Source organism: Lepisma saccharinum, chromosome 5 (genome assembly GCF_977018435.1).
Source record: "Lepisma saccharinum chromosome 5, izLepSacc3.1, whole genome shotgun sequence".
Lineage (NCBI taxonomy): Eukaryota > Metazoa > Arthropoda > Insecta > Zygentoma > Lepismatidae > Lepisma > Lepisma saccharinum.
In genome coordinates this window covers 42,098,535-42,386,892 of record NC_139233.1, presented here as the reverse complement: position 1 = coordinate 42,386,892, position 288,358 = coordinate 42,098,535, and the positions used below count along the sequence as shown (strand labels likewise).

General features: G+C 39.0%; 2 protein-coding genes across 2 annotated transcripts; one reads left to right on the top strand and one right to left on the bottom strand.

The window, feature by feature from the left end:
- Nucleotides 1-10,194: 10,194 nt before the first annotated feature.
- On the top strand, nucleotides 10,195-10,707 carry LOC145988005 (histone-lysine N-methyltransferase SETMAR-like). The gene has a single exon (XM_083122842.1). It carries the CDS (start codon nucleotides 10,195-10,197, stop codon nucleotides 10,705-10,707), a length of 513 nt encoding a protein of 170 aa, XP_082978968.1.
- Nucleotides 10,708-100,711: 90,004 nt separating this feature from the next.
- On the bottom strand, nucleotides 100,712-275,411 carry LOC145988003 (uncharacterized). The gene is made up of 7 exons (XM_083122841.1): nucleotides 275,316-275,411; nucleotides 273,962-274,121; nucleotides 271,999-272,129; nucleotides 270,573-270,695; nucleotides 158,010-158,120; nucleotides 120,054-120,235; nucleotides 100,712-102,429 (listed from the first exon to the last, which is right to left on the bottom strand). Exons 1-7 carry the CDS (start codon nucleotides 275,409-275,411, stop codon nucleotides 102,267-102,269), a joined length of 966 nt encoding a protein of 321 aa, XP_082978967.1. The 3' UTR covers nucleotides 100,712-102,266.
- Nucleotides 275,412-288,358: the final 12,947 nt, after the last annotated feature.

The window sequence follows — 288,358 nt, the reverse complement described above, 5'->3', positions numbered from 1 at the left end:
GCTTTCTGAACCGCCAGGTGTACAGCACCTGGCGCAGCGTTTCGCGTCCGAATTCCAGGAACAGGCAACTTACGGTTACCTGACCAAGTAGCGTTTCGTCCGAGGGCTACCATCCTAATAGTGTTTAATGAAGCAAACTCTTGCTAACACTCTTAAATGCTCCATCGAAGAAAATATATATTTTTTTGTTTTAATATTTCTTTCCCTCTGGAAATTGCAAATCTCACCTTCGTAGTTGACAGATAGTAAGAAAGTGTTGCCATCAGCCATGACTAAAATTTCTAGATCCAAGTTCACTTCCTCTCGACGATTTGTTTTGATTTGATTTGTTGTTTTAAGTCCACTTTATGCACATTAAGGCTAATAGGGATTGGACCTACAGTTTAAAGTGGGATCCGAACCACTTGTGCGTCCACCGGGTATCGAACCCGGGACCTCTCTCTCGACAATTTGTCTTGAGTCTGCACTCCGCTGTCTATGCAATGTAGTTTTAAAAGTTGTAAACCGAGGTATACTAGTCACCAATTCCATCGCTGCCAGTGGTTAGTCAAGGTGTGACTCATCATCAGCCAGGATCGAACAAAACGCAACTCATTAAACCGTCGCAGACGAACTGTAGCATTTTTCTAGAAATTTCGCTTTCGGACGAAACGCTACTGAACCGTACAGCAGTCCCAATGCCTACTCCAAGTTGCACAGCTGCTTTCGGAGCTCTTGGTTTGGAAAGGGGGTCGGGATGAGGAAAGGGTCTTGATTTTTTATACTGAAGCTCCTTCATTTCATTCTCCTATTTCTCTTGGTTGAATTTTCTGAGATACGGAATCTACCTCATTTTGCTTGTCATTACGTTTTATTGCATCACCCACGGTACGCTTACATATACTACTTAACATTTTCAATTTCCCTGTACCCTTTGGTTAGGTACGGTAAAAATAAATAGCTGCCATTCGTCAAATGTTGTATTTTTGTTTTTGTTACCCATTTTTCTCGTACTTCAGTCAGGGAGCAATGCAGCTACTGGTAACAAATGTAGTCAGGAAGTAGCATCAATTGTTCCTTCGTTCGTTTCTATTACCACAAATTTGCCGCGCAACATGACGCGCGGCATGCGACGCTGCATGTGCCAAGCATTTGTTGAAATGGAAATTGTCTGCAACATGCCGCGGCGCAAGTGCCGGGGACAAAATTGCCCCAACAATTAAGACGCACAACATGCGCCGCGGACAATGGAAACAGCCTGCAGCAAGTTCCTGGGGCATGCGCACTAGAGTAGAAACAGACGACGCGACTACAATCTGTGGTCCAACAAGATTTAATAACAATGCAAAATCACTTACAGTCATTCTTACAAAGTTTTCGTATCCACTTTGAAGACGTAAGTCTCTCATCAACGAGTTATATGCTCCTTCCGAATTTCTTTTCGCTAGAAAACTTCTAATCCACCATCTAGGTCGTTTTCGCCTCTTATTTTTACAAGTTCATGGTACGCGCCTGCCATAACCACAAAACCCGCCATAGTTGTATTGTTCATCTTTACACAAGTTAAATCACTACCAAATTATTACAATACAAGAGAAGAAACACTGACTACTCTAAAGCACAATGGAACAACGCTACACTCAAGTCCTGCACTCCGGTGCTGTTGTAGGCGTATTTTGCAGAAGTAGTTTTGAATTGGAAACAGTGCACTGAATGACGCGCAACATGCGCCTGCACATGTTGCGCGTCATGGGTCTGGAACTTGTCAGAATGGAAACGTAGCTTAACAGAAACAGAAGGCTTTCACGATTTGTCTGAATATTAAAGTGATCTCTTTTTTCACACCCAAACATAAATAACTATTTTCAAATATTTAAACGTAACAGGGGTGTAAGGGGTGACCTTCCACGTATTACATCCAATCCTCAACTTCATTCCACGTAGTACGCCCTGGACTGCTCTTTCCAGACTAACGAGACTCTGGCGACTGGCCCTATGGCCAGTATAATTCTGTGTGTTCTCCTGCTTTCTGTCATATGCGCTGAGTGCCTCTTTACAGCCTCAGCTTTTAACCTAAGTCAGAATATTTTAATATTTCAGTTATGCGACATTACAGTTATGTTATTTGTTATGGTAAGGGGCTGCACCCCGTATAACGTGGCGGGTGCAAAATAGCCTAAGTGCTGACGCACCCAAATTTTTTTAAAAAAAGTTACATATAACTTTAAGAAATGCGTATAAATATTTCACCATCGTTTATATTTATGTACATGTTGTTAATTTTCAAATATTGTGAAGGAATGCAGCAAGATGCTACGTATTTGATTACTAATGTGAGCCACTGTATATGTTATGTTTTTATTTCATGAACAATGTATGGTCAAACATTATTTTGCAGAGCTCCGTGGCGGAGTGGTTAGCACAGTGCAATACGACGCCACAGGTTCCGAGTTCGGATCACAGCCTGTGCATTATTTTCTTTGTGATGTCCTTTCATCAATTTTGCCATTTCATCACCCATCCTCGTCTTCGCGATTAGCCAAAACTGGCATAAAACCAAATTTAAATATAACAAATCAAAATCAAACATTACTTGGCATGACAAGAATGGATAGGTTATTTTGAAGCTGCTGTTATTAAAAGCAAATTGTATGTAGCTTTCCTAGACAGAAGTTTCACACAGAGAAACTGATTGATTGGATAACGGCTGCGGATTCCTACTCGAGCAGAAAATATATATATTTCCATTTATTACTTACAACAATAGCAGACTGATTTCCTGCTAAATCAAAGAAAACTTGCATTCACAGTTACAAATTGACGTGTTGAATGAACTTAACTACAGATTTCTCTCACTCCAATTCTGATTAATCGAACAGCACACCACAACGTGGGTCATTATATATTTCCAGCTTACTCTCGAGTTCCTCAACTAAAAATAAATTGACTGCGAGACAAAAACTCCTCTCCGATAACACATTATATGCAGATTGTACGTAAGTTGAAATTCCATCATAATAATAATTTGAATTCTTCAAGTAGTAGCTACAAATATAATTTTTCATACATATTTTCTTAGCAAAATATGAAGTTCCTCACTTCACAAGGATAACATATACACAGTATTTCACAAGAGTTTTTAGTTCGAGCTAGTCGTAGGCCTAATATGAATATAAACGTCACTTCATTACTTAGTTAAAAAAAAAAGTGCCAGGCAATCAGAATTCAAGGGTATGCCTGAAACTATTTGTAGTATCTCATGTATAAAGGGGGCTTTTTAAGTAAAATGAAGGATACATACCACATGCTTTGGTCAATTCAGAGTAGTAGAAACGTAATTATACTGCATGTTGCAACTGAAACCGTAGCCTCGAAGGCCGAAGTCGTTTAGTAATCCATTCATACACTCGGTACGTACCAAACATTTCAAGTTCGAGTAGACATCTGGGCATGGCTGTTTTTTTTTATAACATCCCTTCATAGATTTAATATGATCATCATTCATCTTCATAGTCGCGATTATCTACAAGTGGCAGAAAAGCGATATAAAACATGAATAATACAAAAGTATAACAAACAAAAGAGGATAAAAGGATGAACTGAGTTTGAGTTAATTATAGGAAGTTTTATAAAATTACTGTTTCTTGAATAATCTTGTCCTTTGTTCCGATTGTATTTCTCAGTCACACGTTGCTCAATATCCATGTCGACTGCCGTTCTTGCGTTCTTGAAAATTACTTTCTTGTCTGTCTATGACCTTCTTTCAAACGTGGTAGGTAGGCGGGCATTCTGTCTGTTTCTACACCAAAAAGTTTAATGCACCTCCTGTCCAAGAAGACAAGAATTACTGAAAGTAATTTTCAAAATTGTAAGCGGATGAGGGCCCTTGTAAATGATAAAATATACTGTCATTTTATTCGCTTAGTTTTAAGAATCACTTTCCATACAATTCTTGCCTTCTTGAGAGTCCAATGGCCCTGTCTAGCTACAGACCAGTTGCACAAACGCGGTTTCGTTTGTTTCGTACAACAATTCCATCTAACATTTCGTTTCTACGCATTTTCTACTTGCCAAAAGTGCCTTTCATATCGCCCCAAGGCGTTGTCTACTCGGATGCTTCGTGATCGAAAGTCACGTGTACAAAGTTTCAGGATTCAGATTTTCCGATTTTGCGTGGTGCTGCTGCTATCAGTTCGGTTCGCCTTCTCAAGGTCGCGCAACAAGCAATTATTTTTGGTCTTCCGATAGGAGAAAGCTTGCCTCTCGCTTAGGTGGACGAACGATTGGCACGGATGATTTTTTGGCTCGACCATGGTTGGTCCTTTATGTTTCGTCCTTCAGCAACTTAATCTAAGCACGAATCATTCTCATCGCCAAACAACTGTATTTTTTTTAAAAAAAAATGATGTAACACATGTAAACAGAGAGAGAGAGAGAGAGAGAGAGAGAGAGAGAGAGAGATGAGATAGATAGATATAAACGTTTTCCCTCAACAAACGTTTGCTTTGCTATCGTATAAAGTGAACGTACATGTTAAAATTCATCTTGCATAAATAATCAAATTAGAACAAATTCACATAAAGCGATTAAGTATGCAGAAAAGAAATATATTTGTGATAAATACATAGTTAATAAGTAAATTCCAATAACCAGAACTTTTGTCACGCCGAATCTTGTTTACGGATGTTTTCAAACGTTTTGTTTTACAATTTAATTTTTTCACTGACATCCAAAACGAAAATACGTATTATAACTTAGTGACTTTCAAGGGGTCAAAGTACTGTAATGTTAGTATGCTGCCGATCATAATTATGAGGCTTCTTCGAAAACGCCTTCGATAACGGTATTTGCTATTCGTAACGGATATGTGTATCACTTTTTCGAAACAGACTTTTGTGGAGGAAAAGAACTGTAACGTTACACAAGTAACGAGCACAATTATACGAGAGACCTATGTTATTCTCTCCGGAACACGGCATCGGACACGGTATTGCACATCGGAACGTCTGTATCATACCAGCTATAAATAACGTTGTTGCTTTGAGAAAAGGAGTGTAACGTTTTTACAACCGTGACCTCAATTAAGTTACTGGTTAATTGTAACGTTACTATCACTTTCCACACACACTAAAGTTACTAGTCAATACGTGACGAACCTCTTTCTTACCCTGTAACGTTACTGGGTGCCGGCAATGGATGTAACGTTAAAGTGTCACGTGAAGACCTACTCCTTTAGAGATCAGTTATGGTTCGGTACCGTTATGCACACCTGTAACGTAATGTTCATATACCTGAGGTAACGTTTCTGTTCACGAAAAAAGTTCTTCTGTTTCTGGTTGTAACGTAACGGAAACCGTAATTGAAAATACCGTTCCATTTCGTTACGTTACGACTCCCTGTTTCAAACTCTCCGCTTTTTCACTAGAACATGACGTGTCGAGTATTTTTAATTATTTTAATTTTTTTTTAACTATTCTTGCCTAACCTAAACTTATGGAAAATGGTTTTGGGGGCTAACGTGATTGGTTTTTGGGTTAACGTGAATGGTTTGTGGGGCTAAATTCAATTGTTTGTGGGGTTAACGTCAATGGTTTGTGAGGTATTAGCATAATTTCAAATCCGGGGACGAAAGTAGGTATTTTCTGGTGAACGAGATTGCAACACTGCATAAATCGACAAAACACTAAGTAACAGTAAGTACTCGTAATTGTAAGAAATATACATTATCTTAGTTAAAAATGCATTATTTCACCTTAGGAAATTTTCCGCATCCCAAAATAGTACGTTAGGAATGTAAAAAAGTGCAAAATATATGATTTATAGGTGTCACCCCCATATTATAATAGTACCAATACTTTAGATAATACAGATAGACCGATGCGCAAAGATCTTTCTTATATATTTTGCTGAGGGTTAACGTAAAAGTAATTGCTCTGGATAACAGCGACGATGGGACTGTGAAGTCGCTTCACTGGCTCTCAAAGGTCTGTTGCACCATAGAGTTTTGAGTCACGCAGAACATAAACAAGGAAGAAAGGAAGGAAAAACAGAACCTCACATTATTTCCACGAACACCCTAGAGGTTGAAAACTGCATCTTTCCTTCTCCTTCCTCTTCCGCGGAAATAATGCTCCGGTTCGTTCTTTGGGTAAGCAAGCAGCAATATATTCCCCCTCCCCACCCTTTAAGGCGTCACGTAGCTTCCGTTCCTCTGGCGACTATCACGGCCATTCCCAAGGGATTGGGGATGCTGCGCGGAGCCGAAATCCCTCTGAAAACGGGGCTCTGAGGAAACTAGGGTCCTCTGTCTCCAAAGCGAGCTCTCGAGTTCCTGCGCGACGATATGATGAAGGAAGACGTCCGGGGATCGAACCCCAATCTCATTTTTGGTATTACCCGAGAGGGAAGGGTGGATCCGCCATGAATCAGCACTTCAATTCCATATTCTCTTCTCAGCCTCTGAGATGTCTCTTAGCTCTTCATTTGCTCCATCACTACCCTCTGAAGGCATCTAGAAAATATTAAATGCATGAAGGAGTAAATATATTGAGTTATTGTTGTAAGTCACAAGAGTGAGCCGCTGTAGCTCAGTCGTTAGTCGGCCTCCGTGACGGAGTGGTCAGCCAGAGTCCCGGATCCGAATCCCGACTAGGACATGGAAGTTTGTGTTTATCCTAAAGAGAATAACCGAGAATGTAGAAAAAATTAGTATCTGTGAAAGTTAGGAAAATGCTAATGACGGGTGATACTACCGCATAGGGTATTCCTTTTATAAAAAAAAAAGTCGTTAGCGTCTAACTACCATGCGAGAGAGCCGGGTTCGATCCCCGGCGGGGGAGAACCGGGATTTTTTCCACCTGTTCAAGCGGCTCCAGCGGCCACCCAGCGTCGCATAAAATGGGTACCTGGAGGAAACTCTGGGGGGTAAAGGCAGCCAGGGGCGGGGTGCTGATCACATCACCGCCACCTTCGCCCGGGAACAAGAAAGTGTGAGGCCCCAAATTCACACCCCCTATACGCCATTATGGTGTGGTGCAAAGCACATGGTCGTCGTCGCCTTGTAATCAAGGGGTCCCGGGTTCGATACCCGGTGGAGGCTCATAGCGGTTCGGATCCCACTTAAAACTGTAGGTCCAGTCCCGATTAGCCTTGCTGTGCATAAAGTGAACTTAAAACACCAACTAAATAAACAAAGCAAAGCACAGGGGAGCACTTTACTTTTTTAGTTTTTGTTTTAATTGCACTTTGTGTAGAGATTGGCTAATCCGGCCTGGACTTACGGTTTGAGTTTTAAAGTGACGGTCTTGCGCTAGCTTCAGATCACTGGCATGTACTAGGTCCGGTGCGGTTCACACCCAGCTTCAATCGAACACCAAAACTAGATAGCAGCTTTAGAGCTCTCAGTATTTAGATTTGGTGTTTGATGGAAGCTGGGTGTGTCCCGCACCAGACCCGGCATGTACCGCCTCCTCCTTCTAAGAAGATTTTCTACAAGAGGGGTCAAAATGGATTATTGAAATTGATAGAAATGAAAATCTTAGGTGCGTCAGCACTTAGGCTATTTGAACCCGTCACGTTTTATAAGACCCAAACCCCTTACCATGGATAAAAAATCAATATACGGGTGGCCAGAATTAAAGTTACCCAACTCACAGCCCTCTGTAGCCTGTTTGAGGCATCGTAGAACTCTGAAATTTGGTGAATCCACTATGCAGACCATGGGGAAGAGGATGGCAATAAAAAATAGTTCAATTTTCCGCAACTAGGTTGAAATGTGGCGCTGTACTTCCATGATGGGTTGTAATAATGACGTTAACTGCTCCAATTGATTATGGATTTGCCTTTAGCTTGCAATCTTGCAATAAACAAGAGATTATTTTCTCGCAACTTCCAGCCACTAAAAAATGTATTTCTAATTAATAACTCAGCTAAATCACTTATGTTTTCAATATTCATTATTACAGCGCCACATTTCAACCTGGTGGCGGAAAATTGAACTATTTTTTTTCATCGCCATCCTCTTTCCCATGGTCTGCATAGTGGATTCACCAAATTTCAGAGTTCTACGATGCCTCAAAAAGGCTACAGAGGGCTCTGAGTTGGGTAACTTCAATTCTGGCCACCCGGTATGTCTCCGAGGACTAAGAAATATTTACCCATGTTAAAAGATGAGGCTGTAAATAGGCACTCCGCACAGGGTAAAGCACAGGACAACACTCATCCCTACAGAGAATATACTGACTGTAGGTCCGGACTTCAGAGCCTCGTTAACCTGCAGAAATGTCAGGTTGCACAACGTGAAAGTGACGTTAACACTTGGGTGTCTTCAGAAAGAGTCACTCCTTACACCCGAGTCAAAATGGAGGTGGGTTCAATATTTACGCGGTTCAATGTCTGACCGCATAAAGTCATCGACTTTTGATTGATTTAATTGATTTTGCGTCTCCCTTCTGCCACTTTTGTTTAATCGCGACGATGAGAGAGGGGTGAATGGTGATGATATGGCTGAAGGAACAATAGCACAAACCCAACTCCATAGAGATTATACTGGCTACAGGCTCAAGAGCCAAATCATCGTTAGCCTGCAAAATGCAGACCAGGGTTCATTATGTAGAAGAGAGATGCGATCCTCAAATTTTAATTTCGTCACCGAAGTCCCAGCCTGTTCATGGCTGTTCTTAGTGAGTGTCCTTGCATAAATTTAATTCAATCATCCTTCATCTTCATCGACGCGATTGCCTCAAAATGGAAGAAAAGCGACGCTAAAAAAGAAAATACAAATACAGATAGAATATATAAGCTAAGTCTGAGAAACTCAGTGATCAACAGCCATTATAAATGCATTGGCTGATAATTTCTTCAGTACGAACTCACGATGTTAAAGTTTGTGGTAATGGTCATGAAACGCAAATGGACGGTATTTATTGTAAACAAACCATATCCACTCGTCTACAGTCCTCAGAGAACCAGTCAAACTCAAACCAAGTCTCGATCAACTGTCAGATCCCTTCAGCAGCTGAAAAGGAAGTAAACGTTTGGCTTTGCATGCAACGTAACTCGCCCAGTTCAAGGTGAGCAAGCTGACGTCACTCCCCTCACGCACAATATCGAAAGTCTCTGTTTCTTGAAGTCGTTTTCTTGATAAGCGATTGCCTCAACCTATAGACACATATGAAATGGTCATGAGATAGATAATACGATAAACTCAGGAATAATATCACTCGGATAGTTCTACGAGAAGGACAAATAAATTATAATAGAACAAAAGAGAAAATAAGGAAGAAAAGTATCGAGACAGAAAGAGAACAAAGATGAAGAAATATCAATAAAAAAAACACAGCACACATGGTGATTTTTAAATGACATGATTTCATTACACAAAATTTGATATTTGTAGAGATTATGGTTCCCGAAACACAGAGAAAAATTGTTTTTTTTAAATCTTAATTATCATCTTATCTACATTTTACCCACATCATATATTTTGTACTTTAGTTGGTTACGGATAGGTCGCTATAATATTGATTGTTATCAATTTTTGACTACACTTTTTTCTTTTTTAATTGTGGGTGCTTCAGCACTTAGGCCATTTTGGGCCCTTCACGTTATACGGGGTCCAGTCCCTTATCATAAATAAATACATAACTATAATGCTGTAAACTAAACTCTTAAACTTTTCCTGCTTTGGTTAACAGCTGAGGCTGTAAAGAGACACTCAGCACATATAACGACAAAACACAGGACAACACACAGAATTATACTGGCCATATGAGCAGACGCCAGAGCGTCGATAGTCTGCAAAATGCAGTCCACGGTGTACTACGTGGAAGTGAGGTTGACAATTGGGTTTACTAAGTGAAAGGTCATCCCTTACACCCCTTGATTCCACTTGACAGACGGATGGACAGATCAATCGAGATAATAAATGTCTCATTATACCAGCACTTGGTGTTTCTTTCTGTATGCTGTACGAGGGGGTATCCAAAAGTTTTAATTATAATAAAGAAGTTATAGAGATATTTACATGAAACTTTTTGTGCATAATCAGTGTCATTGCCATGCATATTTGTGCAAATATCAAATCTTTGTCTAACGTAGTTTTCTTTCCACAGGCTGTAGAAGACATCAACCTGCATGATGAACAAAATTGAAGCGCGAAGTGTCATAAAGTTCCTCCATTTGAAGGGCAACAACGCACGCCAAATCCACGACGAAATGAAAGCTGTGTATGGGGATGAAAGCCCATCATATGACACGGTTGTGAGGTGGAAGAGGAACTTTCAAAGTGGTCACATGTCCCTGACAGACGAGCCACGAGCGGGTAGACCCTCAATCAAGGATGATCTTGCCATAGTGAAGAAAGTGGAGGCCGTTATCCTCGACGACAGAAGATCGACCATGGAAAGAGTGATGGCGGAGACTGGACTAAGTTACGGAAGTGCGTGGAGGATTATTCATGAGGAACTGCACATGAATAAGGTGTCTGCACGCTGGGTACCTCGCTTGTTGACACCTCTTCAAAAGCAAACTCGCCACGACTTTTCCCAGCAGAATTTGACTCTGTTGGAGCGGAATGAAGACGATTTTTTTGCTCGTCTCGTCACTATGGACGAGTGTTGGGTATACCTCTACGATCCGGAGACCAAAGAAATGAGCAAGGAGTGGAAACATCCATCCTCCCCCCCCCTCCCAAGAAGGCGAAGGTCCAGAAATCTGCGGGGAAGGTGATGCTGTCCGTTTTTTGGGATAGCCGCGGGGTAATCTTAACCGATTACCTTCCGAAGGGCGAAACCCTCAACAGCGATTACTACTGCAACCTTCTGGAGAAACTGCGTGATGCATTGAAACAAAAACGTCGTGGCATGATCACCAAAGGCGTCCGTATCCTGGCCGACAATGCACCCGTCCATACGGCCCAAGCATCCGTTGTCGCCGCCCACCGGTTAGGCTATGAACTTTTGCAGCATCCACCTTATTCGCCTGATCTTGCGCCAAGCGACTTCTTCCTCTTTCCCGAGATGAAGAAACCACTTCGTGGTCGACGATTTGACGACAGAGAGGATGTCATTTTCGAAGTAGAACAGTGGTTTTCGAGCAAAGCGGAGGACTTCTACAAAGAGGGCTTGAAACAGGTGAAGAAACGCTGGCAAAAATGTGTGACTCTGCAGGGAGACTACGTGGAGAAGAACTAACTTTGACCACTGCAAGTGACTATTGTATGATTTTTATTTCATGGTGATAATTAAAACTTTTGGATACCCCCTCGTATGTCTAGTGCTTTTCGAGCAATTAACATAAGTATATCGAATGCTTCGACTTTTGATATGAATAAATAAATAAACGGATCAGTAGGGAAAGTTTTGTTGGATTTAGTTGATATTTTATTTATATTTCGGTACACCCTAGAAACACGCTTAAAATTGCTTGCATGGCTTTTGGTACTATGCACATAGATATAGTTTTTTTAGAAAGCCTTTTTCTAGGAAACGGCCCTGTAAAATATGTGAACAGTTTGATTAATGCAAATTAAAAATATACGTAAACATACATTTTCTCACACTGTAACTGTATCACACACTGTAAAGAGACAGAAATGCAATATTTAAACACACGAGAGAAACAGGACATGACATAGAGTGGGATGAGGATAAGTAGATAGGAAGGGAGAAGAGAATACTAGTGAGAAAATGGAATGAGGCAATGGCAGTAGAGAAAAAAGCTGAAGAAGACAACAATGAACTGGAATGGGGGACTGAAGATAAACAAAGAATGGAAGAAGATGTTATAAAGATTGGAGAGGACAAGAGAGAAATACGAGAGAAGAAGGAAGAAGAATGAAGGAAAAAGAGCGTGAGATTAATAGTCCAACCACATTCCAGATGAAAGAAAATGTTTAGCCTTTCAGGTGAAGTACAGTTGACAAGGGAAAGCCACCCGCTAGATTGTTCCAGAACAACTTTCTAATAGTCTGGAGGGGAGTAATGTTTGTGTATATATATCGTACTGTTTTGTACCTTGTTACATTTGTACTTGGTGCAGAGTCTGAAGAAGACCTTGCTAGAAGGTTGAAACGTTACGTTTAGTTTATGTTTTATAATAAAATAAATTTCTGTCTTGGTCAGTATATTGAGTTTTTCATATCATGGAAACAAGGCTTAATGGTGTTATAACTAACTGTAACTACTATGGAAATGTTTGATGAATGTGTTAATGAAACTAATAATATTTTCAGTAACTTTTCTTCCAGTGAAAATAAAATATTCTGGATGTACTATATAATTGTAACTTAAAAAATTATTTAAAGATTTCAATAGTCTTTGTAGCTGAATTTTGGAAATTTTTTTAATTATAGTTTGAAAAAATATCAGCTGCCATATTTATTTACAGTTTAATTGTACATTGTATATGTAATGCTATTCCTCGTTTGCAAAATAATATGAGTCAGATTGTGTGCTATTCGTTATTCGTTTGTTTCCTTTTTGTGGGGGAAGTAATATGTCACCAGGTCATGTGACTATGGAAAGCGAAGGCTCTCGCGTGGTTTGCGGAGCTCTCTCTCTCTCTCTCTCTCTCTCTCTCTCTTACTCTGGCAGCGGTTGGGTTCACATCTCGCAGTTCTACCTTGGACTGGTAGAATAGGTCTGCTGAAGTCATCATCTGTGTATTGGTAGTATTATTAATATATTTAAGTTTAATCCAAGATCAATATTACTTGCTTTAGTGAATTAGTTTTATTTGAGCACCATTATTTTTATGTTATGTTTAATCCTTTCAGAGTTGGTCGATATCCTCTAATCATGTTCATTTGTATTCAATTAGATTTAGAACTTCCCTATTCAAAATTTTGATTAATAAGATGTTTTCCACTTAAGAACAATACAGAACATTGAACCAACCCTAATACGTAATTGGCAACACAATCTGATTCCGGTACATTTGTTTTGGCTTATATGAAGTGTGGTTATATTTGTAAGTTCAATGATTGCTGTCAATCAGATATGTTACGCTAGATTTGTTGTTGGAAAATTTCTATTGTTGAATGACTAATACTATATATGACTAAAATTTCTAATCGTTTTGTTTCCTCAATAAACTATTAAATATACTATTTTCTTTTCAAAGGCCTCAGATCCTGCTATATATTTTAATAAGTAAGATAGTCAAATTGTCAGCCCATAGTATATACAGGGTGATTGGTAATTCGACCTATTCCTGGAAAGGGGTAATACTAGAGCACATTTGCAACAAATTTGACCCTATGCACCGGGGGTCGGAAATCAATGGGTATCGAGTTATTGCAGTTTGTAGATTTTCGTGAAATAGTCCGACTTGCGACCAAAAAACTAATAATTGTGAAAAAACTACTACACCCTGGGCACTTAATTGACACGTTGCTAACAGCTGACGAATGAGTGACTACTGGGGAAAAAAATCATGCCCATAACTCCCATACCCACAGAAGGAAACAGTCATTGGTGCACACGTCATGAAGAAATTTGGAAATTATCGTTTAAATCGAAGAGGATTACTCAAAAAAATGGTAACACACTGAGCGTAAAAATTACGGAAACAAACTTCCTCGTTTCATAAGCTCTCCAAAAATATACAAATGTTGTCAACTGGCAGACGGGTTGGGGGAAAAATCTGAGTTAAAAGCGGAGAAGGCGCGTTGTAGACCTCTTTGTAAAGTGAAAAGATGTTGTCGGTTGCGAGAAATAAAGGGACGAAAATTAGTGAAATAATAATGTTATTTACCATTCTCATGATTCCAAGTTGTCAGAATTAACTGTTACAAAAACTACAAATCCTATTAAAATTGCCTCCCCCGGTTACGTATGCAAGCACGCAGCCTGCGGCCTACTTCAGACACAGTCACTCGCGTTGACATTTTGTCTCTAATGTCTCAATTCTCTCTCTCAACTCTTCTCGGGGAATCCACTGGTCTACTGTAGACTAACTCTTACATGTGCCCCCAAATATAAAAGTTGCAAGCTATTGAGGAGCGATATCCTGTCAGAAGGATGGATTTTTGTTGATCTTTACTACATACCGACACTGAAGACCCCCATCACCTGACAAGAATTCTGCGGACGGACGAATCCAAATTCCACCGCGATGGTGTTACGAATTTTCATAATGCGCATTTTTGGGCCCCTAAGAGTCATAACCCAAGTAAATGTAAAGAAAATTCTCACCAGAGAAAATTCTCACTAAATGTGTGGATGGGAATCATCCACAATCATGTGATCGGGCCGTTCTTTCTGCCACAAAACCTAAACGGCATTACCTACGAAAACTCCCTAAGGGAAGAATTGACAACGCTGCTGGAGGATGTGCCGCTCGCCACAAGATGGGGTACGATTTACCAACATGATGGCTGCCCAGCCCACTATTTTCGGGGTGTGCGACAGTGGCTGGACGACAATTATCCCATGCAATGGATTGGTCGAGGCGGCCCGAAACCCTGGCCGGCGAGGAGTCCGGATTTTACCCCATGCGACTTTTGCATTTGGGGTCACATGAAAGAGTCTACATACAGTGGATTCCCAAGAAGAGTTGAGAGAGAGAATTGTGACAGCCTCCCAATACATAAGAGACAGAGTGTCAACGCGAGTGACTGTATCTGAAGTACGCCGCAGGCTGCGTGCTTGCATACGTAACCGGGGGAGGCAATTTTAATAGGATTTGTAGTTTTTGTAACAGTTAATTCTGACAACATGGAATCATGAGAATGGTAAATAACATTATTATTTCACTAATTTTCGTCCCTTTATTTTTCACAACCGACATCTTTTCACTTTACAAAGAGGTCTACAACGCGCCTTCTCCGCTTTTAATTCAGATTTTTCCCCCAACCCGTGTGCCAGTTGACAACATTTGTATATTTTTGGAGAGCTTATGAAACGAGGAAGATTGTTTCCGTATTTTTTACGCTAAGTGTGTTACCATTTTTTTAAGTAATCCTCTTCGATTTAAACGATAATTTCCAAATTTCTTCATGACGTGTGCACCAATGACTGTTTCCTTCTGTGGGTATGGGAGTTATGGGCATGAATTTTTTTCCCAGTAGTCACTCATTCGTCAGCTGTTAGCAACGTGTCAATTAAGTGCCCAGGGTGTAGTAGTTTTTTTCACAATTATTAGTTTTTTGGTCGCAAGTCGGACTATTTCACGAAAATCTACAAACTGCAATAACTCGATACCCATTGATTTCCGACCCCCGGTGCATAGGGTCAAATTTGTTGCAAATGTGCTCTAGTATTACCCCTTTCCAGGAATAGGTCGAATTACCAATCACTCTGTATAATTATAGAGGACTAGTTTTATAGGCCAAATGTAAATTATATTAGAAAATACTTGGGTGGTGACATATTGACACTATAGTAAACATGATTAGTATTTTGTATATTTTTCTACACAAAATGTTTGCTATTTTTGCCCATAAAATTATTGAATTTTAAATCAAGTGAAATCCTGTTTTTAAATTTCCTTTCGTATTAGCTTCACACCATCAGTACATATATTTTATTTCCTTTATTTATTTTCGTATCTTAGAATCTAATAATCACCATTAAATGATTACGAGATTAATGTACTTTCACCAAAAGTGTTTCTGATATCTAAAAAATCCCTATGCACATTAATCTAAAAAATATTAATTTAGAGTTATTTAATAGGTGAATTTCTAAAAAAATCACCTTATTTAAATCTTGATTCATATCGCGATTTAAATCAACCTGATTTAATCAATTCATTCCGCTCTAAATTACATGTTTGCAGTTTTTTCTACTTGTAAGATATCGAAGTTTAGAATTATATGGATTGTTGGCTTGTAAGTGTCTGACTGCCAAAGACAGACAGATCAAATCCAACCAACCCTACTATGGACACTCTCTGAAAGTAAATACAATTCCTTTAAAGTTATGGCAAAAGAAATAACAGTTACTTCGTTACTTCGAGAAAGCGACAAACACGGAAATGTTCCCATGGAGACACTTTGACAGTTTTGCATGCGAATGGAACAGCATTGAAACGGTTAAGAAAGACCTCGTTACTGAAATTCGTTACGGTACAAAGATAACAACACAACACAGAAGGCAGAAAGACTATTCCCAGCGTACTCGATCTTCTCTGCACATCGAGCTGACTCTTGCATCTCTCCCTCCAACTTCCGCGGAAGTTCCCAAATGAATCGGGCGCTGATTGGCTCAGGGAGGGACTTTTGTTGCGCAATTAGGAGTTGATGTCGTGTAGACAACCCTGGCAGGTTTGGTTTTAAATGAATAAAGACTGTGTCGCAGTTTCCCAGTAAGGGGTGGGGGGTTGTAGTGTTGGAGGTGGGGAGAAGAGACAGTTTTTGCTCTGGAGATGACGCGGCTGTTTTGCCTCCCCCACTCCGGCTCTGGAAGTTTTGTTTGTGGAAAGGGGTGGCGTCTCTCGTCAGTGTTTCCAACCACAAGGTTCATTCTACACGTTTAGGAAAAGTTTTCGCAATTGCATTGCACGGTACTAGTTCATTGTTCACCAAGCTCTAATATAGTGCGACATAAAGAATTTAGGTTCTCGAAGAGTGTGAACAATGTCTTTGCTAGCCTTCTTATTCATTCAGCGTACTCGTGTTCTAGTAGAAATTGTCCCTGGGCCACTCACAGAAAGAAATGCTACTGCAGAACAACGCGCCAGCGCACAAAACTGTACTCGAACATCCGCTCCATTCGCCCGACTTGGCTTCAGTAGATTTTTACCAATTCACATGGTTCAAATCCGTGCTTCTTATTTCATTTCACGGAATAAAAATGAATCATATGATTAGGTTACTTGATTGATCAAGGTAAGGTAAATTCCCCCGTAAATGTATCACCGTACCATGAAGGCACATTTAGGGGATGTGGAGGTAGGGCCTCACACATTCTGTATCTCGGCCATTTTGGAGATGATGTGCTCAGCACCCTGCTCTGGCCTCCATTACCACCCCCCTCCAGAGTTGCCGCCAGGTACCCATTGATTTGAGGCTGGACGATCTTATTTTACTTCGCATTTCTGCTACGGTAGGCTAATCGCGAAGATGAAGATGAGTGACTATATGATGAAATTCATGAAGGGAGACTCGCAAAGAATACACATTCTCTGGCTGGAATTCGAACCCGCGATTAGGTTACTCAAGTCTCTATGAAAAAATCTACGCAATGACATTGAACAGTTTTTAATACTTTATACAAACTGTGAATTTATTTCTTAGTAAAAGTTAATACCCTATTTTGAATGTCATAGTTAATGATATCTGAAGACTTTTATATCTGGTTTTGGATTATCTGGATATCTTGTGACTCGAGCCCGCAACAATAGGTTGTCAACAACTGAGTTATGATGAAATCCATAGAATATGTTAATTGTATGATCATTTCAACTCTTTCAAGGAGAAGAGTCAAGTTAGAACTCCACACCCCCTCGATCTCATCCATAACACCCTTCAGATACCCTTGCGAGAGACCCAAAACTGGACAGAAAATGATTGTTGTGGATTAGTCGACATGACGAGATTTATATACGAGGGTTATAGCAAAAGTCATGCCAACAATTTTTCCCACGATAATGCGGGTAAGGCAAGAAATTTTAAAACATGCAGTGGACACTCCGTCACATGCAATGTATTGTGACGCAACTAGATGACAGTGGCTGCCAAGACATTGAACTGAGGGAAGTGGGAAGTCAGTTCGTGTCTAACAGTCGTGCAGAATGAATGTGGCCCGGCGTGAACAGCGTTCTTATGTGAATATAGAAGTTCTCCATGGAAGAGAATGTCACACTGGGCTTATGGAAGCTTTAGGAAATGATGCTCTATCATTCCGAACTGTTGCAAGGTGGGCAGCGGGCGTGAAAGAGAAGCAACTGCCGACATGCAACGTTCAGGACGACCTGTGACTCCGCGTATTTTGATTTCTTCTCTATCCTGATACAGATCTCTATGTTGTTCAAAATTCATACATTAAACGTTAGCATATATCGTGACTTTCCAATTGTATATATATGTATGTATGTATGTATGTATATATATTATAGTAAACTGTGTGGCATAAAAATTTGCTATTTTAAAATGCAACGAAACTAATACTGTCTTATTTATACAGTAGAAAGGTACAAACACATCAATTATGTTCTTAACGTATATCCATTTGCATAATATGCACAGTCAAGTTCATGTTTTGATGATTACGTCCTACAGGTGACTCCCATTTCGTCGTTGATACTTTGACAATCTGCGATGGAAATCGTTCACGTCACGTATCAATATCTAAAACCTGCCTGTTTCTGCTTGAATGCATTTCCAATACCTTCAGAGTTCTTCTCCCACATGATTGCATTGGCCGAAGGAATGGCATCATGTTTCGAGAGAATAAAACGTTTAAAATAACGTCGATGTTCTCGTATCGAAGCAGCAGCAGTGTCGCCATTTTTATAAAACGCTCTCACAGCAACAGCACGTTGATCTCCGATCCAGGTCTGCAAATGGCGTACATTGGTGATGCAAATGACAATATGTGTTGCCAACACCATTACAGAAACTATCCCAACGAAAAGAAAGATACATCTTTATAACACACCCTATACACCGAACTTATCCCGCCCCAAAATGATTAACAATATCTGGACCTACAGTTTAAAGTGAGATCTGAACCGCTATGTACCTCCACCTGTATTGAATCCGAGACCCTTTGATTACAAAGCGACGACGAAGGCACTTCAACATTGTAGAGGCCCTAAGACACTCCTTATTAACAACCGATTTATATATATACATATATATATATGTATATTTATATACATGGGTATAACCTAACCTGGGTTTCTCGCATTGCATAAGATGCCCTTCCGAATGGACCACCAAGCCTCATATGTATATGTTACAGCTGTTTGGCCAAGCTATGTCAACAAGCGCTTTGTTCCTAACATTTTAGCACGTTTCAAATATCCAGTTTCTTTCATTTTGTGGCTATTTTCAAATCACTTATTTCTTTTCAGTGGAGGCAAATGGAAGCCCACTGTTGTACCTTACCCAACAAACCTACAAAAAATGTAATACTGCGTGCAGTGATTTGAACGTGGGCCAGCACGGTGTTCGTTGTCAGGCACACTATCTGCAGGACATGGTGCGAATCATTGAAAACTGGAGGGAGGAAAATCTTGATTTACACACACAAATACATATGTATATATTGATGTTATATGTAAGTATATTGTTATTGCATATAAAAGTAAATCACTAAATAGTTAAAAATATATATTATTAAATATGTAATATATATTTATATATTAAAATTATTTAATCTATCTATATATATTTATATATATATATATATATATATATATATATATATATATATATATATATATATATATATATATAAAAATGGGTGTATATGTGTGTGTTTGTTTGTTCCAGCATAACTCTCGAACGCCTGGAGCGATTTCAACCAAACTTGGTACACGTATGACTTACAATGTCGAAAGAAATACTGTGGTGGTAAGACACCCCTGGCACCCCTAAGGGTGGGTGGGAGAGGGTGACATGTAAAAATAATCGAAAACGAACAATATTAGTGTGGATTAAATAGTTCTCGGGGTCTCTAAGATGAATAGTGACTCTCCCAAAGCCGTTCAACTCCAAGACACCCCTGGCACCCCTAGGGTGGTGTAAATATAATGTAAAATAAATAAATAAATATGTAAAAATAATTTAAAACGACTGACATTAGTGTGGAATCCATAGATTTCTGAGTTTAAGATGAATAGTGACACTCCAAGTTCATCACCTGTCGGCATGGGGGTGAGAAGGGGGTGAAAAATAAAATTTCAAAAATGACCTACATTAGTGTCGAATCCATAGTTTTCGGAGTCGCTAAGCTAATTGATGACATTCATGATGACATTTAAACTATAGTTAGAATTCATTATTTTCCTGTCTAATAGAAGATTGGGATAAATAAATACCCGGGCAACGCCGTGTAATCAGGTAGTATATTTATTAAATAGGAAACTAACTGGCTAAAAGTCAATAAAGTACAAAATATGTTAGTTGAAATAGCTTTAAGTTGTTGTATAGCCTTTGCTTTCTCTCAATGTAAATCATTTAGATTTCATACTTTTATTTGTCTTGAATTCTTGTTTTGCTTTTATTGTGCACATGTTGTTATTTGTATAGATATGTTACTGGCCTCTTGCGAGAGAAAGAGAGAGAGAGAGAAAGCATGCAATACTCACAAACACACACACACACACAGAAGAAGGCATTAGGCATTATTATTTGTCCACCGACGACACCAGCAGGAAAGTAAAAGTCAAAATTTCGCAAGGACAACTTTAGTAAACACCGACATTGTAATGGTCAAAATATCAGAATCGGGTGGCGGAACTTCTGTGTGCATTAACGGAATTACAATATCCGAAGTGGCTAGGTACGGGATTTCCTGCCTCGAAGCAAAACCACGTTAATCCCAGGCCTGTCTGTGGTCAGCTACCCAAAACGAACGTGTCACTTCCTGGAATCGAGCTAACCTCAGCCATTCAATGTAACACGACGGACACCACCGGAACAGCAAAAAAAAGAAAGAAAGCGAAAATTCCAGACGGCAAACGGAAATTTTGAAAGTGGCAGAGCTGGGAATTTGATAGAAAAGAAATAAATCGGGAAAAAATGGAGCGTGCGTTCGTTTTGATCTATGTTAAGCTGCTTGGGTCCTGAAATCGCACGTAGCATATTCACGAACACGTCAGTACGATGAGGAAAAACTTGCCGATTCAGTGAGCTTGTTTCGTTCTGGTAGTACACTTCCTTTATAAAGACGTTTAATCTTTAATTGGTATGTACATATGGGGTTTGACAGAGACAATCAAATATTTTTCTGCTTTCAATAAGCGAAAAATCCAGGCTCGACCAGCACTCGAATCAGGAACGTATTGCATACCATTTTATTACTCTGGGTACGAAATCCTGGGAGAAACAGGGAGGAATTTCCCCCACCAACAATCTTGCCCTAAGCATCTCCCCACCAACGAAGATAAGCAATTAGTTTTAACCGTAAATATATGTTATTAACACATAATCAAAAACCTATAAAGAAAGAAGGATAATGTCTCTCTCTCTCTCTCTCTCTCTCTCTCTCTCTCTCTCTCTCTCTTTCAAGAGACCATTAACAGACCTACACCAGCAACAAAACTTGGACAATAAAAGTATAACAACTAGGAAACGGAACTTTATGTGCTAGAAAACTCAGAAATATTAATTTTTTTATGTGTCATAAATGTTGAAAAAGTGCGGAGAATAAATATTTTCCCTTCGAGGATTTCGAGGAAGCTGAAGTCAATGATCAATTTTATATATTTAAAATGAAAATTCGCAAAATATATATTTACATACGGAAAACTGGAAAATATGTGTTTTTATGTCAAATAAAATTTGCTGTGTTGACTGACATAAGGCTATGATCACATTTTTTGCAAAAACGAGGTTCTCTATCTTATCGCAGGAAAAACATTTATTTACCTAAAGTTTCGTTCCCTAATAACAACAATGCAAGACAAATATAAGTATGAAATCTATAAGTATGATTTATGTAAAAAGCAAACATTAAACGAAAACTTAAACTTAACAATACAATTTCAACTATTTTGCAATTGATTGACATTTTTAACGAGTTGCTAAATGAATTAGTGTGCCACTTTGTAAATATATGATGGGTATGAAGGTAACAAATGAATCCCTTCATATTTAATAATACATATACCGGGTGATCCGTTTGAGATGTCAGAAAAGTAAACCGTTGTGTACAATAGGTTAATGTACGTATCTCTGAGCAGTTTGTTGTAATACTGTATATGCAGAAGGGCTGTAAGTTTTGAGTGAGTGCAGATTTACAGAATTCAGCCATGAGGCTGTACTAGTGTGCATGTAACACTCGAATATTTCACATCCCATACGAGACAATGTGAGCTGTTGTGGAGTGAACACTATCTTTATCTATCATGAACACTATCGTCACGCGGCTTAAGTCTGTAAACCTCCACTCACTCAAAACTTACATCCTTTCTGCATATATTACAACAAACTGCTCAGAGATACATACATTAACCTATTGTACACAACGGTTTACTTTTCTGACATCTCAAACGGATCACCCAATATATTTAAATATATTTTAATGTATTATTATGAATATAATTAAATAAATATGTATATCATATAATAATGAATATGTGTATACATGTGTGTGTGTGTGTGTGTGTGTGTGTGTGTGTGTGTGTGTGTGTGTGGGTGTGTGTGTGTGTGTGTGTGAATTAAGATCTCCTTCCCCGAACAATCTTCAATGATTCCGCTACCAACTTTTTTATTTTATTATTTTTTTCATGGAAAGGAAAAACACCTAAACGATAGTTTCCCCATCTTTCTTATCTTTCTTGCATCGGTTTCTACTGAATTATGTAATTTATCGTTCAGGAGAAACAGAAACATCCATGTCTTATCCGGGGTTCGAACCCGAGACCCTGGTTTTGTAGGGCGCTGCGGCACGGAGGTCGACACCAACTAAGCCGGTGCAGACGAGACCCGGATTCGAGTCCTGGTGGGGCCCGCATTGATCACTGATATTTCTACTGCTAAATGCATCAAACAAAACAAAATTACAGGTTTAACTGTGTCAATTGATGCATTAAAAGTTCATCAACCTTAATTTTATGTATTTCGATTTCTGTGTGTATTAATATAAATACAAAAATACAAAGAAGATAATCATGTTTGCATTGAAATCAGGTAGGGTAGTACATTTTAAACATGGAGTTGAGGTTAAATATACTGCTATATACCATAACATGCATTATTGTGCATGATGAACTGGCAGCTATGGCCAATTGCATAGTCTGTGCATGGCAACTATTATGCACCTTGTTTGTGTGTCTTATGGATGTTTTGAGCTTTAAGATGTAAATCCACCTTGTTATCAGTTTAAATATAATTTTTTTATGAAGTTCCACTGTTGAGATGTGTAATTCTGTTTATGTCATAAAGATTAGGACATAACATATACAGACCTAAAAAATCATTAAAAAGGAAATAATGTACATTGTAATGCAAAATGAATGGTGCAATTTTACACAGTTATTATTATTTTACGTTATACGTTATTTTACACACTGGCTACACACCGTAACAACACATGACTCAGATCAGTGCATACCCAGTCCGAATCAAGTAATGATTATAATGACGTCTGCAAGTGTTCTTGGTGATACGAACCGAATACTGGAAGCACACATTATTGGATGTTCTGAAGGCCATGGAAAATACTCCTTTAAATGGAACTACACTTTCCGGAACAGGCAGTAATCACAGGGAAATAAATCTTAAGAATAGGGAGCATGTGATTCACACACTCTCGCTTGTTTTCGAGTTAGAAATGCTTAGACTACCACTGGGCACTGTCATCATGCATTATCGTGGAGAAGGAACCAACTGCCTTGTTCAAGTTTCTCAGGTCGGACAGAGAAAATTATTGTTCATAATCATTCATAGCATCACCTTGGTAACTGCCACTTACAGATTCAATGATGAATAATGCCTTGCTGGTGTAAAAACACAATGTTGTCTTCACCTTTGACGTTTGGAGCTCCAGTCTCTTGATACATTTAGTAACTTCCATTTTATTCTTTGCCGTTGTTTTGCGGAAATGCTGCGTTTCATCCGCTGAAACAATGGAATTCAAGAAATGTTTATTGCTTTGAGACAGTTCTCAGAGGTCCGTGAACTTAGCCAGCCACTTGTCTGGAAAAATAACCAAATGTTGTCTATCGTTAGTGCTACGTTAGTGCTGTTTTCTGTCGTAAAGAGCTTCGTTAGTGCTGTTTTATTTTTGGAACAATGGCCGTTCCTAAATGGCTAACTTCACGGTTTTCGAATTTCCGCAAAACTAACGAAACTTTACCCGTCGTTACTGCTACCTTAGTGCTGTTTTCTACCGTAAAGAGTTTCATTAGTGCTGCTTTATTTTTAGAACAAGGCCGATCCAAAATGGGGCGGGTTAAATTCACGGTTTTCGATGGGCAAAGTTTCATTGCTTTTCTGCAAAATTAGAAAACTGTGAAGTTAGCCGGCCCCATTTTGGAACGGCCCTTGTTCCAAAAATATAGCAGCACTAACGAAATTCTTTACGGCAGAAACCAGCACTAACGTAGCACTCACGATGGACATGATATTTCTAGACAAGTGGCGGCCTACGTGAAGTTAGCCCGCCCCATTTTCAAAATGCTCTAATTTTGGAATTATAGGTGCACTAACGAAACTGTTTACGGCAGAGCCAGCATTAACGTAGCAATAACGATGGACAACATTTGGTTATTTTTCTAGACAAGAGGCGGGCTAAGTTCAAGGACTTAGTTCTCAGGGTGTCTTTGATGAAACTTGATACTCGCTAGAGTTGTAAGAGGTCACTTTCTCTAAAGGCACTCATAAGGTCAATCTCTCTTGTACGTACTACATACCGGAGTACATTGCAGGCTAACGGGATCTGGCGCCTGGTTTCACACCCAATATAATCTTCTAAGGAAGTTTGTGTTGTGTCGTCCATACATGTTTGTGATTGTCTCTTCATCCATTTCATGTTGTCGGCATTCATTCTCATCGTTCCGATTAGCCAGGGAACAGAAGTACAGGGTGGGTCAAAAGTTGCAATACACCTAAATAAAAGAAGCCACTGTGGGGATAGGTGTCAGTGAGTGTTGGATATGCGTGTTGGGGGTGGGGGGAAACTTTATGATGAGGTTGATCTTGACGGCCGTCATCTTGAAGTCCGCCATCTTGGATTCAACTTCATTTTTTTAAATGGGAAGGGGGTCGTGTGACACATAATTTTAGGCTAGAATTTTGTCAGAAATTAAATGGTGTTGTCCATTTTGACGTATCTTTATTCGTGTAGGAGTTACAAAGGTTTTCTCTTCGTTGCAGGTTGACAGGACAACATGAAACTAAGCGACGCTGAACGGGTTGAGATCATCCTAATATCAGGGGAAAGAAGTTCTCGCACCATTGCAGCCGATTTCAACGCTCGCCATCCAGACCGACATCCAATTTCCCACGCCACAGTTGCATCACTGCTGTCCCGGTTCACTGCCACAGGGAGTGTGAAAGATACGCCACGGTCTGGGAGGCCACGTTCATCAACAGATGAGGCGACAACCATCGCCGTGTTAGGTAGCTTCGCCCTCAGTCCCACAAGGAGTGTGCGTAGCATGTCTCATGTGACTGGTGTTGGCAGATGCTCCATACGCCGGATCTTGAAGACACATCATTTTCATCCATTCAACCTGCAGTTATTACACCACCTTTCTGAAGACGATCCTGACCGCTGGCTTCAGTTTGCGGAATGGGGAACAGCACAGCTTTCAGATAACCCACAGTTCGCCCAGAATGTGCTCTTTACGGACGAAGCTAACTTTTACGTTAACGGGGAGGTTAACAAGCAGAACCTGCGTTATTGGTCAGACAGAAACCCACATTGGACTGATCCATCCAAGATGGTTGGACATACCAAAGTCATGGTGTGGTGCGGGATCTGGGGAACACGGGTCATTGGTCCTGTGTTCATCCACAACAATTTGAATGCCGACAGCTACAAAGAGATGTTGGAGGACCTGGTGTTCCCATCCGTAGCGACGGAGGATGGTGACTTCCCCTTATGGTTTCAGCACCACGGGGCACCACCTCACTACGGTCTGCAAGTACGTGGATTACTCAACGAACAGTTTCCACAGCGCTGGATTGGCCGTCAAGGTCCAGTGGAGTGGCCTGCAAGATCCCCCGATCTCACTCCCCTGGACTTTTACCTATGGGGCCACCTCAAAGCCATTGTGCATGCGGTCAAAATCAATGATCTTCGCCACCTGGAACAGCGGATCATTGATGCATGTGCGGCTATTACACCAGATGTCCTGTTACGTGTGCATACGGAGTGGCAGAAGAGAATGGAAATGACTGTCCAGCATGAAGGAGGCCACATCGAACACATCATGTAAAGTGTGCCACTTTTCAAAACTTGAAAAAAGAAACCTTTGTAACTCCTACACGAATAAAAATACGTCAAAATGGACAACACCATTTAATTCCTGACAAAATTCTAGCCTAAAATTATGTGTCACACGACCCCCTTCCCATTTAAAAAAATGAAGTTGAATCCAAGATGGCGGACTTCAAGATGGCGGACTTCAAGATGGCGGACTTCAAGATGGCGGCCGTCAAGATCAACCTCATCATAAAGTTTTCCCCCACCCCCAACACGCATATCCAACACTCACTGACACCTATCCCCACAGTGGCTTCTTTTATTTAGGTGTATTGCTACTTTTGACCCACCCTGTATAACGTAAAATAAACTAAATCAACATAGAGATTACGTGACGACACCTGTACACCCTCTTCACGTGCAAGATCGTATGTTAGGGACCACATCGAATTTCACAGATATCGTTCACACTTGTGACAACAGATAATTAGTATCATTACTTAATTGACGTACTGTGCACAAATCACTAACAGAATGGAAAGTTCACCAATATCAACACATGCATCGTATTTTTCTGGACATTTTTTTAAGCAAAATGAGATTGCACCACTGCACGGTGGGGACGCCCCATTCCAAGACAAATGGTGCAATTAGTAAAGGTTGGCCGGTGCAGGGAAAAAAGAGAGAGGGATGCCTACGTCATCCTCTCTTTCTCTGCCACTTATTCTCCGTGACGTATCTAAACAGTTTTTTTCTCATGTTTCTTCCACCTAAAGCGCTTTCCAGAAAAATGTCCACAATTGTACTAAAGGCCACGAAAATCCCAATACATTAATTAAGGAACTTTTTGGACTGAAGCAAAAGAGAAATCAAAAACTTAGTTGGTGTGTTGGCTTTGTTTTGAGAATTGTTGAAGAAAAGAGATGAAAGTATCAAAATATTAGAATGTTTATTATTATTAACTCGTAATTGATGATTTTTTTATTCATAATTGTTTCGCCACAATAGCACGCTTCTAATAACCAGCCCTCGGAAGTAAATTAAAAGTTTATTTTTTTCTTCAATACATTGTAGATTGTGCTAAACGTAAAGGTAGCAATTTTTTTATCTTCTATTGGGTTTTTAACCACTCCCTTAGTTTCAAATCTTAATATACGAAGGAAAATCAGTAAATAGGTCACAAACTTATGTGGGATAGCTGAAAATATTGGTAAGTAATTTCTACAGGTGTCATTGGGTGGCAACACAATCCAGCTAGATGATATTCAGCAGTTGGTAGATAGCAGACGCACGCATGGAGAACTCAGTTTAAAAAAGTTCCAGATCCTCTTGGAACAAATTGAATGATAGATAACTGTGCCTTATTTTTTAAATATGTAGCATATTTATGCCATATATTGGAACATCATAAATTAAACGGTTCTATACAATATTTTGAAACGGAGAGAGTACTAATTTTTGTTGTCCTGTGTGCACTTTTGTAATAGATAGAGGTTGGCTTTAATTTTAATCGTCCTCCTCCGTGGCCGTGCGGTCTAAGGCATGGGTTCGATTCCGGGTTCAGTCTCCGGGAGTTTTCGGCCTATGTATAGGGCCGGTGGCAACCCACCTTCGTGAGGAAATTGGGGAGCTCCGGGTGAGTGAGCGGAATCAGGTAGCGGAGTCCTACAACGGTTGGGGCTTGGTCGGGCCGACCACCCTTCCCCCTAGTCTGGCTGCAGATCTCCACGTCCCCCTGGTGGCCCGCGTGGAAGGGAGGCCAGCAGTCGGTAGGTAAGCCAGGGCCCAATATTGGGCTGTAGCGCTATAGAGTTACTTTTTTAAAATTTCAATAGTTTTTAAAAATTTCTACAGAATTCAGCTCGATGTGTATATTATTTCTTTTCACTTCAATAAATAATTTTCCCCCCTTTGTCATACCACACACAATACAGATATAAAATACCTTTTAATATGAAACCAATATTTTTTCTACTCAGTCTTTAGATTGGTTTACATCAGCTCTATTTTACTTAGGCCTCCCCAATGGTGCAGTGGTTCGTCGCCTTGTAATCAAGGGGTCCCGGGTTCGATACCCAGTGGAGGCACATAGTGGTTCGGATCCCACTTTAAACTGTAGGTCCAGTCCTTATTGGCCTTACTATGCATAAAGTGGACTTAAAACACCAACTCAACTCAACAACAACAACCCTATTTTCTCTATTCTAAAATATTTGCGCTCTCTCTCTCTCTCTCTCTCTCTCTCTCTCTCTCTCTCTTCGTTATTTCCATGCCCCTTCACTTACTTCTTTTTCGTGCCATCGCATTTGATTGTTACATTCTTCTTGCTTGTCTGCATCTCTCCATCTGTTCCTGTCTTATGCTGTCCTCATTCCTCTGTAGTTTTCGGAATTATAGTATTGAGCGACATTCTCGTATGAGTTTCTCTCTCCCAAGGTTTCATTAATCTGAGAAGCCTGAATTTACTCATTTTGGGGAATATTTCTTGTTCCTAAGCTGAGATGAGTGAAGATCTGGTGTTGAAATATTCACGTATGATGAATGTTCAACTTCGTACTCCATCCTATGTCTGCCAATGTGTTTTTCCCTTTCTGCTTGTGACGGTCAGTAAAGGATCAAATTCTCACTTTGTCCTGAAAAAGGGATACTAAAGATTGATGCCAAGTTTACGAGTCATCAAGGTTTCAATCCTGGAGATATTTAATAACAATTCCTACGCTTTGCTTATTTTCTGGTTAGTACGATTAGTAACTTGCTTTGTCATTAGTGTTTGCTATTGAGTTTATCGTTATTGAAGATAAGTTGAAGAATATTTACTGTATTTTATGGAGGGGAAAGATGATTTTTAAAAACTTAAATGCCCCAAGTTCCGTCCAAATTAGACTGCTGTTTCATTACATACAGCGACATGGAGATTTCAAGTTGTTTTAAATATGGACAATTTTCCCATACATATTATTAACATGTAGAGTAACAGTACTTTTGCATTTCACAATATGCGCCTAGGTACTGTTACTACTGTGCATGCGAGAAAGCTATACCACTCAACGTAGCTACTATATTGAAGTTGTGAGGCCTTATACAATATGTTTCTCTCTCTCTCGGCCACTGATTTTCGCTAATAAGCCGCACGCGCACGCCCACGTAATGAGTAGAGAGATGGTGGCGCCATTTCCAAAGACGCCACCATGCCTCTCATACACCAAGGTATGTCCGTAGCAACTTTCATTACATTATGACCAGTAGTTTGATTTTATAAGCGTAAATGAGGGGCCGAGAGCGAGTGAAACACTACTGTATTACGAGCTGTACAAATACTACCAATATGTTTACGGGCAAAATAACATTGTAACCAACAAATGGGGAAAGGAACTATTTCTCGAAGTTACGTAGTTGTGTTTGTATAAACTTCATTCTTACATTTCACGGAGAATAGGTCAAATTTTCGTCCAACATGGCTTTAAAGATTAGCTACAAACTCTTATCCAGCTTTCTTATTGAACGAAAAGTAGAAATGAAAACCAATCAAAAGCCACGGAAATGTATTCACTTTTTCCTAATCCACTTTGCATGTCTTGGGCTGAAAAAACCTGAAGAAAAAAGACGAACTGAATGAAAAAAAGAGAAGACTTCTTTCCAGAGAATTTTTTAAAGAAATTATGAGAAGTTCAGTGGTTTCGGCTATTATCAGAGGACGAAATCGTTTAAAGTTTCCGGTTTGTGAGTAGATTTAAGATTTGTTTTCGTCATTGGAAAATTCTTCGAGATTGAGGTCAGCCATTGTGGTAGTCATAAAAAAAAGGAAAAAGAGAGAAAACGCTTGAAAACCAAGCAAAAGAAAGGAAGGGGGAAGGGAAGAATCTTGATGGTACATCGGGTTTGTGACGCGAGAAGAGGAAGAGAAGACGGTTAGCAGATAAGGAGGATGAGAAAGAAGAAATATGAAGCAGGGAGGAGGAAGCGAAGAAGAAGGTATGGAGACAAGGGAGGTGAGATTGGAGAACTAAAATGGCAAAGGCAAATGGAGTAGTAAGAAAAAAGAGACGTATTTATCGCGCTGGAGGATGCTATAGGTAACCACTTCGCGGGAGCAACGAGTCTAAATTATGAGGAGATAGGAGGGAGTCTGGGGAAGGATCATGCGACTGGTTGGTCGTGTAACTTACATTTTCGTACCGTTTTCTCTCCGACTTCGGTGCAGATAGAACAATAATATTGATTCCCAGTGCAAGTAAAGAGGTGTCAAAGTGATGATGTACAATGCTCGTTTATTGGAGCTAGTGAGACGCGCTGAGCTGTTAGGTTTGTCAATAATATCCACAGGGTCACGAGGGCACTAAGCCCCGCGACAAGTTAAGTTTGCAGCAACCTTTTGCCCATGTAGACCCAAACGTGCGCGCAGAATATAGTTCCGCTGCAATACTGCCGATTTTCTCAATGTCTGTGATATGAACAGCTGGGCGGTCGAGGCAAGACTCGCACGGGAGATTCCGAGCGCCGTTCTCGCGCGGCTTAATACATAAAACCTGCTGCAAACTTAACCTGTCGCGGGGTATAGTGCGGTGGTTCTCAACCATGGTGAGCCCGCAGCCCGGTTAATTCGTTTTTTAAAAGTCGACCAAATCATTTACTGTTATCGCAGTCGAACTCGAATCTTTCCAGGTAGTTGTCTGCTTCATTTTAAAGTCAAAGATGGTAGCCGGGATCACTTTGTTCTTCTGTAGCTTCATCATGTAAACCCTTGCGTACGCCATTGCTTTATAGGGTTGGTTTCTAGTCACCGGATTCACCATGCTGGATGAACAAAGAAAAGTCCATCGGGACACAGCCTCCAGGACTCCCGCGTGACACTGTTTAAGAGACAAGAGAGGTGGTACTGAATGCAGCTTACCCCATAGAGGCTTAAGCTCCAATCGTATATACGTGTGTTTAATTTTCTAAAAATTAAATCTCTGTGCTGAGCTTCATGGACAGGGACGTTATCGTCAAAAAATTCCAAAATATACATTCACAAATCAACTTTTTCACGCTTGCAGTACTTACGCCGGGCTTGCGGAAATTGCTTGCATTTCAAGATGCCAGCAAGCCTCCCGCCTGCACACTCGACCTCAAGGTCAGTAAGCAGCTGAGGAGGAGTAAGGGGCAAAAACAGTGCGCAGAAATGAGTTCTCCTTTACGCGCTACGACCACCTATTTCCTCTGCCACGATTAAGCGCCACATCGATCTGTTACTAACGAATCAGATGACGAGAGATTTTCTCACTCCGCGAACGCTACCGACGAAGCCTCATACCACGGTCCTTTCCGCTCCTCTTACAACGCTACAGTACCGCTGCTGCATTCGAGAGCGCTCTTTCACAAATACGGCCGTTGACCAGGGCTTCTTTTTGTTAGATGTGAAACCAAAACAGATGAAGCTATAAAATTTAATTTTCAATGTTTGAAGTTATCCCGAATGGCGGCGACATTTGTCCTCTTTCGTTGTACGCTGACGATACAAGTGCAGATACCATATCTCTTCATTTGAAACTTATCCACAACACTGGACAAAGAGCAAAGAGGAATAACACAAGCTCGAACAGAACATAACAAGTTCCAGCATGAAGAAGTGTAAAAATACCGATCTTTGAGTGCTCTTGACGTAATCTCAACAACAGTTGGCAACAATGAACTCCGAAAGAACATTACAACAATGGTACTGGACAATACTAAAGCAAACAAGAGTGTTGAAGGGGCGTTGGGTTACGGATGGGGGGGGGGAGGGCACATCGATACGACAACTGGTTGTACAATAGCAGGTGCTGAACGAGATTACAGTAGCTGTTTACGTCACACAATATGGCCACCAATAATAGCAATAGAACAAACTACATGGTACCTGAGAAACGCTTACAACAAGCACAACATGGGAGGATAAACAGACATTGAAAATAAGCTGAGTGTAACCCATGAAAACACACGATCAATGTTATGACCTTTTCATAGATTAAGCAAAGGATAAACACATGTCATGGATTCTTCTATTCTTTCCATCGTTGCGATTTACCTAATGTACGAGAGGCGAACTATAATTAAAGCTACATAAATATTAAAGGTGTTTTTGGAGATGGTACTAATCTCATATTAGAGGTTGTATCTATCCATTTATTGCAAAACATCACAATGTTTGTTCCTTTCAACTTGATATTCATAAGAGCTAAAAGGATGTGCTGACTAGAATATATTAAACTTATGGAAATGTTCGCTTCGGTGGTTGAGTGTTCGACTCAAACTCTCTCAACCGAAAGCTCCTGATTCGAGTGTTTGCCTGGGGATGTTTTCTATTTGTCTTGTACTTTTTAGTAGTGGGATTGATGATATAACCAGGACAAGAAAGTATGAACCCCCCTGAAGCAGATTTGTTTACACTTAAAACTAGCTCAACATGCCCATATGAGCTTTTTGCTCAAGTGTGGAACTCTGTCTAATCCATGATTTTTGTAAAAAAGCCCTCATGGATTCCATGAGAAAGTATGACCCCCCTCAGATTGATGAGACCACACTTATAAAAGGCACTTCTGTGAGATTGTTGTCCATAATCCTGTCAAAAATATGCTCCTCTTGATATTTTTTTGGCCACACTTAAAACTAGGCCAAGACACACACACACCCACACATATTTACTTCCGGTTTAAGTTCAATTGGGCACCAGGCTCAACTTGTATATCACCCACATATATACCATACCCACACATATTTACTTCCGGTCCACTTCCGGTCCACTTCCGGTCCACTTCCGGTCCACTTCCGGTCCACTTCCGGTTTGCCTACTTCCGGTCTATTTGTGGCCAAGTTGTGGCCTATTTCTGGTTTATTTATATTACATCATGCTGTGCAACAAATTATTACCCAGTATAGAGTTTTGATTTGAACCCCAAGAAATTGTATATAAATACCAAAACCAAAAATATTAACACACATACACACACACCCCCACACACACACACACACTCACACACAAATCACACTGCTGAACCCAACTGATATTTTTTATTAAGTATAGAGTTTTGATTTGAACCCCAAGAAATTTTATATAAATACCAAAGCCAAAAATATTAACACACATACACACACACACACACATACACACACACACAGTACAGTGCTGAACCCAACTGATATTTTTATCCAGCATAGAATTTTGATTTGTATCCCAGGAAATTGTATATAATAAACAACAACAAAAATGCCGAATCAAAAATATTGTAATCAATGCAATAAGAATATATCCAGCCCCAATTGGGCCAAGCACCAAAAGATTTGTGACCCAGACAAATACAGAACTCCCACAAAAATATGCCCCAAATGCAATAGAAAATATAACATGCAATACTTCACATATACACATAAAGATACTTGCTCTGCACAGTTATCAACATTGCCCCCACAACCATCCACATCTGGTCTGAAAAGAAAGCATTAAGCACCTGTTAATGCTAGACCGGCAAAGCAGCCACGCTATGCACCACCTATCCATAGCAGTTTTAATGGCCAATTAAGGGATTACCGGTTTGTATCAGAGCCAAGATGTGGTATTAAGAATTTTTTGAACAGTGTAAATCCTGATGTGCAGGCAATTCTAAATGCACAAAATAGCCCTTATAAGCTCTCCCTCAAATTGTTTGCACAATATAAGAAACCAAATGGCACAAAATTTACACAGCCCCACATAACAGAAACTGTACCGGTATATTCAAATGCAAATTCAGACAAAATAATAAGCAGGTTGATAGATCAATTGAATATTAAACACTCTGAATTTGCAGCAAAAGAGTCTGGATGGAGCCTATGCGGTTCTCCACACAGGCTCTATGTTAATATTTCTGAATTCAGCCCATTACAAGGATCTACATATTTGCCATTACCTGCCAATATTAAAAACAAACAAGCCGTGGTTAATATAAAAAATACCGACCAGAAATGCTTTTTGTGGTGTATTTTAGCTGCTTTGTTTCCAGTTTTAAGGCATCCTGAAAGAATAAGTTATTACAAACACCATGAACACTTTTTTGATGATGCAATGGAGGGTTTAGAATATCCAATGTCTGTTCAGAATATTGATAAATTTGAAAAAAAGGCCAGGAATATCAATGGCAAACAATTATCTATTAATGTATTTATTTGTTCCACTGGCAATTGCCCGATAGAACCTCTCAGAATCAGTACATTTGATGATGATTCTGCTATTCCGATTGATTTGCTCTTAATTGAAGGGGATGGCACATATCATTACACTCTGATACATAATCTTGAAGCTTTAGTGAGAACACAACTAGACAAATCCAATAGAATATTTAAGTTGTGCAGAAGATGTTTATGTGTATTTGATGGTCAAAAAATGGTAAATAGGGTTCGGGAAGAAAATGCAGAAATTGCCAAAAACAAGTTAATTGAGCATCTGAAATATTGTGGCAATCATAAACCTGTTCATATGGTGATGCCAATGCCAAGTGAGAATTGCAAATTCAAAAAGTTTGAAGCCTTGTTGGAACACCCAGCATATATTGTCTGGGATTCTGAATCAAATCTCAAATCTCTTGCATCCTGCAATCCAGATCCTGAAGAATCTTCAATTACACCATACCAGCTACATGAACCTTCCAGCTTTTGTTATGTGGTTGTACAGGATGGTGTTGTTACCAAAGAATATTCATACATGGGGCCAGATGCCATCAAAATATTTGCACATAGAATAGAAAATGAGTGCCGTGACATAGCATCTAACATCTTATTAAAATCAAAACCCATGTTGCCTTTAACAGAGAAACAGATTGAAGATTTCAACAATGCAGAAAAATGCCCGATTCTGAATTTTCAGATACAAATATCAAGGTGAAACACCATTCTCATACAGATGGTAAATTCTTAATGGCCCTGTGTAATAGCTGTAATATTAAGATCAAGAGACCAAGATTTGTCCCCATATTTTGCCATGGAGCATCCAATTATGATTTTCATCATCTGATCAGATACGAGGGGTTTGACAAGCAGAATTTAAATATTTTAGCTGAAAATGATGAGAAATATATATTTATTAGCAAAATAATTAAAGTTAATGGTGTTCCTATTCACATAAGATTTCTTGATTCTTACAGAATTTTATCTGCTAGCCTGGCTACACTGGCCACTCAATTATCTGATGATCAATTCAAAATCACACGTGCTTTGTTTCCAAATCAGGACCTGAAATTAATTAGGCGGAAGGGTGTATATCCATATGATTATGTCACAGATTTTTCTAAATTTGATGAGTGTTCCCTGCCACCACAAGAAGAGTTTTACAGCAAAATCAGAGGATCTGGAATCACTGATGATGATTATCACCATGCCCAATTGATGTGGAACAATTTAAAATGCCAGACATTTGGTGATTATCACATGGCATATTTGAAACTTGATGTGACCCTCTTAGCTGATATAATGCAGGCATTCAGAAAATCTTCTATGCAAAATTATGGATTGGACCCAGTGTATTTTTACAGTGCCCCGGGCCTAGCATGGGCTGCAATGTTTTTAAACACCAAAAAGCCATTGGATCTGTTCCAAGATCAAGATATGTACTTGTTTATGGAGCAAGGTATAAGAGGAGGGATGGTGCAATGTTCTCAGAGATATGCCAGAGCAAATAACAAATATATGCGTGATTATGATCCAGAATTGCAATCAAATTATATAGTGTATGTGGATGCAAACAGCCTCTATGGTCATGCCATGATGCAAAAATTGCCATATGCAGGGCTTGAATGGGTCAAAGATTTCAATATTGAAGATCTTCAGAACTATGATGACCGTGAATGTGGCCTATTCTTAGAGGTTGATCTGATAATTCCAAAAAATTTCCACAACAAATTTTCTGATCTGCCCCCAATTCCTGAGGTTCAGTGCTCACCTGGCTCTAAACAGAAGAAGCTCATGATGACACTGGAGTCAAAACAAGGCTATGTCATATATTACAAAAACCTCCAGTTCCTGATGAAACATGGTGTTCAAGTAACCAAAGTTGGAAAAGTTTTGAGGTTCAGGCACTCAGAATGGTTGAGGCCATACATTGATACAAATACAGAGCTTCGAACATCTGCAAAGAGCCAATTTGATAAGGCCTTGTTTAAATTGATGGTCAATTCTGTGTATGGCAAAACAATTGAAAATGTCAGAAAACATACCGATGTTAAAATAATTACTGACCCCAGCCTGAGCAAAAAATTGGTTGCAAAGCCTAATTTCAATTATAGAAGAATTTATGATGAGAATATGGCACTTTTCAACATGAAAAAAACAAAAATTAAGTTTGATAAACCTATTTATGTAGGGGCTGCAATATTGGAAAATGCCAAATTACATATGTTAACATTGTATTATGATGTGTTGAAACCTTTTTATGGTGATAATATAAAATTGATGTACATGGATACAGATAGTTTTGTTCTTGATATTAAAACAGAAGATGTTTATCAAGATATGTCCCAGCCTGAATTGTTTCAATACTTTGATACCAGTGAACATACAAGGATTCAACCCCACAACAAAAAAGTGCCTGGCAAGTTAAAAGATGAGACACTTGGTGATGTTATTGTGGAATTTGCTGGGTTAAGTGCCAAGATGTACAGTTTTAAAACATGTGATGCTGTTGTCAAAAAAGCCAAGGGCATTGGCAGAGTAACTGTTGAAAAAGAGCTTGAATTTGAGGATTATAAAAATTGCCTCAAATCATGTAGCACCACCAGAACATCAGAATCCAGAATTCAGAGTGTGGATCACTTATTGACTACAAATGTTGTAAGAAAAGTGGCTCTGGACCCACATGATGATAAGAGATGCATTTTGTCATGTGGCATACATACTTTACCATGGGGTCATTGTGATTTGAAAAATGGCAATCAATGCACAAGCACAGAGCATGATTTGAAATAAATAAACATGCCTATGAACTTATTTGGGTTCAAAAAACAAGGTATTATGGACCTGCCGATACCACAACCCTTTTCTGATATGCTGTCTAAACTGAGTGGCTTGTTAATTATTCATCTGAACAGCATATTTACAGATGTTGATGATGAAACAGGCAAAATATTGTACATATTTAACAATAATTTAAATCATTACCAATTACCTGTAGGTGGGCAATTGCAATTTATTACAACCCCTGAGGGTGATGTTAAAATTTCAGTAGGGAGAAATATTTACAGAATTAAGCACTCAAACATAGTTTCTGGCACTGTTTATACTGTTTCTGCTGGTGACTGCTTATATATTGAGGTCCCTGGATCCTATGATAAGCTTATACCCTTTTTTATAGAATTAAGAATCAGATACTCTATAATAAATAACTACTAAACAAAATGCCTAATGATATTTTTGGCCATACAAGACATGAAGATCACAGTGATGAGATTCTTATGCTTGATGTCAGAGTCAAGAAATTAAGAAGTGATTTACAAGCTTTACAAACCACTCTCAATGCCAGTCTTCAATTAGAAATTACAAATTTGCAATCACAATGCATGGACCCTCTTCTTAAAATTGATTCTGAACTCAAATTGCTGCTTCAGAAATATACTGATTTGGCCACATTGGATAATTTTCAAAGTTTAGAAGAAGCTGTAGCAGCTCTTCAAGCCAAATTTAAAACCCAGGCCACCAATTCTGAGCAATTGAAACAACAATTGGAAGAGCAGATAAATAATGTCCAGACACAACTCCAAACAATTGTCAAAAGCATAAAATCACAAGAAGATTTTGATCTAGTGATTTCCACTCTAAAAGAACAGATTCAATCACTCCAAATACCTAATCTGGATCCTCTGCACAATGCCATAGCCGAGGTTAAAGAAAAAATTGAGACACTTGAAAATTTTATGAACAATTTGCCATCTTCTGATGCTTTGAATGCAATAACTCGGAGTGTAGCAAATATTAAGCTGCAACTTGAAACATATGAAGATTTTGGAAAAATTCAAAGTTCCATAACCCATCTTGAAGGTACAATAGCAGCAGTGCAAAGTGATTTGGCAAATGTACTAGAATCCCGATTGCCTGGGATTGTAGATACCCTTGTCAGTGTCCAGCAACAAATCACAAAGCTTGAAAACCTCAACACTGAATCTGAACTATCTCATTTTCATCACTTGATTGATGATATCCAAACAAAACTTGAAATTTTACAACAATCCACACCCTCTCAGGCAGATATAGCCCTGCTCCAAAATGCTATGCAAAATGTGGCTGATGCTTCTGAATTAAACACTGTGAAATTGGCACTTGAATCTTTGCAAAATACAGTATCAAATTTGCCTACATCACAGGAACTTAAAAATATTAAGACGGCAGTGAATAGGATATTGAAATCAGAAGATATCAAGAATATCCAAGCAGAGATCAAACATCTCACACAGACAGTGGCCACTCTACCAACAAATCAACATATTAATGAATTGCATGCCCTGTTTGAGGATATCAGAAGACAGGTCCATGATCTTACAGCTCAAAATTCAAAATTGGCAATTGTTGAAAATTTGCAACAAATTGTAGCTAATATCAAGCAACAGCTAGGAACCATGGAATCCAATCAAGCAAATGCTCTGTCTGTTTTTGCCACCCAGCTCCAAGAAATTGTGCAACAATACAAAAAACTTGCTGTTGACATAAGAATCAAGCCTGGGCACGATGAGATTGTTAGGACCATCAATGAGCACCTTGAATCTGTAACAAGCAGATTGCTCACAGCAGAAAAGGAAATAACAGGCATAATCGAGAATCCAAAACATACAGTAATTCTTGAATTGTACAGCATCCCCAACAAAGAATATGATTCTCCATTTACACCAGGTGGCAAAATATATATGCTGTCCCCTGCACAATTTTATTATCAGTTTTTTGTTGGGGGCACTTTGAGACCAATCAAGATCAAATATAGGCTTCAACCACAGGCACACCACTACCCCACCTTATCAATAACAAATGCTGATAACAAAGTGAAAATCACAAGTGTAGAATTGGAGGATTTTACAGATCCCAATACATTAGAAACAGCATATGTTGAAGATGATGGCTCTCTGGAATTTAAAATACAAATAGGGGACAAATTATATTTAGAAAATCCTGCAGTATCAGCTGCTGAACACCCTATAGTTGCAATATTCTTGTTTACATATTATGTCTAGACAAATTATTGTTGATGAATTACACAGACAAGCCAGACATAATTTTAAGAGACTCCCAGTAGTCACAAAGGGCATAGATGATTTATGGCAGGGGGACTTGATTGAAATGGCAAGTGGACAGTTGAAAAACTTAGACAAAATCAACAAGGGCTACAAGTATCTACTCACTGTAATAGACACATTTTCAAAATTTGCCTGGGCTGTGCCACTCAAATCCAAGACTGGAAAATGTGTTACAGAAGCTTTTAGAACAATTATCAATCAGAGTGGAAGATCCCCGCGCTATTTGCAAACAGATAATGGCAAAGAATTTTATAATTCAGTGTTTCAACAATTTATTAAAAGCCAGGCAATAAAACATTATTCGAGTTACAGTGACCTCAAGGCCTCAATTGTAGAGAGATTCAACAGAACCTTAAAAAATCTTATGTATAAACAATTTACACTTCAAGGTAATTATAAATGGATTAATATTCTTCCAGAACTTCTACATAAATATAACAACTCGGTCCATTCCACAATCAACATGAAACCCTCTGAAGTAACTTCATCTGATGAGCAAAAATTGATCAGCACTGTTTATTATCCTAGATACCAGCCAACAGCAAGAAGGGACAAATACAGGGTGGGTGATCAAGTAAGAATAAGCAAATATAAGCACTTATTCAAGAGAGGCTTTACAAGAAACTGGAGCACTGAATTATTTACAGTGGTTCAAATTAAACCTGGGACCCTTAACACATATATAATAAAGGATCACCGAGGAGAAATTCTCAAAGGCCGGTTCTATGAACAAGAGCTCAGCAAAACTAAACAGCCTGACACATATCTCATAGAAAAAATTATCCGCAGAAAAGGCAACAAATTACACTGGTCTACAAAAAAAATATTTGTGAATGTTACAAGAACAAAACAAGCTCTTTCTAGAAGTTGCTGAGCCCCTGAATGCAGATCTCATTTCAGAATTTCTCCATCGGGCTCAGATTTCCTGTAAAAATATTTTTTGTATTTTCCTACCTCAGCCTATGTTCTATATGTATTGGTCGTAAGGGCTCGCTTTCACAAAAGTGTTACAAACGTAAAAGGTAATAAATCTGTGTCAGTATACAAAGGAATGAAGTAAATGAGCAACATGAAAGTGTATAAACATACCTAAAAATGTTTCCTTCCCGATTTCCTACGAAACTGCCTCAGGAACATCTCTTCGTAAGGTCCAGCAGTAGTCGGACAGAATTGCGGCACTCCATTTGCCTTGATACCGCTTTTCCATTAGAGCAATGTCTTGGTGAAACCGTTCACCATGTTCGTCACTAACAGCACCAAGGTTAGTTGGGAAGAAGTCCAGGTGATCATTCAAGAAATGTAATTTTAGAGACATGTTGCATCCCATACGTTGGTATGATCTAATTAGTCCATGTACAATATCGCGATACTTCTCTGCTTTATGGTTGCCTAAAAAGTTTTTACATACCCTTGTAAAAGACAACCATGCCATTTTTTCAACATCTGTTGTTGAATGAAATTCTCGTCATTCATCAATTCCCTTATTTGAGGCCCTACAAATATTCCTTCTTTAATTTTGGCATCTCTGATTCTTGGGAATTTCTGTTGCAAGTACAGTCACGGACAGTTCTGGGTTGTAATGAATGCATTGACTTTCAATGGAATTATTACAACCCACCAGTGTCCGTGACTGTACATGAATCCACATGAAGTTCTGTCCATGGCTTTCACAAAGTTTTTAATTAGTGCAGAGGAGGGAGATTCACATTTTTGGGGTCAACAAGAGGAGTGTTCGCCACATTCTTCTGTCCAGGCACTAATTCACTACGAAGAGGCCATTTTTTTTCCCACAATAGTGATTTTTTCTGTCTCTGCTGTCCCACTTGAATAAGAAGCAGCAATGCTTTGTGTACCCAAGCTGCATGCGAAGCAGAATTGCAATTAACTTCAGATCTCCGCATATATTTCATTTGTATTTCTCATATTGGATATTTGTCAGAAGCTGTTTCAAGTTCTCATACGTGTCCTTCATATTAACAGCATGATCAATTGGTACTGTTGGGAATTTGTTTCCATTATGGAGAAGTACAGCTTTCATACTAACTTTGCTGGAATCGATGAAAAGATGCCAATCGTGTGAACTGTATTCATGGCCAAGACAATCCATAACGGATGAGATGTCATTACAAAAATCCATGTCTCCTTCGTGGGAGAAATATTCTGAGAAAATAGTATGGCGGTCACGAAAAAAACACACTTTCGTATCGCAACCGAGGACATTCCAACCTTTCAGTCGCGAAGCTAAAAGTTCAGACTGTTGCTTAGACAAATTTAAACCCTGCGTAAGATCCTTCAGATCCCATTGTGACAATAAATGTGGCTCCATTGATGAACCGGACACTTTAAATGTTGGGTCGGCAGTTTTTTCACCTCTTGCACTTTCTTCCCCGTGTTGGTCACGACAATCATCTTCACTCACAGTCACATTCTCAGGAGGCTTTGGTACCGGCAATTCTTCATTGTGACATACAGGTCTCATGGTTGATAGTAAATTTGGGTACTGCACAGTGTTCCTTGTTTTCGACGTGATTCCAGCTATTTTGGTCAGGCAGAAATAACAGTCTGTTGTGTGATCTGATGGTTCCCTCCAAACCATGGGAACAGCAAACGACATGTGACGTGATCCTCAACCAGCTTGTCAGAAGTGTAACACAGGTCAAACAGCATATGTGGGGAGCCAATGTTTTGTCTTGGTCCCCAACTTTACACCCAAAATAAAGTTCATAGCACTTCTTTATAAGAGGGGTAATCCGTCGCTTTTGTGACTAAAATGTCAACTCTCCACATATATAACAAAACTAACAAAACGAATTGAGGCTATTTACGCAGCTACGAGGCATTTTCTTATGCACTAACACTACACACTACTTCTGAAACTTCGAATCACAACCTAATCAAAGGCAGTCACTTCCAACTCTGTCAGAACTCACAATGCTGAAACGCACGTGACAACAAACAACACTGCGATTCTACGTGTTCGGGCATGACTCATCGACAGTGTTGCCATGCCTCTGTTATTCACAATTTGGTTTGTTGCAATTGGAGGAACGTCCCTGGCCTTAGGAACGTGCTGGTCATTCTATGGTCATATAATGGCTGTTCTTCAACAATATCTGTAGAGTAAATATACGTTAAGCCACAGCCCAATAGGCAGAATTTTCATGAATTGCATTAGGTACAGGTTAGTGTGTAACAAGAAAACTGAGCCCGATAGGAAAAAACCGATTTCATTTTCGAATTCAGCACCATTGACTTACCTTAGAACACCATTCACATTCCTTGTAACAAATTTCATGTTGACCAGTGTTATTTGTCAAATGGCTAGGACTCCCAGAACACAGCTGGATCGATGCAAACAAAATAATAATATGAGCACCTGGGATGTTATAAAAAGGCTGCCAGAACCTGAACAACAGAATAAGAGAAATGGCAAGTTGCTACCTGATAATATTAGGTGTCTTATTGTTGGGCCATCTGCTTGTGGTAAAACTACACTAATGGTTGATAATTTTTTATTAGCACCCAAGTGGTTAGACTGGAAAAACAGGCACTTGTATATTTTTTCTAAGAGCTTGGAACAATTAAAATATCAGCAGCTGATGAAGCTATATGATGGATTGGATATTGCCACTTTTGAACCAGATGTTAAGCCACTTCATGAATGTCTCGATAATTCTGTTGTTGTTTTTGATGACATTATATTGGATAATCAAAACAAAGTTAGAAATTTCTTTACACAGGGCCGACACAAAAACATTGATTGCTTCTACCTGGCACAGACTTTTTCAAAAATACCCAAGCAGCTGATCCGAGACAATAGCAATTTTATTTGTGTGTTTCATCAGGATCATACCAACCTCAAACACATACATGATGAATATGTAGGTGGGGACCTGAGCTACAATGATTTTTCCAAGATTTGCAGCAAGTGCTGGAACCAGGACAGTTATGGGTTTGTCACAATTGATATGACAAGAACACCCAATAGTGGCAAATACAGAAATAAAATCAACAATTTTCTAGACATTGAAACATAAATAAATAACCATGAAAAGGCCAATCATTGATGATCTTAAGTTAAGAGATTATCTTGTAAAAAGATTTAAGGGATGGAAATCAGAGAACCGTGGAATTTATGAAAAACACAAACAAACAGAACAGCCTGTAATTGATGCTATTAATAATTTAGGTAAAAATATCAAAACTGTTACAGAGCAAAATCAAAATTTGCTCACAGAGCTTGTACCTGTAGCTGCTAGGAACATATTAGATTATCCATTCACCCCACTTTCCAGTATTCATACACCTAGTCCTATTGCTCCTAGAAGAATTGAGGCTAGTCAGGATCCTATTGAATTGGGCCTTCTTGCTCAAAAATATTTAACCACACCTAAAGACAATAAAGATGAGGTGTTTGGCTTATATGCTGACACAGAGCTTGATGGCAGCATCATACATAGAATTGGCAATTTCCGAGTAACATTTATGGGGGATGATATAATTGTATATTCAGAATCTCGACTTGGAGAAAAAGGTGCTTTTGTTAAGTACACCGGCACGCCTGGATTATGGGAACTGATGACTAGGAAAAGGCCTGGCAGCTATACAGATCAGGATTATGAGGATTACAAGGAAATATTAATAAAATCAGATGCTCTATACCAGAACAATGATCCCACACAAAAAAGAGTCAAGTCTAGCAGTGGGGCAAAATACAATAATTTAATCAAGCCCATATGGTCACAAATCAAGACTGGCAGTGGAATCAAACAATACAACACCCTGCCTAAAGAATTTGTGTGGGTTGATGATGTCAGGAAACTTGTAGATAGGTTATTGGTGATAGCTGGGGAGGAAAATGCTGGGAACCACAATTTTTACAATGAAAAGGTTGGAATTATGGACATGATAAGCACCAAATTGTCTAATTTTATAGTGAATGACACTAAGGGGATTGGATATCTTATAAAAATTATTAATACTCTACCCCCCAAATTTTGGAATATTTCTGAGGGTCGGGGCCTTGTTAATGACATTATAAACAAGTTGCCATTTGAACTACACATTCCAGGCTATCAGTATTGTGGTCCAGGCACAAAACTGGACCATAGATTAAACAGAGGTGATCCTGGTGTTAATCCTTTAGATGCTGCTTGTAGAGACCATGACATTGCATACAACACACATTCTGATCTTGACAAGAGACATGTTGCAGACAAGAGATTAGAAGAGGCTGCATTTGGCAGATTTGTAAGCAAAGATGCATCTTTGAGTGAAAAAATAGCAGCATTGGGAACCACCATAGCTATGAGCACCAAACAAAAACTGGGGTGGGGGTTGTGAATATGTATATAATAAACCTATGATGAAGGCCAAGGGTGTTATGTATCAAATACCTTATGCAGGTCTCAAATCTCTTAAAACTATTGACAGTCTTTTGACCAAGAAGCAGCGCAAGAAAAAAAATTCTTGTCTTGCAAAGGGCCATGGTATGAAATTGTTGCTTAGCACCCCCAATTAAAAAAATTACAGCAATCAAGAAAAAAATCACATGTGGGGGGATTTATATTTACCATCCCTGCCATCTTAGCTGCTCTCGGGGCTGTTGGGAGCTTGGCTGGGGGATCAGCTGCAATAGCAAAAACAGTAATAGATGCCAAGAAAAATAGGGCAGAATTAGATGAGCAGAGGCGCCATAACCTGGCAATGGAGACACAAGGCAAAGGTGTTAAAAGAGCCATGAATAAGTTTAAAAAAAACAAGAGCCGCTTACAAACCAAGATATTGAAGCTTTAATCAAGCCACTGGGCATCAAACATTTTAGAGGTGTGTACATGTCTGATTCTTTGCCGGAACAACCACTCAACAAAGAGTGTGGCATTGTTAATTTGGATGAGTACAAAAATCAGGGCACTCACTGGATTTGCTATCTTAAATATTTAAAAAATGAGGCATTTGTGTTTGATTCATTTGGAGGTGTTCCACCTGAAAATTTAATAAAATATCTAAATTCAGCTAATCTTTATTACAATAATGCCCGTGTTCAAAACTTCAAAGATGTTAATTGCGGACATTTGTGTTTATCTGTTCTTAGATACATGTCTCAAATAAATAAACTATCAATTGAAGATTTTCAAAAAGCCTTGTGGTATCTGAAACATCATGGGGGTATTTCATCTCACCAGCCAAAATTCAATATTGAAACTCAAATTACATGATGATATTGTATATCCCAAAACAATAGCTCTCAGAGCATTTTATGGCATGTACCTGATCCCTAATATTACACACCGCAACAATACAATTGCAGTAGGGGATGAAAAAATTGTTATTACTCCAGGGCAGTATAATCTATCCACTCTAAATGCTCAATTACCCAGAGGTATAGTGTTAAGTCAAAATTCTGTCACTCACAGAGTAGAAATTGTATCTGCCACAGAAACAGTGGATCTGGGTACTATAGGAGAGCTGTTAGGATTTGAGAACAACACAAAACTTGAACCAGGCATCAAACACACTGCTATGAATATACCTAAATTCTTAGCCATAGAGACTCTAAATATTCACTGTAATGTGGCTGAGGGTATGATCACCAAATCAAATGGCATAGGCACTCACAAACAAACAGGCATTATTGCAACATTCAAGCCTAATTCTGAATTTATGGAGCCCATTATCTACAATCCATCCCCAACATTATATTTTCCTGTGTGTCATAATAGAATAGATTATATTGAATTGATGGTCACTAATGAAAAAGAAGAATTAGTTGATTTTGCTGGAGCCACAACAACTGCAATCATAGAGATTAACATTTAAATAAAAATACATACAAGAAGAAAATGGTAAATATTGAGAGTTATGAGCTACAATCATTCCCCCCAAACAGGAGGACATTTGCAAATTTAAATCAACCCAACACAGAAATTGAGGTTGATCTTGATGTAGGGGATGGATTTATACACCCCCACAGAGCAGATTTATACATCAAATTTGATGTTGTAAAGCTCGATGGTACCGATTATCCGGCAAATTCTAATATAAGACTTGTAGATAATTTTGTGCCACATCTATTCTCTGAAATTGAGATCAGAAAGCATGGCGTTGTTATAAACAGAATGGATTATCCCGGCATTACCTCCACAGCTTTGGCAACATTAAAATTATCCAAAACCGAGGCTTCTTACTACAAAATCGGTGGATTTGAGGCTGGTGATAAGATATTATCTAAAAACCACACAGTGCTGTTCCCGATGCGCCTATTGCCAGGATTCTTCTCAGATTACAAAGATATTATGTGGAAGGGTGGGTTAAGAATTACATTTAGAAGAGCTGCCAATGATAATAATGCTTTGATGAGGTACAGTGCAATAAACTCTACAGGGGAAGCTCTGCCCAATACCCTACCAGATGCAGGCAAATGCATTATTCAGACTATGGAGTTAAGAATCCCTGTTGTTGAATACGAGGCCAGTTATGCTCTTAAATACAAAGCTGATATAATAAAAAATCCACAGGTTCCTTTGCAATTTTATACATATCAATGTGTACAGAAGCCTGCATCTGGTACATATTATGAGTTTGATGCTACAAATTCATTCTCCAGCATACAATATGACATGCCTGATTTTGTAGTGGTATTGTTTCAGACTGGGAGACACAACAATCAGGAAAAAAATTCAAGTAAATTTGATAACTGCAACATCAAGAACATATATCTTAAAAATTGCAGAAATGAGGTCTTTCCTAGAGAAAATTACAATTTAGACATGTCCAAGGATGATTTCCTCAAATTATATGAGGCATTTACATCCTTCAAAAGAGTCACTACAGGCAATACTGACATGTATTACACACCAGATGAATTCAAAGCACAGAGACCCATGTTTGTAATCAATGCTTCAAAAAGAAAACAAGTTGTGGTGAATGACAGAACAAATATTAAAATTATCTGTGAATTCCATGAGGCATTACCTGATGACACCATATGTAGTGTTATTCTCATAGGAGAAAAGTCATATGTTTATGATGTAAGAAATGAGAGAGTCACGGAGCAATTCTAGAAAGTCTCTGCATATTGCATTGTTTTAATATTGGATATGCAAGTTGAGGCTGGTATCCAATTGAACTTAAACCAGAAGTAAATATGTGTGAGTAGGTATGGGTGTATATATGTATGTGGGTGTATCTTGGCCTAGTTTTAAGTGTAGCCAAAAAATATCAAGAGGAGCATATTTTTGACAGGATTATGGACAACAATCTCACAGAAGTGCCTTTTATAAGTGTGGTCTCATCAATCTGAGGGGGGTCATACTTTCTCATGGAATCCATGAGGGCTTTTTTACAAAAATCATGGATTAGACAGAGTTCCACACTTGAGCAAAAAGCTCATATGGGCATGTTGAGCTAGTTTTAAGTGTAAACAAATCTGCTTCAGGGGGGTTCATACTTTCTTGTCCTGGTTATATCATCAATCCCACTACTCTTTTTGTTATTTAATGTGTTATTTCTGCCACTTTTGGCTAATCGCGACGATGAGGATAAGTGAAGATTAGATTAAATTGGTGTAGGGACACTCACAAAGAACACCTAGACCGGGATTCGAACATGGGATATAATTTTATTAAGAGAGAGTGTAAACACAATCCAATAAATTATTTTGAGTCTTATTTTTCAACCTTATGCGTGCTTGAACTATCAAGCTTGAAATTCAGGCCTGTTTTCTCAATGAAAACGTTGTGTTCAGTGGTTCCAAATTTCTTATTTAATGTTACTGATTTCACTAAGAACAATGGAAAGATTGAGCTGCTTTATTTTTCGTTCTGTAAAGCAAATATTATTGATCGACATGTATCTTCTCCCCTGAACATATATTTTTTTCTTTTTTTTGGATTTTGCTGCAGGCTTATAGAAATTAATTTTTTAAAATATTTTAATTATATAGCTGCGCAGAAAATTCCATCTTTGGTTGATTAGTTTTGGCCGATGCCGAAAGATGCGCTGTACATATTATCATGACAATTGAACATCAACCGAGGCTCTGGTCGTGTCCGGATTGGCAACGCACCGTCCCGTTCTCTCCCGTTGCTTTCGTGTGCCGACAAAGCCACGTCGAAGTCGTCCGAATCTGCATGTCCCCTTGCAGTACGGTTGCCACTTTTCTCGCCAGGTTTAGCCCCTAACGTCACCCATCGCGCTCTAGGGCGCAGGCGCACAGGGTGTAAGCAGAAGGCAGACGCCAATCACACGTTTGAATGATGTCTACCTATTTACTACTAGTATTAAAAATGTGAGATGTATTTTCTCCATTTTCAATTTTTCTACATTCAGTTTTATCGATAAAAATGTCCAAGAATCACCGCAAAGCTGAAGTTGCATTATTGCTTCCAACCGCAGGGGCACAGCTAGTTGAAGCGTGCTTCTATCGCGCCGTTCACCTCTCCCCTCCGACTCCACGTCTGTCGCCATTTCGGACAACGGAGGTAGCCTGATTTCCCGGATGGAACGGTGCTCTAGGCGACATCTGCTGCCGATTCGAACGCGGCCTATATAAGGCGATGCACAATTCAATCTGCACGCATTTCATAAGCGTCGGCTCTACGATTAGGAACATTGCTGTTCATCACCTCTTTCGTCGGTTCGAGACTTTATGACAACCCTGTATAGATCCTTATCTATTGTTAACAAAGGAGCCATTGCTGTGCCCTGTGCCATGAGTCTCTCTAACCACAATGGCGCGAACGTCCTGGCTGTCCTTCAAATGCTCATTGTTGACAGGCTGACTGGCCATCGAAGATATTGATGAAAAAAATTGCCCCAAAGGTCACTTTCTCTTACAGGAATCGAACCCAACGATCCGGCGTAGCAGCCACACGCCCTATTGACTGAACCAGCGCTGCCGCATTGTTGTCCTCGGCGCCAATCTTCAAGTTAGCCGTCTGCTTCTCACGAACGGATGATAAGCACCAGCAAACGTTCGTCTGAAAACCAACATCTGCAAGTGGCGTGATTCCCACGAACTACCCCTCTTTTGGAGCATTGTATCTCCCTCTGGTGAGAAAATAAGAAAAGGCGAGAGAGGAGAGAGTAACTGTGTTACGAGAGAGAGAGGACTGGATGCAGGAGGGGGTGAGAAAACGGTCATCATTCTGCAGGCCACGGAACAAAATACCTCTCACAACCACAACTCTTGGTTTCACCGGGTCCTCACTTCTCTGACCCAAAACCTTCAACTTTCTGTAACAGTAAATCCATGTTTCCGAGCAAAAGCTGCTGCTTCTTTTCTTCTTCTCTCCTCTTTCTCTTCTTCTTCTTCCCATCCATAGAAAAGATGTGCTGAGCTGAAAAAGAGACGCTCTTGGTTTCCAGTTCTTCGATCTGATTCGGACTCCCAGCTTCCTCTGCTGCCCTACGACTGGAACGGTGATCGGATATTCAGAGGTCGGGGGTTCCCCTCCAATAAACAAGGAAGACCCGTACAGAAACTAGATGCAGGCATGTTGTCGCTGTTTTTCTATGCAAGAGAAGGAAGGAAATAGGAGAAGTTCTGGCGCTGAGAAAGTTTTCCTCTCTTCTTCGTGATAAACATTCGTGGTACATCGGAACTCCTAAGAGATGTCTGTGATCGAGAACTTCTGCTATCGAGAAAACGAGAGAGATAAGATGGTGTATCTTCAAACCGCAGTATTGTTCAATACACTCTTCTGCACGGAAAATATAACATCTTCTCGTGAGCATGTCGTAAAGGAAACAATTGTTCAAGAGGAAGAAGAAAGAAGGTTCAAATGTATCAAGCTCCAAATATTCTTCTCTAGGTTTTTAGTTTCGAAGGAATTTTATAATGTATTTTACTTTGGAGGGATAACTTTGAGATGGACCCAAAACTGTAAGGATGGAATAGATTGGATTGATCTTACCCAGGATAGGCTAATTAGTTAGTAATAATTATAAAGCGTTCACATCTCCTCAAGCACTATAATTAATGTAGAAAGGAGCGTGTGAACAGTGATTTAACAGTGACAAGTGGCACATTGAAAACACATAACTTGGCACACAATAGTTTGGTTTCATACAAAAGTGTCAAGTGATAGGTGACTCCACATCAAAATATAAATTGACACATGTCATGTTAATATCACATCAAAATTCTACGTGACACGTAGAAGTGTAGTTTCACACCAAAATTCAAATTGGCACGTGTCAAGAGGTGATTTCACAGCAAAATGGAAATTGTCACGTGTCAAGATGACTTCACACCCAAATAAAAATTAACACGTTCCAAGGTGGATTCACACAAATTATCCACTGGTACGTGACAAGGGGATTCATCCTAAAACGGCATACCCACACCTTGAGGTTTTGGACTTTCTGTGTATGATTGTATACAAGGAAGACCGAAAGAGTTAAAAATGAAACTGTCTCCGGTTCAAACAGAGATGTTTACAGAAAATAATCAAACTTGGGTGGAGATTGTATTATTCACATTAACGTATTGTCATTATATGTTAAATTATTGTTGAATTATGAATCGATATTTCATAAATATTTAACTAGTTTGTGAGGCTAACTGATGTTGAAATTTTAAGTTTGCCTCTAAAACTAACACTGTTAATTCAACCGAGTTGCATTTTCAAGCCCAGTATGAATAACACTTTAAAATAAAGTCTGTCGCTTGAATAGGTGAAACGCACAGGACCTACAGTTCATATTATGTCAAATATTGTTGAAGTGGGCGCAATGCTCAGGAAGGTTAACTGGGACTGGGGGATACAGTTTAAATTGGTACATTTGAAGCATTATGCAATGTGACACCACCGTGAAGAGAACCCGGGATCTCTTGATTGCAAGGCGGCAGCGTTAGCCACTATTGTTTCGAGGAGGATCCGAAGCAACATTCTGACAGCAAACCTTTATGCACTGCCAAGTTAAACGTGATAAATCTGTGAGCTCTTCGCTTAATTGAGTTGTTAATAATTGGAATATTACATCTCAGAAATTTGGGATTGGATTTAGAAGCATTCTCCCAGTTCCGCCCCCTGTGTAAGTTTGGAACGTAAAAGCAATCCTGTCCTCCTTGAATGTAAATTGTTAGCCCCGGGGCTGAAGACTGGGGAAGATAGAGAAGGACCATTGTCGTCCAAAGGTCAACAGCCATTGGTTAATTGGTAGCGACTAGGGGACCAATATATCTCAACCGCACTTTAGAAAATGACCCAGGTCACCGAAAGGCCTCTTCAAGTGGGGATGAAAGGGGAGAGTACTGCAACGGAAGCTGGACAAGATTGGTTGCTATGGAAACCGTTTCTTTTTAGCCTTGTCTTTCCATTGGAGGACCCCGAGCTCTGCGAGCGGACTGTAGGTATTTGTTTTGGAGTTAGTGGGTTGCGGGGGAGGGGGGCAATCATCGCTTGTTGGTTATCTGCGGTCCACGGCAGATAATCCATGTTGCCGTCTTGGACGGATTATCGACGTTCATGTGCACACCTGAGGCCAGGTTTCAACGGGCGCTGCTTCGTATCCTCCTACAGTCACGTGGTGAAATATAGTGTTGTTACAATTTATATCCTATACTGGCAGACAACCCACATTACGGTAAAAATCATGAGGTTCTCTCTTCAGTCTTCCTCATTCTATTCTCCACTCTCACTCACTAATCCGCCATTGCCGGTCCCAATGCCGGATAGAGAAAGGTTGGAGTGAAAGGTCATCCTGCCTTGTAAAACATTTCAGGCAAATGTGATCATCTGCATCTCGCATTGTAGAGTGCCAAGGCATAAGGATGTCAGAATTCTTCTCTTTCCATCTGTTTTTCTATCTTGACACATTAATCTTCTTCTCAGTCCCTTTCTCCACATTTTTTCCATTTCCATTCATTTCTCTTTCTCTCTTCTTCTACACATTCTTCTCTATCCCTCTTCTTCTCAGTCTCTCTCTCTCTCTCTCTCTCTCTCTCTCTCTCTCTCTCCCTCCACAATCTTCTCTTTTCATCTCTCTCTTTCTCCACATTCTTCTCTGTTTCTCTCTCAACCAAGGGCTTCGGGAAGGTAGGAGGTGTCGAACTGGTCCAGCGACCTCCCCCTTAGAAATTGGCACCATTCATTTCAAGTTACAAAAGCAGAAAGCTTGTTTTTTCTATTGTTAAGAACAGAATTGAAGTTTATTTAGTTGGTATTCTAACAGTAAAACAAAAGCAAAAACAACATTAGATCTAAAAAATTGGTATGTCCATATTATACCATTTAAGCAAAGAAATAAATGGTTTCACTGTGTTAAAAATTCCAAAAATATGTGTTTTAGGTCACAGAATATAAATCTTTTGAGAAAATTCATTCCCTTACTTTTACAGTCTTTTCTTGAATGAGGTATGCAACAATTAAAAACAAAACACAATGAACTGCAATTTCAATAGACTCAATGTATGAAATGTGAAATAATAATAATAATTATAATAATAACAGTTGTGCTGGATATTAACTCATCTGTTCGATTGGATACTAAAGTCTCTCAGTTTCTATAATAATAGTAATAATAATTTGGAACAAAGTTTGCTTATTTTTATTAGTTTATAATGTTTACTATTGTGTAAAAACAATTATATTTGTAATTTCCGGCGACGCATGCTCTCAAACTTTCTCTCTTAGCATATATGACAGAATTGTATGTTCATATACAGGGTGTCATTTTAATGGCGCCCACGGACCACGGAAACGTATAGAGGACATCAAAACAAACAACATTTCTCAATAACATTTTTCTCGTTGGTGCATCATTTCGGCGCTACAGTCGTTCAAAAAAGCCCGTTTTGCCGCCTGAATGCTGGCAACCACACACAACATTTAATTGCATTTGTGACGTCATATCCCGTCCTGAAGCGATGCGTTCCAGGGTTACCAGGAACACACATATTCTGTGAAAAATGACATAGCTACAATCAGCCACATTATGTACCGTAAAAGAAAACGAGAAAACACGTTCTTTAACCTAACAGGAAGTAAACAAACGACACGAAAACTGGTAGAAAGAAAACAGAATTCAAGTGGAAGTGGTCATATGGAATTTTGTCTCAGCTTACATGTCAAATGTTTGCAAATCTAGTTACCAAGTTGGCATCTACAATTTAGTCTATCCACTTCGTCCTTCTGATACTAGTTGTCTGTGACACACTGAACAGATGACAAAATAGAAATGAAAGAACTCAAAATTCCAAAGGTAAGCAACACATAATATAATGTATATGCAGGGCATTATGAGGCAAGTGACAAAAATGGTTGAAAAAAACAGAGATATAAGTAGTAGTAATACAAGCTCTCCGACGACTGTGTTTATCTATGCACTGGATACACATGTAATGTAATGGTTTGCAACTGTGAACAGGACAGCATATTCGCTACTGATTCATAATTAAATTGTTACTGTGGTTGTACGTATTTTAGCCGGAATATAACAACTTGAACCTCAGATACTTCCGTTTTCAGCACAAAAGTACCACAAGGCATCTGGACACAAGCCTGTAGATATCAACCTTGCAACGAGATTTGCAAATATTTGACATGTAACTGGGCGTAAACAGCCACATGTAAGCTGTAAGTCCAATAAAATGTATTGTTGTTGATATTTGACATGTAGGCTGAGACAAAATCCGAAATTGACACTTCATTTTGAATACGTTTTTACTATTTCTCATATCGTTGGTTTATTTCCCCCTTCCTCTGAGATGACTGTTGATCTTCTGGCAGTCAAAAGATGTCTGGCTATGATGTTCGGTGTACTGGACGCGTTTCTCGCTTCGTTTTACACTTAATCATGTGGTTGGTAGTTTGTCAATTTTCACAAAATTTGTGTGTTCCTTGCAACCCTGCCGTGCGCTGTTTCGCCGCACGAAATGACATCACAGATACGATCAAATGTTGTGTGTGGTTGCCAGCATCCAGGCGGCAAAGCTGTCTTTTTTGAACGGCTGTAGCGCCGAAATGATGCACCAACGAGAAAAATGTTACTGAGAAAAGTTGTTTGTTTTGATGTCCTCTATACGAATCTGTGGTCCGTGGGCGCCATTAAAATGACACCCTGTATATACACACCAATATCTCTACAATATACACTTATTTACTAGCATGCCTCCTCGCTTCCACTTTTATTTAAGAAGTTGCGGAATTCCTCCTGAACCTCGCCTTCTCACGAACTTTCAATAATCCCTTCCGCAACCAGAGGCAAGAGTCGGCCAACTTTGGCAAGCTTCCAGAGTCCCCTTGAACGAAAAAAAAGGCTCTGCAAAATAGACCAATGGACTCTACGCACCACTGCCATTGTCGGACACACGAAGTTGGTATTTGAATTTGGAGTGCGTGAGGGAATGAGTCCGTGCTACAATTGTACAACGAAGACCACCTAACGCTGTTTCCCATTGTTGGAATTTTCTTCTCAACAATGGAAGTGAGAATTGAAGAAAAAGTAGTTTCTAAGCAACACACGCACGGAGTCGAAATTGCAGGGTTTTGCCAAGCCCTTTTCAGTCCTTCTGTTGTACGTCTCTTATCACAGCCTGCGAACGGGATCGAGCAGACGTTGTTTCTTATTTTACGACCCTTTTCTTCCACTTTCGGATAGTCGCGACGACGAAGATGACAAATATTTTGTTGAAAGTGACAAAGGGACACTACGTAAGGGAGTACCAACGTCCAGATCGAAACACGAACAGTTGGTGGGCCTCCCCGATGACGCATTGGTAATGTGGTTGCCTTGTGATCAAGGGGTCCCGGGATTCACTGTTGGAGGCGCATAGTTAGGGCTAAGTCGATACAACTTTGAACTGACACCGATTCCAACCGATACCGAAACATTAAAATTAAAATAATTAAAATTTGTTCAAAGTAATGATCAATATGGGTGTGTAAATATTCTTCTCCAATTATATGCATCAATTTACCAATAAATTTGCTTTACAATATTAAAGAATTATATCAGAATATTAATATATATATATATATATATATATATATATATATATATATATATATATATATATTATGTAAATCACAAAATATAGTTTTTCGTGCAAAATTGGTGCAAAATACTAAAACGCCGGGTTGTAAAAGGTCCAGTAAGACTTATATTGTAATGGGTTCTACCACAGATAAAGATATATATAAGCAGATCTTCATTGAAGGCAGGGAAACCGCTGCACGGACCTCCCGCTGGGATCGGCCCCTCACAAGAAGCTTCGGAATAATACGTTGAGAGGCGCTGAGAGTCACTTCTCGAAATCTTGCTTCCACTTCTGCTGCCACAAAAAGACAAGAGATGGTACTGCTAAATTTCACCGCTGTTTAGGTCAATAACTGACGTCAGCAGACTCCCCTTCCCCGGAGGGATGGGTGTTTCCGAGAAAACGGCCCCCTGCGATTCTGCGATTCTGCGAAACCTCAGTGCTTCGGTGGCTTCGCTATTGAAAACTGGCGTGAAAGCGTGACTTTTACTAACGGTCAGGAAACAATAGAATGATGTACATCTATGCAAAGAATAGATTCTGGAGAATACCTGGATATTATCCTCATTCCTCAGAGTTACTGAAGAAATAACATAATAAAATCGAGCACTTTTTCAAGGAACAATTCAGCAATTTACAACAGATAAATCATTTATGTGTGGTTTTATTTAGGGTTATCAGACGTCCGGTTTTTCCCGGACTTGTCCTACGTTTCTAGCCTTATGACCGGTTTCCGGAAGGAATTTGAAAAATATCATAAATGTTCTATATTTTGAACGTCACATAATATTAATTAGGAAAATACGTACGTGTTTCGTTCATCAAAGGGAAATCATGCAAGTTACAAGTTCATTGCCCAAAATGAAAATAAAAGTTTGTCCTGCCAGAGAAAGAACAAGGAAACGAAAGCAACTAATGATCAAAGTTTTGGGTCTACATTCTGATGTTACTGTTCAGTTCAGTGCCTGAGCGAAATTTCTTGCCTTGGGGTTTGTACTGATGGAACAATGTTTTTTACCCATTCCTATTCAATATTGTTTTATTGTATAGCAGGGGGTATAGAGAACAGAATTATGCAGGGTGTCTACCAGTCAAGAAAGTCAAGAAGAAGTCAAGAAATCAGGAACTTATACTTGTGGTCAAGAATGTTTGCTATCACTCTAACTGACTGGTTGATTTAGTTTATTTTACTTCACATTTCTGCCCGTTTGGCTAATCGTGAAGATGAGGATGAATGATGGTGAGATGAGATGGATGAAGAAACAACACATACACATCGAATGTAGTAAATCAAGAATGGATTGCTGTATCAACTTTAAAGACAGGCTAAAAACAAGTGACGGTAGGCAGCAGTTTTTCCATGTAGATGAGCCTAGGTATGCGTGGCCGTGTGGGGATCAAAGGGAATGACACTTGACCCTTTAGGAAAATTGAGAAAATAATTACTTGATAATCTTATGACACATAAATGTACATATATGTTAGTCATAAAACATGATTTCTTGGAAGTGCGCTGACCTCCGTTGTGTAGTGTTTAGCATAGTGCGCTACGACACCAGGATTTCGGATCCCTGCCACCTTCATCAATTTCATCATATTACTCATTCTCATCTTCACGATTAGTCAAAAGTGGAGAAAAGCTACGCTAAATAACAAAATTCAAAGTCAGAACACAAATTAAATCTCAGGAGTGCACTCAGGTGCGTCACCGTGGATGATAAGAGAGAGAGAAACGAGGTCTTTCTGGGTGAAAAACGAACCTACATAAAAAATGTTAAAAATGTCAACGTCCCAGCATCCTTTTACAGTATTGGCGTGCTATTAAATTTATATTATTGCCAGTTTGTAAAGAAGTATATAGATCCAAAAAAAATCCTTATTGTCCTTCTTGTACTGCATTACATGTATGCAAGTGCTCGAAACTAGAGGACGGGGGAACAGAGTGCGCTTGAACCCCTCGCAAAAGATAGTTGTAGGTGGAAGAAATTCCAGGTAGAACCGAGACGGCCTATTAAAAATCGTCATGAGACAAGAATGGATCCTTCAAGTTAAGATTTGTCAAAATAAGGCAAACCTCTGTTAAATAGGGAAGGAGAGGAATTGTATATCTTGCATTTCACAGTTTGAAATTAAATTTTAATATAATTTTGTTGCCTTTTAACACTTCATTTATTTATATATTTATTCTGGCAGGAGTTATTGCCGCTATAGAATCACGTGTTAATAAAAGTTAACTTGTAAATAATGTGAAGCATGTGTAATGAAACTTGGGAGGGACATAGTAGCATGGGTTTTCATCTTGACGAAAACAAGTTTACGCCTTGAGCGCAACTGCTGACCAATCATATGTGTATGTTATTGTAGAATTTCAAGCCGGCCCTTGTCTACACCACCCTCCCACTAATTTCGCTCAGAGAGAAACTTGTTTACCTCTTCAAAATGAAAATTGTTAAATCTCGGAAAGCTGGAGAGAAGCTCTTCTTTCTACGCGTGTACAGAACAGTCTGAAAGTGGGTTTCATGTGACGTCAGGATTCGCACCGCCGCCATGTTTGCGGCAAAGCCGTTTGTCGTCTGCAAGGAAATACCCACCACGTAGCATTCGTTATACCTGTGCCAAGTGCACGTTTGTCTTGTATTTCTTGACTATGTTATTTTTTTATGTTTTTACATTTATATTATATTATTTTATTATAAATTGTTTTAATTTAAGTTCCTGGATGAGATTATTTTATTAATTTTAGAGGCACTGTACACAGTGATTCTGATCCCACTTTAAACTATAGGTCCAGTCCCGATTAGCCTATGTGTGCAGTGCATAAAGTGGACTTAAAACACCAATTCTAATATTCTATTTTATATCGGCGACAAGGTTTTTCAAGAATTCAAAATAATTTACCATCCACACACTGTAAGCAAATGTTTTATTTATGGACATGCTGCTTCTTGAGAATGTTATGTTCAATATTTTCTTCAGTCAGGTCACTATCATTTTCATGTAAATCACTAATTACGCCTACATCTTTCTCCTCGCCTGAATGTTCTTGAAGAAATCGTTCTATTTCATTTGTATCTAATCTATGCGACATGTTGAATAAAACAAAAGCGCTCGCAAAAAGTACAACAACCAAAAATAAAATACTTCTTGCACTCTGATTGGTTGTTGCAAAGTTACGATGCTGTGATTGTGAGAATGTCCTATTTCCTATTTTTAGCGCAAATTTGCTGGTTTCTAATCTAATCTAACCTTACCTAACCTAACCTAACGTACAGCGCAAACAAGATATTCTCACAATCACAGCATCGTAACTTTGCAACAACCAATCAGAGTGCAAGAAATGAAACCGCATTCACAAGTTGACTGGAATAAGAAAATGCGCGGCCAGCTTAGTTGCTAAACCATTTTTTGTAGCAATTGTTTTAACCTGGATGAAATTAATTCAAAATTATATTAGATTACTGTTAAGAGACATTTGTAATGCAAAACAAATGTAATTAATTGATTTGATTTAATTTATTTTGCTTTGGTTTTCTGCCAGTTTTGGCTAGTCTCGAAGATGAGGATGAATCTGATGAAGGGACGCTCACAAAAAATCCACACGCCCAGGCCGGGATTCGAACACGGGACACTTGCCGTCGTTGCGTGCTGTGATAACCACTACGGATCGGAACATGTTAGTCCAAATTGAAGTTGTAACAAAATTCAAGAGGGAAGATCGCTACATACTCTTTCAAGTTAATGTAATCATTCATACCTTGCCATCAATGTCCCTGGGTAACCTTGCCGTAAAGAAAAGACGCTTCTTATTATGAACAAAATTGCAGTTATGTCCTTCTCGATGACCAATAGGGTCGCCCAAAACTACGCCTCCAAAGCAAAAATGGCTCACTATTGCCTACTTCAAGTCCGCGTGGTTTCAACTTGCAGGAAACACAGCCTTGATAATACCTGAGACGAATGACGCTGCTATAGAAGGTCAATCAGTGCAGTAGGCGATACGGTGATACTGTGTGGAAGAAGCGGAGGGGGAACAACAACAACCCATCTATGAGTAAAAAAGGAAAATCACTCTCGTTTCGAGAAGTTAACACTGCCTATACAAATCTGACAAATGAAATTTTGCTTCAATATACAGGGTAACTGAAAATTTGGGCGTTCCATATAAAATGAGAGAAAATTTTGTTTGACTCCTACAGAAATGATTTTATTCTCACTGAAACGTAGTACAAATGAGACATTAACGAACAAAACGTTACCAAGGAAAATTGTTCGCCTTGATATCCTCTACACACTGTGGAACTTTGTAGGAAATGAAGGGCGACATTCATAGTGCATTAAAAAATAATACTTAATTTTTGTCCACCAAATTTTCTACTATTTAGCGCCGCTTCTCTTCCCATTTTGGCTAATCGCGACGATGAGAAAGAGTGACGATTAGATTAAATTGATGAAGAGTCACGAAGCACACCTACAACCAGACCAGGATTCGATCCCGGCAACTTCAGAGTCCAGATCGAAAGTTAAAAACTTAACAGCCTCGGCCACCCAAGTGACACTAAATGGTTTTAGTATGGTTTCAGTAATTTTCCCGACGTTAGTGGCAACACTGAATCTGTGCAGGATAAAAAAATGTTCTTTGAGGGTTCGTAGCGTCAAAACGAGGCCTCGCAGAAGGAAATGCAATTAAGAAAATATGTTTATCTTGATGTCCTCAATATGCTGGGTGTTGCGATATGTCGAGTAACATATTGAGTTTTATACTTTTACCCCTGAAATGAAGTTAGCACCATGGGATTGGGAAAATAAATTAGTTAATACGCACTGAACTGAAACGTACATACGATCACTTGCTACGCAGAGAGCGAGTATGCAGTGTCTGCGGAAAAACGACAAGGAAAATGAAGAGCTGTGATGGGATTAATTCACGGTAATGCTCAGAGCTGCGACGGCTGAAAAATCCGTATCCAATTTTGCGGCGTAATAAGTCGGAGGTCCGGTCGTGTTGTTCTTCCCGCTTCCCCCTCAACCCGACTCGCACGGAACATGCCTTTGGGAGAAAGAGTAATTGGAAATGCGATTGGAGCGTCGTCACGTTAGGTTCTCTCGCCAGCCTGGCGTTAATGATGGAGAAGATGTCCGACTTGTCGTCGGTTTGTCCTACCTAAATCGGTTCGCCGCGAATCGTTCCAAAGAACGGTTCGTATGGTTCGTTAAACCCGATCCTGTGGAACTTGAGTTCTACATGAGGTGAACTGTTCATTCAGTTCGATCCAGGGATGATTGCATTCATTTCGGGAAATAGCTGAACCTGTTCGTCATTGCGAACCGTCGGGATGAACTGTTCGTCTGGTTCATTCAGCTCTGTCAGGGGATACTTGAGTTTCAGAAACTGAAGAACCGGTTCTTCAACGTGAACCGTTCGAATTACATTGATTGATTTGGTATGTTTTGAGTTCAGTTTATGCACAGTAAGGCTAATAGGGACTGGACCTACAGTTTAAAGAGCGATCCGAACCACTATGCGCCTCCACCGGGTATCGAACCCGGGGCCCCTTGATTACAAGACGACGACACTACCACTGCGCCATCGGGGAGGCCCTACACAATATGCCTCCATAGGGATCGAACACGTATCATCACCTTAAATACAAGGCGACGGTGTTACCATTACACCATCGATTTTCAATTTTGTTCTTCCTGCTTAATTCGTGGAAAGGGTTATTCTTTAAAATTCTTCATGATGAACCGATTCATGAACATGGACCATTCGAAACAGTTTGTACACCCAATGTTAAAGAATACACGAAATATGGTACTCGTAAACAAAATCATACATACGTTGTATTTTGAGATCGGTTAGTTTGTACAAACTATTCAGCATAGCTAAAATTAGCCAGATTAAGTAAGTTCGAATAAATTATTTCACAAATTGTTTGGTAACCTTAAAGAAAAACGTTTAGTAAAGGAAAATTCGGTAATTTTGACTAAATTATTTGGTTTCTCTAAACAAATGAGCTACATTTTGTTAGATTTACCAAAATAATATTTGGTATTGGTAACCAAAAAAATGTTTACGACAAACAAATAGAACTTGACCAAATCTTCTGGTACTGGTGAAAAATTGTTTTGTTGATGCCTATATAAACAAATAAATTGTTCACCACTACCATTTTTTGGTTAATCCAAACAAACATTTTTTTCTGCGTAACAGATGTTCAGCTGTTCTTGTCCATGAGTTACTTCTAGAATATACGTAATTTCTTTACATTTACATTTTCGATATATCTCATCCCCCATTATTTCACATAAGTTATAATAACACAATTTAGAAAAAAAATTCCCTTTAGTACAATTGCCTGTTACATTTTCTTAAGAATGAAACAAACTATATCCACTCGAACATTTGAAATGGCCACCAAACTCGTTACCTTTGTTGGAAACTGAACTTTTTAAATTATGTATAGTTTTGTAAAATGCAGGGGTTCCAAAACTTTTTCGTTCACGGCGCCCTTAGTGTTTCAAGATTTCTCCGTGGCGCTGAGGTCAGAATGTAGGCCTGTATAACACTTGCAGCGCTCAGTTGGTGTGTTCAGGTTGCTTGCCTTAAGTTAAAAAATGAACACATATTTCAAATTCAGAAACATTTTATGTGTAAAAAGTGCTGAATAAGCACATATTTGGAACAATCAAATCATTTTAGTGAAAGTACATTAGAACATTTCGCGGGGCACCTGTAAGCCAATCACCGCGGCGCACACTTTGCGAACCACTGGTATAATGTATTTATTTCCCTATTATATTTTGGACATCCCAGTATTATGAGATGCACATCTGCACTTTCCCAACAAATTCACAGCTAAGATCAGTCTCTATACCATACTGGAATAAAATCTTTGGGTCTAAAGTCTACTCATCTTTTTTTTTTTCGAGATGCAAGGAACAATCATAACAGGTATTTTGTTCCCGAAACGTTTCATGCAATTCATACAGTTCGGATTTCTTAAAACCGCGGATTACGGCTCTCCAGGAATATTTCAGGATCAGGAATTTCGAATGATGCATGTCCTGGACCATGTGTGACAGGAGAGATTACGACAGAAAAAGAGAGAGAGAGAAAGGAGAGAGAAGAGGAAACAGAGAAAAAGATAGAGAGAGAGAGAGAGAGAGAGAGAACGTGATATATAACTACCTAGAAATAGATGGAGAGAGGAAAAGAAAAAAAATATGTATAAATTGTAATGGGAAAAGAGACACTTGGGATTGTGTGTTCAAGTAGCAGCCTGAACATGGGTGATCCAATGTTATTGTTCCTTTGTCAATTTAATTGAATCATCATTAATCATCTTCATCACCATTAGGAAAAGGTGAAAGTACCGTACCGTAAAAAAATACATTCATCATTGATAGGTTGCTGAATTGAATTAAGTTATTTTATATCTTTCTTGCAACTTTTGGCTAGTCGCGACGATGAAGATGAGTGATGATATTAAATGGATGAGGTGACACTCACAAAGAACACCCACGCCAGGATTAGAACCGGTACCTCCGGTATCATAGCTCACTTTGCTAACTACTTCGTCACGAATGTCGACTCATCATTAATCTTCGTCGTCGCGATTAACCTGAAAAGCTAGAAAAAACACCGTAAACTAAGAAAAACGCAAAGAGAGAGATGAAGTGAGGGCGAAAATAGGGAGAGACAAGAGATAGGGAAGCTAATAGAAATACAGATATAAACAAGTAGAGTTCAAAAATTACTTTTCCAACAAGTTTTAGAAGTGGATTCAAGTTGTATCATTAAGACAAGAAATTACAAAGTGCACTATTAACGTATATTTATTACAACAAACAGACCATTATAATCTAAAAATGTTTTTTTTGTATAAATTTAATTTTCAGTTCTAGAATGTGTAGCAGGTGGCACGATTCGAGCACGAATATAGAAGATAAGAAATAAGTATAATTGTAAAGACAGAAATAAGACTAGAAAGTAACACAGAGAGACACAGAGTAAAAGAGAGATAGGGGAGACATGGAAGGAAATAGAATCGCAGAGAGAGGGATATAAAGACAGAGATAGGCAGAGAGAATATAAAAGGCCCCAAACGGATCCAAAATCGACCATGCCTAAAATCAAAGCCCGAAAACCTAATGACACGAAAATGAAACCCAAGATACCACACCCATCGTGCAAGACAATTCCCGCCACATTGGAACACGATCCCAACATCCACTTGCTTACTCAGCGTGCCACTGGCAACCAATACTAATAACTTTTAAGTAGGTACGCCGAGATTCCAGCTCCAGCACTCCGAGGCCTTCCTAAATTCATGGCCTCCTATAAACGAATCTTCCTGGAGAGTCGCCAAACTCCCTTCGGCTGCCAGAATAGCTCCTCTTGCAGGGCGCGGCACCTTCTTTCGGGCTGGGGAAGGGGACTGGGGAACGCAGCATTACAGCCCATTCAAGGGCTACGACGTAATTTGACAAGAACGTTGATGAATACCCCGTAATGATGTTACGTAATTGTGATTCAGGCTCGGGCTTGGCATTGTAAAGTCAAAACTTGATCTGTGAAACAGGAGAAAACGAGGAGACGGTTTCTTCGCTATATTTGTTTAACGCAGTGCATTATTGTCGCTGTTTAGTAATTGTGAGGAGATCAATGTATTAGGAGGTTTGTACACCGAATCCGAGAACAGAGGTTCGGATATAAAATCCAGGATTCGAGGTCCCGATAGCGAATACAGGATTCGAGGTGCAGATATCGAATTCATCGAATACAGAATTCCATGTCCGGGTACCGAATACAGGATCCGAGGTCAGGATACCAATGTAGGATCCAACGTCCGTTGCAACGTACTCCAGTTGGACACCAGTCGTCGATAAGTTACTCCGCTACTCCTTTAGTCGGGAACATGAGAATCTTTGCAAATCATCAGGGCTTGCTGGGCAGAAAAGAAACACAACACAGTATTCAAAGTTAAACGTAGTTTTTATAAGCACTTATATTTCCTATCGTATGTGTACTTACAAGCAAGGCACAGATTTGCTTACGTTTCTGCCTGAAGAGGAACAATTCTATATCATATTAAATCACATCACAATCACTACAGACACTTGCATATAGAATTAACGTTGGACAAGACAAACATAAATACACGAAAGTTTCTGTACTTAATTATTATTTCGAGTATAGCCAGAATGAAACGAAAATAGTTACCATTACATTTTTCCGGCATTAACTGTTACCACGTTCTTGTTGATTCCTCCCCTTCACCTGCTTTTTTAAACTCAGTCTGTCGTCAGGTGAGAAACATTCAGGTGTTTTCACTTCCTCTGCTGAGATGAGAAAGTGACGTCAACACGAACAGATTATGACGTATTTACAAACATCTACACAAGTTCCAAACACAATTGTATCAATCCAACCATAACTATCTGTGACAACTTGAACATTATTTGAAGTAACAAACATTTCAAAAATCCTAACGTCTTACAAATATAAAACCTTAAACTCTCAGGTTCGTTACACCGTACATAGAATATAGAATCCTATGTCCGGATACCGAATACAGGATCCAAGGTCTGTATGTCGAATACAGAATGCGATGTTCGGATACCGAATACAGTATCCAACGTCCGTACATAGAATACAGAATCCAACGTCCGTACATAGAATACAGAATCCGATGTCTGGATACCGAATACAGATCCCGATGTCTGGAATCCGAATACAGAATCAGATGTCTGGATACCGAATATAGAATGCGATGTTCGGATACCGAATACAGGATTCATCCAAGGTCTGCATATCGAATAGAGGATCCGAGGTTCGGATTCCGAATTGATAATGCGATGTCCGGATACAGAATACAGGATCCAAAGTGCGGATAACGAATACAGGTTCCAAGGTCAGTATATCGAATACATAATCCGATGTCCGGATACCAAATACAGGATCCGAGGCCCTGATACCGAATACAGGATCCGAGGTCCGGATACAGAATTCATATTGCGATGTCCGGATATCCAAAATCCTATGTAGTCGAGCACGCTGAGCGGTTGAGTTGCATTCGATTTCTTGCCAGGATTTGCTTGTCTCTTTGTGATTATCCCAATATCCCTTTATGGAGTTCATCTCATTATTCAAGCCATTGTTACGTTAGCCAAAATTTCAGAAAAGCAATGCTAATGGCTAGAATACAATTCAAATTTGGTATGATTGAGAGGTTAGCGTAGGGCTAAAAAGCTAGCAGTCATACAAAGAGGTTGGGGTTCTGTCCTACGTGGAGTCATATTGCACAGCGGTTAGAATCTCATCTTAAACTGTAGGTCCAGTACTGTTGATCATAAAGTGGACCCAAATCAAATTTTGACTTTTTTTAAGGGTTGTAAGTGCTAGATTTTTTAATTATTTCATCCTTCTCAGGATTTACCTAAGGAGTAGAAAATCTACAGAGACATGTCCAAAATATAGCATCATTATATCAACTGATTTTTCGTTGCCTACGATACTGACACCTTTCCATGTTGAAAGCAGTGGCAAGGCTCTCTCTCTTTCTTACTCTCCAATTCTTTCTTCTTATCTGTCTCTTTCCTTCCTCCTCGTTTCTCTTCCTTTCCCCTCTCTTTATCTACATATCTCTTTCTTCCTTTCTTCATATTTGCTTGCATCACTTTCTCTTTGTATCTGCAATTAACTATATTATTTCTTCTCGTTCGCTCTTTCTTTTCTATTCCTCCTTCTCTACCTATCTCTAGTTTTCTTCCTCTGTTTTCTTGCTGCTTTTATCACTCTCTCTTTATTCCTGTCACTTTTTCTTTTCCTTCTCGCTTTCCCTCTCTTTCTCTACCTACCTTCTCTCCATCAATCTCTCTACCTTTGTTCCTCTGTGTCCGCATATGCTCCTATCATTTTTTTATAGTTTCCGTCCTTATATTTATCATTCCCTCTCGTTTTCTCTTTCTTTCTCTATATAGCTTCTCCTTCTCTACCTTTCTTCCTGTTTCTTTTCTTTCTTCTATCACTCTCTCTTTATTTCCGTCTCTCTTCTCTCTCTCTCTCTCTCTCTCTCTCTCTCTCTCTCTCTCTCTCTCTCTCTGTGTCTATCCTTGTATATAGTGTATGTGAGGAGATGCTCTGCATAAATATCCTGAAAATTTCTCATGTAAGCCATTTTGATGAAGAGGAGCAGCAGCTAAGACTACTTCAGAAAGGAGCTACAGCCCACCCTGTGGCGACGCTCCTGTTTCAAGGTGCATTTCAAAGTGCATATACAGTATGCATTTCAACTTAGGGCTCTCGCACAACCAGATGCTACATACAACGTGTATGCAACATTGAACAGCAATTAGTCATACAGGCTAAAGTAATCTGTACTAGATAATACGCTGTTAGAGACAAGTCCAAACCTCCCAGCATTGGCTTCAAGAGAAGAGAGTGCATAATATGTTCTGTCATAAGCAGACTTCCTCATTATGGACGCCTGAAGTGCCAGATAATGGATCCCCAAACATTAATGGTAATATACAATAATCACATCTGAACAAGCGCATTATATACCCTTTTGTTTGACCACGTATGCGTGTGATCAACAGGACATTAAATCAATTTTCTACGTCATTCATTCTCATTACACAATGAGGTGTAGATTGGTGTGCTCGGGCAGGCGAGAGTGTATCACTATACCCGAAAATGGCGTCGGTAATGTTGGCTAATAAGGCAGCATGTAAAAGCACTAATAATATGTTTGCCCTGACGGATTATTGTTGTTAGTATGTCGATATTGTTCCATCTGTACTGAGCGGCGACAATATCAATTATCTATTCGGAGCTTGAGGTGGTGGTTACAACAGGTTTTAACCTGTTCCTCTGTATATGTGGGTCAGAAGTTCGTTGAACTCGCTGCGCTTGCAAACAGATTGTGTCATCCGCGTACGGTCGAATTGGAAGATAATAGTCGACAAAGAAATGGTGCTTTCAAGATGAAACTAGATGTCATTTTGTAACTGCTTCCATTTTAATTTATTCGTAATATTACTATAGTTCATCGCCTTCATATTTTGCAACTTATGTTTACAATTTGACACTTTGTTTTGACTGCTCTATATTCAGTAGCGTCACCAGAAAATTGTTGGTGGTGAGCTCAAGGGTGGAAGAAATATTTTCACTCTTTTTTTTTCTCTCCCGTTCTCCTTTATTCCTATCTCTCTCTCTTCTTTTATTTCCGGTTGCCGTTACTTTGAAAAGTAACAGTTAAATTTCCGAACTGATTAGCTGTAACTGTGGCAAGTAACTTTACAAAGGTTTCTGAATTACATTTATTCTTTTTTTTGAAAAGTTACTGTTTAATAACTAAAATTAGTAATTTTCAAATGGTAACTTAGATCCAGTTACCGTTACTTCAAAAAGTAACTAGTTACTTTTACAGGAATTTTAAAAAGGAACTTTCCAACCGTTGCTGAACTAATGTGTTTCTTTCTCTTTGGAAAGTTACTTTCTATTTGTTACAGTACTTAATTTTGAGATGGTAACTCAGTTCCAGTTACCATTACTTTAAAAATTAACTGAATTACTTATACAGTAACATGAAAAAGTAACTTTCCAACAGTTGCTGAAATATTATTGTTCTTTATGTTTAGAAAGTTAATTTTAACCAGTTACAGTTATCCATTTTGAAATGGTAACTCACTTCTAGTTACCCTTACTGTTACATGAACTTTTTTCCAGATTTTCTACAATTCGTAGAGCGTGTTGTATGTATAGCCTGCAAGGTAGTTGTCTCTTTTTACACTGATGTATCTAATATCAATTATAGAATCCCCAAGGGGGAAAGTGGGTTTAAGCCATGAGAACTATATTTTGCTAGACAACTTATTTATGTTGACATTTACCTAGTATTAAAAGTTGTAATTGTTCTTCATATTTCAAATGTTGTTACTAGAAATATTTGAATAGCGTAATAATTGTACGTTTCTTTCTCTTCTGGGTTATGGGTTTTCATTATCGGTAAAAAATCTGATTTTTAAATGATACGGGAATATTACTATAATTAGTATTAAAATTTAATGATGTAATATGAGTTTTAATAATTTTAAATGTCTGTGTTCATAATCTCTGTAAAAGAAGAAATTTACACGCAACACGCTTTGCAGCATAAATGGACATTACGGTTAAATAATTTAAAGAGAACTACAAGTAATAAAATTCTATTGTAGAATTTACCTCCCCCACCGTTTAAAGATAAACCACAAGTGGTAATTGTTCACTGCAGAACGTGGGATCGCTAATGTCAAAGTTAACAAGTGATAACAATTGTTCAATGTAGCAGGGGGGGGGTGCCAGGGATAAATGTAAACAAGTAAAACAATTGTTCATGATGGGGGTAAATATTAATTATTCATTAAGCTGACCTCCGTGGCGGAGTGGTTAGCACAGCACTCAATGACGCCAGGGTTTCCGGATGTTCTTTGTGTGTCCGTTCATTAATTTAATTTCATCATATCATTACTCATCGGGCTCGGAAGTTGAAGAACTATAAATTGCAAAAAAAAAGACCTATAAAAAAGACCTAAAAATATAAAAAAATGGACCTAAAAACGGAAAAAAGGACGTATAAATGTGATCCAAATTAATTAACAATTTCAGTTTTACATATTTAATGAATATGCGCGGCACCTCCCTATCTGACTCGAGATCTTTGCAGGCGCGTGCTGTCTGGTCGTATACACCCTGCTGAAAGCTTCAAAACAAGAGAAAGTGGCCACTTACAGCGCGACCTTCCAGACAAGTTACGGTTAAAGGACCTTGTACCGTACCTGCTTCAGTCGTCCAAAAATGTTTTTCTCTCGTTTCAGGGACGGTTCAAATATATATATATATATATATATATATATATTATTTACAGAAAGGATGTTTAAGAGGTGATGAACTGATGATGATTCGAATTGAGAATGGGCAGTAAAAACGTAGTCGAAAGGGGGTGAAGTTGCAAAAAAAAGCCGTTAAGACCTAAAAAAGGGTAAAAAAGGACCAATAAGCCAAAAAACTCCGAAAAAAGGCAAAAAAGGACAAATAAAACTCACCTTTTTCTGGCCTACAATGACCAAAAATGAACATATATTATGTTGGGCCTCGTCTTCGGACACTAGGAAGAAAAAGGATATTTCCTCAACTTCCGAGCCCTAATCATGATCTTCGATATTAGACAAAAGCGGAAGAAAAATGTATTTATTTATTTATTTCTTCTTTTGGATGGCGAAGTTAAGGCACAAGCCTTTTCTTACACTTAACCTCTCTACTTTACATTTTACGAATTTTGTTGAATATCTAACAGTTTGCGAAATATAAAACATCAAAATACCAAAGAAAATTTAAAAAACAAAAAAGAAATAGAAAAAAAACACACAAAAAAGAAAAAAACACAAAAAAGAAAAACCAACAATACACATATATACTGTAAGAGACGTAAAAAAAAATGCACGTACAGCATGAACCCACACATAACAAAAATACTTAAAATACAGAAAGGTAAGTCGGTGTTTGTCCTACAAATTTACAAACTTCCTTCTTTTCAGTACTGGTAAGTTGACTCCAGAAGATGATTTCTTAATTTTGATTTGAATTTGCCGAGAGAAGAACAGTTTCTTATGTCATTAGGGAGGTCGTTCCACGCTCTGGTGGCAATGACCATGAATGCATTTCCGTAAAACGCTGTCTTGGGGGAGGAAATGGAGCAAAATAAACCATATGAAAACTTCCTATGTTAAATATGAAAATAGATAGGCAAGATTATTATAAGGACAACATCATAAGTAAAATGAGATACGTCATGTAAAAATTTCCTCGGAAGACATTTTGTTTCTACTTTCAGTGATATTGAAACATGCAGAAAGGGAACTGTAAATTTCGCTACTTGATAACTGAAAGCAGTGACTCATTTCAAAATATAACTAGTAAAATCACCGATACTCGAAAAATGTAACTGTTGCTTCAAAATATCGTCAGTTGGCGTGTTACACACTTTGCAAGAAACGAGATTTCAATGATCAAACAAGCCCTTTGCCACAACCAACGAAAGGTTACCTCCTTATATAGCGTTATTGATTCTTTCATCGCAGAAAAGACGAATGAAGGGAAGAGGGAGGAGGAATAAATGGGGTCCCAGGGGAAACGAGTTGTTAAATTTGGGAACAGGTGCATAGGCTCTGGATTAGGCAATTTCCCAGGCAATATTAGTGGGGATTTCCTAGACTGGTTCGATTGAAGGGTCCCCTGTGCAAACCTCCTGGAAAGAAACGCGGGTTGGAGGTGGATGATGGCTGCGTGGAAGAGGGGGAGGGGGGGGTTGGTCGTTTACTTTGCTTCTTCCCTCGGGGTTCCTGGGTTCTCGCACCCACGTAATCTTTGCCCTTTTTTTTCTCTCCATGCTTCAGTGGCTATGTGGTCTTTGGTGTCTGCCGAAACCTCGGCAAAGGTGTCGAGTTACAAAAATAGAGTTGCGGTGCTGGATTTTTGAATGGTGTCGAGATGAGGCTTGATACGGTCTTGTCTAGTTTCTGAAATGGAATAAGTCTATTTCGTCCTGTGTCTTGTCTCGAATTCCAAAATCCCTGTCTCGATATTCGTCCCGTAGAAAAAAAAATATATGTGTCGTCATTTGGAGTAGCACGGAGTGGGTTAAAGAAGGTAAACTTCAAACGATCAGGAGGTATTTGCCACTTAGCTGTCCTAGGCTGTAGCCTAGGGGCAGTAAGTCCAGAGGGGCTGCACAAGAATGAGAAGCTGAAAGGGCAGAAGTCACAAAGACCATCGACTATTAAAATTCGTTAATATTGTGTTAATACCAAAATAGAAGAACATATCAAGTGATTTTACTTACTTATTGCATGAAAGAAGGTTGTAGGAAGCAGTTTCTAGTGTTTGAAAACTTCTAACATTACAAACGAAAACGAAGTTTAATGAATATTTTTTAATAAGATGTATCTATATTTTAAAGTCTACAAATGTTATTAATACAATTAGTGGATGTTAAGTACCATGGTTACAAAACTGTTAATACTACTACTACTACTAATAATAATAATAATGTCGGCTGGGCCCAAAACAAGTGACATTCCTAGAGTATCAATTTTTATAAATCCCCCGTGCAAGTGATAACGATTGTTCAACGTAACACGAGAGTGCTAGTGCTAAGCTAAATATAAAATACACGCAAAAAACAATTGTTCAATATAGCGTGGAAGAGCCAGAGATAAAGGTAAACGACAAGTGAAGACAATTGTTTAATGTAGCACAATACTACTGGGTGAATTTTAATTAATCTTTCATTAACCCGATTTCGTGGCGGAGTGGTTAGCATAGCGTGGTAGGACGTCAGAGGTCCCGGGTTCAATCCTGGCCTATGCATAACTTATCCTCATCTTCGCGCTTAACAAAAAGTGGCAGAAATGCGAAGTAAAACAAACCAAATGAATAAATAAATCGTCTCGATTTGCAAATGCAAGTCTCGTTTTCGATCTCGTCTTGAGTCTGAAACTGTCCGTCTCGTTCTCGTTTTCGTTAATTTTACACAGGGTAATGTAGCAACAGAGAACAAATTCTAGTTTCAAGTTATGTTTGCGACAGGGTTTCCACTATTACAGACATTACACGTATCTTTCTTTGTAAATACGAGTCACATAGCTGGTTCTATTATGGTACGAGGCACGTCCAGAAAGTAGTATCCGTCCATTGAGAAATGCAGTAACCAATCGTTTCACTGTTGATTCGTCCATCACTTCATCACCATAAACCTCCGTGATTTGACGATGAATTTCGAGTTTTTCTAGTGCGGAGAAACCAAATCAATGCTCTCATTTCTCAATTTTCGAGTTCGCTTTGCACACAGAAACACGTACACAACAATTACTGCGAAGCAACTTGCACCAAGGCTCACGCACAACTGATTCATATCGGGCGACCTTGGATGCCTACTGCGTATCATTCCGCTAACACAGTATACTTCCGCCAATGAACTAGCGACAGAGGTGTATGACGAAGGTATACAAAAACTTGTATGACAGTACGACAAGTGGCTCAATGACATGAATGCCCATGTAGTAAAATAAGTTCTGTACTTTCAGAGTAAAATGGTTTTTTCAACGAACTTCTTTCTTTCCGTTCTTTTCTTAAATTTTCCAACGGGCTCTACTTTGTGGACGTGCCTCGTAGATCCTTTACTTTGAAGCCATGAGATGGCAGCACTTTCGATTTACATGTAGTTTTATTTACAGAAAAGTAGAAGCAAAGCGACGATGGATTCAGTACCACCTCTAAATGTTCTTAAATTGTTCATTCTTTATCTCGTAACCGAATTTGCCACAGTCTAAGGTTGTTTCAACTTTTTGATTTCAGATTCAGTTGTCCAACAGCTATGAAGATTTATATCGGTTCTAAATAAAAATCCAATTAATTTTTGTCTGCGTACCGTTATGATACTTGTAATCCTTTTTGTGTCTTAGAGAAGCTCATTTTGTCGCAAACCGTTCCGTGGTTGAAAACTCGATTCTGGAGCAGATGACAGCCAATTAGTGAAGTGTAAGGCCGTGCCTTTCTCCTGTCTGTTTTTCCAATGGTACTTGTCCCTTTGTATCATCCGGTTGCCTAGGAAACAGTCCTCGGAGGTTCCAAAAAGCTATTTGTGGTAGACGAGGACCAACTTTCTTCACAGATAAAAAAATATCTCTAACGGACTTCAGATGCAGTCCATGTTCTTTGCACTGAACCGACTGCAAAATTGCTGCTATTTTGTACACTACGGACACTGTCTGCAAAAACGGAATCTTAAAACTGGAAGAGTGTAAAGATTTTTGGCACTAACACGTCCTGCAGGTCTAAACTCTCGCAACCATATTGCGTTGTTTAAACACCACATGTGTATTATGAGACTGTGAAAGACTGATAAAAGACGTATGTCAACTTGCTCCAATACCGGACACTTAGATATCTTTCAGACCGAAGTGACAAGCGATTCCTGTCACTTTGGGAACAAAACTTCAGAAGTAAATGCAGCGTTTCTTACTGAGTTGCTCTTATTTCTTGTGTACCACGCGACTGGGCAGTTTTCTCTCTGGCGTGCACAGTGTGTTATTCAGGCATGAACAGTGAATGGTTTTCTACAGACTGGATACGGTCCCGTTTGGTTTGTCGCTTCGGTCTGTAACCAGCCTTAGTTATTGCATTTTTTAATGAACAAACCTAATAATGAATAAAACAAATAGAACAGACGATAATGGGCGATGTTACTGATTCTGAGTTTTCAATTGTGTCACTAATTATACTAGCCGTCCTCCATAGCGGATTGGTTAGCACAAAGCGCTACGACGCCAGGAGTTCCGTTTCGAATCCCGGCATGGGTATAGATGCTCATTATGAGTGTCCATAAATGACATTATATCATCATCGTCACGATTAGCTAAAAGTTCCAGAAGAGCGAAGTAATATAATCTAATTCAATAAACCAATCAATCAACAAAGGATGTTTAAAAAAGTATAATAATAACAATAAGAATAAGAATAATCCGTGGCTCGATAGCCCTCAAGGGTCCTTGGCCTATCTCCCGACTGCCCGTCTCCCTCTCATAATCCTACCTAGAAGTGTGGAGATCTTCAACCGGTAATGGGATGACGTGGGGGTCAGCACGTCGAACCCTCAGCCGTTATAGAAGATTTCCGACACCGGATTACGCTACTCACTCGTAGCTCCCCAATTTCCTTACTATGGTGGTTTGCCACCGGTCCTATACCCAGGCCGAGAACCCAGAACCTGAACCGAGGCTGACTCAATCCCATGCCGTCCCGCAGTCGGAGTCCAAGCACAGCGAACTTTGACCGCACGGCCACGGAGGAGGATATATTGTTTTAAATACAAGGGTTGGATAAAAAGTAATGGCAACACTGCTGTCCAGTGAAAGGGGTGAGTCACAGCGTCACAAGCTTTTCGTGGCTGATAAAGGAATGTCGGACGAGGAAGTATAGTGAGTGGGAGCGATTGTATGTTATTCAGTCAAAAACAGCAGTGCTCTGAAGCAGAGGACGAGAGTGAAAGCGCCCTAACAATATGTTTAGGCAAGAAGAACAACGTCTCTCAGGCAGACGGTCAACGCAGCCTACTTCTGCACCTTCTTGCAACATCACCTTCGTCTCGCATTAAGAAGGAAGCGACGGCATGGTGTCCCATCATCCTGCTTGACAATGCAAGGTGTCACACTGCGAACAATGTGACGGCGCTCCTGAATAGCTAGTAGTGGGAGGTACTGGAACATCAGCCGTATTCCCCGGTATGAGACCGTGTGATTACGACCGTTTTGTCAAAATGAAAGAACCACTGGGCGGGAAGCACTACGACACGCGCGAAGCCATCATACGTGCTATAGAGCGGTCACTGCGGGACATCGACAGAGATGGACGCGCTGACGGTGTACGACGCCTTCCATACGTGTGACAGAAGGTCGTAGAGATGAGGGGCGATTACTTTGAAAGAATGTAACACGTGCTCCTCTGCCAATACAGTCAAGTACCAATTATATCAGTGTTGCCATTACTTTTTATCCAACCCTTGTATAAGATCAGCAAAACCCAACACATTTGCAAGGTAATGTTGAAAAGTAGTTGCAGTCAGTACACAAAAACTGCTCAGATAAAGCTAATATAAATCTTCTTGATGAATCAGAAACGCATCGATTGATACACTAAAATGTCACCCTGTACACTGTCTGTCGCCGTTCTCGAGCCTTCAAGCAAGGACGCTGAGTTCGCAGAATTAGAAACACGAGAGCTTCAGAGAAGCATGGCCCCTACCTAAGCATGTCCAAAGAATAGACACCGTGGCGTCACACAAAGAAGAAGATTGCACGAGCGAAACCGAGAAGAAAAGAAGAAGATTTTTAACGACGTAAGCAAAGCCTTTGTTCATGAGGACGGTGAACTGAAGAAGCGGCGTTAAAAAGCAGGAAACGACGAAATCTCTATCCTCCGAACCAATTGAGGATTTTTGCAGTTAAACAGGAGCATAGTACACTTGGTGGTGAGGTACTGAAATGTGATATAAATACTATAGAAGTGAATAAATACCGATGAATCAAACAACTTATTTAAATAGTTATCACCTACATTCTTATTTCAGCAAGCATTACTTATTTTTTTTGTGTAAACCAAGTTCAATTAAAATATTTGTTAAGCAGGTGTAGCAACAAATTTCATTGAAAACACGCATAAACGAAATTGTCCTTTTAGCAGCTTCTGTAGTGGCATTAATGGAATTGATTTCTAAAATGGCTTCAATCACACTGTTCAGCTGTCTTGGTGGCCGAGTGCATTGAGAGGACGATTTACGAAATCCTTTTTTCCAAGAACCAGCAGCAAGCGAGGTGATATCTGCTTTTGCAGGAATCAACAACTAACTATGTGTTATCCGCTCTTTTTTAGGAATCAGCAACAAGTGATATGATATCCTTTTTTCTGGAATCAGCAACGAGTGGTGATATCTGTTTTTTTTTTCTTTTTTCAGGAATCAGCAACAAGTGATTTTTTTTTTCAGGAATCAGGAACGCGTGATGTGATGTCTGCTTTTTTCAGAAATCAGGAACGACGAGTGATGTGATGTCTGCTTTTTACAGGAATCAGCAACAAGTGATGTGATATCTGCTCTTCTCAGGAATCAGCAACAAGATATGCGATGTATTTTTTCAAGGAATCAGCAATAATTGATGCGATATATTTAATCAGGTATCAGCAATAATGATATCTACTGTTTTCGGGGTAAGCTATGATATCTGCATTTTTAGGATTCAGCAAGTAAGATTTATGTGAGATTTATTTGTATATTTTGTTTCAGTAAACAAGAACAGACATTGAATTGAGATTCACAGTAAGTGGATAATGAACAACAAAAATCTGTCGCTACCTGAAAACTAGTTGGTATATTTTTATTCCTTATTGTGAAATATCTGTATAAACAAAAATAATACGCTCCTCCCTCCATCTATTGAATGACAATGCAGTCGTCGACGTGCTTTGCAAGTGTACACAACAAGGAATTGCAAACGATCCCATTCGAAATCAACTACCCCTTGAATGAACGTAGATGAAAGGCAATACTGTAAAATTCCCAAGCACTGATTACAGTCTCCCTCTCAACCCCACCTCCCTTACCCATCGTCCTTTGCGAAACGATAAATAAGGTAATTAGGAGACCCAATTATCCACGGGTCGGGATTCCATACATCATCCACGAATAATATCGCGATGGGGGTGTTTTCTGTCGTTAGAACGGAACAGGCGGCTAAATGCACACCCCGCAACGGATGGGGGTGGGAATTGTTTGCACAAAACTTCAAGGCACTTAAAAATGAAAAATGGATGCTCTTTCAAGACAAAGTAAGGGGGGTGAAAGAAGAAAAGGAGAACAGGTGTAAGAAACGTGCTAAGATTACTGATAACGATGGAAGAGTTTTCTGTTAACAATGCTTCCCAATCAGCTTCAAGTTAGAAGTCACGTTTCCGATTGGTCAAAAATCGCGTGGATATTATTAATCACACAGAGAGAGAGACAGAGAGAGACAGAAAGAAAAAGAGGAGATAGAGGAAGAGAAATAAAGAGAGAAGGAGAGAGAGAAATAAAATAGAGAGGAAGAAAAAAGAAAGAGATAGGAGAGAGAGAGAAAGAGAGAGAGAGAAAGAGATACGACTCGTACTAGATTGAGATGAATTTCGGACGAGCGTACAAGACATAGTGAAAGAAGATGCTCTCGATTTTCCTCAGCACAGAAAATATACATTCTCCACATTTGTGTAATGACTAGTGGTCCTAACGGTCACTTTTATTTCTAACAATAAGACTCTCTTATTGAATGCTGATAAGTAAACTGCTTTGTCCCACAGTGCGTTTCAAATAGTCCACAGTCTTCATATTCTCATTTAATAAATGTCTAAATACATTTTTTTAAATATATTATTTTTATAACTTCACTCTTCATATTTCCTTATTTTTTTTATTTAAATCTGTCTTAAATTTTCAAATTTTCGTAGTTAATTAGAAAACCAACGAGCATCAATTTTCTAAAATACTTTTTAATGTTTACAAGTTAAGTGTGGCCAAAAATGGAAGAATATTCGAAAAGCTTTGTAATATTAAGAGAAATGAAATGCGTAAGCAAAATATGATTTTTATTAGAATGAATTTATTTTAAAAATACATTTTGAGGGGGACCCAATTTGCATTCAGTCTTGTCTTAGTGCTCAAATTTGAGTCTCTTAAGAAAAATACAATTTGTACACAGGTAATGTTGCCCACGAGACGAGACTTTGGCCTGTCTCGTCTCTTGGAAATGCTGTGAAATGCTACCTCGTCTCGAAAATATTCGTTTGTCTCGGGACACATGATCAATCTCGTCTCGTCTCGAATTTTTAAAAGCCTGTCCCGTCTCGTCCCGTGGGCAACACTATACACAGGTAAGCTAATCGCTACTAGACCTACATTTTCAAGTAGTAGGAATCGAACCATTGAGCAACGTGCCAGGACACCTACATTACAAGGCGAGAGCGTTACCGCTACAATAGGAGGAAATTTGATTGACGATATATGTTCATGGGGTCAAAGATTCGAACTTCGGTAGGGGCATAATTCGTTGATGTGTATCGTGCTTAAAAACGGTTTCTTTTTTTTTTTTTTTTTAAAAAAAGGTGTTTACGAAACGTTTTCAAAAAGGCTGCTTTAATCGACGGTTGAAGGAGACCTTTAATATCTTAGATTCAAGGCTCGTTTGCGAGTTCCTCACCTCTAATTTGCTTCTCTGTGGAAGTTGATTTCTGGGGCAAATTTCGCTCCTAGTCTGGGGGAAAACGCCCCCAGGGAGACGCAACGGGGGTTTGTCTTCCTTTGCGGCCGGGAGATCCCTAAGCCCGCAGCGCCATCCAGAGACGGAGTATCCTTAAAACTTGACTCGCCGAAGAGCTTTATGGCTAAAGGCCAAAGCTATGGCAAAAGTTTCCAGGCTGCAGCAAATCGTCCACGGGGACGCGACGGTTTCCTGGATGTTTGGCTTTGAAATCTTCCCAGATTTGACGCGATGGGAATATGGACGCTCCGCTTCAGAGAATTCATCCACTCGAAGCTCCGGCAACGTTGCGAATAATGGAGGTTAGTGCGTGGTACAAGAGTTTAAGCCCAGCTAAGAGCTGCTTGGTGAATTGTTGAGAATCATTGTTGATAACAATGGTTCAGATATATTATATTGTTCCTAATCAGTGGAAACAATGGGGATGCTGAATGGTATATTGTGCCAAATTAGTAACAACAATGAGATTGCTGCATGGTATATTGTTCATAACGAGTGACAACAATTAGAATGCTGCATGCTATATTGATATTGTTCCTAATCAGGGCCATTGCCAAGTCTCATAGAATACGCCCACCCTAATTTTAGTGCAGCAAAATTTACTGTCTATAATTTTATGTGTATCTGACACATTGGAAAAGAGAGGACTAGATAGGAAAATAGAGGAAGAAAAAGGGAGATGAAATGAAAGTAAAGAAATAGAGGAAGATAGAGTGCAATAGGGAAAAAAGAAACAGAGAAGTAGAAAGAAAGACACGGAGGAAGAGAAGGAGGCAAACGGATAGGAAAACGGGAAGAAAGATTGAATGGAAAGAAAGAGAAACAGAACAAGAAAGAAGGTGCAACAACGCGCGTTATCATTGGACCAGGGGAGGCGTGTTGGGTGCAAGTTTACCCATTGCTGCTAACTAATTTCTTTACGGAAAACATAAAACTCATATACTCTCAGGGCTTGCTGTGTTTAGAGCACTATATACAAAAGGCAAGGCTCAGAAATCATAAACAGAACTATATAAATGGAATAGAATGATTTAATGATCAAGGTACGGCACGAGATTAAAAAGACAGAAACTATTACCAGGCATAGTGTGACTAAACAATAAATTACCTTACAAATTGATACGCACCCACTTATTGTAACATTTTAAGTGTTTGATATGTTTAAAATGTTAATTGTCTATTATGACGTAATTTGTTTTGTTCAATTGGATAGTCTTTTATGGTTATGGACTAACCTTAAAACATTTGATTGTGGGTTGTGAGGTAAGAGATATTATTATGGATGTTGCTGGAATAATGGAAGTGATTTTGGAAATGTGAATGTGGTAATTTCTGTAGTGAAGAACAATTATGAACTTAATACAATTTTGTTTCTAATAAGGAGTTTAATTGCGAGTGCAAGTGTAATATATTAACATTAACTGACTTCTAAATATATTTTTGTGTGCGAGAGTTAGTAAGGTTTACGTAAACATATCCTTATCTGTTTTCCCACAACCTGAGGGCTTCAAAGTAGGCTGATAAGTCTCAGGCTCGCCGTTGAGGAATAAACGTAAGTTGTTCCATTGAGAATAATCCGGGGAACGTAGCAAAGTTATCCATTTAACAATACTGTTCTTAATTTACTCGCTGCCCAAAAGATGGCGCGAAGTTCACGTTCTGTACAGATTTCTTCAGAACGCCAAACAGTGATACTACAAGCAAATTTCAACACTCTGAAGTTCAATTACATAAGGGGCCTACAGATGCCACTAGTTTACAATTGACTTGTTTAACACATTACTCTGAACAGTATTACTAGCATCTACCTTCACCCTAGGAGCTTGAATTTAATTACACCTTAAAACTGAAAGTATACTTCCTTATTACTTCTAACGTTAAGATAAGAAAACTTGCACAGGTTGAACAATTAAGAACACGACCCTACTACATTAATATATAATAATTAAAAACGGGTGATAAAGGAGCGGTTCGACAAGATAACTCTGTCCCGAAAAGATACGGGGACAGGCATCGAACCCGGAAAGAGAAAGACCCAACAAAGCGACACGGCTGGGAAGCCGGCATCAGGCCTGGGAGGACATTTATTGTCTTTCCCTTTATATTTCTTTTATATATATTTTCCCTCCGTGTAAGGAAATATAGGACGGGTCCGACGGAGCAGCACGGCTGGGGAGCCGGGATCAGACCTCAGGGAAGGGTCCGACAAAGCGACTCAGCCAAAGGCCGGCATCAGGCCCAGGAAGGTTTTGGAGAAGAGGAGAGTGTCTCAGGTTCTCATCTGGTTGCTCTAAATTCCCCAACTAACTACCTGGATAATAAACCTCTTCGAGCAAGGCCTCATCTCCAGGAAGCTATCAACTCGCGGCAAGCCACGGCACCTAGCGACCTGTTGAGTGAGATGAGTCAAAGCAAAATGGCTTATGTATGCAGACGACATAGTCATCTTGTCCGAGACAATAGAGGGTCTTCAAAGGGGCATAGATAGCATATATGAGGGGTGCATCAAATATAAAATGAAGATAAACATTAAAAAGACAAAAATTATTGCTTTCAAAAATGGCTACATATTTAGCAGACAAGAGACATGGACATACGGGGGAGAGTTAATCGAGCGGGTTAAAAACTTCACATACCTGGGGGCAACGCTCTCCATGACAGGGAGTTGGACACACCACAAGAAAAACTAAAACAAAATTTGCAATAGAACAAGTCATAAGGACAATAAATAAGGCACCTCAAATGCCTTTCCCGATCATTCAAAACCTCTATTCATCAGTAGTGTTAGGTACATTAAACTATGGAAAAGAACTGTGGGGGTTAAGGGGGGACAACACAATAATTGGCATACAAACAGAATTTTATAAGAGAGTAATGGGCGTAAGCAGAGGCACGGCCAACTGTGGGATTCTTAAGGAATTGGGACTGAACAGAGACGCGGTACAAGCACGGATGAGGGTTGTTAAATATTGGATGCGATTATCACAAGAGGGCCAAACTACGCTGAGGGGACAATGTTTGGAAATACAGACAAGAGAGCATAACGTTTACAGCTGGGGCCTGGAAGTGAAAAATCTCTTATATAATAGCGGAATGGGTTGGGTATGGGAAGAGGGAGGAAGGGGGGGCATCTCAACAGAAAATCAAATCAGGGACAGGTTACTCGACATAGACAGACAAGAAATAATAGCAGACTGCCAAACAAAGACCTCAATCAGGGAACAGCTAAGAGTAAGAGAATGGGGGAAAGCGAAATATATCCAGGTGGTGGGAAAAAAATGAAAGAGGCGCGCTGGCATGGTTCAGATTAGGGGGATGGAAACAACTAAGAAAGAGAAACGAAGCAGGGGAAACGATATGTCCTTTGTGCGATGGGGAGGAGACGGACAAGCATATCCTACTGAACTGCCCTTCTACACGTGACCTAAGGGACAAATGGATGAAAAACTTAACAGGCAGGGAGATGATAGAAGTGGTAGAAGGCAGAATAAAGATAAAGGAAGCGGCGCAGCAAGTGGGGAAATACCTGGGAGAGGTAAGAGAACGGCGGGTGAAAGCTATTAGAGAAGGCAGCGAAATGAGTGATCATGCTCCAGACGAGCCATCTTTATAGTGTAAGTGTGTGTAAAGCAACATGTATGCGTGTTTTGGTGAGAGTGCAGGAAAAGAGAAGTGAGGAGAAAGACTGAAAGAAGAACTGTCGAGGGAGGGGAAGAATGTGTATATAGGGAACAAAGTAAGAGACAGCTTAAACGAAGACTAAATGTAACAAAATAGTGTAGAAAAATCAAAAATATGTAGTGCGTACAGCCTATGGCTCGCACAAAAAGAAAATAAATCTAATCTAATCTAATAAACCTTTTCCTGCTCCCACAAAAATAGGCAATAATTAGGCTGGAGAGTTCGATGAACTAACCGATCTCCAACTACGCACTGGTAATGATCAGGCTGGGCGTGTCCCAACTAACTACCTCGGCTCGAGCTTGCTGCTTATATACACTCGGATCAGATCCGTTGCGGCGCCGCGACGAAGTACCAGCTCTCCGCACAACCATATGAGACTAGTCAACAAGGGTCAGATTACCATATCATGTACACCAAGGATCGACCTTACATACAAACTCAATACGGATATCAAGTCATTAAGGTTCATTATATCCAGCAAAACATATTACAATGGAACCTTAAGATAAAGACAAAAATCTTTAAGCACATTCACTTAACCTACCAATTAAATAGTTAACAAAGAAACACCACAAGGTTCAGTTTGCATTATTACCTAATGAGCATATGACCCTAACAACCAAATAGTAACCTAGCTTCACGCTGGGCACGTTACACAGGAGATAAGGAAATAGAAGAAGGTGATCAAGAAACAAAACTCAACTCTAGGACGTCAGTTGGTTTACATATTTTTCATGAACATTTTAAAATGCAGTGTGTGTGGTTGAGGAGGGAAACGGCCCATGCGTTTCTAGGTAGAGAATTTAATTTTAACGTAACACAACTTTAAAAAATACACTTGGTGCTTTTTATTTTATTAAAAATACATAGAGGAGTGAACATCTGATTACTATGACTTACTATGGTAGACTACCTCACAAGATATGACAAAGGATTTCTCCCATGGAGTAGTGGTAATGCTCTCACCTTGTAATTAAGGGGTCACTGATTTTATAACTATACGGTGTACGGTTATCGGGAGGGACCACGCAGAGCCTGTCCGTGGCGACCAGCCAATTGCGGTGCGCAAGTTAATCGCAGTGTTCTGTATTTTTCTTTCGCGAAAGAAGTTTTCATAAAATTTGCTACGTTAAGGTTTATCATAAGATGTAGCAAGACACTTTGAATCTGACTGTCCAAGTCCCATAAAATTTCCGTCGCCTATAGCCGGAGTTATCGTTTCTTGAAGAAACACTGGGAAGCAACACATCTCAACAGACACACAATGGCCCTTTCATTTTCCTTCAGTCTGTTTATTACGTTGCCACCGTGTTTACACAGCTGAGTTGTTGCGTCTTAGGGAAAACAATGGGTGTTAAATTTGTTTCAAAATATACAATTACCTGTCATTGTTGTGGGCGTTCTTGAAGATTGCGAGTCTGAGTCAGTTTGAGTTCAGCGTTTTCGTATCAAGGGCGGTGTAAAATTAGCTTATCGTTTACTCGTACGCCACATAGAACAGTTGTGAGAGGAGTATGCTGTGTATATATATATGTTGAATATTGGACAAAACGAATTCTGTTTTTTCCTTCCACTAGCAGTTAGTTTGGCAACAGCGCAATAGCATTAGCTGCGTATTGGCTGAACTCATGTTCCTTCTAAAAGTTTACACGGTATAGTACACCGCGCTATAAACTGTAGGTGCCGTTCCGATTAGCTTATCAGGACTTTCCCGATGCCGCAGTGGTAAGATTGTCACCTTCGCCACCTGTGAGTCCCAGGTTTGATGCCCGGTGGAGGTACATTGCGAAATGGATTGGATCCAGCCTTAAACTATAGGTCAAGTCACGGTTAGCCTGTCCGAGCATAAAGTGCACTTTGACATGAATCGCTAACCAAATACAGTTCCTTTAAATGTAATTTTTCGTTAAGTATAACTTTCATGTAATTTGTTATTTGGTCTTTACCCACACGCTATCTGGTATCAATAACAAATGGGGAAATTTTAAGAAAAGCATTATAAACTTGATAATTTGATTGATTGGCTTGGTTTATTTTACTTCTCATTTCCGCCACTATGGCTAATCGCGAAGATGATGATGAATAATGATATGATAAAATTGATGAATTCAAACACAAGGAACACCCATGCCTAGGCCGGGACTCGAACCCGGGCCCTCTGGCGTCTGGTGTGCTAACTTGCAAACTTTGTTTAGTTGTTAGATGTTAATATTAATTTCATATTTTTTTATCACAAAATCTAAAGAATAGAAATACACACAAAGATAAATGAATTTGTACTATTGGATGCACTCTTTTAAGTGATAACGATTTCCTGCGTAAAATATTGAAAATGCGTTGTCCACAAATTATACTTGAAGAGAATGTAACCGGCTCTTCTGCATGTAGTGCTACAGGAAAGTGGAGGGGAGCATACCTAATGCGTAGGCCACTCCAAACCTCCCCGACCGCAGGATTCCAGGAAGTCAGAAGAAGGGGAAAGAGGGGGGGCACAATTGGAATCTCCGGCAGAGACCAGCGGATGCCAGGGAGGATCTGACATTGGACACGAGAAGTCCATTAGCAAAAGGGCATTCAGGCAGAACATGATGCAAAGGATCTGCTGAATTCTTCATTGGGGTCAGAAGAAACTCGTCGCTCATCTCGTACTTGAGAAAACATCTTGGAAGATTCTCGCAGACAAGGAAAGTCAAAATTATTTCTTTAATTGTTTTACTTAACGATCTTCTTTGTCAACAACGCTCTTTTCCTTAAGGTGGCCGACTGCGATTCGAACTTGTTTCGCAACTTTTCCCCAGTCTCTAGGGTTATTAAGTTAACCCTAGCTTACCTGAAGGGGGAGGGGTTGTCAGGCACACCGCCTCTTCTTTTTATTTTTCAACTGTTAATATTTAAAAAAAAAAAAGAAAAGAAATTATATTGTTCTCTACGGTCTTATCATTCTTTCTGTATTACGTTTGATAAGAAAATCCTAAAGGTATCGTAAATAGGAACACAATTTACGTGGTGGGCCTATCAGCTCTCCCCTCCCTTCGGGATGTGTTCCCGGCAGTCTACATTTGTTTGCTAATGATGTTAATTTCTTTAGTTATTCTAATTACTATGTAACTGAACGTATACAAACAAAAAAAAGGCATTGATGCAACAATATTTTTTTTCTCTTTAGTGAATGATAAAATATGTGTGTGACCCTCGTGCAATAGTTGGTTCTTATTTTTTATTAATGATGATAATTTTTGTAACTATATAATTAATGTACAACTACACCTATGTAAACAGCAAAGGAAGCAAGCAAACTGTTTCATAAATTTTAGTGATAAAAATAGTGTGAGCCCCTGAGCCCCTCTCAGGTAATAAGTAAGTTCTCGTACGACACGGGTATGTTAGAGTTAAGAGGAAACTAGAACACAGGGCGGACTGGTTAGCACAGAGAAATACGACGCCAAAGGCCACTGGTTCTGGGCTGGACGTGTGTTTTCCTTCATCAATTTCATCACGCATCCTCATCGTCACGATGCCAAGAGTGGCACAGAGCGACGATAAGAAACAAAAATCAAATCCAAAACTTTAGCAGCGGTGGCTCAGTCGGTAAAGCGTCTGACTACCATGCTCAAGGTCCCGGGTTCGATCCCTGGCCGGTTCAAATCCGGGAACTTTTCTAACGTTGGAAGCGGCTCCGACGCCCACCCAGCGTCGAATGTTATGGCTACCTGGGGGAAACCCTGGGGGGTAAAGGCGGTCAGATCACCCCCACTCACGACCGGATCAAGAAAGTGTGGTGCGTTACCCCCAAACCCCCTATACGCCTTCATGGCGTAGTGCTAAGCACAGGGGAGCACTTTACCTTTTTTTTTTAACTTTAGCTCTTTTGTCTTTAAATGTGCACAAATATAAAATAATGTTGCAATTCGATGAAAACAGCGGCAAACAGTTCATAAATCACATAAATATTACGTGTATATAAATACTCGTTTTGGTCAACAGGAGTAGTGTCCTTTTTAGGAAGAGACCATTGAAAGACACAATCTCGGATAGATCTTCGTTTGTCTGTGAATTTGTGGATTGATTACATTGGCCTGCGATGAAGAAGAGCATAATCTCCTTGAGGAAACGTAGTGGAATAACTCGAATTCAGCCCAGCTTTGACCAGTGACCTCGATGGAAGATCCTAGTGGTTCCGAAGAACAACACGCCCATTGAAATCATCTTGAAAGGATCGAACCAATGAACAGAGACGGAGGAAAAAATTTGTAACAGCCTCGAGATGGAATTTCTCTGTTAACAGCCCAGCTGTAGCAAGATTTCTTCTCTGTCCTGGTGATCCAAAGAGCAAAGGAATGGAAAGTGAGACGTAGAAGGCATTTGGGGGGGGGGGGGTGCAGGGTTTGATTACAGACCAGTTCGTGGGGGAATGGAGTTTGGTTCAAACTCTCCCATCGTCTTTATCTATCCGCTTTTCGCTTTTCCACGATTCCGCAGACTTCTCAGAGAAGTTCTCATTAGTGGGAAAGTCCTCTGGAATATCCCACTTCTGCATGGAGAGCCCGAGAGGCGTCTGTGATTGCGGATCAAGAAACGAACGATAATTAGAAAGGCGTTCATAACTGGATGAACTCAGCAGAAGCTAGGTGGCGGGTATTGACTGCTTGGGTTTGCAGGTCTCTTGAGAGATGGAGTCGAGTTCTGGATTCTTAAAAGTATTATCTCTCTCTCTCTCTCTTTCTTACGCTCCTTCCTCCCTCCTCCAGTCTTTTCATATTTCTCTCCTGTGAGCTTCCAGGTCTCTCTCTTTCAGTATTTATCCTTTTATCCTTTTTCTCGATCTCTTCCTCTGTAATCTCTCTCTCTCTATCTCTCTCTCTCACACACACACACACACACACACACACACACACAAACACACACACACACAGATATATATGTATATATATAGTATTTGTTCTCCTTCTTCCTCTACTACCTCCATCTCTGTTTGTGTTATTTTCTCTCCCTCTATCGCCGCCATTTTTCCTCCTTATATCTCTCTCTCTTTAACTACACTCTCTTTATCGGTTTATCAATTTTACTCTGCCCCTCTTTCTCTCTCTCTGTTTTCCGCCTTCCATTACCATTCCCTCCTCTTTCTCTCTTCATTTGTCATCCTTTTCTTGATCTCCCTTTGCCTGACCACACTGCATGTCATATATATATATATATATATATATATATATATATATATATATATATAAGGGCTGATCCGATACCACTTTGAACCGATACCGATACTTGTATAATTCCAAATTTAAAAAAAAGCAAAGGTTATATTGCAAGGTAACCAAAAACGTTCTTGCCGTTCTAGAGCAGTGATAAACAAAGAGCAATACAGTGGACGGTATGTACCTTTAGGTTTCGACCTTCCATCAGCATCCAACACCTTTTGCCAACGTTCCTGCAGCTGCACAATACCCTGGTGATAAAACTCGGCGGGCTTGGATGCAAAGTCGTCCGTGAGTGCGTTCCGCAGGTCTCCCTCATTTGCGAAGGATCTCCCACGGAGGTGGTTGTCGAGGGAATGAAACAAGTGGTAATCTGTTGGTGCAAGAACCGGTGAATATGGTGGATGGCACAGTGTCTCAACCAAGTTGCTGAAGGGTCTCCCGGGTCCTCTTTCCCACATGAGGCTTGGCATTGTCGTGCAGGAACAGCACACCCTTGCGATTCACCAATGCCGGTTCCTTCTGCCGCAATGCACGGTGCACCCTTTGCAACTGCTGAGAGTAGAGGTCAGCAGTGATGGTCTGACCAGGGGGGAAGGAGCTCGTAATGCACCACTTGCCGGCAATTCCACCATACAGAGAGCATAACTTTTTGTGGGTGCAGAGGTGGTCTTGAGGTGTGAGAAACAGGGTCACGTGGCGACAACCAATGTCTGGTACGCTTGGGAGTGTCATAGAGGACCCACTTTTCGTCCCAAGTGAAAAAGTGATCAAACGTGGGTGTGTTCAGGTGCCGAGTGAGCAAAGACAAACAGGCTGTCATTCCTTGTTCCTCGTTGGCTGCCGACAATGTGTGGGGTACCCACTTGCTTAACTTGTATGACTTCCCTATCCCATGCAGGTGCAGTCTGACTGTTTCAGCGGAAACATGGAACCTTTCTGCAAGTTCATGACACGTTAGACCACTGTCCTCCTCGATGGCTGCTTTCAGGGCCTTGTCATCCAACACACGTCCACTGCGAGGTTCATTCGAAAGGCTCACATCTCCCGAACGGAATATCTGGAACCAATGCCTGGCAGTGCCTTCGTTCACGGCATTCTCCCCAAATGCCTTGCAAATGCGGCGACTTGATGCGGCAGCTGACAGGCCCACTTTAAAGTCATACAAAAAACACACGCTAACAAGCTGCTTCGATACCTCCATTTTTCTTCGACACTGGACGAGCTATGACTGCTGTGTGTGCGCAACGTGCCTGTATTACTGACAGTTGATGGTCAGACTAACTCCCGATTGCTTGGCAGGCACGTGCGTCATTTCGTTTCCTCTCTGTGAGCGTATGATTAATGGGACGTTAAAAACGGCAAGAACGTTTTTGGTTACCTTGTATATATATGTGTGTGTGTGTGTGTGTGTGTCTGTCTGTGTAATTATTATTATTACATTTTATACGTATGCATTTCTGACGAGGGGCGATGAATAAATTAACTCCCCAAACGATGTTCTGTTGCAACGATACATCTCAACTTTACATTTTTTTAAGTGACAATCGATCAGATGTTTTAAATATTAGAGAAATATTAAGTGAAGCTAAGAGCAAAGTAATAGTGTGGTCGTCGTCTTCCTCTCCCCCAATGTTGAAAAATGAGATCATGCTTCTTCAACCTCCTCTAAAACTAAGGGACCACTCTCCCCAAACTAACATTAAACCATCCGTGAACATAAGAATATTTGGCGGGCACGCCAATATTTTCAAATAATATTATTCCCCTGCCGCGTTCCTTCTGCCGAAACATGCCTGCTGAAACCCAGTCGGAACAAACAAAAGTCTATAGTTGGAAAGGAAAAGGGAGATTAGCCCAGGCATTTGAATTTGAAGGAAAATGCCATGTATTTATACTATGTCTGAGACACGTCCACCACTTTCATATGGGCGATGACCTTTTTGACTGCGGGAGGTCTCTAAAGAGAGATAGGTTCGGAAACACCAAAGAAAGTGGAAGGATTACCAACTGGTGCATCGTTGGCTTTCGGGACCTCATTGGGGTTATTGTTACACGAGACCGTATCTGTACGAACAAAGCCTGGTAGACTTCGAAGAGAACTAAACAGAAGCAGCCAACTCCTATGGGGATAATTTCACGTTACGCTTGATTTTCAAGATACTTGACCGCGAGTCTTATCTGCGTACAGATCCTTGTGTCACGAACTTGCTGTTCCAGGAAACTTGAGTACAGGTTCATTTAAAAAATGCACAGCTATTTTTCATATTTTTTCAAAACCAAAGGTAAGTTGGAAATGGTGGACGAAACTTTGAAATGGAAAATGACCATTGGTTTTGGCCGCGCCTCTAATATCGGTGCCTCCACTCTCCTCGCCACTGTTCGATAGGGCATGGCATGCACACCCAGAGCTTCCCGTAGCTCGGTATGGCATTCCCGTTCATTTCTGGAGCGGAAAACTGCTATTTTACCGTACGTTTGTTCATACAAATCTAAAGAGATACCCTACAGTGAAAAAATTGGGTACCAACATCGATCGGAACGTGAACTACTACGAAATTAGTTTTAACATTTCGCAATAAAGTTTATTGCATTTCACACACGCCTGCAGATGCAACGAACAAACATCATGCACGTAACGCTCTCCGTGCACTTTAAGTAGCCATATAAAGCACCAATTCCCAAAGAACAGCCAGCGTGCGGAAAGGAAAGATAGCGAATCCGGACCTTCCAAAAAGAGAAGAATTCCGGGAAGCAAGAATGTTCATTTCTGCAACAATGAGGAGCGAAGTCACGTAAATTCGCTTTTCTGTCGCCGGCTCTTTGAGATGCATAATGGCATTAGCTTCGATATTAGATTTCGCCGTCTCGCACACTGCAATCATGAACGCAGCACACCGGGTTCCCGCTTTCCCTTGAACATAACGGTGCACGTACGTCCGTTAACAGGCAGTCAATTTAGGTTGGCTCCGGTTGCGGGCGTTGCCGACTCGATAAGCTGCAGCGGACAGACAAGGGCCAATGTTGCCAGTCTGTGTCTATAGATTCCACCAGCGGAGACGTGTCACGTAGGAACTGCCGCCGGCAGAAGTTTGTCATGGTGGCAACAGTGAAAAGAGATTAAGTGAGAAAGTGACTATTCTGTGCATAATAGTCTCGTGTTTCAATCCTCACGCCTGTAATCTGATTCGATGTTAATCCTTGCTCGTTTGTTCATTTCTCGTTTCAACTGCTGTATGTTTAATCCCTACATGTGTTATTTGATTCGCTTTTAAATCTTCAACATATAATTTGATGAGTGAGAGTTTTGATTATATTCAGTTTCAAGTTTAATACGTACACATTTATTATTTAAGCATTTATAATTCGTTTAAAGTTTATTCTTTACTTGTTTAAAATGTCACGTTTAGTTTAATGCTGCCTACGTTAATTCTTCACGAGTTTGATCAGTTTCACGTTTATTCTTCACCTGTTTAATCCTTTTCACGTTTATTGTTTAAGCGTTTAATTCTTTCCGCATTAATTCGTTACACGTTTAATCAGTTTCACGTTTATTCTTTACGATTTAATACGTCTCACATTTATTCTATATGCGTTTAATAATTTTCACGTTAATTCATTACACTTTGAATATAATGTTTATCAATTTAATCTGCTTCACGTTTAATCCGTTAGTGTATAATTCCCACGCTTCTAACCAGGTTGAATTCAATCCCTAGGTATTTGGTTCTTTCAAATTTATGGGTTTAAACCACTTCTAGTTTAAACTTTTTGATTTTATGAGTTTCAACTTTAATCTTTACGCGTTTGGCGCTTAATCTTTTCACAAAATGTTTGGTTAAGTTTGTATCAAATCCACATTATGCTTATAGGCTAATCACAACAGGTTCCAAAGTGGGTTCAAAAGTACTGTGCAGCGTGCTGGGAAACGTAGCCTCTTGATACAATGAGGCAGCACTAGGCACTACACTCTACAGGGAAAGCTCAAATCCTATCACGTTCAATAAACCAACAGCCACCCCCAAGGAGGCAGTGAAGTTTAGTTATAATTTACCAAGAAGCGGGGGGAAGTACCACAGTTAAACTACCTAAACTTCAGTAAACAAAGTTGTGTAACAACAAATTAAACAAAAGTAGCAAGGACGAAACATTTACGCGTTAAGACTTCAACCTGTCTCCAGTTTAAAATCTTGTACACGTTAACTCGATAATTGTTTCGGCCGCAAGAAGAAGGCATTGGGGATAGCAGTTAATACAACGTAGGTTGAAATTCAATTATCTCCAATGGTAAAACTCGGGTTAGTTTGGAGAGAAACGTACGAGTTTAAGTTGATAAATTCGTATTAAATAGTTACCGAATCGATTAAGGTAGGCAGCACAGTCCCGATGGTCTGATAATTATGTTCGTTACGAAGTTGTGAAAGGTCACGTGGAGCGCGGAATTGAAGGGCTCTGAAATGTATTGGTTTCAGACTAGGAGGGGAAGGGGTCCTCCCTCCAGAGTATTTCAGGTTGAATCTGTGGGAAAGATGAGTTGGTTTGCCTTTGGCACGCTCAATATAAGGTGCTAAAATAATCTCACTTTTTACTTGACTTTACCTCAGATATTTCTATGGATAGTTAGGCGTTGAAATGTACAACGTCGACAAAAGTTCGACAGCATTTTTTGTCTGATTGACTGGTTTGCTTCATTTTACTTCTCTTTTCTGCCACTATTGGCTAATCGCGAAGTTGAAGATGGGTGATTATGTAGTGAAATTGGTGAAAAGACGCTCACAAACAACACATCTGCCGAGGTCGGGATTTGACCCCGCGCTGTGCTAACAACTCCGCTACGGAAGTTGCCCAAAAATTTGACAGCTAAAGAATATTCCTCTACTTTGTGTCTCGTTAAAAAGTTACCAACTTATAAACGGTAATCAATTGGTTTAATTATGTTATTTTACATCACAACGATGGGATGAAATGTGATACGATAAGATGAAATGACAGTCACAACAACACACATGGAGGACACAATCTCTACAGAAGAGTATCCTGGCTTCTGGCCAATGCGCCAGAGCCTCGTTGGTCTGCAGAATGCGGTCCAGGGTGTTGAATTTTATAACAGGTTTTCCTAAGTTCACTTTCTGCACACAAAGGCCAGTCAGGGCTCCACCTGGTATCGGGACTGAAAGGTGACGACGTAATCACTAAGCTATCAGGGAGGGCAAAACTTTTAACCGGTATGCATGAAACAAAGCACCATACATTTTCTCTAAGAAGATGCACCTACTTCGATTGGACGAATCCAACCGCGAAATGGGGCGTTAGGTAGAAATAGGCGCTAAACTACTCTGTGTTCTTCAGATCAAAATTTCGACCGTGTTGTTTACGTTCAGTTGCATAATTTTGCTCGTATGTTATTAAAGCGATGTTAGAATGTTTGAAACATCAATGTTTTGTCAGTAACAGACAATCTTCACCCAACCTGCATCTCGTCGCATCAATTCCAGCGACCGCCCCTATTTTGTCACTGAACTCTTCCAATTAACGCATGCGTACTTGCTTTGATTGTCACAAATAGCAGTCACCAAGTGTTATAATTTTGCCTTGCTAATAACTTCTCCAAATTGTTCTAACTTCGAGGAATTTAACGTTAGGTTGGCAACACTTCAGCACGGCACAGATGACACGTTCTATCTGGTCTAGACCTGCCGCAAATGACTCGTTTACGACGCATCATCATTCATACGGGAGGCGAAGTTTCCAATAATTAAAGTGAGTGCGCGAAACTGAAGAGGAGGCGTGGGGTTGTGACGTTACAGCTTACAGCATCCCGTCCTTGAAATCGCATACAATTTGTGTCATCTCTTGTCTCAGCGACTCTCGGTGGATCTTGGGAGAAATTGTAAGCCAGGGATGCCATCTTGCGGTCAGCAGGGAAACAGTATGTTCATTGTAAATTGCAGTCTTTATATTGAGGACAGTCTACACTAAAGGAAGAAATATTTCCAGGTAGGTTCTGCTCCGGCGAAATTCTAGTGTTCTCCGTTTTCCCCTCTCCTCTTCGTTCTATCTTTCTATCATTTCCTTTTTTGTCTCAATCTTTCTTTCTCCCTCTCTTCTTCTTTCTGTTTCTGTCTTTTCATCAATCTCCCTCTTTCCTTCTTTTTCTTTATCCCTCTATCTCTCTTTCCCTATCTTCCTGTGTCTCTTTTTATCTTTCACTCATTTCTCTGTCTTTCGACACACATCTTTCTATCCACTCGCGACAGTGGAGGTCCTGGGAATTTGGTCTCGGAGGAGCACGATGCGCATGTGGTAATCCTTTCTTCTCGACGCACCACCTGCATGTGACTCATCACTATATTCTTCGACTGCACATATTATATGTAAGTTTAATAGTGCCGTCAAAGTTAAAAATATAGTTTGATCCATAACAGCTAATCGTTCTTGTGCAAGCGATTATTCATCGACTGAGCAGAATAATAAGGACATAATTGATGTGATATGTAATGAAGTGGCACAGGAGATGAATTACATTACAATTACATTACGTGAAAAAATAGGCTTATTAGAAATTATTTGTAATGTACAAAACATATCGTAAATTGTACAAGAAAGCAATCTTCAGGGTATATTGATATGTATTGCTCGAATAACTATGTGATTGCAGTAATTAAACTTTTTCCTCTTTTGGTGGGGAAAAGCGTTTAAAGTAGGCCGGAATGAACCGGAACTTCATTCTGGCAAAACTTGGTTTCTGCTGCGACATTGGACATCAATTTTATTTATTTAATGCAACATACAAAAGTCCATTCTTCGTTACATTCATTCTTGTAAAGAATAGATGAAAAGTTTGGTTTGGTTTGAGTTGTTGTTTTAAGTCCACTTTATGCACAGTAAGGCTAATCGGGACTGGACCTACAGTTTAAAGTGGGATCCGAACCACTTGTGCCTCCACCGGGTATCGAACCCGGGACCCCTTGATTACAAGGCAATGACGCTACCACTGCGCCATGGGGGAGGTCCAATAGATGAAATTGATAAAAGAAAGTTCTTTTACTAAATTTGTCTCTTGTCGGTGGAAATGTAGAAAAAAATAATATATTACGGTGAGTGCTATTCGTTTAAGATGCAAATGAGATCCTAATTTCTTGAAATGACAGAATGTCACAGATCTTGTGTTTATATATTTACTTTGGATGCAATAATAATAAAAAGCAATGCTTTTTTTATCAGGCGGTACGCAACAGCACGCCGTACCGGTAACCTTTATGTGTGAGAATGAAACTAAAATAATTCTGTTCTAACGAATGAAGTATGTGTGTCTGTTTGTGGGGGGGGGGGGGGTTGTGGGTGTGTCTGTGTGTGGGTGTGTGTGTGTGTGTGTGTGTGTGTGTGTGTGTGTGTGTGAGTACATGTATGCATGATCATTTATATACCACAATATTTAGAACAGTTCTTATGATAAACACAATAACAAATAATAACAACAAACCAACTTGTACCTAAATCTTTCTTTCCAGAGAAAAAGCAGTGATAACAATAATTAATATATGTTTCCTTTTGTCAGAATCAAAGTGACTCGTCGTGTCTTGTCGCTTTGTGTTCCGTCGTTACTCGTCGTGTCAGATCCGGTGTGCGGCTGCCCTAATGGTACTCCTGATCACTGGTTTAATAACACATGTAAAGAACCAATTTAACCAGCACCAGTGGTACTCCTGATCACTGGTTGAAGAACACAAGTAAAGAATCAATTTTAACTAGCACCAATAGGACTCCTTATCACTGCTTGAAGAATGAAAATAAAGAACCAATTTTAACCAGCACCAATGATACTCCTGATGACTGGTTGAAGAACACACGTAAAGAACCCATTTTAACCAGCACCAATGGTACTTCTGATCACTGTTTGAAGAACACAAGTAAAGAACCCATTTTAACCACCACCAATGGTACTCCTGATCACTGGTTGAAGAACACAAGTAAAGAACCCATTTTAACCACCACCAATGGTACTCCTGATCACTGGTTGAAGAACACAATTAAAGAACCCATTTTAACCAGCACCAATGGTACTCGTGATCACTGGTTGAAGAACACAAGTAAAGAACACATTTCAACCAGCACCAATGGTACTCCTGATCACTGGTTGAAGATCAGAAGTAAAGAACACATTTCAACAAGCACCAATGGTACTCGTGATCACTGGTTGAAGAACACACGTAAAAACCAATTTAACCAGCACCAATGGTACTCGTGATCACTTGTTAAAGAACACACGTAAAGAACGAATTTAACCACCTCCGTAGCCATGTGTCTGCCCAGAAACTTCCATGGATTTTCTCAGCAGGAGAGAATATCCCCCTCAATGAGCAAACTTCCCGTTTGCCAAGAGTCTCCTGTAGGATTCCCAGGAGCCTTTTCTCACAGCGGGGGTGGAGGCCAGTTAATATAATGACCACTCCTTTGGCTTCTGGGAAATCAGGGCTCTCAACTGCGAGGGTATTATGCTAAAAACTTGTGTAGGAGTTGCAATTGCCACAAGTGGATTTTTTTCGGCTTTTCTTATTGGAGCGAACACGTGGATGTGCTTGAAGTTCATTCCATGGTTAACTTTTCTCGTCCAAGTATATGTGGTCTTCATAATGGCGATGAAAACAAGCGAGAAGAAGTGGTATCAGATTAGCAACATGAAAATGAAATAAAAGTAAAGTTAAAAGAGGTAGGTATTTACTTTATACCGTTGTTGGTTTTTAGAATTCACACTTGTAGAACATAATGAGCTGCATTTGCAATATGTCTCGTTCGGTAGACTTATTTTTTTACATAAATTGTAGAGAATAAACCATTTTAATCTTCGGTTTCAATTATATACTGCATAGAAATATACAATTGCGACATTATATACCACTACAAAATAAAGCCAGGCGTGTTGAATGATCAATTCACAAATTTGCAAACGAAATTTCCAGGTTCGAGTCTCGGATGTCCTTTTGGTGCTCTCCTTTCGTCGGATCATTCCTTCACGTCGTGGTTATCAAGCAGAGGCAGTGAAGTGGCCTAAAAGACAAATGCAAAAGACACAAACCTTACCCTGGAACATTCTGCAGCTCTGACTTGGACCAGTGGCGCTAGTATCGATTGTAGAACCACGAGACAGTCTTTTTTGATCTGCCAACATATCTGTAGCTTCTGGCTTGAGAGCAGTGGCGCTAGTGTCTAATGTTTCAGTCATAGGAAAGGCTATAGGTCGAATATTTTCCAAGACACATTTATCTTGGTGCTACGATAAAAAATTTTCTTCCCCTGAGAAATGCCAGGAACCCTCAACTATTGCTCCTCCTCGCCACAAGTCCCAAGAGGTTGAAAGGGGGAAAAGAGTTAGGGGCGAGAATTTTAGCGTTGGCACGTTTTGGCACCTGAGTGCCATAAATCACTGTAGGAAACATTTTGGAGAAATTGTGCAGAATAAAAGGTCAATCCGTGGGGAGTCTTGCAGGCATCGGTATTATTGGTGTCTTGACTGTTAGAAATGTGTCACTTCACGATTAGACAAGATTGGGACGAAGAGAGAAATTGAATTTCTTTCTTAACCCTTAAACGAATAAATTATTTTGTGTCAATTTTTTCTTATTTTTAGTCTGATATTAGTTGTTATAGCCTATTCAAATAAGCTATTTGGAATCATTTTTAGAAACTTTTCATTTACTCCTTTGCCAATATGCCCCGTTCTCATATGGTAACGCTATGCGTTCACCCCTACAAATTGATTATTTTTATGAAAACTTGGGATTTTTTAAATTAACCTTCCAATTACTTTCACAATTTGATTATATTTTTAAAAATACTAATATCATTGATTCATTGTACATTAATCTCACATTCTCCGAGCCAAACGCACTCAGGTAACATAATTATTACTCTATATTCACATATTGTTTATCATTCTTGAATATTCACTTGTTATAGAAACGTATGAAACTTGGAACGGGACGTCCAACTACATATTTGACACGTCCAATACGAACACTACTGGTGGACCACCGGCAAGCTGCACTTTTTTTAAAATTTGTCTTGGTGTTGTAATTAGTCGCCAAACTCCATTAAGCGTAACACGAAATGATGTTATATAACAGTGCTATTTCCATCCAAATTCAAGCTGGGATATTTCTTGCCTCTGAAATTCATGAAGCATGTGGATAAGAGATGCTGCAGCCTTTCTAGATTTGTTTTCAATGTTAGTGGAATCTTGTTACACTCATGTCTTGATAGATGTCAAAGTGAATGAGGTATCCGGAGAAGGTTTCCAAGCACCAGACAGGGTATGTAACCAAATCTTATAGGTTTACTTCTAATAAATTGCTTACAAGAATGTTTTCAAACAAAGCTGAACCACTGAACAGGCACAAAATGTTCCATAAAATTGTCATCTATTATTATATTTATTATTATTATTATTGTCTAACTACCATTCGAGAGACCCAGGTTCGATCCATGACGGGAGAGAACGGGGAAATTTTCCACCTATTCAAGCATCTCCAGTGCACACCCAGCGTTGTATAAAGTGGGTACCTGGAGGAAATTCTGAGGGGCTAAGGGCAGTTAGGAACATGGTGCTGATCACATCACCCACACCTTCTGCCGTGGTGAAGAAAGTGTGGGGCTCTAACTACAGACCCGTGCATATGCCTTCATGGCCTGGTGCAAAGCATAGGGGAGCACTTTATTATTATTATCATTAATAATATTTGTATTATTAAAATAAAATATAAATATAAATTACAAGCAAAAGACGACAAGAGGCATTACATTTCAAATGTCTTGCTTCACAAGCAATAAAAATAGAATAAATGAAATAATTGTTGAAAAGCCTATACCTACTGTATCTGCATAGCATTGCCATATGGTAACGCCACCATTATGCGTAAAAATCGAACAAGTGGTGCAAATTCTTGAACATGAGGCATCATAAATTTTACATTACATGTGTTTACTAAATGCTGGAAACTTTCAGAACATCATAATGAAAGACAATGAGATAAATACACCATATTTACTTTCCAGCGTATGACATTTTGAAAAAATAAATCGAAGGTTAAAGCAAATATATTCTCTCATAATAATGCTATTACCCGGAAGAAAACTAATTGTCTCAAACTCAAGCTTTATGCTTCCTAGAGCGACTCCTGGCACTAGCTCCGCCTACACTCTAAATGTAGATAAGCCTCTAGCACGAAAGTGTTCGAATGTTGAACGTTACCATATGGTAATGCTATGCGTATAAGGGTTAATGTAGAAAACTGTATAAAAACCCAGAGGAAACCTCTCATACTAATTTGTGAATTAGCAACCTATGTCGGTAGCTTAAATATGTCTTTCCGTTAACTATCAAAAGATTCAGTGTAACCTGTTTAAAGTAGGCGAGGATAGGAACATTACGATCGCATACCATTAATCACCTGACTCTCTGCGACAGAGTTGAGTACCCAGTGAGACTACGAGAAATATCACAGACATAACGTAATCAGTTAAAGCTCGAGAGATGAAAGAACCAACTTGATATTTCTATATTCGTCTTTTGCCTCGAAATGCTAGGAGGGTCACATGAGTTCTTGAACGAATCGGCTTGGTCCAGTTTCTTGTGGTAGTCTGTGTTGCCGAACTTATACTTGACAGCAAAAGGTCTCGAAACAGGTGGCAAAGTCACCCCCCAACAAGACCAATGTGCGGCTAAGCCTAATGCTAGCCACAGAGTAGCAAGCGAATGGTCCTCCGATTCTCCGCCTCTCCCTGAACTACGAGCGAAGAGTGCATGTCGACAGCAGAATGTGTCATTTACGACTGAGCAAATATCAGGCGTGTGGCAGCACCCTTTTTTGCGCTTGGAAAAAAAATATAGCAGTGGCACAGGAATAGATGGGCTAAATCCAGGCACGAGATCGAGCCAAGGAGATTTGATTTATTTATTTTCGTTTACTACGATTTCTGTCACATTTGATTAATCGCGAAGATGAGGATGAAAGGTGATGAGATGAACTAATGAGAGGACAATAACAAACACACGCGGATATCACAGAAGTCTCATAGAAGTCACAGAGGAAAGTAATTCTAAAAGTAACTTACAGTTACTTTTGGAGTACAGGTAACTGTAACTGAGTTAATTCCTAAAATGAGTAACTGTAATTGTAACTCTGTTACGTTTTGAGACAAGTAACCGTAACTATAACTCGGTTAATTTTAAAAAGTAACTTTTCGAACACTCCAGAGAAGTATACTGGCTGTGAGCCCAGAAGACTTACAGCCAGTACACAGTAAAGAGATTTTGAGTCAAGAACTCAAGACGTTCAGCAGATACAGTAAGTCGTCGGGGTAATTCCTTGGTAAAAGTGCTCCTCGGTTTCCATGAAGACAAGTGCCAAAAGATCTTGACACTATGTCCAACGATACTACATTTCGGAGTGTTCAAATACTATGATGTAACTTGTATGTTTATGTTATGTATTTTGTCTACATATTTTTATTTATTTTTTATTCATTGTATTTTATTTTTATGTAGTTGTCTTTTCACAATTTTTGTATCATTTTATTCATACATTTAATACAATTACTTTATCAATAGATTTTGTAACTAAATGATACAGTTTATTGTACACTGTGTTAATACTGTAATAACATAAGATATGTAAATTTAAATGTAATCGATGACACGGGTTACGTGGCAGAAGAGCCTCAGGCTGAACCTCGCCCACGCAAATAAAGAATTTGAATTTGAATTTGAATTGCCATGGTTGCCAGAACTATCTCGAAAAGATGTTCCTGTGTTTAACTGTCTTTATTGCTAGTTGAAATAACTGAGAAAAAATATCTGCGATGTTAGAAAGCGGTTCCCGCCAGATATTGTGTGTCCGAGTTACAGGCTTTAACAGCACAGATAATAACATTTATCGCCTACGTGCAAGTTGTGGCACGTGGAATTCGTCTCGATTCTGGTATAAATCATTATCATTTCAGATAAAGTTCAACAAGCAAACATTTATTCCTCAAAACAAGATTTGGTTGTTTATTCTTTACAAGTGATCAAGAAACGAACGCATATATAACTAAGAAAAGGCTTGAGTAGTCAAATATTAGACAGTGTACCTCGTCCATGTATGTAAAAAAAAAATAATGGATTAGTGGCATTTCTAATAATCTAATTGCGTTTCGGATAATCAAATTGTAATTCGAATAATCTAATTTATGTTGCTAATAATCGCCTCACGGCCACGTCAAATTGAGGTTCGAGTCTGGACATGACGTTCCATTGCAATTGTCCTCTCATCCATTTCATCTTATCATCATCATCATCATCATCAATGGCGCGTGCAAATTGAAAATGCAAATAAATTATTAGTTGGAACGTATACATTGTTGACAAGACAAGATAACTTTTTGATAGGTCTGAACGTATGTAAGATCAACGTTCTGTATACTTTTGCACAAACATATAACGTGTTATAAATAGACCACCTTGCAATTGGTCGCTTGTTTGCTAGTATAAAATCACTTTGTATAAACACTCTCGCGCAGTCTCTCAGCAAAATCACTAAATATACAGTTTGAAACAAAGATATATAGGAATGGATTAAATTTTCAGTCTCTTTATTTTGGAAACTTTATTTCAAATTCCAAACATTCCATTAATATCCATTACATTCCAAAATACATACATATATAACAGAATCCAACAATTTGTAAACATACTGTATTTGATATAATTCTTAAAATTTATTCAGATTTTACGTAAATGTACCGTTTATAATTCAAAATTTTCAAATTCCGATTACTTTTTGAACATCCCCAGCTGGCTACGAGAGTGTAGTTAGTGAGCCTACCAAGATGGCAGAGCGTGAGCAAGACGATTAGCGATTGGTGCTGAGTTCTGAAATTCTGACTCGCTCCAAAGTTGCAAATACATAACAGCCACAGATGTTACGAAAATAATCTCAATCTAGCAAATTTTTTGGCCCAGTTTTTACCGAGAATAAAAGCTGGCATGTCAAACTGACATTAACTGTCACATTTTTAATATTCAGCTCCCTGATACTCAATTTGAAAATAAAAGTAAAACACAACCTGCCTACTACGTCATACATTTCCATAAACTTAAATTAAATACAGATATTAGATAATGAACATTCCATAACTGTTGAAATTATTTACGTACTATCGACACATTATTTTACACTAAAACAGAGAAATGTACACAGTGCCGTTTATCGGTAAAGTAGTCAACTAAACGGAAGAGCTGCAAAGTCAGAACGGAGCAAGATACACTCATTTATGCTCGATTTTTTTTTAAAGATTTGTACCAGTACATACAACGGCGTGCTGTTATCATTCGTGTTTAATCCTCCTTCGTACTTGAGTGACGATATTGTTATTTTCCAAACATTGACAAAACACGTCCATCGTTTCGCGCCTAAGAATATTTCATCCTGATTCTTCCCAGGATTAAGTCGATCAGGACAATCAGGATCATCTGTTGATCTAATATTTATTTACAAGATCTTTTCGGCGTATTATGAAATATGTATAGCGTGAAAAGGTACATTTCTCGGACTGGAAAGTAGTTCAATGTACTCGAGCAAAGTGAAATAAAAATTGTTATCTTCAGGCTTTAATTGAACCTTTCATTTCAAAACATAATGAAGATCGAACCTGAACCTAACAATCCAGGCAACCTAACCTAACAACTATAAAATAGAAAACACTTTCTGGAGGAAAAAATATGTCGACAGAGAAGGAAGGAAATTGAAAAAATGTGGAAAGGAGGAAAGTGTAAGAGGGAAAGAGAAATGAGTGAAGGAGAAAAAGAGAGAAAGAAAGAATAGTGGGAAGGGTGAGAGAAGAGAAAAAAGGAAAACGGCGTAACTATGGCAATGGCTCCTTCCTCCCAAAGAAATACTCGGATTGGAAGATCTATGGCACTCAACCGAGCAAAATATAATAGAAAATACTTTTATAACATAGCCTTGTCAATTCTGTGGATATTTGTTTAACTCCTACACCCATTCTTCAGTCTAAAACTGCAAAACACCGCACAAATCGAAGATGGGCATGTGTATCACGCAACCGTCCCATCTGAATGCGAGAAAACCAAAAAAGGAGTGCCTACTGGTACAAAGAACGAAATAATCAAAAAGAATACTCTCAGTGTCAGAATAAAGAAACAACAGTTACTAAAATGTGCGTAGCTCTTACTATCTTAGAAAATAGCAAGAAGCGCAAAGACACCATACAATAGAACACAAGGATATGCCACCAAGGGTTGCTGGTGCTCCATTGAAAGCGCAGTGACGAACAGTTTTGATGCCGAGAGACTGCACCATCCAACAGCAATTATACTTAGCAACATTCCAAAGTATCCCCTGAAGAAGAGAAAAACATAATTTTACATTTCTACCTAGGTAAATATCACTGTGAGAAAGTGAATAATAGTGATTACAACCTTACTCAAAAGATGGCAACAAAGTTTGACTTGCAGATGAAGATAAACGAAAACACTCGTGTTATATTCAAAATAAGTAATTGTACAAGAATTCACTCATCTAATTAGAAGTGTTTAACTGTGATATTAATGTTAAGAGCCATGCAGATCTAATGAGTAGAAGATGTAGCATTAGAAAGTACTCTCAAGAAAATAACTTAATTTAGTACAGATTAACTGAAACAATAACTTTAAATGTAAATGTTCACATCCAACCTTTCTACTAACCTTAATTTGCTCTAAATCTAGTGCACAAACAGAAAACACCCCTCCCCCTAGAATTCTATAGTTAAAGTCACTAGGCAATTGAAAATATCCAATTAACATTGCATGTTAATAAAGAACAATTGTTACTAACATTCAGAGATATACAAGTGGAAGTTGACACTCATGCATGAATTGCTACATGAAGTATTCAAGAAAACATGCAAGCATTCAGTGTGCAAAGTACTGCAAAGAAAGAATTTGAAATTTAAAACAGATAAAAGGAATGTAAAAGTTGAATTATCCCACTCTGAGAGACTAAAAAAATTATCCCGGTCATCAAATACAGTTCAATGCAAAACGACAACCTTTTGCAGAGATAGCAAACAGATACTTCAATATATCAACCCAACATATTTTTTAACTTCACTATTTTTACAAATTCTGTAATGTAGGGTAGTAAAGTACACTTTTGCGCTGGTCCTGTCCACTCGTCCGTCCATGCCATCTATCTGGATTTCAGAAACTGTAGAAGCACCACCAAACTACCCTGTCATATTTCGTATATATATAGATTTGCTTGTTTTGTTGATTATCGCTCGCTTGGTGTATTTGTGATTTATGATGAATCTTACAATTCGTAACAGTTTCGAAATGGATCGAATAAAATGAGGAAGTCATATTGCAGCCATGCCGTTGTCTGTAGCAAATCAGATTTGTCATGAAGCAGATATTATTAGTGAATAATATATTGATTAATGTTGTGTAAATATGAGCTCATTATTACATTTTCTAAGGAAATCAATTTACTTGTTTCTGTTTTACAAACAAGTTAATCGACTAATGTGACGTGATGAATACTTTCCAGACAAGTTCCGTTTGCTGATATAGTACGTATATGGATGGTTTTTAATATATATGTTGCGAACCCTTCCATAACTTGTAAACATATATCTAATAACTTTGCCGGCGATGTTACTACGTTTGAAACTTCATTGATGTTTCCCCAGCAATCTATTTTTACGGAACTCCTTCCTTCCCAAAATGCCATTGCTGTCACAGACCTCCAAGTAACAGATTTGGAAAGTGAGCCGTTTAACATGGGTCAGCTTTAAATCAAAAATTCAAAGAAGGGCGATACTATATTGGCGACGAGCATACTTTCATATTTCAACTTGTAACAACTATTTTGAAGATTGCGAGTCATTACATCACGCAAGATTGCAGATTTTAAGTTTACTGAGAAGTACATAACTCTACATATTACACTCCACAAATGAGTACAACTAATTTCTTCATAAAAATGAAAACTTAACAAGCTGTAATGTACATCTCCACCATACTTCTACCGTCAGGATTATGCGCGAGTGAAGATGGGCGGCTTTAAACAAAAGCGCATGTTTTCTAGTCTGAAATCAGAGGTCTGTGATTGCTGCCGTTACCCCTATTTTGACACTGAACGAGTCCAGTCGGTACATGAGCACTACTGTCCATGATTTCGGTTAAGGCAGCAGGACATTATGCTCGTAACATTTAAAATGCATGTACCATTTCTTGCAAAATACACTTTACATTCTTGTCAGTGAATGCTTGCACATTTAGAACCTGTTAAAATTATTTTACTGTACGTGTTCTTCTATTGTAAGAAATCTGAAGACGACAAATATTATTTAGAAGACTCTTCAAGATGCTTGAACTCTTAGTGATCATCAATGTCTCGTCTCTCCTCTAACTTATTTTCCAGTCAAATCGATTTAGGAAAACGATAGTTTATCTCGAAGCAGAAAATGGAATAAGATTTTCAGATTCCTCAGCATATGGAAGCTTCACAAAAGACAGATGGCAAACATCTGCAGTACGCGAAAATTTGATAAATTGTTGAAGTTGCTGAAGAAACGAATATTTTGAAGGATTATGGGAAATGAGTCCTGGAGGAGCGAGGGAGAGAAGACGCAGAGTGTTTGAGATAGGAGCGAGAGAGGAGAAGAAAGGAAATGGAGAAGCGAAACAAAGGAAGAGAGACGATGAACGGGAGAGAGAGGTGGAGTGAGAGAATCTAGTTGAAAATCAGATAAAAATGGAGTAGGATAGTGATAAAGAAAGAGATCCCCCTGTATCGAAGTGGGATAAACACGGAGGGATGTATATCCTCTAATTAAGATAATTTTCATAAGGCAGCCCTCAGCTAAGATAATATGCACAGGCATTTCCACGCCTACTTCATTGTCTCCAGGCTGATCCTCACCTATCGCTGAACTCGACCAAGGATACCCCATCTGGGAATTTCCACTTCGAGCACGGCAGAGGGACAGAGAAATGATAGAGGATGAAAGAGATAAGAAGAGAGTGAAAGATGTGGAAGGAGGAACAGACAAAGAGAAAGAGAGAGAGAGAGAGAGAGAGAGAGAGATGATGTGGGAGCACTACAGAGAGATGGTATAGGAGAGGGGATGGAAAGGGATAACAGGGAGAGAAAGAGATGGAAAGAGGAGCAGAAGGAGAAAAAGAGAGGAAGAGAGAGATGATGTGGGAGCACTACAGAGAAAGAGAGAGATTGCAGAGGAGAAAGAATGAAATGGTATGAAAAGAATGAAAGAGGGACAGAAAGAGAGGGAGAGATGAAGAGAAAGAGATGGAAAGAGAAACAGAAAGATAAGGAGAGATGATGAAAAATAGATGGAAAGAGGAACAAAAAGAGAAGGAGAGAGGAAGAGAGAGAGATAAAGAGAGAGAGTTAGAGAGAGATGATGTGGGAGCACTACAGAGAAAGGGAGAGATGCAGAGGAGAGAAAATGAAATGGCACAAAAAGAGAGGAAGAGGAACATAAACAGAGGTAGAGATGAAGAGAAATGGATGTAAAGAGGAGCAGAAAGAGAAGAACAGATAAAGAGAAAGAGAGAGAGATGATGCGAGAGACAATAGTGAAAACTTAAAAGACAGGAGAGGCGAGGAAGACAAGAAGAGATAAAGAAAATTACAGAGAAGGGTAGAAAGAAAGAAAAGAAGAGATTTAAAGGAGAACGAGGAAGAAGAGAGAAAGAGATAGAGAAGAGAGAGACTAATGTAGACATAAACGAAAAATGGGAAAGGAAAGTGGCTGAAGACAAGAGGTGAGGAAATAAGGAAACAAGAAAGAGGCAGAAACGCAATAGAGGGAGAAGAAAGAAGAACAATGGAGAAGGAGAATAAAAATGATGGAGAAAGAGATGCATTAAAGAATAAAGAAAGCTCATATTTTACGGCAACCTTCACCAGCGCACGCAATTTGTTGCATTTTCGTGCATTTTTCATATTTGGCTTCCATTCTGATGAAGTTAATGAACAAAGATTATATGTAGAGACTCACTCAAATAGACACGCATGGAACTAGAACCCAGAACCTTTAGCGGCGGGATCATGAGCTGGATTAATGTAAGCAAAGAAATCAAGAAACTTCACATACCTAATCTTACATCACTTCCCGCTCCATGCTGCAATTACTATGACAACGTAAGGAACCAAACAGAAAAACGTGAAGAATATTAAAGAAATACGTAAGAGAATTTTCCGTTATACTTTACTGATAATCTTTGTTGAAATCGACGAGAAAGAAAGCGTAGCGGCAAAACAAGGAAAGCATAAGTTTGGAAACAAAGGAAGATTTCGTGAAGAAAAATCAATGATGAAATTAGCGATGCGGAAGGAGGAAGACGGGTGAAATATGTCCTTGGATTTCCAGCAAAGATATAGTAATCAGTCGGTGTTAAAACGGTGCGAAACCTCAACCCGGAGATTTGAGGAAAAAAAGAAGAAATGAAAAAAAAAAGAAACTTTTCTCTTCGCTTCCCCCCCCCCCCCCCCAACCATTCTAAATTCGGCGTTCCTTCATTCTACTTTTAATTATATTTCCATGTCTTCTTCTGCTCAAAATTTCCCGATGTTTTTCTTTATCTCTTTTCTTGAGCGAGGTCACCCTTTTCTTTCAATTTATTATTTGTGTCAGTGAGTTATTATGGAACAGTGCGTTTCAGCATATTCATGAGCAATTTAAAGAAAATCGAATTTTGTGTAGTTTCAAATTCAAACATCAAGGTAGACAAAGGTTTAAATATGTGTCGGATACAGTAACGTGCTGAATTTTTTAGTTCGTTAGAAAGTTTTGTGTAAGAACAAAAGGATCGTTATTAACAATTTGTAAAGATTATAACAACAATAATTTTCTACACTGTATAGTCAGTAATTATAATGATTTTCACCGATCCCAAAGATCAATTGTACTTTAATGTATTCAGCAGGTATATTTTAACGTATTTATAATGTATACTTCAATGTATTTATCATGTATATTTTAATGTAATTAGTAATTTACTTTTAAATTTACAATTTTATTATCAAATCTTATATTATAAATTTGTAACTTACATATCTATACATCTATACGTACTGCTGTACTAAGGCTCATCAGCTGTTTTTCAGCAGGATATTGTCAGCATAAATAAATAAATAAAGACAAAGAAGATAGAGGCAGAGAAAGAATATAAACTAAAGAAGATCGGTGATGGAAATAGAAACAAGGTGATAGAGAAAAACAGAGAGGAAATAGAAACAAAAGAATATCGAGAGAGAGGGGGAGAGAAAGAGAGAGAGAGAGAGTAGAAACAAAGGAGACCAAGAAAGAAAAAGGACAGAAACAAACGATGATATCAGAGAGAAAGAATAGAAAAAGAATATGATCGAGAGAAGGAGAGAGAGATAATGAATAGAAACAGAAGAAAGAAAATGAGTTAATAAGCAGGATAGCAAAGAGAAAACAATACCAGGAAGAGAATGCGAAAGGGAGAAGACTTCGAATAGCAGACAAAAAAACTGATTGAAAGATGCACGAAATAAAGAACAGATAGGTAAAGGAGATACATGTAGAAGGTTATAAGACAAGTTGATAAGTTTTCCTTTTCTCTCATATATTTGACGGTTTCGATAGCCCGTTTCTTTTACAGAGAGCTACGCTACTCACAACACCTCGAAGGGTCCCCCTCTTGTACTGACATTATGTAATTATCAATAACAGACCAAAAATAAGAAAATGGTGAAAAGTTGACAAGTTTCCCTTCATCGTGTTAAACTTCATCCAATAGTTCTCTCCAACTCCCAACTGTGCAGATTTTCGTGCAGGCGTCGATTCTAAAGCAGCCTGCTAGGCTCGCACGCTCTCCCTGAACTTAGTGAGCACGCTTATAAGAAAAAATATGCTTGAGTTAAGCGGCTTACAAGGAGCTTGCAACTTTTCGAGAAAGGAGACGCTGGAACATGCCATTGTTAACCTAGTTGTCTCTGCGCATTGTTTTGCTCCTTCATCATGGCGTTGTAAGGGAGGAAAATCTTCTTAGGAACTCCACCGACGTCCAGAAATGTTTCATTAAAATCTGTACTCTTTTTCTCAGCATCATTCCCTCTCACACTTTCATTCTTCACCTTCTAACATTCTCGCTTTCTTCTTCTCTTACACTCTCTCTCTCGTGTCACCTTTCAATTTCCTCTCCATTTTATATCTGCACTTTCTCTGCTACCTTTTCTGGATATTCTTATCTCACCTGCCAATCATTTCTCTCTCATCTCTCTCTATCTATCCATCTATCTAATTATCTTACATACTTTATTTCTTTATATCTCATGAACATTTTTCCTACCTCTGCTGTACAACCTTTTCCCTTTAGTATCTAAAGTATTTTCCGCTCATCTCTATTTACCATCATAAACATTCATTTTCCATGTTCTTTGCTTGTACCTCCTTGTCAATCTTCTATATTATTTAAATATCATGTTATCTCCTATCTTTATATCTCCTACATATCTTTCCTTTGCATGCTCTGTCTATTTTCTTGATATATTTGCTTCACGTCTCTTTTCGTTACATCTTCTGCACATTATCTGCCTTAATATATCCAACATAGTTATTGCTTCCACCTCAATTGCTATATTTATATTTGTTGCCCGTCTTCTTTCTTCAAATCTCCTACCCATCTACTTTCTTTATATCTGTCGTTCATTTACTCTATATTTATACATTCTTCATTTCATTCTTTGCATTTTCTATATTTGAATTCTCTTATTTAGCGTCGCTGTTCTAAGACTTTTGGCTAGTCACTTAGAAAAGAATGAGTGATGATATGATGTAATTATATGATGTGATGAAGAGTACACCCATGCTCAGTCCGGGATTTCAATTCGGAAACTTGAGTGGCGGGATCGAAATTCGACCACTTTACGTGTCGGCCAACAACCTGCCTTTTTGTATCTAATGTGCGTCTTTTCTGTAATTCTTGGCTCTCTCTCATTTTCTGTCGTTCATCTCGCCTTGGCTCATATCTCCCCATATTTTCTATTTTTCCTTCTCCTTTGCTTCTAATCTCTCTCTCTCTCTCTTTCCATGTTCTTCTTTTCCGTTCTTCTTCATTCCATCTTCTCTCCTCCTTTGCTATTGCTTTTCTCATCTCTTTCCTCTCTATATCATTATCCTTTCTCCTATAACTGTCCTGTCTCTCTCCTATCCTATCCCTGGATTTGCGTCTCTTTTCCATCACTTCTCTCTCTTTGCTCTTATTGTCTCTCACCTCTATATCCGTTAACCTACTTTTCTTGCCTTTCCCCTTTCCTCCCTTGTTCTCTTGCTATCTCTTCGAACCTCCGTATTTAAAAGTTTTATTTCTTGAAGTATATGCAGTTCTTTTAAACGCTTGCAAAAATCTGAGATTGAGTATATTATATGTATTTGCTATACAAAAGAACACCCAACATTTTTCAAAGCCTACATACATAATTAAAAACTTCCCCGAAAAATCTCATTCACCCTTGAAGCAGACACGCGTAGGGGTAAAACTTTTCATTATAACCGACAGGATTTCCACATTATTCGAGGATGCTGCGCTCTCCCGTCAGCTTAATGTATTCAAATTGCAGCTTCTGGCGACCGCGGACATCCCTGTTTCAATTTTTAGTTGTTATGCTGTCGAATATATTATCCACATATCCGAAGGCCCCGTTGGTTCCCTTATTAGAAGTGCCTGTATTTTGCATGACGTAATCGCCTTAGAGAGAAGGCCGAGGGATAAATTTGGAAAGCATCACCGAATACTCGGTTATTCTGACGTCGGCGCTGGCAGCGTGTCTGTAAAGACAGTCCACAGGAGGCTTCATAGATTCGCACCAAAATCGTGGTTTATAAATTTAAGTTTTTGTCTAATCCTGAATTTATTTGCACCTGGCAACCATGATAAGATATGGGCTTGTGGTTATCATTAACCCGATTCGATACTGAGACTAAATCAACAAGATACAGAGTTGCCAGTCAGGGGTACAAACTGTGTGGGTCCTGTATATTGTTACTGAAATGAACCTTTGATTACACGCAAACCCAGTGACATATACCGATTGAATTAGCTTATTTTACGTCGCTTTCCTGCGACTTTTGGCTAATCGCGACGATTAGGATGAGTAATGGTATGGTGAGACCCGTTTTCGATCCCCGGTGGGGGAGAACAGGGATTTTTTCCACCTGTTGTTCAAGCGGCTCCGGCGCCCACCCAGCGGCGTATAAAGTGGGTACCTGGAAGGCGGCCAGAGGCGTGATGCTGATCACATCATCCTCACCTTCGGCTGTGATCAAGCGAATGTGGGGTCCTAACTCCACACCTTCAGTACGCCTTTACGTCGTGGTGCAAAGCACAGGGGAGCACTTTACTTTTTCTTTTTTAATGGTATGGTGAAATTGACGGAGGAACACTAACAAAGAACTTCCTTGCCCAAGCTGGGATCCAAATCCGGAACCCGTGGCGTCCTGTGCTAACCACTTTGCCATGGAGGTCGGCAATGATGTGACATACCCGGGATTCGAACCTAATGTTGCTCGCATCATTCGTTCTTATCCTGGAAATTTACGTAGATAGGTAGAAGCGTCCTAAATATATGTAAATAATACAAATAGAAATGTATTTTCAAAAGGTTACAAGATTTTATAGTTTACAATGTCAAATTATCATCTCATCATTCGTTTTATACTAGGGATACTTCGTCCGCAGTGGGAGGGGCTGTAACTTTGTTTAATTTATACGCAAGAATTATACAAATCTCTTCTTCCTATCGCTCGTGATAATTTTGCATGTCAACAAAAAGTAAACAGATGTTGGCATCTTCTAGAGGGTTAAAGAGAACGTGTATGAGTCTTATATGAGCCAGAAGACATGGTTGGCTATAAACCTCACCCATGGGGCTGTTATTTGACCAATGATCTTGTTACTTTTTACATAACGAGTTACGGAAGACATCTAAAGGTGCGTCAGGTGGTTAAAAAAAAATACGAAGGCACGTAAGAGACGTCTGCGAAAAGAGGTTTCCAAGTCATAGGTATACGCAGCTTGTCTGTGCGTACACACATAACGGGTAAAGCTGCCTCGTTGTAATCACAGTTGCCCCACTATTAAACTTTGCAAGAAACAAGGGAAGGAGTTAGACGGTTCAATTGGTCTCACTGAAATCGTATGTAGGTTTCCAGTAGTGTCGCAGCACACAAATAGATGTCTCTACCTTGCTGTATTTCTTTAACGATTCTAATACACATATATTTTGTGGCGATAAGAAAAAGGAAATGAAAGAAAATTCCGTGATACCGAAAGATATAACGTAGACATTGGAAATTGATGTACTTTATAACCGACCACACCAAGGGTGCCCGTAGGATTTTTTTTCTCACGGGGGGAGAGACATAGAAACTTATATTATTATTATTATGATTATTATCATTATTATTACGGCTTGTTATTTTAATTACATGCAATTGAAATTTCCATATTCCGAATATCTGCATATAATTTGCATAACTGTACACTTAACATTAATTATTGCAGAACAAAAAGCTATTTTTGTAGTTAAATCAGTGTAAAATAAGCTTTAAGCTTAACCCTACTTGATGATGATGATGATGATGATGATGATGATAATAATAATAATAATAACAATAATAATTGCTGTAACTTGTAGCCTGGAAGTCTCAGAAAACAATATATTTTGTTGTATGATATCGCTACAATTTTACCATGCGAATTTCATAAACTATTTCCAGAAATCTCAAGGGAGGGCAAGTGCTCCTGGCCCTCCCTGCGGGCTTTCTTTCATCACACTTTGTAATTGTTCAGTATGTAGTTGAAATGAAGTGCTCTAACTGGAAATAGTTTCGCTCCTAGACACAGATGGCAATATGCAAATATGATACGCTTGGATGTATGAGTTAAACAGGAATTGAATATTTTTATTATTTCTAGTATTTCTGAACTGTATGTTCAACACTCTATTCATTACAACTATGTACACCATATAACAATCTGATGAACTAATGTGATTTCATTATAAACTCATAATAAGTTCGTAAACGATTGGAACCATAAGCAGGTCCACTATCGATATTATTGTTTCTCAAAGGACATACGTTTCTGTATTCTCAGAGACCCAGTGTTAAGTGAAGTCTAAGTAAAGAATGTCCAATAGACAATAGCCTGAGAAATCTGATGACGAAACTGAATAAAGACGCAACTACTAAAACTATATGAAATTTTCTCTTCGCAATTCTCAGAATTAAAATAAATTTGGGTCCATAGACACACCCATATTGATTCATATTCTTAAAAAAAACATATTGAGGATTTGGTGATTTTTCCGTAACTAAGATTGCAACCCTGAAAGGTCAAGTGGAGGATCAAAAGACCATAGATCAGTTCACAGGTAAAACAAGATGAGTTTCAAGATTTTGCTTATCCACCCGGTAAACTAGTTATCCCTTGAACGACGAGGCAAAACGCTGAGTGAAAATACACAACTTGCCCGGTTGGTGAAAGCAAGAAGTTTCAGCGGGCATCTAGAATTTCAAGCAGCTTCCCCACTGCCCCCTCCCCTCCCGACGAAAGGGTTGCAAAAGTTACCCCCTTTGCTAATTACCATGGACATTCGCGCGGGTTGCGTCCACTAGTGCGGAACCCTTGGTATTTTCTCAAATGAATGCCTTGTTAAGGATACTGCCTTCTCCCCAGTTACACGTTGCCAGGACTTGTGAAAGTCAAATTGGGTCCATTTAATTGAGAGTGGGCAAAGTTCTGGGCCTTGTGGATCAAAACACAAATGAAGGCATCGTCAGGTCTGAAGGTATCCCCTATCGTAGCACTTAATTTCACTTGCAAGTGCTTCCGAGAGTGAAGGTGAAATGAGATCGGGTGCTGATTTTGGTATGATATTCTTCTTGTAATCGTTGTAAAACTGCAATTTCAGTGTAGGCCTTGTAGAGCACTGCGATTCTTTAGTCAGATATTTATCATATTTATTAACCAAACACTATGGCGCAACAGCCTTTCGAAGGAGTTCTTCATTGGGTGACGCGTGGTCTGCCTATCGAGTCCCATCGCAGCTGCTTTCTACACCGCTAATTCATCTTGTTCTCTACTGGTCCACAACCGACATTTTGAGGCTCCCACTGGGGATCGAACATACAGAAAAGATCACGAAGAATACAATAAAACAGACGTTCACCCGCAACCGCCACATGCTCTCCACCCAAGATGGTGTGTGAAGTACCTTCCCTTCGATGTGATCTCTCCAAATCCAAACAGAGACTTTCCCAACGGGAAAAGAGCATGAAAAAAGTCATTTCCTGCCAATTAAAACTGTGTGTAACCCTATTGATATCCTTGTAAATGTACATGAAAAGTGTTAAAACACAAAGCAAACGTATTGGTGTGTGATATCGAATTATAACACCATTAAGCCTTGCTTCCATGATATGGAAAACTCAATATGCTGACCAAGGCAGTAATTTATTTTATTATAAAACATAAACTAAACGTAACGTTTCAACCTTCTAGCAAGGTCTTCTTCAGACTCGGCACCAAGTACAAATGTAACAAGGTACAAAATGGGGGACTGAGGATAAACAAAGAATGGAAGAAGGTGTTAGAAAGAGTGGAAAGGACAAGAGTGAAAGAGGAGAGAAGAAGGAAGAAGAATGAAGGAAAAAGAGCGTGAGATAAAGAGTCCAACCACATTCTAGATGGAAGAATATATGTTTAGCCTTTTAGGTGAAAGTACAGTTAAGGGAAAGCCACCTGCTAGAATGTTCCAGAACAACTTTCTAATAGTCTGGAGGGGAGTAATGTTTGTGTATATATATCGTCCTGTTTCTCTACCTTGTTACATTTGTACTTGATGCAGAGTCTGAAGAAGACCTTGCTAGAAGGTTGAAACGTTACGTTTAGTTTATATTTTATAATAAAATAAATTACTGCCTTGGTCAGCATATTGAGTTTTGTGATATCGAAAAAAAGTAAAACGTGTCAGGGTATATTACCAACATGACGGCCATCTTGAAACCCGAAATGTTTCTCTTTACATGTAGTTTGATAGATGCTGATATTAACCTCATTCATTTATATAAATTCCTTCACCAGATTTGTAATCTGTATTAGTAACGCTCGTTGAAGTCCTTCGCAATACACGTTCTTTTTGAGTTAGCACCATCGCCAATAATGCCACCTACAACGAAAAATATTTTGTGGTTCAAACAGGGTTAGAGTTAGGTTACAATTAAGAGTATGGTCATGTTCTTCGTGAAATTCTGGCCCATTTTGATGTGACATGACCACTTTTCAATTTAAGAAAAATGAAGTTGACTCCAAGTTAGTGGACTTCGAGATGGACACCATGTTGATAACATATCCTAACAATCTTGGGGGTAAAGGGGGATACCTTCTGGTAAGGCACGCTAGAGTAAATCTCACTTCTCCGTTGTACACCCCGGTAACTGCTTCTAGCGGGCCAACGAGGTTCTGACGAATGGATCTACGGCCAGAATAATAATCTCTGGAGTCTGTTGTCCCGTGTTTGTCCTTGGGTGTGCTGAGTGGCCGATGAGAGTCTCAGCTTTCAATAGGTAAGGTTGTTTTTGTCCTCACAGACAGTATAGTTTTTTGTTCTTTTTAAGTTATAAATGAAATAATAGTTTAAGAAAAATTTAGTTAGAAAGATTTCAACAGGCCTATTCTATTTTCTTGCTTGGTGAATCTCCTCAATTTTGTTTTAGTTAACGGACTTATCGCAGTATTATGTGACGGGAAAATATAGTCTGTCGGCTGAAATGCATAAAATATAAACATCAATCAATCAGTATACTAACAATCGCCTCCTTTCCTACACCATTCATCGGAATATTTGGTTCTTGTTTTCTCACGTATTTGTTTTAAATTGCCACCTGTGCTACCTGTTATTTAAACCTGAGTATTTCTTGGCCACCGCAAGTGACTCGCTACCCTGTGGGCCGCTTAGTTCTAGTTCGTGGCGGTCTCCCAGTGCGCGACAACCTTAGCAAAAGTTTAAGTTGTTCTCCCTATCCTCTCCGCTGTGTAAGTTTCTCGATGTATTTTACGGTGTCACCCTGTATATATATTTACCCAGTGTTAAAACATTGACCCTCCGTTTTACGCAGTGTTGACACGAAGCGTTAATGTTCAACACAAAACCAAAACTTTACTGAAATTATTTACTACGCGTAAATCAGATACAATTCTAATTCTGTGATACTCTTTTAGAATTCCGTGAGATTTCTCTTAAACGTCACATTAAATACAAGCCTGTTCACTGTTATATTTGCCCCGGTGTAGAACCAGACGTAAAAATCTGAAAGAGCAGAAAAATATTGAAAATGAGTAGTCTTAATGAAGGGGGATTTGTACAAGGGCAGAGCGCAAGGACAGGGGAGAAGGGGGGAGGGGAGAATATTGACAGGACAGTGGCAAAAGCAAGAGCTGAAAAATTCCGCACACGGTCGTGTCCTCCGTCAAACAGCAAAATGAAAAAAAAAGGTTGGTTCTGTAGATTGAGGCTGCTGTTGCAGAAAAGAGTGGACGAGCTGAGAGCGGAGAGAAAAGCGCTGGAAAAAAGAGAAATGCCGATAAATTGAATTACAGCCTTTGGATGAATAAATAAGTCAACGGTCGGCCAAGAGGGTCCGAACGTGATGCGCAAGCCGGATGCTGGATGGCAATCCCCAAACTCTTTTTCCATATATTTTTTTCCAGAAGCATCAGCGAATCTCCAGTCTTCATATGTTCATATATTTCATAACCATATCAGGATTACTTAGAAAAAATATCAAGCAATACTTTGTATGAAATTAAACACGTTGTTGATTGAAATGTAAAAAAGTAATAATATTTGTGCATAAGGTATTGCGCTATATACGTATGAGTGGATCAAAAATTCAAATATCCTTCAGGATTGTTTTTCGGAAAACAATAATATTTTGAACCAGGACGAGGTTCTGGTTTCTTCTTCTCTGATATATTCCCTTTCCTTCCCGTCTTTATTTTACAGACGTTTATCTAAAACTTTCGTCAAAATTTGATTTTTAAAGTCCTCTTTACGCTCAAACAGGATAATTGGGACGTGACCTACAGTTTAAAGTTTCGTCTGAATTACTGTGTAATGTGTCTCCACCGCGGATAGAACCCGGTACTCTCCGATTAGAAGGAGTCCCGAGTTCGATACCCGGTGGAGACACATAATGGTTTGGATGCTACTTTAAACTGTAGGTCCAGTTCCAATTAGCATTACTGTGCATGAAGTGGACTTTAAGCACCAATTCAATGAATCAATTTCTGAATATAAAGCAACCGTGTTAGCTACTTCGCTCTCAGGGAGGAACAGACGTGTATGTTTCGTTCTTGGTCTCGTCTCGATTGCATCTCGATTTTGAAACGATCCTACCGCCATGGATTTAGTTTCTGAGCTGAGTTGTATACAGTAACAACACAGGTTGATGACTACAGTAATTTATATTTATATTTGTGGGGATTTGATTCATGCGTTGATCTTATCTAACCTATCGCAACGTAATTTGAGAAAATACTCGGTGTTGTTGAATGAGGGAACATAGATTTCTTGTAGCATTGGGTAACTGCGAGAACATGTAAGATAATGTAGCCACTAACAATATTACCAACTGTAAGTATAAAAAAAGCACTCAATCACGTGCAAAATGCACGCCAAATAAGTTTGGAGCATCTAGATTTCCAATGGCGCAACAATCTGCATTCTTCAAATGATCTCAACACGATCTCAAACTAGAACTTCTGAAACGAACATCACATAAATGTGTCTTGCACATGGTATGGTGTGTTTGGAAACATTAGGGACCAAGGTAATGAAAATATCAGCATGAGTTGAAATGCAAAGTGGTGTGGATTAAATGTTGACGCAGAGATGCAAATGAGTGAGGTTTTGAGAGAAAAACAGGAGGTAGTTGTGCTGCATCAGAGGTGACAGGAGATTGTCCCTTCTGAAGTGGAGGCAAAATTACAGTCTAGCTCCGAATTCAGTGTCTGTTATTTTGACAGTTGAGGTAATAAAGCGCCCTTGCTAATAACTTATATTTTCTTATATGAAGTTGACGTTACTTGTTAATCCTATTTCTCCCGGATAAAAGATTGTGGGGTATATCCCCTTTAGAGACAACTCTTGCATCCGAATTTTAAGGATCGGGAAGTGGTGGAGATACGGTTATCTCTCGGGAATCAGTTTGTGTGCATCTTAGCCCGGAGATCGATCCCAGATCAGTCAGATGCCCTACTCTAGGATCCGAATTTCTATGACATTACCCCTGCATAAAGTGGCTCTGGAATTCGCTCAGCCCATAATAAATAGGCACCTGTGGCGGGGGCAACAAAAGAGTATGAATTAATGTTACGGGAACTTTACATATACGTAGTATTTGTTACTTGTGCGGTGTATGGAGCAAGAATCAATTATTGTGTAAAGGTAAGTATAGTTCATGGGGGAAGTATAATACAGTTATTTACATTCTTACAAAATAGAATTAGTTTTTATTAAATAGTAGACAAAGAAGATTTTAGCGAAATTTAGGGCATCTCGTGGTCTGTGCAGTCTTAAGTTTTCATGTGTTGATAACAATTGTTTGTTTCACTAAAATACCTTTTCACTTTCCACCTGCCAACCAATTCCAGTTTATGTTCGAACACCTCCAGTAATAATCCATCGTTTTTGAAAGTTGTGGTGCGAACACGAGATACAACCTAACACAACACGTAAGAAGGATGGAGGAAAACAAATTCTGCAGCCTCCATATTTAACCCTTGCTACGAACGAAGAGGAAACCTTCTGGCTCAGAAGAAGAAGAGGGGGAGAGAGAGAGAGAGAAAGAGAGAAGACTGAAGGATTTCGCCGCTTCATTTGAATTGGATGAACTTCCTCGGGGTCGTAAAGGGAAGCTCACAACGGCTCTAACTTGGGGGCAATTCGTAGAAACATTTAATGGTCCGAACAGGGTTCCGCACGGACTCGAAGTCATAGCACGTCTCTCACTTAAGGAAAAGAAGCTGTGGTTTTGGTGGTACATTTGGGAGATATCGATTAATAATACCTTCTCCCACCTTGTGTGAGAAATATGAGCGGTTTCATGGAGCGAAATGGTTATAAAGTGAAAAATATTTCTCCATGTTTCATCTCCTCGTTTTAGCCTATTCTTGCGGATGGAAAGGAAGGAGAGTCTTGTTTAACTTTTATCCGTTACTATGGAAACCCTTACATCAATGTTCAAATTTGAAAAAGAAAGAGTATGAAGTTGTTACATTCTCATTAGTCTGTTGCTCAAAATATAAAGAAAATAATTATGCATGACCAGTGGTGGCAAGTGGTAAAAAACTTAAATGGTAAGTTTATTTACCTACAAAATCAGACAATCTACAAGGTAGGTAAGTGAATGGATATCAACTTGGGCACTTTGCATCGTCCGTTGATGGACTAAATCAAATAAGACTCTTTACACGGTAAGTGGATGGATTAAATCTAATCAGAAACTTTAAATAAGTGGATGGATTAGGACAAGTAAGACTCTATACACGGTAAGTGTGTATATTGAATCAAATAAGACACTTTACACGGTAAGTAGGTAGATAAAATCGAATAAGACACTTTAAAAAGTATGTGGATGGATTAAATCAAATCAGACACTTTGTACTGTTAATTGAAGGATTAAATTAAACATGACACATAACAGGGTAAGTTGGTGGATTAAATCATGGTAAGTGTCTGGATTGAATGAAATGAATGGATTCCTTACACTATAAGTGAATGGATTAAATCAAGCCAAATACTTTACTTGGAACGTGGACAAATTAAATCAAATAGAACTCATTACACGGTAAATGGGTAGATTTAAACAAACCAGACACTTTACACGGTAAGTGGATGGAGGTGGATTAAATCAAACCAGGCAATTTACACGTAAGTGGACGGATTAAATCAAATCAGACGCTTTATACAGTAAATGTGTGGACTAAATCAAAATAACCGTCTTACCAAAGATTAGGTTAGGTTAGGTCTTACATAGTAAGTGGATGGATTAAATCAATTCGGACACTTTACGCAGTAATTGTATGTATTAAATAAAATCAGACACATTAAACAGTAAGTAAGTGGATAAAGTAAAATCAGACACTTTATACAGTAAGTGTGTGGATTAAATCAAATATGAGTCTTACGTGGTAATTAGATGGATTAAAACAAATCAGACAATTTACTTAAGTGGGGTGATTAAATCGAACGAGACATTTTACGCGGTATGTCGGTGGATTCAACCAAATATACACGGTAAGTGGATGGAACAAATCAAAAGGAACTCTTTACACGGTAAGTCGGTGGATTATACCAAATAAAACACTTTATACGGTAAGTGGATGGAACAAATCAAAAGGGACGATTTACACGGAAAGTCGGTGGATTAAACCAAATAAGACACTTTACACGGTAAGTGGATGGAACAAATCAAAAGGAACTCTTTACACGGAAAGTCGGTGGATTAAACCAAATAAGACACTTTACACTGTAAGTGGATGGAACAAATCAAAAGGAACTCTTTACACGGAAAGTCGGTGGATTAAACCAAATAAGACACCTTATACGGTAAGTGGATGGAACAAATCAAATGAGATTCTTTACACGGAAAGTCGGTGGATTAAACTAAATAAGACACTTTATACGGTAAGTGGATGGAACAAATCAAAAGGGACGATTTACACGGTAAGTGGGTGGATTAAACGAAATCAGGCACTTTACATGGTAAGAGGATGGATTACATCAAATCAGGCAAAGCAAATCTCATTGCAAAAAGAGGGTAAAAACAAGTCAAGGTGCAGTTATAAAAATATAGCAAGCAAACTGTATTACGAAAATGAATCGCAAACTGCATGCTTAACTGAAGACAGCGTACTTACTGCATATAGAAGAGAACGTTCAATCCAGCCAGCATCACAATAGGTAGGATGCAGTATCCGAGAACAGAAACTACTGCTCCCAGATTCAAACCGGTGGACGTCATCAAGTGAAGAAGGGCGTATATGCCGAAGCATCCCAAAACTCCAATACCATAAATATAGCCGAAGTGAATCTTCCCCGACTGAAATATAAACAATTACGATGTTTTAGTTTCCTAAGTCAAATGATATTATCGTCGAGAAGCTGAGAATTTCTCTGCATATTTACAAATGTTTGGGTATGCCAGTATTATTTTTACCTTGCCCTATTCCCTGCCCCAGCCATCCTGGAGGAAAGCCGTGCACAGCGTAAGAGAATGGGAGAAAATCGAGTTGACAGAGCAAATCTGTACACGCTGCAGCAAAGGATGGTAATTGCAGTCGTTTTCCGCCTCTGCACGCAATCCGGTTCCCTCTCACGTTTTCACTGGTGGAGCGTCTCGCGTCACTACTTACGCAGAGACTTGTTTTCGTTCGCCCACTCCAGAGATAGTTGGGACAAGGTATATGTTTACTGTTGTAGTGGAAGCCTCAGTACTGATTTGGGTATAATTAATGAAAATAATATAGCAACCAGGAAGAAATACAGAAACCTCATTCGACATGATTTGCAGTGCAAGAAGGATTCATTGTATTTATTTTACCCTCCCTTTTCTGACAGTTTTGGCTAATCAGTATTATAAGAATGAATGATGATTAGGCTACATGAAACTGATAAAGTAATACTCACAAAGAAACAGTCGATCTTAGAAGCTTGGTCTGAATTTGTTTGAATTTTTCTTTTAAGTCCACTTTTTGTACAGATAGGCTAATCGGGACTGGACCTAAAGTTGAAAATGGGATCGGAACTACTGTGCAATGTGTCCCCGCCCGGTATGGAATCCGGGACCACTATGCCATCGGGAAGGTGTTTTTTCTTGAGTACTGATTGATTGATTTGGTGTTTTAAGTCTACTTTAGGCACAGTAAGGCTAATTGGGACTAAACCTACAGTTTAAAGTGGGATCCGAACCACTATGTGCCTCCACTATTCTTGAGTATGATAAAGCTTGAAGTGGTATAAGGTTTTATCGTTTCAAGATGTAATACTCAATTTATCATAGACGCTTCACCGCGGTTGTTCTTTCATGTCACCCATTCATCTTCATCGCTGCGATTAGTCTAGATAGGTAAAAAAGCGAAGTGAAATAATATTTTCAAATACGAAATTATGTATATAAATTTGAACAGGATAGTTCCACAGATGTTCTAAGAACTACAGTTCAAAAGAACTAGAGATTATGAATATACCCTTCACTTAATTTATCTTCTTACATTTGTGCACACAAAGTAGTGTTTTAAAATTTATTCATTTCTGTCTCTTCTTTTCTTACGGCACGCAACTGCACCATGTACCAGCATATTTTTTTCGTAATGAGAATATAAACAAATAACTGTACATATTGAAGAAATACAGATAAATATATTCTAATTAACATAGCACAGTGGCTTTCATCACGAATTTCGTTCTCTTCAAAAATAAGTCTTACGAAAGGAATCGAAACTTTTTCCAGTAGACATAAGCACTTATTATGTTTGTATCTGTATCACGAGAAAATGCAGAATGTGAGAAACATTATTACTATGAATGATTTAAAGTTTCACCTGCAGGTATTAAAATTTACCCATATGTCTGCATTATTCTGCATATGTAAAGTCTTCAATTGCCCGATACGTTCCCTATTATTCAAATTATGAAAACGACTTGTTGTTCTTAAAACTGATTATAGATGTCTCTCTCTCTCTTGACTTGGTTAAAGTCATATGTTCTGCACAATATTTAGAAATGTCCAATGAATATGCAATGACTATGCAGTGAAGTTCCTATTCACCGACAAGATCATACTTTAATTCGTATAACTTAGTATTGCGAGAGGTTTTTGGAGAGATAGAACTTTTCTCACTGGGAGTAATCTATACTAAATAAATATTTTGAATAGCTTTTAGTCTAGGGACGAATATGAATGAACTTTTGGAGCATCAACTTTTTCATTCAAAAATATGGATGTAAAATTGTAGTAATTTTCAGTGTATAGGGTGTCTATAAAGTCACTTAACATTTCTGCATGAACAGGATTTCTGGTACAAAATACAATATGTACTGAAACTAAATCAGTATAACTCAATGTGACCACCTCTCAAGTCTAGGCACATATGCCAACAATCCACCACAGCCCGAAACACCTTCTCCAACATAGCTGGTGTAATCTCAGCAACTGCGGCCGTTATGCGTTGTTTCAACTGGGCTATGCTGTGGATCCTCACCACGTACACCTTAGATTTGATAAACCCTCAAATGAAAAAGTCTAAGGGGGTCAGATCGAGAGGGGGCAACTCCCCGTTGCGAGACACGACCAATCCATCTACTGGTGAAAACTTCGTTTAGGTGATCACGAACGATGATGGCAAGATGGGGTGTTGCCCCATCCTGTTGGTGCATAGTAAGAAGCTTCGTGTGCCCCAATCCACCGTGCTATGAGCCACAGTTGGTAGATGCTGGGATTGTGGATACTGAGTCGCGTGGTCGATGCGGTGGGGCTACATGGGATCGCGTCCTGTACATTTTCCACAATTTGTGTTGTTACGGCTGAATTTCCGAGTGAAGTCCGTCCGCACCTGTTCATACGTCATTCCATGCAGACGAGCACAAACAACGACTATTCTCTCTTCTATAGAGTACATTTTATCAGATCACTTGGAAAAGGAAAAGATTTGTCATTAGTTCATTGAAATGTTAAGTGACTTTATAGACACACTGTAATAATAAAGTGAAATATGAAAATTTCTCGCTCACATAACATTACAACCAAATTAACATTTCGTTGCATATCGCCATGAAGTATGATATTGAAATAAATCTGTGCCCTGCTTGCGTCACTTGCTACGTTATCCTCGCCTATCTGCAACCAAACCAGCGCTGCTCAACGTTGGGTTGCATACGCAACAGGATAGGCAAGCAAGGCAAAGTGGTTGAATGGAGTTTACATTTCATATTTCAATGTGTTTTATTACTTTACGGTCTTCTTTCCCCTCTCTTTTCATCAATGGCGATGATGAGGAAAATTGATGATATGATGAAGCATCACATGCCAGGACCTGGATTCGAACCCAGAACCCCTGTCGTCGTAGTAGACTGTGCTAACTACTCTGCCACGGAGGTCGTTTCTACCTGCGTTTCAAAGATCTATACGTTAATGATGATGAGGATAGTAAATGCAATGCTGAATATGAACTAGTTTCATATGTTTCCACTGGACATCAAGATATTTGAGCGGCTATGTATGTTACACTGAAACGAGTCAAGACATACAAAAGTCAGGTCGAGACAGTTGATACTCTCGCACAGCGTGACAGGATATGATGGAATACCCTACTTTCATCCCTGACTTATTGCTACTTTCGTCTTGTTCGACTGTTGACAAATCTTTTGTGTTGTTCTATTTTTTTTTACTTTGTATCCTTCTAGGTTAACCGCAACAATAAGGTGAAAACATTATTAAATAGATGAATACAAAAACGTTGATGCGTTACTCATGGATGTAACCCCATAACCGTTTGAAAGGCTCTGAGGGAGGCCGAAATTTTTGTCAGATGCTGAATGTGGCCCATATAATATTCCACCACCCTCTCCCTCTAATTTCTTCATTGAGATAAAGCATAGAAAATAGTATACTCCATTTTATGGTCTGAGATATGGGCTCGCTACTAACGTATTAATATCTGGAACAATGTCCTTTGCATACCAGGTGTTTCATAAATAATTGAGGGGTTTCAAAAATTTAGTGCAAGTAAACTATTGCATTTTCGTTAATGAAACCAGTCCAGAACGAACGAGGAACTCAAACATTTTTTTAACACCTACAAATGTTCAATGTATGCACAACGGGTGACACGGAACGCATCATGTTTCGTTAAGCTGATAGTTCACATCCCTGCCGCTAGGCGACACTCAAATCACCCACATCACTCACATTGTTTTGTGAAATGTTTTGCTCCCCTAGATCACCGGAACTTACACCGTGTGAATTCTTTTTGTGGGGATTCTTCAAAGACAGGGTATTCGTCTTACCAATGTCGCGTGATAGCGCAACCCTAAGGGAGCATATCATCGCAGCAATAGACACTATCGATAGGCCCATGCTGATGAGAGTGTGGCAAGAACAATACTATAGTGTCGTTCGTTCTGGACTGGTTTCATTAACGTAAGTTCAATACTTTAATTGCAATAAACATTTGTAACCTTTCAAGTATTTATGAAACACCCGGTACTACTTTTCAAAGTGAACAGAAGTGAGTGTCACTGAACGGATTCCTTTCAAGAGAATTCATTGGTTCCTTACCGAAAACAACTGTTCACATTAGTTTGTTGTTTCGAACATGAACAAAACTTGCGCATCTGGGTTATGCATTTTGACGTAGTTGTCCTTTGAAAAAAACTAAATTCCATTTTCCAACTTGGCAGCTGTTGAATGCCTTTTGTAGGGAGGAATCACACAGAGAGTCATTTTAATTAAAGCTAAGGTTCTTCACGGGAGAATGAAGACAATAATATATTGAGAATATGTTCCATGTCTTTGAGTTTGAGTTTGAATTTTTAGTCCTCTTTATGCACAAATACATTTAAAAATTGACTGGGTAAGTTTTACCCAAACGGATTAAACAGTATACGCAAGTTGTCAGCGCAGATACAGTGTTGTTATTCTTGACCATTCTGTGAGAGAAAACGCCATCGCATTCACATGCAAAAGCTGATTGTTTAGGCGCCTAGAGAGTGCACGAGGCAACACACTGTCTGAAACTCAAGTTGCAGGCGTAAATATTCTTGCTTAACAGTACAGTTCTGTTTGCTTTAGCGTCCAGTGCAATTTCTCTCAAATTTCAGTCCGTGTGTGTATGCGCGCGTATTTGTGTGTTAGTTTTCTCTGTGAAATTCCAGTGTGTATTTGTGAGTGTATAATAAGATTGTGAGACTATTGAAATGCCAGCCGAATAGTTCGTTAGAACTATTTCACTAAAATTTTTATATATGACACTTGAGTGTAAATCGAATCATGTCGAGATGTTTGTGAGAAATTTTCACAGAAATTCCCTGGCGTTTGATCTGTACGTAAAGAAGCAGTTAGGCAACTTGCTCTGAGATTTAGAAAAACAGAAATTACAAGAATTACGGAAGTGAAACTTTTGCATGTCAATCAAAATGTCATCACAAGATGCCGGAAATGTGTGAATGCAGTTGGTTACCACTTTCAGCAGCTCTTATAACACAGATTATTACTCGTTATGCAATGTAAATAAAATTGTTAGCATGCTAAAGATATACGTGTAAAAATAAGCGCGACATCACGGTTCGAAAATGTCGGCATCCGCGCCAAGCCGCGCCGACTGCAGTCACACGCTATCTCGGCCCAGAGCCAAAATAAACGCACTGTACCTAGGTATATGTACATAATAATGTCCCGTATCTTGGCTGTACGATCTAAGGTATCGTGCTTTGGAGTCCGGCTACAGGACGCGGGGGTTGGCGCAAAAACTTATCTTAAGAGATTATGGCATTTGTATGAGACCGGTGGACACCCACCATAGTGAGGAACTTGAGAAGCACCGAATGAGCAGCGTAAACACGTAACGGAAACCTGCAACGACGACTGGAGGTTCGTCGTGCTGACCACACGTTAACCCGTAACTGGGTGGATGAATTTCCCACCTCGGTAGATGGAAGTGAGGCCGGCAGTATACATATAAATATATATCCAAATTTAGCCCCTCAAAACACATTATCGTAGCTCCGTCTTGAATTTTGAATTTGAATTTAAAATTTTGGGTGCGTCAGCACTAAGGCTATTTTGCACCCGTCACATTATACGGGGTCCAGCCCCTTATCGTTACACATAACAACTCTAACGTTGCATAACTAAAATCATAAAATATTAAAATCTTCTGACTTTCGTTAAAAGCTGAGGCTGTAAAGGAGCACTCAGCACAAATAAGGACAAAACACAGGACAACACAAACAAAATTATACTGGCCATGCCATTGGGTTCACTACGTGGAAGGAGCACCCCGTAGCTCCGTCTTGCATGCTGTACTAGTTTTATAAATTAATTGAGGAAATGTTTTATTTTCTTGCAATGGGCAAATCCTGACTTATCCCCGTATTAGGCGACGTACACAAATAGTCAAAAGGTCGACATGTCGATATTTCTTTTTAAAAAAATCAATGAATCTATTTGTAAACCAAATTTCATCCTCCTAACTAAAATTGTTCCTGACTTATAGACGGTTGTCTAGATGGACAAAGTTCACGATAGTCTCGTAAATTTTGCTGATCAACGCTCTGCAGAAATTTAAGAGACCACCGAAGTAGTAAACGTCTTGCAAAGGATAAGTACTTCGCTTCGGCTGAAAAGGTCTTTTGTGTGTGAGATAGAGAAGCTTTCTCTGAGGGGAATCTAAAGCTTTCTGAGAGATCTTGACGTTATCTGAGAGAACTGGTAATCCGGGATACAGCAGCCGAGTACCTCCTGACGTATCTTATCACGAGACATCAACGCTGAAAGTCGTTACTAAATATCTCTCTCTCTTTCCACGAAAACCTTCTTCCGCATCATCAAAACCGTTCGCCCGTGTCACTCATCCTGTCGTGGCTGCAACCCGCAAGGAACGAATGCTTGACGGGTTTCAGACGGCGCAGGATAAGAGGTAGACAGGACGATCAAGGGAGGGCTTCCGATGCTTTTTCGTCAAGATAAACAGGTTCCTTGCCTTCTCTTTGTCTTTAAGGTGTATTACTCTCTCTTATCGTCTCCACTGTAATTCGCTAGCTGGAGCATTAAATTTCTTCGGTACGGTACGCGTAAATAGTTTTGGTCATCCTAGCCTTGCACAACAAAGTGTATATACATTTGGGATACCAGGTGTGCATTTATTTCAATAACGTCGGACTAGGCACTGCTACTGAAAAGAGACCCGGCCATACAAGAGAGTTTCTCTCCATGTTACAAGCGGAAGCAATTTGGTGGTTACTATGCAGGACATGATGTTTGAAAAATGTGATAAATAAGAATTTTCAGATTCCCACGAGTTCCTTATGGAGGGGAAAAAAACGCTACAAATTCAACTTAATGTTACGGTTAATCAGATGTTTTTCTACGACAAATTAAATTTCCAACGTGTCCTCTTTCCGTTCAAGTGTTTTTCTACGCCATCGGAAGTTTGGTATTCCAAGGAGAACAAGTGAAATAATACTCCCATAAGCGTAAATCTAAGTTTTCTCCTCCTCCTAAAACCATCCAGCGCACAGACCTCTCTTTCCCAGGTCGCAGCGGTCAAATGTAGTTTGGCGAGGAGTAGTTTAAGGTCCTTGCGTTTGTCTGGACAAGAACTGTTTCTCCTGACCTTAATGTGAAAAATAGAAGCAAGTTATCAAAAAGGGAATACATTTAAGTCTGCTTTACGCTCAAGTGGGCTAATCGCGACTGTATTCGAACAATGTGGTTCCAATAGGAATTAAATCTAAGGATAGTATTGAGACGAGACAAGTCAGGACCTGGATGGGAGGGCATTTGGAAGGAGACAGAGATAATTGAGAGTCTCGTCTCCTGCGTGAGAAGGCCTCTTGCACTGTCGGTCTTGTCTTGGATCTCGAAATGCTAGAATACTAGAAAACAATTTTTGTCTGCATGTGTGCAACCACGCTGCACAGGTCCACAGTTTCCGCTAATAGATAAACTTTACAATGATCGTAAAAAAAGGACATGACCTTTTAAATAAAATAAAGCGGTACATATACAATACGTCACCGTACCAACTTTCGAAACATAATGAGGTCGTTAAGGGAAAGGACTTTTCTTCAAAATTCTTTCTGTTCGACGCCTCAGTGTGACACTTCGAAAACTTCAGTAATCATTTTATATTGCATGTATGCAACCACGCTCTACAGACTCACAGTTTGCTATAAAGGAATAACATTGTAATGACTGCCAACAAAGGTGATGACCTATTTAAATAATCAGCTGTATATCAACTTTGTATGCCTAAATAAGTAGCATACCAAGAATCTCGGACACTACGTTTCGTCTCGACTTTACATAAGTTTATCTTGTTATCAGTACCATCCCAAATCAACTCTGGGACTGGAACGATCAATATCCAAATACTGCATACCAAATCGAAATATTCTACTCAGAAAAAACGCGCAACGCATTAAAAAATGGAAATAAATATCTCCATATTCATGATTGATTGTTTAGGTTATTTTACGTCATTTTTCTGTCTCTTTTTTTTAGCTAATCGCGACGATAATGATGAGTGATAAAATGATGAAATGATAAAAGGACATTTACATAGAACTCCTATGCCCAGTCTTGGATTCGAACCCAGGATCCATGGCGTCGTAGCGTACTGTGCCAACCATTCCGCCACGGAGGAAGACTGAATGATTCACGACTGTAATTTTACGTAATAATTACATTTTATGAGGTTAAAGAATTTCCAGGAATAACAAAAATTATAAAGAGTATAATGTAGAGAAGACTTTGTTCAATAACAATTTGCCCCTTAAGATTTCGTTTAGATCCTACTTGTCTTGCAAATTCCAATTTAATATATTATGTATACGCAACTGCTCAATCACAATGATACGTAGTTACATCCACACAATGCAGGTTTCGAACCAGGAACTGCTGGCTTCGTAACACACTACGACGACCACTCAAACGAGAAGGCCGTTGTATTAATATCCAAACAAACATATGAATAAGCTACATAAAGCAGAAAAGAAACAAAGACGTTTGTGTTACACACTAACCATCGTGAGAATTTTACTTAATCTGCGCAGATCAAATCTGGAAGTATCGAACTTAAAACGACACATTCAAAACGTTATGAAGTAAATTTTTAGCTGGATGTTTAAATCAAAGATATTCGATGGAATAAGACAATTCAATTGACCTAATTGAATCTCTAGTAATGTAACAGCACTCTAACAGATGTCTCTGCCTTGCCATTTTCATCTAACGATCGAATATGTATCTAATATACTTACATCTTGTGATAATAAAAAATAGGAAATTAAAGGAAATTATGGGGTACTGAAAGATAAGACGTAGGAATGTGAAATTGATACTAGTTCTACATCTAATAAATTAATAATTGTAACCATTCATACATTGCAGTTGTTCGTGAGCAGCCAATCACGAATGCGTTGTGCTCTAACTGGAAATAATTTCGCGTCTGGACACAGATGGCACTAGTGGAAATACGATCCGCTTAGACGATAATTGCATAGTCTTATTATTTCTACTGCCTTTGGTTCAAATTGTCGGTTAAATCTTAAAGCTGGTTTAAATTTAATGTCACTCCATCCTCACGGACACATTATCGAAACCAATCCACACGCATGGACACATTTGAATGTGAGTGATTAAGTTGCGCCTCGCGTTGCAAAAGAAAAATGAAAAATACATATCTGCTCTGGTTTGCTTGTTTAATTGAAAATTAATTAAAAATTTGTTTGTCAATTTCGTCGCTTGCTACTGTTGTCAATCGAATATGGGAAATTTTCAAACAAAACGAAACCTTACGTAGGACTAATTAACGCAGGGCGATAATACCGACAAAGTGTCACAAAATAATAAAAAAAATGAATGAATATGTGACATCGGAGTTTGTTTAGCAAAGCTAAAAATTTATTCCAAGTTCGCGTCAACCTATGATATCTCAAGAACTACTACACGTAAAAAAACTTGATGGATGGAAAGGCTATACATAACAATCAATTCTATCTGGGAGTTTTGGGTCATACCCACGTGGGCATCTCACAAACAACTTGAGGTGCAAAGTTAAAACTTGGTGACCTGAGTGACCTTCAGAGCCGTAGTTAGCTGTAGTCACATTGGCGTTGATGCTAAAAATAGAAAGTTTGTAAGGAGTAAGTGATGAATGAATTTCAATAGCTGTTTGCAGTAGCGGCGATTAGGGGGGCGAGAAGGGGGCACTTGCCCCCCCCCCGCACTTTTAGCCACTTTTGTCCCCGCACTATGCTAAACCTTATCTACAAAGGGAAATATACTATCTTTACCCCCCGGTTTTGTAACCCAATCCACGCCACTGGCTGATTGGGTCATCATATGAAACACACACACAACTCAGTGCAGTGAATCGAGTGTTTCAAGATCTATGTGTTCTATTTCAATTTCTATTGATGGTGATTTTACAGTAAACGGTAAAGGTAATAATAGGCAATTTTCCATCATTATTTTCGTCATCTTTCATTTCACATCCTCGAATGGAACAAAGCTAATATTGTTCTCAGAATACTGTCGTTCCTATTTCTAGTCATAATCATTTCTTTGTGGAAACAGTCTGAATGAAAATGATGATGAACAATTCTCCTACTGTTTCTTTTTCCGCAGAGCGTAGAATACAATGCAGCTGAGCTGACAGTGTTTTAAAAGGATTTAAAATACAAACTATATTTTCGGTTAAAGTAACAGAAAGTGATGTAATTTTCAAAGTTATTAAAAATAACGTAAAATACGTTAAAACCGTACACAAATTTTGCATTTCTTTGTAGGTATGTGGAATACTTCTACATAGCTGTTTTTCAGAGTTTATGTCTAAATATTCAACATGTGTACCTCGTGTAAATAATGAAACTCTATATCATGCTCGTACTATCATCAAGGATGTATGTGTATTTAGAGTACTGTGCCACAGACGAAGACATAAGTTAACGGGACATCTTGTAGGGGTGGCATCAACATATTGCATCGTACTTCGTGCTCTACATCTAAAGACTCATTCCTCTCTCCTGATAAGTGAATAATGCATGCTTCGCAGAATACCTGAGAGCGACATTACTTAATATAGTTGCATAAGACATATGACTGAGATTGGTTCACAGAAATTCTCTAGAAGCAAACTAAAATGTCACTTGTCTAATTCCATTCTCCTACTCAGAAAAATCCCTTTTTCAAAGAAAAATTCCCCCCCTTTTTGAACAAACATTTTCACTTCCCGAAGAAATATATTCCCTTTACGCAGAAATAAATACACATTACGAAAAATAAATTGTTTTTGGAAGACAATTTTCCCTTTACGAAGATTTTTTCCCATTTTTTATTATTTTTCTGTAGAAAATAAAATTTAGCTTCCCTAAAAATTTCACTTTTATAAGACAAATTTTCCTTTTCGTTGCAAAAGCATCCCTTACAAAGAAAATATTATATTTGTGGAGTTTTCTGGGATATTCTTTCCTGACAGAGAAAATATAATTTATATCTGACTATCTTACTGACTATATTTATCTATCTATTCATATATCTATAAATTAAAGAAGTCGTCATGAAGTATTTTCTTATTTTGCCTCGCTTTTCTACAACCAATAGGTGTGTTTCACCTACGTCATAAACTGTTGCATTGTGGCTTCGAGCAGCCATGATTGAGGTCAGTTCTTGTAAGCATACAGAATTTAAGCAGGCGGGCGGGAGATACTAACACACACACATTCGTGATTTAAAACAAACGTGCAGTTGATGCAGATGTAACGAACACTACGTGATTAATATTTCCTTGTAACCGCAAATTACATTGGCCGCAAACATGGCGGCTGTGCGCATCCTGGCGTCACATGAAACCCACCTGTTGAGACAATGAACATAGGTCTAAATGATGACTAGGAAATTTTTGTAGTGACACTTGCAACGGAACGTAAAGGTCGGGACTGAAACAGAAACATACAGTAGTGAGATCCTGGGCCGATCACTCAACGAGAAACAGGAGCGAAGTCGGACAATAACCATACACAGCAAGTAATGTACGGTCTGGTCCTGGACACAGCAACTTCTACCCTTCCACAGGCAATTATAAAGAAAGAAACTTTTAAAAAAAATCGTATCGAAAAATCTCAAAAAATGTGTTCTAAAGTTACCACAAAGCCTTTTCTCACTTTGCTCGAAGTGGAAATTGTTCTTTTTTCTTTTCAACACGGATGCTTTTGTCACGTCTAGAATGTCCATCCTGATGTGGTGGAAAAGCAGGGGGGAACCAAGCAATCTCGCTCTGAATTATTCCGCGATGCATGCATTATTCACATGTCGGGAGAGGAAGATGAAAGAATCTTTAGATGCTAGAGCACGACAGAACGACGCAATGTGTTTTCGTCCCCCACACTTTCTCCTCCACGATGGTCGACTTAACATGTGTTTCCTTCCGTTCCATTCTTCGAGATGTCGAAACGTGCTTGCACAGGGTCATCACGAAAGAAATGACCACGTTTAACAATTAATACATACAGAGTTATTCAATAGTGGATAAATAATTTACTAAAGCTTGTTTATAACTGTGGCCACTGAAGCAAGATCTCTAGATTTTATGCCAAAGGATTTCTGCCTTTGACGGACTAAGTGTTTGTCCCACCCTTACATGCTGCCTTAGAGGACTTACAAGTGGAGCCCATACACAAATCTATTAGAAGATGCTCGGGAAAGTATGGGATGAATATGACTATCGTTTTGACTTGCGTAGGATTACCTGTGGAATGTATATCATAAATAAGTAAATTTTCTGATATGAGAGCTTTTCATTTAGAAATTTCTATTACAATAAAAGTTTCCAGCTGTCGATATAGTTTCTAATAACCCTGTTATTATAAAGCAACACATGATATCGCCACTAAATTCTCGAGGTTTAGATCCTGGCCTGGGACCATCTTCAATTTAATATTCTCAGCATTCATCCTCATCGTCTCTCGTAACCGAAAGTGGTGACGTGGAATACAAATATATGTTTTTTGTAGAGAATATATGTGATTTGATGTGTACATTCTGATTTACGCTTCGGACATAAACGTCATCAGCTTTTCCCAAAGAAACTGGATTCTATTCTGAGAAACACTTGCAAGAGCTTTCATACATTAACAAAATCACAGGGTGTTAGATCCGGATTTCTGCGTGGCTACCATTACTAGTCCGTTGCAAGACTAAATCTAACACACAAAACGCCTTCGTAGAAATAGCTGCTTTGCGTTTTATTGGGGCTGTAAGGTCCAACTAAAGAATTAAACAATATTTATATATATATTTCTCCTGCACCAAGGTAGGTGGAGGACAGGGTAGTTATTTTGCTTTTAAAGCTATAAGAAGTTCGACAGATAAAGCAGCTTCAGCTTACTAATCTCGTCAAGAACTGCAGAGATGTGTGTGAAGATTGCCGGAAATATATGGGTAATAAGTAATACATGAAGAAAAAGTACGTTCCTGATTCACTCCTCTAACTACGCTTTATTCCTTAATTATGTACCACATTTAAACGCAAATTCCTCCTTTTATCTTTTTCAACCTCTTTATACCTCCAGACTCATCATGAGAGAAGAAAATACCTCAATTTTCTTTGCTGACGTAAAACGACACCGGCATTATCCAGTTGCGAGAAATGCTTAAACCTTTAAGATGCGTCTGAGGGAGAAGGTTGCATTCAACTACTACCTACCCTCTTACAGTGGCTAACAAGAATAGATACCCCGTAATTTTGTGAAAGTTACAAAGCATTCTTCAAATAACTTCTTCCTTCAGGCTCGTCTTACTCTAATTCGTTCTCGAGCATATTTTATCCCTTCCCAATTTTCCCAGAGAATGAGAGAGATAGAAGCTTCTATGAACACTTCTTGGATTTCCCTTCTTTCTCCGTCGATCTGTAGAATACTTAAGGGAGATTACGAGAGATGCAAAAGCATATTAAATAGGTACGGAAGACAGAGACGAGCTGGCTTGTTTCTGAGCCTAGAAACATCCCTAATGATGTCATTGGAACTTGCTATTTATTAAATGAAACTTTTCATCAAAAGCTTTCGTTATATCTTTTCGATGTTTAATTGAAAATGAACTTTTCTTTATAGAAGGTTACAACGTACATTGTAGTAGACAGACAAGGCTCATATTACAAGGAAATTCAATCTCCTTTTAGTGTACAAAAGTGAAAATTATTAACAATGATCATAAGAAAAACAGTAAAATATTAAATTTACATGATAAATCATTCATATTCTCTCAGAAAATATGTTTGCAAAGTGTTCAGTGATCCATACTGATATTTCTTAATTTTCATGAAATATACTAACTAACTAACTATCTAGCCTTCTTAAACCCGAAGGTTTATGGCTGCAGCAACACAAACCTTTCATCTGTCCCTATCCTGGGCAAGATCAATTCAACCTTAACCATCCTTACAGATTTCCTTTAGGTCCATTTCAACGTCATACCTCCATCTTCGTCTTGGCCTTTCTACAGGTCTCTTACCATCAGGTTTCCTAACATGAATAATGTAAACTCTTCTCTCCTCTCCCATTCGTACCACACGATCTGTTCATCTAAGTCTTCTTGATTCCATGAATTATTACATTTTAAAACTTATATTAGTAATTATCTTGTTTCTTTTAAACAAATTTAACTATTTTTGTAGAAAGAATACCATAATGACAAATGAAAACCTTTCAATGATGTAGATTTTCCAGCCTTAAAGCTTATTTGATCAAATTACGTCACTTATTTTTAGCCAGTCCAGAATCTCCGTTACAGAATTTGGTGTGGACACAAGTAAAACTTGCAGGATTATTGCGCATGCGCGGTGAATTGAGTGTTGCGCTGTACTAATGGAAGGTGTATCTACCGTGTGGACATGACTCGTATCAGTGTACTATGAGGTGCCAAAGCGAGATATTTGCGCGGCTGATTGTGGACGGTAATGAAGTGTTCACCAGCAGAGCCCAGGAAACCCAAGTACAAGACCAAGAACAGCGACCGAACAGTCCAATCCAAGGCATTACTGTCGACAGCTGAATGACTGAAAGTCATTCTGCAATTCCTGCATCAGATGTGTACATTATTTTCGAATTTGTTGCAGATGTATACTTCATTTTGAAACAAAATCAACGATAGATTTCCGTGCTTTATTTTTGTAATATGTAGCATATCCAAGATTATTAAGACAGTAAACCAACTCCCTCTGATAAAATCACAAATCGTACCTTGGGCAGGTGTTCGTTTTCAGTTCAATAATATTTAAATACCTTTCACAAGATGACATTCCCTAACCTGCACAAAATGTTGAACATTGCAAAAATGTCTACCAGTGTTTTCCGCTAAAGCTGAACGGCCATTTTCTGCAATGAGACATGTATTGAAACATGGCTAAGGTCATGGAGAGAAACAGATTTTCTTCCCACATCATCTTATCCTTCTTTTGGATAACATCGTGTGGGGATCACCTGTTTCCCAAGGAGAATTCCTATGATGATTTTCGTAATGGATAAAATCAAGAATAATATTAACACTAGTTACCCTTCCAAATGGACGGAAGAAACTCCGCCTATGAGCATATCTATACCATACATTGAGCAATATATCTATACTATATTTTGGAACTGAGATAGTATTATATATGAGTAAAGGATAAAAATCATCCTTGGTCTCTGCATCTCCCAGTTAGTTAGTGCCTGGGTACAATTCATAGTAATGTATCCGGCAATGATCCATATACCACGGATATGACAATTGAGCCCAAAACCCCTTGATTACAAGGCAATACCTCTACGCAGTTCTTGTTTTAAGTCCACTTTATACACATATAGGCTATTCGGGACTGGACCTACAGTTTAAAGCTGGATCCAAACCACCCTGTTCCTCCACCGGGCATTGAACCCGGACACTTGATTGGAGTTGTCGCCATACCATGGGGTAAGCCTCTCAAACATAAGATATAAATGGAAACTTTGTAAAAATAAATCTTACAAATAAACATTTCAAATGTTGAAGAAAATTGAAGACTTGAAAATTATTTATTCTATTTCTACACAAATTAGTTTATTTTGTATATGTTCATCATCAAAACTTGAACGAAGACAATGACAGAATGTCCGAACTTATAACCTCAAGGTTTCTAATAAGCATGTTTTTGTGACTAAACGATACATTTCTACTTGACTAAACATTAACAATTATTCAATAAAAGGTATTTCTCTGACCTTGTTCCTGCATAAAGCGGCTTCGGGGTTCATCCGTCCTAAAATCAATGGATACCTGGCGGAAATCCTGGGGGATAAAAGCGGTCGGAACGTGGTGCTGATCACATCACCTCCAAAATGGCCGAGCTCGAGAATATGTGGGTCCCTACTTCCATATTCCCTAAAATGTGCCTTCATGGCACGGTGCTATATATGCACGAGGAACTTTGCCCACCAATAAAAGGTATACACATAAAGAATGATATTATCTAAATAGCATCGCCAAAGAAGAAGAAATATTTTCAGGTTGTCTCTGCTGCGGTGGTCATGGTTACAACGATTCTCTCTTTCTTGCGCTGCTTCTCTATTTTCTCCTCCCTCTTTGTTTCTCTGCTTCTCTCTCTTTTTCCTTCAAATGTTTCTTCTTCCATTTCTCTCTCTTTCTCTGTCTCTCTATCTTTAGCTTATATCGTTCTCCCACTGTCTCTTTAATTATTTCTCTCTCTCTCTCTTTCTTTCTCTGTTTATCAATATAATTCTTTCTTTATTATTATCTCTTCCTCAGCTGTTTCTCTATATTTCCCTTTCCTCCATTGTTCTTCTATTTCCTTCTCTCTTTCTTTTGCTTTCTCAGCGTCTTTATCTATTTCCTCTCTCTTTCTCCGCTTTGAGAAAAGTATGTTTCTTAATCTTTCTCTTCCTGTATCTATTTCTTTCTCTACTTTCTTCGACTGTTTCTCTATCCTTTTCAATCTATGTTTACCTATCCCTAACTTTCATTTTTTTTCTTTCTCATTTTTTTCCTTTTCTAGGTTTTTCTTTCTTCCATCCTTTGTTTCTCAACACCTATCCATTTCTCTTTTAATTTATTTCTCTCTCATTCTTTAAACCTTCTTTCAGTCTTACTTTATCTTTCTCTGTGTATGTGCGTGTCTTTATGTCAGAGGCGGGACGGTGTGCTAAGTGTATTTTCACGGTGGGTTATCTCTAACCCTGCCCACCAGTAGCTATGCTCATGTTCTATCCAGCTGACGTTAACAACCATCCGAGAGTCACCACATCCACCACATGAAGCAACAATGATTCTTGCTCATTTCTGCAACAATTAACTATACCATCAGACCTTATCTTGCAAGGTGATTTTACAGTTGCGCGGGTAAACACTTTTGCATCTTCAAGTAACGGTAACCGCGATATTTCTGCTTCAAGGACCAGAGGCAAGTTTTCCTGCAGGATAATACGAGGCCTCATTTCATTAAGAATGAAGCTCCAAATGAGTTCAAAAACAGCCGCTGTAAGAAGGTCGGAAATTTCATTATTCAGGCCGTAGCGTGAGCACGAAGTGTCTTCTTCTGGCGGGCGTGGGCATTTTAAAGAACCGCTGCCCGACGATGGTTGGACGCGGAGAGTGGTTAACGGGGAGGAATAGTGCTGTGCTCTGGAGCCTTAACATGTTTGCATTGATCCGCTTGTTGTAAGGAGAGGGTAAGGAAACTGTTTCAGGGTCCATGTACGTTGGTGAGAAGCGGACGGGCAACACGAATTTTCCCCACGGCGTACTAAAAGGAAGTGTTGGCTTTGGGGGCTCAACGTCCTTACGAAATCACTAGAAATATACGAGCAAATTGCTCTCGTTTCGAAAAAAAGTAACAAATAATACAAAGTTTTAGGACTAATTCTTGGGGCCATCTCAATATAGGTCGGAGCGTGGTGATGTTCACACCACCTCCACAAATTCCTGAGATTATGAATGCGTGCAACCAAAATATTACAATGGACGTAAATTTTATGGAATGCCAATATTACAATGGACTTAACATTTTATAGAATGCCAATATTACCATAGACTTAAATTTTATGGAATGCCAATATTACGGTGTACCTAAATTTTATGGTTGGTTTGTTGATTTGGTGTTTTAAGTCCACTTTATGCACCGTAAGGCTAATATGGACGGGACCTACAGTTTAAAGTGGGATCCAAACCACTATGTTCCTTCACCGGGTATCGAACCCAGGACCCCTTGATTACAAGGCGGCGACGTTACCACAAAATTTTATGGAATGCCAATATTACAATTGACTTAAATTTTATGGAATGGCAGTATTATGATGGATATAAATTTGATGGAATGCCAATATTACAAGTGATCTAAATTTTATGGAATGCCAAAATTACGATGCACCTATATTTTATGAGATTCCAATATTACATTGGACCTAAATTTCATGGAATATCAATATTACGATGGACCTAAATTTTATGGAATGCCAATATTAGAATGGACCTACATTTTATGGAATGTCAATATTAGAATGGACGTAAATTTTATGGAATGCCAATACTACGATCGACCTAAATTTTATGAAATATTTGTATTAAGATGAACGTCGTAAATGATACGGTGCATTGAAAACGCGGAAATTTCCTCTTCTTACCTTACCAACAGTTAAAATAACACGAATAAATATCTTTCATCATTCGTTCATAATATCAAAATTACTTCGGAGAGTTAAAAACTAATTATAAGTAACCACTGCACTCTTGTGCTAGAAAACTAGAAAACAGGGTGCAATTGAGCAACGCCTACCTAAGCCAAGCACAGGCATTTGCTCAGAGATCGAAAGTTCGTGTCGCATAATTAACGTATTCGTGGAATCCTATACAGGCCTGGAGATTTATCCAAATGATCTAATGGGTTTGTTTCCTGAATGCGAAACATTAACTAGTACTCTGGAAATGCTTTCAACGCTTTCGACTTATTTATTAAACAGATTTGCGAGAAACATTTGAGACAGTTTTGCGTAATGTGCAAGTCCAACAAATTTCCGTATTCTATTACATACGAAGGGTGTTCACAGGAATACTGAAGCACCTTGATTGGAGTGGAAGCCATGTTTATTGTCTTCACGCAATATTCTTCTAGGTTTTTTGCATTTGCACGCTGCTTCTTTTTGTTACAACTGCTGAAATTCTAGCTCTCCGCACTTCCTTTGGAAGGGGTTCTTTGAAGGTGCAGAAACGTGGAAAGCATTCTGATAAGGGTTAATACTCTCATTTGGGGATCGAGTTGCTGCAATACGCACTTAGTGTGGTGAGCAGTATTGGGTCGTGCACAATCCTGCGGAAGGAGGACAAAGTTAACGGATCTCACCCAGGTCGTGTTGTCGGCGCTGCAAGATTTGTTTCCACTGCAAGTTCACTATGTGCTATCTGTCGAACAAAGAAGGTAACATGCTGAAGTTCATGTCAAGGACTGATTTACGGGCTTGCTTCAGAAACAACTGTGATTGTCATTTACAGAAATGAGACTATGTACGGTACCTTTTAACTGTTCCAATCTTCTAATGTCGCTGATATGTCTTCGTAAACGTGATGATAATTTAAACAAGTCCTTAACGAGTAAAATGTGTCTATGATGAGTTGTTCGCCTTGATGTAATTTTCACCTTGTGAAAGTTAGCACTGTGATTTTCGGAATTTCAGTAACAACTCTAATGCTTTAGAAAAATGGAAAATATATTTGAAATAACTCAAATGAATGTACAAATACTTTAATTGCGAAGAATATGTTTACTTTATATGCATTTTCTTCTTGTGTACGTTAATGCTTATGTTAAGAAATGAGAGAAGAGCTGTTAAAATTAAGAAAGTGTAGAACCAATTGTGTTTAATCGCGACGCAGAGGATGAATGATGATGAAATTAGTGAATTGGCACTTACAAAGAACCATACATACTCAGGCCTGGATTCTAACCCATGACACCATGAGCATAGCACAATGTGCTAACAGCTCCGTCGCAGAAGTGAACATGATTTATGATTATATGAAATTGATGAATGGACACTCATAATGAACAAAAATTATCAGACTGGGGTTCGAATCCAGGAACTTCTGTGGCGAGATAGAAAGCTGACAACTTAACGTCCTCGGCCACGGAGCAGCAAAATGGCCCGTGGAACCGAACAGGTGCCCTTAGCTTCAAAACACGTCGTCCTAACCACTGCACCACAGACGCAGACCTATTTGAGTGTATTCAATAGTGTGCGGAGGGAGCTTTTAGGGGTTAAAAGAGGTGGCATCCTCTTTAAGCAGCCTCCGGCACGCCACTGTTATCCTGCACAATCACGTTGTATCCTAAAAAAAACAACGAAAAATTAGCACAAAATATTATCACTTCCTGATCCAATTCGTTACATAAAAAAAAATTGAAACTCATTTATCTCAAGATTCCATTATATCACAAATTGTCGCGGTAGTGACGAAAAAAAGAAGATAAGGTTGTAGCAGGAGAAAATAGCAAACAGGGGAGTGTAGCTCTGGTGTATCCTCACTGTTAAATCTATTGGCGCTCCTTCTGAAGTAGTCTCATGTGACCCTTTTCTGTATTGCAGTTCGTGACTTGGATGCGTTCCCATCCGCTGCCGGCAATTTTTATCCCCCCTCATCCCCCCCCCTCTCTCTCTCTCTCTCTCTCTCTCTCTCTCTCTCTCTTCTTTATTCCTATTCTTTCCATCTCGCGTCCCGATCTCTTCCGAATCATACCGAACACATCCGATGAGGTCTTTTGTGAGGATAGCTTTTTCCACCCCATAAAACCGGGTTCTCATCACGGATGGTGCAGGCCCGCCGTTTCGACGACCGCTGCCCCGTAAATTTATCTCGCCGCTTCTCAAGTTCTTCCGGGGAGGCATGGAGGACATGCTCTGCCTGCAGACTTGGAGAGAAGAGGAAATGAAGGAAAGAGAGACAAGAAGGGTGAACATTAGGACGAAGAGAGGATGTCACGACTCAGAGATAGACAAGAAAAGAAGGAAGAGACACAGTGGGGATAGAAGGGAAAAGGCAGAGCAGGGAAAGAAAGAAAGAAAGATGGAAAGTAGACCAAGGAGCAGAATAAAGAGAGGGAGCAAGACATAAAACGATCAAAAAAGTTACGATAATAGAGGAAAAGCACACAGAAAAGATAAATGCAGAGAAAGACTCGGAGAGAGAAAGAACGGATGAGAGAAAGAGAAACAAGGTAGACGAAAAATGAGATAAATAAAGTGACAGAATAAAAGGGAGGAAGAGAGAATACTAGGAGGTAGAAACAAAGAGGGAGACAGAGTGGAGAGAAGGAAGGAAATACGACAGGGCAGGGGAAGAGATAAAGGTAGAAATGTAGGGCAAAGGACAGAAGGAAGAGAGGGAGAAAAACAAGTAGAAGAAGGAAGGTAAGAGATAGAGGGTGAAAGCATGCACAAAATAGAAACAGAGAGAAATCTCGGAGAGAGAGAGTGGAAGAAAGAGAATGAAGGTAGACGAAAAATGACAGATCGGAAAAATAAATAAAAGGTAGGAAGGGAGAGGAAAGTAGAAGAAAGAGAAAAAGAAGGGAGATATGGATGGGAGAGGAAGAATAAGAAGGAAAACGAACAAAAGGGAGAAGTGCAGCGAAAAAGTGGTAAAACAGACAGGAAAGAGAAAGAAGAATTGATGAAAAGAGAAGATAGGGAGTGAAAAAGATCTAGAAAATAGAGGGAGTAAAAAGGAAAACTAGACAAGAGATGAAGGTGAAAAGGTAGAGAGGAGAGAGAGAAGAGAATGGAGGCAAAGAAGCTGGGGAGAAATGTGAGAGAGGTATGAGTACGAGAATAGAACAGAGGGGAAGAGAGAGGAAATGTATTTCGTGGGTTTTCTTTCATTTGGTGTCGCTATCCTGCCACTTTTTGCTAATGGTGACCTTGAGCATGAGTGGTGATGTGATGAAACTAATGAAGGAACATTCACAAGGAACACCCATGGCTTCGCCGAGATTTGAACCAGGGGTCTTCGGTGGTAAAATTTGCCATCGAGTTTGAGAGAAAGAAAATGAAAGAGAATAAGAGAGAGAAGTTTGAGAATAGGGACAGAGAGGGTCGAGACAGGGAAGAGAAAGGGAAACGTTGAGAAGAGAAAGGAGGTGATAGATTAGAAGTGGCAGACAAAGAGAAGAGAGAGAAAGTGAAAGATGAAAGGGAGAGAAAATGAAGGAAGAGAGACAAATAAGATAAAAAATCCAAACTAGAGGAAGAGAGAGAAAGCAGTGAAGTAAAAACTTAGAACAGTTTTAAAAATGTCTTCGAATATATTTTGTACTAGTAGATCGAGAGCGCGTCACAGTAGCACGATACTCCAGTTTTCAAGTCATTGACGTCATACTAAGCTAGCTCCAATCCCTTGCCGTCCAGCTGCTGTTCTACTCCATTAATACGTAGACTCGCGCAGGGACTTGGTGGAAATAATCTGGCTCTACTTTATCAAGTGGGAACCCAATTTTTGACTAACGTTGAGACAATACCCTGTTCTTTCTCTTTAAATCTGGTAAATACTCTGAAAAACTAAATGTAGCGTAAATTGTGCAAGTTTAGTACCAAATATTACTGCAGATAAATCCTGAGAGGAAGTAAAAAAATATGGCTTTCCTCTCTCTGAAGCAGCAATTGTACAAAAGAGGAAAAAAGTTATTTGGAAAACAAATTGCTACCCTCTCCAGTTTTCCTATTGGACTATTATCCTCCCAAAGTAAAACTTCATTCTCCAAGATCTTAACCGAATCTCTCCTTACATTTCCGCCCAGCGTCGGTTTGGAGTTGACACACAGCCAGGACGCTGTGGTACAACTTGTCACATGACGTTATGCCTTGTACTAGTGCAGCAGCGAGCATGGTTTGCAAGGCAGTGGCAGCCACCTCGGGTTAAACGGGTTGGCTTTTAATGGAAATGAAACAACGTCCTTGTAATGTATGCTTGGGGAGAGAGAGGGAATTTACAGCTTGCTACGAAAAGGAGATTCCTGTTTCCTTCTTCAGTGTCTGTTCTAATGTGACCCTTCAAAGGAAAAGGAATCTACAGAAGTAACTTTAATGGATCGTTATACTTCACAGTCTACAGGGTGTCTAATAAGTAATAGCGCAAACTGACACAGGTGAATGTACACGATAAAAGAAGCAAAAAAGTCTCAGTAAACATGGATCTGCAAACGAGCCGTTTTCGAGAGAATCGCGAATGTGTGGTTACAAGTCACCACTGACTTATTTGTTTGTAAACACCGAGTGCTTTACTCCTTGCTCGTTCCGAGGTTTGCTTTTTCTTTACAAAACAGAACATTTCCGAGAGGTGGCGTTGTAATCAAACATGATGGATACAATCAGTACAGGTAATTGTACATGCTTGTAACTAATTCCGAAATGAACCGGGGGTGTTCGAAAGCATTTTACCAACTAGGACAACGTTTACAAACAACGAAGTCATTGGCGGCTTGTAATCACACATTCGCGATTATCTCGAAAACGGCTCTCTTGCAGACCCATGTTTACTGAGACTTTTTTGCTTCTATTATCGTGTACTTTCACCTGTGTCAGTTTGCGCTATTACTTTTGAGACACCCTGTATGCATATAGGGTGTTCCAAAAAATGTTACTTTTTCGAAGATTCTAATGACGAGAGGAATTCAGAGAGAAATATGTACAGTTATGTACAGTGTGTCTCAGAAATAATTAGTCCAAATTATAAAGATGATACTGAGACTTACTCTCAGATATTTGGCGTCTCGCCTCTGGAACATTGTCACAGTTACAAAGGGCATACAATGAGTACGGGCTAAATTAGAAATTTGTAATACAAATTAGCAATCTAGCTTCTCACAGTAAACATGGCGCTCCAGAAAACAATAACCTCGTCGAAGGTCTAGCTTGGTTGTTTGATTTTATATTATTTAGCTTCTTTTTCTTCCGCTTTTGGCTAATCGCTACGACGTGGATGAGTGATGGCATGATAAAATTGATGTAGGGACACTCACAAAGAACAACCTTATCCCGACCGAGATTCGAACACAGGATCCCTTTACGAACTCAGTGATCGAATCTTGATCTCTGCACCAAAGGTTCCGAGTTCGATTTCCGGCTTCTCAGTGGGTGTTCCCGTGTGAGTGCACCTTCATTCCAGCTAATCACAAAGAATTGTAAGGAATAAGAGGAGAAGTTTGACATAAATTTGGAGAACTGTATATCCTTCAGCCTCCATTTCCCTGGAACAATTTTTGTAACGTATTTTTTTTTAAATTCTAAACAACTTTCAAGGTTGCCAACTAACTAAAGACAATGTCTACAGAGATATATAAAGGAATGGTTAACGCTGAAAACATATTCCTATTTCTCATTTGGCAATGTGAGAGCATTGTGGGGGCGAGAGTTCTTGAAAAGAAATACCTCATTCAGCTTAGAAAATCGTCAACGGGACTCGAATCGTTAAACACAGGTCATCGAAGATTGCTAGCCATAGATTCGTAGGGTTGTTGAGAAAAAGAGAAAGTATACAATTAGATCAGAATCATTGCTTATAAGTATTTAGCTGTTTTCGATAATACATACAGAGTGTCTAATTAAGATAATATTATATAGTCTGAGATTTTTACACCATGAGGTTCATAGTTTTACCGTGAGCTACACAAGCGGAATTTAATAGCAAATATAAAGTTACAAAAAAATGATTCAGTGCTCTGAAATGTGCCGGTTCAGTCGTGAAGGTATTTAAACCAATCTGTGTGTGCCACCTTTCATTTCAGTGTTTATTTCGATTATGTTAATTATGCATCCTTCGCATGTTCTACGGAAGCCCAAGCCACTCATTAGAAAGTAACGCACCTCGTGGTTCGATTCCGTATCTTTTAGTTAGGTTGACGCACCGTGATTTAGTATTATTCATGGTTATAAACTGCACTCAAGAATGTTGTTTTACGGTTAATACAAATAACTTAGAACTACTTCGGTTTAAAAAAAAATACAATTCCTTTCACCTTATTATCAAAGATTCCTGAGTTTCTTTCCCGGTGGAGTTAATTTTGTACGGGTTTGAATAACACTTTACACGCCCAGTCCCGATTAGTATATCTGACCACAAATTTCACGTAAAATTAAGTCGAAATCTATTTACGTTATATTTCCAGTGTTACGTCTTACGATTCCCTTACAGCATATTCTGTTCGCCTCTCACAAATTCGTAAATTCTAGATCCGTCTATGGTCTCACCAATCCAGCATCGATCCTAGGATTTCGTCTGTGAAAATTTCATTAGAAAGGTAGCAAATAGAGAAATATCAAGTAGAGACAAATCTCGTCCTCGTAAAAATATTCTAGACTAGTACAAGACCAAACCGTTGGACATTTGTCGAGACGGGACACTCGAACGATGTAGTGAAACAATTTAAATTTAACTACAAGAAAACAAATCTGTTTACCTATGAGACTGAAAAAGAATATATTTGTACATTGGTGGAAAAAAAAATGAGATTAAAATTGCACCTCTACACAATACATTTCCACGAGAGAATTGAAAATAAATGCAACTCGTAACTGGTTCCCATTTCGAAATGAACTGTATTACCACACGAGCGTCATCTACCGGCTAAAAGTCTGCCGCAAACAAAAATTTTCACCCCGCCTCCTAGTGGCCAACAAGTGTACTACACTGTTCCGACGAGACTTAGTGCGTTATTCTTGCAAACGCTTTTGACTTTACTAACCTCTGAATGTCATGCTGTGTAAAGTATGTAAATAAAATCCTGGAGTTTATGTATCAACATCACATTATCCGCTATGAACGTCCGTGCTTCGTGATATGTGCACTGCTATTAAACAGTCTTCATAATTGAGTTTTATCCAGACCGAATATGTCAGGAATACGCAAATGTGAATATGAATCCGGCGGGTAAATTTTATTACAAAAATAGCATAGAATATATAATGTAATTAAGCTAATAAAGTCTTGACAAATCTACTTTATCAGCCATAACCATAACTGTTATTATTTTTTACCGTGGCAAAAACAATGTAGCTAAATACACAAGTGTTATAAAACTTACTACAGATAAAAAATATTATGGAACATATTGCAAGCTATGGAAATGACAAGAAACATGACTATTAATTTGTGGTGTCGAAGAGAACAATCGCGAATAACTTGTGTCCTACACTTGGAACTAAAGTTCTTCATTTTAGGACAGTGTGTCCTACATTTTGACCCAAAAATCTTCCTTTTGTGAAAATGTTTCTTACATTTTAATTTGAAGTCCTTAATTTTTGGACGCTGTGTCCCACGTTTTGACATAATTCGTTCATTTTGGTAAGGTGCGGCCTACGTTTTAACCTCAAGTCTCTCATTTTGGGACAGTGTGCCCTAAGTTTGACGTAAGGTCCTTCGTTTTGGGACAGTGCGTCCTACATTTTGACCTAACGTTCTTCATTTTTGATCAGTGAATCCTACATTTTGACCTCAAGTTCTTTATTTTGGGACGTTGTGCCCCACGGTTTGACATAATCCCTTCATTTAGGGACAGTGGTTCTGCTTCCAGTGATCTTGTGACCCTTAACAACACCTAACTAGTTCAAAGAGGCAGACAGTGGGTGCGTCATACGAGCCATACCTATACCAATAACTTTCGTATTACTTTCCACAAAAGTATAAGAGAGATCGTCAACATTACCCCACCCAATATATCCGTCAAAACACGGCTGGTGTGCTTCAAGACCCTCAGAGACCGTTAACGGATTTAGATTCAAACAAGAATGAAAGATTCAATTGAATCCCCTGAATATAATTAATCCCCGCAGTGAGCGTATTAATTGCCCACACTTTGCATGTATTCGCATCTGGACCAGAAGCATCCGTTCCAATTTATCTCCATCGCGTGCAAAACCGTGCCTTCTCCCGCAATCCTGCGATAGTGTTGGAGCGATTTTTCATCCCCATGGCTCGCTTAATGAACTCTGAAAAAAAGGGAAGGGAAACGGACTTTTATTATCGAAAAAGCGATCCAGCACCCCGGTCAGTCTTTTATCTGCTGATGGAATCCCCGTGCTAGTCCATTAGCAAGAAAAACAAGCGGTCGCGGGTTCGAAGCCATACAATTAGTACTTCTCTCTGCGGCGAGTGGAGGGGACAAGCAAAGCGAGCGTGCTATTTACAAGTCCAGATACGGTTTGGGACTCCTCGCCCGCTGTGCAACGTAAAAAAAAAGATTTCGCTAGAGCATTCGACAAAAGTGTTTTTTTCCTGGCTCCCCAGCCATTTAGACGGGTATAAAAAGTAACAATGTCCGCTTAAAACGTAGTCCTCCGCGGAAATTTTAGCTGCGCCCAAATTTAATGCATTAAAGTGCGTTGGCCACTGCATTGCCATCCTACTTTTCGGTAACTATTGATAAGATAAAATGGAAGAGTCGTTCTCCATCCTAGATGATTAGGCTGTTAAAGTTAGACTGGCGCTTATTTTTGCAGTGCTTGAACAACGCACGGAGACATTAATAGTTCGGACTTCAACTGAGAAATAGATTAGAACTGGCCTAATTTCTATTCTAGAATCCTGCTAAAGACATTACGCAAAGTTGGGTATGAATGGAAATTAGTATTCAGAATTTCCGTTATAGGGGGTTGTGATAATACAGCGTGTCCATAAATATACTGTCATACTTTAAAGTGGTATTACGTCGCTTTGGATAATCGTATTTAAATGAAATTGGTGACATTTGAATGAAAAACTCAAATATTTTATTTTACAACTCATAGACATTGAATGTGGCCCCCACGAGTGTCCCTGCAGACATCAAGGCGATATTCCCATTCATGCCACACACGCTCCAACATATCCACAGGGATGGACTGGATTTCAGAAGTGATGCGAATTTGCAGTTCTTGCAGGTTTTGAGGCAATGTGGGTACATAGACACAATCTTTTATGTAACCCCATAAAAAAAGTCACAGACCGTCAAGTCTATGGCCTTTCCTTTGATGACATATGCAGCCACGATCCACGTTCACCAAACCCTGCGTGTAATGATATTCTAAAACACACCAACTACGTTCTTAAATCTTCTGTTAATAACAACACAATTTTAAAGGAAAACATTCACATGTAACCTGCCTGCCTGCTAAATATCCAACAATGAACCCGCATCGTCCATTGTTGTCAGGAGTGAATTTATTTCAGTTTCTATGTTTGATCTCGTTCATTGTTGTCCATTGTTGATATTGGTGTCCATTGTTGATATGCACAAAAATATTTGAGTTTTTCTTCCAAATGTCACCAATTTCATTTAAATACGATTATCCAAAGCCACGTAATACCACTTTAAAGTATGACAGTATATTTATGGACACAGTGTATTTCTAGAAAAATGTAAATTTAAATTAGGTGCCATCATAAATAATGCTATTGTATAAACAATTCGGAAGTGTCGTGCAAAAAGAGATGTCGGATGATATACAAAAATAAAACTCATAGAGTTGTGCCAAGAAGAAAGGACTACTGTTATCTCGGGAACTAAAGCTGAAAACCTTGAACATATCCAACACTCTGCTCAAAGCGCTTGAAATGCTCATTTCCCGACACATATTACTGCATCTGGTTTCTTTCTAGCTCAATTTGTTTTCGATATACACGTATTTTTACAAAATCCATGAAAATCGTACAAATTTGATTTTCATGCAAATCCCTTATGTGGAGAAGAGATTAACGTCGTGTGCTGCCTTTATAAAAAGAGCAGTATTATTCTACACCAATTTGCTGTAAACAAATTCCACCTCAACGAAAAGAGTATTAAAATTCACGAAGAAACAAATTCAGTGTCTTTCATATATTACCTTAGAAAATTCACGGACATTTAGTGACACTGCTTCATCCATTTAATAATAATCATCAAAGAAATTTAAATTCAATTACAACAAATGTATAACATGAGAGCAATTATTTCACCCGCTTTAAATAAAATAATACATGTTGTACAAAAGACAATTATGCATAACCGAAACTAATTAATGTACTAGAAATTATGCATTTATGATTATCATGCACATGCGCACACGTACATACTGGAAAAGATCTCTCGGGAGTGAAATCTTGCAGATGAGAATGACATTATTCATAGCTGATAGATAACAAAAGGGCATTAGGAAACAATGGGCTACAATTGGCTAAAAATCAGATTGAAGTATGTATTTTATCGTGTGTTTTCTCCCTTACTATCACCTTAAATCATAACTTAATCTTATCGTCGCGATTAACCTTGAGAAGCAACAGATGAGAAATAAACAAAATGAAGTATCAGTGTGGAAACAGACGGAGAGACAGCCAGTATTAATTGATTTTTACGTGTACAGAATTTGATATGTTTTTAAAATGTTCCTACGTTTTGTAGTTCGTACGATAATGTTAGATGGCACGCATGGTTGGATGAGCTGTAACCAGACAAAAGAGTTTCGTTAATGGTGACTCAATTCAGACGAAGAAACAAATAAAATGCAATAAACTCCCATGCCACTGGTAGCTCAAATGTCTTAAAATACGTCAATATGTGCACCTGTATGATCCGATGATATTCAGTGGGACGCTGGTAACACGCAGTGGATATCCAACGAGCCTAGAACGCTGGCAAGATGAAAACCGATAGGTCCAGCGGTGAGCTCGCGTCGGCTGTTTACGGAAAACATAGGATATGATTGGAAACTTGAGACAGTGAAACTCGCTTTCAAGTTTCTACTGCAGAACGGCTTTACGGGGACAATCGGACTGTAGTATCTGCCAAAATAGTAGGCAAATATATCACAGGCTTGTTTTGGAGCGGTACTGGGTAAGCATTTTTAGCCAGTGAAATGGAAAAATGGGGCTTAGATCCGGAGATACTGAAGAAAAAAAGTTGCTATTATGATCTCAGGTCGTTTTCTTCCTGGCTGTAAAGCATATCCTTCGGTTTCACAGTTACCGCACGTATTTCTACGATCTCTCAGAACATTGGCCAGAGCCATTGCAATGTTCTTTGCAAAAATGAAAAAAATGGGAAGAAAAAATATTTTCGTTTTCTTTTCCGCATGGACGCTACGGCACGCCTCTCTGTATTTTTGCAACTGGTACAAGGCGCTTTCAGGATGTAAGAGATGGAGGAATATCGTTGCGGACATCTACAGATTCTGTTCCCGCTTGAAGTTTTCGGATCACGTTTGGAAGGGGATCATGTTACATTCACGTTCCTCTATCCTCTCGTTCTTATTTCTCAAGGCTTGTTCTTCTCCTCTTCGTTTTTTCTTTCTTTTAGGGAAGGGGGGTTGTGCGGTCTGTAAAGACGTGGAGGAATGAAACTAACAAGAATGAGTATGCAATGGTCTTTAGGGAACGTACACTGAAAAGGGTACTGTGCCAAGTATATCTCACGAACGGCTAACGCTACAGACTGACAATTTGTTGTGTAGAAATCAGCATAATGTGGCATCACTATTCACTATACAAGTTGAGACTGCGCGCTCATACAGAAACACTACTACAAAAACAAGTTTGTGCCTAGTTTACAATTGTAAGAACATGTTTGCAAGTGTAAAAACAAGTTTACAAGTGATAAGAATTGAAAGTTTCGTCTCAAGTTTCAAGCACACATAGTCTTCCCGTTGTTGCCTCTTAATAAAGGTGTTCAGGGTTCGAATCCCGGTAGAGTATGATACGTTCTAAGAATAGACGCGTTGTATTATTTTACTATTAATAATAACTTAATAATACTCAGCGGTGAAAGATGAGACTCGGTGAAGTACACAGACTCCTCTCAGGTACAGGGATAGTGTTAGGCAAAGACAATATTCACAGAACAGAGAAATAAAACCACATTACTGCCGTATGTATAAACTGAAAGGTTTTATTCTTTATTTATTGCAATTGTAAGGCAAATATACTTGAGACGAAGGCGAGGATTTCGCTTTGTCGATGAATTGACTCAACTAAAACGCATAAACTCAATGCGTGGCTATCGGCATGCCTATGATCACATAGACCTAGCTTGCGCCCCGAACTACCCCACCAAAAGATATGCAATAATAACTGAGCCAATATTTGCTCCTTAGCCTTTTATTTCCAAATTAATCCTTAGGCTAGCTTTATTATTTAACATAGAATGGTTGCAGTATTGTGAATAGCATCAATGCATGGCTATCGGCGTACCCATGGTCGCATAGGCCTAGCTTGCGCCCCGAACTACCATACCAAGATGTATACACAACACCGAGGAGTTCTTTTTAAATTAAAAGCTTCGTCGATCCGTGGCGAAAGTGTGATATTTTTTACGCGATATCCTCGCTTTTATACTATTTTCGAGAACACAGATTCAAGTACAGATGAATCACTCACAATCTACAAAAGGATACTGTCAACAAAACTGACGTCTACACATGTTTAGAAATAAAAATTCACATAGTGCACTCTCGCAAAAATGAAGATACATTAAACTACTCATAATAGAGCATAAAATACAATAACCATTAAACAAAAGATATACATTACAAACAAGGTGCAATATTATATATAATAACACCGAAATTACGCTATCTTTGCTCAAAATAAATATATTAGTGACATATTTTAAAGTTGTGAAGTCACATAAAAACATGGATCATATCAAGTAATGTTGCACAATGATTTGTATCCCACTAAGACTGTAGGTCCAGTCCCGATCAATCTATGTGAACATAACTTGGTCTTAAAACAAAGCTTTAAAATATGTCTTTCCTTGTCCCGTGTCCGGTCTCGTCTCGAATTACAAGGGCTCATCTCGACTTCTAAACCGATCTCTTCTTCTTGTCTCATTCCTTATGACTTTATACATACATAAATACAGCTTATGTATATTACACATGTATATTATGTTACTCGGTCCCTCCCCTTCTCTCTTTCTCTCTCCCTCTCCCTTTGTCTGGGATGTTGTTTACAATAGTTGTTGTGTTGGATAAAGTAGTCCACTATTGCCTAATTTCCTAACCAGATTGTGAGATGTCGTACCTCGCTACTGAATGTTTGATAGTAACCCACATGTGCGTGAAGTAGAACTTGAAATCCTAAAATCTTGCATAATTGATTAATTTGATTAATTTTACTTCGCTTTTTGTGCCACTTTTGGCTAATTGTCGAATATGGGGATGAATGATGACATGATTAAGTTGGCGAATGGACACTCACAAACATCTATGCCCAGGCAAGGATTCGAACCCGGGACCTCTGGCGTCGCAGCGCGGTGTGCTAACCATTCCGTCACGTGGGCCGGCTAATATATTGCATAAATAATATCACATTAGCACATCAGGCTAATTATTTTTATCAATATCTTAAGTTATTACATGCCGCAGACACTGAATATAATCACAAACACGCGTATATATTAATCAATATATTTTGCAATGTTATACATACTATAGTACACAATGGTGACAATTAAGAAGATTACAATTTGAAATTTCAACCCACGGATAATTACTCAAAAATGGGATTTTTTTTCATGTGCATAGTTTAAAAACAAGTATAGCGTACTGTAGGCTATTAAAACTTATTTTGTTACTATGTGACGTCATTAAAAATGGCACAATCAGTTCATATCAGGTTCCTTACAAAATAACGACCCTAAACTAAAAAACGTTAGCTGAAATATGATTTTCAGACTTTCAAAACATCATATCCGTTTATGCAATTTATCCCCAGTTGGTCTTGGTCTATCTGTTATAGTCTTGTAATGGAAGTGAAAGCCATTTAAGGCGAGGAGATACAGGTATGCACCGTGTGCGCATTTAGTATTTCAATATCGTTGGAATGGGAAATGCTACTGAAGAAAAACGTGGGAGTACAAGAGAGTATGAATTCTCCACATGTGGCAGGTCGAAGAGTTTTTCAAAGTTGATTATTAAGCTAGATACGACCTGTAGAAAATATGACGAATAAGAATTTTTGTAATCCCATGTATTCCTTATGTGGAATCAACTTCAACATCAAGTTACGGCTAATCAAATGGGAGTTTCGACTTTTCTGCTGGGCAATCACATCTTCAAACTGCCCTCTTCCCGTTGATATAATTTTCTATTCCAGCGGAAGTTTGATATTCCCAAGATAACAAATCAAAAACTGCTCCCATATGCCCAATGCACTTCACCTTGCCTCCTGGCAGTGTTGCCAAACCTGGTGCGCATAAAAGAGCTAAATCTTACCTTAAATTGAGTTAAAACTGACTTTCAAGGAACTAGATTTACGAAGTGCTTCCTAGAGTAATGTTAGTTCTCAAAGGGGTGGGGCGTTGCTATTACCGTTAACTCTAAATTGATGACAATTTATTCTTAGTTTTCCCAATCTAGATCCGGCGGCATCACCCATATCATGGTTGTACGAAATCGAAAATAATGGATTCCCTGATAACAATATTATGCCAATTTCACGTCAGCACGGCGCTATAAAGAAAATACATAGCTGGGGATATAAGAGGGAATGGGGCGACGCAGGCAATATAACAATATCACGTCACGTGCAAAATGTATAATCATGGCAAAATTTGGTCTCTGTGGGCCGGAACCAGTGATGTAATCATAATGAGGCAGGGGGGCGGGTGCCCCAGGCAAACGAGTGCACGAAAGAGCCAGATCTGGCTCCAAGAGAGCTAAGTTGGCAACACTGACTCGGAGGGAAAAGCCAGTCGGAGACTGTCTCGCATGCCCTTAACTGCTGAATTATATATGAGTAGGTTTATATACTTTTATCACTTTTACATCTTGGGAGATTAGTGTCTCAAAATGTTACCACTTTTCTCGTCACAGTTTCATTCTAATAATTTCATCCTCTGTTTTATGGGCGTGAATTTGTGCCTGTCAGTGATACTGCAACATAGATCTGTTGCCTTTGAAACTCCTACCGAGCAACTGAGTGAAGTTTTTGAAAAAAAAATGACCTGTTGCAAAACCACCGTAAAAAAGTTTATTTCAACTGGGGAATAATTGAATCGCAAGTATCTATCCCATAATATAAAGAACTAGCATAGCGTGCGTTCAACACTATCCCCCTTTTGGCAGGCATCAACTACGAAATGCCTCACCCCGCTCCACAAGGTTGTGAAGAAACTTCCCAGTTCAAGATTAGGTTCGGGATGGGTTCGCGAACTAGAAGTTTTCGAGCCATCTGCAAATGGCGCTTGCATCGGATTAACAAAGATCCAAAGAATCGGATCAATGTGAAGTTTTGGGAGCCATTTTGATGAGACCCGCTTTTCCGCTCGGATTCGAATTCTAGATTAGTTCGTGAAGACTTCTAACCAGTTGCGAATGTTTCCGCGTAATCTATTAAACTGGTTCCTCCTCCAGAGAAAAAAAAAACAGGGCGTATTTCTTTTTTGTTTGCAAAATCGAGGAGGAAAAAAAAAATCAACAAAAATCCCAGCTTGGCACTCTGTTGGGAATCGGAGACGCGAAGCAAGTGTTCCTGACAGCTTTGGAACAGGTAAAATGGGGAGTGGGTGGAGAATGCCTAACCGCTGTTGGTGGGGAAAAAATCCTTTGATACATCACGAACATCAAACGCACATAATCCATCTTGTTCCCTTTTCCACTCCATCTTTTTTTTTGTCCTCAATTTTCATATTCAGAATGTTTAACTAAGAAAGCTATACCATGCTGTCAGGCATTCGACTTGCAGAAGTGACAAACTGTCAGAAAGATCATCTTCATCCACGCCATTTTGTCGGTTTGGAAGTATTTTACCACTTATGGTTGATTATAAATTGTATGCAGACAGTGCAAATATCAGCTAAGCATCCTTCATAGCGTAGTGGCTACAGCTGTCGCCTTGTAACCAAAATGTTATAAACTTTTTAAAGTCCAGTTCATGCTCAGATAATCTAATTTTGACTGTACCCCAAGTTCTTACAGTGAAAATCAAACCACAGCGTATCCACCAGGGATTGAACCCGGGACGCGTATTTCACATATGCATATTGAAATAGAGATTGTGGGCGTGGTTTGTGTATGAATGCTCCCTATTGGCTAGCAGACTGCCTCAATGATATAGGATAGAACACTGGCATTTATTTCATTGACTTGTGCGAACACTTTCTGTAAAGCACAGACTACAAGCAGAGCCATCTAGTGGGGAAAAAAACAACGCAATCGGATAGTAATCAATACTCGAAAAGCGAATAGACTTTCTTATTGGAAATAAAAGACACAATAATTTTTAAAATGTTGCGTTCGATGAAAATTCTTATACAATTATTTAATATATTGGGTCATTTTCCACTTTTCGTCAGATGTAAACAAGGAGCATTTTTAATTCCTACTTTAAAAAACTGTAAAAACCTTGAGTAGCGTCAAAACCTTAATTTCGACTATATAAACGCGCTGCTATTTGTTTTGTAAAAAGTTGTTACAAACCAGATATTACTGGAAACAACAAAAGATGAAAAGAGAGGAGTTTCAAAAAAGAAGAGTAGATGGCAGCACAAGGTGAAGAAATATAAATAAATCGCTGGAGGATAAGTATGGATTTAGTGAAAGTGAACTACAATAAAAAGATGTAGAAAAGATTAAAGCAATATATAAAAAGTAGAAAATAAATAGAAAAGGAAAATATAAGTGGTTTACATCATTGAACAAGTTCAAGCCTGTAGTTAATTGTTAGGCACGCCATAGAAGTGCTCAATACAGAAAAAATAGACCAACCAACCAGAAACTTCTCCATTACAAGCCACGCCTCCAATCTCTATTTCAATGTGCATATGTGAAATACGCACCCGGGACCCCTTGATTAAAAGTGATACCGTCACCCGAAAGGCCATACTAGTACGTTACTGGTTATATATCAACACCATAAAAAATAATTTTAAAAGTACTGGCTTTGTTGAAACTGTTTCTTACCATCAATTCACTAAGCTTGCGTATTTAAACACATTTTTCTTTGTATTTTTCATATTTCTCGTATTTTTTCTGTCATTTTTGGTAACTGGGTAATTACACTCATGTCTAGGCTAGGATTCGAACTCAGAACAATCTGTGCCGGGGTCATGAGTTGACAGTTCTATGAGCTTTACCATGAGCAATCAAATGTTTAGATAAGATTAACTCATACAAATTTAAAGTTACCAGACATTGTACACAAGACTAACTCACACAAGTTTAAAACAATCAGGGTATGTGGGCAATATTATCTCGCCTAATTTTAAACAGACACGTAACTTTGTCTGACACCATTATCTATAATCAGATACTATATTTGATTTATGAGTCACACAACCAGACCGTCTTTGAATGTAATCATAATTTGAATCAGTTTAAACCAGATTGTAGGTAACCTAGATGATACATAAGTTTAAAACATTCAAAGTGATGTAAACACGTTCAATCATTTAGGATTTCTCCTGAAGATTGACTAACATAAGTATATTTTTTAAAAAAACAAAACACGTGTTACATGTATCCATGACTCACACATTCGCGGATTTCATTTTTCGCTCATACAACAATCGTGAGATATGTAAGTTTCATATAATTGTTACAGCCACAAACTTGGTGGTGTAAGCCAATGAGTAGTTAATTTTAACGGAGGTAATCAGTGACGGTGCCAAGGGGGGAGAACAGGAGAGTGGAGTCCCCTCCCATCCTAGAAGGGAAAAACCTAGATAAATAAGTGCTCTTTAAGCACAAAATATGCAATTATTGTATGGTATTTTATTTGGTGAAATTTTATGCTGTTTAGTGGTATATAATATGTGCCTACCGCCCGATAAATATTCCTGGTCCCTCTGCCTCTGCAATAATTATTTCTTTTGTTGGAGTACATACAGTGTTTATTATCTTTCGAATTAAAATAAATATGATATTGTTACCACTGACACTTTTTAGAGCATAGAATCAATATTGTGTGGCACAGAGTTATGTATTGCTAATGACGTCATCATTGCTTTAGCAAACCGTAGACCTATTCATACGCTTGAAAGGTAATTCTTTAACTGATAAAATGCCAGTTATTTCACAGTTTTCCCCACCTCTTTGGTGATACTAGGCACGTTTGCATTCCGATCCAACGCCAATGTGATCATTTATACTCGCAGCACGTTGCGGGCTGCTCGTATTCAAGTTGTGGTGGGAAGCGACCTCTGATTGCAAATAGGGACCCTTCTCTGTTTTTTCATGGTTTTTCACGTCAAAACAAGAACGCACTTGGCTGGATTACAGCTGTTGAAAAATACAGCATAAGTTTCCAGAATATGTAGAGACATGGTTGATTTCGTAAAACATTGAAGTAGATTTAAGCAAAGCTTTTGACAAAGTGCTCCACTACCTGACACAAATATCGAAACTATTGATTTCTTAGGTAGGTTGTTCAGATGGTGAATTTATTGATTGCTTCTACAATCTCCATTTCTCTTGTCTAGTGTATTATCTTGCTTTGGTCAAAAATAAGACTGGAATTTAATCAAAATAACCATAAAATGACACTCCTAAGATAAATGCATTTATATGAGCAGCTTTCAGTACAAAATCCAAATTCTTGGGGAGCAAACTTTCATGTTGACTTGTTGTCTTCTAACATTTTATGTCTTAACAATAAAAGTTTTCATTGACAAATAACCTGTTCTCAAAAGTGGCATGTCATGTGAAACTTAGCATTCACGCTAACATGGCACTCTATGGTTATCGCAACAGATGTCACGTGTCACATTGGCATAGAATCACGACGACAGGTGTTGAAGATTCTTTAAACACGTTACTTGCCACTGCGATGTGCAATCACAGTAGTAGAGTCGAATTACTTTCGGAACAGCTCCAGCAAACTGCGCGAATCTCTCTAGCGAGCCTAGTGGGCGTGTAGAACCTGAGCAACGGGCTTAGCGATAGGTTCTGGGTTGACATGACGTCAGCGGCTCGCTTGGTTAATTGGCTGCTTCGAGAGTTGTGACTCGTTCCGATGCTTCAAATGCATAAGAGCCAAAGATGTTACGGAAGTAATCTTCCTCTACCACTTTAGTTGGAATCGTCGTAGCGTGTAAGAACAAAATTAATGTCGATTAAGAAAGCAATGTACTCACCAAGAGAAGAAAACTTCCGAAGGCAAAACAAAAGGCGATAGGTCCAGATAAATCAGTGTCTTGCAGGATACAGGCTTCGGTCTCCCGAAATGGATTCAACACAGCTAGAGTCTGAAAGAAGAAAAAAACATATGTCTCATGAAAAGGGGCCAGACATTCTGTTTTGCATTTTGTAAAAAAAAAACGATTTTTTGATGTCACTCGCCAATAAAATGCGACAATATTAAACATAACTGAAAATTCATTCACAGTTGTCTCCCATATCAATTTACAACAACAGAACCTCCTTACATCTCATATTTCTAAGACTGATCTCCAGTGGGAATTACTCGAAAACTCTTCCTACTCGCTTGATCTGGGTGACATGATTACAACCTATTCGCATACAGTCCTTTAATAAAAGGATTTGTGCATCATTGCTGGGTGATTGTTTATGTCATAAGAATAAGGAATTTCCTATTACGAATACTTCCAAAGTAAATCTGAGCATGACTCCATGGTCCTTCCCCCCCCCCCCCCCGCATTTCCTTTCTCCCTCACTAACTATCCTCCCCTACCTATTTCGTTTTCAATGTCCTATTTCCCATGTAACATTCTTTGAATTTTATTCTAATCTCACAAAACTGCAGGCCATTTCTTTGTGAAGTTCCACTTTCCACGCAATATCTTGGTATTTTATTCTGGTATAAGAAAAAACTACAGGCCATTTCGTTCTCAACTTCTTTCCATGTACCATTCTTTGTATCTCTCTGATCCCGCGATACTATAGGTTTAGCTTTTCTTCTGATGCAACATTCTTTAGTGATCAACTCTTCTGATCCAGTAATACTAAAAGCCTTATTGCATCAATTTCGCATTTTTGCTTGGTTGACGTCACTTTCTGACGGTCATAGTTACGTACATGTGATTCTTGACCAAACATTTCAGGATTGGTATTTTTAATATCCTTTTCCTACTTTTTAAAAGTGTAATAGCGACTATTTGCATCAGACTATCGATATATCGATTATGTTGTCGACTGACTCAGGCTACATTATACTCTGTCCCCGGAACCTATGGAGCAAGGCCACGCATAGTGGAAGAAAAGAGGGGGATCGACGGGGCAGAGCGAATCAGTACACGCTGCTGCGAAGGCTGATAACGCCAGTCGCTTTTCCCCCTCCAGGCAATCCCGTTCCCTCTGATGTGTTTATTGGTGGACCTTCTCGTGCCACTAGTTGCGCAGAGACTTGTTTTCGTTCGCTTGCTCCAGAGATAGCCGGGACAGAGGATAAATGCAGAAACCGACATTTGTTTCATGAGTATGGGTCTTTTAAGCGGGTTCCCAGAAGCGTCGTCGCCTTGTAATCAAGGGGTCCCGGGTTTGATACCCAGTGGAGGCCCATAGTTGTTCGGATCCCACTTTAAACTGTAGGTCCAGTCCCGATTAGCCTTACTATGGATAAAGTTGACCTAAAAAAAACACCAAAAGGGTTTTTGTAAGCTTTTGCAGGGATTCGTTTAGCACCTCCTCTACAGTCACTGCCCTTAGGGATGAGCCATGCAGATTGTGGTTCATAAGACCAGTGTTCGCAATCTGTTCGCGGGGGGTGCATTCCTCGCGTTCCTATGTAATCTTAGTTTCCTCCACTGCGCCAGTTCTATTCATACACGCTAGTGCCCCCGCTCAAATCAGCACAATAAAAAAAATCCCTTTCAGCACAGCCCCCCAACCCCCCGCCGTAAGCTAAAGGAGGGCTGACCGTATGAGGGAACCGTGTATTAGTTCCTTGTCCAAAGATCGTGGTGGATGGTTCTCTCGCGAAGCGAGTAGGGTCATCTAGGTGGAGTGGAATGGGCCATAACGACCTAGCGTATGAGTTCGCAGGCAGCTCACACGTCGTTTTGACGTGATGCGCCCCGGGCTAGCAACGGCTGGACCACTTCGGAGCGGTGGCAGTGTTATCCGGTGCAAAATGAAAGATATTGAGTCAAGGCTTGGCCACTTTGTTTTACGGCTTCAATAGGAGCTATTTCGCTGGTAGTTATATTCCCTCCCGTGGAGCGGAATACCTTTGCCGGCTTACAGAGCCCTCTGTTGGGAAACTTTTCCGCCGAGAGCGCCCTTAATTCTCTCAGATTTCACGGTAGGAATTTCTGGAAACAATTCCTCCCGCGGCAATGTTCTCTTCTGGGAAACAAGTGAATGTCAAAGTGCGTAAAAACACGGTTAAGCTCTCTCTTCAAGTTGCACGAAATAATGTTACATTTTTTGGCTTATTATGATACCGAGTAAAAGTGGATGAAACAAACCGCGAATTCGTTCACTGCGACAATTCAATCATAATGTATTTCAAGCAGAAGAAACAGCTATTTTGAAGATGATTCTCAGATGTCTCCCTCAAAACTAGACTGTACTGTTCTAAGTTTTAATTGAGTGATTGATTTGGTTTGTTTTACTTCGTTTTCTGCAACTTTTGGCTAATCACGAAGATGAGTAATGATACAATGAAATTGATGAAGGGACACTCACAAATCTCCAGGTCAGGATTCGAACCCGGGACCCCTATCGTCGTAGCGCCCTTTATTAGTTTAAAGCACTGTCACTAGTGCTAATATTTGTTTTCACGAGACAACATAATGACGTACCGAAACTGATTTTGTAACACGTACGTTTTAAAAAAATATTGTTTCCTATTTGGCAAAGCCGGTAAAAGTTGTCTCACCTACATTCTACGTCTATCGTAATGGTTACACCCAATTATTGTATTGAATAGATCTTTATGAAAGTTTTCCTTGAGAAAATAACAATGCTTTGAACTTTTCATTTCAGGTTTTGTTTGTCTAAAAACGAGAATTGACCCAAGTTTTATTGAAATTGGAAATTATGCTTTTTACTTGCAAATTGATTTTTCGTTTCGGGACTGTTTTTGCTCATGAATAACGTACATGTTTATTTGCGTGTAGCTACATTGAGCAGAGACATCTATGAATTGAATTTTCGAACTAGACATCACTGGTAATTTTCCATAAGCAAATGAGTTCAATCGGAAAAATTGTAAATGAATACACACCCCTTTAGATTTACGTTTTTGAAGAAAAAGCTATTAATAAAATTTATCATTGATAGTTCTCCAGTTATATTTAATCCCAATTGCGTAACGAAATAAGAAAACGAAAATTATTTATGTTTATTTTCTGCCAGCTAAATGGTTAATGATTATATTAATCACATTCATTTCATACGTGCACTGTGCTATGGGGGGATTCCCACTCAGTGGCGTGTTTGAGATTTAATTTTGGGTAGTATTTGTGGGGTGCAATGTATATGTTACTAGTCAGTAAACTAAACTATTACCTTGCGGTTTTAAGTACCTTAAGACATTGGTTCTAACCTATTCGTAGCTCACTGAATGTTATAATAACACTAGCTGATTGCCCGGCGTTGCCCGGGTATTTATTTATCCCAATCTTGTATTAGACAGAAAATGTAATGAATTCTAACTATCTTGTAAAATTAACTTGGAGTTGAACGGCATTGGGAGTGTCACTATTCATGATTCATCTTAGCAACCCCGACAACTATGGATTCCACACTAATATCGGTCGTTTTTGATTATTTTTACATGTCACCCCCTTTCCATCCTCACCCCTAGGGGTGCCAGTGGTGTCTTACCCACACAGTATTTCTTTTCAGATTGTAAGTCATATGTGTACCAAGTTTGGTCATCGTGAATGTCACCAATTAGCTTAGAGACTCCGAAAACAATAGATTCGACACTAATGTAGGTGATTTTTGACATTTTATTTTTCACCCCCTCTCACCCTCCATGCCGATAGGTGATGAACTTGGAGTTGAACTGCATTGGGAATGTAACTACACATCTTAGGAACCCCGAAAACTATTTATTCCACACTAATATCGGTCGTTTTCGATTATTTTTACATGTCAACCCCCACTTATCCACACCCCTAGGGGGTGCTAGGGGTGTCTTACCCCAACAGTATTTCTTTCCAGATTGTAAGTCATACGTGTACCAAGTTTGGTTGAAATCGCTCCAGGCGTTCGAGAGGAACTCTCACAAATTATGCGCAAACTCATACACAAAAAGAGCTATCAAACTACGTAATAACATCGAGAACGTGATTATATTTTTGTTGCCAAGTTCAAACTTAACATCCATCTAACCAACCTACATGTTTCTTGTGAGCACTACTAAGTATCACCAACTACTAAGAAGCAAGCAAACATCCTATTAAGCCTCCGCCCCCTCTTCTTACAAAATAACTTTGGCACACTTCTGATTAAGAGCATATGCATTCTAGACAAGATGGGTAAATTTTGGGACAGAACTGGTCGACCTACTGATATCCCAACAATTTCGCGAATGCGCGAATCTAATTTTGCTAATTGTGCGCAAGGATGATGAATGGCAACGTGTGGAAAACCACGCTTAATCATATTACGCATTGCAATTAGTATTAATCACACGATTGTTATTTCAAATACTCTGTTGATGCGCTATAGGCTGGTATGGTTTGAGTAATTACTCATACAAGCACAAAACAACAAATTTAGTATTGTTATAATGAGTAAATGGAGAAAATATTAGGGATTTATGCAGCGTAGTTTCCTACAAGTGTTTATGTGTAAAAGTTGAATTTAATTTTTGGTAAGAGCACCTTGTTGTCATTACATGTGTGTACAATATAATAATACCTACTCAAATTAGTATAATTTTTTAATCTGCCATATGCCATACAGATGTGATGTGATCAGCACCACTCTGAGGCCGCTTTACACTTTAGGTACCAATTTGTAAGAGGCCCAGAGTCTCTGGATGCAGAACATTGCTGAAATATTCCTAAATGAAATTACCTACCCCAGGAATCAAACTCGGGTCTCCCGTGTAGTTGCCAGACACCCTACCGACTTGACCTCCGCGAATCTTTCACTAGCAAGTATAATTGCCCTAAATATGAAACACTGCTTTGTGCAATCACTTACCTGGTTCTCACACATATAACGTAAATGAAACCATTCGTTTCTTTGTTAAATGGTTTGCAAAAACAGATATAGAAAATTTTATTATTTGCAAATTAAAAAACATTATTGAAGAACTGTAGCTCCACATAATTTTACTATTTTTTATTATATTATCGCCCTTTAACAACATCCTTCCCAAAATTAACCGCATTCACAGTTGCCTTCATTTTCATCAAAAAAGTTCAAGAAATATATATTTTTTTTTTACATTTGACTTTGGGTTGGTGACTTTAGTCAACTTTACGCACAGATAGCCTAATCGGGACTGGGCCTACAGTTTAAAGTGGGATCTGAACCACTATGTGCCTTCACCGGGTATGGAACGCAGGACCCCTTTACATTTGACTTAAATGATACTCCCTCTGTCCCATAATTATTGTCCGGTACACCTTTGTTTGTTGTCCCATAATAATTGTCCGATATTCAAACTGTGACATTGGTGTATACAGAAGAAGAAAATGAAACATGGGAATGAGTCATACAACTTTATAACTCAAGGATCAGTACAAATTGGCCGATCAAGTATCCAAAAGAACCTAAATAAAAAGTAATCAATCCAGGATCAATACAAAGTGACCAAGAAGTTCGACAAAATAAAACATCAAGACGAAAGATATTGTTGGTCCAGGAAGGTTGTCATCCCCTCAACGAGCTAGATCTAGTGCTGCAGTGCTGCTCTAGCCTCGTCGTAAATGTTTCGAGGACACTCCAAGCAAGATGGCAGGACGTTTCGGCGGTTCAAGTGTGCTTTTTGCATATGGGGAATCCTGTAGTTGAACCCACCTTTGGAGGCGCATAATTTCAATGAGACAGGACTGTAAATTGAAAAAGATGTTGTTGAGCTTGTCGCATGTCAGATCAGTGAAAGATGTTTCAACTGCGGCGATCAACTCATCAATAGTTTGTGGAGCTGCCTGATGCTGCAGAGACTGAATTGCCCGGAAGTACCCCAGATCTAAAACATTCATGTCCGGACTGTTTGGCGGTTGGCATAGGAGATCCAAAGTGATTCCACTGGTCGCTGCAGCATCCATCCAGGCGCGGTCATTGGGAACGATATGCGGACGCGCATTGTCCTGCTGAACGGACACCTGGATTCTCCCTGCGCGCAGTCCACGAGGCCATTGTGCATCTATTGCTGGGATTAACTTGTTGATGAGCATGTCCCGGTAAACATCTTTGGTAACAGTTAATGGTTTGGTGACCATTCTTCACTACCCCAGCCGTACTGTTTTCAAAGAGAAACTCGTACACTGCATGTCGTTTACTGTCCGTGAGGTTCTTGCTACCCCTGTCGTTTCCTATCATGGGTTGTGTGTTCATGGCTGTTCTTCTCACACGTACTCACTGAAGGAGTGCTCTACTAACTATTTGCAGCGTGCCTTGCTAGACCGGTTTCCATACAGTGCCACACCGGTGTGTTGCAAACCAACGCGTCCTTTTGGTAATCGTCTGGGCGGTATTTCTTGCTCGTTGTGATAAGGTCACGTTGTTCCTCTTCACAATCTTGAAGACTGATCTACTGTGCCTCTCCTCATCCATGTGCTTTCCATCTGCCTGTTCGTCTGTAATTCCTGTACTACCATTTTGGCATACCGGACTATAATTATGGGACAGAGGGAGTAATATCCATGTCAACACAAATGTCGCAGACGCATCTAAATTATACATCGTGTCGTAACGACACGTTGTAAGATTCTAGAAATGCCATTGGTACAGTTCATGTTGCACGAGTACATTGTCTACAACATAGCGTGATCATAATCAGATAGCTAAAGCTATAGAAACTTGGGGATTTAACAGCACCAAAACTGACCTGTCTAAGCTTCTTGACGTATGAATCAACTCGTAATACCAGAAATAAGCATGTGAATAGGTTAGGTAGGTTAGGTTTGGTGCTCTTTGCGTAGCATGCACAGCAGAAAAATACATGGGTTAGTAACAGTCACTACTGATAGTATATCTCCCAAGTTAATAAGTCTGTCTCTACACAAGGAGTTCATAAAATCAGGAACCAATGGCAAAAATGCAAGAAATGTACTAACACTTTGAGACAGTACATCAGCGGTGAGCATGTTCCCTTACACAATGACGTCACGAAATCCCCAGTAATTGCTCCAAACTTCCCAAAATTCTACCTTTCGAATGGCCTTTCACGTGTCCCACTCGTAACGCCAAAATCTCTGATTGGAAAGGTACAGAAGAGGAATTTACTAACCAAAGAATCACAAACAATTATATCACAATGAAAAAAAATCCAAATTTGAAAAATGCAATTTCCTACGTCAACTATGAAATTAAATTCAAAGTCCCTTTGTAAATAACCACACACAAGTAAGTTGTTTAAATTTTCCTGTAGTGCTGTGGCACACTTTCCGGACCAGCCTCGTATATATCACAAAATTTTAGAATTTCAACTTATCCTTATTTTTCACGAATCGCCCATCATATTTGCACATTAGAAGGATTTGATTATGTTACTTTGTGCTGATTTTTACGCAATAAATGCTTTAAAAATTACTAACTTAACAAGAGCACCGGAAAAAAAATTAGGACAATGATATTTCAATTTCCCCTTTTGTCCTTAAGTTGCATAAGGACCTTGTTCTATAGGCTTAACAATGGGAGTTATCATGACCAGTACACACCCAGAATTCCCCATCCTGGAATGAAAATCCGATAATTAGTACACTGATACATGCAGCATTATACTGAGCAACTTTTGTATATATTCATGAGGTGAAATGGTACTCAGAAATACTAATAAGAACACATTTATTATGATAAACAAATTACAATCCTGCCACCATCTTGCAGTGTGAGTTAGTTCTCTTGTATTATGTTTCCATAAAAAATATGATCTTGCTAATAACAGCTGATATTTCAAATTTCGAGAGTACCAACTTGGTTATTTTCACCACAGTATATGTTTTATGAGAACACCTCCGCAAAGTCAAACACGTTTATTCATGAAATGGAGGTAAAGGTTACTATGTTCATAGGTTGCCACCAGAGTAAATACCAGATAAGTCATTTCAACTCAAAATATGTATATATGTAATAAAAAATGTGGCGGTTTTATAACTCGACCAAATCATAGTAAGTCACTTTCGGTAAAGCATGCAACAGAAGCAACACTTGTGTAGCTATGTATTGTCCTTACGGCTACAAGCATTCCCATATAAAGGCATGTGACCTTGACGCAAGTTGGAATTCAAGAAATACACTATCCCACACTTCAAAACTGGGATTTAAGTTATGTCCATTAACAATTACGCTAATTTCCAACTGTGCATGGTGTTCTGGACTAGTTTCACGTCCATATTATATGAAAAATCAAATTTTCACAGTAATGGCGTCGCCCGCCATCACGTTCGAACCACGTTGTTTAGAACGAGCGTTTCCCGATCTTCCTAGCAACGTACAATGCACTCGCTAGCAAGCTTTAAGTACTTATCGCGAATAAGGTAGATCTACCTAACGTGTATGTTATTATGAGCTCATGAAACACATGAAGATAAAATCCAGCTTACCTCCGTACGGCGTGGTGGGGAGTTGAGGAACAGGGACTTTTCCAAAGTAAACATCCATATGTCACACGAACGCTAATACCAAAAGGATTTCTTCCTCTGCACGCTATTCACATACAACACAGTGCTCCATCTTTTCCTCGGGAATCACTAGTTCTTTTTTCCTTTTTGTACAACACTTTTGTCAACTGCGTAACTTGTATTCCACTGACATACGTGTAAATACTTACATCGGTAGGTGTGTTAAGGATCCGTCCCTTTGTATACTTTAACAATCACCTTCCGAAAAAGCATATAAGTGTAATATGCTGAAGATTCTTTTACACAATTTGTCGTGTCCAATTTGCAGAATCCAGTCAACTCAAAGTGACACCGAATTGTACCTGTGCGTACGCCGACAGGAAATTTTCTGTATATATTTAAGAAAAACGTAGGAATTGTTAGATTTAGGTCCGAAACATCTAACAATGATGTTTAATCAACAATTAAATTAATTTTATTATTTAATTGACAGACATTTAAGTCGCACCTTCAGAACTTTCGGTTTTTCATGTAGAAAAGACAACACCATCTAGCGACTTTTTCACGTATTAACGAAAGCAGAGATGACTGTGTTTAGCACTTACACTCCACCTATCGTAATATGTATCAGACAAGCTACATATATTCGTTGAACGTGATTTTTTTATCCTTCCTGCATATGTGATATTACACTATAAGAAACGAACAAATTGTTTCAATAAAATATATGTCTGCAAAACATGTTCGACAAGTTCGCCATAATTTTCCACACTTTTGGAGACGTTTGGCCATGTTCTTCGGGATTCGGCGCAACATGTCTGGGTCCAAAGACGCGCAAGCTGTAGTAATTCGTTCGCGAAGATGATCCACATTTCTGAATTTCACGGCATACAACCTGTGTCTTCAGTATACCCCTGAAGGCGAAGCCTAGTGGGTTTAGGTCGGGTGACCGTTGAGTCAAATCCGCCGGTTCTCTGCTGACTTCTATTTGTCACGGAACGTTTCATCAAGTCAGTCACATGGGTTCCAGACTACAGGAACACCCCGTAGTTGCTCGTCAGTGTGATCACTGCTAGTTTGCATGTTCCGCCGTGGCACGGCGCTAGTATCACGAATCTCTGACAAACTTTACGTTTGCTTGATGCTTTCATTATCAATGTAATGCATTAAAAAGTCATACTTTAATTTCAGTAAGAGTGTATATCGTGCAATTTTAAAGAGAACATTGAGGAAGTGGGACTGAAAATGATATTTACAGAGGATAGAGTGCTTACAAGTTACAAAATTGTTTTGTTGTTTCAATTCTCATCTAGACTGAGGTAATGGATTCTATTCTCACTTTCGGACTTCAGGTAAGATATATATTCATGCTTTACCCAGGAATCGAACCTACGACCCTTAACTTTTTAGTGTAAGTACTGGCCTTTCAAGAAGCCACCTAAGTGGCAATCTCGTTTCCACGTAGTTCAATCGTGACTGTATAATTGAAAACTGACTGGTTTCTGCGATATAGTCCCCTGTGGTGCTTATGTTGTGCCCGGCTCATAAGTACTTGTGAGTGTTCGTGCATCAATTTAATCTTACATCCAGTCATTCTCATCGTTGCGATGAGAAGAAAGCGACGAAAAATAACCAAATCAATCAATCAAACCGTGTCCCCCTAACAGCTCCTCCAAGTAGATAGGTGCAAGTTATTGCAAATTCCAGTACAATTAACATATTGAGGTAGCTTCAGTAGAAGTATATGTTCTCAAGGAACTCTAAGTTTCCATTTAGTGTACAAGTTCTTATTACATCAGAAGTAGAACCATGGAGGAGCGGTTGACGAACACTTCATAGAAGAAACTCAATTTCGTTAAAAGCTTCAGCAAAAGATTGCTCCTTTCTTTACGTTGAAAGGGGGGGAAAAAACAGATGAAATGCAGAATTCGCAACAGTGCCTAGTTAAAGGACATAAAGATCAAATACGAGAGGGAGAAAGGGAGTAAATAAAAAACCACTGTAAACTAAAGGGGGGGGGGGGAACTTGCTCAATGGCGCATGGTGGAAACCCAAAACACAAAAGTACGAGTTTCACGATTGCTATTGTAAATCACAGAAGATACTGAGGAGGGGAGAGAATATTGACTAATGCGACCTATTCTCGTATCTAAATTAACTTTGCCTTTAAACTTTGGAAGCGAGAGTTCTAGATACCTCCCCGCTTCTTGCAGCAACTTGATAATGGAGTTGGAAAGTCGATACTGGTCCCTCGGGACGATAAAAGACCCCGAGGCACATTGTCCGGAACGGTTGGCCACCTGGAGATTTTCTAACCAGCGTCATGAGCTAGACGCTAAATTGTAAAGAACGTTTTTCTCTCTCTCCCTCTCTCTCTCTCTCTCTCTTTTCTTGTCCTTTTTCTTTTGCTTTAACATTCTGCAACTGGTAAGTAACGAAAAGGGAGAAAAAAGTTTCTTCTTATGAAAGCTTGGTCCATAAAGAAAGCTGGAAAAAAAAGAGGAGAGGGTGAGTAAAGGAAAGTTTAAGAGAGGAAGTCCAAGGATTTTCACAGTTTCTCTGTTTCGTTGTTGGGCAAACTTTGTAGAAACTGTGTACAATCCTAAAGGAAAGGCGGATCTATCCCTGTATATGTATGTGTGTGTTGTGTGTGTGTGTATATATATATATATATATATATATATATTGCGAGGTAGAAAAGGGAAGGGGAGAGGCAGTTCCACCAAAGTCAAACATGCGAAAAATGGCAAGTCGTCTATAACAAGATTGTTGCTTTTTGCCTCGACGTCAAAATGGCCTCATGACCCGCAGGAACATATTTACAAATTTATCACGTCTAGAATTTCAACAAAGTTACTGCGTTATTACTTCTACAAAGAGTGTCCAGAGGTTTTGTAGGACGTATAAGGGTTTCTAGTTGAGCTATCTCAACATGTATAAGACACCCGAGTTACAAGAACTGACTTTTATTTCGGTGTGGAATGTTCTATTGCCCTTCATTTTACTTAGCCCTGCGTTGACAATTATTAGTGAAAACTTTCATTGCTGTTGTTTTTGTATAACGTTAGCGTGGTGCTATGTTCACAGAGTAACCAAAGATGCCGTTATAGGCGCGACATACACTGTATCTAGTGTGCAGCCTGTTGGCGTAGACAGCCGCATCGCATTTAACTTATGCTCTGTAAGGTGCGTCGAATATGTAATATACAGACGTATTCTCCGAAATCTCATATTTACATGGATGTGCAATACAAATCACAATTCTGTTTCGTAACTGCTGTCACAATACTTAAAGCTACCCCTTCCGATGGAGAATTTAATGACTTTGAATAGGAGAAAAACACGTGTCCCTTTGTTTGGACTTAAATCGTGTTCAGTCGTCTGCTGTGACGTCACCACTAATATGGTGCATTTGTGACTGGAAAGCAAATAGTTGCAACAAATTTTTGTTAGATGTCACTAGCGTCACAGACAACAGATTATGTCATATAAGTTTCACCCCATTGGGTTAGACGTCGACTAGTTAACAGCTGTAAGAAGTAGAAACGCAGGGAAACGGCCAGTGTTGCAAATGAAGTGCATGATGCTACTTCTGCAATTATTACGCACATAACTACAAAGTTTGTATCATCAGCGTACTGTATCTAGCTTGCTTGTTAGTACCCTGTAGCTGCTGATGTGTCTCAACAAGCACAAGAGCATAGAACAATATATAAAGTCATAGAGCAATTGGAGTGATAATGTTACGGTCAAGCGCGTTTCATCATCGAGAGACGTCATCCAGAATGATGATGACGCAGCCATGGAGAAGCACTTTTCCCGCGGACGAGAGGAAGTGACGGACGGTCTGACGCGAGAGTTTTAATTTTCTCCCCCTCCTCCCATCCTCTTCCCAGCCGAAGAGCAGCCCCACGGATGAGTGCTTCGCGCGGGAGACAGATGGACGCGCCCTCCCAGCATCCAACAGGATTAAGACATCTTACTCCACCTCAGCTTCCCGTTTCGCGTCTCTTCTCCGCGGAGATAACAAAGCTCTCGTAAACCGAGAACGAGGACATGTAATTTCCGGGCTCCCGTCTTCAAATCAATTACTACCGCGGTTCGGGCGGATGTGACGCAATGTTGCGAGAGTAAAGGGGTAGAACAATACTTCCTCTTCTTTGTACTGGGCCATAGATTTCTCGGGACGACGTTCGTCTTTTCACCATGTCATGTCATTCTGGTCTCACGTGGGGAGTGTTTTCGATCGACAACATGTGAAACTAGGTTTCATTCAAATTAGGATTTCAAAAACACAAAGAGCTAAAAGGTGCACTATTTAAGAATAGTTCGATGTGATATACTTGTTTTTTTTTAATACATTTCCGTTGCTGAGTTATTATTAAAAAGTCATACTGAAAGTTTATTGATTGGTTGATTAGGTTTATTTCGCTTTTCGTTAACCGCGAAGATGAGGATGAGTGATGATATGATGAAATTGATGACGGGACACTCACAAATAACACCCATGCCAATGCCGAGAATCGAACCCAGGACCTCTGGTTTTGTAGTGCCCTGTGCAAACCACTCCGCCACGGAGGCCGGCAGTAAAGTGAATATCGTATAATATAAGGTTCTTACATATAGTACAAAGCATAATACGAAAATAATAATACACAGTTAGTGAATTCATTAAATTAGGCACACACAGGAGATGTATCACGTACATATTTCAGCAAAAAATGCAGGCTCGACCAGGACTCGAACCCGGGTCTCTACCACTCAGCTAACAAGATCGAATTGAGGTTCGAGTCCTGGTCGAGCCTGCATTTTTCGCTGAAATATCTACAGTTAATGAAATATCATGAATTCTGTTGTCTGGCATGTGGCGTGGAAATATTCTTCATTTTGGAGGTCCAAAGTTCAACCCCCGTCAGGTTTACTGTACTAATAGCGTGATGAAAGTGGAATTTGCTTGTTTTAAGTGGAAAGTGAGGAGGGGCAAAATACTCTGTTTTATGTAAATACAAACTTCCATCCAAAATAACCATTATATAGTATGAGACACTTTTAGTAAATGTTAGTTGTAACAAGACAAAGGACATATTTGAGTAAGACGTCATAAATATATGCTCATGTCTAGTAGTTAGAAAATATTGATTGACATCTTGAATGAACGCATGGATGAGGTCTACAACCAAAGCAGACATCAGGAACATGAAATATGGTGCGATGTTGAAGAGAAAACCATACAAAACTTTACAAAAGCCTCATACTACACTTTCCTGGGCCTATAAGGCTTTATATTTGAAAAATCTGTATTTTCAAAACGCTCGAATATTCAAAGCTTTGGGTAGATATCGTTTTAGTTTTAAGTCCACTTTTATACAGATATGCTAATGGGTACTGGACCTACAGTTTAAAGTGGGATCGGAACCAGCAGACGTCTCCACCGGATAATTTCAACACTATCAAGGATATCCTATAATCATATGAAAACAATATATTGTTTGTAGGGTTAGAGGATCGTAGAGCAAATTTGTAGAATCGCGTTTTTGCATTCTTGAAAACGAAAAATGGTACCGGTATTGACCCACTCTAACACACATGCAGCACGTGGCATGCCGCACATCACTGGTTTCCATGACACTACTCATTCGTAGATCTACATTTTCCTCACCATGGTGGATGGCCAAAGGCCGAAGTATCAGGAGAAAATTGTTTATGCTTATATCAGGAGATTCGAACCTGCGCGCATCCCGTAGCCGGAGTTCAAAGCATGACGCCTCGCATAGCAACTGTGCAGGTATGTCAGACCAATCAGAGAACATTACTACCGTGACGTAGGACGTGATGTTAAACAACGTTTGAAGGCGTGTTTCTCAAGAACCAAAACAAATATCGCCGATATATTTTGTACATCTCATTACAGTAAACTGAATGGATTTAAAACCCATTCATGATTTCATGTGGTAGTGGAAATGCCAGTTAAACAAATCCATGAAGAAAATGCATTGTTAATTCCATAACAAGGAAGTAACTCAACGGTAAAAGCATCCTTGGCAACAAATAACAATCATATATCCACAAACACAACACTTTGCTGGATTACACCACCCTGCATTTTATTTTTAAAAAATCAGATGATTTGAAACCAATAGGTGATTCTGGAAGTATTTTGAATGCTGATCACGGAAATGACATCCATTTTTTCCCATCATGTCAGGATTTTTCACAATTTCACACTCAAAACTCTCATATTCGCCATTATATTGCATCCATTACCTAACGCATTAAATTAATTTATGCAAGGGAAATTTAGGTTGTTTCCAAATCAATAACTGAATCCGGAAGTATTTTTAGTGCTGATCACGAAAATGACGTCCATTTTATCCCATATCGTCAGAATTTTTCACAATTTTACAATCAAAATAATCATATTCGCCATTCCATTACGTATATTACAAAAATAAAATAGGTTTACAAAGGAAATTGCGTATGTTTACAAACCAATAAGTGATTCTGGAAGTATTTTGAATGCTGATCATGCACATGACCATTTCTCCCCTTCACGTCAGGATTTTTCCTTAGATCATGATTTTTCTCCACGTCATTAAGTTCAATCAACACAGTACGTACATTATAACATTGAATTTTAGTAATTTTGAAAATTGAAGGAAATTTTTATGAGGGATTTCAAAAATTCAATTTATGTAATCAAAGTTTACAATTTTCATATCAATGTGTCTTACGAAGATGGAAGGTGGATTAAATGCTTACTATTCTATGTACATTTATAGTTCGAAATTGGAGGATTTGTTTTGTAGAAAGCCAATATTTTACCATCGTCTAAACAGATCCATCTATTGAGGAAATCATGAAACAACACATTTTATTGTGAAATTAAGGCAGTTAATATATTGCTATTTTATGAAAAAAAAACTACGTGATGGATAAAAATGTATTTCATTTTTGGAATCAGCATATTGAAATTATTCAGGGGCAACAGTAATCTGTGAGTCATCCAAACCCATGCAAGCCTGTGTTATTCAAGAGGCAGCAAGCTATGGCGAGTTTAGTTCAGCTTCATCCGTGGACTGTCGTGAATTAAGAGGCTGTGTTCGGATATTGTGTTCGACTCATGATTCCATTACCAAAGGTTACGGATGTTTATGCGTGTCTTTTCATCACTTTCATAAACGTCGCGATTGTTCAAGGAAAATGAAAAGTGGCGCTAATTACGAAATAGACAAAAAAAAACGTAGGCCACAGTACCGGATCGAGACTGATCGCGAGATGATTCGACATCGACTTCTTTGTAAAGATCTAGACGGGAAGGGAACCAGATTCTTGGAGTCATGTTAAGATGAGACCGAGAGCAAGACAGACCTTTTGTACAATTGAGACTATAGAGAAAGAAGGAAAAATTCAAACATCAAGAATAACGGAAATAGAGGAAAGAATGATAGAAAGATTAGACGAAAGAACAAATGAGAACCAAAAGAGAATTGGAGAAACAATCACAGGAGGAAAGGAGAGGGAAAATATATTGAAAGGGAAATTAATAAGAATATACATAAAAGAAATAGAAAGTAGAAAGTAAAAAGGAGGAACAATGAACGAAAGGGGTGATATATAGGGGTGTGGAGCAACGTAGTGGCTTTGGAACAATGTTCAAATAAGTTTCTAAACCAAATATGCTTTTTGATGAAAGTTCGTCAGACATGTCATATTACACTAGGCATGTATTTTGTTTAGAACTATACAGGTGACACATATTGAAGGGAGACCGCAGGAAAGAGGATTTTCTGGCTGTGCAGTCTCTCGTTAGTCTGCAGCAGTTCTCACCACAGAGGTGTGCCATGTTGTATACGGCCCCATTGCCTCTTAAGAACATGCCACGTGCGTCATGCCACTGATACAAAATGTTCACGGTAAGAGAAAGTTTCCCCAATAAAGTTAACACGAACAGCTTCCAAAATGTTAACAGAACCTCGCGACAGCTGTCTGACAAATCGTAATAATCTCGTTCCAGAAATCTTTCAATTCGGTTCCCACAAGTTTCCTTAATAATCGAAATTGGTAGCCGCAGGCCGCGCGCAAACTAGGCCCTTCGCAAAACACTGCAAAGCTCTGCGAGGCACATTCTGCTCATGGAAATTGCCCACTCCGCCCCCCCCCCCCCCGGCCCTCCCCACACGCCAACCAGGTAACGAGAAAGCCGCGAAAGCTAGCCCGGAACTTGTCAAAAGTTGCGCAAATCTGAAAGCCTCCACAGTCCGGTTTTTGCAATGTGTGTATTATCTTAATCCCCCAACCCTTCTACCGTGGAGTTGAATTTCCACGTTCCCTCACTGTCCACAAGCCTCCATCCCCTGCACGGCAATCCTCCCCGTTCCTATAACATTGTGGATTTCATCAACTTGCATTTACCCCCCGTTCCGTGCTGAAGTATATCTTTAAGCTTCTGTATATAGGAGACTAGATAACTGGTTAAAATTGCTCTAGCTCTTGTGTGAAGATTAATTCAAATTGGATTAGAAAGAACTCAAATTCTATTAACTGTACGGAGCTAAAACGGTCCAAAACTACCACTCTTATTCACTGCTTTAGTAAGGTCTCCCTTGCACGAATGTATCTTTAAAAACTTTAGTTTAAAAACATTGGTTTTAATGAAGTCCACTGGATGGTCAGGAAGGATAATCTACAGGGTGGCTCAAAAAGTCACTTAACACCCCCGGTACAAGGCCACTGCAGACCGCAACAAGGAAATGGTAATGACCAATCGTTGCCAGGCCAAGGGGGAACCACATTGACGCCACCCGCACGGTCGGCGGCCATCTTGATGTCCGCCATCTTGAATTCAACTTCAGAATTTTAAATGGGAAGGCGTTGATATGATATATCAAATCATGCTAGAATTTCACGGGAAATGCAATGGTGAAGGTTTTTTTATGTATCTTTAACCAGTAAAAAGTTATGACTGAATTCTTGTACTAATTTGCTCCTTTTCGAAGTGTTAGAAAAATGCCTTGAAATTTGTTTAGCGCATCGGTAACGCATCGAGATCAAAGTGACGTCTAGGCAGAGAAGTTCGCATGCCAGTGTACAAGATTTTAATCGGATACATCCATGAAGAGCTGCGCATTATGAATGGTTGTCGCGAACAATTACAGTGTGACGCTTCCATTAAATGAAAAGTCCTTCCCTAGACATCACTTTGATCTGGATGCATTACCGATGTGCTAAACAAATTTTAAGGCACTTTGCTAACACCTCAAGAAGGAGCAAATTAGTACAACAATTAAGTCATAAGTTTTTTCTGGTTAAAGATACGTAGAAAAAACATTCAACATTGCATTTCTCGTGAAATTTTAGCCTGATTTGATATATCATATCACCCCCTTCCCATTTAAAATTCTGAAGTTGAATTCAAGATGGCGGTCATCAAGATGGCCGCCAACCATGCGAGTGGCGTCAATGTGGTTCCCCCTTGGCCTGGCAACGATTGGTCATTACCATTTCCATGTTGCGGGCTACAGTGGCCTTGTACCGGGGGTGTTAAGTGACTTTTTGAGCAACCCTGTAGATTTGACTTACCGATTAAAGTAAGATCCGAAGCACTGTGCAATATGTCTCTGCCAGGAATTGAAACCAGGGCCCCTTGATTACAAGTGAAAAGCAATGAGAGGAAAAGTATTTGGATAGACTTGTAAAGAAACCGCTAGAGATAGAAAAGAAGATATGTCGAGACAAGGAATGAGAGTAAATGAAGATAATTAGAGAAAGGAAAGACAGGTGAGAGAGAAAAATTGAAATAGATAAAGTAAATATAGATAAAGAAGGAGAGAAAGAATGAAAAGGGAAAAATGAACGAAAATGGTTAAAGAAAGATAAAGAGATGTCAAGAAGAAAGACCGGAAAAGAACAGAGAAAGAAAACATTTGAAAAAAGAAAGCAAATATAGAGAATCATATAATATGCAAAAGTGAAAAGGGAAAGGATGAAATAAAAAGGAAAGATAAGGACAGACAGGAGGATAGAAAGACAATAGAAAAGAAAATAGAATGAGAAAAATAGAGCTAATATGGAGAAAAGAGAAGAAAGAAAAGTAAAAAGCTGAAAGAATGAATATTTAGGGGAGAATAAAGACAGAAGGAAAAGAGTGAAAAAGAAAATATTGATATGTAAATAAAGGAACTATAGAAAAATAGAGTAAATGCAGTGAAAAGCAGAAAGAAAATGTAAGGCAAAGACTTATTTAAAAGTGAAAATGAGACACATGATAAAGAAAGACAGGAGAAAATTAGATAAACGGAAGAGATAGGAAAAGACAAAAGGGAATATAAAGAAAGAATTAAAAGGTGAGAGAAGAGAGACGGAGACGAAGAGTGACCCATGACCAAAGCAGAGCTACCGGAATATACACCGTGTCCCAAAAGGTACTTTACAACTGTGATGCCATACAGCATAACTTGTAATTACATAAGGAATATACTTTGTTGTAGATGATTCACCAACACCTAACGTTTTTTCGTCAGGTATTGAATAAGATCGTGCACCACCACATTGGACAGGACATTTCCAGCACGTTGTATTGAAAGAGATAGTCCAATTGCTTGACCTTCCAGATGCCCTTGCATTACACCCCTGGACTTCTCTTTGTGATGATATGTCAAAGACACAGTGTCATTGATCTTGATGATTAGAAGGAAACAATAAGGCTGCCAATGTAACAGTTGACAGGGATGTGCTACGGAGGGTATGGGCAGAGTTGGAATTTTGATTAGATGTTGTACGCGCCACCAGAGGCGCACATGTTGAAGTGGACTATACACAATGAAACTTCATGTGTTGGTAAATCAAATGTGGCATGGTATGTTTCTATATGCCAATTTCAAGTTGTGCTGTATGACATCAAAGTTGTAAAGTACCTTTTGGGACATCCTGTATATTGTCCACCTTTCAATCCACCCCATTAAAATTCTCTCTCGACACTACTCTTTGCATCCGGCTTTGAATCGAACCCTGGACCTCTTGATTTAAAGATATGGGGTGTATTGATGAAAAGCGCTCACAGAACATGCTTGCTCGTCCAAGATTCGAACACCAGACCCACGACTACGTACATAGGCTGCTGAGAAATTCCTATCCTAAAGTAAACAGTAGGCAATTGTTTGTTCGAGAAATTTCAGTAGCCACATATATTCTTGGATGAAAAAATGTTTGTGGAATGGAATGCAACTTTGAACCAATCTGGAATGTTATTTCAGCGGCCGAGTACATCAAAACAAGCAGCAGTGCAGTTTTTCTCGTCTGCCTATAAAACAGATATGCATATAACCATTACGGTCTAATGGATACCATAAAACTGCGTATATTTGTTTTTGATTAAAATATATTTTCGTCCTCCTCCATGCCGTAACGTTTTAGTACACCGTTCTGTTCCTTTTTTTTTCATTTTTACAAGAGTAGATAGGGAAGTAAGGGGAAATGAGTGTGAATTGTGAATAACCATGCTGAAATTGTGATACAGGCTTTTTTCAGGACGGGTTGTTTGAAGCGCTAACCTAGAAATCGAATCTAATAGAAGCTTGTCTTTAGAATACTGTTGGACAACGGAAGTTGACAATAAATCTCTACGCTTCTGGCAGGCTTGGTGTTGGAAACGTCCAGCCAAATGTGATTTAGATTCTTTCACGAATTTATAGCGACGAGGGAGTCAGGTGTGGCTCTCCTTTACTCTGTCATCCTCTTCTGACTCTCTTTACAACGAACTAGACACGCATCCCGTAATTTTACCACGTATTCCCCAAGATACCGGGTTCAATTCCAAGAATTTAGGTTGTTTTCCTTTTTAACGCAAATGTTGGATCATTAACTTGATATTTTACATAAGATCCTATTCTGTCTTCAAGATATATTGTTCATATATATTCCCTTGCTTATTTATTATGAAAGAAGAACATATCTCGAAGAAAAATACAATCCTGACAGCTTCTGTTGTGGAGAGGTTTGCGTGACTGGCTAAGAAGCTAAGGGTCCAAGGTTCGAATCTGGACGAATGCTACATCCTACTTTCGAAGGAACTTAAATACTTTATAATAGTTACACAGATTTTATGAAATACTTTACGATAATTGTAATTTAAGGTCTACAAAGTTAAAAGAACATCTACCCCCTGCCAAATGCCTGTCATGATTAAATATGGCTAAAGAGTTTATAAAGCAAAGTCATATTTGAACAAATAGGGTGATATTCTGTGACTTGGTTGTTGACATGAAATATGATGAACTGATGTACATGCTGAATATGTGCAAAAAAGTAAAAACGTTACACACACACATACACACAAGTCGCAAATGGATAATTTGAAGCATCTGTCTATGTATAAGGTCTTGTGACATTTGCTTCACGGAAGAGCCTTCATTTTAATTTTACAATGTTACGAAAGGTGTATGAGGGACTGGAAATAGGGACTCATACGCTCACAATCTCGGCCATTTGTGGTGGTGATGTGACCAACACCACGCTCCGGCTGCCTTTTTTTTACTGTATATGGCATGAAGCCATTATTTGTATTAATATTGTTCTAAGTGAAATGTTGTATGGCTTAATTGTAATCCTATTGAGATGTTGATAATATAATAATAATAATAATCATTATTATAATGAAAGGGTTGCCTCCAGGTACCCATTTATTAGAGGATGGGTGAACGCTAGAGCTGGTCCATACAAGGACACTGGTGGGAAAATTCCCACTTGAAATTAATCTGCCCGGGACTCCCGTGTGACATTGAAAGACATTTAAAAAGACAGAGATAATGAAAGAGAAGGATATAAGAAAGAAAGAGATGCTGAAAAAAGGAATAGAATAGAAGAGAATTGAAGTAGAAAGATAGAGAGAGAAGAAGAAGGAAAGAGAAGCACGAAAAAGAGACCGAATAAAACAGCACAAAGAATAAAATAGGGAGAGAGAGAAAGAGAGAGAGAGAGAGAGAGAGAAGAAGGAAAAGGAATAGGAAGAGAGCGAGAAGCAAGGAGAGAGAAAAAGAGAGGGCTTTGTTTTATCTTTCCTTCTCCTTCTCTTTTTCTCTCTATTTCTCTATCTACACATTAGCCTTACTGTGCTTAAAGTGGACTTCAAACTCCATGTTCATTACAATGAATCTTTCTACACATACATTAAACGCTCTATCTATTGGACCAGCGCGGCTCTGGTGGTGTTCTGCCCACGGGCCAAAAAGCCACGTGGTACCTGTTTAAAAGATTTCAAAAGATCTATCTGATAGGTTAATATCAAATTATGGCAAAAACAAAAACACTAATGTTGCAGCTTCCCCACATCCCCCTGGATTACGCAACAGCACACATGCATGTCAAGAGAAGCAAGCACCCTGTAGTTTCGAGGTCACGGATTTGCTATGCTCCGAAAGGCAGGGGAGCAGAATCCATTGAAAGCGAATTGCTCGGAAATAAATGATGGCGCATAATTCATTCTCTCCGGGATCTACGTAAATGCTGTCAGAAAGCAGAAACAACGGGGTTATTTATGGGGCGGAGATGACGTAAGTGCGTTGTTAGGGGTGAAAATTGGGTGAAAGGTATTTCAGGACCTCTCATTGCGGACGTCACATTAGGGAAGTGTACTGTGTCACACTTTTCCGTAACTTGACACTCTATATATAATTTATAGGAAGAAATACTATATTTTATCGTTTTGCCTGTTCTTATTTCCTAAGTTTGTTGTTCTTGAAGAAATGATTAATTAAATCTGGTTCCACCCGGTCTAGGGACATTGCACAGTGGTTCGATACCCGGATTTAAATCTGGGTCTAGGGTAAGCCATTCTTTATGCATCTGCGTGCTTATTTTTAAGTTGGAGCTTCGTTTAGTTTGTGTCTTAAGCACACATAGGCTAATCGGGACTGGATCTACAGTTTAACGTTACATCCGGACGACTATGATCCTCCAGAAGGTATCGGATCCATGCTTAGATAATTTATGAATACAATTTTTTTAAAAAAACAATGAAATCGTACCATGACGGTTCCTAAATTGTACCACATAGTTCTAAACTTTTATGACTGGTTTCCTAAACTGTGTCATTTGGTTTCTACATTGTACCTCATTATTCTGTGTACATAAACGCATTTCACAATATAAGAAATTAAGTTTTGATAAAACCAATTGACCGTGGGAAGAAAATAGGAACAAATTAGTACTTAACAATTAAGTGAATACCACAGTAAACTGTAGACTAAAGTAATGTATGTCTCATCAATGAACCTGACGGCCTAACGGACAAGTAAAATGGGCTGATGTTATGATCATGTACAAATATTGTGTGCATAAAGTGCTAAAAAGAACTCATACAGTGTCCTTGCGCGTAGGTTCATCCATTTGAGGTATTTTCTTACTTGAACCATCCCAAAGGAAAATAAAAGTATTTACCAGTGTAATACAGAACATTTAAAAGTGATGCAAATTTGTAGTGTGTATGGAAGTGACGGGTTAACAAGTGTACCGACTGATATGTACAACTGCTTGTATGTCGCATCAGAAGCTCTCAATGTACTTGGATGTTGAAAATATTTGCTTTTTGTCTTAAAAAGAAGTAATCCACATTGATCGGTACCACAAATGTGTACGTTTGCCTGACACCCATAGATCAAATTATATTAACATGAAAGTATCAATTAGTTTTTGATCGCAAATATAATGTATTTATGAACTAAAATTTCCATAACTATGCTTTCAAACATAAAAACTATTTCCTAACACCATACATTTTAGATTAATAAATTATAATACGTATTGTTTGATTTATGTAACATTAAAAACCGGAAGAGAAATACATAACATGAACATAATTTAAAAGTATAAAGAGCTACATATTTTATTTAGAATATCAGTGTCATCTGCTGGAACATTTGTGCATACTTCTTGTTACATCACTGTATGGCTGAGTTGGAATGTACAATGACTACATTGTGCAAATTTGCAAATGTTAATGACAAATAGCCTATTGTCAGCTAACAATGCCTGACACGCAGAAACATTCTACCTACTTCAACTGAAATACTTCGGAAAAGGTTCAGTGTAATAGAAGGTTAGTTATGTATGTCTTATAAAAGTAAGAATACGCTGAATATGCAAAAAATTGAACAAAAAATATGCTCCATCAAGTAGAGTTGAGTTTTTTTTTTGTTTTAAGCCCACTTTATGCACAGAAAGGCTAATCAGGATTGTGTCTACAGTTTGAAGTGGTATCCAAACCACTACATGTTTTTACCGGGTACCGAATCCGGGTCCCCTTGACTACAAGTCACTCTATGAAGTAGAAAAAAGACAAATATATAAAGATATACCTTAATGGAGTAACTTATTTTAATGAGTTTTTTGGTTGATTAGGTGTATTTTACTTCGCTTTTCTGCCAGTTTGGGCTAATCGCGAAAATGAAGATGAGGTAATAATGTGATGAAATTGAAGGGACACTCACTAAGAACACTCATGTCTAGGTCGGGATTTGAACCCGGGATCCCTGGCGTCGTGGCGAGCTATGCTAACAACTTCACCACGGAGGTCGGCTAATTTGTTTTTCGTAATGTGAGTTTCCGTATATTCAGCGAACATATTACCCTTACGAGAAGGAATTATCAAAGATCATGGTAACTTATAACTGTAGCCTTAGTCATTTCAGTATATCGGGATGTAAGGAGTGCAGACTAACGAGGCTCTGGCGTCTGGATATACGGCTAGTATAATCCTTTGTAGGGTTGTGTGTTGTGCTGTGCTGTGTTTTGTTCTTATTTGTGTTGACTGACCCTTTACAGCCTCAGCTTTTAACCAAGGTAAGAATATTTTAGTCCTCCGACATAACAGTCAAGTTAGCCTATTTTAGATATGGTAATGCACCCTTGACAGGTGCAAAATAGCCTCAGTGCTGTTCAAATCCAATCAATCAACAATTTCAAATCCAATCAATCAATAATTTCAAATGCAATCAATCAAAAATTTTGAATCCAATCAATAAATAATTTCAAATCCAATCAATAAATAAATTCGAATCCAATCAATAAATAATTTCAAATCCAATCAACAAATAATTTCAAATACAATCAATCAATAACTTCAAATACAATCAATCAATAATTTTATATCCAATGAATCAATAATTTCAAATCCAATCAATCAATAATTTCAATATGCCTTTCAACGTATACCACAAGCCTTGAGCAAAGGTCTTCAATGTGGGTCAACCTCTCTCATACTCATATGGGGAAGCCTCACAAGGCTTCAGAAGTCTTGTCGGATGAAAGTGAGAACTACCCTCGTAGAAATCACCCTGGGAAAGTATGACACCTCAGGTTGATCAATATGCATCCGGAAACTCCAGGAAGCAATCGATGGAGTTATGATACCGCATGTTTACCGATAGATTAGACAGTAAACTACAAGATTGACTCCGAGGAGTGATGAGTCGATTCATCTTCGTTAACTGTCAATTCCAGGAATTCTCCAGGCTCCAGGGTTTTTGGAGCGAAGTCGCATCTCTCATCTGCAAGGCTTTTATCTCGTTTGCATCTTCGTTTGGAAATTGATTCTCCTCAGGAAGGTATATGTTGAGGATATGACTCCTCTTCGCGTGGAGTAGACCGGTGATGGTAGAGACATTTTTCTTCCAAAGAAGATTACTTAATGCCCTTTATATTCCCAGCTGGGATACAACAGGCGATTTACATGCGCGACGTAGAAGCTCTTTGGTAACACACTACCCCTAAACGTGCAAACTTTAGTGCGCTTGTCCTTGTCTCAAATTATGCCTCCTCCCCGCCCCACAAATAAAGGATTATTCGCAAAATTGTAGTGCAAGTAATTCTCTAATACTTCCATCAGTTACGTTCAATATGCAAAATTTGCTCTGATACGCTAATCGTGACTGCATCTACAATTTAAAACTTGATGTGAACCACTGTGCCGTCACGGGATATTGAACCTAGGACCCATTACAAGATGCCAGGACTTGGACTACGCCACCAGAAGGTTCTGTGATTCTTTATACAAATCAAGACATACCATGCAGCCTATTTCCGTTCATAGGAATCAACACATGCAGCCTATTTTTGTACATACATAGCAACACGTATGTCCGATTTTTGTTCGTTCATACAAATCAACACACATGGCCTATTTTTGTACATACATATCAACATATATGGCCTATTTCTGTTCATACAAATCAACACACATGGCCTATTTTTGTTAATGAATATGAACACATATGGCCGAGTTTTGTTCACACAAATCAACACACATGCAGCCAAGTTTTATTCATACAAATCAACACACATAGCCGAATGTTTGTTCATACAAATGAACACTGAAGCATATTTTTGTGTACACAAATCAACACATCCTTTAGTGCGTCGCATTCTTTGATGACCGAAGCTTGCTTCTCCTGGGCCCCCAGTCACATGAGCATCAAGGGAAAACTAATCAGCTGATGCTGCTGCCAAGTCTGCTGATCCAGACGGATGTGCTGGCTCACCCTCTACCAGCAACTGACCTACATAATATGTTTTATTCTTCCCTTCTTGACACTTGGCAGCTAGAGTGGGATGAGGTTCCGGGAATAAGTTTCGGTCTATTATATCCATTGGTGCATTATGTTCCTCGTACCGTCCCTCCCGTCGAGAAGAAGTCACTTAGCATTGGACACTCTCGTCTCACTCTGAGTGCTGCAAAGGCAAGACCTTCCTTTGTGCTGTGTATATAACGTTGTTTTAAGTGTTCGGCACATCCTTATCGATTGTGATGATTTTAATTCCTGATGATGACAGTGTTTTAAGTCGAGTTTTTAGCTTCTTTAGAAGAGAGGCTCCAAGTTCGTGATTGCGTTAGTCAGAATGGAGCAGAAATTATTAATAATCCTAGGAAGGTACTTATTCAATTTACATAAAAAAGACTCCCAAATAAAAATTAACAAGCAAAGACTAAGCATTGTATCTTAGGAAGTTTTTAGTTTTTCCTTACTTCCTTATCGTGTTGTGTATGTCTTGTGCCTATTTTTAACTTGCAGGTAAGGATTATACATAAGGGGAATTTTCATTCTAAACTTTTGAAGGTGCAAAATGACCTTATATACCGATGCACTCAAAACGTTTGACTAATTCATTCATTCAACACAATCAGCCTATTTTTTGTTGATACAAGTCAATACAGGTAGCCTATATTTGTTCCTGTAAATAAACACATGCAGTATAATTTCCCACATAAATCAACACATGCTACATATTTTTTCAAACAAAATAACATATGCAGCATATTTTTCAACACAAATCAACACATTCAGCATAATTTCCCATACAAATCAACACATGCAGTATATTTTTTTCACACAAATCTACACATGCAGCATAATTTCAACACAATTCAACACATGTAGCATATTTTCCCATACAAATCAACACATGGAGCATATTTTTCAAGACAAATCAACACATACAGCTAATCAGACACATGCAGTATATTTTTCCATACAAATGAACACATGCACGATACTCTTTCATACAAATCAACACAGGCATCATATTTTTCATACAAATCAACACACGCAGGATATTTACCCATAAAAAATAAATTTTGTTGGTTTAAAAGGCCCAATTGGGATGATTCCACCATGAGTGTATCCTAAATAGCGTACAGAGCTTTAGAAAATACGCTCCAGTAGGCTCAAGATCACTCAATGTTGACCCCTTTTGACATGTAAGGCATTCCTGGTAAATTGTAATCTTCCCTGCCTAATTGCTATTCCATCTGCCTTCACATGCTTCCTTGGTAAAAGGATCGCCAATCTCCGTGCTCAACGGGCAGTGACGCCAACCCGATATACGATCCGCGGACGTCCATGACGCTTAAACGCCTAAACGGACGGTGACGATAACGCTGAGTGATGCACTGCGTCACATGCTGTACCTCGCTCGTCCGGGGAAGTCCCCTGAGTGATTCGGCCGGCTAAGAGGTCCATTACATCTTCCCTTCCGGGGCATTTGTCTCGTCCCCTCCCCCCCAGTCAGCTTGATGTCGCGAATTCGTGACTATTCGTCGATCTGATAGAAACGACAGAGATCCGTATCGACCTTTGGCGTGAACTAACAGAGTCGTTTTCGAAAATTATCTTCTCTTCAGAACACCGTTATGATAATCTACATTCTGAAGAATTAGATCTGTTTCCAATTCCTTCTAGAGCGTTCAGTTGTATCTTCGTGTGATTTGCTGTCACTGTTGTGGAGATATCTGACACGAAAGATCCACAGATGTGAAGAAAACATGCAGGAAGTATAGACAGGTGTATTTTTTTTTAATGTGGAATATTATAGCGGTTTCTCGAAAGGATATAAGTTTTTGAAAACTTATGTATAGAGTTGCCTTAAGGGGCGGCACCCAGTGTTACTATTGGCTGTCTTGTGCTCCTTTCATTGGTTAAACACTGGGTACGTCGGTTTTTGGAAAAATAACATGCCGTCAACTTCAATTTATGTTAAGGTGCATGATGTAGTACATAGGTACACTGCTGACCTTAGTGGCGGAGTGGTTAGCACAGAGAGTTATGACGCCAGCTATCTTCATCGTCGCTGTTAGCCAAAGGTGGCAGAAAAGCTATGTCAAATAACAAAAATCAAATAAAATCAAACTTAGGTACAGAGAATGGGTCTGTGTCGTAGTAAAGAAAAATTGTCCTAGTCCAAGTCCACTATATGCTAAGACAAGCTAATCGTAACTGGACGTACAGTTTAAAGTGAGATCGGAACCACAGTACATCATAGTGGCTCCATTGAAGACCTCTGGATTGCCAGGCGCCAGCGTTACCACTGTGCAATTGGAGAGGCGTCATCCGTAACTTGGTACAAACACAACAATTCCAAAATGCACATGGAGCAAGCAGAGATGAGCGCGCACTTTGTACTGCATAACCCTACTGATGGGTATGTTCAGAAGTGTAATTTATGTTTGATTGATTGAATGAAGTTATTTTACGTCGCTTTTCTACCACTTTTGGCTAATCGTGACGATGTGGATGAGTTGTGATATGATTTATGTTGATGAAGGGAACATCCATGCCACATATGGGATTGAAACCCGTGAAGGCTGGAGTCGTAGCGCGCTGTACTAACCTCACCGTCACTTAGATCGGGATGTGGCTTTCAATTTGGACCCCTGTTGCGACAGTGGCAAGGACCCTCTAGATAAGCCAGTGCACCCCTAGCTATAATCGTTGCAGAAGAATTACATTACTCAGACTTGTAACAATTTTGTAACTTATCTCGAGTAGGAGCTATAATGACCGATCACGTGATGACCTGCGTAAAGACAACTTTAAAAAAATTGTAAATAAACAATGACCGCGGTGTCCACGTTCACTCAAGTCCCTTGCTAAACATAAACATTGCTTTCTCCGCGAGGTAAAAGAATTTTCCACCCCCCCCCCCCCATCCCTCCCTTGCCATTACGTTCAAGGTGGAGAGAGAGAAATAAAAATAAAACATTCATGGCAGCTTATCCATTTTCCGCCCGTAAGGATGAAGGAGGGATGGAGACAGCCTGACATCTGAGAGATTGCTTACAGCATCCCTTGCGGACCAACTTCCCGGTACGTTCCCTTGTGCTTCCTGTTCCAGGAGTCTTCGCTTAGAGGAGCTCCTGGATAGCGGAAACCGGGAAAATCTAACCCGTCAGTTTGGTATTGCCTTTCGATCTGAGTCTCCTGTGCATCATTTTCGTATTCGGGTCACATCTGAGACGCAACCGCGGTGGCCGTTCTCCTCGTTTGGCCCCATCACTTCTTCCTCCGTGCAGGCGACAAATCTATGATCGTATCTCCCGGCATGTTCAAGCTACAGACTTAAAGTACGAGGTATTAAAAGGTATACGAGTACAAATTTTCCCTGAAAATCTGTCTCACTATTTCTCCTTTCTATCTGAGAAAGAAAGGGAAACGGGGAAAATAGAGAGGTTTGATAGAAGAAAGAAGGAGAAGCAGAAAAAGAGACAAGAAAACAAAATAGCAAATATAGATACAGAAGAAAGGGAAGCAGTAAGAAGGGAATAGAGAGGTGAAAAGAGAAGCAGGAAAAAGATAATAGAGCAAAAGAGAATGGAAAGAGAGAAAGAAAGAAATGGGATCGAGAAGGAAGAAGAGAGAGAAAAAGAGAGGCCTGCCTTTTTCTGTTTCCTTCTCCTTCCTGCTTTCTTTCTTTCTTCTTTCTATTCCGGTTCTTAAGAAAGAATAAGAGAGGGAAGGATGATAGAATGGATAGGGAGAGGTAGAAGTAGGGCGAGAAAGAGCAAGAAGGAGAGAAGAAAGAGAGGGGGGAGGGAAAGAGAGATAGAAATAAGTTTTTCTTCACATCTCTCTCTCTCTCTCTCTCTCTCTCTCTCTCTCCCTCTTCCTTTGTCTCCCGTATACACACACATATTTATACAGAAGAAAAAGAAAATAGGAGCAAAGAAGAAATAATAGATAGTAGGAAAATCAGAAAGAAAGAAAATGGCAAAAATAGGGATATAGAATATGAATGAAAAGGGGAGGAAAACATGGGTAAGATAAATCCGTGTTAAAGAAAGAGTAAATAAAAGGAAATACACATTGAGAGAGAGAGCTAAAGAACAAGTAAATGAGAAAGGAATAAAGGGAAAGGGAAAATCCTCTCATGGCCATCGACACAGAGACCATGGGAAAACATCTTGTCCGCCTTTGAAATGATCGAAAACAAATCCTTTCTCGTTGTCACTGCACTGAATGCAACTGACATAATTGAAGTAAACTTACTTTCCGAACACACTACAGAAAAAATCCTCCTATTTGTCGACACGACAAATTCAACATGGAGATAAAAATGGACGAAACAATTTTTATGTGCATTCCCTTACAGGGTGAAACGACGCAGGGAAAGATTATATAAAGCATATGGCCATGTCTATCTATCGATTTCAAGCATCATCTCTTTCCCTAATTATCGTGTGGATCCGTTTAGCACACCCCGCAGGGATATTCGGTTCGCAGCTCTCTCTCCCCACCCGGGAGACACCAGTCATTAAAATCTCATTAATGGGACTGGATGTGAGGACCGCCAATATCCTCCCCGTACCTCCTCCTCCACCTTCTGTTGCGGTTCGGAGGAGTGGAAGAGAGAACCGAAGGAAGGAGAAAAGAGAATACCATTTTTTAGTGAGGTGTTTCCTAGCGAATAATGTTGCCACGTGGAAAGAAGATATCAAGAGCTGGGTGCTCAGTTATGGGGATAATTATTATTTCCGCGAAAGGGAAAATTCTGTTGCAGAGAAGCACCATAGACTGTATTTCCATGGGAATCTTGTGTTAGTATTCTAAACTTTACAGCAATGACGGCGCTGATTTCGTTTCGAAATTGCTACTCATAGAGGAATCATGAAGAAAATAGATGTTTGTTTTTCCATTTCCAGGAATTTCATTATTGCTTTCATACCTCGGCAACGCAAACACCCTCAAATTTGTTACAAGGAAGCAAGCAATACCAGGTTCCTCATTGCTCTAATTTCCTATAACTTCTTTCTATTTCTTTTTTATTTTCCATTATATTTCCCTTTTGGGATCTTATTTTCCTTGTTCTCCTTTCCTTTCACTTCCCGTTTTCTTTGGTTTCTTTCGTTTTCAATTACCTCTCCATTCTCTTATTTTTTAAAAAATTTCCTCCTCGTTCTACTTTTTCTGCAATGCATCATCTCTTTCATTTTTTTCTTTACAGTCCTTCATTTGCTATCCTTTTCTTGGTTTTCACTCCACTGTTCTGTTGTATTCTTCTCTTTGTCCATCCTCCTCTTCTCATTACACGCTTTATTCTTTCATTCTTCTATTTTCATTCACTGTTTTTTCTCTATCCTTCTCTTTTCATACACTGCTTCCTTTCTCCAACATTCTCTTTTCACGTACCTCTACTATTCTCCATAATTCTCTTTTCATGCAGTTCTTCCTTTCTCAATCTTTCTCGTTTCATGCACTGCTACTTTCTCCATCCTTCTCTTTTCATGCACCGCTTCTTTCTTCATTCTTCTCTTTTCATGCCCTGTTTATTTCTTATCCTTCTCTTTTCCCGCAATGCTTCATTTCCCATATTTCTTTCTATTTTTTACTCTCGTCCACATTTTTCACATTTCCCACATTTTTCTTGTTTCATTCAACTGTTTCTTTTGCAATACTTTTGCAGTTGGCTTGCACTCTTTCTCTCTCCATATTCTCCTTTTCCCTATTCTGTTCCTCGTTTCAATTGGAACCAACCTTTCCTTTTCTTTCCTATTTCACATTCTTGTACCACCTTTTCCTTGTTTTAAAGTCATTGAGTTTTATGTTTTACGACGTATCTAATTTCTTCTAGATATTTATTTCCTGATAATTTTTCTTTTCCTCATTCGGATTCCTTCTCTATCCTTTAACTCTTTCTCTTTTCCCCCTTTATTCTGAATTCGTTGAGGAGAATTTCCAATTAATTCTTCCAAACTAGAAACTTCTAAACGACTCTTGTGCAATATCCAACGAACCTTCAATTCTCCTGTGAATAAAAAGAAACCAACAAAGCGGCATTAAAAAGAAAATATATAATAATAATGGAAGCATATTCCAGTTTGTTCGGTGAACTTTGGAAATTCTTGAGATCATCTATTGCGATATTATAAGATCGTTGGAAAGTGCATAATTATGGATTGCAGCTGTGTAACTTTGGAGAGTTTGTCAGAATGTAGAATTTTCCTTCAAGGAATATGGAGTTGGGAATCTGATCTTACAAACTTGATAAAGATATTCCAAAAATTCAATGCTTATTATCACAAAAGCAGCAAAAATACTATCCGCTGGAGAAGAGGTAGGGATTATGGAAGATTTAACTACGTATTATGAATCAAAGTTGAATGTATCAGAATAGAAAGGAGAAGATGAAGAACTTCTGTTGATCTATGAAATGTGGTAGTATACAGAATACTACGAAGACCTAAAAAGAAGAAGAAAACTAGTGAATATGTGTCCCCCAGAGGCCCACTGCATAGAGTGGAACCCAGTACATGTCTCCGGCACCGCAGTGAATTCGCTGCCTCCTTCAAAGACTATCTGGGAGGATACAAGGTTTCGAGAGGAGACTTTCAATCATGCCAGCCAGCATCCTCTAATCGCAATCTTACATGGTGGATATAAGGCGATTCTGTTTTTGACACTTATACTGGTAGGGTATTTCGATCGGTATCGGAAACGTAATAGACAAGAAAAGAAAGTTTACATTAATACAGGCTTCGAGAAAGCAATTTTAGAAGTGTAGAGTTTAGCGACCTACTATTTATCTGAGAAACTATGTAAAATGTAGTAGCTTACAAGAGCAACGTAGCGACCAGCCATTCCTAGTTTGCAGCCGTCTTGGAGACGGACTAGGCACCACGTGATCAGGTGCTGAGAGTATTTCGGAAGGTTATTTCAATACTAAAGCCAGAAAACCGCTACGCACTTCACGCAAGGACGGTAGATGGTAGCAGCTGTCCGTAATAAGCAAACACGCGTATAGGAGTATACGAAAGAGTGCAATTGTGCTTCAGAAACCACGCGGTAATGAATCAATAAGCCGATGTATTAACATAAATAAATAGAAATGCATCCATGTAGAAACTCATATGTACCATGATTAGTTCGGAATTATACTATCAGAACTTGAACCATTTAAGGAATTAAAATGTAGTACATATTTTAAATCAACATAGAACTGTCGAGTAATACAGGGTGGCTCAAAAAGTCACTTAACACTCTCGGTACAAGGCTACTGCTGCGTGCAACGTCGAAATGGTGATGATCAATCGTTGCCAGGCCAAGAGAGAACCACATTGACGCCACCCACGTGGTCTTGAATACAACTTCAGAATCTTAAATGGGAAGGGGGTGATATGATATATTAGAATTTCACGAGAAATGCAATGGTGAAGGTTTTTTCGACGTATCTTTAACCAGTAAAGAGTTATGACTGAATTCTTGTACCAATTTGCTCCTTTACGAGGTGTTAGAAAAATGCCTTAAAATTTGTAATATCCACACAAAATTTAATTCGTTTCAGCAAAGTTGCAATATTATTATTTTTTGTGGCAAATAACATTGGCTTTAATGTGTAGAAAACTTAAAATCGTAATTATTCTGTGTTTTATCTCCATATGTTGAAGGTGACACTCCTTAATATGTTCACATATAATGGTATCAACAATGATGCTTTACTTAGGCACTGAACAGAGACCAACATCAACGTTTAAAAATCGACAGGAAAACGAGACAACATCATTCGAGACCGAGAACGAGATACCTAAATATATAAACACACAAAACAGTGCCAAGACGGGAGTATAATTGCATTACTATGCAACTTATTTAGACATAACCAATATCCTATAGTCTGTTTTTTTTTGTGCTTAATGTGTGCCAGAACTTGAATGTTTCACTTTGTTTAGCAATAATTTTCATGTTATTGCAGATATTATTTCGAGACGAAATCTAAACAGAGAACGATATAAGACAAGCTTGCAAACTAGAAACCAGACAACAAGCTTCAATATCCACGAGGCAAGTAGATACAGAGATTTATCCACACACACACACACACACACAGTGGCGTAGCAAAGAGTGGACGACCGTCCGGGGCCTTGCGCTTGAAAGAGACTCGCGTTCCGTGAAGTTTGATACGAAATGTGTAATAAATCGAATTGAGAAAAATAGTTGTAAAAGACTAATTGTGGGGGGAAAATTAAACATGCTGCTTTTTTCTCGGTTTAAATTCTAGTTTAACGTTAAAATTTGAATGAATACGTCAAATCAGAAGAGTAACATACAGGCGGGTGGACCCTAAGCCTAAGGGGGCCAGAAAAATAGTAATTATTGTTGTACTTCTTATTTGAAACATTTACCCAAAACGTGACGATAACTTGCTTGGATATTATTATCCAGTTACTCTTATCTTGAATAAAAAACACAGTGACAGCTTTTCTTCTATCTCTTGACCTTGCACTCCCAATTTTAATATGTTAACAAAAACTGATTGTGTCGAAAAGCTAGTAGCTAGATATTTTGGTTTCCTAAGCAGGATTGTGGTTTAGCGCCCCCCCCCCCCCCTGCTCGACCAAGCACCAACATTTTATATGCATCCCTCGATATTTTCTTCTTATACCATGGTTTGTGATATTTATGTATATCCTTCACATTTTAAAATGAGGAAACAAAGAAAAAAACATTAACACAAATATACAAGTAGGTTATATTTGAAGATTTGTAGTTGTATTTCTATTTATAAAATTTTTTTCGCATATTTTAGAATAATAAAGTTGTGTCTTAATGTTTAAAGAACATCTTAAAAACGTAGTATTACTACTACTTTGGTTAAGAGAAAATTCCAGCAGTGTGTTACAAGAATATACCTCTGCCACATGTAAATATCTCCGTCGCATATTATTAAATATCATATTCGTCAGTAACTTATTATCATTATTTAAGTATGATACATTTCTGACGTATCCCTGAAGATTCTGTATCGATTCATATTGAGATTTCAAATTTAAAGAAATGATGGAAGCCTCGCATTCTACTCTCGCCCAGGACCTCGGGATATGTTGCTGTTAAAAGATTCCCCGTGGAAAATGTGATCCTTGCATGTAGGCAACTCTGGTACACCGAAGAGAAGAGCGTGGTAGAGAACAGTCCAGGATATCGGTGCCGAGCAGTTTAGACAACTTGACGTAAACGTAAATGAATGAAACATCACTTCTGTAAATACATTACAGTATGACAACAACCTACCTAGAGGAGGTGCATGAAATGTCCTCCGTTAACCTCGAGGCACGTGTGCAGACGATACCACATGTTCTGAAAAGCACGGGCGAGGACATCCTGTCCCTTTAGAGCTCCCCACAAGAAGAAATCTCAGGGTGATAAATCTGGAGAACGAGATGGCCAAGGTTCGTTCGTGCCACGGCTGATGACGCGATCAGGTGGGAACACTGACTCAATGCGCGTGATCGTTGCACATGCTGTATGCGCCGTGGCTCCATCCTGCTGAAAGTAAGCGTTCCTTCGCTCATCCTCAGTCAGTTGTTCAACAAACACGTTGAATATGTTACTGATGTAACGAGCCGAGTTCACCGTCTCATGGAAGAACACGGGGATGATGCGGCGTGTCGACACGGCACACCAGACACCGAGTTTCTGGGCGTGCAGTGGAACCTCCATGAACACGTGTGGATTGCCACCTGACCAGTGTCGCGTGTTCTGGGAGTTTATCTAGCCTGACAGATGGAACCATGCTTCATCGGAATTGAACAAGTAACCATCCTGCAGCACCTCCGGAGCAATATTGGTCAGAACCCAGTCACAGTACTGAACGCAAGCTGCCTTGTCCACATCCTGCACATGATGCATCACGGTAACTTTGAATGCGTGCAAGTTTAAGTCCTGCTTCAGGATCCGCATAGCTGTTGCAACTTGTGCCAAACGCCGAGATTATTTTCGTGGACTGCGTATCATTAGCTGCGCTGCGTCGCCCACCTTTGCCTCAGTGCGGACAGTCTCAGCACGGATCCGGTTTTTCGCCATTTTGCAATCAGTTTTTGCATTACTGATTTGGTTTGGGTCCTTCGCTGGAACTCCATTCACCGCGAACTCCGTCGTAAACAAATCTGCACACTGTTTCCAAGAACCGAGGCGTGCATCCGTCTCGACAACAAAGATACCCTGTTGCACCTTTAACACCGTGCACGCTGCCTGCCTCAAGGTCACTAATGGACACTTTCTTTTCAATCCCCCTCTATGTCATGTTGTCGAAACTGCTTGGTACTGATATCCTGGACTGTTCTCTTCTCTTCGGTGTACTAGGGTTGCCTACATGCAAGGAGCACATTTTCCACGGAGCCTCTTTTAACAGACTCACCCAGTATAACCATATGCAAGATCTTTGAGTGTAAAAAAAATAAATGTTTAGATAGTTTGCCACCAGATGGCTTTGATTTGGAAAGGGGTGTGGCTAAGAAATACCGGAGGTCGGAGGAAAGCAAGCCTCACTTCCCACTGATTAGCTGAGGTTAAAGCACGTTAAGTTGAGTTATTTTGAGTGTTAAAAGGGACATACTCGGAATGGAACAAAGTCCAGGGAGTAGCTGGTTAAATATTAAAATTGGATATTAAAATGAAATTACTATAATCTCCGTTTAGTTAAATAAAGTGTTAGGAAGTCTTAGTTACGTAAAGATTTAATTGTATTATTTAATTGGTTCTTGATTATTTATTGAATTTAGATTGGGGTTTATATTCTTATTATTATAATTTATGTAGTCTCAAGACCTTCATGTATGATGTTTAATAAACCTCTTTACTATCAAGCCTATGTACCTATGCACAGGCCGGCATTGAAACCCTGGATCCCTGGTGTCGTAGCTAACCACTCCGCCACAGACGCCGCAACATCCCCTAAATGTTTTCATAAAGTTCCAATTTATGGCCATTTTGACTCTAAGCGTAACCTTACCTCCCAGCAAATGAATAAATCTGGATAAACCCTTGTAAAAGTTTTACGAATTCTTGTTTCGTCTCGGTACTATTTATAGCTTATGCATTTATAAGTTTGTGCAATTTCTAGAACGTTTCATATAAAATTTTATGATAAGTAGAAGTGAGTATACCTTCTTGTTGCAAAGAGGATTCCAATTAAAATAATTATATTTCCAAAAGTAGCAGATTCTTGTCGCAATGGTACGCAGGCAAAGTCTTAGCGACTGAAACCCGCACCAGCCATCTCTTGACAGAACTAGGAAACACTATGAGAATGTGCATTGGAGCTGCTGCCATCTTTTGGCAGGAAGTAAGAACAAAATCAATACTCAATTTAGACGCACATGTGCAAGCATTAATAAGTTGACCAGGAAGCGTCGAGTTTCCATGTAACAGATAGTTTATAAACGAAACGTTAATTAGTAATGTAAATATTTCGTACGAGCGAGAAATACTCAACACAAACATGTTCAACTACATACATAAAGCTGTTTACGGTAGAGGATATCTTACTTGCAAATAGAACTGACGAAAAATATTTACTATTCCTTTAGTTCTGAATTTTCTTACTTGTTCCTTCCTCGTATAAGGTTATGTTCCAATTGGAAACAGAATTTTTACAAAGAAGTAAAAAAATAATTTTATTTACTTACCCATGCCATGGAATAAATTGTAGTCAATACAGTTAACTTGACATATCTACAGATGCGTATTCATGAGAGGGTGGGAGGATATATTAATAACACTTATGGACTTCAGATATTAAAAAGAAAAATGTTATGTCCCTCTGGTTCTCACACGACGATATATATATATGTGTGTGTGTGTGGGGGGGGGGGGGTGTATGTGTGTGCTGGCTCGGTGGCTGAGCACGTTAAGTAGTCGATCTCGCCATTGAAGTTCCCTGGTTCGAATCCCGGCCTGGGCATGGGTCCTCTTTGCGTGTGTCCCCTTCATCAATTTCATCATATCATCTCTCATCGTTATCTTCGTGTTTACTTAAAAGTGGTGGACCTTGTCTCCGCATAAAACGGTTCTGGAGCTCACCCAACCTCAAATCAATGGGTACCTGGGGGCGGTAAAGGCGGATGAAGCGTGGTGCTGATCACATCACCTCCAAAATGGCCGAGATCGAGAATGTGCGGGGCCCTACCCCAACATCCATCCCCTAAATGTACCTTCATGGGACGGTGCTATATGCACGGGGAACTTTACCTAACTTTACCCGTTAAGATCTGCACTTGTTTTCCCATAAGACGTAATTCCCAAACCACGACTACATGAAACTAATTGAAGAGCTGTACTTAAAACTGGCTCTCGCTTCAAGTAAAGTCACTGACTTGTATTCAACATAAATCAGCACGAATTCTCAACGTCGCACACAGCTATATTATATAAGCTGAAAATGTAAAATAAAAGAATCGAAACATGGCTTACAAAGCTAGAAACTTCATCATCATCAGACTACTACGAACCTGAACTTCTAAGCATAAATGACAAGTATACTGATGATGATGGTCCGATATGTTTCTTTCGTAACGCACAAATGAAAGTGAAAACTGTCCTGGACAAGGACAACCGGATCTTATGGGCTTCTTTGCAAGTGTAAATAATTCTTACATGGTTTAACAATATCATTTATGTACAAGTTCTTATTGCTCTTTAATTGAACTTGAACAGAGTGGACGTTACTGCTTATTATCGCAGACGTCGTCACATTATATGTTGCTGGGAACCAGGATTCCGTTTAGTGAATCAATTTTTAATAAGCGACACTAGCTGTTGAATTTCTGGGATTATATAAAATTTTCGGGGCACAGAGAGAGAACATTGCGGGACGCCTACACCTCGGAGCCCCCGTATTGCGGGGGTTGCGGGGGCGGCCGCTACGCTACTGTGTGAAATCATCTCACAGTACCATGGCACGTTTGTATAAATTTAACTATATTACATTGTAATACAAACAGATTCACACACACAGCACAAGTCAGTTAATTTCTGTCAGTTGCGTGATTGTGAATAGGTAAGTTAAATCTAAATTTTAAAAAGGTGAAATGTTCTGGTCCTTTTTCTTACACACACACTTATTACTCCCTATCTCTCTCTCTCTCTCTCTCTCTCTCTCTCTCTCTCTCTCTGTCACACAGAGAGAGAGGGGGGATTCATTGTACTACTAGAAGATCTATAAGGAAAAGAAAAGTGATCAATAAGCAATTAAAATTCGCGAAATGAAGCCCATGGAATGGGGAGGTGCCCATAGTCGGTTTTCCCCTTCTTCTTCTTTAGAGGCTCGCCAACATCAAAACATTCGTTTTATTTCTTTCCATTTCTCCGTGGATATTGTTTTCAAAAGTTAGTAAAGCTTCTTAAGAACCCGGTCATTGAAGAGAAAAAAACGAATGTCGGTAATAATTCCGTAAAAGCTTAATTTTGGTCAGTTGTTAGACCGCTGCTAGAAGTTGTAAATTTATAAAGTCCTCGGCCCTCCCCACAGCAACCACAGATCGGCAGACTCTTTGTTCCTGACCTATATCTGCGGAACTAATGGTCATAAGCAGAAAATCTTTTCTGTAGTCTTGATCCCCAGAAAACCTGAAAAAAGATTCCGTTTGATTTTTCGCTAATTTTGTAACTTTAAGAAATCATCTTTAAATAATTTAACTATTCTGGTACCTTGTAAATTTTGAATAAATTAATCGACGATAAATTGCTTACGATAAAATTTGTAGCCTACTCGTATAAACTTTAAAATGAAACTGTGTCTTTTCGTCCAAGATTCGCCATAAAATGTTTCTCCAAATGAATGGCAGCAACGATCCTTACCATTCTGATACTATCCTTCAGAAATTCAAAGTTTGTTCGTTTCAGGTTTTCTTCAGGTTAGGGAATGGGAACTTCTCAACCCGCCGAGGACCGGGCTGGATATAACCGGAAGCTGTTTTTAATTTAACACTGTTTCATATTCAGCCTATGTGAAGTTAATCAGTGTTATTGAACAGCATCACAAACCTTCCACCCACCACAAACACCTTTCCTGTCCTGTTCTTTGTTTTCAATGTGCATCCTTACATATGACAGTCCCACTTAAACTGTCTATTTACCGTGATATGATCCTCAGAATCATATAAAATATTCGACTATGTTTCATTTTCATTATTAATTATTTTCTTCCTTTCGTTCATAATCACATAATCACATTATAAAAGTTTTAATATTATAATGGTTGATATAATTACCTAATTTTGTAACTTGAGAAATTTCACATTAATGGTATTTGTAAGTTTTATAAAAGCAGATTATTTCATTGTTAACATTTAGTTGCATATATATAGTTCTTAGTTTCGAATTTAAAAATGATGAAAGCCATAAGAGCTAAATTTCTGTTAAAGTTATTAGCAACATAAACCTTACGGACCTTCAAATGTAATTCTTAAGAACATGACAGGTTTATAGCAGAAATGTAACAGAAACTTCAAGGGTCATAATTGTTGTTTTCAACATAGAAAAATCAACCCTATGAAAGATACTATTTAGTCACAGAAATATTGACAATGTACGTAATTTAGTTCTGCATATCTGGTATCACGAGAGGAGCTCTGCTTAACATGAGGGGTCCGATGGGTTAACGTATCAAATACTGACTTCCCTATATCGAAGGGTTCAAGGGCTTAGTCTTCGTTTTCAAATTAGCTTAGAGATATAATTATTCTGTCGTATTAGTATGTTCGCCCTGTAGCATGCCAACATGTCACCATACGAAAGAATAAATTCATTTAAGCTTTACTTTTGAAGGTTATTCTTTTCTGAAATTTTAATTAAATCTTCGTATAACCCGATTAGTAATGTTAATTTTTGGCTCAAATCTCAGAAGATATTGTTATTCTGGTTAGATTCGTCCTGTAGAGATGTCACCATGCGTGAGAATAAGTTAACTTAAGATCACTTTCAACTTGGTGATAATTTAGCTTGATTTCTTTGAGGCTTATACGTAATATATTTTCATTTTTGCATAAACTCCAAAACTTAATTTTATTCTGCCGTATGATTAGGTTTGCCCTGTAGACATGTTAACACGTCATACGGAGAATAAGGTCAGATTATTTCGTTTTCATAATTATTAATCATTTATCAAGTTATTCATTACTGATATCTGATATGGTTAGGTTCGCCCTGTAGACATGCTAACATATCGCCAAACCTGATATCAAGTCGTTGTCTCAAATATTCTAATTGCTGCCGCTTCTATAGCTATTTCGTAATATTTTGAACAATCTTGAACCCTGACCATATTGCCCAATTACAACAATGCTCAAAACATTCCCCAGACATGTCAGAATTTAACCCTATCAAGCGAGGGAGCATTCAAATTTCAAAGTAAGCTCAAGGTAATTTTTTTAAAAGAATATATCGGCCTAATCCATGTTCAGTAAATGTAATATGAACTGCAAGAGTTGCATAGATGTGATTTTAAGAAAAAAATTGTTCAGCACTTTGTTTTTGTAAATCTTTAACTAGCCCGTGTAGATTCCGAAAGAATCTTTATATACATCATCTTCAGAAAAAGAATTGCCAATAAAGAAGCCTACTGAAGACGCCGACCTTTTTTCAGAAACAGATTTTGTTCTTGTATATTGTCTCCTTTTCCCATAGCACGCCAGAATGGTTTTAGTCTAGTTAAAGCCTCGAACCACATGCATTTCTCTTCCTATACTCGTACCTGCGATATGATCCATATTTTTATGTGACTTCACCACTTGAAAATATGTCACTGGTATTTTCGTAGGTATCTCTAGTTTATTGCATTCTATTCTGTTTTTCTGTATGTATATTTATATATGTTGAGACATGCTATGTGTGGATATTGTATGGAAACTTTTGTGTGTAGCATGTTTTTGACATTAGCAAGTGATTCCTCTGTGTTTAATCTGTGAACTTTGACAAAAAGTATAAAAGCAAGGATTTCGCATGAGAAATGAACTTTCGAAGCAGAGCGTCGACAGAATTCAAAACTAAAAGAACTGCTCGGTGTTGTACATAAAGTGGCATAAATAGCACCCCCGCAACCCCCGCGATGCGGGAAGGGGCGCACGGGCTTCGGGGGCGCAGTAAAAATGATAAATTAAGAAAGACCGAGTTTATAAAAGTTTTCCTTTCGACGTTAAAATATATTTTCAACTAAACATATTTATTTCTATGTCCTTACAACTGCAAACAGGAAATGTTAATCACTATAGAAGTAGAAAGTGAATTATTTACGAGATTAGAGGAAATCCTACATTAGCTGAATAGTTCATGTCATCGATTACGTCACCGAAGGGTAGAAGACAGAAATAAAATACGCTTTTCTACCATGTTCAAGAAATTGTAGTAAATCAAGTAAACAATAGATTTCAGTGTATGAAACAAATCGAAGAAAGATTTTCCTTTTCTAAGCCCCATTGCCCTAACGGATTGAATGAGTTGGTGTTTTAAGTCCACTTTATGCACACTAAGGCTAATCGGGACTGGACCTACAATTTAAAGTGGGATCCGAACCACTGTGACATGTGCCTCCACCGGGTATCAAACCCGGGAATCCTTGATTACAAGGCGACGACGCTACCATTGCGCCATCGGGGAGGCCTCATTGCCTTAACAGAACACACCGACAGACAAAACTTTAATTTAAATTATAAAGAGAGGTTCTTATTATTATATAATATGTATTATATTAAGTTAAACTGTAATTAGAAATTATTTCACGAAAATTTCCCCCCATTTTAATTATACTCACTTTCCCATACTATATAGAACACAATTTCTTTTTTTCCGGAAATTTTACCTCTATTTAACAAATACATATGTGGAAACTGCTATTTTCTGGGAGAAATAGGAAGAAAATGTATCTGGCACTTTAGCTACAGACAATGTTTTCGGAATGAAGTGTCAAAACTGAAATGTAATAAAAAGAAGAAACATATCGAACATCAGCGATGTTTCAGAATTTCTGTTGATAGGAAACTAAATTCTGGCTAGTAGCATTCCTGACGTGTGAACTGATTGTGTTATTATGCTGAATTTGACCATACCTGTGTCGTCTTCATCAACTGAGAGGTCGGTTGATTGATCAAAAATTACTTGAAGAGCAGAATGACAGATTGAGTGGACTGGCGCTGTTTAATATCGAAAGGGATTCGGCTTGAAAACTGTACTTGACCAAACTAGCAAGAGAATTTTCTTCCATCAAAAAACGCAGAGGACTGGTAATTGGCATTTAACAATAACGTAATTTTTGTAGGAACAGTGTATTTCCTATGTAATTATGGTACTTTTCTACAGTTTGTCTCTTGTCTTAACCTTCCGTACCAATTTTTTACATTGATTGATTGATTGATTGATTTGGTGTCTTAAGTCCACTTTATTCACAGTAAGGCTAATCGGGACTGGACCTACAGCTTAAAGTCGGATCCGAACCACCATGAGCCTCCACCGGGTATCGAACACGGATCCCTTGATTACAAGGCGAAGACGCTACCACTGCGCCATCGGGGAGGCCCAGTTTTTACATTGATTCAAATTACATGTATGCATTTTCATATTTGTATGTGTAATATAAATGTAAGCGTGAATTAATATTTTAGAAAAGAAAGCCTTTTCGAAAAAGAGAAGAGAGAAAAGAGTAGGGGCGTACAACTGAAAGTTGGGTGAGGGCGCAGAGCTTGTTAGTTACGCTACTGTGTACCCTACATCTTTGTGTGGTAGTTCGGGGCGCAAGCTTGGCCTATGCGACCATAGTTACGCCGATAGCCACGCATTGAGGTGATGTGTTATAGTTGAGCCAGGACACCGATAAAGCGAAATCCTCACATCCATTAGAAGTATATTTGCATTGTAATTGTAATAAATAAATAATTAACCCTCTCATTTAACTACGGGAGTAATGTGTTCACATTTCTATGTGCTGTGAAATATTGTCGTTGCCTAACACTACCCCTGTACCTGAGAGGAGTCTGTGTACTTTAGTGAGTCTCATCGTTCACCGCTGAGCATTATTCAGTTATTATTATTAAACATAATACAACCACGAATACCTCATTAATGATAATAAAATACACTAAGACGTATGACCTGAGAGGGATCAGAATATCCCGTTAGCCTACTGATTTTAACCGAGGTGAAGAAAACAGATGAAATTGAATAAATTAGTTGATTGAAGGAAGTAGGGAGGTCAAGAAGAGGCGCTTTGTTTTTTTATGTGTTACAGCTGCCATTGTATAATTTTTCGAAAGGCGATTATGCTTGAGGACGCTGACGACAGAGGGTGGCCTAAAGGTTCGAGAGAGGAACCGCCACGAAGCCTAGTTCAGTATGAGAGCAGCCTAAAGTGTCGCGATGGATGTTTCCGTTCACTTCTTCGTCTCCTTCAGGATTCAAAGCTGGAGTTCTCCCAAGCCACGCAGCTAAGTTACAATGGTGATATTTGCTTTTCCTTTCTAATTTTGTGTAACGCTACACGTCGTCGACGTATTTACCGGTTTTAATTTTTAAGGAAGGAGAAGTAACATTTCAATAAATGGCTCCCAAACGTGTTGGCTAATAGAGTATTTATACTACCAACCGTACGTGCAAAGTTATTCGTCAAGAGGAGAGTCTGTTATGTATTCGTCACTATAGGCAGATGACTTGCTGCACGACAGGCCATACAAAATATCCAGAAAAATTTGTAAATGGATTATGCTGCTGAAGCCAAGTTCTCTGTTATCTTGACTTTTCGGATTTTGTACTTCTAGTTGTGGTCTAAAAACTAACAAAATTTCAACTTTTACGGAATTATTTCGAACATGAAATCTTTATTTACTTTGTTATTAAGTAATTAGTTGCATAATAATAGTTCCATATTTTAAGATCCCTACAGATAAAATTATTTTGGATAAGCTTACTGACTGAAAGTTCGCAATACTTGAGATTAAGGAATACTTCAATTTTTACTGTACTCGCAGAAGAGTAGAAGCTAAGAAAGTGAAAAACTGAGCAAATACGCTATCATTAAACATGCATTATTTGTATAACCAAGTCAGCTAGATAATGTTTTGCCACAGAACGTCATATTCAGTTTGAATGTTGTGTTCTAACTTAGAATTTCGAATACATGATATGAATTCTCATTATTGAGAATTAGTTCCAGATTTGGCCACAATCACCGTGCATTTAGTTTTTTGACGTATAATACCTATTTGAATGTCCGAATGAGAATTCTAGTTTTAAGTCTTGCTTTGTTTGCACAACCACCTTTATTTCTTGCTTTTCGAAGTTTGATAGTTTGTTTCACGTGCCGTCCTGCCACCTAGCGGCAACGACAGCAACTACTCGAACGATTTGTTAGTTCTGTTCTCTCGTGTCATCTAGCGGAAGAGTCAGGAACTGCTTCCATGGTGCTTCTGTTCCATGGTTATTTTGTAATCGTTGCGAATTACATAAAGCTCCAATAAGGGTAAGCTGTTGTATCAAGAATGCTGCAGTGACGGATTTTTAAGGCAACTTACTAAATACTGGCTCTTGAGAAAAATAATGCATTTAGTGCAACCAGTGGCGTTTAACATAGAATTTCAGTTGGGCTGTGGTTCGGTGTAAGCCAGTGGTAGCATACAGGGCTCTGGCATGTTCCGACACTTTGTTAAATTACAGTTCTGTAATGCAATTTTTACATAGACGTAGTTTATAGATTGTGGGGTAAATGACACTAACTGTTACGGAGTAGTTAGCACAGAGCGCTACAACGGGTTCGAATCCCGGCCTGGGAGTGGGTGTTCCTTGTAAGTGCCTCTTCATGAATTTCATCATATCCTTAGTCACCCTCATCGTCGCGAATAGCCAAAGTGACGTGAAGTGACGTTAAGTAACAAATTTGAAATCATGTATTTGTATTTAGTATTTTTTGTATTATGCCTATTTTACTTCGCTTCTCTGCCACTCAGGGCTGATCGCGAAGATGAAGATGAGAGATGATTAGATTAAATTGACGAAGGGCATTCACAAAGAACAGTGATAACCAGGCCGGGACTCGAACTCGGGAACGTTGTTGGTCAGTGAATCGTATTTTTCGCAAATCATGACAGCATCGAAAAGCAATAACAGTCGTCCGAAATTCGTTACAAGTATAATGACATGTCAAAACAGATTTTTCGTTCATACTAAGTCGTGGAGTAAGTAATGCAAATCTACTATATTGCGTATTTTTTTAGGTATTTTTCGCAAGTTAATTGCACAGAAATAGGGGAACATAAGAAGGATGTTGCAGGGAAAGAAGAGCTTTTTACTAGAAGAAACAATAAGCTCTACGAACATAAATTTATCTGGAGCATTGCACTATATGGATGGGAAACACGAATAGTGGCTGAAACGCAAAGGGAAAGACCGGAATCCTTCGGAGAATGTTTAAGATCAAAGAGACAGATTAACAAAAGAAGATCTTTTAATGCGTGCACATAGCAAGGGAAGTTTGTGGCAATTGATGCTCTAGAGAAGATGCAGGAGTTGATTAATGAAAACTAACTGATGGAAATTAGCACTAGAACAAAATAATTCGCCAACTGCCCATAAATCCTGGAGGAAAATAATTAATATATTAGTACAAGTAGTAGCAAAAATAGCTAGGAATAAACGAGATCTTGAAGAGAATCGCAAGGAATAAGCGAGCTCTTGAAGAGAATCGCAAGGAGTAAACGAGCTCTTGAAGAGAATCGCAAGCAATAAACGAGCTCTTGAAGAGAATCGCAAGGTGTAAACGAGCTCTTGAAGAGAAGCGCAAGCAATAAACGAGCCCTTGAAGAGAATCGCAAGAAATAAACGAGCTCTTGAAGAGAATCGCAAGGAATAAACGAGCTCTTGAAGAGAATCGCAGGGAATAAACAAGCTCTTGAATATAACTATCACTTGCTAGAAGAAAAAGCACGGGACCTAGGATTGGAAGTGAACATGAGTAAAACAAAATGAATGAATATGCGAGGTGCAGTTGGAGCCAGAAGAGAGACTTATGGAAAAGTAAATGCAAAAGTCAAAGAGTTGAAGCACTTAAATATCTAGGCTCAACAATAACAGAAGACAAGACATGATTAGAAACACAGGAAAGGATAATAAGTGGGAACCGATGCTACCTATTATGCCCTGCAATATATGTTTAAATCCAGGAATGTCAGCAGGATCACAAAAATAAAAATAATGAGACGTATAGTCATATATGGCTCAGAATGTTGGGTAATGACAACTAGAGAATAAGATTGGTTGTTAAGGTGCAAAACGAAGATCCTGAGAAATATATTTGGAGCAGTAAGAGAAGGGGGTGGAGAATCAGGACAAATGGCGAAGTGCAGGAACTGTTTTTGGTCATCCGGATATTGTTGTGAAAATTAAACAGGAGAAAATAAGGTGGATGGGGCAAAACCCGATAGCAGAAGGAGACCCAGGAAAAGATCGCTTGATGAGAAGGCAAGCTGAGGACCGAGATGAATGGAGGAAGGTGATCAAGGACGACATGGACTGTAGCACTGACCAGTAAGTAAGAAAGTAAGTTATTAAAGGAAGAACAGAAGTGAAAATAACATTGACAACTCGAGGATAGGGTGTATGACTCAAATCGCTCAAGATGTGGATTGTGAGCCGACTCGGTGACTCAGAACATTAGGAGCTCAATTTACAATCCCGCCATCGAAGTTCCCGGATTCGAATCCCTGTCTGGGCACGGGCGTTGTTTGTAATTGTTCCTCCATCAATTTAATCTCATCTCCATCGTCGTGATTTATCAAAGGTGGAGGAAAAGCGACGCTAAATAAAAAAAAGTGAAAGGTGCAGAGAATGGAGGTATCAGCGGAAGTGGAATAAATGGAGAATTGCAGCCATGTTAAAAAAAACTACTTCTGTAAATACGGAGCTACTGTAAACAAGGGAACGAGGAAGAAAAAGAGAAAAGGTATATGCGAAGAGAGCGTAATGTAACAGGCGAGAGATAATGTTTGAATGAAATTATAGAAAGCAACCTAAGGCCTGAGCAATTACAATAAGAAAGAAAATTTCAACTGTCTTTCTTGTGGGTAATGGTGATCTTCCTTTAGAATAACCTAATTTCTTGTCTGTGGCTAATACCTAGGTGGTGCAACAGAGACGACCTAGTTCCGAAATTGAAACGCGCTACTTTTGTTGTACCCTGCACCCCAAAACTGTCTTCCCTCATCTAGAAAGCCATGTAACAATGCACGAGCATGTGACTTTGGTCAAAAACAAATTGTCTATATATTAATCTTAAATCTGCACACATTTTCTTTAATTATAGGAGTATGATGATTTTAAGGGTAAGAAATGACGTGGATAACATTCATTGAACCTTTTTAGAGCACTCAACTTGGTTCAAAATTAGCCGAGAATCACACGATTACAAAATGATGAATTATTTTGAAATCAATATGGTAGTTAAGATAGCCGGTATGTGAGAGTCAACTGGCATTTTTCTGTAAACAATTATCTCCTGTTACAAGCATATGAAGTCAACCGATCATTTCAAAAATAAATTAATAATAATTACAAAATGACACTATATGTAAGAAGTTGACCCATTTCAAATTTGGCATTGCCATTGACATCTGACTGCGTTTGTGATAATGAGGCAGTGGTGGATTTACACTTTCGGGAGGGGTTGACTGGATGGTTCGCAAGATTTGAGTGATCCAAACCTTCGTTGTTATTACCTGATCCAAACAAGGATTTATTACAAAAATAGTATGAAGTCGAAATTTCGAGTGAAAATTATACAACGGAAATTTACCAATTGTATTTTGACAAAGTGGGCCAGCTTTGGCTGTCTCTGTTTAGATATTATCCAAATGAGATTATTCCCTCTTAATGTGAAGATGACGAAGCAGATATGGAAATAAATACTGTTACAGTTGCCTCCTTCCATCACTAGAAACTTAAATTTAATTTATTAAAATGTAACAAAATTGCTAGGAAGTTTAGAATATTTCAGGCGTAGAATATCAGGAAAAAGTGTTATCTCAAATATAAAGCCACAATTTACTTCGTTTTAAGAATGAGAAAACATTTTTGTAAGTATATGAATGGAAATATTGCGATGCCGAGATCTGCTCTCGGAACTTGCACTGCCATCTAGCGGAACTTGAACCAAGCTCTAAGAATTAATAGGTAGCTCCTGACCTCTAGCGAGAAGATTTGCAAGCTTTTCGTTAACGTAGCCTCACGTCGGTTACTACGTAGAATTGTGTTTCATAGTCTTCGTTCCTTCTACGAGTATTAATTAAAGCTAGATAAAAACAAACAATAAGTTTCTACTCCAAAGAAAATTTCAACGCAGAACATGTACTGAGTTCTGACTTATGGAGCAAAACACTTATTTACCAACCTTACTTGCAAAACCTGCTTTTTCAAGGAAAATGCTATTTTCAACTCGGGCATTTTGTTAAACAACTATTTAAATGTTTCAATGAAATTGACACTGCAAATATATGGGTAACTGGAAAGGGAATGACATTTTGTGAAGAAAAACGAACCTACATTTTCACACAAAAATTAGGTAGAAGACAAAATATTTTTTTATTGCGTTTTTAACTCGAAATTTTACTAACCAATACTTTTATCACAGGCAATCATTTTATGACTCCATATTAACCATAAAGGGATGTATAAAAAGAGAGGTTTTATTGTAGGGGTGGCCATCCCCTCGTCTAAGCCCACTGGCTCGTCCCCCCCCCCTAGCCCAAGATCATGTCATAAATCCTATAAAGTGTTTGTCTATTACAAATACTATGATGTTACTAAAAGTCACATTTCTAACTTTCACTGAACACTTTACTTAATCTGCACTTGATTTGATTTTGCACATAGAAATCTGATCATTAGGTTAGCAGGAGGTATGGGGATATATTGCAGTAAGTTTTCGTTAAAAATACAATTTTCTACACTTGAGACAAAGAAAAATGTTCCTCCTCCCACCGCTCTGGATTTAAATTAATATTGGACTCGCTGCACTCGTATTACGTGCGGAATATAATTAATTCATCCAACATGCTGAATCTGAACTTCACGGTATCTCTCAACACAATTTTCTGTTCTGTTCCCTTTCCATGGTGCGGTGAGTGCGCTGGAGAGGAGTGTCGAGTGCAACTCTTGTCTGCTATGGTGTATCTTTCATTACAAGACATTAAAATGTATATAGTTTATAGCTTATAAATTAGGTTGCAACTTCTATTGGAAACATTTCCCTGTAATTTAATTTGTTCGAAAGTTACAATACAAAAACTTTAAAAAGTACTAGAAAAGTTTCACTTTCTTAACGATTAGTTTCTAAATTATGACATAACCACCGATATTATCAAACATTATATATATCCTTTTTTGTAGCCCACCTACTGAGTATTAATACGAAAAAATATTCCACACTCAGGAATTCCTGACAGGAAATGTTCTTGTTGTTTCTTCAATTTATTGTGAATATTGGTCTGAAGAACACCCTGTTAGAGGGTGGAAACGTTACGTTTTTTGTGTATATTTTAATGTTTTATAAACATTGGTTACAGAGATATAGATCAATAACTGAGAGTCTGTGAAATTCATGTTTTAGTGGAGTGCGGGGTGGGGCGGGGACTTTTGCACTACTAGTATTTTTCTAACAATAAGAGAGCAACTATTGCTGATTGTAGAACAAAATAGATGATTGCATAAAACGCGATGAATGGAGCCACTCATTGGGTAGCGGCAGGGCCTTCTTCACCAATTAAATTAGATAACTGAATTAGTGTGGTCGCCAATATATTATTGTTCATGTCCTGGCTGCAGATAACTACATAAAGTATTCCACACGTTGGAAATCCAAGTCTTCGAGTAGCTGTATGATACGGACTGTACATTCGTGTCCAGTTAGGTTTTGAACCCGATTCTAGTTTGTCCATGAAGTAATTGTCACAGTGTCTTCATACTGGACAAGGTATTGATATGATGTTTCGTATCATAGCGGTGTGTGTGCAAAACCCCAGTAATTTGAGAAGGGAAGGTGTTGGCGATCTGAGTCTTCAACGGAGACGATGGTCCAAGTAAATTAAGTAAAAGCAAAGTACTCCCCTTTGCTTTTACACAACGCCAAGAAGGCGTATAGGCTTTAAGGACCCACACTTCCTTGATCAAGGCTGAAGGTGAGGTTGATGTGATCAGCAGAACGCCCCTGGCCGCCTTTACCCCCAGAGTATCCTCCAGGTACCCACTTTATACGAAGCTGGGTGGGTGCCGGAGCCGCTTGAAGAGGTGGAAAAAATCCCCCGCCGGGGAACGAACCCGGGTCTCTCGCATGGTAGCTTGTACCCCGACTCTTATGGTTCAACTAAACTCATAACTATTTAGAGCATTCGGAATATGTTGGTTGAAGACCCTGAGATCGCTCTGAGGTAGATATCACCGTTTAGAATAGATTACTACTCTATTTTTCTAATTTTGCCAACGTCTGCTACCATCTTAGAACTTAGCGGCTCCACGTGTGTGTTTCTTCCAGCCTAATCCAACTTGCACCAATGTCCCCAAGTGCATACAAATAAGTAAAGGTGGCACTGTACGTTGTATAATATGTGACTACAATATTTCCATCAAAGATTCCTTCATAAAAATCAAACAGGAAAACGTTAATAGAAGTCTGTGCTTTGCAATTAAATTTCTTATTGCAGTATGCGCTTCTAATAAGAAACTGCCTGATTCCAGAAAACTAGTCATATAATTCGCAATGATTTACGAAAAATTCTACAATCTTAAAATTCTTAATTTGTGGTCATCTGAGTTATGTAACTTCAACCACCTCTAAAAACGTTGTCATAATCCTTAGATGGAAAATTATGGATACATCCACGTTTGAATGAGTATACGATTCAATTCTAGTGGTTGCATTATATTAACCCACAGATTGGACAATGATCAAATATGATTTCCTATTCTTTCATTTACCATTACCAGTGACTGACGTTACATTGTGATACAGAAAGAAAAAGCAATATATTTTGTTGTGATTTTGATGTAATCGCTTCTGTATATTAAAGTGAGCCTACTTGATTTTGCGTGATGGGCACGCGGTGCTCTATGAAGTTACACCCAGTTTGTCATAGGTCATCAGGGAATGGTCACGTTGCCCTCGAAAAATGTGCCACTGTGGAGGCAGTCAAGACAATGAATAACTCGTTCGAGAATTACATATAGTTCCCGCGTAGCACAATGCTCAGCACACTCCTCTTTGGTCAGAGTGATCCCGGGTTCGATTCCTGGTAGGAGTTCCAGGATTTCGGCGTTGAACAGCATCGTGAGGACTACTATTTGGCTACTTGAAAAGAAGTAGCGGGGTGCAGTTTCGAAAGCCAGAAAACAGCGGCGATGGGACACGATTCGCTAACCACACTGTAAGCATGTACTGACGCGAGGTTCTTATTAATTACGTAGTTGTGTATGGGTGATGTCAGATGACAAAACCGAGTACCGTCATTGGCTAGGTATTATAGCTGTACAGAAAAAAGTATTTGGCGTGGCATAACCTTGCCAACTTGGATTTGATTGATTGATTGATTTATTCATTTAGTTTATTTTACTTCGCTTTTTGTTCCACTTTTGGCTAATCGCGAAGATGGGTGATGATATGATGAAAAGGATGAATGGGCACTCACAAACACCCATGCCCAGGACGAGATTCAAACCCGGGACCCCTGGCGTCGTAGCGAGATGTGCTAAACACTCCTCCACGGGAGCCGGTCCTTTCCGACTTGGGGCTGAGACGTAAACAATACAGTAGACTGTATAAATTTCTGTTGTGACCTATTTGACCTGGTAGTGACTTGCCTTTACCTAAGATTTAATTTTATTTTTTCCAAGTATATTTGTCTTGTTGCTTGAAGTTGTGCAATTTAGATTATTATTGGTACCGTCATGGACACTTCTGGGTTGTTACAAACAAGCTGAAAGTGAATGGGTTTATTACAACCCAGACGTGTCTGTGACTGTACATTACTCCGGGACGCATGGGTCATAGAGGATCTATGCTACGTTATATTATACTCAGGAAATAATTTTCTGACGAAACCGAAACACATTTGACTTTTACGTACCGCATTTCACCGCACAATCGTCTCTGATTTTCTGTCATTCTTTATTTTAATATTACAAGTGGCGGGCGACGATTTGTGAGGCTTTGTTTCAAAATATAATTGTGTTGGGGTTATCGGTGCTTAAACATCATTTAATACTAAGCTGTCTTTGGTGAAAGATTAAGATTTTAAAGTTCAAAGTTCTGTGTTCGAAGATACTGCGCTGCTAGCATTGGTCTCATTATGTGACGTGCTTCGATGAATGGATATAAACCAACTTTTGGACTGAAGAGACAGGGTGCAACCATAATGCGGTGAAATATGGTATTTCAGGACAACCCATTACACATTCCATAATGTAAGGTGAGAATTCTGTAGGTTGGGGGTTAACGTTATATACTCACATGTATTACATACGAGATTGTTCTTCGTCAAATTATGATTGTTCAAAATGTTATTAGAAAATTTTTATATTTCACCATTCATCAGATTCTGCAAAATTGTTAAAAAAAATTGTCGGCATTTAACTAGTCATGTTTTGTATAGAACTGAATTTGTCCCATGTATTTTGTTCGACTGAGCTATGTCCGTTACTAGTGGCTAATCCGGCCCCGTTGGCGGAGTGGTTAGCATATCGCGCTACATAGTGGCGTGATTAAGGGGGGCGAGATGGCAATTTGCTCCCCAACTATTGCCACTTTTGCTCCAGCACTACGCCAAACCTTATCTACCAAGGGAAAGTAAACTGTCCTTGCCTCTTCAGTTTTGGCACCTTGTTTTGGAACCAAACCGCCGCCACTGGAGTTACGATGCCAGAGGTCCCCGGTTCGAATCCCGACCTGGGCTTGGATGTTTGTGAGTGTCCATTCATCAATTTCATCATGTCATCACTCATCCTCATCTTTGCAAATTAGCCAAAAGTGGAACAAAAAGCGAAGTAAAATAAAGCAAATCAACAAATCAGTCACAAGTGGCTAATCCTATAAAGTAAGGAAATGGAATTTAGGTAGATACAGATATATTACGTAGTTCTAAAACGTTTAGTAATGTTCATTTGTGACTCGACTATTTAAAGAAATGAATTTTCTTATTGTGTTCTGCAGCTACGCACCTCTTACAGACATTGTGAGATGCGGTCAGGTCCCCTGATACGAGTGCGTAACGCAATCTCGGTCCGTATATAAAAAAGGGAAGGGTGTTCGCAGACGCAATGAATCATGCAGAGACATTCTATTCCTTTTTTCTTTTCTCGCTCTCTTCCCCCTCCTGAAAACCTTCACGAGAACTGCCTAAGATGTTTCTTGCATGTTTCATTTTTTCCATTCTCATAATTCTTTTTCTCTCCCTTCTACGTCGTTCTTCTCACGTTATTTTCTTTCGTTTCCGTCTAGGTACCTCTTCGCACGCAATTTCCTCCCTTGTTATCGAATTGTCTTCTCTACCCTCTTCTTGTTTTTTCGATACCCCCTCTCCCCTTGCTCCCTTGTTTCCCCCATTCTATATTTGTCATTCCCCTTTATTTTTATCATTCTCCTATGTCCGTATGCTCACCGCATGCTTGTACACTCACTTGGGGAGGAAGACGCTCTGCCACCTTCTCCCCCACATCCACTATCAAATAAAAATATACAGGGTGATGTAGTGCACACCGACAAATTTTCACAACGTGCAGTCTGTTGAGGAGGAAATGGTGGGTGGGCCTAAATTCGAACGGCGAAATACCAATGCTTAGAATATGTGAACTGCCTTAAAATTTCAAGGCAGCAAGATATTTAAGAATAACTGGTATATACTTGGAAAAATTTCGATTTAATAACTGAAATTAAATTATTCTTCTCACCTAACAATTGTAACTAAATTACAGTTTAAAGTTAATAACTTAGTTACTCTCTTCAACCTAATAGCTACTTTTTTAAAGTAATAACTCCAACGAAAGAACAGTTTCAAACTTATTAAATTTTCTGTTAATCTAAACACTCTAAATTGCTTTTTTCATCTTAACAACTATAACTATTTCGTTAGTTTCTAAAGCTGAATGTAACTGTACAAAAGTCACTGGAAATGCATGGAGAAGTGTGTTTCCCACATGGAACGAAACGGCAGGTAATCAGGTTTTGTTCAAGACGTCACAAAAGGAAAAATGGCGACTTCGGAGCAGAAAGTTTTTTATGTGCTGCAGTTTGCGAAACATGAATCAGTTGTTTGGGTTCAGACAATTTTAAGACTGATCTCATCTGCCAACAGCGTTAGGAGTATCATCAGTTTCAGACAACAGGAATGATTTTGTAGAGTAGAAATTGCAGGACGTTGGAGCGTATTGGAAGAAAGTGTAGAACAGATCCGCAGAAATCTGTGCCCCGTGTGAGTCATGAATCTGAAATGGTCACTAATGACTGTGTAGAGAGTGTTGGAAAAGAGACTGGTAAGTCGAAGAGACCAATTACGGCATCAAGGTCGTGTTTTGTAAGTGATGAGTCCAAGCATTGCCTCAGTGGCAAAGTGCAGAGCCATCAAGATAAACCAAAGGGCTTTTGTCTGACAGCAGGACGGGGCTCCTCCTCATTTTCGCACCGATTGAACCACGTTCTTTCTCCTGGATGAGCAGCAGATTTTCAGAACGTGGCCTGCACAGTTCCCCGACCTCATACACTGTGACTTCTTCCTTTGGTCTTGTGAAGGGCAAAGTGTAGGTTTCAAACTCTGGACTCCTAGCGTCGTAGCGCCCTGTATTAACCGCTACGTCACGGAGGTCGGCCAAAGAAGAATTAGACTTCCACCTGGATATGTGCCGTTATGAACAAGGGTGCACCTATTGAATTCTTATAAACTAACTATGTACAACATATTTACGAGTATAATCAACTGTCTCAATCATTTGGGAACGACTTCCATGCATGTTGATGTGATCTTAATAAAATGTATTGATGACTGTAACTGAACTACATTCGAGACGTAACAACAGCAACACTATTTTAATTTTTCCCTTTAATAAATCTAGATAGTTAAACGTTACTGCTTAGTAGCTGTAATAAGATTACAAATTCAAATTAATAATTTTAAGTGCAGTACATTTTGAAATTACAGGATACAATAAGCTGGACCCACACCTCTTGTAGTCTTTTTCGTAAGGAGCTGCAATCTACCGGCAGGCATGAAATATGTTTTTCAGTTCAACTTGTCGTCGTCCAAGTTTTGACCTACTATTGTTCTTATGCTATAACATTTTTTTGGTGGTCTTACTTTCGATCTGGAATTTATACAGAGCGTGAGTGGCTGTTGTTATTGAAATTTCGGAAATATTAATTTGCAACATGTAATTTCGAGGGAATTGTAATTACATCACAATAGGAGTTCTCGTACATGGAAAAATGAAATATATTTTTGTAACTTAATTTCAATTTTTGGAATATTTTTTTTTAAATAATGAGCGTAGCGCCAAGATTTGGTTTATCTCCTCTAATTGTATTTAATTTAGTTTCTCGAGTTCGTTGGTAACTTGCTGCATGTTGCTCATACTGAAACTATTTTTTTTAAAACCCGGTAAGAGTTGCTTACTTTCCAGATTAGTTGCTGTAACCAAATGTCTTAACTAACTAAATTACCTTGTTCAGCTCAATGGCAGTAGCTAAATTAATTTTTCAACTTAATGACTGTAGCTAAATTAATTTTTCAATTTAATGACTGTAGCTAAGTTATTTTTCAACTTAATGACTGTGGCTAAATTAATATTTCAACTCAATGACTGTAACAAATTTAATATTTCAACTTAATTACTGTAGCTAAATTAATTTTTCAATTTAATGACTGTAGCTAAGTTATTTTTCAACTTAAGGACTGTAGCTAAATTAATGTTTCAACTCAATGACTGTAACTAAATTAATGTTTCAACTCAATAACTGTAACTAAATTAATTTTTCAACTTAATGACTCTAGCTAAGTTATTTTTTCAACTTAATAACTGTAGCTAAATTAATTTTTCAACTCAATGACTGTAACTAAATTAATATTTTAACATAATAACTGTAGCTAAATTAATTTTTCAACTTAATGGCTGTAGCTAAGTTATTTTTTCAACTTAATGACTGTAGCTAAATTAATGTTTCAACTTAATTACTGTAGCAAAAATACTCTTAAAACTCGATGGCTATAACTAAATGACATTTCCAACTCCATGACTGTAAATAAATTACTTTCAAAATTACCAACTGCAACCAAATTACTTTTCAACATAATAACTGTAACTAAATTACTGTTCAACTTAATAAGTGTACTTAAATTACTATTCTAACTCAATGGATGTAACAAAATTCCTTTCGAAATTAATGACTGTAGCGAAATTACTATTTCAAAATAATGATTCTAACTGAATTAGCATTCAACGTAATGACGGAAGCTAAATTACTCTTCCAGTCCAATGACTCTAGTTAAATTACTTTTTCCAATTCAATGCCTGTACTTAAATTGCTTTTCCAATTCAATGACTATGATTAAATCACTTTTCTAACTAAATGAGTATAGTTATAATACTTTCTAACCCAATGACTCTTCAACTTAATGGATATAACTAAATTACAATTAAACTTAATCTGCACCTAAATTATTTTTTCAACTCAGCGATTAACACTCTTACCTTTCCAACTCAATTGCAGACCTCTGTGGCGGAGTGGGTAGCGTCAGGTGTCCGGCTTCGAATCCTAGCCTGGAGGTCGACATGGCACAACAGAGGATTATCCTGGCCTTGGCTTCAGACGCCAGAGCTTCGTTAGTCTAGAGTCCGTCAGTGTGTGCTACGTAGAAGAGTTGGGTGCTTTCAGAAGAGCGCCCTCTTTTCAACTTATCTAACTTATTTAGCTTTCCAACCTAACAACAGTAACAAAATAACTTTCTCACCTTAGTAACTCACCTCGGTCGTTTTGGGAAGATGATTTTTACAGTGGCTCTCAGCCCTGGGTGTTTTGCGGACACCTGAAGTGACGTTACGTGGAAGCAGACGATCTTTGATGTCAGATTTCCCCAGAGCAGTTCCTCTTTAAGCTTCCCGAGGCAAAAACCATGTGAGCCTTACGAGGTCTCGGGGTTACGCCGCATTACTGCCCGGGTCTTGCTGCCCGCCCGCCGCACAAAGCGCAGGCGGGTCGTTGAGGCCAAGGGGGGTTGGGGGGGGGGCGGTCTCTACGAGGTGCCTTCCTGGCGAGAAGCAAACTTAGCTACGTCAAAAAGAGGATCGGCCTGTTGGATGGGGTTAGTTTGCACGTTGAACGAGGAGTTGGAGGGGAGTTTGCATGAGAAGACTGGCCGCCTGGAAGACAATAGAGAGGTCTCTCAGAGTCTTGCAAGGTCAACAGTTCTGCCAATCTAAACATGCCATATCCATAATCTGAAGAAAACTATTGACAGACGTTGAGAAGAAAAAGAAGAAGACAATGTAACGGTAGACTCTTGATTGATTTATTAATTAGGTTTATTTTACTTCGCTTTTCTGCCTCTTTTGGTTAATCGCTACGATGATGATGATTGGGGATATATTGATGTACCGTACGTTGTAATCTCCTGAGCATTATTTTGCTGTATAACGCTTAATATTCTAGAAATTTTGAGTTATTTCGTCAATAACTTTGTCAAATGTTAATTATGTCACACACAACCAGTCTAAGGAGACTGCAATTGTTTATTTAAGTGATAAATGTTTCACAGGCAACCAGCTTGGGAAGAGCGATCAAATTGCGTCATAATCTCATCCTGGTGACATCTCACTTATTCGATATTCCAAGTGGATGTACGTACCTGTAGATATCAACCTGATTACAAGGATTATAAAATAATGAAGATATCAACATTCAAGCGATCTCGAGGTCAACGAGGCAACTGCAAGGACAATGAAATCAGTACTCGCTAGCTTTGGCTAGAAATCGCTTAAGGGCGATGTGAGCCAATAAAAGCAGAAGAAGAAGAAGAAGAAAGAAGAAGCAAGAGATCTCCGAGGCAACAGTGGTTAGTGTTACGGATTCAAGTTGTGATCGATGCCTTTGAGCTCCTACAAGGGTTTTTTTTTTTCAATTGCCAATGCAATACAAGCTCAAGCTTCCACATATCTGTGTTCGAAACTATGTGTGTCGTGTGGAATATATATATATATAGCAAAATCTCGTTAATGCGGGCCACGATAAGCCGGACTTCGCTTAATCCGGACAGGCAAAAGACAAAAGGCCCAAAAAAAAAAAAACAGAATGCAAGGATATAAATGTGGCAAGAAGTCAACAAGAGAACTTCCCAAAGAAAAGGCAGTCAACCACTGATGAAATTCTGTTTCCAGCAGAATTTGTACTGTACAGGATAGTGTATTTAGGCCTATGCCCTTTAAATACACCATAATAAACGTGTTTTGTTGCTATAAACGGGGATTTAATGCAATTTCTACTGTTCTTTTAGGTTATTTCAGTTAATCCGGACTTTCGTTAAAACGGTCAACTTATCTCCACATTAGTCCGGATTAACGAAGTTTTACTGTATGTATATAGGTGATTGAGTTGGTGTTTTAAGTCCACTTCATGTATAGTACGGCTAATCGGGACTGGACCTACAGTTTAAAGTGGGATCCGAACCACTACGTGTCTCCACTGGGAATCGAATCCGGGACCCCTTGATTACAAGGCAACGACGCTACCACTGCGCCAACGGGGAGGCATATATATATATATATATATATATATATATATATATATATATATATATATATATATAATTCGTAACTATAATTTTTTTAATATACTATAATGCAAGCTATACATACGTACGTGTAAAAAATGTTTTGAATTAGTGACATAAGGTGAAACATCTTAAATTTCTTATGATAACTAACCAGAACTTGTTACAATGTTACCCTATATCTACCGGGAGGAAGCAGAGTGCTCTTTGACGAAACCTGCTGTTAGGTCAACTGAGAGTATGCCTTAATTCGGTCTTTATATATTTGAGTAGAGGTTCTTTCGAGTTTGTTGCCATAAGTTCGTATTTTTAACATTTTTGCACACATAAAATCGCGATATGTTAATTTTTTAATCACTGTTTAAATAAATATAACTACTAGACTTGTTCTGGAATCCCGTATGTAGCAATCAATTGAATATTTATTGATTTTCGAAACAATCAATACTGTGAGGTTATTCAGAGTGACGTCATAGTATGTTGTTCGTGTAGGAAGTATAGTATATTTCCAAAGGACGACTTGTATTATATAATAATGTATGTTTCTCTATTTTCTCTGTGTTTCTTTACAACATTGACAAGTATAGTGTAAATCGAATGAACATTGTGTTTTCTTGAAATGACGGCTTGCCACGAGGTTATTAGCAATTAAAATATAACGTTTGCGTCTTTGTCTGGATTTCAAGAAAAGATTTTAGAACATCTACACCAGTAAACACACTGTACACTAACCAAATAGGCTAATGTAGCGACATCAATTCTATACACAACACTAGCTTTAAGTTACTAACTTATCATTCGGTACGTCTCATGTCATGGTCTTAAAAATGAAGGTACATTTAGGTGATCTTGTCGTAGGCCCCACACATTCTCGATTTCGGCCATTTTGGCGGTGATGTGATCAGCACCACGCCCCGGTCGCCTTTATCCCCCCAGGGTTTCCCCAGGTACCAGTTGATTGGGTGAGCCCCAGAGCTGCTTTGTACGGAGACAATACCGGAAAAATTCCGACCTTAGAATCGAACCCGGGTCTCTCGCGTGGCAGTCAGACGTGCATTAGTTGGCAATCTACTGTTAAAATAACTGCTGTAGGGTAGAATAGAGCATGTAACTTTGTCGTCGGTTATTATATCGACTGGACTACACCATCTTCCATCTTCTAATATGCTTCTGTACAATTATAATCCATATTTTACCATTTATTTGATATTCACAGAAAGTATTTCACATTGTAGCCATTTGCATTTTACAATTTAAGCGATGCTTTTCGAAGCTAGGAAAGGTATTTTCTTGTGATCTCTATTTCGAAGAACTAAAGTAAGCCGCCGCCACAAACGTGGGTGGGGATGAATAGCGGGCGAGTTGTTTTCGTTGAATCACACTCAACCTTCAGCCAATTGGCGCAGCTGTCATTCTGCTCGTCTACTCTACGTGGAGTCTCAGTCAATGACTGCGGATACGCTGTTGCCGTACTTTGCAACTTGAATGTGAAGACCGTGGGAAGGTGCTTGTGCGCGGAGGGACAAGGTGGCATAGAGTAGATGTGTGTCAACACTTTGCGTTGAATGTGATTGTTGCAGCTGGTGGGCGAGCTCCGTGGACTTCAAAGCCAGCTGGTCGTTAACGTAGCTAGCGCGTCGACTTTTTTATACCTACAGAAGGTTATGAGCTGAGCATGCGAAGATCTAAGATTGGCAAGTGGCATGGTCTCTGTCTGACACACGCAGTCAACTCGAAGATTCTAACAGGAATTTGTCGTCATTCTTAGTCCAAAGGATGGATATGGACATAAATGTCGACAATGCAATACTAAGTCCCAAAAACAGAAAGGAAAAAATTGACGGTTCTACACGAGATTTGACAACTGGGCCTCATTCTTATTAACTCACTTCCTAAAGCCAAGACGTCAAGATTCAATTTTGTCCTCAGGATTCTTGCAAACTTTATTAAACCAACTGCTTCTTCTCACTAATTCATCTTGCATGCTGGAATGGATTCTGAGGTCTGCAACTCAGAACTAGACATCTGTGGTCACTTATTCTTACCCGTCTACTCTAATGTGGCATATCTCATGTATTGTAAATGCAAAGTGACATTGTTACGTGATCCAAATAATTTAACATTCCTTATCCTCAGATCATGAACTGGCCACAGCCACCGCGCATTTACTTTCTGGCGTATGTTACTGGTTGACAACCTCACCTAACAATGGTATACGAACAGAATTAGCAACGGACAACTTTTGAATTGTACGCCGTTTGCATTGTGAAATGTATTTATGCTCAGTTCGCTAAGAGAACGAAGTCAATGTAAACAAACAAATGTGGCTTCCGAGAAATTGTATTTGTTGTTCGAATGCTGCGCAAGGATCTTGCGCGTCGCAATATAGTGCATGTGATGAAGCTTTACCACTCAACGTAGCTGCTATATCAAAGTTGTGGCACCTGACATTATGAGCTGCACAGTTCATAATATGTCATGTGACTTTATTCCGTGCACAACACCCAGCTCCTGTTGTTATAACTAATAGGTTTTCTTACCAACTACGTGTATTTGTTTACGCTGACTGCATTCTTTCAGTAATAAGATGAATTGAAGGCACGGCCATGAAGTGGGTGGCGGAGGTTTGCGCTGTTGCCACGTCGGAGCACAACCCTGTGTGTTCGGAGGTTTAAGGGAACAAAGGATCTCGTTGTAGAGTTGGTCTTTGTAATCCATGTGATGCAAACTGAAAGTATTTGCTCGAAAGGTCAGGGAACACACAAAAATGCCCCGGAGAGAGAGGTCGGTCTGACGCTCGAACTAGGTAACGCAGCCCGGTTGACGCTGCCACACAGTGCGCGGGAACTCGCTTTGATTTTCACATATGTGGCACCAGCGCAATTCTGCCCAGCCGCCTATTTTCATTGCACTGCGTTTAGTTCAATTATTATGTTTCTGAGTTGTTTGATTTAAGTCTACTTTATGAATAGATAGGCTACTCGCAAATGAACCTTTAGTTTAAAGTAGGATACTAAGCGCTAAGGTGCTTCCATCGGGATTCAAACCCAAGACACCTCGCTTAAGAGAGGACGACCTTCATACCACACACTGAGGGAGGCCACTGTTATATTTTCGAGAAACGCTGTCCGATAATAAATAAATAGTGCAGTAACTGGGCTCCAAAACGTTTCTTTTTCATCCAAGCTTACGGGTGAGCTTGTTTTGAATTCCACTTTATGCACTTAGCTACGACGCCAGAGGTCCCTGGTTCAAATCCTTCCTGGACATGGGTATTCATTGTGAATGTCCCTTAACTAATTTCATCATATCATCACCCATCTTCATCGTCGCGATTAGCAACAATTTGCAGAAAAGCGGAGTTAAATAACAAAAATCAAAATAGGTTACTGGACTTGCAGTACACAATGAAACCTGAATCGTGAATCCGCGTATGGGCGAGGCCTCAGCGATGGCGTAGTGGCAACGTCGTCGCCTGGTAATCAGGAGGTTGCAGGTTCGATACCAGGCGGAGGCACATGGCACGGCGAATCGGATTCCACTTTAAACTGTAGGTCCAGTGCTACTATGCCTAAAGTGGGTTTTACACAACAAATCAAATAAGCAAACGTATAAATGAACCAAGGGGTAGGTATATTGCAAGGTGGCAACGTTGACCACTTTGCTATCGAGGAGGCTTTGGGTTGCAGAAGAGGGCAAACACACAGACGAAAAGCCATATTAGAGAACTTCTTGTCTTGACCAAGTCTGACAAACCCGAAAAGCGAGAAGACAATTAATTTTCAGTCATCCACAACGCAAAAGTCTCGCAAACAACCTCCGCCAGTATATTGCATTCGCTCCCCCCTTTCCTCTCCGAAAGACCGGAAACATGCTCGCATCTGCAGTGGCAGCGTTACGGTGGGCACCCGTTGACTTCACCGCATTAATTCTCCTTCATTAGCGCCTCTCCGCCGAGTTCTCATATTTCATGTACGCTGGTCGCAATCTTTTGCCTTGCTTTTCGGCTCGGAATGTTAGCGGAAATGTGGGAGGGGAGGAGGGCCGTTTTTGTATTTGAAAAAAAAAGAGGAAAAGGCGAAGTTACACGCTTCCTGTTTTAGTACCATCCGTTCCCAAAACATGCAACAAAACCAGAAACACCCAGCTTTGTAGATATTGTTGACTTGAACGTGCTTGTTTCAGTAGCGAAGACAAACAAGCAACAGGGATATGCTTTCTTTCACTTTCACAAATCCTTTCTTTTTTTAGTTGAAAAGCCAGCGCATATATCACTTACCCGACTAAAGCGCAGTAACGTTTTCAGAAATGATTCTATACTTTGTGCCAGGAGTCTGTGGAGCAAGAGAACGAAAACAAGTCTCCGCGCAGGTCTCGAGAGGTCTCGACCAATGTACTCGTGAGAGAAGGAAGTGAGTGCATGGAGGGCAAACTCTGTCGTTAGTAGCAGCACGCACTGCATTGCTCCGGACACTCGCTTTCTCCCCTTCTCTGTCGTTATGCGCAGCCTCTATAGACAGATTCCCGACACAGGTGCGTCGTCAGGATATGATTGACTCACCAAAAAAGTAGGGATGGGTGTTCAAGATCTGACGTCATCAAGATGCTCGTTAGGGAAATCCGCTCTATTGAGTTTAAATTGCAATATCTTTTCACCTATTAGAGATGGGAACGATTTTCTTTAATATTCACTTAAAAATTAAGTATATATTTTATTTTTAAAACTTTAAATCTATCTCTAGCGGGTTTTGCATGCGATTCTATTGTAGCCGACTCGGTGCCCGAATGTGTTGACGACGTATAATGGCCTCCGTGATGGCGCAGTGGTAGCTTTGTCGTCGCCTCATAATCAAAGCATCCTGGGTTCGATACCCGGTGGAGGTACATAGTGGTTGTGATCCCACTTTAAACTGTAGGTCCAGTCCCGATTAGCCTTACTGTGCATAAAGTGGACTTAACACACCAACGCAATCAATTGTCGGCGTATACCTATATAATACCTTCATCGAAGAGTCCAGTTTTGAGTCCCAGGTTGGACATGGATGTTTCTTTATTGAAGACTGCTTCATTCTATCCCATCACAATTTCCCAGAAACTATCATATTTATATAAAAAATGATGAGAATCGAAACTAAATCTCTATCATTGAGCTTTCGTTTAAAGAAAAATTATCAAAATGAGAGCAGATTTATATATATATATACATACCATCAAATGAGTAAATGTGGTCACCATTTTGATTGGTCGCCCGCTATTTTGGAAACAGACGTCAAGCCATTTTGAACCAAAATTTAATTTTCAATGCTTCTGGAACAGCATCGCAGGTGTTGGCTGAGTGTTGTGAGTTCAGAAGGTCACTTGGGAGTGGCCCCTGAAGTAACTCCACAGCGACCTCTTGGCAGGGAACAGCAATCAGCGCCTGATTCCACTCGGTGCAAACGCTATGTAAAGGATGTTCTTCACTCCGGTGGTCATTAACTTGGACATAACTGTAAATGGAGGAAGTTGCTGAAACCAATTACTGGCGAGAGCAAGCGAGGATGATCTCGATTAGGGGAAGAGTCCTCGAAAGATACTTCCGCGCTCTGAACCATTGTCCCCATGTTCCGACGAGATTTTGGTCCATGAGTGGATGCTGGGATGAAAAATATGTGGTAAATATTTCTTTTGTCGATGAGGATCTGAGGAATACACAATATTCTGATAAAAGGCCATGATAATGTGTAAACCTAGTATTTATCCAAGAAAATAACGCTGGGAAAGTGTGGTTATTTGAAAGAAATTTCAAGAAACATGAAACGTGGCAAGCCCACCCGCCCTGACGGCACAGTGGAAGTGTCGTCGCCTTGTAACCAAGGGGCCCGGTTTCCATACACGGCACATAGTCGTTCGGATCCAACTTTAAAACTGAAGGTGCAGTCTAGATTAGCCTTACTGTGCATAAAGTGAACTTAAAACACCAACTCAATCAATCAATCAATCAATCAAACGAAACGTAGTACGCAATTACAAGAATTCCAGGCAGCGCTACGGTCGTGATACCGTGATACTTTTTGTACTGCGTACGTAGCAATTTAGGAAGGAATTTCTGTGCAGATTCAACTTGATCAAGGGGACACTTGATTGATAAATATCATTATTCACGACCGTTTTCAAAAATTGGGCTTGTGAGATGTCGAAATTGCTAGAATTTTTGTTTGTTTTCTGGCCCCCGCCCCAAAGTTTTTTTTGTTCACTTTCAAAGTAAGGAAACTACTGTACAATAGAGTTATCATTAATGTAGAGAAAAAGTACACACGTGCAAGATAAAGTTGCTGCACATTCAGTTTGAGAAAGTATAATTTAAAGAAAACCCTTCAAGAAGATAAAACAACGGAGTTAGCCAATTTCCTAAGCGGAAATCTTTCCAGACACGTTCAAAGGAATACAAAGATTTTAACGCCAGAGAAATTGTGTTTGCTGAAAAGATAACCTCTTATGAGGTTAAAAGCAAAATGTTTACAGGATTTGCTTCTCTTCTCTCCCCTCTGCCCCTAGGCGCACTGTGCTCGAACACGACAATCTACTCTTGGCTTGGAATTTTCTTATCCCTGCAGCAACGCTTGAGATTTTAGTGACGTAATCGTGTTAGCAATTAGCTACGCATAATGAAACAACCTGAGAAGGTGGGAAATCTTTTGGTTTTTACATAGACGATAATGGAGAAGGATATGAGTGGGAAATCTTATAAAATACTGAACTGCTCGATCTATATTTATCATTAATTATTTGTTTTATCACCATTCTTTTTCTCAATGTTTTTGAGTTTTGAACAAAATTAACAACTTTCAAATTAATGGCTTCTCTCTAAACTCTCACCGCTTTAAGGAAAGAGAATCCTTGTTGAGAAGCCTGATGATAAACGCTGATGTCAGGGCAACGTTAAAGATAAACATGACGAGAATTAGCAATGAAGATCAAGACTGGATTGATCTTACCTCACGTAAGGACAGATGAAGCTTGGTGTGACTGTGATAGTGAGAAATCGGGTTTAGATATGAGGGACATAGGTGAATGAGTAACACCCGAATGTTATACCGATCGCGGCCTATCTCGTTAAGTGTTTGCAGGTCCGGATTTATACATGTGGAGGCCTGCGGGTACAACATCATAATCTCTCCGGCTTCCTTATATATATAATTTTATATATTTTCCTTATATATATAATTTTACTGGGCTAATTATCCATTGACTTAATACTTCTGAGTGAAGTGTCTAATTTTATTAGGCTAATTATCCATTGAGTAAATACTTCTGAGTGAAGTGTCTAATTTTATTGGGCTAATTATCCATTGACTAAATACTTCTGAGTGAAGTGTCTAATTTTATTGGGCTAATTATCCATTGAGTAAATACTTCTGAGTGAAGTGTCTAATTTTATTGGGCTAATTATCCATTGAGTAAATACTTCTGAGTGAAGTGTCTAATTTTATTGGTCTAATTATCCATTGACTAAATACTTCTGAGTGAAGTGTCTAATTTTATTGGGCTAATTATCCATTGAGTAAATACTTCTGAGTGAAGTGTCTAATTTTACTGGACTAATTATCCATTGGATAAATATTTCTGAGTCATATAGTAATTATTAATGGCTTCGTCAACACAGAGGTTATTAGCTTCCTTCTTCCAACATGGAGATATAGTATAGTATAGTTGAAGCAGACTCGAACCCTGAAACTTCGGTAACGAGATAAAAAAAATCGACCACTAAACGTAATTCTAAACCTGACGGGCTCCCATTTGGGTATTTTATAAGACATAATATTTAAATAATATTCACTATCTATTTTCCAGGACTTTGTACATATTATTTATATTTTTACTCTACTTGTTTGATTTTGTGGCCCTGTTAAAAACAACCCCCTTCAGTTTCCTTTGCAGTTGGAGGTCTGGAGTTATAGTCCTCTGAAGGTCCATCCCAAATCTAGGACTGAGTTATCGCTCCACGAAAGATTCCAGCCATTTCATTCTTAGTGTCCTTTTGTCGGATTTCATCATCATCGTCGCAATTTTCCAGAAGAGACAGAAAAGGCAGATGAACACAAAATGTACAACCGGCAAATTTTAATCCATACGTTACATCTATAATAAGTCGCGTGACTGTTAATGCGAAATGCAATTCTGATGTCTCTATTCGAACTTGCTACGTCAACGTCGCGTGCAGGTCGTAAAAAAACGTAAAGAGTTGAAGGATATCGCGACAAATGCTCACGTTTCGTGACGTAAGAGGGACGCCCTTCTAGTTAATTGACGCGACAACACCAGCCGAAGCTTTTATCCCGGTTCCATTCGCATTAGCCGAATCCATGCCCCGCAGCAAGGCAGGGAGATTTTCCATAATTAAAGCGTTTAGCGACAGCGAAAACGTTACAACGTGATTGCCCCCTTTGGCACAAAGTGGAAAGTTTCACTTATTGCGGACCGCGTGCGAGAGGAGAGGAGGGGAGGAGGTATAAAACGGTGGATATTAGGAGATACTTCTGCTTCCAGAATTGTCACGATATAATTGTAAGCGAAACACCTAATTACATAGGAGTAAATTAGTATCAAGAGAAACAGATTGGCAGTCCTCATCTTGTAACGCTTTCTTTGCAAATTATATATTAGGGTCTCCCTATGGCGGAGTGGTATCATCCTCGCCTTGTAATCAAGGAGTCAAGTGTTCGATACGCGGTGGAGGCACAGTGCACAGTGGTTCCCGATTAGCCTTACTGTGCATAAAGTGGACTTAAGACACCAAATCAAACAATCAAGCAAGCAAGCATTATACCCATATTAATTGATTTAGCTTATTTAAGGTAGCATTTCTGCCACTAAATGTTAAGGGGGCAAGGGGTATTCGCGAACGGTGGGGTATTCCGGGTGGGGAGGGGTAATTGGGGAAAACACACACGTTTGGAGCTTCCGTCAAGTTTCAAGAAAGCTTGATTGGTGCTGCCATGTACCGTATACTACTTCATGTACTTTTCTTGTATCGCCATTACAGTAGAAGCCATTGTTCAGAAGTGAAACAGTTATTTTGTGTTTTTGCGAATTGTTTGGAGGTTAGTGTTATACGCATTAACTTCATCCTGGAATTAACATGTGAATTAAAAAGTAGGAAGTCAGAAGATTGCTTTGTTCAGTATTACTGGATAAAGTAAATTGCGAGTTCTAGGGTAATGACCAACAGTCGTCATCCTCGTGTTCGCCATTATCTCGCACTCTTAAATGAAAGTTCTCCCACAATTTCTGCATTAAAACTAAAACTCGTACTATAATTACATACCATGTTTGTTGATTGACATTAACCTTCATGTAAATATACTGACATACATAAACTGTATTTGAATTATTTGAACTATTTGATTCATATATTATTGCCTGACAGGGATTATATTTTGGCTTATAATTGGTACGTTTCATATAATCTCGCAGGTTACAAAACTGTGGTTTAGAAATTCCCATATATGTTTTCTTGGTCTTGAAGTTAAATGGACCTCTAAAGAAGTAACCAAACTTCATACATAACATACTTTTTTAGTAATATCGAATGTGTTCACAATTACCTCAGGACGCTGGGTAATGCCGAATATTTCTACATTTCATATAATGTAATATTCCTAAACCAGAATTCAATGTAACATACTCTGTGAGCAATAAAAACTGTTCAGCACAAAATACTAATAAGTGAACCACAATTTGAACAACTTTAGTTGTTAACAAGTAATCCAAAACGCGCATCTCTCTTAAGTGTCCACCATTACCCAATTCTCCCTTATAGATTGTAGCTTGTTTATTCCAAACTTCAAAGTTAATTTTGACTTCATTTGATTTATTCAGCTTCGCTTCTCTGTCACTTTTGGCTAATCGCAAATATGAGGATGAGTGATGATATAAAATGGACAAAGGACGCTCACAAAGAACACCCATGGCCAGGCCGGGATTTGAACCCGGGACCCCCTGACGCTGTATAATGCTGTACAAGGGGTAACGCAGGTCAGCTAAATTAATCTGACGACGACTCAAACAAAGATACCCATCCATAACCTTAGCAGAGATTCGAAGCAACAACTTCCGTTTTCGAAGCACTTGCGCTAATCAAAGCTTAAGCAAATAGCTTGCACTTGTGGAGCCCAGCGAATGCTCCGTGCGATGGGAGTTTCCCGCCTGCACGCTGAATATCAAAGCCTGTAAACAGCAGAGCAGCGTTGGGTTGGGTTGGGAGGGTATAGGCAACGGAAACATTTCTTTGATTCTCCTACCATGATTACAATGTCCCACTGCACTGAGACGACGGCAGACTGACAAGACTGTGCTAATAAGTCCGTCACACGTCCCGGTGAAGAATATTCAAATTTCTATGCTTGATAGAATAATACGTTTTATCCAAAAATTAACTTTCCTATCATGCCAAACTATACAGAACAAGGAGGACATTCTGACACAATAACAATCAACATTTTGAACTAAAACAGACAAAAGGGAAACAGACACTTAAAAAAGTGAAGTAGGCACTTACTGAGCACTATCAGAATGTAACAATTGATGCTACTTAATTTCCTTGGCATGCGCTTAAACACAGTTAGTTGTAATTAAACGCTTAGAAACACAACAATACAATGGAACTATTTCTGTTGAAATATGCCAAATGATATAAATATGAAAGGTACATCAATGAGGAATAATATCTTAATTAGAAAATCATATAAATTACAGTACATAAAAGAGTATTGACGTTATACTCAAAACTTAAAAGTGTATTTTACTTTGAAACAGATTTTTCCCTACTATTTAGTAGAGAATTAAGAAGCAACATGAAACGCTAAAAATGAAATAGAGTATCATAATTTTTAAAATGAAAAATTTGTTAAACTAGCAAACGAAATTGAAAATAAAACTGATTAAATTTACAGTTTTCAAATGACGACTTCCAAGGTGGATATTAAACAGGTAAGTCAATCTAATTCCTCTTGTATTCGGGAATTTTCGCATGAAGCTATTACAAAGGTGCACAATATAACTTCTCTGGAGCTTTGACCGATTATATACAAAAATCACGGATAAATCACAAATTTTGGCCGTTTCAGCTCACAGCTTCAACGTGAAAAACTGACATTTTAAGACAGGTCCAAATTCATCCACTTTTGTAACCGTAAATGAAACCACATTATAGTGATATATAGCGAATTGAACAATTGCCGGAAGTTTCCATAGAGAGTCACAGTTCATCCCAATAGCATGGCATCAATTACATTGCTAGAATCCTTGCGTGGAATCACGGTTCCTGGGGGGTCGTTTACAGATTCAATGGGTTTTTGGGGCGTCCATTTTGCGGATAGCGTACCCGGGCCTCTTGCCAGAACAATTCAGACAGAGGGGTAGCAACTATGCCGGTAGACTTTACAAAGGACCCCCTTCCCTCACCACAGACCGATATTATTGACTTTGGTCGCTGCTATCAGACGAGGGAGCACCAGTTTAGCGCTCTTCGGTCCCATCTTCCTTGCTTTCTCCACGATGCTTCTTTGTTACGAAATAACCACGGTTTTGGTTGACAAGGAAGGGTGTTATATTCCATGAGATTCGGTTTGGAGCTTTTTCCTGTAGAAAGGGCTAGATTGTACCGTATGCCATTTATGGTCGATGTAGTACCGTAAGAACTTGAGAGTCTAACTTACTAAGTCACATAAGTGGTTTGATTCTTGCTATATGACTGTCATAAATGCATAATGAAAAACTTCTCAGCATAGCAGCTTCGTTGTCTTCCAAAGCATGCATTTGTGTTAAGGTTACAAAGATAATATTGTTTTCATTATTTTTTATAATATGAAGAAGCTCCTGCGTACACCGGTCAAGGATGGTTAGCTATTCCCAAGAAATATTGAAAAAGTGATTATATTTAATTTGTGTTTTTTAATTTATATTCCTTTTCCATTTTTCGTTTTTCTATCTTCCTTTATGTGCCTTAGGATAGATTTTTCATGCTTTAATATGCCTCCCCTTGACTATTACCTTTACTACCTTTTCTCTTCCATTTCTCTCTTCTTTTCTCCTTTACTCTCTATTTCTCTCTACATACCGTGTCATTCTAAAGAATGAGGGGATCTGAACCAGTCCTTGTGCAATTAATTGCTGGGTGATGTAAATTACTCATCATTCATCCTCTGATGAGAGCACTCGTCATTGGCATGACGAGTTAACACTTGGCAATGCGAAAGGTACAAAATCTCACTAAGGAACTAAACTGCAGAAAAGACAAGGGTCACTCGTTGGGTTTTGTGAACCGTTGAACCTGAATCATGGCTGGGTGTTAGGATAATTACCTGTCTATCTGAAGAATTAGGCTGAATAGAAAATACGAAGTCCTCTGTTGGCTTCTCAGTTTGTCGACCAGAGCGTCGTCTCACTTCTGACCTCCTGCTCTCCTAACCACTTCTCCATTCTCAACTCCAATCCAAAAGTCAGTCCCCTCCCAGCTTGTCTCGCCTCTATATCACTAGGCCATCGAGCTCTTCCTCTATGCCGAATCGTGTTTTTTAATTGCCACCATGCAAACAGCTGACTCTATAACCAGAAGATAGACAGGTAATTATCCTAACACCCAGCCATGATTCAGGTTCAACGGTTCACAAAACCCAACGAGTGACCATTGTCTTTTCTTAAAATTAAATTAAATTAAATTAAATTGCCTCATCAAGATAAAATAAGATTAAAATAAATTGATTAAATAACTGCCATAACTCTTTGAAAATAAATAAGGAAAATTTAAATAAAATATACAACTGTAATTAAAATATTAAAGTCCATGATGGATGTGTTGCCTTAAATTATAAATTATTACTGTTCTGCTCTGAATGAACCTGTCTCGTAAGTTGATGATGCTTATTAAAATAATACACTAGTGCTGTAGTTAGTAATAAATTCCAAATAATAAAAACTAATATAGACATGGGCAAAGGGTTTAAAACTAATTCCTGAAATGAAATGCCCTTTCTAATAGATTGATTAAGTTGCCTTAAGGCAAGTTCAAGCGGAGTCTATTGGGGAATAGTGAAATCAGATAAATTCTTGGAAATATTAAGTGGTAACTCAACTTCCTTCATTTTTACCTGTTCAAAAGCTAAAATTCTGGTATGTAAAATTTGTTGATCCACAATAATCTGAGAAAAATCCTGATAATTAAAAAATATAGATTGGCCCTCGTTAATCTGAATTGATCTGTGGGTGTTCAAATTATTATTCAAATTCTGAATAACAATAAATTGACCTGAGCCTGATATTAAAATACCATTACGTGTTCTGATAAACTGAAATAATTTATTGTCAGTAATAGATTTCACTTCAAAATTACAAGAAACTGATCTTTTGTGTAAAAGTAAGTCTTCTAGACACTGTACATCTCTATCGATGGTAACTTCACTATGCGAGCAGAGATAAAAAAAGTTTTTAAGCTCGCATGCGCTCTCAACAATTTGCACTAATCGTGGGCTTCCCTTATGTTGCATACTGTAAGTTAACTCTGGGATTCTAATGCGAGACCACGAATTATTGCGCAAAATGCCTAAGTTAACTGCTCTAAAAATAGGAGCGATGTCATTCATCTGTACTAAGGGTGTTTCAAGAAGTAAATGAAATGATCTACTACTGGGTTCATAATTAATCAAATATACTTTGGTCAAAGAATAAAATAATCCTATGTCTGTTTTGTAAAGCGAATCTTTAAAATCGGGGTGATGCTGAATAAATGTACGGAGCCAATTAGGAGTTAAAATATGATAAGATAATTTTCCTGAAGCTATTTCCATAATTATAAAATCTAAACGCTCAATCATCTCAGAGGCGTGCAATAAAGCAACTATATGTCTCTCTTCATTATAATCATAACAAAATTTAGCAAGTAATTCTTCTTTAAATGCAAAACTGATTGCTTTAAAACTACCAAAATTCCATTAACAATGTTAACCATCTTTACTTGACTTTGTTTCATATTTTGTACTTCCTGAATTATATGATGTTGATTGGCTGCTAAAGTTTTGACTGATTGAGATAAATGATGAACTGACATGGTATTGAAAACAGAAAGTCCTGCACTGAACAAATTTATTAAATTAAGAAATATCTGCCTCTTTCCCCAGCTGTGGAATAAGTTTCCCAGCCACAGGAAATCATCTTCAATGGACTCCAGCTCCACCTGGAGGGCGCCTAACCTCCTTCCAAAGTTTCTGGGGCAGGCCGCTACAAATTGTTTCAGTTTTTGTACCTTTTCCCAGTACTCCCGCACAAGATCTTCCAGTTGGGACAGGGTGTCTATTTCCCGGTACACCCTATCCTTAATGGCTTAAGTTACTAAATATCTGATTCTCAAATCCCACGTAGGACCTTCTAGGACTAGGGGGATGTAGTTTACAATGTTGTCGGTTATATCCGGCACCCTTTCTAATTCACTGATCCACAAATCGTAAGGTTCGATGTCGATATGACCCATGATTTGTAGTCAACTGAAGGTATTGGCTTTAGAGTTACGGTATCCTTTCCATCTTTCTAATGATATTGCTGATGTGTTATTTCCCACCCCTTTCCTAACACCGATCATGTTACTTATCTGATCCCATACTTAGTTATTACATCAGCATAATTTTAGCTTTACTAAGGTATATATATCCCAACTTCAAGCTGTACTGATGCAGGAATTTTTTTTATTACATAAGCATGGCTACTAGCAGAATTACTTTCCTACTTTGGATTTTAATCCTAGTCCTATCCCTGATTAATTCTATTGGATCCCTACCCAACAATGAACAGTCGCAAGACATATTTTTCAAATCATTAGGCTTATATTATGAGAGACAAGGGTTAACCATTCATAGCAGTAAGAATATTTTTACAACAGTGAATATATTCATCGATGCGCATATTCAGGTTGAAAACGATTCCGCAGGTGCGCAATGGAAAGTCATTCATAATGATACTAGCACCAAAATTAATGATTATCTTACTGAAATTTCTCAGTATTTTCCATGTAAATTTACAGTAGGAGACGTAAGGCCTAATTGTCAAAATTTATATCAGAATGTTACTAATACCCACAACAGGGAGCAGGGAAGAGAGCAGAATATCAGGGAGAAGAATGCACACCGTAGTTATGTCCCCACAAACTACACACAATATGCTTCTGTTCTGGAAGTGCATTGCTTTCCACAAACATCATTCTACATCCATCAAAAGTGTAGCTTACATACTCCAAGTCATCACTGTGTATAAACGTTCCCCAAAAATCTGCCAGTTTTTGTAGATTTTATACCCAATGAAGAAGTAGAAATTCAACAAGGAAGTATCCTAGTGTTTACACTTCTCACCTCTATACACTTGCATTACAGAATGTACATGACCCCTCCTAAAAGGTCATTCCGCAGTGTTTACGAAAGTGCATTTTTATGTGACATGCAATGCGTCACATTCAACTCTACAACTTTCATGTAAAGCAGTTTTACACACACAAAGAAGAACCTTCCAGTGTGTGCAACCTGTTTTTTAACGTCATGCACAGGAGTGTACTCAGTGAGTTTCAACGTCCCATGTCTCATTCACTTTTCCATAAATGCACAAACTATGCTTATCAACGGTGCAATTTTACATGGTTTAAGTGAATATGCTGCATGACAAAATCGTGTTTCGCCAGTGTCTACAATTTTGTCGACCGTTTCTTACTTAGTTCCTTGAAAGAAACGTTGAAATGAAAATCTGTGTGCAACCAGTTGTGCAACTTTTGCACGGGAGTGTACCATGTGAAAATATTTAAAATTCGTTTATTCATCATTAAGTACACCGAACAATACTAATCAACAGTGCTTTTAACACATGCCCTTGTCGGTCGTTTTCTTACCAGCTTTAAAGAAAACATCCAAGCAAAATTGCTAAGTGCATCAACCAGAGAAGTCTCACAGTAACTCGACGGCATGTTTCCCCCAAGTGTACATGTGTGCTTCATGGATTCCAAATATTAATTCATACTTACATCCGTAATTCCAGCAGTGCCGAGAGTCATAACAATCCACTGAACTATCGTGACACGACTCCAAACACTTCCAGTGAATGCGTGTCCATCGCAATATAAAACAAGAAGAACCAAAGTGGAAATATATTTATTATACACACACACAAACACTACCTTGTGTATCCAAGAATTTACGGTACTTTTTAACTCAAGTGAAAATATGTGTCGTATGAGTCCACTTGTGTTGACTACTAACGCACACGTGTGTTCACGCCCTCTTTTGGCGACCTCAGGTCATAAGCAGCCATAATTATTGCTTGGCCACACCTTTAACATGTTAAGTCAGTGATCATCACATGCCAATCTTCCGCAGCCATTACAAAATTGACGGTACGCTCATTCCATGCATGATTATGTGAGCGAGTATCAAAGTGCAAGTTAAGCACTGTGCTATTATTTTTGTTTTACTAAGCAAAGATGCGAGCTTATTATTTGTTTTTCTTACGGCCAGTTACACCAGACAGTACATTTATGCCTATGGCCAGTTCTCGCGTCTGAACTATCGCCAAGTATTTACACAATTACTATTCTGTTATCATTATTTTTTTCTTTTCGGTTTTGACGGGAAAATATGGTTTTATTTCATTTTTATTTTTTCTATTATATGTTTTTAATAAAAACTTCGATTTATAAGGATAGATCAACATGGATACCTTAAATACAAATTTCAATTCTGCAATTTTTTTCCAGAGGGAGTAATCGTATCAATCTCCTCTAAATTGAGATTTATAGCTAGCCTGAATTCATAACCCCTGTCGCCAGCCGTTGCTCTCTCAGGCATTCAAAGAATGTCACATCAGTAATTTACAAATCCTTCCTGGTCTATTGGAGTTAAGGTGCTGATCAGCTGGTATTTCAGGCCAACGACCAGGGAAGGAGGAAAGAGATCAAAACAGAGAGCAACGTGTGGTGTGGGGTATTTTGCCTGGAATCGCCGAACAAGAAGGAACTGAGGAGATTGAGCGATCGAACACGTTTCGATATGAACAGCTATCAGCGGGGAATTGTATCATCAGAGACAGACAGGTATTGTTACTTCCAACCATGTTGATCTAGACTTGAAGGTATAAATCCGAAAGCTTGCGTTTTGCCATTTCCAAGTGTGTAGTTAGTACCTCTCGCCCATTACCATTAGGCTTACCTTGAAGGGCGAGTGCTCAAATGAGGATGAATGATTAAGCGAGCTACATCACTCCCCTCAATGGTTAAGGTTCTTGGTTCGATCCCACGTACTCAGAGTACGTTACGATACAGACCTTCTTTCATTTATTTATATCTGTCTCTTACTTATGTGTGTTCAAGCTTTACGTGTATTTTTTTACTTTTCTTACAGTGTAATGTGTTTTTCTGTTCTTTTTTGTTTTTCTTATTTTCTTTCGTTTATTCTTTGATATTTTGATGTTTTATATTTCCACAAACTGTTAGATATTCAACAATTTGTAAAATGTAAAGTATATATGGTTAAGTGTAAGAAAAGTCTTGTGCCTTAACTTCGCCATCCAAAAGGAGAAATAGATAAGTAAATAAATATTAGTTTCATTTCTTCTCTTTATCTCTGACTTGCTTTTAGTTCTATTCGGTTAATCTCGCCGTACTTCCTCTCTTTGTTGTTTTATTTCTCCTATTTCTCTATCCTTCTTTTAAAACATCCAGAACATATCATTTTGCTTAGGACTAGTGTTAGAAAAGCTTCCTCGGAACCTCACAGGAAGAAGCATTAATATAAATACGATAACTTATTTACACTAACTCTATTTCATAAAATATACATACATACTAAAATATGATTTATTAGTATCAACTTCTTTTAATCTTTCCCTATCTAGTTTCGCCTTCCCCTTATTAAATGTTACTCCCGCATAAAATACCTCCTCCATCTTTATTTTCATACATTTTTTTCTGCCGTCGTTACCGACGCAAGTTAAAGATTTGAGTCACTGTGGACTCTGAGTACCGGAAAGCAAAACACACACAGGTGATCGTTTATCTACGACGCGGGAAGCACCTGAAAATGCTATTGATTTACACAACCTCCGGACTACGTGGAAAAAAAAACACCTGCTCCAGTTCGGACGTCTGTGTGTTAACCTTCGTTAAATAATTTCTGCCAGTGTGGCGCCTGGCAGCGTATTTGAAGGTCAGTGGGAAAATCAACACGTGGTGAGAAACGGTTTGTCCAGAAGGGATTGATTTGTTTCGCGTTCCCTTTCCTCCCTCGTGCCGTTTGGCTGTCTCGGCGATAAAGTCATCCATCGGTTGCTGAAAACACTTTCATTTTAATCATTCCCTATAAAGTATATTTTTATGTACAGGGTATCCAAGAAATATTTCATCAAAAATTCATAATCTACTCAAAACTGTAAGACACGTCTCAGGCGGAAATTGATATTCATCAGAAAACAAGACGCCATGTCAGTATAGCATGGTATTTGTCACCAGTGGAAAATTTTCCCAAATACTGTAATATTCCTGAGATAGTGGACTTTTAGGCACCCTGTACAAGGTTAATCAAGGTTGAAGGACCATCAATAATCTCTCTGCTATGCACAGAGTAAATAATCGTAACGGTATCGTTATGTTACTACACTCACTCCTCAACTTAAATTGCTCCGTTAATAGCGTATCGCGCTACAAAGCCAAAGGTCCCAAGTTTGAATCCCGATCAAGGCATGGATGGTTTCTAATTTATTTCATCTTTTCATATTGATCGTCGCGATCAATCCAAGAGATAAAGATACAACATAACGAAAATAGATATCTTGAATTGGGTCATTTATATTTGCTAAGTATGCCAGAGACCATGGCATACCAACCACCTGTCCATTTCAAACTTTACAGTTGAATGTATTCGCGCAAGTGATTCGATCTCGCCGTAAAGCTCAATCAAGATCAAAATTATCATGATATCCTACACGTTATACAACTTGCTTAAAGTTTACGTTTAACTTGTTGCATAACTTGAAGGAAACAAATCTGAAGTGGACTTGGAAGATGGACATGCGATTTCGAGTTTGGAGAAAGTCGAATAGATTTAGATTTCATAACCAACATGATTTGCATCGTCTATGTATTCAAACCGCTGTATCCAAACGTGAATAATCTTATTCTTTGAGTTGAGGCTACTAATGTTACAAACACAAATAAAACTTTACAATTGTAACAAGGAAATCAAATTAAAGTAAAAAATCGTTGACTATGAAACAGGATAACCGTCATGTATTTAAGGTTTATATAATCTACAAGCCAATCTAAATCTACGTAATATTGGTAACAAGTGGTTTGCCATTTCAGAAAAATATAGTTATTCGTTTACGTAATGAGTACAAGTTCGTCTTGTAACTTGTTGTATCTAATAAGAACTAAGGACGCTGAAAAAAACATATTGTTGGGATTTGGAGATGAGGTTGTTGATATATTTTTTCTATTAGTTCGATGTGTCTAGGTCAGTGCATTGGAATTAATGTGTTACTTGGACAGTAGTAACCGCGAAATAATGGTAGGTAGGTAGAACTAAATTTCGTAATTCTGTGTCCGTTTATTTATCTTTGCTGGAGGTCACAATCCCCACGCAAGTGGCCTGGTATGTTTGATGCTCGAACCCAGAACTTCCGGAAACTAATAGATCGAACAAAGCACGCGCTCGGCTGCTTCTTTTTAAAGTAAACCAGTTACATACCAAATTCTAGTAACCGTGACCGAGCTACTTTCCGAGCTGAGTAAGTTGTCGAAACCGGTTTTTCAGTTTTTCCATTATCAAAACCGTTTTCGGTTTTTCAATGATCAAAACCGTTTTCTGTTTTCAATGTTCAGAACATACTTACGGCTTTCGGTTTTGAGGAATTATCTTAGGATTTTCAGTTATAAAGACCACTAAACGGTTTCCGGTACTTTAAACCGTTTTTTCCATTATCAATTAACCGGTGTTAGTAAGAAACCGGAAATCGGAAATGTCAACACTAATTTAAACAGCTACTTCACGACCGTTGCACGTAATGAAAGAAAGTTTTTACCAATTGAAGGGCTAGAATCCTAGTGGATGTCTACAAGGCATTTACCCGTTGCAGCCCAACCGTTTGAACAGAGACGGTGAAAATGGAAGAGGCATAATTTTGATCCCCGTAGATTCCCGGTTATCGCCGGAGACGGGGCGATGATACTGGTGCGGGCCCCAGGAGACTGGTGAGCAGGTGTATGGACAACCCCGAGACGAGATATAACAGCCCTGTTGGGACCAATTCCTGATAAAATAAAGAGATTTGAGGATTGAGGTTCAGGAAATGGGGTCGAGGGAAGGGGTGCGATGAAAGTAAAGGAATGTGTGTGCGAGCTAAGTGCAAATGTATGCTCGGGGGGTGTAGGCAATCTCTGAAGGAAACATACCCGTTGCTAGATTGGGACCAGCAGAGAGGGGATTTTTCGGATAGAATCTGAGACACCAATTTGTAGCGACCGATGCGAACTTCATTTACTATTATCGTTATTATATAGCCTCCACGAAATGATGATGTGGTGATGATTATAGCTTAGGATTTCCCCAGCTGTTCATAGTGTCGAGGGACATGTAAAGAAGCTTCTCTTTTATTCGAGGGCGAGATAATCCGGTCAGCTTCCCTGTTCGTCCTCTTGAGGTCTCGTAAATTTAACGTTCTATTGTCCTAGTATTGCGGGTTCCGTAAAATTTTACGGAGTTGAATTTTCATGTTGGGAGGAGGACCCGCTGACAATGTCTTTGCAATATCCACAAACCGAGTCTCAATTTTCCCAAAGGGGGAAATTCAACGGAATTGAATGTTCTGTTGAATAAACAAGAGCCCAATCGTGTTGTGTGGTAGCTCCTTTGTTAATTCCAATGCAACATTTCTTCATGTTGCTCGAATTGGATATTAAGCTGTTGCAATTTCTGCAATGGATAATTGCTTGAAATGCATTTGCAGTGATCTATGAAAGTGTGCTTATTATACGTACAATTAATATATATATATTTTTATTATTTTACGTCGCTTTTGCCTCTTGACGCTAATCAAGACGACTACCACGACTCGAACCCGGAACCTGTAGTGGTGTTTGGTTCTTGAACCTAGGACAAGAGGTTGGTGCGATGAAAGTAAAGGGATGCGTATGCAAGCAAAGTGCAAATATGTGTTTTGGGGGTCTCTATAAATCATTCCCATTTTAACTGACGTGTGTCAGTTGACTACTCAGCAACCAAACAATTGTTAGAAAAGTCAGTTTTCTTAATTTCACTATTGTTCTCACAGACGTAAACCAAGTGTTAGGTAGTAATCAAAATTTAATTACTGATAACAACTCGTTTGAATCAGTTTCCAAATTCTAGCACTTACGGTTAAAATACTAAAAAATGAAAATTATATTAAAGAGAAAATAAAAAGCAGACTTAATTCAGGAAATGCTTGTTACTTTCCTCTTCATTAACTTTTATCTTCTCGTATAATATCTAAGAAACTAAAAGTTAAAATATACAAAACAGTAAATTTGCTTGTAGTATTATATGTATGTGAAACTTGGTCCATTACATGTTAATAAAGTTCACTATTATGCTCAGATAGGATTATAGGGACCGAACATACAATTTAAAATGAGATCCGAACCACTCTGTACTGTGTCGCAAACGGGGATCGAGCCAGATTTTCCTTGATAGCACGCCAACAAAGTTACTACTACGCCACCAAGAAGGCTCGAACAAAATCACAAAGTCTATGGTGACTATCAATGCTCTATACTCTCTAAAAATCTTACGAACATCTTCAATGCTCCGAGGTATATTTTGGGACAGCATCTTCCTGGTCTCTTCCAGGTAATTTTTCTAAGATCATCACTTCTTTCTTCCAGATATTTCCCCGAACATCACCTGTTTTTTGGAACACTATCAATGTTCACTCGAAGACATTTTCGACAATTCCAATATTATCTATTATTTTATAAATTAGTTTCCAACAACAGGAATGAAGTTTCCATTTCTTCAGACTATTCTCCGGATAACTCTCCTGAATTGGCAATTTTAGAACATAATTAATCCTCTATATTTTATGATAGAATCTTTTTTTGCACTAATCCTTTTCAATTTCTATTTTTGGTTCTCTTCAATACTCTATTCTCTGTTACGCGTAATCTGTAGTCCTACGTCAACTGACCTGAATGTGCTATTTGTTTAGAGAGTGAATTGATTTTCTGCATAATATGGATTGGCAATCCATTCTCTTCAAGTATAATCTCTTCAATACTAATCCTTCATTCTTTTAAGGTCGACTTTATTATCGTTTCAGAATGATTCAACCATATAAATCTTTCTCTACATTAAGCATTTCGCATGATATCAGCCATTTTTACAACGTCATTTCCTCCTTTCAGTTAATCCCCCCCATTCCAGTGATGCCCCGGGGGTTATTTTCCAAATCTGAATTCAATTTCGTTTCTCCAGTAAGATTATCTGATTCACGAGGGAGGATTACAAAATGTCGTAAGTACACTACGCCATCGAAAGCCTTCTTAAAGTCGACGATTATTGTCAAGCGTCTTACTTAGGCGTTGACAGATTTTAAAAGAAGGAAGAGAAAGGTTTGGGAACGGAGAAAGTTGGAAGAAGAAAGGGTGGAAAAGGGGAAAAAATGTGAAAGTTATTGAATTACCAAACTTAGGTCGTCACGGCGTGAAATGGTTTGGCAATTCAACCGTGAAAGGGAGTTTACCGGCGGCTTGTTCGGTATTAACGTTACAGGCATCAAGGCAGCGTGGCTCTAAGGAAGCATTCAATTTCACAGCGGTTGTAATGGCACGCAGATCGTATACTTGAGTAAACTTAATGTCGGAGGTGTTCTCCGCGGAAAGAAAATGATCCGAGGCAGATTCCTACCTCCCAGCATCGACCGCGGACCATCCTGAGGTTTGGGAGTGGAGGAGGGGACTTCTCGAGTGCATCTAGCTGCATTTTGTGTCATATTCTCTGTATCATGTAAATAAGTAAATATGGCTAACTGGTCTAGGCTGGATTTGACCTGGCAGATTATATTCTGTGACTTTGTTATTATGTATTGTGAAGTAATGATGCACATGTTATACAGTTTTAAGATATGTTTATTTTATAAATGAAATGTCTATTCAAAAACATGTAGTTTAATTCAACAATTGGCGACGAGGATGGAATTCGGAATGCACCTATGATAAGAAGGCTTTTAACTCCATTACATTTGAAAACCCTGGACAACTTAAAATTGTACATGTGGTTTAACTTAACAAACATATGTACAGGGAAATAGATTGACGTGCTGCCCAGTCGGTATAGCGTCTGACTGCCATGCTGGAGACCAGGGTTCGATTCGTGGGATATTTGATTTCAGGTGTGAATATTTCCAGCTACGTCCCCACGCGAAGCGGCTCCGGGGATCACCCACCCTCTCATAAGTGGGTTCTTGCGGAAACCCTGTAGCGCTGAAGGCGGACGGAGTGTGGTGCTGATCACATCACCTCCAGAAATGGCCGAGATTGTGAATGTGTGGGATCCAACCTCCCCATATGCTACACTTTTATGATATCTTACCTTCTACACACACACACACACAACCTACATAAATTCCAACTTATAAGATTCTATTGGACACATCTGTTTTCAACAAACATTTTTACACGTAACAAAATGCGTACACAATTTTAACTCTAACTAATATTAACAACCAAGTTACAGAATATAAACCTGTGTGACGGGGCGAAATCAGAATCGGTTTGCGAGGTATATTCATTACACGAGTGAAAAGTATCATGTATTTTCCTCTCGTAACAGGGTATCGTTACTTTCAGAGTTTAACAACGCGTCTTATACAAGGAAATACCTGGAATTGTAACGTAGCGTACCTCTCATTTTTGAGTTACGCTTAGCCTTGTAGAAGGCAGGAAATACTAATATTAAATACGGAATCTTATAAAAGCTGATCTTTATTTAGAATGTGGTCAGAATACAATAGAATCTCAAGTTTACATAAAACCTGATTATAAAACTATTGTGTGCAGAATAGATATATCTGCAGTATGAATTTAACAACATATATTTTAAAGGAAATACTATCTATATTATGTATGTTCCAGGACACACCATCTGAACACCCACGATATGGATACTACATAAGAGGTGAAGGATGATAATTTCTGAATGAAGACAACTGGAAGGAAGATGAAATGAAGAGGCGACGGTACAAATTGTCTGTAGTTTGACGTCATGTGTTGCTGGTCTTCTAAAATAGAAATGTTTTAAGAGAAACAGAGAGAGGGAGGGAGGGGGGAGGGGATCTAAATAAAAACGAGTGGGTGTGAAGATAGGAGAAATAGATACAAAAGAATCTCGAGAAAGAGAGAGGAGGAGAAAGAGAGAGAGATAGAGAAAGAAATTAAATAAACGAGAAGAAGAGGGAGAGAGATAAGAAATAGAAGCTCGACAAAGGGAAAGGGAAGAAGAGATGAACTAAGAAGAGAGAGGAGCGATAAGAAAAGGGTTCTAAGACACAAGAAAGAAAGTGAATATCTAGAGAACAAAAAAACCGAAAGAGAAAAAAACACAGAAATTTACGAAAATAATAATTAAACCATTTTTTCCATATTCCAAATGGGAAGTAACCCCCTCGCCCCCTGTACAAAGGAATGCTGTAATTGGCTGTTATTCAGGGCAAGATGAAAAAAAACAACTTTTTTTAGTATCAGAACTAACTAGAAGCAGAAAAACGTTCCAGTGCCATTGATTTTTTAGGTAAAACACGAGAGAAGATCGCTATGTAAATACCCTTGAATTAGCCAGACTTCCCTTCGCCAAACAGTCGTACTTAAAACCCCTTTCCAGTGGTAGGAAAACTCTGGTTTCCGATCGTTACAAGTCTCCGTGGAAATTCAAATCTCAAGGGCTTCCTGCTTCCCCTACTTCTTATGAAAATAAGATTGTGTACCTCACCTCCCCAGTCGTTTCGTTTCCACCGTGAACTTCTTCAGACAAACAACGGGAGAAATGAAGTCAATGTTGGCAACCCCGCTGTTTCAATATTATTAGCTGCAGATAAAAGGAACAGAGGCTGCACACTTATTCATATTACTATCAGTAGATGGCGGAAGTAACATGAATTTTTACTGCTTCAAATCATTGTAGAATATTTATTTACTGAGTCATAGAAATAACATAATCAATTATTTAAAAAGGTACTGCGTTTATAGGTTATCAATATCTTAATTTATTTCACCCTGTTAATATTGTCTTCTTTTCGAGATATTGCAATATTCTACTTATACTTTTGAAAGTTTATTACATTAACTATGGCGGAAGAAAATTGATTACTCATGTTCTTAATAATAATACGAGTCAAGGTACATAGAGATTAGGTAAAGCCATCCGAAGATTGCCGATCTTGCACGAACGCGTGACGTCACCAGAGGGAGTGAGCTCGGCTGAAGCAGACGGCCCCTAGCATTTATATGGGAGATTCAGAGAGCGAAGTACGTGTATTGTTACTTTGGGGGGGGGATATTAATTGTCATCCTCCAAGATGGTATTGAGGCATCATTTTAATGATTAGTAACATAATTGAAAACGCGCTACTTTTAAAAGGGGGCAAAGTACATGTGAAAAAATGTATTTTGAAAATCCATATTACTGAAACTTTCTGACCGATGCGCTACAAAGAACGTTGCGTGTTCTCCTTTAGAATTTCGTCATTTTACAAATCGTAATATAATTTTAACAAAAATGTGTCATGCTAAAGAAGAATTAAAGAGTTTAAAAAAATAATTGATTAATAGACTTAGTTTATTTTACTTCGTTTATCTGTCACATATGGCTAATCACAAAGATGAGGATGCGTGATGATATGATGAAATTGATGAAAGGATAGTAGACCCATCCCCGGGCGGGGATTCGAACCTGGGGGCCCTTGGCATCGTAAAGCATTGTGCTAACCACTTCGCCACGGAGGTCAGCATTACAAGGAAATAAACAGAAAATGGCATCTATGTTTTAATATGCGAGAAACATTTGCGAGGAGGTTATTGAAGTAACAAATAATTATTACAAGACGTTGTGATGAAAATTATTAAGATATCTGAAATATCGAGAGTGACCTTGCAGTCTCTAAATGTACTTTTAGGGTTACGCAAAACTTTTACTCAAAATTGCTAGTGTAAATTTATAAGCTATTAAATTTTAAAACTTATTCGAAAAAAGAAACTGCCAAGTCAAATTAATATTTCGTATAAATACATTTATATTTCATTCATGAGGTCAGGACAGTATTTGGAGGGGACGGTGGCTTAGGAAGGCTATAGCCCCGGATCTCGATCTGCAAAGAGGCTTCCAGTGGGAAATCATCGTCCAGAAGTAGGGGCGAAATGATTCTTTTTAAATGGCTCAATAATACAAAGATATAAGTGGACATTTGACAAACTTAGTCTAAAACTTACAACTGAAATCGTACATGTGTGTCGGGGGAGGGGGGGGGGTGGCTACGTGAAGTAACACAGTGGAATATGATTCACAATACTAAAATTAAAATAAATATGTGGGAACAATAGAAATCAAAATATGTTGTAGCTAGTGACGACGCAATAGAAAAGATGGAGGGGTAAATCATATTTTCCCGGGGCAATCATGTTTATTATTCCGTTACATACGACACAAAAATGCATGTTTTGGCTAAAAGAGCATTCAATCATTTATTTATTTTTGTCGTTATACTAGGGGCAGATGAGAGAGAGAGAAATTGTCCTGCTCCCCCCCCCCCCCGTAGTGTGGTCACTGCCTGTAGCTATGCTGGAGAAGTTTGCACCAATTAATACGTTATTAAATAAAACAGATATTTTTAAAACTTTTAATCAAATTATTTATGAACTATGATTTAAATTTAAAGAGAACACATACCTGTTTAATTTAATTTGGATGAGTTAACTTCTGAAGCCTGCCATTTCCAAACCTTCTTCCGGTGTAACTGTACTGTCCTTTGAGCCCTAACTGCTGCGTTCAGGTGGCTGAACGAGCAGAATACTAATTAAAACAAATATGTGACAAATATATATAAAAAAAACAACGTGTTGAAGCTATTGACGGCACCAAAGAAAAGACAGAAGAGAAACGTAAAGAGTGCAGTGATATTTTACGAGAAGCAGTCACGTTTATTACACCCTTACATTTACATACAATATTAAAATGTTCTGCTTTTAGATCTCGCACAATGCCTTTTTCACAAAAATGGGCAATCCCGCATTTTTTATCTTGTCTTTTCGTTTACTTACCCAATTACCGACTGGAAGAGCTGTCATATTTTAGATTTCTTCCGTTAGTTTTCTGTTAATAGTTTCCACAGATTTCCATAGCATTTAGGCATGATTTCGGTTGACAAGAACAAAAATAATCTTATTTCAAAACATAGAGCAAAAAGAAATCCAACGCGCTTAAGTTAAAACTTCCTTACATTGGAAGCCTGGAGAGAACCAAACAGGGGTTCCTTCGTAACACGATTTCTTGAAAACCATTTTACACATTTGAATCAACTTTGTGATAAATTGATTAGAAAGGATGAATCTTAACAGTAAAAGTTCTAACTTTTCCCCTGCTACTATATTTTAGAAGATATTCGTTGTCAAATATCTCAATATTTGCATAAGGAACCAGCCTTTTCCGTGCCGAGCTTCTCGACGATGACGTAATGCATCCATGGACAACTGCGCATACGATCTGCACCCCCTGAATACGAGTACGTAATAATATCCATTCATATTTATTGGTAGTTATTAATCAGCTCAGCTTAAATAGCGTTCTTATTTTAAGGAAGTAGGAGAAGTTAAAGTAATCTCCTGTATCCCAATCCCAATCACGATGTTGGCCGACCTTCGTGGCGGAACGGTTAGAACATTGCGCTACGACGCCAGGAGTTCCGGGTTCGAACCCTGGCCTGGCCATGGGTACTATCTGTGAGTATCCCTTCATTAATTTTATCATATCAATATTTATCGTCTTCATTACGATTAGCCAAAAGTGACAGAAAAGTGACTCTAAATAAAAATAAATCAAATCAGACGCGGTGTTGACAGCGCCAGACTTGCCTAGATGAGATGGCTGAGGGAGCTCTGCCCGATAAGGTTAATTTTTCTTAAGTCATTCTATCAGAGGGTTCGCCAGATACCTGGGTTGTTCAGCGGTGATGGCTTTCCGGAGAGTGAGAATATTTTTGCAAAAAAAATACGTAATAACATCTGACAGGTGTTCCAATTTAGGTTCTTCCCTCTTCACCGACACCGCACAATTAGGGGCAAAAACTAATTCGGGACTGCTCCTAAGTGAAGATCACTACAACATATAAGCATATCAGCCTCAGTAAGGTGTAGAGTGTAAGCTTGCTGCAAAATAATAAATGTCTTCGAATTGAAAACGCTTTCTTGCATGTGTGCCTCAACCTTGTTACTCATAACAGTACATCCACTTTCATTAAATAAAGTTGGAGTCTATTCAACTAAGAACTGCTCAACACTCAATCCCATCGAACGCTTCCTTGACTGATGAAACGAAAATCGACCAGCAAGCGAGTGAGTCAAACATCGAAGAATTGAAACACCATATCTACTAAAAGAACTTCCTATCTCACTGAACGCATTTACAGTAACACACCTTTCTAAGAGAATGTCACTTTTCGTTAATAATACTAATTTCACATGCAGGCTGCCAATCTTGAGTTAGCAACATTAGGTACGTTCGCCATCTTGATATATTACCTTGCCATACCGCTCAAACCAGACACTTCAGTTTCGATCGCTTATCTCCAACAACCCGTATTTTGGTGCTTTCGTGATCTTCACATTCCCTCGTCCTTCTTTGAACTACCGTGTCTCCCTTCTTCCTTTACGCAACCTCCCATAGCAGCTCTGCAAAGAAAAAAAGTGAAAATATTCCCCCTCCGCAAACTCCTTCGCCGAAAACACGCCCCGGTAATAGACTCCTAATTTCATTAATCCCTTACCTCTCACGGGAGTTTCTGGATGTTGTGGGTGGTGGGAGCGAGGAATGTTGGTTGTTGCTCTTATTGATTGTAGTCAACCGCTCCTTCTAACTTTTCCTCAAGGAACGGAAGGGGGCTTGCAAGGAGAAAGGAATAAGTGACAGAGATGAAGAGATGGTGGTGCGGAGGCTGGAAGATATATTGGCAGAAGACGTGGTCCGGACCAGAGTGCCTGGGAGTCCAGAATCTGGCGCCATCTTGATCAGATCTCGCCGAAAACCTTGTTGAGTAGAAACGAGTAAGACGCCAAAGACAGCTTAGACTCATTGACAACTTTTCACTCAGCCCCGTTCAGACCTTGATGCCTTTCCGAGTTGACTCTTTTTTCAATGTCTTTTTAAGGTCTACTTTTGACTTCACGCCTTGCTAGGTGCCAAGACGGTGAATAGAGGAGGATGAATGGCTCCCAGAGAGCATAACCGCACTGCTTTTACAGCGTGGCTAAGTGGAAAGCCAAATTTCGCAAAACTTTCCGCTGGATGGCGCTGGCTACCACTCACCAGTAAACCATGCTTTCCAATCAATCAAGGTTCTTTTAAAACGGCCAAAAAAAGTGTCTACTTATTCCAAAAACACTTCTCCGGTTTCAGTGGTAAGTGACTAGAGGTTTCCCTAATGGACGAAATTTATGATCAAATCTCGCAACTAAGTTCTCACGGATAGCAGCTCCATTCTTCATTACAGCACTTCTCTGGGTTAGTTACAGACTCGTTGAAAAGAGGGCGCGCGGAGCAAGTGCATAATGGCGTGATATAGGGTAGGAACGACGGGGGAGAGAAAGTAGCATTTCAATTACAGATCCTCGTTTGAGCTTGCTTAATGTAACAGCACGCACGCTGGCTCAGTTGTTCGAAAGCCCTCCATTATTGGATAATCTATCAGCAAATAACATCAGCGATATTCGTGAAAGAGGTAGGATTGAAAAATGGAAAAAGGAAGGGAAAAGGGCTCGTGCGCGGAAAGAGGTCTTAATCGAGTGGCGCTACCATTGCGAAAGTCTCTTAGGGGGAGGCTATATATAAAGCTAGGGTTCCTTTCCTATACTCAACAAGCTTGTTTGGAAGTCAGGAGCCCTTCATTAATAACCTCACATGCATATCTGTCTTGCATCCTGTACAAATACCCAGTCGTCACAGGAAACTTGTTCTGGTCAGCGAAATGTCATGCTTGTGCTGTGGAAGAACTGTCCTTGTCTATCAAAAGTCATGACAAAAAAAGATAAAGCGATCCTATATGAAAATTATTTGATTAATTGATTTGGTTTATTTTTACTTCGCTTTTCTGCCACTTCTAGTTAATCGTGAAGATGAGTATGAGTGATGATATGAAATTGGTAAAGAGACGCTCACACAAACACCCATGCACTGGCTGCGATTCGAACCCAGGATCCCTGTCTGGTATCGTAGCGTGCTATGCTAACAACTCCGAAACGTAGATCGGCTATGAAAACTGCCTTCAGATGAGAAGTCAATATGTAGTATTGTTATTATATTGGCTCTGCACCTTTGGTGCAAAATGCATACTTCCAACTCGGTGGTTTCCATATTTTCATATGCTATGTTCTTTTGTAAGGCATGGAACTAAAATAACGTCCATGCTGATTACATTTACGTACAGTGCTGCTCTACTGTTTACACTGAGCCATATGCTAATTGCCTATACCCTTCTTCGAAAGCTAGGAAAATACACACACAAACACAAACGCATATATACCTACGCATAGCTATATAAGGGCTGAGCCGATACCACTTTGAACCGATACTGATGCCGATACTCTCACAGATTCCCACCGATACTGATGCACTCTCATCGATACCCACCGATACCGATGACGACACTCACACCGATTCCCACCGATATCGATGCCGATACTCTCACCGATACCCACCAATGTCGATGGCGATACTCTCACCGATTCCCACCGATACTGATGCCGATACTCTCATCGATACCCACCGATACCGATGGCGATATTCTCACCGATTCCCACCGATACTGATGCCGATACTCTCATCGATACCCACCGATACCGATGCCGATACTCTCACCGATTCCCACCGATATCGATGCCGATACTCTCACCGATACCCACCAATGTCGATGGCGATACTCTTATCGATACCCACCGATACCGATGACGACACTCACACCGATACCCACCGATATCGATGCCGATACTCTCACCGATACCCACCAATGTCGATGGCGATACTCTCACCGATTCCCACCGATACTGATGCCGATACTCTCATTGATACCCACCGATACCGATGCAGATACTCTCACCGATTCTCACCGATATCGATGCCGATACTCTCACCGATACCCACCAATGTCGATGGCGATACTCTCATCGATACCCACCGATACCGATGACGACACTCACACCGATACCCACCGATATCGATGCCGATACTCTCACCGATACCCACCAATGTCGATGGCGATGCTCTCACCGATTCCCACCGATACTGATGCCGATACTCTCATCGATACCCACCGATACCGATGGCGATACTCTCACCGATTCCCACCGATACTGATGCCGATACTCTCACCGATTCCCACCGATATCGATGCCGATACTCTCACCGATACCCACCAATGTCGATGGCGATACTCTCACCGATTCCCACCGAAACTGATGCCGATATTCTCACCGATTCCCACCGATACTCTCACCGATTCCCACAGATACCGATGCCGATACTCTTACTGATACCCACCGATGCCGATACTCTCACCGATTCCCACCGATATCGATGCCGATACTCTTACCGATACCCACCGATGCCGATATTCTCACCGATTCCCACCGATACTGATGCCGATGCTTGAAAATTGTAATAATTAAAAGTTGTTTAAAAAATAGTGAGTAATATTAGTGTGTAAGTATGCAACTTTTATTATATGCATTAATTTTCCAAGATTTTCACATTAAAATATTTAAGAATTATGTGAGAATAATGTTTGTTTGAACAAAAGTGTTGTTTTACTAATCGGGATTATACCTACAGTTTAAAGTTGGATCCGAACCACTGTGAAATGTGCCTGCACCGGGTATCCAACCAGGGACATCTTGATTACAAGGGGATGACGTTACCACGACACTATTAAATTACACGTACGTTATCACTGAATTCAGTTTTTTCCACAGAAAACTGGTACAAAATAGAAGGACACTTCGAATTTTGCATAATTTACAGGATATTTAGAGTCTGCGAAAGTGTCGCGCAACAATTTTGCGGAGCCCGTGAAAAACTAAATCGCGGAAAAGTATTGTCCGGTATCGGATAATAAATTCCAACCGATTCTTTCCGATACCAATACCGATACATCAGCATCGGCTCAGCCCTAATATATATATTGTCATGGGAAGGCGAACGAGAATCAAAAGCTTAAAGTAAAAACCAAGTTAACTCGAGCACACTGACCCAATCAAGGCAGCGACAATAGAAAAATTCCTCTGGCTAGACAGAATGCAGCTTGCTGCTACCGGGTCGCTCTTCCTGATAGAAAGATGGAAGTAGTGACACCGTAGCTTGCAACCTCATCAGAAGCACGGTACGTGGCGAGTCGGATAAGTACCCCGGACTTTTGGGAACATCAGGACTGTGAAATGATATCGTTGTCGAGCGGTCGACGCACACCGCCGTGCAGGTGCTGATAGCCAGCCGTGATCGTCACCAGAGTCCGAGACGCGAGAGGGATCGCTGCCCGATTAGGTGATTGTGCTCGTCCGCCTTCCTTACCTCTTCACCGACGAGTCAAACAACCTGTAACCACAACCTGTAAAACCCAGTTAAACATTGTTTTACAGCTACATCCTTCGTACCTCGTTAAACCCTTGTCATACATCATGGTGACGTAATTTTGTACACGACCGTACAGGTTACATAAGCGAATATATATATATAAAGGTAAAGGTAAAGTGCTCCCCTATGCCTAGCACCACGCCATGAAGGCGCATAGGGGTAACGCCCAACACTTTCTTGATCCGGTCGTGAGTGGGGGTTATGTGATCAGCATCACGCCCCTGACCGCCTTTACCCCCCAGGGTTTCCCCAGGTACCATGTCATTCGACGCTGGGTGGGCGCCGGGGCCGCTTCCAATGTTAGAAAAGTTCCCGGATTTGAACCGGCCAGGGATCGAACCCGGGACCTTTAGCATGGTAGTCAGACGCATTACCGATTGAGCTTATATATATATATACAGGGTGTAATTTTAATGACTGCCACGGAAACGTATATACCGCGTTTGTTAGACCCTGTCCAGTTTCCCATGCTAGCGATGTCGCAACAGTTTCGGGGACAATGAGACACGAGGAAAATCTTGTCTCCTGGGCAGCGAGGAAAGAATGGAAGTCAGAAAAGAGGCGCTTACGTAGACGCTGTTGCCACGTTGCGTTCTAACTCACGTGTTTTGTTTGTGTCTTGTTGAAGAAGCTTGTTTTGTAAGCGTGGTGCTGATTAGTGTGCGTTTTGAAATATGGCAACATGTTAACATGTTCACAGGGCGAAACCTAACCATGCCACATATCAATAATGAATAACTTGACCAATAAATAATAATCATGGAGACGAAATAATCTGAACTTATTCTTCCGTATGATGGCATGTTAGCATGCCCACAGGGCAAAGCTACATATACGGCAGAATAACATTAAGTGCTGTGCTTTATGCGAAAATTGAAAATATATTACGTATAAGTTTCGAAGAAATCAAACTGAATTATCACAAAGTTGAAAGAAATCGTAAATTAACTTATTCTCACGCATGGTGACATGTTAGCATGTCCACAGGGCGAATCTACCCATGCGTCAGAATAACAATAAGTTCTGAGTCGAAATTTAACATTATTTTGCGAAGATTTTCTTTAAAATTTCAGAAAACTTCAAAATAAAGTTGAAATGAACTTATTCTTTCGTATGGCACATGTTAGCATGTCCACAGGGCGAACCTACCCATACGACAGAATAACTATGTCTCTAAGCTAATTTGGGAACGAAGACTGAGATCTTGAACCCTCCCATAAAGGGAGCTGAGTATTTAAGATGTTAATCCATCGGAGTCGGTGATGAAAATGCCCCAGAATTAGGTTCCGAAGCTGTATTTATACCCCCGCATGTCAAGCAGAGCGCCTCCCGTGACACAAATGATAAACATAGCTACAGCTGTGATATGCAGAACTAATTTGTGTATAATGGCAATATTCTAAAGATTAAACAGTATGTTCCACAAGGTTCATTTTTCTATGTCTAAAACAACAATCATGATCCTTGAAGTTTCTATAATATTCTCTACTACAAAGTTGACACATTCTTAAAGAAACTTCTTTCCAATGTCCATAAGGCTTATATTACTAATAACTCCAACTGAAATTTAACTCTTATGGCTTTCATAATAGTTGATTCTAAAACTGAGAACACATATTTTTTACTAACTGTCAACAATGAAAGATTTTGCTTTCAAGAAGCTTGCAAATAACAAACATGAAACCTCTCGAATCTCAAAATTATGTCATTATGTCAACTATTAAATATCTTATCTTTCATAACGCTTTATAGTGAATATAAAAAGCAAAATAATTAAGAATAATATTAAATATGACCGAATCTTTTATATGATTTGGGATTTGTCCCCTGGCCAATCCCATTTCTTTTCAGGGGGAGGTGGCATGTCACGAGCCGGAAATAAAATGCTGTGTAATCAAAAACGCCAGCAGTCCCCGGGTGACGAGAGGTCGCCGGGAGAGTCTTGGTCGAGGGAGAGAAGCGCGAAGTGTGTTGCGAGTGACAGTGTTAAGTCGGTCCATTTAAAGGTTTGGGCGAACCCACTGAGGACACCATCGATGGACCGATGGAGCGCCACGTCGTGACTCAACCGAGGAACCTCGAAGGAAATCAGGTACAGTGGTGACACTTTGGGTTTATTATTGTCAGTGTTTAGATATCTTGCTGGCTCGTGCGTGATCTCCCCCCCCCCCTCTCACTTGTGTGATTCTATTAAATATTGGTAAAGAGCAATGAGAGTAATTTATTCCATTCTTCATACACACATCCTCTTGCAGCCAAGCAGTTTACGCCGGCGAACGGCCTAAACGTAACATTATGTCAACTATTAAATATCTTATCTTTCATAACGCTTTATAGTGAATATAAAAAGCAAAATAATTAAGAATAATATTAAATATGACCGAATCTTTTATATGATTTGGGAGGATCATATCAGCTTTACACACACACACACACACACATATATCTTGATCTCCCCTCAAAGTGGAAGATTGTGCATCTGTTTTGTGGCTGTAGATATTAAGATTTTCACCTCCCTCTTTCGTTGTCTTTTTCTCTATATTCTTCTCTATTTTTTATGACTGTATTTACGCATCTCTCTCTCTCTCTCTCTCTCTCTCTCTTTCCCCCCTCTATTCTTATCTATCTTCTCTCTCTCAATTTTGTTACTACTCCCTCTCAATTCCTTCCTTCCATTTTTCAAATTCTTTCTATCTCTATCTTTCAATTCCTTCTCCTTCTCCCTCTCTCTCTCTCTCTCTCTCTCTCTCAATTTTTCTTTCTATCTTCCTTCCATCTTTCTTTCTCTCCATCTATCAATGTATTTCTTTCTCTCGTCTCTTCTATATATAGCCCGACCCTGTGGCCGAGTGGTTAGCACATCGCGCTGCAAGGCTAGGGTCCCGGGTTCGAATCCCGGTCGGGCATGGTTGTTTATGAATGTCCATTCTTCAATATCATCATTTCATCACTCATCCCCATCTTCGCAAATTAGCCAAGAGGCACAAAACGCGAAGTAAAATAAACTAAATCAATCAATCAATCTTCTATATATATTCCTCTCACTCAATATATTTCTTTCCATCTCTCTCTTTCTCTATACTTTCTGACCTTCTCTTTAGTTCCGTTTTTCTTCATTCCGTTCCCTTGATCTCTAATTATTCTGTTTGTATGACTATTTTACAGATTCCACCAGCAGCGACGTCCATTTCAGTAAAATGCAGGAAAAAAACTAGAAGTTAACATTTTTACTCTGAAACTCTCAATTGTAGGCAAATTCAAAACAGCGCATTATCTCTAAAGACGGACAAGCTAATACAAAGCAAAGCTTTCAACCTACTTGATTCTCTTTTGTTACAAAGGAAACTTCTCCTTTTTTCAGATCGAAATGATCCAGCACATCACGGACAGGAGCAGCAGGGAGTTCTGGAAGACGCCTATCTTCTCCCGGCTTGAATAATTTAGATAAAGCTTTAAAAGCTTAATCTTCTGAGAGAGCACGAGGCCGTATGGGGAGATGAATTTGAAAACAAAGAGAAGAGATTTTTTTTTCTAAAATAATCTCGACGATAAAGAGACTTCTCCTAATGCATATGCAAGGACTGATTCATTATATCTGCACAAGAGAATTTTTATTTTGTTGCAGGAAGGACATCGTAAGGAACAGGATAAGTGCAGGAAATGAAACGTGTCGGGAGCCGGCGCCTCATGGTTTGCGTAGCGTCCTACAAAACTAGGAGTCCTAGGTTCGAAACTGTCTGGAATTATAAATGTGAAGGCCTGGGGTTAAAAATATCGTTATGTCCTCGTATTGTCAACCTCTCTCTCTCTCTCTCTCTCTCTCTCTCTCTCTCTCTCTCTCTCTCTCTCTCTCTCTCTCTCTCTCTCTCTGTCTGTCTTACCACATTTCAAATATTTTTCTTCTTTTATTCTGTACCCATTTGAAAGCATTTTTACCTTCTCACTGGAAGTTCCTGTAGCCCTTACAAGGGCCCGACGTTTGTTCCTTTGCAGGCTGAGGCCTGGGACTGTAGTCCTTACAAGGACCCGACGTTTGTGTAAGTCTAATTTGGAAAGACTTAGTGGCGAAGCCAGTGGAGGGGTAGAGGCGGCAATCTCCAAAAGGAGGAAGGAAGAATCAAGTAGCATTTGCTGCAAATATGCCTTTTCATGCCGTATTTAGCGGTATAATAAATATTGTACGCACGCACGCACACACACACATACACACACACACACACACATATGTTTGGATTTCAATCTGTTAGAGAAGCGTGTGTTCTGTTAAAACTAGCCACACCCACCTAAAGCATCATGTTGTAGGGGGAAGCGCTGCATGGAAGTCAGCAGTCGGTTCGTGAGTATCTTAGTGCATCTTTATAAAGGATATTCTTTTCTAGAGTTGACGAGCTGTATCTTTGCGGTTCACTTTGGTTACTCCGTCCAGAGAGAGAGGGAGAGAGAGAGAGAGAGAGAGAGAGAGAGAGAGAGAGAGAGAGAGATTACCTGACACCTACTCCTCGTTTCGGTGATCGACAGCTTTTGTAAAGTAATAGGAGATTGACGCTCATTGGCTAAAGCAGCGTGTAGCCCCTTCCGTTTCTACTGCGCAGATGGTCTTGGTCGGGACTCACCCGCAAAGATACAGCTCGTCAACTGTAGTGTTATACCTTCATATTTGTGTTTCCAGTAAAACATAAGCTTCCAGCACGATATCACTTTTTATTTGCATTCGTCGAACTCACGCTATGGTAAACAGTAACTGCAACTATAACATACAATATATCGGGGGCATGTACTCCTTGCTCAAGGCTCCGAGCCCACATACGTAATATCTTCAATGAAGTCAGTGTGTTCATCTAAATTATAACCCCCTGTGAGCCTCACCCTTGCGCATAGATGCATAAATTCATACGAGTAATGAAGTATACCGTAAAAGTATAGAATCCAACCCGCATTCGCACTGAAGAATCTTTCGGTGTAACGCAATTAGCAAATGACTTGCACGAATGCATAAGCCTTACGTATAAAGACAGTGATGAATTTACCATTGAACATATGCAGTTAAGGCTGTATGACTTATACAGAGGCACTTAATAGACCAGAGCTTGTTTCCTATTAGAATTACACACACGATATCGTTTCTGAACCTCAAAGGGAATGCTCGGAATTATCTTTAAAGGTGTGTAATTTTCACAGCGAACCCTTACGGCTCATTTCGGGTTTTCTCTCTTATTAGTAAACCAATTTCTTTTGTCGGAGAGAATCTGCCCAATTAATGTAATAATCCTGTTCATAGAAAATCGAGAAAATGCAAAGTTTCCCAAGTGGATGTGATGAAGAATCTTGTTCTTGACATAAGGAAAACTTGGTTGGTTATTACCAAATCCGTGAACTTAGGTATTGGGACATTATTTGGAACTTCTTGTTCGTGATTCTTTCTAATAGCATGAGCAGTGTCTGAATGAATCTAAAGCACAGCAGCAGTAGCCCAAATAGTCCGAATCCGCTGCATAGGTGGAGTTGGAAGGGGGAGATGGTAGATGCCACAACTCTCTGTAGCTCCAACGCCTGATGTAAATGTTAGCTGGGGTCTGCTGGCAAGAGCCTTGGGGTTATACTAGCGCCAAGACTTCTGAAATCTCGGAGAACTACAGGCTTCCCCGTAACTTCAGCTAGCGATGCTAACGCCACTTGTCACATGCCAGGGTTTTGCCGTGATGTATCTATAGCTGGGGTTAACATGGCGAGACTGAGGTAGCTAGGGAGATGGTTCTCCAAACTTTTGCTAGCTGTTTGGATACTCCACCTTCACTCCGAGCACTTTGCAGAGGCAACATTTATTGAATAGACGCTCAGAAACTCAGTGCTACATGGACATTTTATCGATAAGGCTATATTTAATTTAATTCAGGGTGAAAGCATTATTATGTTTGGTTGGCGTCTACCTTCTGCCTACGCCAGAGAGAGCGGCGGGTGACATTCGAACTGACACCTGACGGGAAAAGTGGCAACTGTATTACTCGGGAGCCATTCGATTCGGGAGACTTCGCGTCACAGGAAAGCAACGTTAAAGAATGTAACGAAACTTTTGCAGATTCAGATAGGGTCATGGGCGAGACGTAGAAACGGCAGCTATCCTGTAAAAAGGCCGCCAGAAAAAGAGTTTACATGCACAATGTTGATGACTGTGGCGATGGATGATAAACCTCAGAGTTAGGTCTAATAATGTTTATTACCAATGATTAAATTCTGCAACCGATAGAAAGAAAATACTGTGGATATGTTCTGAATACGAGAAACCGAGTTGCCAATTTATAAGGCAACCAGGTAACCTCATCCAGGTACATGGATGAGAAAAAAAAAAATCGTTTCCCAGTGCAGGGTGCTCCGAAAGTAGAGTGTTCTACGTACAAACAGGACTGGTTTTAACGATTTCTTCGAGTAGAGCTTCCTAATTGGAATAGTCCGAGAGATTGATCGCGGGAACGGAGGGAGGGGAGGCGGCGGTGCTTAGAGTAGCCAATGCCCATCTTTCCGACGAACGAAAGTTCTTAGTGAGGTCTGTTTTATGCTCTGATAGATTATTTAACACTTCAATTACAATTTAAAGTGAAATCGAAACTACTGAAAATTTATTTCTGCTGTGAATAAAAAGCAGATATTGTCACTACATTGAAATTCAGTCGCTGGATGGAAGCACTTTTGTAGATTATAATTTGTCACAAATAGGCTACCAACTGAACACATCGATCAAATGTAAGTAGGAAAAATATACATATTTTTCTTATCTGAAAGATGAAGGTTCTAAAGACCTTGTAAATTAATCTGAAAGAGAACTGAATTAATATTTTCAATTCCTGCAGATGGATATTGTACTTGATACATGAAAATTTCAGCCAAAATGTTTCATTAATCTGCCTTTACATACAGTGGGAATATAGGAGGAAGAGGGAGATAGGAATATTCGTAAATGCAGAAAGTATGTGAGAAAAAGAAAGAAGTAGGTTCAAAGAAATAGATACAAAATAGGGAGAAGGACGAGGTAGGATAATAGAGAGAATGAAAGATGAAGAGACAGAGAGAGAGAGAAATAAAAAAGAAGAAAGAGAGAGAGAGAGAGAGAGATAGAAAGGAAATTGAATAAATTCAAACCTTAGCTGAACGTTTTGGGACAGCTAGTTACCTTTGCATTTCTGATTAGGATTTACATTCGAGCGACATGGATTGTGCTTTTCAAACTGGTACACCAGAGGATTGGAAAATAGTACGTCTGTCGCGGTTTTTGTGCGATAGATATATATTTGTTTGTATTATAAGCCATTCCATTTGACAAGATGATACCACGCATCTACTTTCTCGGTCTATAAAACCAACCGAAGCTACTCCCTGATACAGTTTGCAAGTTCCATTTGTGACTTGCATGTACAATATTGTTTACGGAGGACGTTTCCTGGGGCACAGCAGAGTAAGCTGATCTCCAATAGCAACAAGAGCGAAGATTTCAAAGAGACTTCCTCCGGCAAAGGAGAAGGTGGACGAATTGGATCAAGACAAATTCGATTGAACAAAAAGCGATTGGCCACCGGTGCAGGACCCGGCCTCTGCGATGCTCCATTGAGTTAGAGCCGGAAGAAGGATTCGAGAGGAAACATCAATTTAAGGGAAAAAGTTACTTTGGATTCGACTCCATTGGGGAAAGAAAGCTGGAGAGAGATGCTGAAGAAATTGAACGGAAATGATCTGTTTCTGTCATATTTTACTTTCGCGCGCTCTCTATATTAACCTTTATCTGTTGCATACCTGTAGCGTACCGGTCTTGTAATAGGTGGTGATATGTGTAGCAAGGTTTGCTTTGTTGCGCAAACCTTGCAACACAGGGCTGTGGCAAGGTTAGCTCCCAAGATTAGCTAATTGTAGAAACTTCATTGTGTCCACGATGAAAGTTAAGTTCCTCTGTACCAAAAAGGCACAGAAAGAGCATCTTGAGTTAATTTTCTGTTTTCCTAATAGTTTATCTTTTATATATCAATTAAGTGTTCACTTAGGAAAGTCTTTCTACGCATTCCTGAATGATTCGATTGATTTGGTATATTTTACTTAGCTTTTCCGTCACTTTGGCTTATCGCAAGAAGGAGGATGAGTGATGATATGATGAAACTGATGAAGAAAGAACATCCATACCAAGGCCTGGAATCGAACCCGGAATCTCTGGTATCATAGCACACTGTGCTATCCACTCCGCCACGATTTTTTAAGTTCGGTTCTTCGTCTGATGAAGACCCTGATATAGTATTCAAACGCTACGTGTACAGTGTGTTACTATACAATAAAGACTGCCTTGATCAGAATCTTAGTCTCTTTTTCTGAATTTGTGTTTAACCTTTTGTTTGCCAGTTGCACGTGTATCTTGCATTCAGCAGCTTAGGGGTTGATATGGAGTAATACTATGCCCCTCAGTTCACTTCAGTTCATCCCTTACTTGCTTGTTTAGCGACCAGGTGTTCATTTTGGTAAAGCTTGGCTTCTTCCTTGATTTGTGTTTTCAGCAGTTAGGTGCTTGCAGTAGAGAGATTTCACACCGAAGCGACATGTGTCGCGTGCCTCGGTGGACTTTCATAAATAGAATGTAAATTTGCGCAACCTGACATGCCGCTACGGTGTGCAACGTCGACGTCGGTTGGTTGGTCTTGTGGTGTCACATGCTACTTCGATGGATATTGGCTCATTGATTGATTCGGATTATTTTACCTCGCATGTTTGCCGCATTTTGCTAATCGCCAAGAGGATGAGTGATGATATGATGAAATTGATGAAGGGATACAGGTCGGGATTTGATCCCAATACTCCTGTCGTCGTAGTGCGCTGTGCTAACAACTCCTCCACGTAGCGGCTCTGAACATGTTTGTTCCTTCAGTAGCTTCTGGGTGACCACTTGAACGAGTTTATATCTCCTCTACCACTCAATCAAGCCCGAGAAGACCATTGTTATTTCTAAAATTAAGTTTCTCCACGATACACACTTCAGATTGTCTCTGCCCTCTCCTGCCCATAAGTATCACTCGATTATGAAGTGATACAATACCATCACGCACCGGGGAAACCTCGCCCAGCACATCATCGCTTGAAATAATTTAAGAAACTTGTCTCGCCATGCGATGCACCCTCCCTCTCCCCCCCCCCCTTCGTTTCCTGCCATGTTATTTAGAATCCGCCTCTGCCAAGCTTTTAAAAGACCTGCAACTGAGACTGGTGGGGAGGGAACAAGTGCTAATCTCAAATAGAGATTAATGTCTCGGTTTTCGCGTGTTCTCAGTGTTTCTCGTCTTGATTAAGTGAGTCCCGTCGAGGTTTGGTGCATAAGGGGGGGGGGGGGGGGCAAGATCGAGCGAAGATTCCAGCGCGGGAAGTTGAGAGGGGAGGCGTATAAATTAAGAGAGTGAACTGCTCAAGACTTGGCCTTTAATTCCGGGCAGTAATTTCAAGCGGAGTCTCATCCATAATGTATATTCACACGTTACTCGCTTGCCTTCGCTGTGGGCAAAATTTTCTCCATAAATTGCTGCTTCTGTTGTTAACATCGCTGGAATCTGCTGGCTGGTGAGGATTTACTTAGTTTCGTTACCTCTTTGACTATTTTCACTCGTTACGTATTCTAGGTTTCTTTAACGTGGGCATGGTTACTTGTATTTAGCACTGGTATCATAGCTAACTGTCCTGTGCAACTGTCCTTTTCTTCACATAGGTTCCAACGCTGCAATCACACTTGCTTTCACTGTGAGTTTGTCCACAAGATATTCTTTGTTTGTATTATGTATTATTTAGTTCCAGTGCTTCTGTTGTATATGGTTACACTATTCATTTGTCTATGAGACATAATGGATTATTTTGTTCAATCCAATCGCTGATATTGTATCTGTTGACAATATTTGCTTTTCTACGATGTATCTAGAACTTTCTTTCAGTCCAAGTACTGCTGTTGTATCTGCTTACAGTATTGGTTTATTTTCAGGACTTTTAAGGATTATTTTTCAGTTCCAGCATTGATATTGAGTATGTTTACATTCAAGGATTCTTTTCGTCAATCCAAGACCCGATATTTTATGTGACTACAGTATTTATTTATCTGGAAAATGCACTTCTGTCCGGCGATGATATTGCATGTACGAGTATTTGGAGTATTTTTTGTCTACGCAATATCAAGATTGTTTACTTCAGTCCAAAAGCTCACAGTGTATCTGCTTACATTATTTGTCTATAAGATATCAAATAACTTCGATCCAAGATCTGATAAAACACTGGTATGAATTTTTATACTTTTTTCTTGCTTCTTTGATGAAAATAGGTGTGCTTTATTAATTTGAGGTCGCTGAATCCAAATCTGTGATTACTTTTCGATGCTAGCTCTGGTTTTTAAGAAATGAATGAAAAAATAATTCAGTATTACTATAATATACTATATGTACAACTATACATAGTGATTAAAATACAGACCAACTAAATGCAGAAATATTTCCTTGTAAGTGATACGTGAAACAAATTTACATGAAATTTCTTCAAAAGTTGTGTTGGAGTAATGTATGAGGTTTTAAACTAAGTTAAATCACTTGAATCCTGCGGCGTTTTGCACTTCTATTGTGAGGTACGGTAGAATCTCTCATCAAACATCTGCCATCATGGCCTCATTCTACCTCTGTTCCATAACTTAATGTCTTGGTGGAACCGCTCTCCCTGTTCTTCACTCAGTCTCCTGGGAAGCAAGTAATATGACTGTGAAGAAAGTGAATCTTAAAACTCATTCTACATACATCTCAACTTCCTAAATGCCTGCAACATCTCTGCCACAATTCCTTGATAGTTCTCTGCTTTCACGTTGCCAAGGAAGTTCTTAGCCACATTGATAAAAGCAACCCAGGCTGACTTTTCATCTTCAGTCATGTGTCCAATGAAGCAGTATCTTCCATGAGAGTCCGGATCTTTGGTCCTTCAAAGACACCTGCCTTCAGTTTGGCTTATCTTTTATTTGGATAATTTGACCTTAAATACTGAAAAGTGTTACCATCATCTGGAAGGGATATCACGAACTGCTTCATCAGTCCGAGCTTGATGTTCAAGGGTGGTAGAAGTACATTTTCCTTAGGAAGGAGAGAAAGTCGCAAAACATTTTTCTCTCCTGGCGCCAGCTGTGTTCGTGTTGGCCATACTGTAGTGTTCCAGTGATTGTACTTGTCTCGACTATTCCACTCGCAAAGAAAACAGGGGTATTTTGTATACCCTGATTGCATTCCAAGTAGTATACCCAATACTTTCAAGTCTCCACAAACAGTCCACATATGTTCACTGTACTTGATTCTTTCCAACAACAATTTCAAATTGTCATAAGTTTCTCTTAAAACAACCAAGTCGGCGATGGGTGTGGAATGAATGTCATTCCAGTTGTGCAAAAGGACAGCTTTTAGACTTCGTATAGAACTGTCTACAAACAATCTGCAGTCTGAAGAATTGTATTGTACAGCAATAGCAGCGACCAAACCACTTACATCGCAACAATAAACAAGGTGTCGACTGGTAGAAAAGTGTCTGTGTCTGTACCAAGCGAAAGTAGTCTTGTGAGCAAGCAAATGTTTTTCTTTTGAGAAGTGAACCCAGCAGTTCTGCCCCAATTTTAGGTAGGTCAATGTCCCTCAGTAGATCATTTAGTTCATTCTTGGTGAACAGTTCAGGTGACTGTGATGACTCTGCACAACAGAAATTTTCATCACGTTTATTTGGAACCGACACATCAGAATCAGAGGACACAGTTTCCAGTGTGTCAGTACGAGAAGCAATTGGTACATCATCACTATGGGGCACTGGCAAAACCACTGAATTTACACTGGGATATATTATAGATGACATTTTTTCCTATTTACACCACTTACATTACACAAACAGAAGCAACAATCACTTACGTGATCACAAGGCTCCATCCAGAACATTAGCACACAATAACGCAAACTTTTCCGATTCACTTGCATCCACTGAGTCATGTTCACATTGCATGTACTGCAAATGTAATGTGGTGCCCACCATTTGTCCTCGTTCCCCAGTTTAGCACCAAAATAGGCATAGCAGGTTCTCTTGTAGAAACTTGTAACGTTTCTTCTTAGTGGTGTTGGGGTATATTTATCACAAGCGTAAGAAAATAAATGTGGATCATCTTCGCATTTGCGGTTCGACGTCATCGCAAAGCGTTGCAATACCACTGTCGTCACGTCACACACTTCAAATAAACGTCCTAACCGCAGAACAGCTCGCACTCGATTCAATACACTCCAATGTCAACAATGACGTCTAGCTTACAGCGCCGTCACTAGATAATGCCATTGCCATGAATTAAATTTCAAGGTCATTCGCATAGCCTGGGACAAAACACGGGACGAAACTTTTACATAGAACAGAAAGGAAGGCATCACATTCGCCGCAACAATGTACATATTGAGCAATAACATAACAAAACATTGCATTGCATTAATGAAAAATATGAAATGTTACTCCTTTAACTTACATTTCTTTATTTTGTAATATCAATATAATTGACGTATTGAAACATTTCAAACATACGTATCTTATTAAGAGAAGGTAGTAATGCTGTAATGTACACTTCAGATGTATTAGGAATACTTTGAAAATTGGCTATTTTCTAAAAATGGGAGCTAATATTAAAAAAAAAGTTGCTTTCCTTGTTCACTCACCATGAGGAGTAAGAAAAATATCATATCGTTAGAGAAGCTAAATGATTGCATACCAGTGTATTATAATACACTGATATATGATAATATACTAATACTGCTGACAGTATTAGTTTGTTGACAAGATATCAATCATCATCCTTCAGTACAAGCGCTTGTAGAATATCATCAATTGTTTTCTTCAGCCAATTGCTCCTGTTATATCTGGTTATTGTACTAGTTTGTATTTTTTTGTTCATTAAAATTATTATAGCTGCATCAGAAAAACAGATCATTTGCAACCGTCGTTTGAGTTTGTTGATAAGATATATTTTGACTAATTCTAATTACTTGTCCCATGGTTCTGGCAAGAATGAGAAACAACCACTCAACCCATTCAGTACACGGGGTGGCCCAACGTTACTCTTACCTATACTTACATTATGCAGGGTGTTTCCGTGCGCTAGATTCAAAGTGCCAGGGTGGAGAGACTGATCCAAGTACAGCAGTCAGCTCACGACAAGATCCCCAAACGAGGGGCGACGGGGTGTGGGGATAAAGGTTCATTTGCAGATTTTAGGGATAGCAGAGAGTCTTCCGCTGCGGTCTAGTGATTTTTTGGAAGTGCGTAGGAGTTCATTTGCGTGAATCAGACAGAGCGTGTGTCTCCGGCAACAGGTTGCTTTTTCTTTTCAGTGTCCAGAATACTGTTGTATTGTATATCCTGTACATTCTTTAGACTGTATTTCAAATAATTTTAAAAAAAATATACTGAAACAACTTTGGGGTTACCAGATGACAAACGTGAAAAAATAGGACATTTTTAGATTGCAAAAAGTTAACTTTCGACGAAGATGCACTTCGAACACACGTTTTGTGCTTAGTGATGTTTTGGTGAGCTTATAGGTCACAAACCCCTGTAAACCAATTTTACACCGTTTACGTATAACTAAAAATAGACCTCTGAATATTTTAATATTTATTCACTATGCCCGTAATATTATACGGTTGTGAAACTTGGTCTCTTACTTTAAAAGAATAACATAAATTGACATATTGCTTCGGAGTTGTTTCTTCCAGGCCTTAAATCAGGAAACCGTTGTTGTAAGTCGTCACTAGAAACACACCTGCGTTTCGGCATGGTTCAGATCGCTGATCGGCAGAACTTCACTTCTCCACTATACCATGTAACAACTAAGAGTACAGCAGTCAAAATGTACTGTTTATTTCTGAATTCTGTCATAAAACTCAAATCATTGTAAGCCGCGGCGTATCGCATATTCTTACACTGAGAAAAAAGTTTGGTTGGCTGCAACAAATCCTAGTTACAGCAACCAAATCCCTTGTTTGTTATACGCGAGCAAAACGTGAAGGTTCAGAGTACAAAATTATTTGATTGACTTAAATTTGTTCATCCAACCAAATCTTCAGTTTGTTGTATCTAATTGGATGTAGTTCTCTGAGCAAAATGTTTGGTACCATCAACCACATCAATTTGTTGGCAGTAAAGGATCTTTTGTTGGAATTATGATTATTAAAAAGTATGAAATCCCCGGGGGGACAGGGGGGAATTTCCCCCACCAACAATTTTGTCCTAAAAGAATCCAGTTGGTAAAGAAATTGGTTGGCTTCTTTAAAAATGAAGGATTTATTTATGTATGTATTATAAATACCTGATTAAATATATATCAGGTATATATAATATAAATATATAATGTAAGTACCTGACTATAGTATAGATGCATATACTTAGGTATATATTACATATAAAAAAAATGCGGTATTTGTAAAGAAGCAAACAAATTCCTTTACCAACTGGATTTTTGTAGGACAAAATTGTTGTGGTGGGGGGAATTGTCCCCCTGTTTAAAAGGATTTCACACTCTATTTTTTTAATATATACTATTGTGAAATTCATTTGTTATATATATATTTTTTACATAATATGTATACCACTCTCACACACACACACATGTATGCATTGGTGTAACTTGGCGGGGCAAGGGGGGGGTGCTTGCCCTCCTAAAAGTTTCAGGTTTGTTAACATTTACAAGTTAAGGATACTTTTATCATCAACCTAAGACCTGATAAGGTAAGTAATAAATAATACGATATATTTATAATTATGCAAATATAACAATTATTTAGCAAATAATCCTGGACACTATTTTTATGGGATGAAGAACTTTTCGACTCTGGCCCCCAAAAGTTAAGCCTCAAGTTCATACAAGTCCCAAGTTACGCTCATGCATGTATGATGTATGGGTCTAAATTAAGTTATCCTCCCTCCCTTACAAGTCTTTATTTCCATCCTTGGAAAGATATTCCCTGGTATTATATGCAGATGCGAAGGGGGCATGGAAGTATATATTTCTTTTCCATATTTGAAAGTGGAGATGATCAGAACCGTGCTATAGCCCCCTTTGCACATCCCTACACCCACTGATGTGAGGCCAGATGAGTGCCACAGCTACTTCTACTAGGACAGACGAAAAATTTCCTCTCTTTTTTTTATCCGAAAGAAACAGATATGATCATCAGAACGAGGTATCTTGTATGGTAGTTGGACGTCCTACAAACTGAATCATCATGTTACCACAGGTTACCATGGATGTAAAAAATCGACACTAATGCTATGCACTTAGCGAAAAAAGGGGAACTATATTTTGAGGTACTGTCTTGTATATGTTGCAATGACACATTGCGGGCCTGTGGCACAGTGGTAGCGTCGTCACCTTGTAATCAAGGGGTCCCAGGTTCATTACCCGGTGGAGGCACATAGTAGTTCGGATCCCACTTTGAACTGTAGGTCCAGTACCGATTAGCCAGTCTGTGCATAAAGTGGACTTAAAACAACAAATCAATCAATCAATGACACATTGCAATCTCACTATAATTTTTTGCATCATGTTTTATGGCATATTTCACTCTAGCTACAAAATGTATGTGGTCTACTCAATTTCTGTGCAGTGACATTGAAAAAAAAATACCACCTTAACGTAATAATAAACACTTCAGTATGAGGAATTTAAAAAAACAATTAAGAATGGCTAGGGTATAGTGCAGCAGCATCAAATACCAAATCAGCTGGTTGTGAAAAACATGGCAAAGTGACTTCAGTTCAGAGACCTATTTCATCTTGCACTCATATACACATCCACACACAAACAAACTGGTGTCTCGAATAATGAACAAAATCTGTTCCAGGATGTTCATTGAGCAGAACACTGTTTCTCACAGGTCACTATACTCTGTTCCGGGAATCTCAGGAGTGAGCAAATAAAAACAAGTCTCTGCACAAATGGTGACTTGAGAGGGCTCCACCAATGTGACAGGCAATGGAATTGCATGGTTGGGGATAGTGACTTCAGTTGCCAGCCTTTGCAGCAGCGTGTACTGCTTTTTTTTCCACCTGTTCACTTTGTCACCTTCTCTGCCGATATACACTGTCTAGCCCAAAAGATTCCCAGGAGCGAGTACATAGCAATAATTTTAATCTATTCCCAAGCCAGGTCAAAAAAAAATCTCTGAACATTGCAAAAGAAAAAAAAATAATGCTGGGAATATCAAAATACCTTCAATGCTAGGATTGTTTAATTTAGAAGTTATAGAAAATATTGTACACACAATAGTTATAAAAAGTACACACATAACAGTATATATGCAAGTACAAATATCTAATTCATTATTATTTCAGCATTTCATGTTTTGATCGGTCTCTTTTTTAGTGTATTTACAACAATCGTTTTTAACGAATTATATAGCCTGGTCGCTGCTAGTAGATGAAATAGAGTACCCCACATGCTTCTCATGCAAGATAATGACCTACATCTGCTGATGGGTTAATCATGTGTGATTATATTTATGCACAGTTTGCAATGTGGGACATTTTCCATCTCGTGCTGATGTTTGTTATGTAGGATGTTTGTTACGCGAGGCACCAGTTTATTTTTAACACATAGAAAAATATTCAATGAATTTAAAAGAAAATGGAAATTTAAGAAAACAAATTATGATACTCTTTTAATGGTACAAGTCCAGTGCACAAGTACACAAAATTTACTACTGAGGACATTTTCATTAATGTTACAGTAGTTGTACAAAATTACTTTAGAAAATAACTGAACTATAATTAAATTACATTGATACATATATGAAATTAAGAAACATAGTGGAGTTTCAAAAGCTACTTTTCACTGATATATATTTCTTGCCAGTACCTGAAATGTGAACATTACTTGGAGAATATTGACATACACTGTCATAAACAAAGATATACCACTCGTTAGTATGCTCTACTTCATATGCAAATACATGAGAATTCAAACCAATTGTTTTCATTAATGTTACAACAAAATGTACACTTTTATTGTCATCTCCCAAAATATATTGTATCTTACCAAATAGTGGTTCATCTGATTCAAAAGAAATGAGCAAAACATCCCCTACTTTGTAATCTATCCCTCTTACATTTACTGACAAGCATGAATAAACTTGTTCCTTTAAATTAACTGGTACTCTATGACTGAAATGATTGAAATTCGGAATGTCTTTAACATTAATACTGTCTCCAGGTCCGTAAACAACTTCTATTTGTAATCCTTTTCTACTAAGAGTTCTAAAACAGAATTGCAATTGATGTTTCAAGGCTAATGTATAGGCTATATTTCGCCTTGAGGCAACAACATGTGCATAACTTTTCAGTGTTCTATGTTTGCCTTCAAAACGCATGCACCAAATATTTATCAAGGGCCCAATTCTATTCATTATTTGTGGATAATGGGTAAGAAAATGGTGCTTTGGCTTGAGATTCTCCTTGAACAATTCTTTGTACAGAAAATTATGCTCAGCTATTAGTGCCTCCAACAATATGCAAATGCTACTTTGGTAAGTTCGAGATGTTACAGTTTCTGCAAGTACAACATATAAACACCAAAAATCATTATCCGAAGGCACAAGATCACCTATCAACAGACCAAAATAACGCACAAAACAAAGCATTTCAGAAGCTGAGTACATAATTTGACCCTTCTTCAGATGTTCCATCGTAATCTTTGGTGGTATATTACTTGTTTCAGATAAGCCGTAATCAAAGAATTTTAGCCTATCATTAAGAGTTTCTAATGTACAGTACTTATTTTCAATTATTTTTTTTACTATTCTAGCCATATCATACCTACAAATCCCTTCAAGAATGTCATGCATGATATCCACAGCAGCATTCTTTGTGACATGAAAACCAGGAAGTGCATTCCATGCATTCTTCTTTAATTCCTGTATCGGTATAATTGTTTACTAAAACATAAGCTTCATAATTCTGTTCATTTCTCATCAACTCTGCTTTTTCGGTTTCAAGTTGCTGTATCAAATTCTTGTGCGCTTTGCAGAATCTACAGGGAAAATTTCCTGAGAAGTTCTCAATGAACCCAAAAATAGAATTCATGCCAAGATTATCTCCTAGTATCAAACTTACCTTAAAATGCAACTGCTTTTCTAATCCATTGTGATTAACTGTTAACCCATGAATTTCCAATGACACAAGCTCTTTTTTTAGCTCCTTGCCAAAAGTACTCCTATCTGCACTGTGAAACAGCAAAGCCAAGAAAATATTTTCTAATGTTGACAAATACTCTGCAGATAATCCACCCACTATATAATACACTGCGCCTAACTTATTTTTACCAGCGTGACCGCTCAATGGGTTATCTACTTCAAAATCATCAAAATATAAAAACAATGGAATTTCATATTCATATTGTTTCTCCCTCTGTCTCCAGAATTGACCTTGTATGTAATGTGTTATAGGTTCCTCGCAATCTGAGAGGGTATACATATTTTTAAATATATCGTCTAAGACCCCTGGTAATTCCAAAAAGATTTTTAACACTTTACTCATGGAAATGAACTGTCCATAGTGATGCTCAATATCCAAAACTACTTGGCCACATTTTCTTTTGTAACAGATAGATTCACCGATTTTAAAATGGCTAGGTTTAATGAGAAATTTTGATTCTGTAAAATATTTGAACCTGAGATGTTCTGTATGTAATTTATCAAAAGGATCCATCACAGATTGCAATAAACATCTCATATCTTCCGTTGTCTCATTTGATTTATCAACCAGAAGAGGCTCAATTTTACAAGTCAGAAAGTCAAGTAACCCGTAGCGTAAAAAATCTGTACAATATTCTATTGTTTCCTGAACTTGGTTTCTTGTGTAGCTGGAATTACTGTATAGTTTAGCAATAAACGATACAGCAGAAGCATGCAATGAATTTACAAACCTGTTAATAGGTACAGACTTCAGTGAATTTACATTGGTGCTTGTACTTTTAGGACCACTGTTAGCTGCAGGAAATTCTTGACACACTGTCCCAGATATCTGTGGCATAGTATAAGTAACTGCAACATTATTTCTACAATGTTTAGTTTCTAGATGTCTCCGAAACGTGTATGCATTTTGGAAACTTCTTTGACAAGTTCCTTGAGCACAATGATAGGCAGTCAAATAAGTGCCAGAATGCTTGTAACTTATGTGCCAAAGAAGCAATTTAGGAGTACCCAAAGTTTTTTTGCACCTATAGCAAGTAAACATATTGATGTGCAAGAATATTACATGGAAGAATCAACTATAATGCACTTACACATATTTACACTACATTTTACACTATCACTACATATTACACTTTCATTACATATTACACTTTCATTACATAGTACACAACATATTGAATACTTTTATTTGTTAAGATCAAAATTAGTTTCTCTTTCTCAGCAAACTGCACCTTCACTGAATGCACTGGAGAGCACTGAGTGCTTCAAACACTCTTGGAATTTTTTAATCCCATTTTGTTGTTATGTGATAGATTGCCAGCTGAATAAGTAACCAGATATGTTCTGATTCTGAAGGATATGATGCATTGAGAACATGAAAAGCCTTAAAACATATATCCAAGCTCTTCAAAATTGAAGTCATCTTGTACAATGTGCTGTCAATATTTACATAACAACTCTGAATTTCAGTCACTGATGGCCCAACTACAATAATGTAAGGCTGCACTGTGAGGCCTATATTCTGCATTTTTTGCACCTTGTTGTATTTCAGTCTGTTAATGTCTCCAGGAATCTAATACAGAAAGAAAAAATACAATAAATACACATAGCCGGTTGGTTGGTCAGTTCAATCAGAATTACAAAATTCTATGACCCTCAAACATGTTGAAATAAATATAAAGAAAACATTCAAGACTTACATGTAAGGAAATATTTGCTGCAGAATGTATTTTCAAGATAACATTCTGTAACATAGAGACAGTGGTTCAAATCCCACTTTACACTGTAGGTCCAGTTCAAAATAAACCATATGGAATTTGCATTTTTTTAGCATTTATTTAATCCAAACTGTTATCAATTTACACATATTGTATATACAGTGGGATGCATAAGTATTCCTTGGCAAATCACCCATGACTATTTCCATTGATTTTTCTCTTGCATCCGACGTGTTTTTAAGGACTGGCTGTGAATGTATGCTGGTGTAGAAGTTGTTAGCAGCTCGTTTGGTATTTTGTTTCAATCACTGAAAAAGAGAATAAACACGTTCTGGGGCCATTTGCTTGGGAATACTTATGCATCCTGCTGTACATATTGCTTGCATTGTGGTTTCCTTTTCATAACTTAACAGTTATTACAAGTAAATGAACATATTTTTGTCGTGATGCTTGGAGACACTCCCTTTGTCAGACACTAACACCCCCTCCCCTCAAAAATATAAGAATACCTGTAATACTAAGTTATAAAATGGAAAGTTGAATATATGTGTGATGCCGTATTTAAAATTTTCTAAAAGTGAACACTACATTCCACAAGTGTGACACTGAAGTCTAGATTACTTCCTCTCTGTCTCTCTCTTCCTTCTGTATATGTGTCTGTGTGTGTGTGTAATTGTTAAAAGGAATGCAAAAAATATGTGGTTATTTATCTTACGCATTATGGTGACTGGTAATGATATAAGATACCATTCACGTGAAAATTAATTTTCACACTAAGTACACATTCCGAGCTTCCAACTCTGTGAAACAGCAGCCCATTGCATCGAATCTCACTCCCTCTGTCATCTGTCTTTTTTAAATCAGAGCTCTATTTCTTACGATGTAGATTTCCTATTGACATCACAATGCTGAATCAACACCAAAAATGTTTGCCTCCCACTTGGCTTGCAGCAGTTACGTGGGAGATCTGCTAATTGTCAAGCATTATATTAAAATTTGAACCTGGAACACCACCTTGAGTAGTGAGTCAGCCAAGCAGAGGCCATGTAGTTATCAAGCTACTATATGGCTGTCTACTCCAATGCTATGAGTTCTTTACACCAATACCCCTAACTGAGACTACATTATCTATATGGAAAGAATTGTGAACAAAAATACCTTTGCATGACATATAATTCCTTCCTGGCTTTCCAGGATGGATGGTTTCCATTGCTTTCTCACACTCCTGATTCTCCCTGGAGGTGGTTGCATATAAGGAAGCAACATGATTTGCACTGTATGCTTTGAATCTGAAATTATAGTTCCAATAGGGTACTTAGGTAATTGATTACACATCCTCAACATTTTCTCAATGCAAAATTTGAAAATGTTTCAAAGGAAAATATTATCCATTAACAAAAATACTTAATATTATCTAGACCTACTGGAAGCATGCAGGCAGAATATGTTACTGAATTAATTGAATAATATAACCTGCATGCTTCTATTTGAAATATTTATATACAGGGTGGCGCACGAAATGATCCACCATTTTGTTGTTGAATAAAAACTGTATTATAAAGAATCTCTCAATGAAACATAAATTACACAAAGGTTACACTTTGGAAAAACGTACTACTAAAATACATGCTCAATATGGCCACCGTTTTGACTTTTAACCTCAGTCAAGCGAACACTAATATTTCCAATTACCCTACGGCACATGGGTTCCGTAACTTCACTGCAAGCCTGAACAATAAGTCTTCGCAGTTTCATTAAATCTTGAGGGTTTTTTCCGAAAATCTTGTCCTTCAAAAAGCCCCAAAGAAAATAATCACAGGGGTTGAGACTTCGTCAGAAAACCACACGTTGTACAGTGTTGCATTGTTACCCTCGGCCCAATTAGGGAAGGTCAATCTCTTCTGTTTCTGTTCATTTGTGAGTTTTTGCACCACGGTAATCTTGTACGGATACATGTGGAGATCACTTTTAAAAATACTTTGAATAGAACGTCTTGATATCCCAAGTTGTGTTACTGCTTTTCTGGTCGATTTGCCAGGACTTCTCTGCACAGCGACGCGGACGGCTTCAATATTCAAAGGCGAACGCACAGGTTTACGACGATCACGCTTTGATTCCAGTACTGTTCCTTCCACTAGAATCTTTTCATGCAGTTTGTGTATCGTTTTACTCGAGGGGGCCCACCGAGTTTGGAAATGTGCACGAAAGCGCCTCTGAGTCCCCACAATGCTCTTTATTTCGGCGAAAAATAGCACAGTTGCTGATCGCTGTTCCGTCGTAAGTCTTCCTTTGTCCGCCATGTTGTATACTCTAGCCCCCTGGGGACAGGTGGATGCACTACGCTTCAGTTTTCATTGACTTCTGCAACTGCTGGTGGCACACATGACGTCATTCCTCATCTCAGATCTGAAGAAACCAAAAAACAAATGGTGGATCATATCGTGCGCCACCCTGTAATTATGGATAAACAGCAGTCCACTAAACTTCTGACTCCTGAGCACTTTCTAGAAATATGGTATATGATTTATGAAGAACTAAACACTATCTCTTCAAAAGCAATGGTAACATGTTATAGTTTAATTAAAAATTGAACGTTGAGTTGAGTTGGTGTTTAAGTCCACTTTATGTACAGAAAGCTAATCGGGACTGGACCTACAGTTTAAAGTGGGATCCGAACCACTGTATGGTTCCACCGGGTATCGAACCCGGGACCTCTTGATTACAAGGCGATGGCGCTACCACTGCGCCATCGAAAAATTTAACCTATCGTGAATAAGAGCACATTTATCTTTATGCCATACTACATTAAGTAAAGTCAAGGGTTCTTTTAAAGAGGCAATCTTGCAAGACAAATACATCGGTGTAAATGAGTAAATTGTAATGGTGTATATTGCAAGAAAATCAAAAACACTTCCAACAACTTTTAATCCGTTTCGTTTTCACTTATATTTTCTTTAAAAATTTTAAGATTAATAACAACCAACAGTGTATATAATGAAATACGTCCATTCCTTCTCCAATTAGAATTTGATAAAGTATTCATGCCTAGCTTTTGAAATGATTAATTTCTTTCTTTTCATTCTTATCATACAGGTGAAATATGATGAAACTCTGAACTTACCATCACTTAAATTAGCACCATCTAACAACGACACTAGTTTCATATAATTGACATCTGTTGAGCCACTTTTTAAGGATCTTAAATTCTGGAAAAAAGTTTCCCATTGTGTCAGAAGTTCAAATACACTTTCTGGATGTGCCTGTTCAAAGTCTGATTCTATCTATATAAAGACAAAAAAAAAAAAAGAAGTAGTAATATACATAAGTAGCAATCAAAAGACAGAACAAAAGTAGATGTATTTATTTCTATACAGCTTAGTCCTGTGCTTCTATCCCATATTGTGAAATCGACAATACACCATGACCAGGATTTTTTACATCAAGTGAATGTAAATATCTTACAGTGTCTCAAGTCTTTTAATGTGAATGGTTAGGAGGATATTAATCATACTGCCCACATATACCTTTTGAAATCATGTTAGTTGCATTAAGGCAGTAAGAAAACTGACCCTCGTCACCCAGTCTCTTCCGATATATGATTGTTTCTTTATCTTTTCTTCATTTCCACCACATCAAAAAAAAAAGAAAAAAAAAGAAACAACAAAAACATAGAGGCACTTCCTAATATTCTGGGATACACTGCCTTCCTTGTCTCATACATTCATCCCATAACTACAAAGTTACAACCTATATGCTATTAGTGAGAGAACTGGAGTCACAGTGGTCTTATGGCATTTTACTGCTACATCAGAGACCCAGGTTCGATTCCTGGGGTGGGTGATGTAAGATCAGAGATCTTTTGGCCTTGTCCCTGCATAAAGTGACTCTGGGGTTCACTCAGCCGAATATAAATAGGTACCTGGGGTAACCCTGGGAAGTAAAGGTGGCCACAGCATGGTGCTGATCACATCACCTTTAAAACTTGGGGGGGGGGGCAAGGAGAGTTTACTACTTTTTAGTTGACGAGGCTTAGCATTACGAGGCCCTAATACTGGAGCAAAAATGGCTAATCGTCACCACTTTGTAGGGCCCTAACCCCCGCATCCCCTAAATGTGCCTTCATGGCACAATGCAATATGCACATGTAACTTTTCCTTACCTACAAACCCCTATGAGAGAATATGTACTGTAGACATATTTTACCAATACGATAACATCATTACGATAAATTATAAAAAATATAGTCACAAATTATCCTAATATATATAAATAGCACTGGAAATACTGTATACACCAGCAGAAAATATGAAAACGAAGCTCCTGGGAAAGATAGATGTGTGTGGCACCCAAATAATATAACAAAAAATGGGACAATAAAAAGCACAAATGTTTAATTTGTACAAAGCATTGAACACTTCCAATTTTTACAAATCTTTCAACTTATTCATTTATTAAGAAATGAGATGTGTGCTTACCAATGTATATCCCAAGCTGTGCTGTAGTACTGGCCAATCCTTTATATAATGTTGCACTGTGCTTCCATCACTTTTCAGATACTGTTCCTGCCTCATGCTCCAAGTATTCTTCCAATGTTTTAGTACTTCTGGCCATGGTTCGCAACTATTTGCCAGCCAGGACTTGCTGTTTTCTTGTTCGTCTTTAAGATAAACAGAGAATATGGAAATATTACACAATAGTTTCCACTCCGATAAATTTCTGAACTTCCATAATGATACACATAATAATGAAAATAATGTAAATTATGTATAATATCAATCACAGTAATGAGAAAACTATAAGAACTGAAAAAATTACAATCTCATAATGCTATTGCCAGTGCACTGTGCCTTATCTGGGAATTGAACCAGATTACAATGTGATGGCATTCCCACCATGCCCTATAAGACTTTGATTTGCACTCTTCATTTCATTTTTCGTCCATGTTATAATTTCATTACAAATGGAACATATCAATGAATAACAGCACATTTAACTCTATTCCATACTACTTTAAGTCAAATCAAGGGTTCTTTTAAGAACCTTTCAAGAACTTCAAAAATTAATATGTATGTCCCCATTTACTAAAAATTAAATCTGCCTTAGTCTGCAGAAAATAGGTGACTACATGTAACAGATTTCTTATCGCAAATCTTTGTAAATTGGTACAATGGGTTTTAGAGAACATTTACACTGTTAAACAAATAAGAAGGATACAGAAATGGAAAATTTTTAAGTTGATGAAAAACACACATTAAATATCATAATTCAGACAAAATTTATGAAATTACCTGAAATAGTAGTATCCACATCAATTGCTGATTTTTCTGATAGGCCTATTGTCCTAGATACACTGCCTAGAATCCCAACACTTCTCAATTCTCGAAATTTATTTCTGTATTTGTCCACCAACTTTCCCTTTGATATACAGGATTTGTTCACTCTGCTATCTCTCTTTTTAACTGGAGGAATATAATAAACTGAAACACTTTCTGTCTGGAATATAGACACTATACTTTCTGCTATACTTTCAAATTGGTCATTTCGCAGGCGTCTGCAAAATACAAAATTAGAGATGAGATAAGAATGTGGTATCTCCCCTCTGTAGCAATGGTTTAATTATATTTCTACATAATTAAAAGTTTGAGGCAATACTAAAACTTGTTCATTAATAAAATGTGGAGTTATTTTACTTCTGTTCTGTAATATTTGTTTGTCAGATCGAATTTTAGGAAGTTAGAATTCCTGTAGTATCATAATCAAACAAAAACATGTACAGACATTTAAATGCACATTGTACTCATCATTACTTTCCTTTCGTCATACCTTTCAAAGCATTTGTGTGTGTGTGTGTGTGTGTGTTCATTTCTGTACACTAAAAGTCCGAAAAATAATCATGTATGTGTTTATTTTGTTTGATACTTGACCTGTTCTAGTTAATACTATAGGCAATCGGTACACGATAGTCATGTTTTTCTTACGTTCCACCAAAAGTACACTCATAACACTACTATTAATTATATTCTTCTTTGGATATCTATCTTTGGTAATGAATATCATGGTGACCAAAGCTGTTATCATGCTCCGAGTAGTCATCTCATGAATATTTACATGATGTATCTTTACATAACTAATAAAAAAAATAATAAGCCAGCATCCAGTAACCTTGCTGCAAGAAGAAAAGTAACTCTGCTGAACTGACAATAAAGAAATGGGAACAGGTTAAATGGCTGTCATTGTAGATTAAGTTGGTCTTTTTTAAGTCCACTTTATGCACAGTAAGGCTAATTGGGACTGGACCTACAGTTTAAAGTCAGATCTGAACCGATATGTGCCCCACCGGGTATCGAACCAGTGTCCTCTTGATTACAAGGCAACGACGCTACCATTGTGCCATCAGGGAGGCTGGCTGTCATTGTAATAGTACTTACGCCTAAATATAAGAATGCTCATAATAAACAATGCCAAATCCATGGTACAGTTCTTCACAAGATTAAAAATAGTGTAAGTGACATTTATGTCCAGGCTATGCTTTATGTGCATAAAATTCTAAAATTTGGGCATAAATTACACACTGGTATGAGTTCTGTAGACGTGAGGTAAAATATGAGTCTATGGCAATGAAATTTCACTATTGTCAGTTCTATTTTTACCTGAAAAAAAAAATCTGGTATTCTTCATAAGTGAATTTACTGGGTTAATGCAAATATAGTCTTCCGCAGTCATTTCAGCTATTTAATGATGCTGTTGTATTTTCATTTGCAAGTGCAAGTTATCTACACTACACTTCTGTCAAACACAAATGATCAAGATATTTTTGTCAACTACTGAAAAAAGCTACTGGTATTGCATAATGTTCCTTTTCACTAAATAAACACACTAGTCACTGTTTACCAGACGTCTTTTCCTTTTTTTTTTTGTTCAAGTGGAATTTGCAAAATGAGCTTTGTCCCTGATAATAGGCATCTCATAAAATATACTTTAGTGGGGTATTTCTAAAACTCAGAGAGAATGTTTCGAGCAAAAACTTACACATTAGGATTCTGTAATAAATGGTTGATGATGATATCAACGAGCAGACCTCTGGTCTTACGATTTAGTGATTTTCCTGTCTCATATGTCCCAAGGACAAATCTTCCACTTCCACTTCCTTGTAAGATATCCAAAATGTTTTGTGACGTAAATGGTTCTTGTATTTTAACTGGAATGCTTCCAGATGTCTCAGGTACATTTATGCTATATTCTGCTATTTCACCCTCAGGTTTCACATTATTTACACTTGTATCTTCACAGCACACATCAAATTCATCTATGTAGTTCTCACTTATAGTACTACCAGCTGGTGTATTTGTCAAAGTTTCAGCTGATGAAGATTGCACCTAAATTTTAAAAAAAATGTAAAAATAAATATGTAACTTTTATTGTTTACATACAAAAAATGTTTAATGCTTCTTAGTTATACATGAAAAGGAAAAACCATTTGGATAATTCTGATAATTTTTACTTTAATTCATGATTCAATAGAGAAGGAAATCACATAACTTATCTTACATGGTCCCTTCTTGTCATCATTATTGTTGTTTTTTATCACCATGTTAGGCTTATCTGTTTATCTTTAGCCTTCACAACTCTTTGGATGCACATTTTCTAATACCCATGCAGTTTAGTAACAACATTAAAATAAATATGTGAACACTAGTTCAAAATGTAAAATGTATTCATTTCAAGCTCATCAGGTCACCTTCAGAGCATCATGCCCTGCAGGTTAAAAATGGTATTAAACAAAAAGGATGGACAAGATGAAGGGAAGAATAAGCTGTAACTACATTCCCAGGTGTTCTGGGTTGAAACGTAAAACCTGACATATTTCTTTCCCCCATGCACTCGTATTGCATAATCGAGGTTATAAAATTTAAGTCAAAAAAGAAAGTCACACATAACTTTTCTTGTAAATTTAACATGAAATGGAAGAAGAGAAAAGTATATGCATACATTGTAAAGACTCAAAATTGGAAACCTCGGTGTTGAGCAGTTAATGGAGTAGTTCACCAAGTTGGTTCTCAATTTTGATGAGGGAAATATGAGACATTAAATTACATACCTCTGTAGGACTAGCAAGTAAGAAACAAGAAACTGAAGTGTAGAAATATATGACAGTTAGGTTACATACCTCTTTAGGCGTATCAAGTAAGTACCCTGTAGATGATAGTTTTACTTGTTCTCTGTATTCTTCAAGTTTTTTCATAAAAATTGCTCTTCTGCCGATTTTTGGAATAAGTTCTCTGAGATGATCTACAGTGAGCATGCACAATGCACCTATGTCTATTTCATGCTCTGAAAACAAATATAGCAAAATTTTGGAAGAATAAGTAAGAAAGTTTAATTTAGAAAATCCAGGGCTGTGTCAGAATACAGCATTTCTGTCTCTTTCTTGTTACAACAGAAGCCATCTTTTTCTTCAAATGTATGGTGGTTTGTTTGTTTTTATAAGCACTGGTTATTCCTATTTCATTAATCTTGATGAAAAGGTGAAGGGATGAAGTGGCATGAATGAGGTTCAGCATGAGGCCATTCTTTATGTAACCTAAGTGGCCTTTGCCATTGTTAAAGGTTCTGAATACAAGTTTGTAACCTTAACCACTAACACAAAATTGTTTTGAAAATGAATGGTAAGTGAGGTTATAAAACAGACACAAGAGTTGACAACAGTGATTTTAATTTATGGTTATTTATGATATTTATGATGTGGTTTCTGTGACGGTGGTAAGGGTGCTATTAGATAGGGATCCAATATTTCTGCAAACAGAATTCAGTACTTTAGTATTATACGTACTACCTGGTTAGGTTAGGTTAAGAGTATTAGCTAGTTTCAGGATCGACAAAATCATGTTTGCGAGGGGAATATAATTTAACATAGGCAAATGAGGTAGTCGGTATAATACTCAAGTACCCAGAATTCTATTATGCACATGATACTAGAAATGAACAATTATCAAAAACAGGAATCACAACGAGTTATTTAATTCCTTATTTTACATCACTTTTGGCTAATCTCAATAGAAACGATGAATTGTTATTTGATTAAATTGATGCACAGACACTCCCAAAGGAACACTGCCTCGACCAGGACTGGAATATGGAACCCTCAGTTGGCTACCATGGCATCAATTATTTAATGGAACTGATGTTTTAAGTGCATGAAGTAAATTGAAAGTAGAATGACACAAAAGTGTCGTTTAAGCCCATTTTGTGCTCAGATAACTTAATCAGCATTTGAACTAAATTTAAAATGCAATCTAGAACAACTGGGCAATGCACCTACACTGGGAATCAAACCTGGAATATCTTTCTTATAAGGTGACAAGAATCGTGGTCAAAAATGCTGTACACCTCATACATCAAATAATTAAGCATGCACCATGGTCCATAACCTGTGCATATAACTTCCATATTTACTTATTGTGTATAATAAACACCTAAGTTAAAGTAACAATGAAATGCAAACAATTGCATCATCTCCAATGGTAAAAGGTAAAAGACTCCACTGTGCTTAGCACCATGACATGAAGGCGTATAGGAGGTGTGGGAGCTAACACCCCACACTTTCTTGATCTGGTCGTGACACACAAGATTTTTGCTACCTTGTGTTCCGACGTCAGATGAGAATGCCTACGAGGTTAAGTTAGGTTCCATTAGCATAAATACAATGAAAAATTATTCTTTGGGGGTAAGAGAACTAAACCAAGCTAGCCTAAAATAATAATGCTTTGTCCCGTGACGTCAGAACACAAGGTTTCTCAAGTGTTGTGCGATAAGTGAGACCCGTCATTTTGCTGAATTCAAGTTGATTTGTCGCTCCGGATTCCACCCCCCCACACACAGTTTCTTTCATTATTTCAGACAAGGAATGCTTACAAGGTTAGGTTAGGCCTGTTAGGTTGGGTTCCAATAGCATAAATACAATGAAAAATGTTTTTCCTGCTACTAAAAGCGATGCATTTCTCTATTTCTTCGCATCCATATTGTTTAGGTACAGTTACTTTCATTATTTCGACGAGGAATGCCTACAAGGTTAGGTTAGGTTAGCTACCTAACAATGTAGGCATTTTTTGCTTTCACTAGATTTGTGCAGTAATGTGGGTAAAAATTTACTATCCTTCGGACACCTCTTGTGGCAGGGCAATATGTAAATAACATGAAATTTGTTCTGAAGATTATTATTGATCTTAATAAAATAAGTAGATTAGCCCGGCATAGCTCATACAAATACAAACACAAGTAATAAATAACCTTCATGCATCTTATGGCCATAAGTAAACGTTTGTCGGGATCCCTTACCTTTTATTGTCACTTATGCGATGCACTTCCTCACACACACTGCTCCTATTTTAGATTGAAGGGGGTGGTTGTGGTTCGTTGTTGAAGGGGATAAAAGAGGACTGTTCACGGCTTCAGGTCAGGCTGGCTGACGTCCAGTCACATGGTGTGATCTGTTTCACGTATTGTTCAGTAACCACACGGAAGTAGTTCCATTTACACAAAATTAAAACACAGCTCTCCTTGCTGCACTGTACTGTGGGCTGTCACAAATCGCACTTCACCTACTTTGGTGGCCGATGCTCCGGCGACATGTTATGATTAACACGCGGAAGTAGTTCAAATTACACGGGAACAAAACACCGCTCCTTTAGCTGCACGGTGTTGTCAGTTGCTCCACAATCACACTTCACCTAGTTTAGTAACGTGTCTCCTTGCATCGCAGTATGCACATACGCCAAGTTTAGCCACACTTCCAAAATACACCTCCTCACTCCTCGCACTCTATATTCTTCTGTCCTGTCTTTCCCCAAAGACGCTCAAACTTCCCCTGTGTTCTCCCAATGTTGCCGGTTTTAGCCTTGTACAGTGGCTCTAACACACACACAAACACACAAATACCCAAAAGGAAGAAAAAACTAAGAAAAAAGAAGGACACCCTAGCCAGTGTAACTTGAAGAGCCCGGTTCTAACTCTCGCCATGCCAAGCAAGGGACTGGGTGCGACTTTAAGAAAAAAACTGGTAAACTAACTGATAAAAGAAAAACGAAAAGCCAAAATTATAAAATAAAAAATAAAAAAAAGTAATAAATTTAGGGTGGCACTACATCTCCCCCCTCAGATAATTAGGATAACGAATATGAAAATAGTATCATAATTATCTGAACCTATTTTCTTAAACTTAAAATAAAGGCTAAAACGGGGTAATGCCCCTTCTTTCCCCCCGGCTACGCAAAAAAATAAAAAATAAAAAATAAACAAATCCACTAAAAGCATTCACAATAGCAATAATCACTCTTAAAATTACCCCAAAAAATATTATATAATTGCATTCCTAAAATATGTTTACTCCTATTATTTACAGCTTTCCTTTTCTCCATTAATTCTTATACTCCTGCCTGGTAAACCTCGCCCGACAGGGTGCAAGGGAAAAGGGGAGGGGTTTTAGCTTCGACCTTTTTCTCCCTCCTTTCTGCAGGCCAGAGCCTCTTCTTCCCCAACCACTTGGGTTCACGCTCTCGAGGGTCCCTTTGTATTCGGAACAGCAGGTTGTCCTTGTCCCTTTGCCGATGCATAAGGTCGCAGGTTCGATGTATTATACACTCCAGCCTCTTTGTTACATTGAAAGTCCCACAACAAATATGCATTTGGTGCCACCCGTTTCTTTATTTGGAATGGGCCCACGTAAAGGTGCACAAATTTCTTGCAAATTCCCTTTTGCATGTCCGAGAACGCAAATGACTTTCTTAAAACAATATCTCCTGCCTCGAAATAGGTGAGCCTTGCCTTGTCATCCTGCTTCTTGCGGTTCTCGGCCGCTCTTTCTACGTTTTCCTTTGCTCTCAGCAGCTTCCATTCATAGCGTGGGTCATCATTCAATGAGGGCAATTTAAAAAGTTTCTTGATCTCGTCGTCCGGTTTCCTGTTGAAAAACAATTCCACTGGAGCGAAGCCTGTGGAGGTATGAACCGCCAGATTTAAACACTTTACCATATCCGGGATGTGTTCCGGCCATTTCTTGTGGCTCCCATCTATACACAGCCTAAACAAGCGTGAGATCTCTCTCATGCACCGCTCGACGGGGTTCGACTGAGGATGCTTAGCGCTTATAAAGCGTGCCTTTGCTCTTTTGATAATCCCCCAATGTAACCACTGCTTAATTTGTTTGCTTACATCCTCCCGGTACTGGTAAGGAATGGGATACACTTTCTGAGTGAAAGCTTTATCATCTATTACGTCGATTTCATGCTCGTATCCCCGGACCAACCCTGGTTTGTTATCAAATATCTCGCGATATTCGAAAAGCAGCTCTCTTAATTTTCCCTTTTGTTCAGGAGTCAACCCTTGCGCCCTTTCTACGCTCTCGTAAATTTGGGTGTTGGTAGCCCTAGTTTCTTCTATCGCGTGGCTCTGTGATTCTTTGGTCCCTCTCTCAAACCTTCTAAACGAATCTGGCGGCTGATCTTTATTCACGGAGTCCCTCTCGTATAAAGCTTCATTTGAAATTACATTCACATTGTGTACATCTCCCTCCATTACAGTCTCGAAAGATTCTCGTCCTCCTTTCTCCCTAACCACCGAGTGATTTTCTTCACAAAATTGATCTCCCTCTACTAAAAACGCAGGCTCCTTCTCGTGCCGGCAGCTACATCCATCAGCCCCGCACACGTTTCCTGTATTCGGGCCCACAGGACCCATGGTTGACATAACTTCGTCCCCACAACGACAAATAGGCTCCATACAAGAGTAAACTATTCGGAAATTGTGCAACTCCTGACACGCCGCTGGCTCATTAAATGTTGAAAATTCTATTTCTGTGTACCCCTTCTCAGTTCTTAATTTTAACACATGCTGCTCATAATTCAGGATTGCATGGTTATCCTCCATGAAATCAGTCCCCAATAGAATCGGTTTTACTAAATTTCTTATCACTAAGCAGTTTACATCTATTCCAGTCCCTCCAAAATTCATATTTAAATACGTCTGTGTGATTACTTTTGAAGCTTTAGTCCCAAATGCCGAGACAACTTTCAATCCGCCTACGGTGAGGCAAGGCAACCGTGGGTTAATTTTCAATAACTCCAGCCATAAACTCTCGCTAACGCATGAATGTGTAGCCCCTGTATCCACGACTGCCTCATAATACTTTCCTTCTATAATCACATTAATTTCAGGCAACGACCTTGGGGTCTCTTTTCTCGAGGTCTGGGGTTCCTCTACAAATTCCTTTAAAATCGAGCATACATTCTTTACAGCAGTCTCGCCTTCGGGTTGACGTAAACAACTCTCAACCTGTCCTGCAAAACCCCCGCTCAACGTGCTCTCCCCTTGTCATGCTTCGTTGTCAGGAGGGGGAGGCCCCCTCCCACTCTGACTTTCAAAAGTCATGGCGTTAATGTTAGGGAAATTTGTGGGTGACCCTTCCCCTCGGGCACTCCATCCCCTTCCTTCTCCATCGTTGCCAAACGTCCAACCTACTTGTCGGTTCGGGCTCCTTCTTTGTCGCTGGAAACCTCCCCTCTCGCGAGAAGGTAGGTTGGGAGGGTTGTCAAATTCTCTCCTGCGTCTGTTGGCGTAATTGCCCCGTGACCGAGCTCCCCTCTCGGAGTTGCTTGGGCCTGGGTTCGCGTCCATAAAATTTATGGGTCTCGGACGATGACGTGGGGATGACTGACTCGCAACACCGAAGTTCATTGTTTCCTGAAGTTCTTTCAGTAACCCGAGTAACTGACTGCTGGTGTCGATGGTCAACCCAAGGAAACTCCTCTGCACAAACGGGGGAAGTTGCTTTATCCCCAATCGAACCAAGGCCTTTTCACTCAGGGGTTCGGGAAGGATGGCATTCCTTTCGATGAGTTCCATGTAGTACTCACAATAAGTCTTCCCGCCCCCGGCAACATAGCGGTTCGTAAAAATCTCAGCTTTCAGGCGCAATAATTTTTCTTCAGATATGAAATACGACGCAAACAGTTCCCTGAAGGTGGCAAAATCTCTGCATTGCTTTCTGTTAACGTTGAACCAGCTGAGTGCGGCCCCTTTTAATGACAAGCTCGCCACGCCTACCTGTTGTTCAGCCGGGATTCGAGCCAGGTTCATGTAAGTTTCCAGCTCCATGAGATAAGAGCTGGCTCTCACTTCATTCTCCGAACCAGAAAAGCTTGGTAAGCGCATGTCCCTGTGCAAGTACACATTACTTGGGGTTGTACTACTATCGCTGCTCGCCGCAGGATATGGCGCGAGCAACTGTTCGCTCGCCTCTCCTGAACCCTGGACTTCGTTCAAGCGGGCGTTTAATGCTTCTATTTCTTCCCTCAAATCATTTTTTAACCGACTTTCATGACGCTGCAAAACCCCATTAATCTGCTGCGCAACATTTTGTCGAACTTCCTCTGCTACATTTTCCTGAAACTCTGCTACAGACTGCCTTATTTCGGCCGCATTTTGCCTACATACCTCCGGTTCGCACCCGGAAACAGCCGCCAATCCCTCGCTTAAATTTCCTACAGTTTCTTCTAAAGTACTGGTTCTTACGACAAGCTGATCCACAATTTTCCGTGTCCCTGCGCTACCTTTTGCCACATTATCTATCCTACGGGTCAGATTTCTTTCCATTTCAGATTGCGACTTTTCGAACCGACGCGCCTGTTCCTCCATCCCTTCTCTAAATTCTCTCCGTAATTCTCTCATTTCCTGCTTGAAATCCATCATCATTCTTGCGAGGTCATTTAATGTAATCGGGGCAGCTTCCCCCCTTTCAGATTCAGACTCCATACTCCTGTCCCCAGTATTTTCCGTATCCCGTTCTAAATTCCCTAAATTTTGTACATCCTCTTCTAAATTTTTTGTGACCTGATTAGCCTCGATGAAACTAGAAATTCGCGTTTGCTCCCTCGTTAAAACCATGATTGTCCCAAACAATACAAAGAAAACATAAAATAACTCTATAAATGCCTTAAAAAAAACTATGATAAACGAAACTTACAAAAAAAAATGAAAATGACTCACAAAGCATTACTGTTTTTAGTGGATTTCTCCCCTTTGCTAACAAGAAAAAAAAAGAAACGAAGAAAAAAAACACCCGCATTATTTAGGAAAAAATAATATTTAAGAAAATTGGCCAAATGATGTGCCTGAATGTAAGGAACTTCCCCTTCAATTTAAATAAAATTTCATCAATCCAGTCGCTTGGGTGGCTTGACAAAAGACAAACCGGAAAATAAGTTTGAAAGCTAAACAAAGCATGACTGATACTGGCTACTGACAACATAAGTTAGTTGCTGATATCAAGATGAAAATATGCTAATTGTACTGATAAAGTTTTGAACAAAAATTGTCCTTTCTTTTGTTTAAGCCTAAACATCGGTGGTAATCGTGCCCCTTAGTTGGGCTGCCAGTTGTGGCAGGGCAATATGTAAATAACATGAAATTTGTTCTGAAGATTATTATTGATCTTAATAAAATAAGTAGATTAGCCCGGCATAGCTCATACAAATACAAACACAAGTAATAAATAACCTTCATGCATCTTATGGCCATAAGTAAACGTTTGTCGGGATCCCTTACCTTTTATTGTCACTTATGCGATGCACTTCCTCACACACACTGCTCCTATTTTAGATTGAAGGGGGTGGTTGTGGTTCGTTGTTGAAGGGGATAAAAGAGGACTGTTCACGGCTTCAGGTCAGGCTGGCTGACGTCCAGTCACATGGTGTGATCTGTTTCACGTATTGTTCAGTAACCACACGGAAGTAGTTCCATTTACACAAAATTAAAACACAGCTCTCCTTGCTGCACTGTACTGTGGGCTGTCACAAATCGCACTTCACCTACTTTGGTGGCCGATGCTCCGGCGACATGTTATGATTAACACGCGGAAGTAGTTCAAATTACACGGGAACAAAACACCGCTCCTTTAGCTGCACGGTGTTGTCAGTTGCTCCACAATCACACTTCACCTAGTTTAGTAACGTGTCTCCTTGCATCGCAGTATGCACATACGCCAAGTTTAGCCACACTTCCAAAATACACCTCCTCACTCCTCGCACTCTATATTCTTCTGTCCTGTCTTTCCCCAAAGACGCTCAAACTTCCCCTGTGTTCTCCCAATGTTGCCGGTTTTAGCCTTGTACAGTGGCTCTAACACACACACAAACACACAAATACCCAAAAGGAAGAAAAAACTAAGAAAAAAGAAGGACACCCTAGCCAGTGTAACTTGAAGAGCCCGGTTCTAACTCTCGCCATGCCAAGCAAGGGACTGGGTGCGACTTTAAGAAAAAAACTGGTAAACTAACTGATAAAAGAAAAACGAAAAGCCAAAATTATAAAATAAAAAATAAAAAAAAGTAATAAATTTAGGGTGGCACTACACTCTAATATTTTCGTTTCGTCAATTTTTGACATTCGTACTTACGTATCTGCTTCGCGGAACATTCCTGAAGGTGTATCAATGTTGTTTTGATGAAATTTGAACTATGTTTCCTAACCTAACAGAACTAACCTAACCACGCGCCAATGGTTCGCAATTATTTCCAATTTCTAGATCCTGATACTAACACGACACCAAATTCTAACTATGTTTCCTAACCTAACAGAACTAACCTATCCACGCACCAATGGTTCATGGGGCTAGCTATTCTCCGTTGGAGAATTAATTTTCAACGAACAACATGAATTTCAGCTATGAAACATTCCCACATCACACAAAACACCTTCCCGATGTTCGACAATGCTACAGGAACTTATTACGGTAAGTAGTTTCTTATGTAAAAATAAATAAATGTGTCCGAAGGATAGTAAACAAGTACCAAAACAACTTAAAAATTACCTTACGCAAACAAGCACGCTTGCCATGGACAAGGTATTTTCCGTTAACAAGCGACTGTAAGTATCGTAGACCAATGGGAATTAATGTAGAAATAATTCGGAAGCTTAGTAGCATGCATTTAGGGACTTTATGTTAATGCTAAGAGAACCAAACCTGACCTGCCTAACAACCACGAAAGCATCTATTGAACAAATCTTAAGTACTCGCTAAAACTCTGCAGTATGTGTTAACAGACGTAAATGAAAGTCGAACCATGCGAAAATTGCATTCTTAGTATCATGAAATCTGAATAAAACAAAATGAACTTGGGCGGGAAAGGTTCCTGGCCCGAGAATCAAAGCCATGTTGTCCGCATGGTAGTAAAGATGCTACGCAGACTGAGCTACTACGCATATGTAAACGCAAAACACACTTGCGCCACATGTAATGCATTATATTCTCTATACTGTATGATTAGATAGTACATACTTGATTAATTAGTAGAGATTCAAATACGAGAGACAAAACCGACACCGATGTGGGAGACTCGAAAATATGCATTTCAACTCGTACGCCTGTACGCAAATTAATATTTATGTTTTTCACATATTATGATTTCTATTTAAAACTGTTCCACTTACCAGCAAATGTAGGAATTAGACCTTCAAAGCCCCACAA

Excerpts from the sequence above, each read along its gene's own strand:
- LOC145988005 (XM_083122842.1), top strand. The coding sequence starts at position 10,195 with ATGAAAGCTGTGTATGGGGATGAAAGCCCATCATATGACACGGTTGTG.
- LOC145988003 (XM_083122841.1), bottom strand. The coding sequence starts at position 275,411 with ATGAGGCAGGAACAGTATCTGAAAAGTGATGGAAGCACAGTGCAACAT. Across the intron at positions 270,696-271,998 it reads GAATTATATGTCATGCAAAG|ATTCCTGGAGACATTAACAG; the intron begins GTATTTTTGTTC and ends TTTCTGTATTAG. Across the intron at positions 120,236-158,009 it reads TCGGAAGTTTTCTTCTCTTG|TCGGGGAAGATTCACTTCGG; the intron begins GTGAGTACATTG and ends TTTATATTTCAG.